The following is a 288,358-nucleotide window of genomic DNA, read 5'->3' as shown; positions in this document are numbered from 1 at the left end:
TTGGTTGCTCCAAGACACGCGTTACTTCAGCATTCCCGATTTTCTATGGAATTTTATGGGAGTGTCATAACTCTGTCTTTCAATGTCACTGGCTGTTAAAAAAATAAAAATAAAATAATAATAATAGATTTAATTTATAACACACTTTTCATTCTGAAGAATCTCAAAGTGCAACAATAGAAAATGGGAAAAATAACAAAAATGAATAAAAAGTAAAAATAAAGAAAAATACAAACAATAAAAGCCTTTCTGAACATAAAAGCTTTTTATGTTCAGCTTTAACCTGGTTCAGGCTCTGTACTGCTCTCAGCTCACTGGGCAGGTGGTTCCAATGCCGCGGTGGTGAAATATATCCATAGAAATGCAAAATTCTCAGACCGAAGACATGAACTAGCTCTAGAAGAGCTAGTAGAAGATCATGCGTAGCCATCTCAAAATGACAGTGATTACAACATGGCATGAATGCATATTATTATTTTGTATTCATATTTAATTTTTAAAACTCTTAATTTTGTGGTTATGCAAAGAGTTGAGTTGGTTCTTGGAAAAAGCATACCTAAATGTTGAAGTTTTTTCTCAATTGTTTAAGGGATTAAACAAGGGTTTTAAAAAGTAATATTGCATAGATTTTATTTTATCACCCTAATTACTCTAATTTCTAAATATATTTATTCAACTCATCTGGTGAAAATTCCAATATTTTTTCATATAATATATAAATTCATTTATTATATATATATATATATATATATATATATATATATATATATATATATATATATATATATATATATATATATATATATATATATATATTACATATTATATATAAATTAAATTAAATTAAAAAAATTCTCCCAATATTGTGCAGCTCTAATGCAAAGCAAAGGTGCAATAATGTTTCCAAAGCCACAAACCCTCTGCAGTCTGGCAGCGTTTTGTGGGCCTGTCGTCCCGCTGGCATTGACCTCATTTTCTGCTTGCATCATCCAGAAAGCAATGCGTCTGTGCAGGTCCGTTTGTTACTTGTTTGACTAATTATGTCTGGATTTGACCTGAGTTTTCGTAACATCTGGACTGCTTATTATTCCTGTCCTCCTTTGGTTATTAGTTGAAAAAAATGTTTTAAAATAAAGAAGCACAAGCAAGTGAATTTACTTTTTAAGGATGTCAAATGCACAAATGTGGAAGTAAAAATCCAACAAGCACAAAGGCAGGACTTTTTGGGTCGCTCCTCTAGCCAGACATGCAAATCTTCAAATGGCTACTTTTGTTCTGTTTTACTTCAATGTTTGCCAAATGCTGATATCATGGACTTCCCATTTCCTGTTTTTATCCCATCAACCAGATTTGACTTTTTATTGTGAATTTCTCTGGTGTGCCTTCCTCTAACAGTGACACTTAGGAATTGTATTTTAGCAAGTTTTTAAAAACAAATTTTATACAAAAGAATGAAGTACACAGGAATCTTAATTGAATTTGTTTCTTACTTGAATTGTATTTGTTCTACCGTTTCATATTTTTTTCATACTCCCTGAATTAGGCCTGCGTGATTTTAACAAAAAGCATAATTGTCGATTTATTAAATACGATTATCACAATTTACATTAAATGATGTTTTGAATAGCTTTTTAACATTGTTTGAAGTAACCGCATGCCATATTTGTATATAAAATAAAATAGACAAGCTGAAAACACTCTTCCTAAAAACCTTTTATTGCTTTTCTGTAACATTATTCCTCAAAAATTAACTATACATTGATTTGGTTTCTTCTTCTTCTTCTTAAAAAAAAAAGTTAAAATATGCATCCAATAATAGGGACTTTCACACGGGCATTTCTGGGAACTTAGTTCTAGGAACTAGGCATCAGTTTCCCGAGAACTAAATGTTCCCAGGATAATTTTCCTGGTTGCATTCACACTGGCATTAACTCTGAAGTGACTTAAGCCGCACTTATTATTGTGACTTTTATTTTAACGGTGCGGTGGACATTTATTTTGATGGTGCAGAGAACGGCAGAGCCATAGACTGTAAAAAAAAAAATGAACGTAGTGTCTGTGACGTCCCACATAGGATTCTGAAGAGCAGTTCTGAAGTGTAAAGTAGGGTCGAGCTGGCCATTGCCATTTTAGTAGCGCGTCACTCCTGGATAACTGAAAATGGGCGAAGAGGCGGGACGTGGGCGGAGCTGAGGAGACATGTTGACTAACAGACAGCAGACAAACCACCTGTCAATCAAAGTGGCCAGGCCCTTAATTATGCAGACCTTTAAGGCTTTATATAATGTAAATGAATGAGTTCTAAAAACATTCACCCCCTCACAGTTGTCATGAAGGGTACAATTTGATATATAGACCAACATTTGTACCAGGCTGTAAACATGCTTTTTTTTTCTGCTGAAAAGTTGATTGAATTTTGACATGGGGCTCAATGAGATTCTGCTCCCTTCTGGAGCTGTCCCTAGTGGTCAGTCGATGAATTGCAGTTTAAGTCAATTCCATATTGGCTTCAAGAGAAACTGGGGAGGTTGCTTGGTCTGAGCACATGGCCCTCACCTTTTGTTTTGATTAGCTTATGATCCTTTAAACTGTCCTGCTGTCTAATAATTTATAAGGTAGAACTGTTATGCAACGAAAGCAGACATTATATGAAAATATATTAGCGTTTGTCATCCAATGTCACTAGCTGATCAGAAATCATGTTTTGCTTGCTCCCCTCAAGTTGCATTGGATTGTCTCCTTAGAATAGGGGTTGTGAGACCATGTTTTCCATGTTAGTTAGCTCATATAGGCTGTACATGGCTTTTTAAAAATGGCAGGTGCCATTTCGCGTGCATTTTACCAGTGAGTGTACACTTTCATTACTGGTAATTCCTATTGTGAAGGGTTAAGCCCTACTCTGATGCAGACTCGTGATTAGCCTCTCACAACATAGCATGCTCTAAACATACCTCTAAAGCATGCAGAATAATATAAGTGGATTTTTTTTTTTGGTAATTTTTTTCTTGTTTATTTTGAGGTGAAGTGCTGTTGTGAAGGAAGTGAAGAAAAGGTAAAATCATGTCAGCTGTGATCTATGCTTAGCTGCTTGTTTCACAGAAATATTTACCATAAATGTAATCCCAAATAACCAAAAGTTTAATCCAGTAAGGGAAACGTTGAAGTCACATTAGGACGCTCTTTAAGTCTAAACACTCACAGGATGGCCTGAATGCATTTAAAGCAACATGTCCCAAATTCGTTTAATCATCAGGTCTACTCATGTTTAAAGAGAAAAGGGGCAAAGGTGTAAGGATTATACAAGGGTCGGTCCACATCCCATCCTTTCCAGTGCAACACCACCCAGATGGGTTGAAAGCTCTCTTCTCTTCCATCCATTGGTGTCTATCTATCCTCCTCTTGCTATTGTTCTGTTTCCGTGTGTAAGATGGAATATTTTCTTCATTTTGTCTACCTCTCGCTCTGGGAAATGGTTGCCAGCCCTTACAGGGCAACAGGTCGTGCTTCCTAGGTTTTAACGCCAGCTGCTCAGACACATTTGAGTTCTTGTCTGAGATGCTTAGTATTTAAAAAATATTAAAAAAATTAAAGTTAAATTACAGTTAGCAACATGACATTACATGCATGCAATGCATATGGACGGGGGAGATATTTGTAGTTGTTTTTTAAGATGGGAGCTTATGAGCTTATCACGTAGCCTTAAATACTCTAGATATGTGCACACATGTGATTGTGTAATTCTACTGTTTATAGATTCATATTTTCATGGACCATTATGTCTTAAACTACTTTAGGACTCTTTACTTTTTAGTTGATTGTAATGAAAATATTAGTAGTGAGACCAGATTTAGTTTTTAAATAAAAGATTAAAAACCCTTTATAATCTGTAGTGTTTTTTTGTATTCATTTAATTTATTAAATATATATAGACCATATAATTATTTACTTTTTTATATATTCTCACTTTTTGCCCATGAATATAGTTGTTTAAGCTGGTCTGGCATTAAATTATAAACAACCAGTCTGTTATTATGTACACTTTTAGCTTTTTAGACCAAATTAATGCTTTTATTCAGCAAGGATGCATTCAAATGGTCAAAAATGGGCCGTAAACACATTCTAATCTATTTTCTATTCTATGCTGTTTTTTTAAACTTTATATTCACCAACGAATAATGAAAAGGCAACACAGTGAGTGTACACATTTAAGAGATTTATAAAATTATGTAAGGAATTATTTATTTACTAGTACTTGTAGTTCAACTGGCTCTACTTCAACCTCCATTAGTAGTTTTTTTAACCCATAATGTTGGCAGAAAGGTCATAATAAAGGTACAGCAGGCAGCAAACATGTTATTTAGCCACTGTCTATTTAGCTTGTAGCTTTAGTTACGGTATTCGAGGAAAGTTAGGAGAAGCGTTGTGAAAAGATTAATATATGCAATCACAGACGTTCCTATTTGCATGAGATTAGGTTTCCCAAAATTAAGCAGATCATTTTCACCTTAATTTTACCAAGGTTGTGCGAGGGGAAAAACAGCCTTGTTTGATTCAGACAAATCACAGTTTGTCTGCGAAACTCTGTTACTTAAGTGCCATCGTGGCAAATGGGTCATGTCTAAATTAAGCTAAAGCCATGTCCCATTGTAAAATTGTGGCTTTCCTTTACTTGATTGACATCTTTTATCTCTTTCAAATTCATTTCATACTGTACATTGTTATAAAACTATGCTTGAGCGTAATTCTTTGAAATGTGCCTTCCATTTAGTGTTTTTGATCTTTGTTTAGTTTCAGGTTGTTGTTTCGGCTGATATTTAGTCTATCTTTTGGTTATTTCCGTCTTGTCTTGTGTATGCGTCTGACAGAATGAATGACTTGTGAACAGTTGGTTGTGATCAAAGCAGACCGAATCTCCAGCATTGCTGTGCAAACAACTCACCATCTAAACCTAGAAGCTCCATATTTTTGAACAAAGGAACATCTAAATATTTAGATTTTGATGTTTCTATTTTGAGTCCCTGAAGTTTTTGTTATTATTTTTTTTATTCTAGCATGTCTGCATATGCTGTCATAAAACTGCCTAATGTAATTATTCATCTTTCTCTGTTTAAGCCTCTAATGTGAAACACTCCCTTTGTTTTTGAAAAGTGAGAGCGAGCGAGAGAGAGAGAGATTGTGACAGCTACCATAGCTTTGTGTCTTTTCAGAAAATAAATTTAGACCTGTCAGTTTTGTGTTTATTTAGTGGTGGTGCTAAGGCACGAGTCATTAGGCGCTTTCACACAGCATTCCCAGTAAATTACTGTAAAATACCAGAATTACTTTACCGGTAACACACATTACTTAAAACTTAAAAAGCTGCTGAGCTAACTGGAAACAGACTTCTTACATAGCGTGTTCTGACTTTGTTCATGCTCATACTGGTAATCGTCATTCTAAATTCACACACAGCATCATACATCCACGTCCCTTACAGGACTATGTGAAAGGGGTTATTTTTACCAATGAAACAAAAATTACCCCTAACCCTAAATTTTAAAGGGATAGTTCATTCAAAAATGAAAATTCATTAATTTATTCATCCTCTTATGTTACAAACGAACAGGGAAGGACTGTGCTGATCGCTTGCTGTATCATTAAAGTGGTCCATAATCATGCATAGCTTTTTGTGGCAAACAGACCTGATAATCTTCTCCTCTATTTGTCTTCTTCCGTCTTTTTTTAAAGCTTGAATGCTTCAGTCCCATTCATTGCTCAGAATAGAGCAACCAGTTTATAAATTATCTTTTTGTATTCCACATGGAAAAAAGTCACATGACATGTGGATGAGTAACAGCCTGTTTCCACCTGGTATTAAAGGGATAGTTCACCCAAAAATGAAAATTCTGTCATCATTTACTCACCCTCATGTTGTTCCAAACAAATAGCCATATTTCAAATAGCCATATTCCAAACAAATAACCCCGAATAGTCAAAGATTCGATGCATTGATATGTGGAGCTGGATTCGACCACTGATCTCACAGTCGAATCTTCGTGGGTGTTATGATCGCGTCCGGTGGGCAACCCCTTTAAGGACACTGCTGCGACACAGAGTGTCATTTCAAGGTTTTATATTACATTTATATTATATTTCCCTCAAATTGTCAATGTACATGTAAATGATTGATTGATTGCTACAAGATACATTCATCATGCAGCTCTTCTGTCAGAAGTCGATTCAATATTTAGCTCGCGTGTATATAATGTGCGTGTCTGGTGTGAGATACTGAGACTCGGCGCTGAGCTTCGCGTCCGGTGTGAGATCCTGAGTCTCGGCGCTGAGCTTCGCGTCCGGTGTGAGATACTGAGTCTCGGCGCTGAGCTTCGCGTCCGGTGTGAGATACTGAGTCTCGGCGCTGAGCTTCGCGTCCGGTGTGAGATCCTGAGACTCGGCGCTGAGCTTCGCGTCCGATGTGAGATCCTGAGACTCGGCGCTGAGCTTCGCGTCCGGTGTGAGATACTGAGACTTGGCGCTGAGCTTCGCGTCCGGTGTGAGATCCTGAGACTCAGCACTGAGCTTCGCGTCCGGTGTGAGATCCTGAGACTCGGCGCTGAGCTTCGCGTCCGCTGTGAGATCCTGAGACTCGGCGCTGAGCTTCACGTCCGGTGTGAGATCCTAAGACTCGGCGCTGAGCTTCACGTCCGGTGTGAGATCCTAAGACTCGGCGCTGAGCTTCGCGTCCGGTGTGAGATCCTGAGACTCGGCGCTGAGCTTCACGTCCGGTGTGAGATCCTAAGACTCGGCGCTGAGCTTCGCGTCCGGTGTGAGATCCTGAGACTCGGCGCTGAGCTTCGCGTCTGGTGTGAGATCCTAAGACTCGGCGCTGAGCTTCGCGTCCGGTGTGAGATCCTGAGATTCGGCGCTGAGCTTCGCGTCCGGTGTGAGATCCTGAGACTCGGCGCTGAGCTTTGCGTCCGGTGTGAGATCCTGAGGCGCTGAGCTTCGCGTCCGGTGTGAGATCCTGAGGCGCTGAGCTTCGCGTCCGGTGTGAGATCCTGAGACTCAGCGCTGAGCTTCGCATCCAGTGTGAGATCCTGAGGCGCTGAGCTTCGCGTCCGGTATGAGATCCTGAGACTCGGCGCTGAGCTTCGCGTCCGGTGTGAGATCCTGAGACTCAGCGCTGAGCTTCGCATCCAGTGTGAGATCCTGAGGCGCTGAGCTTCGCGTCCGGTATGAGATCCTGAGACTCGGCGCTGAGCTTCTACTCATCGGTAGATGAGCCTCCCAGTATTTTCTTCCTACTGTGGAAGTCAATCATGCCCATCAACTGTTGGATACTGACATTCTTCAAAATATCTTATTTTGTGTTCAGCAGAAACGGCACATTACCGTTTTCACCTGGTATTATCAACACACATTTAAATACGTCTTTTGTGACCACTTGTTTGGATTTCGCTGATACATGTCCCTCATATTTTGTCACACTCTACATCACTGTTGTGGGAGTGCTGAGTGCATTAAACAAACAAACCCACATTACGTGACTTAAAGCTACACTGTGTGATATTTTCCCCCATCTAGCGGTGTAAAGGTATATGACCATCCAGTGAATATTAGTTTCTGTTCCTCTCAATTCTGATTTCGTTTAACTCCTACGGTGGCCGATTTAGTCCAAGATTAACATGGCTTCCAGTTCGACCTCATCCATCGAGTGTTAAAACGTGAAAGATGAAGCTTAAATTTAGGTGTATATCCCTCTTTGGCTAATGTACTTTCAAGATGGAGGGGCAACATGGCGACCAGCATTCAAACCCCTCACCCGTATGCATTTTCAATGGCATATTATTAACTTACGAGAATACTTTATTACTTGAAAGAAGTAAATATACATTAATGAGCACATATATTTTTGAAAGAACTAAGTGTTTTTAGCTAAGAATAAACTAAAAAAGTTACACAGTGCAGCTTTAAGAACAAGCGGGACAAGCTAATAAAAAACATTTGGATGGCAACTGCAATTTTTATTGTATTCCATGTTTTGCTACAGCACAGTGAATTTGGAATAGCTTATGGTACACTTTATGGACAAAATGTCCCATAATGATGATGTGTTAGCATTCGACCACATGAGCGTCTACACTATGAAAGCAGTTCGGTCAAATGTGTTATCAACTAACTCTGGAAGTGGTCTAAAGTCGACAGGCTCAAAACATTTTAGACATGTTTACACCTGTATTTAGCATCATCCACTTGTGATCCGATCGACCAAAACGTGGTATAAACAGGTTCTAAATGACAATACCTTAGTAGTCACATAGTTTGGGGTCGATAAGAAATTATTATTTTATTAAAGGAACTGTATGTAAGAAATGTATTTTAATTAATCATAAAATAGCCCTGATATGATTAAGATATCATGTTAATTTCAAATGCTTATATCACTGACAACAGTAGTCCGGCCAGGATATTGTCATTTAAAAGTTGTTGTCGCAGCCCTCAACTGATGTTGATGTTGACATGTTGTGTTTTGGCCTGAAGCTCCGCCCTCCGCCTATCGTCCAATCACAAAGCCAGTAGTGTTTCGGCCTCCGGGTTGCCAGATCTGCTCTAGTTACCACAGCTGCAGCTACAAACGTTCCTGTCTGGCAGCCTGTCTGGCAACCTCGAGTCAGGGGGAGGGGGAGAGGGGAGACACCGCTCTACAGTCATTTGAAAGTGATTGCAGTACCAGTTTTGGCCACAATCTTACATACATTTCCTTTAAGTAAAGATGCAGGTAACAGTAGAGACATGTATAATGTTACAAAAGATCTCTGTTTGAAATAAATGCTGTTCAGAAAAGAATCCTGAAAAAATGTATTGCAGCTTCCACGAAAATGAAACCGCACAACTGTTTTCAACATTAATAATCAAGAAATGTTTGTTGAGCAGCATATTAGAATGATTTCTGAAAGATCATGTGACACTGATAACTTGGGTAAATTTTTGCTGAAAGTTCAGCTTTGCATCACAGGAATAAATTGCATATTAAAATATATTTAAATAGAAAATGTGATCAAATCAATGCAGCCCTGGTGAGCAGAAGATACTTTTTTTCGAAAACAAATCTTACCGACCCCCTCAGATCAAGTACCACTCACATTCTCAAGAAAAATATACAATGTAATTATTGCCTCATGCTTTCTAAAAGATACTAAAACAGCACTTAATGAAGCGCTTAAATGCAATCAGGAATATGTCATCATGACAAGCAAGCAGGCATTTTAAGGACTTGTTCTAACTCTTTTCATGAGCTATTTGAGAGCATTTCATGTTCTCAGAAGTGGATCAGTACGAGGAACGGCAACTGCTGTTTGCATGCACCTTAAGCGGAGAAATGAGCCATGGAGGAAGTTAAAGGCACAATCACGTTAACATGCTGGTGAGGGAAAGTGGGCTCTTGTCCAATTAGGCCAGCCGAGAGATCCCTCTAAGTGAATCTTCTAATGTTCTGTAATTATAATGTTCAGTTTGTGTTCACCCACCCTTTAGTGTGTCCAAACTTGTATGCGCTGCCCAAACTTGTTTTTTATTACTTTTTAACTGTCCCTTCCATGCAATTCTCATTCCCATAAGCTGTTTGATTATCAGGTGATGGTAAATCTTGACTCAGTTTTTTTTTCTTTCTTTTTATGGGAAGCTCTTTATAACTTGCCCCAATAACCTGGATGATGGCAGCCTGGATTTATCAGAGGAGGAAAAGAAAAAAATGAAGTCTTTTAGGAAATAAATATCGCCCTGGCGATTCAGTGAACATTTAAAGCCGCCTCATATCCTTCATCTGTGGATTATTTTCTTTCTCTACCTAAATGTATCTGTGTGTCCCACTTTCACATTATCCTCTTCCAAATGTCCAAAAGTCATCCGAATTGGGTGGACGATGTTTTTTCCTTTCTGCTTGAGAAGGAAATAAATGAGATTTGAGCTCTGAATGTTTACTAAAGTGGGAAACATAGTTTGAGTCACATGTTTATGTGTTATGTAGCACGTGCTTATTGAGTTCGACTTCCTGTTGTGGATTGTGGTTTAGGGTAATTCTGTTTTGATGGATCATAAAGTCATAGTGTTCAAAGTATTTTGAATATTTCCTCTTATTAAAGTAAGCAAAGTTGAGTTTTATGTATTGTTTATATTAAAGCGTATCCCTGTTTTGTGTAGACACTTGCATAATGAGTTATTGTACATTATCTGTCCTTTAATAGGTTCTGACATTGTACATACTCATGAATTGTTGTCTAGTCAGTGTGAGTCCATGAAAAGTATTGTTGGAATTTTTGACAAACACATGGATGTGTTGTCGCATGAGGGGAACTTAAATAGCCGTATAGATTTGGTAATAGTGTTTATAATGTTTGTAAACATTTTCCTTTATTGCATTATTTCTGAATGTATTAATAAAATGCGACTTATACACAACTTATCCGATTTTTTTCTTTTTAAATAATTACATTTTTTATGTGTAGGCCACTTTTTGCTATGTAGCAAATGTTTGAAAAAATCATGACTTTTTACTTTTTAGAATTACTTTTTAAACCATTTAGGGGTGGTCGATATGGCCACACAATACAAGTCATTTTATTTTGCAATACCGGTATACTGTGTGTGTGTGTGTGTGTGTGTGTGTGTGTATATATATATATATATATACATACTCACCTAAAGGATTATTAGGAAGTTAGGAACACCAGACTAATACTGTGTTTTTGACCCCCTTTTGTCTTCAGAACTGCCTTAATTCTGTGGCATTGATACAACAAGGTGCTGAAAGCATTCTTTAGAAATGTTGGCCCATATTGATAGGATAGCATCTTGCAGTTGATGGAGATTTGTGGGATGCACATCCAGGACATGAAGCTCCCGTTCCACCACATCACAAAGATGCTCTATTGGATTGAGATCTGGTGACTGTGGGGGCCATTTTAGTACAGTGAACTCATTGTCATTTCAAGAAACCAATTTGAAATGATTTAAGCTTTGTGACATGGTGCATTATCCTGCTGGAAGTAGCCATCAGAGGATGGCTACATGGTGGTCATAAAGGGATGGATATGGTCAGAAACAATGCTCAGGTAGGCCGTGGCATTTAAACGATTCCCAATTGGCACTAAGGGCCCTAAAGTGTGCCAAAAAAACATCTCCACACCATTACACCACTACAACCAGCCTGCACAGTTGTAACAAGGCATGATGGATCCATTTTCTCATAAAAACTTAATTCTGTTTACGCCAGATTTTGACTCACCCATCTGAATGTCTCAACAGAAATCGAGACTCGTCAGACCAGGCAACATTTTTCCAATCTTCAAATGTCCAATTTTGGTGAGCTTGTTCAAATTGTAGCCTCTTTTTCCTATTTGAAGTGGAGATGAGTGGTACCCGGTGGGGTCTTCTGCTGTTGTAGTCCATCCGCCTCAAAGTTGTGCCTGTTGTGGCTTCACAATTGCTTTACTGCATACGTTGTTTGTAACGAGTGGTTATTTCAGTCAAAGTTGCTTTTCTATCAGCTTGAATCAGTCGGCCATTCTCATCTGACCTCTAGCATCAACAAGGCATTTTATGTATTAAATATGTCTTCTCAGTTCAGTTTTCACGCACTTTATGAGCAGCGGTTTTTTTTGCACGTTCTGGATTTAAACAGTTAAAAGTCAATTGTTTTTAAACCGCAATACTTTAAAACACATGCAAATATTAAGCTTTTGTAATGACATTGCATAGCAACGTCACGTGAGTATAACCAAGTTAGAGACGATAGTCCAGAATCTCTACTGGTTAATCTTGGTAACTGATATATCACCCACCCCTAACTGTCTGATAGTATCCCATGAGCTTCCCTACCCAGCACGGTTTGTGCCATTACATTTACATTTACATTTAATCATTTAGCAGACGCTTTTATCCAAAGCGACTTACAGAAAAGGGGAGAGTAATAGAAGCAACGAAACAAACAAGGCCAACAACCTGTAAGAGCTGTAAGAAATCTCAATTAATTAGCACAATACACAACAATTTTTTTTTTTTTTTAGACATCTACAACAAAAACTCACGTACGCAAAATGCCGAACACTGGATTTTGATAGCTCTGATAGTTGTGCCACCCATATAATGTGAATAATTGGCTTCAGAGTGCTTGAAACTATTGCAATTTCAGATATTTCCTGTTCAGTCTAATTATTTGCATTATTTATCATTGTGCATATGTAGTTCATAATTTAAACCTGAGTTGCGATAAGACCCGCTTATCTATATTATCACAGCAGCTGTGTATTTGTGGTGGTAAAAACTGCGTGTGCACCTTGAATGGCCCTTTTCTTTCTAGGTTGGTACAAATGACTACATTTCTGAGCAACTTCCTGTTTATGAGATGTGCTGAGAGAGGAGGGGAGTGTGGGGTGATTGTTGAGGGACTGCTGAAGTGTTTCCTGTTTCTTCACTGCCAGTTGCCCACCGCTATCCAGGGTGACCAGCGTGCGATTGGTGTTTGTACAGTGGTGGGCGTGGCTATTTTATTAACCTCAGGAAATTAGCTTGCATTTTTGCTTTTCCTTTACAGACCCATTATCACAGCATCCCTTATCACTTGATTGTCTGTGGTAACGAAAACCTTTGTTTCCAAAACTTATACTATTAGGTTGTTTGTTTTTGTTGTTGTTTTTTTTACAAATTTAGTACTTTTATTCAGTAAGGATGCATTAAATTGATCAAAAATAACATTACAAATTTAGAATGTTGTAAAAGATTTATATTTTAAACAAATGCTGTTCTTTTAAACTTTCTGTTCAACAAAGAAACCTGAAGAAAAAAATTATCATATTAACATTGATAATCAAATCAAAGCATCAAATCAGCATATTAAAATGATTTCTGAAGGATCCTGTGACACTGAAGACTGAAGGAACAGCTACTGAAAAATTTAGTATTGCCACCAAAGAAATAAATAACTTTTTAAAATGTATTCAAATAGTGTTGTAATATTTATGTGTTTACAATGTTTATGATTGAATAGCCGGAGAAAATCGTACCGACCCCAAACTTTTAAATGACAGTGTAAATGTATTTTTAAAGCTTTTTTAACTGCAAATTGTACTCTGGAGAAATCTTCTGGGCCAGAAATAGCTTATTTTTGCAAGCTAATATCTTATTATATTATTTTAGATGTTTACCAGCGACTGATTCTTTGTTGGAACTAAAAGCATGAATTGAGCTTGTCATTTTCCCTGTCTGCTGTCTTTGATGTCACAGCTCTATATAGTTGTTAGCGAGGAGTTTATTATTGTGCATACTCCATCAGCCAATTAAACATTGTCATCATGTCATTTTCTGATTCTCCAGAGGGATTAGTCAAATGGCATTTACTGCTCAGGTGATTAATTGAAGTATTTCGGTTGCTCTGATGGAAGGAAAATTCCTTAGGAATATTATTTTATAATTAATTGCACTAGTGTATTCAATTGTCAGGCCTACATTTAATGCTCAAAACCTGATTATGCAAATCTGTTTGGCTTTTAAGTGAATAAGAACAGTGCAGACAAAAACCTCATCCTGTCACTTGAGAAGCTCTGAGCTGTTTCCTGTGGTTTCCCAATCTACACTATAAAAATGTTGCTATATACCACTCGTAATGCTCGTAATTATAGGAAACCACTTTTGGTGTTATATAGCACCATATCTTTAAAGGTGTCAAATGGTACTATGTAGAACCCATAAGAGGTGCCATACCACATTTCATTTCTTCAACAGAAGTGGTGCTAAACATCACCAATAGGGGTTCTTTGGCTCATAAAGAACCTTTAAAGGATCTTAACAGGTTATTTGTATGGCAGTGGTGCTGTATAGCACCTTAACCACTCCAAAGAACAGCTGAAGAACCATACAGGGGTTTAACAGGTTCTAGCGGTGCCATATAGTAGCTCCGTCTCATAGAACCGATGAAGAACCACTGAAGCACCAAGATTTTGTATTATACAGCACTTAAAGTAGTTTTTCTTATGATTACAGACCAAAGAACCAGTTTTAGCACTATAAAGCACCATTTTTAATGTAGTCTGTTTGTGTTTCTAAGACTCAACATGCATGTGGTCCTTGTCATGGGTCCTTATTGTTTGTAATTTAACATGCGCTATACAAAAATGTAATGTTGTAAATAAAAAGATTATCGGAGCATATACTAGTGTTGTAACAATACTGGATACTTAGATACAATACCTTAAAAAAAATGAAATTTGATACTGTTTCCGATACCATGGGGTAAACTGCCATATATACTGCCATACAGATTATTTGTTGATAATTTGGGTAATATTTTACAATAGCTTACACATAGCACAGGGAGGTTTTGTTTGAATCAGTGAACTGCATTTACAAAAACAGAAAAAAGACAAGTAAACAGTCTGTAATAAAATGAGAAACATATTGAAAATAGAAGCACAAATGAATACGGCTTAAACATGGCTTAAAGTTTTTCAGGTGAGTCTAACAGTATAGTCAGATAAGAAATACTACAGAAATTAAAATAACAGGATAGTTTTCATTGTACAAATTAAATAGAGATGCATGCTCACAATTAAAGCTACAACAGTTATTCATCCAAGAGCAGTGAGTGAGTTTCTTTGTCTTTTGTTTTTTGATTAACATGACAGACAGCAGCAGGTTTATTAGGCTGCTGTCACTTTAAGAGTATATGCACAGATCCAATATACTGCTGTTACACAACATACAATTTCTCTCAGCTACTTTTTATTCCCAAACTGACTGTATTTATTTGAATATGCTCCAATACAGGCATTTTAACATAATTGTGTATGTATATGGCTGTTTAAGATAAATAAAAAATGAAAAGGAAGTAAATTTGGTACTCGCCAGCTGCTTGAGAGGCATCTTTATGAGAACGGCACTTATATAGATCAGTGGTGCAAGCACTTTAGTGTGAGTGTGAAACCTGCAGAAATTAGTAAAATCACGCTCATTACAAGTACTATTTAACCGGAGCGATTGAGACTAGTAAATGAGAGGCGGGTGTGTGTGTCAATGTGTCGTCGGAGAGAAGAGCAGCTGGAATCGGTGTATCGAAACTCCAGAAAAGCAGTATTGGAACCGTTTCAGATATTTCTGTATTGATATCAATATTTTGACTACAAATATACAACAAAATACTATATCAGTCTTTCTCAAAGTTGTTAATTAAAAGGTAGATTATCAGACTACATTTGACAAAAAAAAGTCGTTCTACTTCAAAATTCAATGCTAAATTCAATGTGTTACTTGCAGTTTCTTTTTATTTATTATTTATAATTTACTAGCAAAAGCAGTGAAAACCCCTTCAGAGTTAATTCAGCATCAAATTCTTTCAGTGTGTAAAATAGGATATTCATTGAGAAAAAATCAATTGGATAATGAAAAGTGGGCCTGACCTTAATGAGTTAAGTCTTCTGGTTGCATTTTGGTTACTCCTTAGATTCCTTGATGGCTTCAACCAATGATTAAAAAGTTATTTGTCCTTAACATACTGACTCATTCTGCCTCCTCATGACTGTCTGATGATTTGACAACATTCATAGAACCGTATCTTGTTTGTTTTTTCCCAGGCGTAGAACCAATTGCAAAGGCAGAGGGTCTTCAATGGCTGCAAAGAGTAGCGTCATCACTTTGTGAATCTCTTGTGAATTATTCAGCAGTGCTGTTGTTTTTTTCCCACAGAACACCATTGAGAGTATTCATTGTGAAACACAGGAAGTAACTGCCACCTCAGGGCATGAGAAAACCACATTTTAGAAAGATGTGCATATGGGCGTGCTGCAATTGTCCTTTCATGCCACAATAATGAACATGTGCAGGGTAACCCACATGCATGGGAGCGCTTATCAAAAATGCTGCGCTGATTGCTTGTAGGTGTGTTACAGACAAAATTGCATCCATTTACAAAAGTGCCTGCATGTTCAGTAGTGAAAGCTTTTCTCTGCAGTCAGTCTCAGTGCTACTGCACACCTACACACCCGGCATCAAGCACTTGATGTTGAAGAGCATGGCATCTACACCATGGGTTATTTACAGGAGAACATTCAGTTCACCTAGAAATGATAGACGGGATAGCACGGTCACCTTCATCTCATTCCAAACCTACTGGTCATTTCCCCCCATTTATTGATTTATTGCATTTTATTATATTCATAAGTTGAAAGTTGAGGGATTTCCTTTTCCTAATCTTTATCCGTTTAAGTAGATCATAATTTAAGTTCTTTTTTTATGAGACTGTATTTTGAACTTATTCGGTAGTATGATCCTAACATTTTGGGTCACTTTTTAGGATGTGAAAAAATAATGCAATGTATAATTAAAATGATCAGTTAATTTTTACTGTGTGTAATGAATCTAATTTCATATGCTCTCCTAAGCACCTAAATGCGTCAGCGATGAGTGTTTGTTTTACACTCCCAGCTATGTGCTGTGTTGACATCTAAACAGGAAGCTCTGGGTGGCCGTCCGCAGTTTGTCATTCCCATCGCCGATACTACTGATGATTAGTCACTTACGATCCGCAGATAATGTTCAACAGCTGATGTTCCTCCTCAAAGCAGCTCTGTTCTAGACACCAAGCCCATCTACGTCTAGATGGCTTCCGCTCATTAGCAGAGGAGATCGCTCTCTTTAATTAGCGTTCTGTAATTTGTGGCTGCGGGCTGAAACTACTGCTGTGCAGTCTTTTCTACAACATGTGCTCCCAGCATCTCGCTTTCTGCAAGTCATAAGGAAAATCCCCAGACCGTGATCTTGGTAATCTGTTGTGCCAGTTTAAACGCCATCAGCGTGTTATCAGGGCCGATTATCATGGAACCAGCGGGTGGTGTTTTGTAGTGGAGTAGTTTTCAGCTGTTGCTGCCTGTGCTTGTTATAATGCTGCATTTAACACACAATGTTGCATATAAATATACAATACAATTTACATAATATAAAAACAATATTATTTTGGTGTGCTGTTGTTTTTGCTAGTTTTAAAGTTTTTTTTAAATGTAATTTAAATATTTAAATATTGGCATATGATTAACCGGTCAGTATTAAAACTGTTCACAAATCTTGAATTCAAAAAATAATTCTGGTTTTATTTTGGGTCCGACACAATTGAATTCAGGGAAACGAGTTGACGGATGAGTTTGTGACTCTTTATGATTCATTTGCTAAAGGAATAGTTTACCCCAAATTTTGAGAATAGTCCATCATTTACCCACCCTCAAGCCATCCTAGGTGTATACGACTTTCTTCTTTCAGCCGAAAGAGGGAATGGCATTGAATAGAGCCTGAGTTTTTGAAGCTCCAGAAAGTAAAGTGCATCCATCATAAAAGTAATCCATATGACTCCAGTGGGTCAATAAAGGCCTTCTGAAGTGAAGCGATGGGTTTAAGGAAGAAAAATATCCATATTTAAAACTTGATAAACTATAATCACTGGCTTCTGTCAACGGCTGTTCGTGCATTCACGAGAGAGTCGAGTTCTGGCAGAACAGCATGAGGTAGGATGTTACTCCTCTTCTCTTATATAAAAATAATCTATTTTTCCTAAAACTTCTTGTTTTTGACTTATAATTTGTGATTGGCATTTGGTTTTGGTCTTTGTTCGGTCTATCGTTTCCGCGTGCATAAATTCTCACCTAATGTAGAGTTTGCACTGCATGATTTCAGCCCGGATTTTTACTCGCCAGCAGGTTTTGCAACAAATGCCCAATCAAGTGCTCAAAATGGCAAATCAGACCTCGTTCACATGAAAATCATGCAGTGTGAATCATGAAAGACAAGATCTGAGAAAACTGCAGATGAGTCGCCGACGCTCATGAGATATTTGACATGCTAAATCTGAACTTGTCTGTCCGTAATTCAAAATCCTGCTGTGTGAAATGTGTTCTGACTAAAAATTTCATCAGCGATGAACTACAGCCAATGAGAGAGCAAGATAAGGGGAGCCGGAAGTTCAGGGAGGAGTTATGGACCAAAATATCAGTATTTTAATAGATATATGTACAATTATAACAAACAGAAACAAATATAGGACATAATTTAACAACTCCAATTGCGTTCGGAAAAAATAATGTCAAATACACATAGGATGACTTGAGGGTGAGTAAATTATGGGATAATTTCCATTTTTTGGGAGAACTATTCTTTTACTTCAGTTAAGGGTTAATCATACTGATTCAAACATACATTTTGGCTGATTTGTTAATTCATTCATGGATTCAGGGAGTTTTCAGTTCATCCCTCCCTCTCTGATCATTTAGTGAAAGTCATACTGACTCAAACTGAAAAGTTCTGAAGATTTAGCATTTTGACAGATCTGTGCAGTTAATTCAGGGGAGGGATTGAAACAAAGTCTTTTTGGAAAATTAATTACTGCTCTAATGGATACGGGGAATTAAGTGAAGTATTTGTCAGTCTGATTTCTGAGTCTTTTAGCTGATTCATTTCAAGAACCGGCACATGATTTGCATCACACACATTTTTCTGTATGGCTTTTTTTAGATCAGCCAACAAATGTGTTACAAGTGTGTTATGTTGCCTTTAGTTACTTTTTATCTCATCATATTTATTGCATATTTGAGTAAAATCAGATTTCTTTTGCTGTGGCGATATAGGTTCAGCAGCAGCAATAAAGCAGAGCTAGCTGTGCGGAAAATTAACTGCACAATGGCTGCATGAACAGATTGTTTTACCACTTCTCATGCTTAAAGTCACAAGCTGTGTATACAGCCAAATTTAGTATTTTACGTTCGGACCTGTTGAAATGAGATGCCGTCATTGAGCGGCTACTACAGCGCTGGGGTTCGAGGAACACAAACGTCCACTTTGATGTCAGCTCAGGTTATTCCAGAGTGCCTGAGGGTGTCCACGTGTTCTGATGTATGAGAAAGCATGTGAAAAGTGTTTGTACTAGTGCTTTAGTATAGATTGCTGGGTTTAGAACATTGCTGGCTGACTAAGAAACTAAGAGCCTAATTAGCCCTGCCCTCGGAAGCGTGTATTGATCTTTTGTAGTTTATTTTTGTGCAGTGACTACTGACTATCGAACTCTGTGAAATGGACACAAAACAAGTACCTTTCACTCGTTCTCATGCGTTCATTCTTTTCGTATGTGACTGCGCGCATCAGAGTGAAATGCATACTGGACTCCTAAAAATAATTGATGGGTGCGTGAAAGTGTCAGGATACTGGACTGAACAGATATGTGGTGATAACATAAAGAGAGAAAGATAAAACAGGAATAGAAATAGAATTCTCAATCAATTTTGAATGATGCACAAGCCTTGCAGATCAATGGTTCTCAACCAGGGAGCCTCAACAAACACCCAAAGGGGTTTCATGATAACTTAAAGGGATAGTTCACCCAAAAATGAAAATTTTGTCATCATTTACTCACCCTCAAGTTCTTTCTTCTGTTGAGCACAAAAGAAGATATTTTTTAAGAATGCTGGTAACCAGACAGTCGACAGTGTTTATTGAATTGGATAGTATTTTTTCATACTATGGGTGTCAATAGGGTTCATAAACTGTCTGGTTACCAACATTCTTTAAAATATCTTCTTTTGTGCTCAACAGAAGAAAGAACTCATACAGGTTTGGAACAACTTGAGAGTGAGTAAGAAATTCCAAAATTTTCATTTTTAGGTGAACTGTCTCTTTAAAATGTTTTAAAATGAGACAATACAAGAAATAAAACGTTAAAATAACTAAAAATCATAACAAAATATACATCTTTGTAGTTATGCCAAAATCTTGTAGACCCCCACCCTAGATCACCCTAGAGTTGTGACTGTTAACTGTGACAATTGAGTTGTGCACACCAGCTCTGTTTTTTTTTCTCGCTAAAAATTCTAGCTCATCCTCTAATTGTTCTTTTTCTGCCTTCTTTTGCAGCTCTTCAGGGAAGTAAGAATAATGAAGATTCTAAATCATCCAAATATTGGTAAGTTGTCCAAGAGTAATCTGTTTTTAGAAGCTCTCTCTCTCTCTCTCTCTCTCTCTCTCTCTCTCTCTCTCTCTCTCTCTCTCTCTCTCTCTCTCTCTCTCTCTCTCTCTCTCTCTCTCTCTCTCTCTCTCTCTCTCTCTGTGGAGATGTTTGGGAATGTGGCACACAAAGCAGACTGTAGTGGAGGCCTCTCTAATCCCCTGTGCAGGAACTCCCTCTGCTTTTCCCAGAGCCGCCACACCGCTCCTATTCAGACGACTGACCGGCTCCTCCCGGCAGTACAAAAGCACTCCTGTATGCCTCTGTGTGTTCCATTGTTGAGCATCCATCATCTGACGGCCTGCACATGCCCCCCCATGCCCCCCTCATGATGTCATCTCTGTGTGGCCCCTCTCTCGCCCCAATACCTTTATCGGCCCTCAGCGACCCCCATCTGCCATTCCTGGACATGAGCAGGTGTTTGTGTTCATGAGAGACCCTTGTTTCCTATTGTTATATGTGTTGTTGTAGTTCTGAATGCTGACTGGTCAGCGATGACATGAAACTTAAGTTTAAGGGACTGAATCTTATAGCACTAACTGTTGGGTGCCTATAAAAAAGTAATTACCGGTAATACTTTTATTTTAGCCTGACGTGGTCATACTCAATTCTAATCAGAATATGAGTCTGAAACTGCTCCATTGGGCTGTGATTATGAGGGGTGTTTCAACCGAACTAGGAAAGACATCATTTGGATAGACCTACAACCAATCAGAGCAACGAAGTGACTCATTACGTTAGTTGTCAAATGTCAACAGAACTCAGTTGCACTGTGTTGCCAAGTCCGCGTTTTTTCCTGCAGGTTGTTTTTTTATGTCTGCGGGTTGAAGCAACTATTATGTGATAAATAGACCCATGAATGTGAATTTTAGCAAGCAACCTTGCCAAAATAACACACATTTTACCGCCCAAACGCCATCATTTTTTTCCGGAGAACCCCCCGAGAATCTATTGTTTAGGACTAGTAGTTGGCGGGTTTTGTTGTAAAAACTTGGCAACTCTGTCTGCACACGTGCTAGAATAAATGATCTTTGCCGGTGTTGTAAAAAAAAGAATTTAAGGATACACAAAGTACTTACCAACATGATCATCATTTCAGAGAGAAATAGTGAAGGTGAATGCATATACAAACAAGCTCTCTTCTAAAGCCCGCCCTGATGATTTCATTGGTCCGAACAGTTTCTGTTTGGGCGTAATCACTCCTCTATTGATCAAGTCCAGACTGAACTGCCTGACCTAAAAATATTGTGGGCGGGGCTGAGTTCGGCTGGCATCCAGGCTACTTTTATTTAACAAAGATGATTAAAATTGATTAAAAACAACTTTAACATTTGACTGTAGATTTCATTTTCAGATAAATGCAGTTTTTTTTTACTTTTTATTCAGGAAAGATTCCTGAATGCAATCACAGTTCGCACAAAATATTATGCAGCACATTATATTACAATGACTTTTGAAGGATCATATGACTGAAGACTGGATTAATGATGCTGAAAATTCAGCTTTGGTCACAGGAATTAATTACATCTTAAAAGATATTAAAATAATTCAAATAGAAAATTGTAAGATATTATTAAATATTGATGAAACAATTGCTTTTGTGAGCATAGGAAACTTCTTTTAAAAATATTTTCTGACAGAAAACATCCCAAATATTTGAGCGATAGTGAATACTTATTTATACTATGACAAAAATAGTTTTGACGAGATGTGTTATATTAAATTACATGCAAAGTGGCTTTTTTTGCCACTATATTTTATACAAATTAAAATATGATCTAAAAAAAGATTTACTTTTATTACAATAATTGCATAATTTTACTTTACTTTGGATAATTTTGTTGCAAACCTGTATGCAGATCAGAATCTTGGCTGACTGTAGAATATTCTTGCACCTGATTTGAAAACCTTTGTTCTAGAGCAGGAACTTGCTTAATTATGTAATGTCGACCACTTAATATAGATATACATTTTCTTTTTCTTTTCTTTTTTTGTGTTTTCTTTTTTTTTTTTTTTTAGATACAGTAGATATATACATTTTCAATCAAACGTCACATGCTTCAATAACACATGGCTTTGAGCCTGCAGAATGCCAAGTTAGGCAAATTTTCAGTTCAGTCTGTGACCTTTTAATTGTTTTATTGATGAGATGTCTTTCCGCTTTGTGAACTTTCAGGTCAGAGTTCACCCAAATGGTTTGTTATTGCATTGGATGACAAATATACTTTGCGTTTATGGTTTTTCCTCGTTTGCATGTGCTTGAAAGGAAATGGATTATTAAATGACAGGTTTGCAGGAACTCTTCTTTCATTGTGACATCACAAAAAGCTTGGTGTTATGGAGTGTGTTACACAGCGTTCAGCCAAACAACAATTGACTGTTCGCAAAGACGCGCCCCTTTATTTACTGTCGCTATGTCCGACAAGCACACCACACACACACCGTGTGTTCTCTCACGTTGTCACATCGCGGAGCAAAGAGGATACTGACAGCATACTGCCAGACAGGACAGAGCAGGTTATTTTTAATATGAAAATGTCTCAACCCTAAAATGTAGTCAAGTTTTTATAGAAATGTAATCAATAAATAATATTTTGTGGCTCTTTAATGTGTCATGATCACGTCAGTTAAAGCTGCTTGTGAACCGATCATCTCTTCTTTCTAGTTCATTTATAGTATCAAAAAAACATGAATGAACTTCAGAAGAAAAGTTGTTTCAACCGTAGAAAGACTTCAGTGCACACACTTCAGTTCAAGTCCACCTACATTAATCTATAACTCTCGTGACTACTTTGTTGGACAAATATAGCGGATTGTGATTGGTCAGATCAATCAAACTGCCGGCGAAGGGTGAATTACATCTACATGACACTACATTTAAAAACTGAATGCGTCTCTGCTCAGTTCAGCGTGAGCTAAATGAGAGTCGCAGCCCAGACAGTCAGATTTAATCCATCACGTAATGAAAGTGAGGCGCGCTGACTGACAAGACGAAGGCGGGATTTGGTTTCAAAGTGAAATGTTAACGTATTTATTTGGCAATATTTTGGATTTAAACAATGCTAATAGGGAACCTGCAAACAATACTCCTGGGAACAATAGAGTAAAAGTAGATTCTTTTAAACACTTCACTGAAATGAACATCCGAATGAACCGATCTGCTAAATGAATCTGATTCCCAGCACGATTGTTTTCGATGCTGTGCTGTATAAGCTTCGGGTGCGTTATGCATGTCTTTTCCAGTGCACATTATGCATATTTCACATACAGTATGAATGACCAAGCCAGTGAAAGTGTTTGATGCATCGTCGTGAAAGTAACGTGCTACCAGCGAGTAGGAGGGAAGGTAATTGTTAACTCCCAGGTACGGCCCACGCACTTCCTAACCTTTCTCCTTCATTCAGATTTTACCTCCACCAGCCTCCTCATGTAACCTGTGTGTCTCAAAGAGAGCCTTTCTCCTTGCTCACCCCTCTTTCATCTGCAGTCATTATTTAACCAAATGTAGAGCATCTTTCCGGGAATTGGGAAATGCAGTGGTCGTCATGACAACGCTTCCACATACAAAGCCCTTTGCAATTATCAGCATGGACTGTGGCGGCACATGCTCGGGCATCGACTCCTCCAGCCTGTCGAGAGTGCGGCGTCTGGCCACACGCTATCACTGCCCCAGAGATTGCCCACTTTTTTTCCTATTCTTGCAAACGAGGGGAAAAGGTGGGGTGGATTGCCTGAAGAGGATGTGGGTGGTGTTGATGTGGCTCTGGTTGTGTCAAACGCGGAGCCTGGCACAATCAGGGCAGAGCTGAATAAAAGTACGCGCCCTTGTGTTGTTCCCAACCTGCATGATGTTATTTTTGGTCAGTTGGAACATTTCTGTAGACATATTTGAAGAATCGTTATGCAATTCTTGTAATCTATCAATCATGTCTGTCAAGGTCCAAAAGAAAAACTCCCATAAAAGTTGACCATACTTTAAAAAATATATATATATTAAAGGGTTAGTTCACACAAAATTGAAACTGATGTCATTAATGACTCACCCTAATGTCGTTCCAGACCCGTAAGACCTCCGTTCATCTTCAGAACACAGTTTAAGATATTTAATATTTAGTCCTAAATATCATGATTCGGATCGCCAATGTCACATGATTTCAGCAGTTTGGCAGTTTGACACGCGAATCATGAATCAATCCGCTGTTTCTTAACCATTTGAATCTTTATTTGAGGTTTGAAAACAAACGCGGAAGAGAAGACAATACTGAATAAAGTCGTAGTTTTTGTGATTTTTGGACCAAAATGTATTTTTGATGCTTCAAGAGATTCTAATTAACCAACTGATGTCACATATGGACTACTCTGATGATGTTTTTATTTCCTTTCGGGACAATGACAGTATAGTGTGCATTTACTTTCATGAAGGAATGGAAAAGCTCTCTACTAAATATAAAATATCTTAAACTGTGTTCCGTAGATGAACGGAGAGGGTGAGTCATTAATGACATCAATTTAATTTTTGGGTGAACTAACCCTTTACATAGCTTCCGGAAGCTATTTGATAGTTTTTGTGAGAAAAAGTTGAACATAAAGTCTTTATTCACTTACTTATGCCAACAGTGCAACTTTTTCAGCAGCCTTGGTTTCAGAAGTAATTTTCCACTCATTTTCACATTGGAATTCCTGAAAAATCTTTATTAAACAGAATAATTAGCCATGATCCAAACCAACCAGCCACGAGGTGAATTACGTTAATGCAAACTTTGATATGATGCAAAAATATTTGGAAATCCATTAATTCTCCATTTCACACAGCGATATGCCGTGTCTCTCTTGCCTCCCTGAGCCCATTGACTTTTAACAGACCCACTAAAGTGAGCGGTGTGTGTGATGGGGAGTAATTGAGAATGAATGGGTGTAAAACGTGAAATCACCTAAACAATATCATCCAGATGGTATAATGAAACATGTCTTGTGGAGCGCTCTTGGAGTATGCATTTGTTTGTCATTTTGGAAACGGAGCGTAAAAGCCAAAGACAGTAAAAGAAATGGACAGAGCGTTCCCATAGACTTCAACGGCGGAAAATGAGGTCAATTAAGAGGCACTCACTTCCTGATGGCTGAGCGGTCTGCGCAGGCTCAGGCTGAGCTTGACGACGTAGATGTGACGTGAGCCTCCTGTCTGACAGTTGTAGGTCTTCTAGTAGTTGTGGAAAGTGAAATCTGAATCACGTTGTTTAAATATTTTCTCCCGTTGCTTTTGGCTCACTGTCGGCTTCTCCCCATTCTTCTCCCTTGACTTTATCAGACTTTTTCCACGTCCTCCCGACTGCCTCATAGACAGTAAAAGATTGATTCTGAGCGTCTCCTCCTGTCTATACGGTAATTTCTCAACTGTGCGACAGAGTCGCGTTGGTTATGACGCAGTCGTTAGCCTATTTTTACAAAAACAGCTTCTACGTGGTGATAGTGTAAGATACAAGGTAACGGAGCCTTTTATGCATTGTCGTGTTTCTTTATAAATAAACAATGGACAAGTGGAGTCTTTAAACGCCTCAGATGTAAAGTTATTCACTGTCAAAGTGACTCAAAAATGAATGGGAGTCAATGGGATGCTAACAGCAGGTGATGGTTTGGTTAGCAATGGCCGCCCCTATGGGTGGAACGCTTTCCGAGTGCTAGATTACCCCCTTGGTAAAAGTGACTACAAAGGTTTCTTATTTTGCTGCGCCCTCTATAGGCCATGATCAGCGCCTAGAAAAGCTGAACAGCAGTTCACAAATATTGTTTAAATTGTTTGGTTATTATTTTGGAATAAATGTAGAAATGCATAGAACTTACTAACTAAATTAATGAACTAACTAACAAACTTCAATAAATTATATTTGGTTTTAATGAATTGAATATCACATAGTTATACTTATAGTTATGATTTAATTGTATTTAGTCTCTCTTTTTTTATGTAGTGTTCATTTGACCAGGAAAATTAAGTCTAACAGGGACATATATTTACATTTGAGATATAAAACTTTGCCTCCTCATTTTAATACACCACAGCACAGTACATCACATATACAAATACTTACGCATTTCAAGAGGGATCAACCCTATTATGTCATTCGCAGTTCCATTGAGGAAAAGGTTTTGGAATGACATCAGGATGAGTAAATAACCTGAAAGATTTATGGTGACCTATTTTCAGCACAGATTAATTTTTGTTCCCAGATCACTAAAGCTTTAGTGTGTGTTTGTGTTAAGGAACTCAATCATCGCTGTCACAGAAGCAGAGTTCTGTCTTCGCTGGCATTTACGGTGTTACTAAATTTAGTGTGTGTGTGTGTGTAGGGAGAACATGTTTGTTGTATGTAGTCGGGTTCTGTTACTTAAACCTGGCCCATCACTCACATTTCAAACAGCGTTCAGTTACAGTAACGTTTTCCTGGAGAAATGGTATGTGTGTGCAGTTGTAGGTCAACAGGGAAGAGCTCTGCAGGCACAGTGTGAACTGAATTATATTTCAGCTCATTTAGATGCTACAAGAGTACAGCTGGAGAAATGGTGATTTAAAATGTTGAATTAAAGGGTTTTAGAAAATACTATGTTTTAGAGAGGAATGTCCAGGTTATATTCCAACCTAAAATCAAAAGAATAAAGTTCATTTAATTAGTTTTTTAGTGTTTTACTGCATTTATTAATGTAGGTTTATATACATTTCTATAATAACAATGTAATCTGTATAAAAGAACATTAGTTTATTTATTATGAACGAACATGACCATTGAAAAGCAAAATAAAAAGTTTTGAACTTCCTATTTATTTATGTTTCCACAAAAAAAGCCAGCAGTCCCCACAATGTAAATGGATTTATAAACATATTAAATTATGTTTTTTTTTTAATTAAAAATGCAGAATGTTTCCTGTGATGGGTAGTTTTAGGGGCAGAGGAGGTGTAGGGGGATAGAATGTACAGTGTAAAATCCATTACGCCTATGGAAAAATGCATAAAGTTTTGTGATGGGTAGGTGTAGAGGTAGGGTTAGTGTGAGGGGATAGTTTTTAGTTTGTACAGTATGTGTGAGTGAGTGAGTGAGTGAGTGAGTGAGTGAGTGAGTGAGTGAGTGAGTGAGTGAGTGAGTGAGTGAGTGAGTGAGTGAGTGAGTGAGTGAGTGAGTGAGTGAGTGAGTGAGTGAGTGAGTGAGTGAGTGAGTGTGAGAGAGTGAGTGTGTGTGAGAGAGTGAGTGAGTGAGTGTGTGTGTGAGAGAGAGAGAGCGCGAGCGAGCGAGCATCATTAAGACTTTTACATCTGTTTTGTGCTGCGCTGCATCCACAATAACAGAGAGCTGTCATATTGGTCAATAAAACCAGCAGGATAATGATCACTGATTTTAAAATGCCTCTTTATCTGTCTCTTTCTACAGTAAAACTCTTTGAGGTCATAGAAACAGACAAGACACTTTATCTGGTGATGGAGTACGCCAGTGGTGGTGAGTTTGATGAAGCCAGTGTGACGCTTCTTATGTTATGTAATCTTGTGCAAACATGCCTGTAATTCTACTTAATGAAGCATATGAAACTGAGAATGTGCATCTCTTTTCTCCATAGGGGAGGTGTTTGACTACCTCGTAGCACATGGACGCATGAAGGAGAAGGAGGCCAGAGCTAAATTTAGACAGGTACAGTACTGCAGTGTGCTCGATACAGCCCTGTCCCGCCCTCTTACTCTCACCCGGGCCGCCTTGTCCATTCACACGGCTTCTGGTTGCCATTGCAAGCTGTGCGCTGCCATTGGTTGACGCTTGTGTGACTGGCGGTTGATCCTGTGGCAGCTGCGTGAAGGGTCTCCCAGTGGGCCGAATGTGGCCCATATACACAACTTTTGGTTTGAGGTCAAAAACTAAATGTCTATAAATATCAACAACTAAGAATCACGTGTGGAAAACCACAAATCCTTATCAAAACGAATTGGCTGACATCACCGTAGTGTCAGAATCTCAGAATTTGGGAGTGTTTGAAATGGCAAATCCACTTTGAATTTAAAAAAAGAATGAGGACATTGTTTCTGTTCACATCACTGCGTATTCAAGTAATGATTAAGCCTCCGGATCTAAAATTCAGTAATGGTAATGGACGTCTTGTTACTGACGTGCTGAGGTAGACCAATCACAACAGACTGCGCCATGGAAAAGAGGGGTTTAGAGCGATTGACTCTTCAAGCAAATTGTTTCACACTCCTTGAGAAATTAGGCGATGTGTAACGTATATTATGAGAAAATGAAAGTGTTTTTTGACCTTTGATGCGTGTAAACCTGTTTTAGGAGACCTCAAAAACAAAACAAAAAGTTACTTTTTTAACATAGCATTAAATATATTTAATTCACATTTTCTGTTTCATACGCTATTTGTTAATGTTTATGCAGTATTACATATAGTGTAGTAAGCAGTATGCTAGTATTGCGCGTTACATTATTTGACCATGCTCTTGTCCATGCCAATGCTTTTAAACCCTTCAAGTGCAACAAGACACCAAAGAGAACGGTGAAATACTGGCCCGTCTGTGAATCTTCTCTCTGTGTGACTCTCGTGCACACAGAAATCTACTTTTAGACAGCGCTTGAATGAACATTTAGTTAATTGAAGTCTTCAATTCGCTGAAGTCATAAAGAAGCCGTTAAATGATGCAGTAAAGAGTTGTGAGAAAATTGGGATGCTTGTCAGATCCGTGTCACGTGCTTCAGATCTTAGTGACAGCAGCCTAGACCCGCTGTGATTTCAGTCATTAAACAAAGAACAAAACAAAAAAAATCACTCACTTGTATTGACTAATTAACTTCAGTAGCTTTAATAATAATTCATCTATATTTAATGTGTAATTTATAACGTGAAGGTGGTAATGTTTGATTATTTTATTACATTTCTGCATATTTCCTTCTTGTTAGAGCTACCTGAAAATCTTAAAGCACTGTTTATAAGATTACATAGGTCAAAAACAATGAAAACAATAACTTCATGATTTAACAGGGCAATTGAAACTGTTCTGGCAGGGCCAATAGAAACAATTGAGCAAGGATATATTGAAGGGAACAGGTAAATGTGGCATTTATTATAATGGATTTATTGTTTTAAAGGAACACTCCACCATTTTTAGAAATAGGGCTTATTCAACTTTTTGTTCCTTAAAGTTCACTTAAATTATAAGTTGTTATAATTTTGTAAAGCCAAATAAATGTTAAAATTGATAGCTTTCAATTAGACTGTAATGTTTAATGGCTGTAATTAATGGCTAAATGTAATTGGCATTGGTATCAGTGATAATGACCTTCTTTCATAAAAATGCCATTAAACAAATATTTAAAATATACTGCATTTATGTTGTTTCTGTAATGATTTGTAGATTCAATGGGAAATGATTACATTATAAAAACAGGGTTTTTAGGTGTGATTAATCTAGATTAATTACAGAAAAATGTGTGATTATTAGCCAATTTTTTTGATCGATTGACAGCACTAAATATTTTTTAAAACAAATAAAAACTATTTAACATGTAAAATGATTTGATTATTTATATTGCTCTACATAAAGGTGGTCATGTTGTAGAATTAAGATGACTTGACCAGCCAAAAGCTACTTTATCTTAATAATCCTATAAACGTTAGGTTGTGAAATAAATAATACAAAAAACAAACAAAAAATCATTGTTGATAAATACATAAAGTGAAATCGGTAACTGCAAGCTTTTACTTTAGCATTTACTCAAATGTGCCATCAACAAAAACACCTCCAGGTGTTTAGTGCAGTGAGAGAGCGCTAATGAGACAGAATCATTTACTCCTTTTAATTACCCCAAGACCCCTTTCAGCCTCCCTTCTGCCCACTGCGACCCATCGGCCTAATGGACGGGTGTGGTGGGTTAGCCCGCAGCTGATGCAGACATCTGTAGTCATAGCGATGGGGTCTCCCTCTGGCTCCCTCCCTCCCGCTCTCTCATCCTCCGTCTGAGCCCTCTGCTGCTGTGGAGACTGCTTATCTGGGTCAGGCATGAAGCACCGCTGAGATTTCTGAGCGGAGCAGAAAAATTAACAGATTCTTCCACCAGCCAGAGAAAGAAATGGAAATATGTCCCTCTATCTGATGTCTGGGACACTATCCACAGACTGAGCTGCATGAATATTAAACGGTATCGATAATGTTGTGCATTGGAGAATGAGAAGAGAAAAACACAAGGATAATGAGCTTAAAATTAGGAGCATTAGACAATATAAAAAACGACTTCTTCAAATTTCCATATATTCAGGGTTCTTTGTTCAAAAGAACAGCATTTGTTTGAAATGGAAATCTTTTGTAACATTATGGCCCTGTTTACACCTGGTTTTAAGATGCGTTTTGATCGATCAGATCACAAGTGGATGAGGAAAATAAATTCCCATTTACACCTGGGGTTTAATCTGTTAATACGGGGGGGGGGGGGTGTTAATGGGCGGGTTGAATGTATGGATCATGGATCTTTCAGAGCAATTTACACATGAACGCGCCCGGAGACGACAGAAAAACATACAGAGAGCATCAGCTTTAGATTCTGCTCTGACAGCCGCAAGATCACACTGAATGCTGTGCGCGAGTGTGTGTTAGAAGTCAGCAATTGTGACAGAACATTGTGCTTGGCATATTTTCATCTTCAAACTAAACCTGGGTCTCCAGCCAACAAAGTTAAAATCCTCACTGGCAAGTGCTCTTCCCATAATGTTTATGCATTAAGTCAGTAGGCAGAGAGCAGGCGGTTTTATGTGGCTGTTCACACACATTAGACAACACGAGCGTTTATAATATGAAAACAATCCAGTCTAATTTATTTTCAACTAACTGGAAGTGGACAAGCTCAAAACGTTTTATACCCGTTTACGCTTGTATTTAGCATCGTCCACTTGTGAGCCGACCAAAATGCATCTTAAATTCACCTTTGTAAGGTGTGTCCACATTGTTTGAGAACAACCAGGCTATAATAGTCTAAATCTATCCACTCGTTTTCTTATTATTCCCATAAATCAAAAGTAGTCTCTTCAAATAAGCCAATTCAGATTCCCCCCACAATGACATAATTTAAGAGAGAAGCCCCGCCCACAGCCGGTAACTGCCCTGTCAGCATAGACTTATAGAGTTATAACTGTAGTTAAACTTAAACTAATACATGTGCTATGTGCAGCAGATATTCTCTGTCTCTGTAGGCATCTTACTACAGTTCCCCCACGAGCGGCTCTACAGCGATTTATAGATTATCATGACGGAACATGCTAATCGATGACTTGTTAACGCGACATTAACTATACATATATTCATCAATTAATCATTCAGAAATGTCCTGATTCATTCTACGTTTTGTCACTTCTTCTTTAGTCTCTCCATCACTGTACGAATCCGGTTCAAACATATAAGGCTGAACAGTGTTTCTGACATTTTCAGTGCTTGAGATTGTCCTGTTTTTTTTGTTGCCGTAATGCCGGAGCATCAGCTCTTGAAACTCCGCCCTCTTCCTAAAGGGGCAGCAGCTCATTTGCTATTAAAGGCAAAAACGGTGTGTGTGTGTGTCCATGTGGCAATTTTAACTTGATATAAAATACAATTCTGTGCTGTATTTTGAGCTAAAACTTCACATACACATTCTGGGAACATCAGAGTTTTGTTGTAAAAAGGGGCATTATATGACCCCTTTAATACCAAGTGTAAACAGAGACTATAAATCTTTGCTGTAATTTTTGATTCATTTAATAATTTCTTGCTGAATAAAAGTATACTTTTTTTTTTTAAATCACTGACCCCAAACTTAAATGATAGTGTATGTTAAATTTTGATTTGATGCTGTATTTAAAGGGGTGGTTCTGTGGTGTTTTACTAGGCCTGGTTGTGTTTATGGGGCGCAGTATAACATTGTTCTTTTTTAACGCCTTATTTTTCTTATATTCAACCTTTATTCGACACCGCTGTCTCCACTGTCCTTTGAACGGCCTTGTTTGCTTCCTGCTTCTATGAAGCCCATCCCTCTGAAAAACACAATGGTCTTAGATTGGTTAGATGGCCAAATGTAGTTTCATGTATTTTTATTGGCTGAAGTGCCAAGCACAGGTTGTCCGGAGACGCCACGCCCCTTACCATTATGGGCAGAAGTGGCGGTGTTTGGGGCATCTGGGGCAGTGTTTCTGTTAATAGCAAGGGTTTATGATGTCACCAACCCAGGAAGAAGCTTGTTGTAGTCCAAACCGGCTGTTTTTTGTAGGCAATAAACTGGCGTAACGTTAAAAGACAATATCTCTGTTTGCATTGAACTTTCAGCTCTGTAACTTTGCAGAAACTGTTTATGCTCAAGCAGCAACATTAAACACTAACTAAAGTTTAAAAAAACTGAAATCGCATGCAACCACCCCTTTAAGAAGAAATGAGGACTCTCAATCTCACACCCAGATTGTGAAGCGCCAGGCGTGCAGCTGAGCAGTCAGTTTCAGCCTCTCTCCTCCTCATTCATCATCCTGGACCATGTGTCAGAACCCACAGCACACGCTCCCCTGTCCAATCAATGGCATTCTGGGAAAAAGCGATGATGCCAGTTAATGTGGCGCATTGGCTGTTCCACCACACCCTGTCTGTCATCCAATCAGCCTCTCTCTCCACATTCTAAAACTCCTTTGTCTCCTTTTCTTTTTCAGATTGTTTCAGCGGTTCAGTATTGCCATCAAAAACACATTGTCCACCGAGATCTCAAGGTAAGGTCACTTGTGTGTTACTGTGTCATATTTCGGCAAATGAAAAGTCTGAAATCATAGGTTTACATATTTTTCCAGCTCTACAATGCTGTCAAAAAAGTCACGCACGATGATGCTCCTTTTGAATCGAATCAATTAGCAGCCATGTCTGAGCAGGACAGAACATGAGCAAGAACCCCTGCAGATCCGGCAGTCCCCCACCCCACCCCACACACACACACATACACACACACACACACACACACACACACACACACACACACACACACACACACACACACACACACACATACCCCTCAAGTCTTCATGCTCCATTACACACTTTGTTTCCAGACTGATGCTCTGTAAATGATGCATGAGGCCAGTGTCAGTGAAGAGTGTGTATGACTCGCGTGAAGGAGGCCAGGTGGAAGTGTGGCTCTTTCTGTGTTGTGTGTGTGTGTGTGCTGTCACTTTCACTCTCTGTACCTGTCTGCGTTAATGTAGGTTAGTGGCATTAAAGAAATTACATTTATGTTATGTGTACAGTGATTCAAAATGAAATTTAAACCTGGAAATAAGCACAGATTTGAACATTTATTGGTGTTTCTCATAACAAAGAATCACAGGTCACATTTTAAGCTAAAATTCTTTCCTTCTTCCTTCCTTCCTTCCTTCCTTCCTTCCTTCCTTCCTTCCTTCCTTCCTTCCTTCCTTCCTTCCTTCCTTCCTTCCTTCCTCCCTCCCTCCCTCCCTCCCTCCCTCCCTCCCTCCCTCCCTCCCTCCCTCCCTCCTTTCCTTCCCTTCCTTCCTTCCTTCCTTCCTTCCTTCCTTCCTTCCTTCCTTCCTTCCTTCCTTCCTTCCTTCCTTCCTTCCCTCCCTCCCTCCCTCCCTCCCTCCCTCCCTCCCTCCCTCCCTCCTTCCTTCCTTCCTTCCTTCCTTCCTTCCTTCCTTCCTTCCTTCCTTCCTTCCTTCCTTCCTTCCTTCCTTCCTTCCTTCCTTCCTTCCTTCCTTCCTTCCTTCCTTCCTTCCTTCCTTCCTTCCTTCCTCCCTCCCTCCCTCCCTCCCTCCCTCCCTCCCTCCCTCCCTTCCTTCCTTCCTTCCTTCCTTCCTTCCTTCCTTCCTTCATTCCTTCCTTGTTAAAGGCAATATGTGTGTGTGTGTGTATACTGTATATATATAATATATCAAAAATTTTATTTAATAATACTACAATAATTAAATTTACTCATTTAAAATTATTTTAATGGCTCTAAAATCTCTCCTTCTCACTCTTTCTCTCGCTCTCTCATGCAGGCAGAAAACCTACTGCTGGATGCAGATATGAACATTAAGATCGCAGACTTCGGTTTCAGTAATGAATTCACTATTGGGAACAAACTAGACACGTTTTGCGGCAGCCCGCCGTATGCGGCCCCTGAGCTTTTCCAGGGCAAAAAGTATGACGGGCCGGAGGTGGATGTGTGGAGTCTGGGGGTCATTCTCTACACATTGGTCAGTGGATCTCTGCCCTTTGATGGACAGAATCTAAAGGTTAGTGTGCTCAGCCCTGAAAGGTCACTTTTGCCCTCGCAAACCTTCACAGAGAATCACACTACTGAGAAGCCTGTGGATTTGTGAAGTGACTCATGAAAAATGCTGCATGAAATCAGTGATTTGTTAAAGCATTTAAGCCATAAGAGGTTATGCATTATAGTGGTTTTAAGCACAATGCAAAGGGGAATAGTTAAATCATTGCATCATGCAACCTTTCATGATTCATTACGTTTATGCGATTGCAGAAAAGGTCAATAAAAACTAAACGTAGTTTAATAATGACTCCTAGTAAACATGCTGTCATGATGCAGTCACAAGTGTAACTATAGTCTATTTGACTTTTACACCTAAAATTATCTTTTTACCTAAAGGAACTTCGTGAGCGTGTGTTGAGAGGAAAATATCGAATTCCCTTTTACATGTCGACTGATTGTGAGAACCTCCTGAAACGCTTCCTGGTGCTGAACCCTGTGAAACGGGGCACACTCGAGGTGAGAGAATGTGGTAAACCTGTAAATATACATGGCACTTTATACACATGAAGTGAAACTAAATATAAATATAGGCCTGTTATTTAACAGTTTTACTTTATTTTACAATACATATGATGAAATTATATACAAAACAATAAAAACTATCCATTTCAATATATTATTAAAATGTAATTTATTTCTGTGTGGGCAAAGCTGAATTTTCAGCAGCATTACTCTAGTCTTCAGCGTCACGTGATCATTCTAATATGCTGATGTTCTGCTCCAGAAACGTATACATTTTCTGGAATATTAAACGCATAAATCTTTTCAGCATTCTATTCTTTGATGAATAGAAAGTGGCCCTGGGAAACAGCGCCCCCAGTGTTTGAGGGCTGTAAGTTTAGGTGATTTGCAGTTCACTTTAGGGTCAGTGATGCACATGCAGAATCACAGGTCTATTACAGGAAACTCAGAACGAAATGACGTCCACTAATGAATAATTGAGGATTTTAGAGACGTCACTGTGCACTCCCTGATAGTTGTGTGGCTTACATATAGGACACATTATTGCTTTATTATGATGAAAAGTGATGAAAACTGACCAGGAATTATACTTATACATCTATATTTATGTATCCTTGGATCTAAATTCAGATTTAAATTTGTCATCGATTCATAGTTGCTTTGGACAGCCGTGTTTCCACCTTTAGGGAGCAGATTGTTTTTTTTGTGTCAAGAATCTTCCAGTTGACCCACTTTAAAACATGTATTTGGTTTCCTGCATAATCATGCATATTAATGCAGAACCTCTCACACAGCCCTGTGTATGTCTGTTTCAGCAAATCATGAAGGATCGATGGATCAACGCTGGCTGTGAGGAGGACGAGCTCAAGCCGTTTGTGGAGCCGGAGCTCGACATCTCGGATCAGAAGAGAATTGGTATGAAATCCTAACACCCTTCAATGCTATTTTTTGTAGAAAATAAGATTAATACGTTAAGACAGGGGCCTTTTGTCCAAATATCGAAATGTGTTAGATACATTTTTATTGTATTTATATTTTTTAACTTGACATACATAAATCAAAAGCTTTATTTTAAGATGATTCTGTCGCTTCAGGGTGATTGTGCCAGTAATGAGTTCATACTGCTCTTCTATGGTTACAAGTTGCTGATGATCACATGTTCCTGAATGCAGTTTCAGCAATATTGTTTGTGAATTACAAAGCCGAACTCGTGGTGTGAAACTTCCCTTGTTTTTTTGTTTTTTTCTTGTTTTTTTCCAGAAAGGAGGGAAAGGGTCATTAGTTTAAGATATGAGACATACTCAACAGAAGTATGCAAATGTAAACTCTCCTAGCTTATTGATTTCCTGCATTGAATTCTGTTAGATTAAAAGTTATCTTTCTCTACCGTAAGTTTTCTACATCAGGTCAAATACTGTCAGCAGTTTAAAAAGACTTTTGCTCAGTAAGTTACATGTTTAGCTACACTATGGTTCAACATTTTTAAAAGAAGCCTCTTATGCTTACCAAGCCTGCATTTATTTGATCAAAAAATCTGTAATATTATTACAATTGAAAATAAATGCTTTTTATTTTAATATATTTAAAAAAAGTAATTTATTCTTGTGATGTAAAGCTGAATTTTCAGCATTATACATCATAATCCAGTCCTCAGTATCATGTGATCCTTCAGAAATCATTCTAATGTGCTGATTTGCTGTGCCAGTTCTGTGCCAGTTCTGATTATTATCAATGTTGAAAACAGTTGTGCCACTTAAAGTTGCACTATGTAGTATTTTTGCAGTAAAATATCCAAAAACCACTAGGCCAGTGTTATATATTTTGTTCGGTTGAGTTCTTACAATATCCCAAAATTTTCCAACAATTTGTTTGCTATTTTATTAGCTATTTTATTGACATTTTAACCAAGGACCCGGGACGTCTGAAGGCGTTGCCTGTCAAATGCGTCATATCTGCGTTACCCTCTGTTTCCGGTTTTATTTTGCAGAAACGCTTTACTTTTAACAGTGTGCAGCAAGTGTCATAGCAGCCGCTGAGGAAGCACAAAGAATAACGTCATAACATCATTTTAAACACACTTAAATGTATCTAATATGATAAACAGAGCTGCGTTACCTCATACTCATGACCGAAAGTGCTGTGTCCCGTCATAATAAAAGTCCTGCTGCTCGCGAGCGGTGTTATCTCATTAACAATCGCTCCAGTGGCCGTGCTCAGCTCCTCAACACTCTGCTTCATACTACACAGTAACGTTAATAATCACATCCATGAGCATGAGGCCTATCCCGATTCTTTTCCACCGGCTGTGAGGTGAAGACCACATGTCCCAAGATTCTAATCTCAAACTTGCCGTCATCAAACTACGTCTTTGTTTCAAACTACGCTTTTGTTGTTGTGCAGCTTTAATATTTGTGATCATATAAATGTGATCCTTTTTTCAGGATTCTCTGATGAATAGAAAGTTCAAAAGAATATAATTTATTTGAAATATACTGCTTTTTCAACATTTGTCTTTACTGTTACTTTTTATCTGTTTAATGCATCCTTACTGAATAAAAATATAATTTTCTTTTAATTAAAAAAAACTAACCTGAAAAGCAATGTCCAGTTTAATTGCACATTTGAAGGCAACTCTATTACCCCCTTGAGTACAGAGTTTTGTTTCCGCCACAGTAATGCAAGCGTTTGTGTACTTGCTTACTTTTTGTTTTTAGCTGATAGAAAATACACTTTATGATTCACGAGTGCAATCAAGGGAGATATTGTCTTACAAGCAGCCAGTTTTTTTGCTCAGAGGAAGCTGTAAGTCTGGCATGCTCTGATCAACGTGACGCTGATAGTGGTGGTGTTTCAGCAGAGTGCAGGGGTCGATGGTAGCTGAGGTCAGACGGGCCCTGTTCTTTCCACTGCTGCTGCAGGCCTGTCTGCCTTTCAAACACTCAATTGATCTCTGAGGCCTAGTTCTGTGTCCCTAACAGCATTTAGCGCCAGTTCAGGAACCGGTCAATTGAGCCGAGGCCGCCACATTTAGTCTGGCCCATGAAACTATGACGGCATTGGCACTGAGGGTTAAAATTTCAGGACTGACATGGTACCGACGTACCAGTACTTGTGACATCCCTACTTGCCACTGCCACCTTTGGCTTACTTGGTTGTGTTTAAAAGGCTCTTAAAGTTGCAGTGTGTAGTATTCATGAGGATCTGTTAACAGAAATTCAATATAATCAATTGAATATAATCAATATAATCCGATCTAATATTATTTCCGACCTGTAAGGTTGCCAGAATAATAATCTTACACAGTGTGTTAATAGGCCAGAGGAGAACTGGCACCCCGACTGAGTCTGGTTTCTCCCAAGGTTTATTTTTCTCCATCACGCCCTGATGGAGTTTTGGTTCCTTGCCACTGTCGCCTTTGGCTTGGCTTGCTCAGTTGGGGACACTAAAAATATGATTCAAGTTATTCAACTTATTATACAAATAAAATGTATGAATTAGGTCTTGTTTAATTCTATAAACTATAATACTGATCTGCCAACATTGTCGCTCTATGATAAATTAAAATAAGCTGATAACATCACTGTTTTCTCCAGTACGACTGTACAGCCAAATCTAATTTTGTCGCAATATTATCCTGTTTGACACTGTGAAGCTGCTTTGACACAATTGTGATTGTAAAAGCGCTATATAAATAAAGTTGATTGATTGATTGATTGATTGATTGATTGAATATAATATACATACAGTGAGGAAAATAAGTATTTGAACACCCTGCTATTTTGCAAGTTCTCCCACTTGGAAATCATGGAGGGGTCTGAAATTGTCATCGTAGGTGCATGTCCACTGTGAGAGACATAATCAAAAAACAAAATCCAGAAATCGCAATGTATGATTTTTTAAAACTATTTATTTGTTTGATACAGCTGCAAATAAGAATTTGAACACCTGAAAAAAATCAATATTAATAATTGGTACAGTAGCCTTTGTTTGCAATTACTGAGGTCAAACGTTTCCTGTAGTTTTTCACCAGGTTAGCACACACTGCAGGAGGGATTTTGGCCCACTCCTCCACACACATCTTCTCTAGATCAGTCAGGTTTCTGGCCTGGTGCTAAGAAACACAGAGTTTAAGCTCCCTCCAAAGAATCTTTATTGGGTTTAGGTCTGGAGATTGGCTAGGTCACCCCAGAACCTTGATATGCTTCTTTTTGACACAGAGACATTGTGTGCTTCGGGTCATTGTCATGTTGGAAGACCCAGCCTCAACCCATCTTCAATGCTCTAACTGAGGGAAGGAGGTTGTTCCCAAAATATAGCAATACATTGCCCCAGTCATCCTCTCCTTAATACAGTGCAGTCACCCTGTGCCATGCGCAGAAAAACACCCCCAAAGCATGATGCTACCACCCCCATGCTTTACAGTAGGGATTGGTGTTCTTGGGATGGTACTCATCATTCTTCTTCCTCCGAACACGTTTAGTGGAATTATGACCAAAAAGTTCTATTTTGGTCTCATCTGACCACATGACTTTCTCCCATGACTCCTCTGGATCATCCAAATGGTCATTGGCAAACTTAAGACGGACCTGGACATGTGCTGGGTTAAGCAGGGGAACCTTTGGTGCCCTGCATGATTTCAAACCATGATGTCTTAGTGTATTACCAACAGTAACCTTGGAAACGGTGGTCCCAGCTCTTTTCAGGTCATTGACCAGCTCCTCCTGTGTAGTTCTGAGCAGATTTTTCACCTTTATTAGGATCATTGAGACCCCACGAGGTGAGATCTTGAATGGAGCGCCAGTCCGAGGGAGATTGACAGTCATGTTTAGCTTCTTCCATTTTCTAATGATTGCTCCAACAGTGGACCTTTTTTCACCAAGCAGCTCTTTGGTCTTGGCCATGTTAGTAGTTGGACTCTTACTGATTGTATGGGGTGGACAGGTGTATTTATGTAGCTAACAACCTCAAACAGGTGCATCTAATTTAGGATAATAAATGGAGTGGAGGTGGACGTTTTAAAGGCAGACTAACAGGTGTTTGAGGGTCAGAATTCTAGCTGATAGACAGGTGTTCAAATACTCATTTGCAGGTGTATCATACAAATAAACAGTTTAAAAAATCATATATTGTGATTTCTGGATTTTTTTGTGTTTTAAGAGAGATTATGTCTCTCACAGTGGACATGCACCTACGATGACAATTTCAGACCCCTACATGATTTCCTAGTGGGAGAACTTGCAAAATAGCAGGGTGTTCAAATACTTATTTTCCTCACTGTAACTATGTTTTTATTACCTTAAAATGAGGCATTTCTCTGTACACACACTGCGGGTCTTCTTACAGTGAAATTGCCATTTTGTGCCCTTTTCTACTGTAGCCCTAAACGGAAAAACTGCTCTACTGAGCGCTAGCTACTCTTTGCTATCTCAGATAACTACCTTTTTGTCCTGTGCCGGCCACCGTAGCTTCTCTGTGCTTTGAAAGGATCCAGCTAAAATTTATACACTGCACCTTTAATATTCAGTAACAGTGCATTTATCGATTTGACTGCACTGACACTATTAGATGAGAACAAAAACATGAATTGTGCTGGATTAGGACTGTGTACTGTAGAGCTGCTTTATAGCTGAATCAAATTAGTTTCATAATTGACAAATTTTGCAACATCAACATCATGTTATTAAACCAAATATAATCAACACTGAACGGACTCAAGCTAAATAACAACTCTATTATCATCTGTAGAAGTGCTTCTAGTTGAATTTAACTGGTTTCATATAGTTGATGAACTTCACACAGTTATTGAACTGAACTGAATCAACACAGAACTGACTTGAGTTGAATAATGACACTATTCTCTCTGAATTTGAATTTCGCATGTTTGGTAAAGTTTGCATCATTGATTGTTATGTGTTGATTGCTTCTTTTTTTGTTACCGTGAAGCTGCTTTAAAACAATATGTATTGTATATATTAGATTTTTCATTTTTTTACCAGCTGGTTACAGTATCCTACATTGAATTGTCTGTAATAACCTGTCTGAATATGGTTTGTTGCAGATATTATGGTGGGAATGGGTTACTCAAGGGAGGAGATCCACGAATCTCTAACCAGGATGAAGTATGATGAAATTACGGCTACCTACCTGCTGTTGGGCAGGAAGTCCACTGAGGTGAGTAAGTTTACATGACAGTGGCTTTTTGGTTTGACTTTGGTTGCACAGTTGGGGTTAAAAATGTAGCATGCTAAATGAGAGCATACAATACCATTTTGAAAAAAAAAAATCACCAAGGCTGCATTTATTTGATCAAAAATACAATAAAAACAGAAAGATTGTAAAATATTACAATTTAAATGTAATCATTAGGCTTCAGTGTCATATAATCCTTCAGAAATCATTCTAATATGCTGATTTGGTGCTCATGACACATTTCTCATTATCTATGCTGTGCTGATATTTTTGAAGAAACAATGCTGCATTAAGGATTCTTTGATTAAGAAAAGCTCAAAATAAAAACTTTTTTAATGTATTTTGTAAAATGTTTGTCTTTTGATCAATTGATTGCATCCTTGCTGAATAAATCTTCCTAACCTTAAACTTTTGAATAGTCGAGTGGCTAAGTAAGATATGCTTTAGGGTAATTTGGCACAATCACAGACTGTTCAACAACTACAGAGTATTTCTGAGGATAACTTGATATCTGGATGGAATCTTTGAAAGTAATGCAGGAGTTTTGTTTGCAGAATTATAGTCTTTACATTTGGAGATTTTGGCCACAAAATGTACCCATTTTTTCCTCATTTATTTGACATTATCTATACAGCCTGTCATGGAAATTTCTATTCCTTTTTTTCATTGTTAGCACTTAGCTGCACTGTGCTCCATTATTAATTTGTTGTCATTGATTTTAGAATTACCCACCCAAGAAGGTCATATTGGTCAGACAACTCTTTCCTGCCTAAGTGGACAGAATGAGCTGCAGCGTTTATGCCCATAATCAAACAGCTGGCTATATTTGACATCTGATTATGGATGTTTTAGACTTGCAGCATGTCAATTGGTATTCTAAACCCATATCGCCGGTTATTCTTATCAAGCTGGATTAGCGAATTACATTCTCTCCTTTCCCACTGCGCACTAATCCTGCATTTGCCAGACGTCAGCTCTGACATCCAGACACAAGAAGAGTCTGTCTCATACAGTTTATATGTTTTTTTTTGTATGATCACAGTTGGAGGTGAGTGATTCCAGCTCCAGCAGTAACCTCTCACTAGCCAAGGCCAGACCCAACAGCGAGCACAATAACGGCCAGTCACCGTCTCACCTCAAAGTCCAAAAGAACATCTCAACCAACCAGAAACAGCGTCGCTACAGTGACCAGGGTGAACACGCTTTTTAGTTTTTACGCATTGTCTCTGGTAGAGCTGCTTTATATTTCAATCGAATTTGTTTCAAAACTGACCAATTTTGCTGCATGGATACTATTTTGGAATTGAATGGAATCAAATATAAATAAGGTTGACTTGACTTGGCCTGATTTGGTACCTGCGATGAGGTCTTTGTCTTTCTAATCTCCATTCTTCTCCATTCACAGCTGGTCCAACTATTCCTTCAGTTGGTTACCCTAAGAGAAGTCAGACCACTTCTGCAGAAAGTGACCATAAAGAGGAGGGCAGTGCACAGGCACGTAAGTCCAGCTCGTCTGGAAGCCGTGGCATGGCTCCACCGAGCCCCATGCTGGGCAACGCCAACAACCCAAACAAGGCCGACATTCCTGACCGGAAAAAGAGCGCCGGTGCCCCCGGGGTGAGTTACTACCACCCAAGAGTTTTCCTAATTCTATTGTTTGTATGATAAAATCAATTTGAACAGTGTGTTGCTCATATACATATGTGACCAATGCTGGCAAAGGGAGTTGAAATGCGCATGGGATAATTTCGAGCTACAGGCAAAACAAGTGAAATTTTTTGAAGGTTTTCACAAAAATTATGCTCCAAATAGCAATTAAGCATCTAAGTGTCTTTATTTGTCCGTTTTCGGAGAGGAGTACCTGGACCCATGTCCATGAAAACGATCTTATTTGCACTAACTGAAAACGCCTCAGACAGTGCACGGTCCCGATATACACACACAAGCCCTATTCTGTTGTTTTTTTCTCTAGTTTATACTGTGATATAAACTAGAGATGTGTTCTGCTGCTCTGAAACCATTTATATTGTATAAAATGCTATGGAAAAAATAATGGAGACTTGACTTGGCAACATGTTTTTCTGCAGAGCAATTCTGTGTCCAGTGGTATGACCAGGAGAAACACGTACGTTTGTAGTGAGAGGAATACCACAGACCGCCAAGCCGTCATCCAGAACGGAAAAGAAAACAGGTGAGTCCCTGAGACTGAAACCTCTCATTTTTAGGTCAAATGTTGTGAATTTCTCATCCGAAATGCCATTGTGTTATTCAAAACTATGACTGACAACAAGGAATATAGTGCATGTGTTCATCCTCACACAACCAGATAACTTTACAAAAGCAGTTCTTGTCATCTACAGGTTTCTTGGTGTTTGTGGAGCTTCACTTGTTTTTTTCCTTATGCAGGAAGATTGAGCTGTTTTAATACTTTACATTACTTCATCATGTAGACCTTAGACTTAATTGCTGAATTTTACTGCTGTTACTTCTAGGGCTGTATAATTAATCAGATGAAAATGTAAAATGATGGTATCCACTTAATTTACAAAAGGCTGTGATTTAATTAAATATAGTTTGGTGTGTTTCTTTAAACACCCTTGACAGCGTTTAACATGAGATCCACGGTTTTATGCCCTTTTTGTACTTGTACCCTTGATATATCAGCACAAGCAATATCTTATATCTTATCTTCAATGTCTTTATAAGGATAAAACCTTATAAAATTCAAATGATAAAATTCAAAACAGTTCAAATGGCAATACTTTTTCAAAATATTCAACATATTTTATAATTATAATATTATATAGTATTGTGTATTATTATAATACACAATACTATATAATATAGTATTGTGTATTATTATAATATAATATAATGCATTATAACAGCCCTAGTATCTTATATCCCATAATTTATTGGACATACTATAAGAAAAATTAAATGAAAATGCTTCACTTGACGCCAATCCCTTCTACAGTCTGCCCTGCACAGGGCAGAAGACTGACAATGAGATTAGGGTCCATAGTGTTGCAATAGTGCTGTCTAAGCATTTATGAATAATATAATGATGAAAGTTCAGGTGGAAGATCTGTGGAAATACAGATGAAGAATGTGTCACTTATGGGCACACCAGAACTCCAGGTTCATTTGGGATGTTTGCATCAGACTTTTTTGACAAAGGCACCTCTGTCCTGCTGATTGACAGCAATGACGTGTCACAAAAACACAATGGTCAACTTTGCTGTGCCAGGCTGTTGCGCTGAACCACTTCGATTTGCCATGCAGTCCAGAGAGACAAAGAGCAACCATGTGCTCAATCCCATGTTAGGGATACGCAAAATAAAGTCGCTGGGTTGCCTTAACACCTAATCGACTAGTCTTGAAGTGATAGTACACTCAAAAATGTCTTTCCAAACCATTATACACTACTATTCAAAACTTTGGTTAACATTGAGAATAATCATAAATGTTTCTTGAGCATCATCATCATATCCGAATGATTTCTGAAGAATCATGTGACACTGAATACTGGAGTAATGATGCTGAAAATTCAGATTTGGATCGCAGAAATAAATTTTAAAATGTATATAGAAAACGATTACTTAAATTGTAATATTGCAGTATTTTTGATCAAATGAGCAGAAGAGACTCTTTTTTTTTTGAAAAACAAAATCTTACCGACCTCAAACGTTTGAATAGTAGTTTCTTTTTTTCTTCTTCTGTGGAACACAAAAGAAAATGTTTCGAAGAGTGCCTCAGTGTTGTCTTGGACCACGTTAACTATCATTATATGGACAAAAAGAGTTGAAACGTTCTTTAAAATATTTATAATGTTCTTTATAATATTTGTGTTCCAGATCATACGGGTTTGGAACGACATGAGGGTGATTAAATGATGTAGAACTGTCATCGCTTTAAAGGTGCAATGTGTAATATTCATGAGGATCTGTTAACAGAAATCCAATATAATACATAACTGTTTTCAGTGGTGTATTAAGACCTTACATAATGAACCGTTTTTATTTATGTATTTATTAGCTTAGAATGGAACTATTTCTCTCTTCACACACCTCGGGTCCCCTTACAATGAAGTCACCATTTTGCGCCACCATGTTTCTACAGTAGCTGTAATTGAACAAACTGCTCTACAGAGCGCTAGCTACTCTTTGCAGTCTCAGACGACAAACTTTTTGTCCTGTGCCGGCATCCGTAGCTTCTCTATGTGCTTCGAATGGGAGGGGTGAGCGGTGGGCAGTGGCAATTTACAACCTCACCGCTAGATGCCGCAAAAATTTACACACTGTACCTTTAAGGAATCCCTGTATAATCCGATGCATTTTCTAACTGGGGTTTTATCTCATTTGCTCTGCTTTATTCGTACGTGTATGTCTGATCCATCCCAATGCTGTTTATTTGCCCGTCTGCCTTTGGCCAGTCTAAGTGAAATGTCGGGATGTGTCAGCACGAGTCCGACGGCTTACACTGTGGCTCTCGCCACTTCATCGGCCTCGGTCCGTCTGCGCCACCAAAAGGCCACGTCCCTCTCTGCCTCCGGACACACCTGCCGCGGCACCGTACCGCCCAACAATGCCTTTGACCTCTTCAGGCCCAAGTAAAGACGAGAATAGCGTCTGTCTCTAGTCTTAGTGTGTCTCTTCATCGCCCGTCTCCTCCTCCTCCTCTCTAACGCCCTATGACCTCTCTGATTTCCTGCCACCCTCGTCTCATACCTCTAGTATTTCAAACAACTAGGGAGGACTCATCATGGAGCTTCCGGTGTGTTTTAACGTTTGACAAGTTCCTGCATCTTCCCACTCAAAACGTTAACTAACTTCCTGGTGTCTAAACCCACTAATATAGGTTATGAACTCTATTAACCTAGTGAACGACTAGTGGAAAGACTGCTGATATGTTTATTTTGATTAGTATATGTGCAAAAAAACATCTGTTTGCAGATTATGACTTTTGTTGAGCACAGATAGCTAGATTGCAGACTGACTTCATACATCCACTAAAAATCTCTAAAACACTGGGTTATTTAACATTGATGGAAATTATTTCTGAAAAAGGTTTAGCATCATTTGTTTGCAGATTAATTGTATTGGTTTGATATTTTGCTACATTCTCTTATATTATTCATTTGACATTTTAACTTTGGCTCAAAGGGATAGTTTACTCTAAAATGAAACTTCTGTCATAATTTCAGTGTTATATTTAGGATCTTAGTATATTTTATTTTAGTAGTTTTATGTGCTTTTGTCTTTTTATACGCGTTTTATATAGGGTTCAAGTCAAAAGTTTGGAAACATTACTATTTTTAATGTTTTTGAAAGAATTCTCTTATGCTCATTATAGTAAGTGTATGTAAGATTTTAGCCAAAACTGGTACTGCAATCACTTTCAAATGACTGTAGAGAGGTGTATCCCTCTTCCCCTCCCCCTGACTCGAGGTTGCCAGATCGGAACGTTTGTAGCTGCAGCTGTGGTAACTAGAGCAGATCTGGCAACCCGGATGCCCAAACACTACTGACTTCCTGATTGGACGATAGGCGGAGGGTGGAGCTTCAGGCCAAAACATGACATTATCAACATCAGTTGAGGGCTGCAACAACAACTTTTAAATGACAATATCCTGGCCGGACTACTGTTGTCAGTGATATAAGCATTTGAAATGAACATGATTTCTTAATGTCGAGTGACATATCAGGGCTATTTTATGATTAATTGAAATACATTTCTTACATACAGTTCCTTTAAGCCTGCATTTATTTGATCAGAAATGATAAAAATGTGCAATATTAAAATAAATATTAAAAAATAGTTTTTATATTTAATATACTTTTAAAATATAATTTATTTCTGTGATGCAAAGCTGAATTTTCAGCAGAAACAGTTGTGCTGCTTAATATTTTTTTATAACCTGTGATACTTTTTTTCAGGATTCTTTTATTAATAAAAAGTTAAAAAGAACCACATTTATTTAAAAAAAATTTTTCACAGAAATGAATTATATTTTTAAAGAATTATTGAATTAACTTTTAAAGTTATGTTTCAAAACTTTTGACTGGTAATGTATTTCTTTTATAGTTTTTTGTTTGTTTTGTGATTCTAGTACTTATTTTAGATAGTAACCAAAGCAACATTTTCATTTTCTTTTATATTTTTTGTTTCATCTTAGCTTTATTTCAGTTAACAAAACATGTTTGGTTGCACTTTATTTTAAGGTTTCATTGTTACAGTGTAATTAAATATTTAAGTAATGGGTAATAATAATTCATTACGTGGACTTTATGGTAGGATTAGGGTTTGGTTGAGGTTTGCTAGTTGCGTGTAATTATGCATAATTTACTGTTATTACTATGGTAAGTACATGTAACAACGATGCTGTAAAATAAAGTGTTACCAAAATGTTTTTAATAGTTTTAGTTAATAACAGTACTGCATAAATAAACTGGCCGTTGCCCTGTCATTTCTCGCTGATTTTCCTATATTGTCATATGGTGACCCTGAGTTCTCCCTCTTCAGCACGAGCGCAGCTCAGACGAGTCAGCGGAACCCCGGCTCCTCCACCAACAGTATTAGTAGCGCGACTCCCCCGGACCGCCTGCGTTTCCCGCGAGGCACGCTGAGCCGCAGCACTTTCCACGGAGGCCAGCTGAGGGAGCGACGAACAGCCACCTATAACGGACCCCCGGCCTCTCCGACCTTATCGCACGATGCCACGCCACTCTCACAGTCCCGGAGCCGCGGATCAACAAACCTCTTCACGAAGCTCACGTCCAAGCTCACGCGCAGGTAAATGAACGCTTCATGCTCTCAATACACAACAAAACCTTCCGACACACCTTTGACAATAACTGTTACAAATGGAAATCCATTTTCACTGGGATAGGAAGGAAAGTGTTCATTTGGAGTTTGGGAATTTGAAATACCGTATGCGAGCATTAGCAGTTTGATAGTTTCAAAACTAGGTTCATTACCGGAAAAGATGCACTTTGTAAACAGCTACTATGAAACTACTTAAAGTCCCCCTGCAGTCCATAGCTTTATCTCTTGAAAGTTTTTTTGATAATCAAAATGGAATATTTAAGTCCACTTTATACGCGGAACATTGAATATGCAAATTAGCCCCGTCTCCACTTACTCACACCAGCTCAGACTGCCTGATCCACACAGTCAAGTGTAGTAAACTACTGGCAAGTGGAAATATTGGTTTAATTCAGCCATATATGTTTGAACCAGAAACTGATTCATGAGAAGAAGAGGAAGCGCAAATTATACAGTCTTGTCTACAAGTCATTTTATCAGAATGTTAATGCATGATTTACTCATCCTCAAGTCATCCTAGGTGTATATGACATTCTTCTTTCAGATCCAAGAACCAAGTCCTGGCTAATCCAAGCTTTATAATGGCAGAGATTGTTGCTCTGTTTTTGAAGTTCATAAAAGAAAATATATAAGGAGGTTAATAAATGCCTTTAGAAGTGAAATGATGTGTTTGTGTAAGAAAAATATCTATATTTAAAACTTTATAAAGTAGCATTTCTGCCAATCGCTTTCCGTATTCAGTTTATGGAGAAAGTGTTGAAAGTGCCTCAGCAGTTTAAAGGTTTCGTCGCGTACGCATCTTGAACTCCGAGAAGGCACTTTCAACACTTTCCACGGAAGGCGATCGGCTGGAACTTTAATTAAAAAACGTTTTAAATATGGATATTTTTCTTACACAAATGCAACGATTTGCTTCAGAAGGCCTTTATTAAACGCCCAGAGCCATGTGCAGCAGTTATTTGATGGACAGATGCACTTTTATGGAATTCAAAAACAGAGCAACAATCCCTGCCATGTTAAAGCTTGGATTAGCCAGGACTTTTTTAATATAACTCTGATTGTGTTCGACTGAAAGAAGAATGTCATATACACCTAGGATGACTAGAGGGTGACTCAATCATGGGCTAATTTTCATTTTTGGGTGAACTAACCCTTTAAGACTGTCTTTAATACAGTGCCGTTTTGAGGAGAAAACACTCAGCAATTGTTTTTGCACATGGTTTGTCTTCAAGCATATTGAAAACACCACATAAACATACAAATAACACTTAAACATCACAGGGGGACTCTACATTTTTACAGATGGTAAAAAACACTGGATGTTATGCAGTAGCTTTGGCGTGTCAGAACTGTTTAGGTTGTTATCAGTGGCATCCGAAATCCCCTTTATGTCCTCAAGAGACGACACATCTACTCCAGATGTTGATCGATGTCTCTGTTTTCTGTTTTTTTTTTTGTAGAAATATGTCATTCAGGTTTACCAAAAGGTAGGACCCTCGTTGAGCTGTGTGCAGTTAAAGAGAGCTGAAATTTGAAGTTTAACTCTTAACCCTAGTGTGAAGATGTTTTTCGATTAATTGCTTGTCACTCACCTTTGACACACTGCCTCTTAATCGGAGTGCAACTGAGCATGCCTGAGACTTCTGCTGTTTTCTGATGAACAGCACCTGAAGACAGTACTAATCACCCATGCATGCCTGTTCATAGGATACAGCTGAGCACAATAGATTCATTAGTCTTCCTAGCCTCATTCTCCACTCACGTCTTTAGTCCTCGAGGAAGGCTGTTAGATTACCTACAGCGTACAGTAATGGGTGCATGTATGTTCAATGACAGCATTCTTCAGTCAGCCATGAAATATCCAAACCTCTGGACTTGAATAATAATGTTTTTTAAACTTGCCTGGGTCACATTTAACCTTTAAAATGAGGATAAATTATATGTATCCAATTATATATTAGTGCTGTCAAGTCAATAATTCACGATTAATTGCATCTAACATAATGTGTGTGTGTGTGTGTGTGTGTGTGTGTGTGTGCGTGTGCGTGTGCGTGTGCGCGCGCGTTCCACACATACACACATATATAAATATAATGTATATACACACATTATGTAAATAAAATGTTTTATCTTAGATGTGAATAATCACGATTAATCGATGTGACAGCACAATTTTTTTGTATGTCATTTTCATTATTCTCAATAGTGATTCTCATTACTGTAACATTATTTTTATACATATTAAAAGTACATTATTTAAATTGTAATATTTTATATATATATATATATATATATATATATATATATATATATATATATATATATATATATATATATATATATATATATATATACAGTGATGTTTATTTAAATGTGCTTACATTTAAGGCAGTATAACAATGCTACCATCATAACACTATAAATAATATTCATTAAATCAATTTTTAATAATTAAATAACTTTTTATGCTTTACAGTAATGTGAATTTTTTTTACTGCATTGCAGTAATACGTATTTAAAACATGCCATATTTACATGAAAATAATGTGCAAAAAAATCCTCCTTTTTCTTTAATGTGTAAATATGATTTATTGTTCCATATATTTGATGTGAAATATGGTGGAGACATGTTCTTGACAGGTTTTGTGAGATGTACATGTAGGTCATCATGAATGTCTACTGTGTTATATGCCTCAGCGATTCACCTTTAAATATGAATCTTTTCTAACGATGAGGAAATGAATGCGTAAATGCATCCCCTGCGACGCGGTAACAGACTTGCTCTTGGTTGTGTAATTCAGGCCACCCTACTGGGCTCTTAATTTAGCTGCTGACAGATGTGGCGATTGAGAGGTGTTCTTTACAAGAGTTCTGGAGTTAAGGTACCACCATTTCCTGTTGTGACAAACACCCTTCCCTTATTTCAGTCCTCGTGCTCCAGAATCCACCTCTAGAAGTAGCAGGATTTTCTGATTCTGATTTTCCAGCTCTTCCTTTTTGACTTACCCAGATGAATTGTTCCTCCAGGTGGTCTCGCAATCCCAGCGCTTTTATTCCCGCCAGTGCTGTTATGACTTTAACAGATAACCGTTTGCTTTTCGATGGAGAACTTCTGATTTGCGTAATCCAGAAATTGGGCAGATGTCCCTTTAAAATGTGTTTAAAGACAGTGACTTTTGTTCTTAATAAATGAGAGAATTTAGATTATTTTATTTGATGTGAGGTAATCTAATCTTTTTTTTTAAAGTTCATTAAGGCAAGTTCAATATATATATATATATATATAAATATAATAAATATTTATTTATTTTTATTTATTTTTATTTTTTTATTTATATATATATATATATATATATATATATATATAATATATATATATATATATTCCAGGATACAAGTTAAACTCTACTGACAGCATCTGTGGCCCATTGTCAATTAACACAGGAAATAAATTGTACATTCCTCAGTTTGTAAAAAGGTGTGTTCAGTGAAAAACCACAAATGCAATTATTTAAAAATCACTGCATATTTTAAATAATATTAAAAAATGTATTTGTATTTTATTTTAAAGGGATAGTTCACCCAAAAATGTAAATTCTGTCATTTACTCACCCTTATGTCTTTCCAAAACCGTAAGACTTTCGTTCATCTTCGGAACACAAATGAAGATATTTTTGATGAAATCTGAGAGATTTCTGTCCCTCCATTGACAGCTGTGCAACTACCACTTTGACACTTTAAATAGATTATAAAGAGATCATAAAACTAATCCATATGAATAGAGTGGTTTATTCAAAATGTTCTTGATCACTATGATGAACAGATTTAATTTAGGCTTTATTCACATACAAACATTCATCAACTCGCATATCAGCTGTGGAAAATGGAAGCTCAAGCATGTTCGCCTTGTTTGAGAACCAATTAGGTTCTCAGGTTACGCAGCACGTTTGAGCTTCAGCAAAGCTAACGCATCAAGTTTATTTTTGCTAACCAATGTTTATTTGTGAATAAAAGCTTAAATTCAGTCTGTTTATCATATAAGGTTTCACTACATTCTAGGCAGTAAAATTGCATCTAAATTTGTCTCTTAATGTGAGTTCCAAATGAAATGTAGTAGCAAAGATGAAATGAGTTGCGTAGCTGTGAAGATACAATTTCTCAGAATGAAAAAAAATCTTCATTTGTGTTTTGAAGATGAATGAAAGTCTTACGGGTTCAGAAGGACACAAGGGCAAGTAATTGATGACAATTTTCAATTCTGGATGAACTATCTCTTTAAATCATATAATAAATTATTTAATGTTTATATTTATTTTTTTGAAATATTCATATTATATTTAAAATATTGAAATGATGTAAAAAATATGTGACCTCTGCACATTTGATATGATTTTTAAATATGCAGGGATTATAGTGTGTCGTTATGGCATCTACAAGCTGCTTGTTTTTTTTTTTTTTTTGTGCCACAGATGTTATCAAGAGATCTTAAGTTGTATTTAACCCGTAATATTCCTTTCAGAAGTGGCAGGATGCTGCAAGGAAGCTGTCACTGTGGATGTTGATCCATTTCAGAGGCAGTTTGCCTGTAGTTGTTGCCTCATAAGAGCACTTCTCAGCCACCGTCCTCTCCGCTGACTGCTGCACACTGCCCACACGCTGCATGACCTCTCCTAATCTCTTTCTCATGTGGATGATAAATGTCCTCTAATAACTGAATATATCTGTATTTAATGTGTTTTGTATTATGTAGCATTAATGTCATAAAAGAGAAAGGGATCAGATGAGTCTCTCAGATAGGTAATCTAGCAAACTGTACATATGACCATACATTTAGAAACAGCCCATCATACACAGCTGCCTATGAGAAAAGAAGAATTTATGCTAGAAATTATTTGTACATGTTTAAAACAAATTTGTCCATTTCTAAAACAATATATCCTTACACTACCATTCAATACTCTGAGGTCGGTGAGATTTTTAAAATATTTTTGAAAGAAGTCTCTTATGCTGACCAAGGCTGTATTTATTTGAAATTCACAAGAAAAACTGTAATACTGTAAAATATTCATTTATACAGTATTTTTAAATGTAATGTACTCCTGTGACGGCAAAACACCATCAGTCTAAAGTCAAAGCAGAACTCATTCTATGCTGATTTGGTGCATTTTTTTACATTTCTAATTCTTTTGTAACATTATAAATGTATTTACTGTTACTTTTAAACAATTTATGCATCCTTGCTAAAAGCAATTTTTTATTATTTTTAAGTTTTTTTTTTTTTTAAGTACATTTTTGAACAGTAGTGTACATGTTTGTGAATAAAAATCAAAACTTTCCTCAAAAATAAAGTGTGTCATATGGTTGGGGCAAGTTGTGCCAGTGGAAGCTTTCAGCTTTATTCTAATTTCTCTTGATGGCAGATATCCTGAAATATAAATTAATATGCTAAAAATTAATGAATATTAAATATTAATAGTTAGCTATATTAATTTCACTGCTGTCACATTTCTCTATGCCTAGAAGATAGCTTGAATAAAAAATGGCACAGCTTACCCCGCTATGCCCCACATTTTCTCTTTTAAGCAAATGTGCATGTTTTTTTTTTTAAATAATTGTACATAACCCTTTCCTTTTAAGTCTTTCCCGACAGAATGAGCTCAGTTATGTCCACCGCATGGAAACTATTTGGAACAGGAAGTTGAATCATAGGGTACAGGAAGAGTATCTGTAATCCCCTCTATCTCTCCACACAGGTCAACTTTAAGAGCATGTCCAGTACTCCACTCCACTTACACAGGAAGTTGTATCCGTTGGTGCCGTCTTCTCCATGTTTTCTTTGATTTTTTTATCTGTCTTTTGTCCTAGGATGTCTGAAACGCTATTGTTTTCTTATCTTTCTTTCTTTTATCAGCAAGTCTCAGATTTTCTTGCCTCTAAACTATTTTTCTCTTTTTTTCATCCTGGTTTTTAAAGAGTGCCGGCAGAATGCGATAGAAATGGGAGGTATGAGGACTCAAGGTGAGACAGGACATCTGGTTTTACAGTTCTGAATTTACACCATCATTTCCCATTTGTTTGCCTTCTGGACTTTTATTAGGCCTGACATTATTCCACAGACTTAACCCCATTATGTTGATTAATGCTCTACAAACATACATAACTGGCATCTGACGTAATTCCCAGAGATCAAGTACATTGAGTTTAATCAGTGAAGCTTATGTGAGTCTCAAAAGGACCAATAAACTCCAAATCTGTTCTGTGAATATCAATGCCACAAAGTCAGTAAGCGTTTGGTGGCATTGGCAGCTAGTTCTATTGCTCTGCCATCTCGTGGCAAGAATGAAGTACAACAGGATTATTAGTGCCGTTTGCTAAGGTCATAGCAATGTTACTCATACTTACGATAGGGTGACCATATTTTGATTGGCAATGAGATACTCAAATGATACTCAAAGTTTACTTAAAGATACCTTATTCATTTAAATACATTTAAAGTATGCCCCCTCTGTATGGATAGTAAATTGTTATATCACAAAATACTATCTATAACCAAAATGTCTGTCCTGGGAAAACAGGACGTTTGGTCACCCGAACTTAAGAGATAGGGGTTTGTTCATATAATATCTTTAAAATCCCTTGGCAACCACCCTCAACCATATATAGCATATATGTAGTGGATTGTGTGGATCTGAGCTTGGAAACATGCTGTATTTTTTTTCTGTTATATTCTTCGTTATATTTGCACCTTTGATTTGCTCACTGCACTGTGCCTGTATCTCTGCATGGTTACGTTTGTGTTCACTGCATGTCAAATGCACTCGGGTTGCTCCGTGCATGATGTGTTGTTACTGAAAACAGTGGAAAAGAAGGACAAGAACTTCTTTTTGTTATGTTCATGTACACACACCATTCTCTTCACAATAAAGGCCTGAAACGTTCTGAACGCAAACACCGCTTTAATGCCACCGTTTCAAAAAGTGACCAAATCTAATATGAAGATTTGCTGCATGGAAAGTAAAAATAAAAAAAAGCATTTACTTGAAATAGAAATCTTTTTAATGTACATTTAAAATACAAACACTCTAAGATTTCTAAATAATTCAAATTAAACTGAGTCTGATATTGAAGGTATAGTTCAGCCAAAAATGAAAATTCGGTCATACTTTTCCAAACCTGTATGAGTTTCTGGTAACACTTTAGTATGGGGAGCACATATTCACTCTTAACTATGACTTTTGCCTCAATAAACTCCTAATTTACTGCTTATTAATAGTTAGTAAGGGAGTTTTTGTAGCATTTAAGTTTAGGTATTGGGCAGGATAAAGGGATGTAGAATAAGGTCATGCAGAATAAGGGATTAATATGTGCTTCATAAGTACTAATAAACAGCCACAATTCTAGTAATATGTATGCTAATAAGCAACTAGTTCATAGTTAATAACTGAACCCTAAAATAAAGTGTTACCGTGTTTCTTTGTTCTGTTGAGCACAGAGTAGTGTTTGTAACAGTTGATGGGCCCTGTGACTTCTATAGTATTTTTTTTTTCCATGTTATGGAAGTCAATACGTTCCTGGCCTTAATGTCATATTCACACAAGCATGTCTACATACATTCACGATCCAACCCAATGCATAATCCCCTGATTGTTCTCTTTTCTCTCCCGCAGTCGTAATGTGTCTGGGGATCAGAAAGAGGAACATAAAGACGCCAAACCCCGCTCGCTACGCTTCACGTGGAGCATGAAGACCACCTCCTCCATGGAGCCCACAGAGATGATGCGTGAGATCCGCAAAGTCCTGGACGCCAACAACTGCGACTACGAGCAACGCGAGCGCTTCCTGCTCCTGTGCGTCCACGGCGACGGCCACGCCGAGAGCTTGGTCCAATGGGAGATGGAGGTGTGCAAACTGCCCCGCCTCTCGCTAAACGGCGTCCGCTTCAAGCGGATATCAGGAACATCCATCGCTTTCAAAAACATCGCCTCGAAAATCGCCAACGAACTAAAGCTGTAAGGGTGGGAGGATGGGGGGTGGGGGTTGAAAATGTGAAAAGGCAGCAAAAAGGACTAAGGCACAAAAATAGAGTAATCAAGCTGTACATTCTTTTTGAACAAGTAGCAGATACAAGGATCTTTTTCCTCAAACACTTACAAAGTATGTACTGAAGATACTGTATAGAATCATGCCTTAGGCAATAATTTCCTGCATCTTTGAAGCATTATTAATATTATTATTGTTGTTCTTGTTGATGTTATTATTATTATTATTGTGTATTATTATTTCAAACTGTAGGAAAATAAAATGACAGGTTTTTTTTGTTTATGCACTACTTCAGTAGGTGCCCTGTGGGGCCAAACGATTAACACCAGTGACTGAAAACAAGTATTTTAACCAGACAGACAGAAGAAGGATGGTTAATCGCTCCAGTATTTCTCTTTATCGTTCCGGCACTCCTCCCAATATCCTTCTTGAATGCCAAAGCAAGTGGCCAATTTTGATTTCGATTAGAAACTTATTTGCACACTTTCCCTCAAATGCACCAGATGTGCTCTCCATCCATTCCTCCGCTTTCCCAAACATTGTTTTCCTCCTCAACCCCCTGTCCCGCTTCAGGACATTCCCACCTGTTGTTTTCTAGTGCTACACATGGCTGAAGATGGCCAGGATCGAGTGCACTTCAGCCGACGGGCTACTGCAATGGAACGTAAAGAACGAGATTGGGAATGTCCTTCCTGGTCCGTTGAAGTATTTAGTTTGTTTTCTTACAAAGTGTTTTTTTAAAACGTCTGAGGCAATGACCGGTGGCGTTGTAATGTTTTGGCTTTGGCCCTGGCCCTGGCCCTGGCCCCCAGGGCGCACCATAGAGTCAGACGTGCCGAATCATTTTGGGACACCGTTGGGTTCAGAAGTTTCACTTGTCATTTCTAGGCTTCAGTATTCACTCCCATCCCTAAGAACCATCGGCACTGTTGTTATTATTTTGTTTTGATATTTCTGTTTGTTTTTTGGAATGTAAATAATGTACCTTAGTTTTGCAGCAACAGCATATTGATATACTTTTTCTTTTCTAAGTCTGGCTGTGAGTCGGAAACTATGGAAATTAATGTAACTCATCACAGAATAAGGTTAATCAGTGTCTCCATTAAAACAACTGAAAATCATTGATTTGCAGAGTGGCTTATGTTGGACAGGTTTTTACAAGGCATATAAATGTTCATTATCTATGAAATCAATAGTGTAACATTTCTTTTTTTTTTACATCTGAATGACTTAAATACATACAACCAAAGACAACCTCTACATAATATACCCAGCATGACCAATGACAATCATTGCATACGTTGACCTTTATTGCTCTTCAAACAATCATATTTAGAAGGTTTATTGGATGTGAAATGCCCTGCGATTTAAAAAGTTTAAGGATCTTATTACTCTGAGTTTCCAAGCATAAAGTCTTGTCTTGGATCTGGGTCTCTGTTCCAGGTCTCAAGCAAGTAATTTTCTGCACATAAGATAATTACCTCAAGCACAGGTCAGCATTGGTTAGCATTTACAGAGAATTTGCAAGAATCCCGTGTGTGTGTGTGTGTGTGTGTGTGTGTGTGTGTGTGTGTGTGTGTGTGTGTGTGTGTGTGTGTGTGTGTGTGTGTGTGTGTGTGTGTGTGTGTGTAAAGCTGGAAAAATGGGCAAGTGTAAGGATTTGAGCGAGTTTGACAAGGGGCAACTTCTGATTCTGATTCTGACTTCAGAGCATCTCCAAAACTGCAGCTCTTGTGGGGTGTTCCCGGTCTGCAGTGGTCAGTATCTATCAAAAGTGCTCCAAGGAAGGAACAGTGGAGAACCGGAGACAGGGTCATGGGCGGCTAAGGCTCATTGATGCGCATGGGGAGCGAAGGCTGGCCCGAGTTGTAATCAAACAGACTACTGTAGCTCACATTGCTCAAGAAGTTAATGCTGGTTCTGATAGAAAGATGTCAGAATACACAGAGCATCACTGTTTGTTGAGTATGGGGTCTGCATTAGCCACAGATCAGTCAGGGTGCCCATGCCGACCCCTGTCCACTGCTGAAAGTGTCAACAGTGGGCAATGGAAGAAGGTGGCCTGGTCTGATGAATCACGTTTTTTTTACATCATGAGGTTGGCTGGGTGCGTGTGTGTCACTCACCTGGGGAACACATGGCACCAGGATGCACTATGGGAAGAAGGTAAGCCAGCAGAGTCTGTGATGCTTTGGGCAATGTTCTGCTGGAAAACCTGGGTCCTGCCATTCACATGGATGTTACTTTGACACTTACCACCTACCTAAGCCTTGTTGCAGACCATGTCCAGACTTTCCTTTAATGGAAACAGTATTCTCTTTTGGCTGTGGCCTCTTTCAGCAGGATAATGCACCCTGCCACAAAGCAAAAATGGTTCAGGAATGGTTTGAGGAGCACAATGAGTTTGAGGTGTTGATTGGCCTCCAAATTCCCCAGAGCTCAATCTAAGCTAGCATCTGTGAGATGTGATGAACAAACAAAACTGATCCATGGAAGCCCCACCTCACAATGTACAGGACCTCGACAAGTCTGGGCTGTTTTGGCAGCAAAAGGGGACCAACACAATATTAGGTCATAATGTTACGCCTTATTGGTGTATACACACCTAAAGAATTATTAGGAACGCTCCCTTTCGCCTTCAGAACTCCCTTAATTCTCCGTGGCATTGATTCAACAAGGTGCTGAAAGCATTCTTTAGAACTGTTGGCCCATATTGATAGGATAGCATCTTGCAGTTGATGGAGATTTGTGGGATGCACATCCAGGGCACGAAGCTCCTGTTCCACCACATCCCAAAGATACTCTATTGGGTTGAGATCTGGTGACTGGGGGCCATTTTAGGACAGTGAACTCATTGTCATGTTCAAGAAACCAATCTGAAATGATTCGAGATTTGTGACGTGGTGCATTATCCTGCTGGAAGTAGCCATCAGAGGATGGGTACATGGTGGTCATAAAGGGATGGACATGGTCAGAAACAATGCTCAGGTAGGCCGTGGTATTTAAACGATTCCATATTGGCACTAAGTGGCCCTAAAGTGTGCCAAGAAAACATCTCCACACCATTACACCACCAGCCTGCACAATGGTAACAAGGCATGATGGCTCCATGCTCTCATTCGGTTTACACCAAATTCTGACTCTGCCATCTTAATGTCTTAACAGAAATCGAGACTCATCAGACCAGGCAACATTTTTCGAGTCTTCAACTGTCCAATTTTGTTGAGCGTGTGCAAAATGTAGCCTCTTTTTCCTATTTGAAGTGGAGATGAGTGGTACCCAGTGGGGTCTTCTGCTGTTGTAGCCCATCCGCCTCAATGTTGTGCATTTTGTGGCTTCACCAATGCTTTGCTGCATACCTCAGTTGTAACGAGTGGTTATTTCAGTCAAAGTTGCTTTCATATCAGCATGAATCAGTCCGCCCATTCTCCTCTGACCTCTAGCATCAACAAGGCATCTTCGCCCACAGGACTGCTGCATACTGGATGTTTTTCCCTTTTCACACCATTCTTTGTAAACCCTAGAAATGGTTAATAGAAAAGATGAAAAATAGAATAATAATTTTTTTTTAAATTAAGAGATCAATAAAATGTAGTGAAATATGTCCAAACTTTATATTATTATTAGCTATATTCTCCAAAAATACATTTGGAAAGGAATAGGTGCTGCCTAAGGCAAAATAAATAAATAATATATATATATATATAAATATATATATATATATATATATATATATATATATATATATATATATATATATATATATATATAGCCATTTTAGAAGATAATGTTAGCCTGTCACACATATGTACATCACCTGATCCTTTATATAATTTCCAGCATTTTATCTATTATATAACAGCTCTTCATAGACATAAAAGCTTTTCCCAGGAAATCATACTGCCCTGAACTTCCATGCATCTGTGTACAGCTGGGTGAACTCATGCACATCATTATCCCCCTGTATGCAGTAGTAATTATAAACGCAGTCATGTGTGATTAAACTCTGATCACGTCCCATTCCCATACATGATCCGTTTAGCCACTCCCCATTTTCCACGCACGATTCGGTAATGATGGCGTAGAGACTCTTTTTCGCGAATCGGTTTATTTGAAAGAGCCTGTTCAAAATTAATTAATTTACGACATGGCATATTATGTCAAACGGACTCTGAAAACACTAGGCTAGAATTTCCGGACAATTTCATGTGCTAATTAAACTTGTTTAATCAAGCGGAACGGAATTCCTCGGTTCTCAATGTTCAAAAGAGTCGATTCTCGGTTGAGTTTATTTTTTATTTTATTTTTATTCAAGTAACATGAAATATAGAAATCCAAGTGTTAATAAATAGCCATGCCAATATACATACAATACAAACAAAGAGAGAGAAGAAAAACAGCCATATCAAAATAAAAGAAAAGGGGTGAATAAAGAATAAAGGTGCATTTGGGTAGGCTATAAATATATATTTAAAACAATGTAAAACAATGATTAACAAGGTAAAATCTGTGGACGAGATTAAAAGCGATTAAAAGCTAGTTACTTTAAAAATATATTTAATCAAATGAATGTCTGTTTCAGAGACCACTTGTGAACCGGTTCAACCGATGCATTAAAAAGATTCGACTCAAATGAACGAATCTTTCCAGAGTCGTGCATCGCTATGATTTAGCTGTGACCACGCCCCCATTGTTTCTCTCACCCGTCAGGGGGAGTGTTGTCAGAAAGATCGAGCGCTGCTGTTGCAACTGCAGTTTTTGACAGAGGAGACACATTTCGTCTCTTTTTCTCTATGTTTCTTCAAAGCACAGAGAACGACATGCGTTTCAAACCATCTCGAGACCGACTGTACAGCGCGCGCTGCTGCGGCTGCTGTCACGTGCGGACTGGGACCATCATCCTGGGTACCTGGTACATGGTATGAGGCTTAAAAAAATCATTAAACGTCGTTTTGTAGATTTTAACACCACTGGAATACATCAATAGTTTGCCCCTCGTCTTTTAGAAGTGTGTCTGTGTTTTAAAAGGCGTCTTGTGTGGATGTTTTTAGCAGGCAGAGCCGTGTTAGCTCGATGTTTAAGACCGCTAGGCTAACTCAATGTTTTGAATTGGAACTATTAAAAATAAGACATATAAACGGGATTAGACGTGTTAAATTGGTACTAAACGCACTATAAGGATCTTATCTGACAATTGAAATAGAATAACATGGTGTGGATATTATTTTTATGTGCTGATTTATATTACGTTATATTTGGAGATCGCTAACAAGTTAAGCGCTAACGTTAGCTGAGGCCTGAGGTTGTGTTTAATACACTGACATTGGGTTGAAATTAATTTCGTTGATTATTTTCACGAAATGGGTTTAGATAAAAAATATTGTTTAGAATAACATAGATATTATTTATAAGATGGTAAGTTATTTTTTTAAAACTGTTCTATATTGTGGTACTTTGGATGTTTAATAGATTGTAAACAAACTCAACTAATAAACGATAAGTGTTGCTTAGCAAGTTTATGAATACTTTTGGATAAAAACGCACAGTTTATGACCTGAAAAAGCGCTCTGCCACACTCAGTGGTAAATCACATAGTAAATCATTGTGTCAGAGACTTTTTTTTTTTTTCAGAAAACCTGATCAAATGTTTCCACTGAAGACTGGGTTTTAATAAAATAACTTTTTTGTTAATTTTCTAAGTAATAACTGTTAGATGTAATCTTAGCTAAAAAGGTGCAAGGCATTTGACTTAAGACCTTGACCTCTTTTGCTTGTTGAATTAGAATAACAGTGTCACATGACAGTGAATCATCAGACTTTGTCATATTACGCAGTCATTTTAGATTTCAGTGTTGTCTTTTTCTTTGCTGATATAATCTCTGCCTAAAGGTGGTGAACCTGTTGATGGGTATTCTGTTGACTGTGGCAGTAACTCACCCTGAGAACGTCCCTATTGTTGACCTGCAGTATGAGGTTATTGAGCATTACTTTGCATCAGACAGGATGTCAGGTATGTTATATATGGGGGGGGGGGGGGGGGGGGGGGATTCAGTCATACAGTAATACAAACACACTGTTTTGTAATGCTATATTTTTGGATTTTAATATTATATTACAATTTTTTTTAAATATATTTCTTCTGTTTATATTTTATATACAACATTTATATACAACTTTTTTCCCCTGTAGAAAACGCTTGTGTGGGCTTTGCCATCTCTCTCCTGATGCTCACCATTAGTGCCATGATGGTGTATGGAGCCATTACTGTAAGTTTATATGAATAGTATGCCTGTCAATCAGTTTGATATTTGATATTTAACATAATAAAATGTATACTGTAAAATGAAAATTGAAATTGATGTCACTAATGACTTACCCTAATGTCGTTCCACACCCGTAAGACCTCCGTTCATCTTCAGAACACAGTTTAAGATATTTTATATTTAGTCCGACAGCGTATCCAAGTGTATGCACACTATACTGTCCATGTCCAGAAAGGGAATAAAAACATCATCAGAGTAGTCCATATGTGACATCAGTTAGTTCATTAGAATCTCTTGAAGCATCGAAAATACATTTTGGTCCAAAAATAACAAAAACTACGACTTTATTCAGCATTGTCTTCTCTTCCTTGTTTGTGTTCAAACCTCAAATAAAGATTCAAACTGTCATGAATCAGTGAATCGATCAATGATTCCGATCGCATGCCAAACTGCCGAAATCACGTGACATTGATTAGATTCTAATGAACCAACTGATGTCCCATATGGACTACTTTGATAGTAGTCCATGCCGGGCCACTGCCGGACCACTACCACTCAGTGGTTCATGTAGGTTGTCTACAAACCAGAAGGTTGGTGGTTCAATCCCCGGTTCCACCTGACCAAGTGTCGAAGTGTCCATGAGCAAGACACCTAACCCCAGCTGCTCCCGACGAGCTGGATGGCGCCTTACATGGCTGACATCGCCGTCGGTGTATGAATGGGTGAATGTGAGGCAAAAATGTAAAGCGCTTTGGATAAAAGCGCTATATAAATGCAGTCCATTTTTTTACCATTTTTTTGATGATGTTTTTATTCCCTTTCTGGACATGGACAGTATACGGTGCATATACTTGGATACGCTCTCGGACTAAATATAAAATATCTTAAACTGTGTTCTGAAGCTGAACGGAGGTCTTAAGGGTGTGGCTAAAGCTGGGTGCACACTGTGCGATTTTGGCCACGATTTGGCAGTCTGAGACAAATTTAGGAAATCCTAAAAGATTCCTCAGATCCTAGGCTAAAATCTGACGTCTTTGGTCGTTAGTTTGACATGTTCACCGGCCGCCGATTAATGAGCTCTGCGATCAAATTTTACCTCAGACGAAATTCTGGCAGTGTCAGAAGATTTGGCACAGAATCCTGCAGTGTGACTTCTCCTACGACAACAGTCAAATATCTCGGTTTTTCAAGACAAACTATGACCAAAACGAGAGCTAGAAATGTATTTGTAGCCAGTATTCAGTCCCGCGTGTAATGCTGCTCACTGTCACTGAACGCGTCATTCATTGATGATATAAAGCTCCGGGTGAGATTTCTTGCGCGCGTCCGTTTTTAGCGCACCTAAACTATCGTGCAGTCTGACATTAATGTCAACTGAGATCTTACAGTGTGACACGGGGATCATGTTCGTACAGTCTGACAAGGGACATTCGCAAAGGATTTTGAAAAATCGCACAGTGTGCAGGACCCATAAGTCATTAATGACATCAATTTAATTTTTGGGTGAACTAACCCTTTAAAAGGGATGTAATTTTGCACATATACTAGGGAGTTAAACATGGTAAACTTTCCCTGACTTTTAAAGGCAATGCCCTGGATTTCATCCATTATTACTATCAATTCGGAGTAAGTTTGATGGGTTAATGTGTTGTGAGAATAATGCATTTCACCATTGTTTTATTTGTACTTCACAGTCTTGCTTGACTCATCTTAAAAAAACAGGTTGGATCTGTGAACGTTTGTTGTATAGTTGTTCACTGCTGTCAATGCACATTTGCAATACCTGAGCTTGTTTCCTCGAGTGAACATTGAGCTTTAGCTGTGTTTTAGACCCTGAGTATCCTCTGACCGCAAATGTTAGGCCATATAGGCAGTGAAATGCTGTTCTAGTAGAGTCACAGCCTTGTCAGATCTGCTAATAGCTCCCTTTCCATTTTGGCCATTCTCTGAGCTTAGTTATTCAGCGCATTTCCCTTTATTTGCTCAACTGGATGATTCATTATTCCCTGGGGGTTTGCATCAGCATTAAAATGGTGAGAAACTGTCTAAAAATGAAAGGGAAAAAAGTCCATCTTGTGACATGACTGTTATTTTCCCCCTCTCGCACAGAACCGTGATGGCTGGCTCATCCCCTTCTTTTGCTACCAGCTGTTTGACTTTGCACTGAGCTGCCTGGTGGCCATCAGCTCCCTCACGTACTTGCCCAGAATCAAGGACTACCTGGACCAGCTGGTTAGCCTGCCTTCTATTGCCACTGCTGACCACCTGACACTAGAAGCTAATTTAAAAACGTTTAACCTAAATCTCTGTCTCTTTTAGCCGGACTTCCCTTACAAAGACAACCTGCTCTCTCTTGACTCCAGCTGTCTCCTGCTGTTTGTGCTCATCTTTTTTGCCATTCTCATCGTCCTCAAGGTAGATATATGAGCCTCACCTTAACACTGAATTGGTGCATATTTTATAAATAAGATCCAGATTATAGAGACTATTAATGTGTTTGTTTATTTCAGGCCTATTTGATCAACTGTGTGTGGAACTGCTATAAGTACATAAACAACAGGAACACTCCAGAGATTGCCGTCTATCCTGCTTTTGAGACCCCACCTCAGGTATGTCCAGTCTGCTTTAAATAAGGTTTTATTATACAAAAATGTCATTGTTCTTATCACATTTTCAATATTATAAAAAAAACTATAGTAATTTTGAGAGTTTTTTTTGGCTAGTAAAGACCAATAAACAGTGATAAAGAAAAAACAAAGAAAACAAACTACGATAGAACATAGTTACAAATGAACAACTTCAAGCACTAGAAATACTACATAAAATGTATAAAGTTATCAAATTTATAAAACGATGCATTGTCTTTACTGTTTAAATTAAATCAACATTTATTCTTATTAAAGTTACAAAGGTGATTCACTCCTTTGAGAGGTGAACTTAGTCTTTGTTGTTTGATTAGCATTAATAATGACAGCTGGTAAATTTGTATGCTGTCACTTTAAGACCGGCTGTACGGATGCAATATTCTCGCGGGTTGTTCTTTCACAACCATTTATGTCACTTAAGACATAAATGACTATGTTAACTTGCATATACAGGGTCATTTCGTCACATAAGTGTGTATATTTAACATTTCAAGCCCAATTACTCGGCAAAGTGCACTTGGTTCCGTTCTCAAACGCTCTATGAGCAGCGGCTTTGTCATGCGTCTCTTAGACAGCACTGTTAGTCTCTCACATAACGTGCATATACTGAAATGAGCTGTCTTTCACTGCTATTTGTGCTTCAACAGTTTAAAGTCCCCTGTTTTTAAACCGCAAGGTTTAAAAATGCATGCAAATGATACGTTTTTGTCACATGCAACGTCACATGAACGTAACCGCGGTAGACACGATAGTCCAAAATCTCTACCGGATGAAAAATTTCTACCAGTTAGTCATATGTACAGTTCATCACTTAACACTAATTAACCAACTTATTCTGAAAAAAAAACGTGGTTGCCTTTGCCGCAAGTATCTTCCTTTTGTTTTTCAACATCATGCTCCATTGTAGCATATAACGCCCACCTTTTGCAATCCATTCCTCTTCACAAACAAATACTTTTTTTGCCATTTCAGTTACTTTTTTTCTTGTCTATTAAAATATATTGTTTCTTTTGATTGCATAGCTTTTAGTGCTCAATATGTTCTTTTAGTATTATTCAGCTACTATATAAATAATTTGCATAATATATAAACTGCATTAATAATTTGAAGAAGCTTAATTTTTATTGCAAATGTTGTTGTCATAATTTTGTTTTTTTAATTACTATATAGCTTTATTTTTATTTTAGTTTTAGTAATTTTAGTATGCGAGCTAATTTCACATTTTAAAAAAATTCATTGTTTTAGTTTAATAATAATACTGATCTGTACTAGTGTGATCTAATATTTGCTGGTCTTTTATTCTGAAAAACCTCTCTCATGAGTAACAATGTAGGCCCTTAAAATACACCGTTACACTAGATGGCGCTCTTTTCCTCTGCAAGAACTTGAGACCGGCAGCTGTATGTTTTTTTTGCTGGTTTTGTTCAGCTAAATGACTTTTAGTGTGGTGTCTTCTTTTTTTTTTTTATCATAGTACATCCTTCCCACCTACGAAATGGCCATGACAATGCCAGCGAAGGAGCCACCTCCTCCTTACATGCCAGCTTGAATTCCCCCAACTGGTTTGATCTGTAAAAACCAGTGCAGACACCCATCTTTGCCTTTCGATCCTGCCTTCCATTCCAACACCTGGAGGGCGTTTAGACTCCCAGCATCCACTCATCACATCAGCAGCTTAGACTTACCCATGACTATTTCTTTCGCATGACTCTTGTAACAGCTCGTCACCGCAGATCTATTTTTGTAAAACTATAGGAAAACAGTTGAAGCGGCGCGGTGTTGGGGAAGAGATCGGTTGTGGCAGGATTTATTTTTAATTACTTAGTGTTGTATCTGAGATATGAAATGCCATTCTCTTTTGTGGACATCATGACTCGGGCTCTGCAATAAATTGTGCTTATGACAGCATTATATAGTTCATTCATAGTCAATCACTAATGAAATGATTCTGAGATGGGGCAGATAATCTGCCGCTTGATGTTTTTACCAATGAGAGCGTTCACTTTACATGCCACCTTGAGATCTTTATTTTTCCATGCTTTTCAATGCTATATTTTCTTCCTGATGTCTTAGTAGAGGATGTATTGTGAAATTCAGCATTAATTGGGTACTTGCATTTAAAATCACCTTTGGTTAATAAATCTGTTTTGCTAGATTAAAAAATATGTTTAGACAATCCAGTGTGATGGTTAAAATATATATTTTTTCCATTGTGTACTTTGTGGACGTAGGACTTTCATCCTTTCAAAAGTGAAAGAGCTCAAAGCACTTTTTATCTTGTTTATATAATTAGAGTGTGTGTGCGTGTTCCATCCATTGTGCACCATCATGTTTGCAGCTGTCACAGTAATCTGTTGTCATTGTAATACTGGTTAACACGCAAGAGGAAACTTCCGTCACACGATTGACAATGATATAGAGTTAAAAAAGGAAACTGCTGTATAAATCAATGGATGCATGTTGTTTTATTTTGTTGTTTGTTTTGTTTTCTTGTATATGTTCTGAATCTAATTACTTCAATAAACATTACAAAACATTGAATCTGCCAACAGAATTTTTTCCACAATAAATTGATTCAGAAGTTTTTCTCAATTTGCCCTCTTGCATGTTTATATATGGGATTAGAATAACTGCCTTAAAGGAACACTCCACTGTTTTTAGAAATGGGGCTTATTTAAGTTCTTTCCTACATTTAGATATGTGGGCAAATGCATTTTTGTCTCAGTGCATGCATTGTTTTTGTTTGGCAGGTTCACCGCTAGCTTATCTTAGCATAATGTATTCACAACGAGTACAAATAGCGATGCAGATTAAGACTAGGCAAGTTCTTAGGCAGATATTGATTTGGGACTATATTATGGGGAAGACGGGCGAAGCACTGCTACTTGGGCGCAGATATCACGCAACCCATTGAGATCCCTCAACAGCCAGAGGACGTGAGGATGAGGCCCGTGATATCTCTGCGCCCAAGTAGCAGTGCTTCTGCACTGAGACAATTCTTGCACTGAGACAAAAATGCATTTGCCCACATATCTAAATGTAGGAAAGAAGTTGAATAAGCCCTATTTCTAAAAACGATGGAGTGTTCCTTTAAAAGGTTAGTTCACCCAAAAATGAAATTGATGTCATTAATGGCTCACCCTAATGTCGTTCCACACCCGTAAGACCTCCGTTCATCTTCAGAACACAGTTTAAGATATTTTATATTTAGTCTGAGAGTGTATGCAAGTTTATTCACACTATACTGTCCATGTCCAGAAAGGGAATTAAAACACCATCAGAGTAGTCCATATGTGATCTGAATCATGAATCAATCCGCTGATTCATGACAGTTTGAATCTTTATTTGAGAATTGAAAACAAACAGGGAAGAGAAGACAATGCTGAATAAAGTTATAGTTTTTGTTATTTTTGGACCAAAATGTATTTTCGATGAGATTCTAATGAACTAACTGATGTCTCATATGGACTACTCTGATGAAGTTTTTATTCCCTTTCTGGACATGGACAGTATAGTGTGCATACACTTAGATACGCTCTCGGACTAAATATAAAATATCTTAAACTGTGTTCTGAAGATGAACGGCGGTCTTACGGGTGTGGAACGACATTAGGGTGAGGAGTTAATGACATCAATTTCATTTTTGGGTGAACTAACCCTTTAATGTACTACATCCTTTATGATGAGTGAGGGCTATTGTGCAATGTTAGAATTTCACCAAAAAAAAAGTAGCTCCTGACTTGCTGATTTAGGAGAAACTTTTAGAATTTAGGAGTTTTAGGGCTTTAAGAGTATTTCGAATTTCAGTATATTTTTAGCTTTTAAACCATCTCTTAAATCTGGAAAGTTAGGAGTAGTCAAGAGGACTAAATCACACATAATCCTAAAATGGATGTTGCTGGCAATCCGCCTTAAGACACTACACTGTACACCATTGAGGCGATAAAGCCTTGGGTGCTGAGCCTTTTCCCCTTACAAATGAAATAAAAAGAATTATAGACGTTAATCTGCGATGACATAAAGGTTAAGTTGTGTATAAGATGCATTGAATGATGGAGAATAAAACATTTGCGGTCAAATTAAAAGTAATGTCCTATCGTTTGTTCTGGTTAGTGGACCTTTCCCAATCCTGTCCCCCACTTTCTCTCACTGTCCTGCCATAATAAAAAGGCAAAAACTAATTTGAAAACAAAGAAAATAATATCTGATTACCGGTAGCAGTTGTTTTCACGAGTTCACACTTACACTTGATCGAGTAGAGTAAACGAGTAAAATAAGCGCATTTGCCGTGCTGTCCGAGAGGAGGCTTTGAGCTTTGAATTTAGCACAAACCCCGGGTGAGAAAAGGAACCAGCCGAGAGTGAGGAGTCAAGGTGGCGGAGGGATGCAGAAAACTGCTGAGGTAACTAGGAGAGTCAGCTGTGTATACTGTATTATGCCTCTTTTTTTCTTTTCTATTTTCAGACCACTATTGTGTATTTGACCATTTTCTTTTTTTCACTCTCTTTACAACTGTTTTACTTATCCTTGTTTTTATTTTTAATTCTTACACGTTATTCTTATTTCTCATGCATGTTTTAATTACTTTCTATGTAAAGCACTTTGAATTGCCATTGGGTATAAAATGTGCTATACAAATAAACTTGCCTTACCTAAACTTTCCTTCTGTCAAACTGATATTCGAACATGCTCCTCCAGAAGTTTGTTTAGAAATTGTGCAATATCTTAAGATGCAGAGATGTAAGATTAGCTGAATAAATACTTAATTAATTACACTTTTTTAATTTAATGTCACCATTTTTATTTTTAAATATTTGAATATGGCAACATGATACCTCGTTGTACAGTTCTGAATAGGTTTTGAGAGAAAACTCTTAAATAAGAACTTTTACTGCTATTTAGGAGAACTTGTGATAAATAAAATGTTTTGTGAATACGGCCCCTGATTCTTAGTAATTTGAGGTGGGGCTCCCCCTCCTTTATTTGGATTGGACGGCAATCTGACACGTCTTTTCAACCCTTTAAATGTGCAGACTTGGATGCTGTCAGAAGCATACTGGTGTCAGTTAGATGAGAGGACCGCAAACAAACCTGAAGCAGATTTGAGAAGAACGCAGAAACAATGAAGTCCTTCATTGGGAGTTTGGTATATTGCTTCTCTCTTCTGCTGGTGGATCTCTGTGAATCCTATGACCTTAACAATCCATCCTACATTTTGGCCCAAAGTTACGCACAAAGAAGAAATCAAGCGCTTCCACACCGGACATTGAACCCAGCAGGTAGGTTTCTGAACTTAAACCACTATGTTGTTGACTAGGTTATGTGTTATTTACATGTTCAGTGTTTGCAATGTATCTTCAACTGCATCACTGCAATGGAACAGTTGTGACCCTGGACCACAAAACCAGTCATAAGGGTCCATTTGAATAAATGGTCAAGCTGAATAAATAAGCCTTCCATTGATGTATGGTTTGTTAGACAATATTTGGATACAACTATTTGAAAATCTGGAATCTGAGGGTGCAAAAAGTTGAAATATTGAGAATATCGCCTTTAAAGTTGTCCGAATGAAGTCCTTAGCCACGCATATTACTACTAATAATACATTTTTTATATATTTACAGGACATTAACAAAATATTTTCATGAAACATGATCTGATCTTAATATCCTAGTTTTGACATGATTTTTTAAAATAATTTTGACACATACAAGGTATTGTTGCTAATGCCACAGAATATATACAGTGCGACTTATGACTGGTTTTGTGGTCCAGGGTCACATTTATGGTTTCATTATTTTACTTGATGCATTACAGAATTTATTATTTTATTATTTTATTTTTTTGACTTGTGCATGGTGTAACCATAATATGAATGTAATGTAATTTAGAGTGAAATGCACAATGTAAGAAATATGTTTAGTGCATTTATAATAGCATACGTGTAAATAAAATGCATCCCCAAATAAAAATAGTCTTCATTTACTCATGTATGACGTCCTTTCATCTGTAGAACACATCAATATTTTCTGAAAAATGTCTCCCTGTTCTTTTGTCCAATTAAAAAAATTCAATGGGCTCATATGTTGTTCAGACCCCGACATTCTTCACACAAAAAAAGAAAGAAATTGTGTTCAGAAGACTTAAATACATTCAGGTTTAGAACCATGAGGGTGAGTAAATGAAGACAGAATATTTTTGTGCGGACTATCCCTTGTGTATCAATGCTACAAAAAAAAGAGCATTTGTGGGATATCTGAGTGGCATGTATTTTAAAGTGTTTAACAATGAGGAATTAGGGCATGTATTGCAAACAATGCCAATTGTACTTGTTTGACTGACTTTCTGTTTGCCTAATTTCCTGTTCCTCTTCAACCTTCTGATGGTCCGTAGTATACAGGACTAAATACTGGTTAGATGGACCCGATCACCCTAACAAACAGAGGAGGAGGATTTTGCCCCATCTTATCCCAGTAGGTTATCCAGGACCCACAGCTCCTTCTCAGCTCACAGTTTATGACTGGCTCAAAGACATACCAACCACTAAAGTTTATAATACAAATAAAGACCAATCTCCACCTGTGGCACACAAGCAGCTGAAAGGTGAATGGGCACCAATAGTTTGTCGAAAAGTTCAAGATCCAGAACAAAGAGTTGTAGTGAAAGGAGAATCAGGAGAAAGGACAGGCGTGTCAGCTGTGGTGTCAAATCACCCACTTGTTGTTCCACAACAACAGTATTCAGGTCCAGAAAAATCAGGGGTTCAATCAACAAACAACCAGCCAACCTTTCCGACAATTGCTCTTGAGACAGGTTTTCAACCATCAAAGCCATCACTGACGCATTCCTTGACTTTGGCAGCCTCACAATCTTTGAATCTCTCTCTGTCTCAGAAATCCGAGCCACAATCCTTGTCAAAATTGGTACAAGAACCATACTCACAAGGCACATCACCCCAATCCCTTCCAACCACTACCATGTCACCTGAGGCATATCCTCTAAGTACCTTCTTAGAATCCTTGCCAACATCCACCCCCACACCAGAGACATACTCCCAGAGCACTTTATCCCAACCCTTACCAAAGTTCACCTATACTGAGGGTTCATATCCTCAAAGAAACCCACCCCAATCAGTCACATTAGAGCGTTATGCCCAAGGTGCCTTCCCTGAATCTCTGTCAACACCCACACTGACATCAGAGAGCAATCCCCAAAGCGCTTCACCCCAGCATGTGCCAATGTCCACTCATAGATCAGGGCCATATAATCAAAAGATCTCATCCCAATCTCTGTCAACATTCAAACTGACTCAAGAGGCACATTTTCAGAACATACCCCCACAGTTCTCACCAAAGTCTACTGTGCCACAAGAATCATTACCAGAGGCACCAGGCAGGATTATTGCCCATGGCAGGATAGCCATCACAGGGTCAACAGGTATAAATCCATGAAAATTTCTACTGCTTGGTTTAACCCTCCATCTATTCATGCAGGGGCATCCAGTCCTTCTCCTGGAGAAACAATGTCCTGCCATTTATATCCAACCAGCCCCAACATAATTGCCTGGAAGTTTTAGTAATCCTAAAGACCTTGATTAGCTGGTGTTAATACGAATTGGAGCTAAATTCAACAGGACAGTGGCCCTTCAGGAACAGAATTGGACACCTTTTACATAAAAGCAGTAGGGTTCCTTGGGTGTGTTCACACTCAGCATGTTTGGTTTGATTAAAATGAACTGAAAATGAACGGGTGCACTTGGTCTTAGTTCAGAACTAGTGCTAGTTCTGAACTAGTGTTGTGTTAGTTGATGCACTTGTTTATTTGGTTAATTTGAACACGTGTGAATGCCATCTGAACCCTGATGTGCACCAAACAAGTGGACAGAGACCGCTGAAAAGATGGATCTCGGTCTGGTGCGGTTCAAATTATATATGAACACAACACAGACCAAAGACATTTAAACAAACCAAAAACAGGAAGAGGAAAACCTAAAAAAGGACAGAATGCTCACACATATCTTTTTTTGTCCTCTCATGATAGTCACGAATTTGCCTATCACAGTTCAGTACAGGCATCAGAACCACTTATCCTCACAGCAGATCTTGGTTTGTGAGTTTGATGGAGGGATTCCTCCCGCTGTTTTGATTGGTTACACATTTTACAAGCTCTATGCACATACGACGAGCGCATTTAGCCTAGCACACAGCATTGTTTTGGATGTTCGGTGAGTTCCGTCTCAAAATAGGCAATACACCATAAAAGCCGACCAATCAGATTGTGAATGTATCCCTGAGCCTTTAAGTTCAGAATCGTTGGTAAATAAAATTGCCAATCGGATAGGAGTAAATGTTTTGGGGGGGTTTTTGGTCAGAACCAAGCAAACCGGACTACAAGTGTGAACACACCCTTTGATTCAAAGGTGGATGAAGCAAAATGACATTAAGGGGTCGATTATTGTTTCCTGTTGTAGGGCGCCTTACAGATCAGTATATTCTATATTCTAGAAGCTTTGCAGCATTCCAGTGTGTTGAAGTATGTCATTTTGCTGAGGTCCAATGGGATTTGTTTTAGAAGTAATGTTAAAAGCGACCAAAATCAATATTAATGAACTCTTTCCCTGCCAAACACGGAATTTTCCGTTATTTGTGAGAAAAAGCGTCCTGCCAAACACAATTTTTCGCATTTTCACTGTTTTACGCTAGGGGGCGCTATTACACATCGTCTAAATGAGTTCAGAATAGCCTGATACAAAAACCAGGCGAAGAAGACGCAGAAACAAGTGATTGCATAAGCATATACATATGTAAAATAATGCAAACATCAATGTTAAACAGCAAATAAATCAAAACTGCCTAATGTTACTGTATGAAATGTCCACCCAGGATGAGTTATAGGACTGTGAATCTTCGTGGTGTTGATGGACTCCATTTACTCCATCTGTGTTTGATCATCATACTGAATCCGATATTGATGTAGTCTTTGTAGAAACATTTTTAATTTTCTCAGCTTTTTGCTCAAAATGTAGCTTTTTTTATGAAACATACCCATATTCAAGCGTTGATTAAAAAAAAATGCACGAAGCTAGAATAAAACAGTTTTGTTTTTTTGTTTTTTAAAGCAGAGGCTCTGTTCTTTCTTATATTGTATATTCAAATATTCCTAAAAAAAATCTCTGGGACATTACATTTTTGTGAAAATTATCCAAAATGCTGGAGCTGGCTAGCAACTTTTTTCTTTTCTTTTTTTACGCTGGCGGGGAAAGAGTTAACCAACTAATCTAACCTAACTTTGCATGCAAAGCATATGCTTTACTCATATATACATTCCACTGGGTTAAACCATATGCCATCAACTCTAAATCTTTAACTAATCCTTTAATGGACTAAAACACCAGTCTTCATTATATCATATAGACATTGAGTAACGCAAATTCTAAAGTGCTTAATTTCTACTGAACTCTCAGCAACAGATTCACAGTGCAGGAGCCGTCCGTTGGACCTGGTCTTCATCATTGACAGCTCACGTAGCGTGCGTCCAGGTGAGTTCGAGAAGGTCAAGATCTTCCTGGCTGACATGGTGGACACTCTTGATGTTGGCCCCGATGCCACACGTGTCGCAGTGGTGAACTACGCCAGCACGGTCAAAATCGAGTTCCTGTTGAAAAACCATCTTACGAAGGACACTATAAAGCAGGCCATCAACCGCATCGAACCCTTGGCAGCAGGAACCATGACTGGTATGGCCATCAAGAAAGCCATGGAGGAAGCCTTTACTGAAAAGTCGGGTGCGCGGCCTAAATCGAAGAACATCTCAAAGGTTGCCATCATTGTCACCGACGGACGTCCACAAGACCAAGTCGAGGAGGTGTCGGCTGCAGCACGAGCATCAGGGATTGAAATTTACGCCGTTGGAGTGGACAGGGCTGATATGCGGTCACTGAAGCTCATGGCCAGCAATCCACTTGAGGACCATGTGTTCTACGTGGAGACCTACGGTGTTATTGAGAAGCTCACCTCGAAGTTTCGGGAGACGCTGTGCGGTAGGGTTAAATGCAAAAAAGGAAGATGAGGTTCTATGTCTTTCCTTTTTACAGGATATATATCTCGGTTCTTGGGAGTGGGTGATGATTCATTCTCTGGAAACCAGTTGGGTCTGAACACCAAATTTAAAAAAGGAATTTTCTTCAGACATGAAAACTATTTAACATACATTAGGACAATTTGGCATTAGAGCTTTCACGATAATTATTGTGTTGTCCAGATGTTTGAATCGTCGGATCGCAACACATTCTGAAGGAAATCTTTCTTCAGTATGCGAGTGCTGATAAAGTCCACCGATCATTAAAAGAAGCATTCTTCTATGTTTGGCACATTTGAATGCTTTGAATCCGCTAATATATGTGCTTTGCATCCTATTTTTGTGGAATGAAGGTCTTGGAATGGAATGCTTTTGAAATTTAATATTGTCAATGTCTTCAAGTATGTTTATCATAGAAACCTCAGATAATTGAGAGCTTTGAATATCTGACTGACTGTTTGTGGATAATTAAAATTGTTTGTCTTTTTCAGGACGAGAGTCGATCTTTTGGACATTAAAATTGCTCAATCAAGTGCTGCGCTATTGAAAAGTGCTTGCTCGTTACGCCTTTAAAGTGTACAGACAATTTGCTTAGTGCAGCTGTCAGCTAGTCACCATAACATATTGATATAAATGCTAAATGCTATGCAAACTAAAGGCATCACATTTGCTGAGTAATTTTATCCCTTAAAAGCCCATAAAAGTCCCATAAAGTTTCCAGTGTGTCTTTAAGGTATTTTACGGATACTTTGTAACGAAATCCAGGCATTTGCTTGCCCATGAACTTACTCTTGCATGAGTGGCCTCATCACTCAGTCGAGTAATGAAAGCTTGTTCCAGGTATGGACGCCTGTGCCATGGGACATGACTGTGAGCACATATGTGTCAGCAGTGGCTCCTCCTTTTACTGCAAGTGTCGGAACGGCTATATTTTGAACGAAGACCAGAAAACATGTTCCCTAAAACGTAAGAGCCAGCAGATTATGCTAACTGCTTAACCTTAGATTTTGAAGACATACTTAGTACAAACATATTTGATTGTGTCTAACAGTGACTAATTTAAGCTCAATAATGCAATAACGAGAGCGCTTCCATTGCGATAATACTTGCAATTCTATTTGACTAACCTGTTTAGCAATTGCTTGCCAGCTCTTTATACGTGTTCTGATTGTATTACTGGATATCATATGATGGCGGTCTATGATTCATTCATCTTTGTGTGTGCTAAGTTACAGGTTACATGAAGATGTTCCAGAACCTAGTGAGCTGCCTTGCTGTTACTGCCTGCATAGGCAACTGCCTTCCAAGGAAGCATTCTGTCATGCTAACTCAAAAGTGACTAATTTGGATCACATTACTCGTGTCACACAAATAGCACTCTTAACATAAAGCATTTGGCAGAAAATGCAAAAAGATGTTAACATGCTAAGCTGGCAATTCAAATCTCCAATAAGCAAATGTTTGTTAAAGTCCTCTTTTTTTTTTACATGTGTTGAATAGGCTGCTGCTTTAGATTTAGGTGAAACTTATGTATCTTAGAAGGCAGCACAATCTTGTGGCTCAACAGCCTTTGTGCCTTAAAACGCTTTGGGCAGCTCACTAAGTTTTGGAGCAGATCTGTAATTTAGTTATGTGTTTGCAATGTAACATTTTTTTTCTCACTAGCAGCTGAATTCTAGCCACTGATTCAACCTATGTAAAATCACTGTTGAATTACCGTGGACTTTCCTGTTCTGTACTGTTCGTTGCCAGAACAGTACAACAATAACATCAGTGTCGGTGTTGCTGTAAATCTGAGACAGATGACAAACCATAGCTAATTTATTAGAGGCAGATTGTATTTCATATGGGGAAAATGGAGCAGATTGCATAGAGGTGTACTGGAAATTTTGATTTACCTTTTCAGTAAAAAACAAGACACATTTATTTGAAAAACAACACAGCATAAAATAAGACTTGTTTCCATAGGTTGTATCTTGAATATAAGTGTATTTTGTCTGATACAGTCAAAATGCAAAATGCACTTTCTGTCTTTGAAAATAAGTCCTAAAAGGGTTAGTTCACCCAAAAATGAAATTTATGTCATTTAGGACTCACCCTAATGTCGTTCCACACCCGTAAGACCTCAAACAACTGCCAAAATGCTGAAATCACGTGACATTGGTGAATCATGAATCACTACGCTGATTCATGACCGCTCAAATCTTTATTTGAGGTTTGAAAAAAAACACGGAAGAGAAGACAATGCTGACTAAAGTCGTGGTTTTTGTGATTTTTGGACCAAAATGTATTTTCGATGCTTCAAGAGATTCTAAGTAACTAACTGATGTCACAGATGGACTACTTTGATGATGTTTTTTTACAAGTAAAAATACAGAATACAAAGAAAATCTACCAACACAGACAACTGAACAGAAACAGAGCTGATGGTGAACAGAAACAGAGCTGATGGTGAACAGAAACAGAGCTGATAAAGTGCCTACACTTAGATACGCTCTCGGACTAAATATAAAATATCTTAAACTGTGTTCTGAAGATGAACAGAGGTCTTACGGGTGTGGAACGACATTGGGGTGTCATTAGGGAGTCATTAATGACATAAATTTCATTTTTGGGTGAACTAACAATTTAATATTAATGCAGTCTTGCTTCTTAAGTAAATTTGGGTATTTTTTATATTAGCTAGAAAACCTGGAAAAAATACTCATTAAGAATAGGATTGTATGCAGTGTTAAAAGCTTCTATATTTCAAATAATTTCCAATAATTTCATTGAGGTATTGAATTAATTTACTGAGATGGTATGTTTGACAGTGCTATATGTAGATTTTCCACTCAAAACCTGCAATGGAAAAATTCCTGATGTTATACATGTTTGTTTTTAAAGAAATTGCCGTGCACAGTATAGTCACTGTTAATGTCCTATGGCTTGTTCTAGATATGGATGCCTGTGAAATAGGACACAGCTGTCAACACATTTGTGTGAGCAGTGGCGACTCTTATCGCTGCAAGTGCCGCTCAGGCTTTGTCTTGAACGAAGACATGCGAACATGCTCCATTAGAAGCGCTGGTGCTTACGGGAGTGGTGACAGTGTACACAGGGGTGAACGAAACAGAAAGAATGATGGTGACCAAAATGGTGACAGTAGTGCTAGTGAGTTACGATCAGAAATGACTATGACTTCATTCATGTCATTTCGGTATCTGGAAATCAAATAAAGTTTCATCAAATGACTAGAACTAGTTTGTGATCCAATTGCTACTGGATATTATTATTATTATTATTTTTAATGTTCTTAAAATGTAAATTTTGTAGAAATGTGTCCCAATAGGGTTGGGCGATATGACCAAATTCTTATTTCACGATGTGATACATTTAATTTCACAATAACAATATCATGATATATGTTGTGTTTTTGTGATGCAAATTAGACATAATAGGACAAATACAATATAACAAGAAAATAAATTAAATTAAGTTTTTATACAATAATGTAGATAGATTATGTAATGACACAGAGCAGCATGCAGGTTTATTAGTCTGCTATCACTTTAACACCAAACAGACAGATCAATATACAAAACTGTCACTTGAGACATAACCGGTTAAGTTCAAATGAATATGAGATAATTGCATTCAAGCGCAATAAGAAGTGAAAGAGAACTGAATTTGCGATCGCTTACAGAGACGCGGCTGTGCAAGCGCTGACTAACACACAGTAGCTGCCTTTTACATTACACTTCAAATTGTGCAAAATTAAATTGAGAATGGAAATTACGTCCAATGGAAACCGGTTATTTTGGGAAAACTCCCATAAACGTTTTTACGTTTGCATGAGGTGGTTTTTCAGGCAATTTGAAAAAGGAATATTTCACAAAACTGCAATGGAAACTGTTGGAAAAGTTAATCGTTCTTTAATGATGGTGCGGTATGTTTGGGCAGAAGACAAAAGGTCTTTATTAAACTCATAAAAGACAAATTACAGTAATACTGTATTCTACACAACAAAGAAATGCTACAATTTATCAAGACCTTAAGGCAGATAAGAGGGATAATAAGTGGCTGCTCCCAAGTAAAAGGGGCCATGATTTTTGGAATGACTTATCGCGAGAGCACCCAAAAATTCTTTGTAGCATAACATAATGGAAACAGCGTGCTTTTGCAAAAGTTTTTCATTGAAATTTAGAAAATATTGCAAAAGTTTTGCACAAATCTGTAGCCTAATGGAAAACCCGCTAGTGTAAGCGTGCACACAGAAAACAGCGTCTCTCAGCATGTTAGCGTAAATTTAATTCTCTTTCACGTCTTATGAACACAGATTCACAGAAGAGTTATTTTTACTGCTTTTTAACATCGATCACGTCACAAATTAGTGCTCGCCTTCTCAGGATATATTGCGCTTTATAGGATATATTTATTGTCATACCGCCAAACCCTATGGCCCAATAGACATTATGAAAGTCAAGTAGAGAAAAACAATCCTAGACCTGTTGGCCGTCGCTGTGGCTTATTTCAGGTGCGGATGTCTGTGCGTTGGGCCACGACTGCCAGCACACTTGCGTCTCCAGCGGTTCTTCCTATTTCTGCACGTGTCCCCCTGGCTTTGTCTTGATGCAGGACAAGAGATCATGCTTCAAAGCCAGTGATGCTGATGGTAGTGCCAGTGAGTTTTCTGTTTTTAGACCTTCATAAATGGTATTGTTATCATACCAGTTTATGCTAGGTTTCTTTAGCCAGCTGAGGATTGTTTTTTTTAAAATGTAATACACTTTCAAGGAGACTGTCACATACTGATGAATAATTTGAATAGTTCTTTTTTCTTGTATGTGTTGTGCTGAGGTTTGTTAGCTTCAGGGCTCTAGAGGTTTAACTTATTGCAGGTCTGGACTACTGTGCGCTGGGTCATGAATGTGAACACATTTGTGTCAACGACGATTCTTCCTATCACTGTGAGTGCCGGCAGGGTTTTGTGTTGCAAGAAGACAAGAAAACATGTTCCAAAAAACGTAAGAGCTCAACCATGTGTTTTCTGGAATAAAACGTTATTATCTGCATTATAATGGCTTTGAAATAAGTGGTGGGCAATGTCTAACATTTGGAATAATTCTGAATAATTTCTGTATTCCTCAATGCTTTTCTTGCTCAAACAAAAAATACTGTAAAACCAGTAATATTGTGAATTATTGCTACAGTTTAAATAACTTTTTCTATTTAAATATATTTTAAAATGTTAATGATTCCTGTGAGATGGCAAAGCTGAATTTTTAGGATCCGTACTCCAGTCTTCAGTGTTACATGATCCTTCAGAAAATGGGATCACTAAGCTTCATCTGTCAGTGTCTTATAATTTCTGACATGTTGAGTCAGTTGAACACTGATTCAACATCGCTGTAAACCTATAATATTTAACACTCTCCCAATGTTGTGAGAAATCCAGAAATGAACAACATTGCATAAACTGTGTTGCAAAGTGTTACATAGTTGCTAAAAGACTTTATGTAATAACTTTCACTTTGGAGATGGGGTTGATAATTTGCTCTGTAATTATTACCCTTAATTCAAATCACACCTTGCAAGGTATTTCTGTGATATTTCTTGTTTGACTGTGATGTAAAGAGGTAAAGGTGGAGATTGTTCAGGACCCTTGCATGTGTGAGGCCCGACTGGCTTTCCAGAGGCAGACACAAACCTCCCTACAGGACCTCAACGCCAAACATATCCTTTCTGTCTTAGTGGAACTACACTTCCCATGATGCATTGCAAGTTGTTCCTCATAAATTAAATATAAATGTTGCAATTTAAACCCTTTAACCTTAACAGCCTTTATACTTGCTGCTGTCACAAGAAAGGTTGAGCAAATGGAAAACATGCTGGGACGCATGTAACGGAGCAACTATTGGTGAGTAATGATTCTCTGACATGATTTTTTATTAATATTATATTTAAAACAGTCTTACTTTACTTCTGTTTATCAGGGTCCACATGTTCTGTGAGCTTTCAGAAGTCATCAACAAAGCTTCATCACAGGCCACGGTGATCTCACGAACCTCTTCATGGCTTCAAAACACCTGGAACATTTTCACATATGTTCAAAGATCACTAACCCAGAAATGAATATTAATTGTATTCAAATATAGATTAATATTAATAGAAGTTAAATAATGCAAAAAGGACTGATTGGGTATGATGTGTAATGATGTGCTTTTGCTCTCCAGAAATGGTCATTTCAATATCTATTGTAATCTTTTTTGCATTGTATCATTATCTAAGGTGTAATTTTTATTGCTCATGTTCAATATTATTATTGTTTAATCTCATGTGGACTAAAGACATCCTGTATTCTACAATATTTATAATCAAGCAATTTAATCAATAATATTTGTTACATTAAAACTTGAAATACCTTTAATAAATAGTCTCAAAGTCTCTTTTTCCGCTTCATAATATTTGCCTTGATTTCATAGCACATGGTGTATTTAAACCGTACAGACATCCCTATAGAAATCATTATCACATAGTTCAGCAAGACATACTATAGGTTTAACAGTGAGATGTCAAAAACCTGTCTGTCTGCAACCCATGTGAGATGTGCCTGAATCAATATCTCAGACATTACAGACCAACTGTAGACCTTCAGTCTAGCCATAGACTAAATATAATCGTATAATCATTGGTCTGAAACTGCACAAAAACATGCTCTTGACAAGCTTTGTGTGATTGTGACTATTTAATCCCACATACAAACAACATTTGAACATCCCACAAATTCTAAGACTAAGAACATCAAGATCCATCTCTCACTCTAAATTAATCCCATCTAAAATCGATTCACAACCCCCTGGCATTGGAGCATTTTCAATATCACATCTCCATCCCTTGTTAAAGCAAACAGAGAAAGTATTCATCTGGTTGCAAGGAGATGAAAGGGATTTTTTGGAGAAGAATGATCAGATTGAGTGGCCATCTGACTGCTCAAGGCTTTGCTCACATTAGACTTAAGTGTAATGTGTTAATTCTCACAGCAAACACCAATATTTGGGTCCAAAGTGTGAGCAAAGATCATTTCGGTTCAGTGGAAAATCCATCTACCAGAATATGAGGTCACGGAGTTCTGAGATCTGGGTGAAGGTGCACCAGGCGCCATTGGTGCAATTTAAAGTAAAGTGTTCACGATGCAACGTGAGATATTCACAACCGTTTTGAAGCAGGCTACACTACGGCCAATATTTCTGCTGTCTGAACCTTGACTGGCACACTTTGTTGGTTATAAATGATCCTATTCACTTCAAAGCATTCCCTGTGTACACATTTCATCCACTTGCCTCTCAAACCATATTCTGTCAAAGACTGGGTGAAAAACAAGTCTGGTAAAGATTTTCACATCCTAATCTCACGGGTAAGCATGGACCTGAGAAATTCCCCAGCAAATCACTAGAGTTAAAGAGGTTAGGTATAAAAAAAAGTTATGCTGAAGACAGGAGCCTAACTTACATTGACATAACCAGAGGTAAATTTCTGTTTTGTACAGTTGGCATTTGTAATTGTGAGGAAATCAGTAGAAATATAAAATTGCAGAGACCAACAGCATTAGTCGTAAATGTGGCACTTTGAAAGTTCACTCACTTTATATTATTGGTGGTCAAAGTCAAAGTTACAGTAGTCAAGCACAGCGCTAATTATTACACTCCAGCTCAGAAGAGGGCACTCGCATATCGCCAGTGCACAGAAACATCAAATCAGCAAACGATCTAACTCTCATGAATATTAATTACGTGACTGGTCCAGACTTGACGTTACAGGAACGGTAGTACGTACTAATTAATATTCATGATTTGACTGTCGCCAGTAGCGCGTCTCATGGAGGACAGCGAACTCATAATCCTACAAAAAGCACATAATGAGTTCAACAGTAGGAATTTTAAACGAGCAGAGGAATTATACACACAATTCATCGAGTCCTGCACCAAATCCAGGTATTAATGACTGTAGTTGTATGTGAATAAATTAGTCAGAAGGACAATGACAGTGTAAACATTAGTAGGCTACAGATGTTTGCTGTCAAGTAATTTACGCACGTAAAACACTTTCCCCCTGTTTCACAGGCAGGGCTTAAGATAGTCCCAGACTAAAATGCATGTTTGGGCAGAAATAAACTTGCACTGAAAGATCTTAAAATATTTCAGTGCCATTGTTTTTGTCTCAAGATGCGTTTTACTAAGTAAGGCATGCTTATAAAAGCTACGTAAAGGTCCTAATTAAACTAAGGCCTAATCCTGGTTTAGTCTAAGCCCACTCCAGTCTGTGAAACCGGGCCATTGATTAAAGGGTTAGTTCACCCAATTTTTTTATTTATGTCATTAAAGGGATAGTTCACTTTGAAATTAAATTTTGATATGTTTTAGCTTGCCTCATGGGCATCCGAGGAGTATTTGTTTCCCCAGTAGTTTTAATTTTGATAATTTTAGGTCAAACCGTTCTTGTCTGTGCCTCACATAATGCAGGTCTATGGTCACCACCTCAAAGAGCATACACAGAGAAGTCCAAATTAAACAATCCCCCATCGTAAGTACACACTGATGGCCTAAGACGCGAAACGAGCGGTTTGTTTGAGAAAACGAACAGAATTTATATCGTTTTTACCTCTTGCACACCACTACGTCCGACTGATCCGAGGGCGCGAGTGCGTGTTTCCTGTGGTGTACAAGAGGTAAAAACGATAAAAGCAGTTTGGCAGTTTGACACGCAATCCGAAACGTGAATCAATGCGCTGATTCATAACCGTTCTAACCTTTATTTGTCATTGGGTTAGTTAAAGGTGCTGTATGTAAGAAGGACCGCTAAGAAATTCGAAATATTGTTTTCCCTGCTTCATCCTCCTCACTCGGATTGCCAGTTTTGAGGACATGAAATTTGATTCCCTGTATTGCACTATAGTAGTCTGACAAGCCAGACCCACATCAAGATGTTTGGTCTAGAAACTCACCATAGACAGGGCTCAATCCGAGAGGCGGGACCACCAGACCAGAGCAACGAAGGTGAAACAGAGCTTGTTGATAGATTAAACATTCACCGTATCTGTTCAGCAAAACTTAGAACACATCTTCCCTTTTTAAGAATGACTTCAGTGCTGTTCTTTGTCCTTTTCTCAGAGAAAAACTAAACTCCAAGTCTCCCAATGTCGTGGTCAGAGCTGATTCGAAAGACCGCCGTTCGCCAGTTTCTGTGTTTACTAGAAGCACGCAAACGCAACTCAGCCATCGCCATTATGGTCCCGCCCACCGACTCTATACACGATGTGTTTGGCCCGGCAAGAGTTAGGCAATTACAGCGTCTGCTGTATTCTACTGCATCTAGATTTCTAGGCTAGCACTATAGGCTACTTGTAGCCATTAAAAAAAGTTTCATGTTTGTATTTAAATATTTATATTTTTTATATAATTTCATCTGTTGATATGAAAAGTTAACAACATGAGTATAGGACACAATGCACAATAAGTTGGGAGACGTGGCGGATCACTTCTTCACTTCTTTTGTTTTGTAAAAAGCCTTTTTAAAGTAAATTTCGTTTTGTATAAATTGTATCTTAATTTTGATCTATGTTTCAACAATCATTTGTCAGATTTAATAAACAATATGAAAATACAGCAGACAATATAATCATGGTGCTAAATCATGGACTAAAGCGCATCAAATAAATTAACTGAAACTCAAGAAAAATGTTTATATAAAGCTTGAAATATCTATATATTTTCAAATGAAACAATTCAAAACGAAAAGAAATAGTATCTGTTTGGCATATGCACTTTTCTCTTGGTGCATCCACTACTGCGGAGATGGCAAGTCAGCATCTCAACTCTATCTTTGCAGCCGGTAATGACAAAGAAAAAAATCTAGTTTATTAATAAAGAATTATGTATTGTATGTATATATTCTCCTTGATATTTTTGACACAGTCATAATCATTACTTTTGCTGTTCTTTGTGGGAAGCTTTATGTGCGCTTGACTGCGGAATAGGCTAATTTATAACAAACACTCGTTTAGAATTCTCTCCAGTATATATTTAAGTTATTAAATTAGCCTTATATAAATGTGTACTTAGTCATTAGTCCAGTAGAAAAAAAAACTTTTGTCAGGGGCAGCCCTACTAATTTTACGTATTTTGGAACCAGCATATCACAAAGGTAATTCTGGGTTGAGTGAGCGGGCGGAGCGGGATCGTCAGAAAAGCGCTCTCTGCTTTGGAGGAATCCGCTCACATACTCTGACTCACACACGCTGTAAGTTGACGTATACGCGTTTTAATTTATTTAATTTTTTTGATTAATTGATGTTGAGACTTTTTAGGTCGGGTAGAATCTTTAATCTCTGACCCAGTTTGTTTGCTGGCTTTCATGGCAGCAGTACGCTGCATTTTCCGCCAACTGGCTACCTGTGATGTCGAAATACTATTGGGCAAACTGGCAGCGCATGGTATCACACGGACCAAAACAAAAACAGACATTCTGACACAGAACATTTCAAAGTAAAATAACTGGCTGTAGCATTGCTTTTCAGAGAATGATGTGAACTTGGAATGTTTCCTAAATATCTGCAAACAGATGATGGTATTTTTATGCTTTAGTACAGTAAAAACTTACATACAGCACCTTTAATAAATTAATGTTTTCACTAGTAATCTCATGTTTCTATATTCTCTAGAGACTGTAATGCTCTTGATTTGGCCACCGCCTATAATAATCGAGGGCAGGTGAAGTACCTCAGGGTGGATTTCTCTGAAGCCATGGATGACTATACTTCGGCCATACAGATCGACAGCCAGTTTGAAGTGCCACTTTATAACAGAGGATTGATACGTTACAGATTAGGTAGGTACAAAGTTTAACGATAAGGCTGTAGATTAAGTATTTTCCTAAGACATCACACTTTGCTTGTGAAAAACTCTTTATTTGGAGATGACCAGCCAGACTAGATTAAACTAACTCAGATCAGCCAACCAGCTAAACTTTACACCCCAGAGCATTATTTCTGTCAATCTGCTATGTTCCACTAAGGGGTGCTAAATGATTTCATTGTGTTTTTCCCTCTCAAGGCTTTTTCAAGGAGGCTGAGATTGACTTTCGGAGAGCCCTGGAGCTGAATCCTGGTTTTAAAGATGCTAGAGAAAGTTTGAGTCAGACACTCCTGGACAATGAAGAAAAGTGGAAAAGAGGCTACTGATGATGAGAGCTAGTCATTGAATTTTACATCTGTTAAATCAAAAATAAGTTATGTTGTCAAAAGCATGTGATTGTGCAGTCGTGACGTGATGGGGGCAATCACAAAACCTTCAAACTTTGTCCAGTCCCCTGTAAGTCACTGCTCAAGATGTAAATGAAAACTGTTCTGAATAAAATGCATGATGGTGTACATTTTAAAATACGTTTAATAGTTATTGATTTTTCAGGTCAGGGTTTCTCCACATTTTCCATTTCAAAATGCCATACTTTTCCAGATTTAAATTTCTAGACCTCCTTCCAAAGTATTTTTCAGACCATATTTAACATAAATGGTTCATTCATACAGAATTATTTCAGCATTATATTCAATGTGTATTAGTAATCTGTAAATGTATTATCTCTTCGATGAGAAGAAACCTAAAAGGCTTTTATAACTTGCACATATTGATCTGTCACACATCAGCTTGATACTGTAAATGTGGTTTGATGTTGCACAATCACCAAACAGCAAAGTACAGTCTGCTTTAGATTATTCTGGATTGAGTGGTGTGTGTTTTGTGCAATGAAAGTGCAAATTTTATTAATTCAGTCATATTTTACAATCAAAGAATCACTAAACTTTTACCATGAAAACACTAGAATACATTTATTTTTTAGAGAATCTTTATTTTATACACTGTATACATTTTTTTTTTTTTATGTCCAAATGTCCATGAAAAATGACCAAATCTAAAAATTTTAGTTGGCCATATTAAATTTCTGTAAATTCAATTGCATCCATTCACAGAAATTGTATTTGGCCAACTGAACAATTTAGATGTGGCCAGTCAATAGACAATTTTCAATTGGGGCCTGAATTTGTTTTTATAGTGTATTTTAGAAAACTGATTTGTTTGTTTTCCCACTCAAAATCCTTTTTTTAGGAACCCTGTCACACAAGTGCAAAAATTATTATATAATAATTAATAAATGCAATAATGATGTGTATATATATATATATATATGTGTGTGTTTTTTTATTTTTTTATTTTAATAAACATTCTTTAATATACATTTTGTCTGTATTTATGCTTTTTGTAATCTTTTTAAAATACATTTTGTTGAATTTCACAAGAACTGTCAAGAATATAGGCTACCGGTGCATATATCACTCAATATAAATGGTTTCATTCGCAGATTAAGCCAGGAATAGACCTCAGGTAAAACATTTAAGTAACTTTTATAAACACCTTAAAAAAAACATTACTGATGTGCTTCTTGAGAAAACAATGGCAGTTACATATTTTAAGACCTGTCAGTGCAAGTTGCGGATAATGTTTTATTGCAACGATTAATTTGGACCAGCTTTCATTCATTAACGGTGAGAGGAATTTCTCTCTATCTGCTGCAACATAATAGTTAACTCATGACACCTGTTCTTTAGATGACCAGCATCACCTGTGCACAATAATTGGTCTCTGTATAAATATCCTTTCAGCCGACTTCATGAATGTGTTATTTACAGCTCTTGAATTGTGGTGGTTTCAGTACATCTTATCCACCTGATAACAGACTTTTGGTTTTGAGCAATGATGCCATGGCTTTCTGGGATTTGGTAAGTTATTGTTTTTGTTGCTAGTGTGTTTTGTTTAAAAAAAATAAAGTTGTTCTTTAATGTTGTGTTTTTTCCCCCAGTACTTTATGGCTGTTGGGAGTTGTGGTTTTGGCACAGAAAAACTTCAATTTTGTATCACCACAGAAGAATGTGGCCCCAGCACAGAATTTCAACCAAAGTATGTCTTCTGTGTGTACTTGACTAGGTGTGTGGTCATAATTGCCTCATGTCAATTCTGACTCTTTTTCAAATATGCATCTCTTTCAGGAACAGGACTGACAACCGATTGTCTTGGAGGTTATATGCGGCTAACTGTAGATAAATCTCTAGCTTTTGGAAGTCTAGTTGAATTTGATGCCATCAGTAAGTTGCCTGCAATTTAGTTATATTGACAAGCTGACTTGCAATCTATATTCATGTCTTAACCTTGTGCCCCCAGATGGCTCCCAAATTGAACCTATAACTCCAAGACTGGCTACTACATGTGGCTTTAGCATAGACTCTGATCCCTGGGGTAACTACCGAGTCTTTGCATCTTTCCTCAACTGTTTTGCAGAGAATGAGGTAACTGTCTCTCTTTGGCCTTAAACATTTGCTGTGTTCTGTAGACTCAGTTATTTCTCCATTCAGGACGATGCTGTGTTTGATCTTGACATGCGTGTCCGGGTGCGTGGTGTCAATGCGGAACAAGAGATCTTTCTCGTGGATGAGACCTGTACCCGTGACCAATGGGCCCCCCGTGAAGTACTTTGCGATAGGAATTATATGGAGGTAAAGCCTTGGCTGGCTTGTGCCACAAACATCAAGCACTGGTGCCTTGTTGCTGATATCTAAATTATGAATTCTCTTAGGTGTCTGTTAACCGATTGCCAGGAGAAATCACAGCCATGCGTAGGAAGCCTAAGATGGCTCAAAAGACAGCTGTGTATGATAACCGGTGGACTGATACAGTTTCTGAGGTATGGTGAGCCAGTTCTTGTTTTGTGTCCTCTGCACATGCAGCTTGGTCACATGTGCATTCCTTAATTTCTAGGCTATTACCTCTGAAAACAACATCTGGCGGATGGTGTTTTTCACACCTGCACAAAAAGCTATAGCGTTTGAAGATGCCCTAAAGGCAGGATATGGAGTAACCACAACAAAGTCTCGGTTGGTGGTACGAAGTGGATATGACATGCCTGAGACCTATGACGAGAACGTGAGTGGGAACTAGTGCCTCATTCATTTGCTAAGAGGGCTTGAGCTAATGTTGTACCTGCTCTACAGGTGAATGGCATACCAATGAAGATTATCAGGGTGACAACCTACTTCAAGAGACAGTGGTCCGTAACCATGTTGGATACTGTTGCTGCATGCCCAACTGGTATGTGACTACTCTGAATACTTGAGACAATATTTGCAGGGTCTGTTCCTTGTTTTTAGTTAACTTAAAAGTAGTTAACGTAAACTACAGCTAGGTGTTGGAACTAAACTCCTCAGGTAAGTGGATCTCCAAGACTAAGATGGAACCCTTGACCTATTCCCTCACTTGCAGGTGGACTTTCTTTTACGGATGACATGATCACCTGGTACTTCCCCCGATTTAATCCACTAATGACCTCTACTGAGAACCGCATCCTTGGGCTGTATATGGGTATCAATGGAAAGCAAATAGACTCTGCACAAATGGCTGCTAGAGGATACATCTTGACAATAGAAGGCAATAATATTGTAATGAAACTGCCAATTGGTGGACCAGATGGCTACTACAAGGTTGGTGGGGTTTTGTTTAAATCTGACCAGTTTTAAAAGTCTTCAGCAAAGTCTTCAGCTAAAGCTAATGGTTGTATCCTGTTGTAGAGTCATGCTGTTGATAACCAGTACCACATCAGATACAACATCGAGTCAATGCTGGAGTTGCTGTGGAGTGAAGGAGGCATGGATTCAACTAGATACAGAGTCCTGTTCCCCATCAAGACACCCTTTATGCCTAGACCACCCCAATTAGTTGACTGTGAGTGGGTTCCTAGCAAGTTGTGTAACTAGCAGCATCATAGCATTGCAAAATGTACCTTTCAAAGCACTGTTCACTCTTCCTGTTGAACATGTAGTCCTTGTACCATTGAGTTGCTATTTTTAGCTTGGTCTTGTTTTTGAGTGCTCTATTTGCAGTTCCATTTGTTGCAGATGTTTGCTTAATGGCTTGCATTTCTCTTACAGTCACAGCTGTAGATGGAAGACTGTTTGACGTGCTCTTGGGAACTTTCCTTTATGATGTCGAGTTGGTAAACATCACTTTTTCCACTGGAGTCCTTACTTTGGCAGAGGCCAATATGAGGGGTTTCAATGTACAGGAGCAGCGCTTTCAAAATGGCTCCAAGGCATTTCGACTTCAAGTCCCCTTCTCTGATTCCGTTGTTGTGAAAACGGTGAGTGTCCACTCAGTGAGGCTGCTTTTTTTGTTGTTGCTTTTTTTTTTTTGCAGTTTCTGATCTGTCTTTCATTGCAGCAAACGGACCTGTTGCTTACGGTTTATACTCTTCGCCTCATCTATGGTTTTATGATTGTCCCGGAATCTGTTCCCTTCTCCTACATTGCAACTGTTGATGCAAGCCTTCAAGATGTTGGTAAGTAACAATTAGCTTATCTGAAAGCTTCTCACAAATTCTGAAGAGGATTGAGTCCTTTCTAAAACTTCCCCATCCAGTTCTTCCAAATGTGAGTGGATCCTGTGATGAGGAGAAATTCTACATAATGGTTTCATTTGGAAATATGGGCAAGAACTTTAATGTCATGCTTGGTACACATGACCTGACTGCAAACCAACGAGCAGATTATGGTGTAAAGGAGAATGATACACACATGAGTTTGGAGGTGCCTTTCCTAGCACGTGATGTTGCGTTTGAGGTATGACTTCCCTTTGTTGCTTTTTTCTTTGAGTATTTGCTGTGTCTGTCTAAATGTCTTAACTTTACAGCTGATGTACCCATCATCCTTGAGGGCTCGGCTTGACGTGTTGATATGGGAGCCAGTCAACAAATGGACCCTTAGTGAATTTTCCCTGGCTTGCAATTTTCCCATGACCATGACTGGTATGTCTTGCATGGTGTTACAAGTTGTCAACTCTAACATGCGTTTTGCCCAGAGAATAACAATTGCTTTTTGCATGACCCTTTCCAGAGTGTTTCAGCAATGGATCCATGTCAGCCCTTGCAGTGAAGGTAGAATCCGTACCCCAGCTTGTCCCTCGTGAACTTACCCTGAGAGACAAATCCTGCAGACCCAAATTCAGCAACGACCGTTTTGCCTACTTCTCTTTTGACGCAAACAGTTGTGGAACAACTAGAACGGTATGGAGGTAATGCTTTGCTTGTCCTATATGAAACCTGCACCCTCTTATGCTTTCATCTCTCCCTCAGTTCTATGATGGTGTCATGATGTATCAGAATGAAATTGGCTTGGGTAACGCACTACCAGTTTACCAGAAGGGTAAAGATTCACGCACTCCTGATCCAGAGTATAGGTGAGAAGAGGGGTGCATTTATGTATCATGCCTCCAAATTGATTTTGTGTAGCTATTTTTAAAGTATTTCTTCTTTCTGCTTGTTAGAGTGACCATGTCCTGCTTCTACAAACTAAATGATACCCAGACGATTGCATTTTTCACCAAGCCACGAGAAAATGAACCTTTGCCGGAGACTGGTTTTGGAGAGCTGCACGTTGTAATGAAACTTGCTTTGGGTATGCTAGTACTTGAATAACTTGTATACCATCTCAAATACTCAGTTAAGCTTAAAGTTTTGCACCCACATACTGTTACTGAACAAGTATTTCCACAGGTGACGCCTCAGAGCATAACTGCCATGGACCAATGATGGTTCATGCCAGATGCTAACTTCTGAAATGTCACTTTGGTTTGAACTAACAGCATCAGTTTATCTGGGCCTTAAGGCTGCTATAGTACAAATCAACTGTTGGCTAAGGCTAAACTTTGAAAGGTGGTGTTAAAACTGCTTTATGCTTAAAGGATTAGTTAATTTGCAAAATGGAAAATGTGTTCCTATTCAACATCTCACCCAAAATGTTCATGACTTTCTTTAAAGAACCTTATTTCAGACACAGGATTTACTTAAATGAAAGCTTGCTAATAAGTCTACAAAAAAGTGGATATTGACAGCTAGAGTTGGCCACCATCTAATTGAGTGATTTGGTCACGTGATCAGGGAAGGCTGTGACTAGTTCCTAAAATTAAAACACTTAAACAGCTATCCCCTGTTTTACAGAAGAGGCATAATCTAGTCCCAGACTAGAAAGCATATTTGGGCCTCTTTACTGAAAGCAAATTGCATGGACACTATCTAAATGTCAGATCCCAATAGTTTTGTCATAACACTTCATCTAGGCACATTAAATCCACTGAAGTAGTTTAACTGAACTAGGGCTTAAACTAAGGCTTGTCTATGAAACCACAAGCCTTCATTACTATTTTTCTGGGATGCATCAGGACTGCTTGGTTTAAAATCATCCATGCGACTCAAGTTGTGACTGGATCACCCATTTAAGCCACTTCTGTTTGTATGGTTGACATGTGATCAAGTCTCACAAACAAGTTTAATAGCAGGTGTAAAAGGGCATCTGAATAATGGCAGGGAAATCTTCATGGATCATGTATCTTCTCCCCCTCCACCCAGATGGCTCTTATACCAAATTCTATTCAGAAGAGGACTACCCAGTCTTACAGTACTTGAGAAGCCCTCTATTCTTTGAGGTAGTGCTACTTAAGTCCACTGATCCTCAGATAGAGCTAGTTTTGGAGAACTGTTGGGCTACTCTGAAAGAAGACCGGAATTCTACTCCAAGATGGGACTTAATTGTAGATGGGTAATTATTTTTAAACAACTTAACCCTTGGACTTCCCCAATGAACACTTGTTTAAATGAGAATCTACTGTTTGCATTCAATTTGTCTTTGCTCTTGACAGCTGTGTGAATCTGGCTGACCAATATGAGACCATCTTTCACCCTCTGACTCCTGGTGTGGTTCCATACCCATCTCACGTGAAACACTTTGAAATCAAGATGTTTACTTTTGTGCAGAATGATGTCACACCCCAATCTCAGGTAACCAGAGCTCATCTTAGAAGTGCTTGTGCATCAGGCTGTATCACTGACTACTTCTCTCCCCAGATTTATGTACACTGTGACGCTGTGCTCTGTGACGTCGATCAGAATGATGGAATCTGTAAGCGACAGTGTCCATCTCCCATTCCTTTAAAAACTGGAAAGAAAGGTATGCTCCTTTACTGACTTGTTTAAACTGCATCTGTATGGTCAATTGTCTGGGTTGCAAAGTCTCTAAAGCATTTGTCTTCCTTCTCTTACAGTACGAAGAGACTATAATAATGTCCAGAAATCACAGCTATCAACAGGAAAAATATTGCTCTCAGCCTTCTGATCTGTTTTGATTTTGCAACCCTAATAAAGTGTCTAAATCTTCAAAATAGCATCTTGTCTTGCAGTCTGTCAATTGTAATTGTGCCATTTCTTTATGGTACTGACTGGTTAATTTAAGGTAGGAGAACCCCACTAACCATCTAGTTTACTCCATGGATGGTCACACTCAGGTTTCTCTCTATACCTTTTTTAGAGCAGATTGTTAAGCTGCTCAGATTTGAGTAGCTTCAAAACTACATTTAAGATGGTTCACCCAAAAGAGACAATCTGCTTACCCCAGGGCATCCAAGCTATAGGTGACTTTCGTCAGTAGAACACTAAGATTTAACACCAACCACTGCAGTCAGTCATAATGCTTGTGCATGGTAACCACAGAAATCCAGCAGTTAAATGCTTTTCGTGAGCTACAGTACAGAAGCAACTTCTATAGGAGGGTTCCAAAACTTTAGTTGCACAAATTTAAGCCGACTCTTTCCCCTTTCCAGCAAATGCTCTAGACCTATTTTAGTCAATGCACTAGCCTAGGAGAAACGGTGTGATAAGTCAACAGGCTCAGAGGCAAGCCTCCCAAAGTAGCATTACCTGCAGGTGTCTTTTGGACACTGTGTAAATGTTCAGGGGTTTTTTTGTTGCAGAAACACTCCCTCCCAACCTAACATGGCAGACTGATCTCATGACATGCTATATATGACACCCCAATTTGTATGCCATTTTTGGCATGCCATCAAGAGAATTGCTTTTTAGCATGCTCATCAGTTTCATTCTATCCCCTACACTGCCCTTACACATTGCACAACCTGTCCCTAAACCTACCCATCACAAGAAACATTCTTTAAGCAGCTTATGAATCCATTTAGATAGTGGGGACACTGGTTAGTTTCGGCGTAGACATTCATGCGGAATCACACGGAGTAGACATGCACGTGGATAGCTGAATGCGTACAGATAACACACCACTTGGCTTTAGAAAGTGGCATGTATGTTTACGCAGTCATGTTGAACACGGGGTTAGTTGTAACACATGGTTTAACTTCCCACACATGCCAGTATTAGTTGCCATATCAACATTTAGAGAAATTGCACCAAAATGTAAAATCTTTTGAAGATTTACTGAATGTTTATTTAACCATAGCAAAAGTAAAATACATGTTTTTTACTTTAATACGGTCATTTTTTTTTTTTAAATCTCTGCTGTTTATTTAAAATGTAACATTTTAATTTTATCTAAAAGTTGAGTTCTTTAATGCTGATCTAACCAGCAGAAGGCGAGTTGTGGTTTAAATCCCAGTTGTGCAGGTGGGGCATGTTACATTCTATACTTTTATGATTTTTGAGAAACCATGAGAAAAGGGTGAATAACGACAGTCAATGTTCAGAAATTGTTTTTAACTATGCTTTAAGCTGTATTTAGCAGTGGGTTGTCAAACTCAAGTGTATATTTTGAATTTAAAAATGCCATTATTTTAAAGTTACTAATTGTATTTTACATTTTAGTTTGTCTTGGATTTTTTGTTTATTATATTATGTGACATTTTAAGCTGTCCATTTGGTCATGTTACAATGTACGTGGGGCATGTCACATTTCTCTTCCAGTCTTTTGGGGTAAATCAAGAGAAAAATATATACTGTATTAATGAAACAACCACATAATTGTACAAAATGTGGGAAAAATAAATACTCTAAACCCTGAGTGGATTTACACAATTTCAAAAAGTGTTAGGTTGTGCCCCGCTCTCCCCTGTATACTGATGGGCTTCATCACAGATCAATCTCCTCTCCACCAATAAGCGCATGTTATGATGCAATATGACTGCAATCATATTTTGTTTATTGAATTATTTCAAATAACAAATTTGCATTAACATATTATTAATGATAGACATTAACAATACAACCAAGCAGAATATTGTAAACAAGATAATAGTAACATAACACCAAAAATAAATAAAATTAATTTAAAATAAAATTAATAAAAAACATAGTGAACATGAAATAAAATTATAACTTCAGGGGGGGCTAATCCATATATATTGGCAGTAATTTATAGAGTTTTAAGGCACTCCTCATTTTTACTTGTTTTAAGGATTTAAATAAAATCTTAGTCCTTTTTAAAAGCCTTAAACATGAAGAAACGTTAACAAATTCACATTTGTGTATATGTAAAATTTGGCTACAATCATATTACATCACAAAAATGCCATGTCTTTGTTCTGCCATCATATTAATTATCCAGTTGGATGCTGCACATTCATGGTGGTTGAGATGATTTGAGTGCAGAGAAAAGCGTTATATAAATGTAATGAAATATATTATTTCAAACAGTCTTTTTGTTGCATTATAATAAGTTGCATTTATTTAGAAGAAAATGTTACTCTTAATGCAGCAAACTGTTGATGGAAATGCTGGAAGTATTCCTACTGTTCAAATGGCATGTCCAAATCTTTTGGCCTTTTCCTGTGTGACAGGAGTTATGCACCGCAACTCCACAGGGCACTTTGGAGAGCGAGATGATGCACCTCAATTATTGCCGCATCCGTTTTGAAAGCTTCGTCACATACATTATTAAAGCAACCATGAAGGTGATTTCAGGACACATATCTTATTTGATCACTTGCAATTAAAGGGTTTGTTCACCCAAAAATGAATTTTTACACCTGTTAGACCTCTGTTCATCCTCGTAACACAGTTTAAGATATTTTAGATTTAGTCCGAGGCCTGTCTGTCCTTTGAATGTAAGTGTATGCACACTATATTGTTCACGTCCAGAAGGTCATCAAAGTAGTCCATATGTGACATCAGTTGGTTAGTTAGATTCTTTTAAAGCGTCAACAATACATTTTGGTCCAAAAATAACAACAAATATGACTTTATTCAGCATTGTCTTCTCTTCCGTGTTCCTCAAATAAAGAATCAAATGGTCATGATTCAAGATTCGGATCGAGTGTCAAAATGCCAAACTGCTGAAATCACGTGACATTGGCGATATGAATCACGAATCAATCCGCTAATTCACGTCCGTTTGATTCTTTATTTGAGGTTTGAAAAAAAAAAAACGCAGAAAAGAAGACAATGCTAAATAAAGTCGTATTTTTTGTTATTTTTGGACCAAAATGTATTGTCGACGCTTCAAAAGAGTCGAACTAACCAACTGATGCCACACATGGACTACTTTGATGATGTTTTTATTACCTTCTGGACTTGGACAGCAAGTGGGCATTCATTTACATTCAAAGGACAGAAAGGCCTCGGACTAAATCTAAAATATCTTAAACTGTGTTCCGGGGATGAACAGAGGTCTTACGGGTGTGGAACGGCATTGGGGTGCGTCATTAATGAAAGAAATTTTATTTTTGGGTGAACTAACCCTTTAATAGTGCGGGCAGTCTGCTTGAATCTGATTTTAGAAGAAAAAAAATCTGATATAGTCTGCCTCCCAAAATCGCATGCTCTCTTTATATATATAGTATGAGTGTAATCTGGACATACGCCATGGTGTCATTATCATGTGACTCTGGATTGCCATTCATAAATCCGCTCCTTCATGGGATAGTAGTGTCCATCGTGTGCACACTACAGAATCTTCCCGGAAGAAGTAGGTCATCAAAGGGATTTTTCCCCTACTCTTTCATGAGCACTGTGATGAATTCATACATATACTTCTTTTGCCACATACTGTTTTTCATCTACTTGATAGTAGGGAAGTATGTGATTTAGGATCCAGCCATAGTCTTGTCGAGGTGTGAAAAGGTTATTTTTGCTGCAGTGTGTTACAAAAAGTGCTTCTTTTTTTAACCTATAACAATCATGCAATTCATCTTTTTTTTCTTTATATTAAGTTACAAAATGTTGCGTTACAACAGTTACAGCTTGTTGTAATGTTGTGTATTTCCTATCATTTAAAAAGGGGACTCTGAAGAGGTTTTAAATGTTTGTTTAAGAGGTAAAGCACCTTATTTTGTATGTGTGTTGGGAGTGGAGACCTTCACACTTCTTATCTTTGCTGAAGTGTGGTCTGGGTGCCAGACTCATGACAGTGACACTTCTACTTCCTATTCCAGCTAATGTACCTTTCATTTATTTTGTTGGCTGGTGTATATTATATATTTGTTTATTGTATAAAACGGTCTTGCTGACCATTTCAAAGCAGTTTTGAAACCTGCTCTGGTATTACAAAATATCAGAAAAGACTAGGAGCAGAAATTTTGATTGATATTTGATGGTGATGCCTTATTGGCCATAACATTTCAAATGCTCAACGAGTTCCTTCACAAATGTTTGTTTGAAGGTCTCATATTTCTTTATTGTGGAGTCTTAACACATATATTACAACAGAAAAGCTTGACTGTAGGGTTAAGGGACATTATGAGGGAATACGAGCTTAGGAAGCAGAGTGAAAACAAAAGGAAGTCATTAGTCCGAGCTGAATAAAACACGTCACCCTTTCAAAACCCTTCAGACACACCTCTGATAACATCTGTCTGTAAGCACTGCTTGCTCGTGTATTGATATCTATTATGTGTTTTCTTCCCTTTTAATGTGTTTTTGGGCAGCCACTGGTTATAAAAAAAATGCGTTGAACATTGAAAAAAAGATATATTACAGGTGAAATACTTGATCCCAAACCGGTGTCCACGGGAAATGAGCATGTGTGATTCTGTCATGCTGAGAGATTCATTTTGTAAATTTGTTCCTTACACTATATTTTAGAGTGTAAACAGGTGTTAGATTTTGAAAGAGTAAGGAAATATTGTCCCAGACATCAACATTGTGTCAGCCCAGATCCGTCTGATTTATGTGGATTCCACACGTACCAGATATGGGCCAGATCTGAGCCGACACTGTTGCTGTCTGGGCGTACAAGCATCACACAACAGCAAACCTAAGGCCAGATCCTTCATGAAATTTCAGTTGTGTACTTTTCTGATGCTTTTTTAAATTGATTTTATGTTGATTGTACATTTTATTGACCTGTGCAATTTATGCTGTTGTGTATTGGTTAGGGTTATAATATAGTAATACATAAATTAAATGAAACATATTTATAAATGAAACATAATACATCAATTAAATGAAACATATTGTGGTTTAATCTACTTGCGTTTTGAATCATTCACACACTAATATCCCAAAATTTCAGGTTTTGATGAAAACCTTGAAGTTGGGTTTTATAAGTATGCCTACACTTGGATTGTTTAAAGATTAAAATGCGACACAAAAACTACATTTATCTAATGTGGGCGAAATAGACAGCAAATATTTGTGGGTTTGCATTACCCTTGCATTGTCTGAATAAAATAATATAGACCTATTTAGGTGAATCAATACAAAAATGTGTTATCTTTGAAGGATATATGCCTGGTCTTAGATTAAGCCAGGATTATGCCTTGGATCAATTAGAATATTTAAGTAATAAACGTGCCTTAGAAAAAAACATTACTGGTGTGCATCTTGAAAAAAACAATGGCCCTGGCATATTCAAAGATATGTTAAAACAGCTCAAACATGCACTTTAGTCTAGGACTATACTTAAGCCTTGTCTTCGAAACCAAATGATGATTTATTAAATAACTTTTTTAAATAAAAGACAGAAGGAAAAACTCTAGACAAATGTCTAGACAAATGATGCCAACAAATTTGTGACATTAAGGGCAAAATGTCCCTCACTAATCCCTAAGTCTATGGCGGTATTTTGGAGGTGAGAAAGCTTTGTCTATCAAAGTCGGCAGCCGATTTGTTAATGGCTGATCATTAGCTGCTGCAGTTGACTGCATCAAAAGAGCACAGCCTTATGTTTGATGTTTCCAGATGGTGATATTTGTGAATAGGTGAGTTAATCAATGTGGCCTGGATCTGATCAAAGATAAAAAATGTGCATCTAGTGGAGGCATTTAAAACGAGACAAGAGAGGATTAAAGGAGTGCATGCATTAGCATTATCGCAAAAGTACTGCAAATGTGTTTTCTTTAGTTTAGTTTGTTGTCATTTCAGCCACACACAAGTATTCAGTGGAGCGAAAGGTCAGTTCACCAGGCCTGCAGAGCAAATTTCAGATGCGGCAAAGAGCACAGACTGTTTGCACCCTTAATGTCGTCTGTGTCAAGAAAACCTGTCTGATTCATTGTCAGATTGAATGAACAGTCTTTATATGAACTCGACAGGTTCTTTTCATATGCGGGTTAAAAGTTCAGTTTACGGGCCACTTTACCAAATGTATTTATCCATATGACACATGCTTGTTTCATGCCATTCAAAACAACCAATAAATTAAAAAATAAATAAATTGCATCTAATACGATTTAAAATAAAACAGTGTTTTGTCACAGGGTTTGCTCTTTGCTAAGTATTTTTATTAACTGACAGTCACTTTACAACTTATAATAATTATTTTCTGACCATTCCATTGCCTTTGTTTTTTGCTCTTTTACACTTGTCCCACAACTAAACTTTTAATCATATAAATTAAATTATAACAAATATTACCCAACTCTACTCTGCTAATCACAAAGTAATGCTAAAAAGTATTTCAAAAATTATTTTATGAAAATAATAATGCTTTTTACACAAAATAGACCAGTAGGCCTATTTTTTCCCCTCTACCATTTGTGTTGGAATCGTTAGTGATATTTAATACATTTAAAAAATAATAGAATTATCGTATTTTCTAAAATATTTCTAAAAGAGTATTTTCAATCAACAACAAAAAAATCTAATTTCATATGCATTTCTACAAGATGTCGGGTAAAAAGGTGATCAGTCTGCAGGAAGTGCAAGGCTGCAAACTGATCTGAGGAGGAAAACATCTTAACCGAACAATACACGTACATGTTTTTTCAAGTCATGTGTATTCGGGTGAAGATCCCATTAAACTCACACACGAACCTTTTACAGATGCAAATGTCCTCACACCTGAGTCCCGTCGCCTCTCAGCTTCACTTTGATCAGCTCTGAGGGAAGGCCGGCCGACTGGATATATAATGCCATTCCAAGGGCAGTCAAATTATTGCATTTTGAACACGAGCAGGACTAGGTCACAATGGCAGTCTTGCATGGAAACCTTGGGAATGGACACTTAAAACAATTCCAGCTGTTTCCAAACGCAGATTTGGAAAGGCGAACAAACATGCACACAACAGGTGGGTGTTTACGCAGGGATATTTCTTTAAATGTATTTGAGAGTGACTTATGTAATCAGTACGTCTAAATTAAATCATTTTCACTCGTGTTTCTCTTCAGATTACGCAGCTCAAGACAGGATGAAGTTCCTCAATGGCGCCTCCCGAGCGGACAGCGCGAGCTTGTTTACGCACCGCAGAAAACGCACCAACTTTACGCAGCAGCAGATTGACGTCCTAGAGAAAGTTTACCTGGACACCAAATATCCTGATATTTATTTAAGAGAGAAACTTGAGGCACTGACCGGTTTGCCAGAGTCAAGGATTCAGGTGAGATTTGCTATTGCCCCCCACCCCCCCAAAACAATGTTTTTTTTTTGAGTAAACTAAAACTATAAGAAATACGTTTTAGTTTATTCAACAAAATTTTTCCTCAAATGGGGTCAGAGCTGACGTTTTTGTGACGAATTTGTTTTACATTTTTAAATTCCATCTAAAGTTAAAGTAATGATACAGAAATCTAATATACTCTGTATTTAAGATTTTTTTTAATGTATATATATATATATATATATATCAAAATTTAAACAGTAAAACAACATTATTTTAATACACAACAGCTTGGCCCGCAACATTTATGAAAAACGCCCTTGTCTCGAGAACATTTTAATCATTCAGTTGTTGTAAAAATGCGACAACAAGCCTAGGTTTTCTCTACACTTGAATGAATGTACGCCAGTGTGGTTTTATTCTGTTCATTTGTTTGTCTTAACTGAATATGTCCTAAACGAATGTGTTTATTTTCTATTCAGGTGTGGTTCCAGAACCGAAGGGCAAAGTCTCGGCGCCAGGTGGGAATTCCTGTTCCCAACAAGCCCAGCGGAAATATCCTTACCCCCAACAATCTTCTTATGAACCAGTTTACAGCACATCAGATCCACACCGGCCTGGAGACCCAAAGGACTCCAAAGTTTGTCGCGATGGACAACTTCAGTCAACAGATGATCAACTCTTCAGAAGAGAAGATCTGCACCATGAAAGGTGACGTAGGCCTGTACGACCCAACCACGATTCCATGCATGTTCGGGACAACTGAGGATAACCAAATCAAAACGGATCACCTGAGCGTTGTGGTGCCACGCAATTATGCCCAGCAGTATCCAAAAGGACATGGAGAGTTCACCGCCGCAAGCCATGCTAAGTCTACAATGAAACAATTTTTGGTGGAGTACGACAACTTCCCGCCGAACAAAACCATTGGACCAGAGATGAAGGTGGTTATTCCACCTCTCCCATCACAGAATAACTTTATGATGTCCTCATCATCCCCCAAACACATTGCTTGTTCTGTCCAAAACATGCCAGTCAAGGTCCAGCCAGAAAGTTTTGGAACCTTTTCTCCTATCAGAGCCAGCGAAGCTGTTGAGTTCTCAGATTCTGACTCTGATTGGGAAAGAGAAGCCATTTTTAATGGGTTTATTTAGATTTTTAAATTTGAACATTCAGACTTTATCTGAAACTTTGAAGATCATTTAAGGTTTGAAAATCAGATATTTATTGTATATTTCAGATATTATTGTATATTATGTATGTGATTATCACAATATGGGGGTGAAATGTAAACATTCTACATTCATAATAAAAATCTTTATAAACCACCAATATACAGACTCTGAGCCTTTATGAAGATAATAGAAATCAATTTATTTACAAATGTTCTGTGTCATGCATACACTTACAGAATAAAAGCCCCACAAAACTACTGCATTTAACAAAAAACAAACAAACAAAAAAACACCAGTGGGACATTCATGTGATTATTTCTTCTTCTAAGGATAAGACAAACTGTTTCATTCCACACAGCTGTCTTTTATAGGACTTGTATAAACAGATCGGTTGCTTTGCAAAAATACCTAAATCTGGCAAGTCAAAAAATGTCCACATTACCCTATATATGATCGATTTATTGATATATTTTGAGTGAACTGTACAGTTATCTACAATGTACATATTTAAAACATACATAACAGTTTAAAACAGATAGAACAGTACCTCTTTTCTCAGGACACTCAAAGTTAAGCATTTTGAGAAAGAGACAGGAAATAAAATTATGCAAAAAGATTTCAATCAAACAAACAAACTGCACCAATAAGTAGTGTCACCCGGCATACACCTTAGTTGTAAACCAGCAATAATAATAATAATAATAAAAATAAGACAAAACTTAAATATCAAATTGAGTGCGAGTAACATTTGAATTTATGTAAAACATACATCTACAAAACAAAAACTTCACACTCCGTTGTTTTTTTGCTAGCTAGTCGAACATCATCCAAGACACTGGTGCCTTCGGGCATGGAATTTGAACACTACTTTTGCAGGTACAGTTACTGAACACACATTCTGACCTTTCATCACGTCAAACAGAACGAACACAAAAGAACAAAGAGGGGAGTTGCTATCCGTAAATGAGTTTGGATTCTCAGGAGGCGTGCATGTTTATTTCAGTCACGTTCTGTTGGTGTTGTTGGCAGAGAAAGCATGGAGGTTACCCAGCTGGCTCAGACCGCTTTGTATGTGTGCTACATGGATCTCCACATTATCCTGAAAACAACTGTAGAAGATGGGTTATTGTAGATGACAATGTTTAAAAAAGGAAAGCACATGAATGTTTTGATTTCTTTTCAGATATGAATTGCACTGTGGGACTAGAAAATGAAAAGAAAAAAAACAATAATGTAGAACGTAAATGACTGCAGGTAAAACAAAGCAAAATAAGTATTACCTGAGGTTGGAGTCATCTATTGAACTCTTTATGTCATTAAGAGAGTCTGTAAGTGATTTGAATTCAAACGAATTCAAGTCTCCCCCTTCGGCCAAACACTGCATTAAATAAGGAGAGAAACATGATGAGGATCCAGTGTGAAGTACATGTTCATGTAAAAGTGCTTGATAGATCAGGACAAACAACTTAAGTTAAGCTAGTATTAATTAAACTGGATCAGGGCAATCCTGGCTTGCAAGTTCTTTATGTAAATGCTTTTTAGTGAAGGATGAGTATATATAATAATTAATAAGAATAATAATAATTATTATAATTATTATTATTTTCTTCAGAAAATGTAAAAATGTTTTATGTTGTTGTAAATGGCATGAAACAGTTAACAGTAGGGCTGGGTATTGACACAAACTTCACAATTTGATTTGATTTTGGATTATATCAGGTACAATACATCATGGCTATTTTCCCCAAGACAAACAAATCTCTTAACTAATGCTGTAAACTATGGGAGTCAGTTGTAGCCTACTAGTATACATTAGCCTACTATAATATTGAAGGTAAAAATGAACTGATTTGTATACAAACACTTATATTACGCTCAATTATGTTTTTTAGTTGCTGTAATAATTAAGTAATAATATTAACTTTACAATTACATAATCATGTTTCTACTCATTTTTGGAAATATAAACATTTAAATGGTGGCTGTCATAAAAATAAACATGCATTAAACATGCATTGAATATTGAAAAACATTAATGATGAATAGCCTATGTAATATGGTACATTTATTAAGCAAAATGTTCCTCTAGATTTTTTATAGTTTACTAATGAGTTAATGGACACTGGATATGGTTTTACTGGATATGGAGGTAAATGTGACATTACAAGCTGTTTAACTAACGTCTTTCTGCAGTTGAAACACTGATTGAGCAATTACATGTAACATGATATGGATTTCTGTAAGTTGTACTCTATCTTTTAACACTTTCAGACGCTCATTCATGTCTGTTTATTTTGTGCTGTAACTAGTATTAAAGGGGTGATGAATTGAGAAATCAACTTTCCCATGAGCTTTTGATACATAAAAGGTCATGGTAATGTAAGATTATTCTCTAAGTTTCAGAGCTGAAAACTTCCTTTTTAGTCAAAGAAAATCTTTTATAGACACCAGACCCAGAAAACAATCGTGAGTGTCATACTTACGTCATTGCGCGACAAAACCCACTTCTACAGAGCATGTAATTCAGTAACCCCGCCCACTGACTCATGGAGCTGTTCGATCACTAGCCAGCAGCAATAACATTGTGGAAGATAGCAAGATAATGTCAGCTCAAGTAGGGAAGACCGTACATGTGTTCGCAAGCGTACATGTGTTCGCTGCAAAATCGTTTCTAAACAAGCCTCAAGTGCTGGATTTGTAGACAAAATGTTGTGCCTTCTAGATTGGATCCAACTCGAATGGTGCAACAAACTAGTAAGTTTAAGTAAAATGTCTTTTTTGTATGTAGTAATAGTAGTCCGGGGGCTGTGTTTTTTGGTAGCCCGTCGGAAGAAATTCTTTCTTGATCTGGTTGCGCACATGTGTGTGTGTGTGTGTGTGTGTGTGTGCGTGTGGTTCACGCTTATATCGACCAATCCTGCAGTCCAATCCAGAGAATCTTTGCAGTTGCCGCTTTTAAAACAATCCCTCCCTCATGTGAACTGAACTGAAAGGGGAGCTGACGCTCATTAAATATGCAAATCTTCTCCAATTCTAACTGTGGGCGTTTACTTCCAAGTCTACAGTACAGCACGCCCATCATAACCCAGCGTTCAGGAGACAGCCTCAAAACCAGTGTAGAAAATGATTATTACTTATTAGTTATGTTTTTAAATGTAAAAAACACACAAACGTCATTAGTTGACCTCAGACAACAGTATAAAAAAAGGAAAAAAGCCTGTTTAAGACACCTTTAAGGCAGAAGAGAAGATCATTTAATTTGCTTTTTGCACTGCCATTTCTCTTGAGCTGAGCTGCACCAGAGTGATCTTTTTGAGCCATGTTTTTGAATTTTGTTATAAAATGGACATAATTTAAAATCTGAAACTGTAAGATTATCACAATTTATTGGATGGGAGGTGTGCTACAATACTCTGTTCATTCATCAACTGAAAACAGGATGACTAATCGATTCTTGGAATTTAAGAATCAATATCAGTTCGAAAAATAATTAATTTTTTACCCAGCCCTAGTAAACAGTATAGTCTTGTACCCTGATCTGCAGTAGGAGTGCCGTGAGACGAGAGACAAGCTGAGTGAGGCCGGGGCTCTGGACGCGCTGTTCTCCATCAGGCAATGCATTACTCATACGCACAATGTCCTGTGACTCTTCTTCACAGCGCCGTCGCAGCTCACTGGGCTGATCTGCAGGCTGCATGCCCTGATCTGGGGCCAGCTGAACAGAAAAGATTATAGAAGAGGGAATGGGATTTGAATGCACGTTTTCTGTCCAAAATATTACCAAGAAAAACAGAACTGAATGTCTGGAGAGTAAGTGTGACTAACCTCATAGCAAAACTGCTGTACTTCATGGAGGACTTTGTTGAGGTCTTTATTAAGCTGTTCCAGGTCCAACACTGTCGTGGCATATCTCTTCTGTAAGTCCAACCCTATCGGCATGGAATATGACTTCTACAGTGGAAGAATAGAAAAAGTGCACAAAATAAACTCCATGTCAGCCCTTTAATTTACTGTCAAGCACTTAAAGATCTTACCAGTTTCTCAGCTTCTGTGTTCATCTCCTTCAAATGCTTTATGTGTTCCTTTTTAATCATGAGGATTTTGGACAGGCGTGTCTAGCAGGGGAAAAAAACAAAATGATGAAATTCTGTGTAAAATGAATGCAAAGTAAATAGGTAACATTTGTGACTGCAATCCTCACCACTTGCACAAGGAACTTGACAGGAAATCCACCCAGTGTCTCTCCATCAGTTCCTGTCAGTTTACTTCTCCAGGGGGACTGACTGAACAGAGGGTCATTATCCTGTGAAGAGAGCAAAGAGATTTTGTTGGAATATTTTGTTGGTTATTGGTGTTAATGTTTCTTAACTGGTTTTGCTTAAAGGGATAGTTCACCTAAAAATGAAAATTCCTTCATGGTTTACTCCCTCAAGTTGTTCCGTACAGCTGAAAACAAAAGATAGTTTGAAGAATAAGGGGAACTAAAAAGTTGATGGACCCAACTGATTTCCATAGTAGGGGAAAAATATGGAAGTCAATGGGGTCCATGAACGGTTTGGTTACCAATATTCTTTAAAATATCTTCTTTTGTCTTCAGCAGAACTAAGAAATTCAAAAAAGTTCGGAACAATTTGAGGGTGAGTAAATGACGACAGAATTTGAATTTATTGGTGAACTATCTCTTTAAAGCTACACTGTGTAACTTTTTTAGTTTATTCTTAGCTAAAAACACTTAGTTCTTTCAAAAATATATGTGCGCATTAATGTATATTTACTTCTTTCAAGTAATGAAGTATTCTCATAAGTTTATAATATGCCACTGAAAATACATATGGGTGAGGGGTTCAAATGCTGGTCGCCATGTTGCTCCTCCATCTTGAGTCAAAGAGGGACATACCCATAAATTTAAGCTTCACCTTTTACGTTTTAACACTCAATGGCACCGTGTCGAATGTGAAGAGGGGGATTGCCATGTTAATCTTGGACTAAATCGGCCACCGTAGGAGTTAAAACGAAATCGGAATTGAGAGGAACAGAAACTAATATTCACTGGATGGTCATATACCTTTTCACCGCTAGATGGGGGAAAATATCACACAGTGTAGCTTTAAGGACCCAGATCTTACATTAAATATCTAGGGAGTAAAATGGTTTGTCATAAAAGCAAACAAAAACATCCTTAAAAACACTGAAAATCTGAAATGTATGAATGACCCAACAGTGTGCAAAATTATTAATATTAAATGGAATTGACTTTAAAGATTGATTATTTGGATTCTAAATGACAATTGAAATGTTTGCATGCATTTGGCACCAAATTATTCACCACATGAAAAACATCTTGTTGAATATAATTATTTGCATTTAGCATTGTTGTATCCTTGCTGCCATGCAACCCTAGAAGAACATAAATGTTGGGTCATGACACAAGTTAACGACCACTGATTCAAGGAACACGTCTTTGAAAGTCTCAATTTACCATTAAAATAGACTGGGTTGAGCCTGGATAGGATCCACGGGGTGGGGTCAGAAAGTTCTGGAAACGAGGTGGCCGCTGTTTCTGAGCAAAAGCAGATATTGGCATCGTCTCATGAGGTTCATTACTCTGGGGAGAAAGCATTGGAGAGTGTTAGCCATTAAAATCAAATTACATGTTTTTTTTTTGTTTTTTTTTATAGAGATTGGATGAGACAAAAATATAATAGCCATTTGTGACGAAACAAGTTATTTTCTTACAAGCACTTCGTAGTCAGGAACAGTGTGTGTGCCGAGCCCATTTCTGTCAAAGGTCACGCGATATGTTGCTGCACTGGTATCCACTGCATCAATCTGTCCAGTAAACAGGCCATCATGGACACCCCTAAGACGAGCTAGTGTTTAAAGAAAGAAGCATTAAAAAAAGTTTGATCTATATTCAGACCGTTTCATTTTGTACAAAGGCATATCTATGATTTTCTTTTGCTCTAGAAGACATTTATTTGACCATTTGACCAATAAGCAAAGAAATTATGGTTCTAGAGTACAAACCTGATCAAGACCTGATTCTTTCTAAACTCACAATCTGAAATCTATTTCGAAATGTTCTTTTCTCATCTGCTGATGGTGTCAGATAATGGCCGGTGTCAAACATGTATAATCAGATCCTCACCTGTAACTTTAGTGCCGATGACCAAGGGCAAAGGAATCTCATCTGGCAAGTCTTTGCATAAAGACATATCTGTGATTTTTCTTTGCTGCAGGAGACGCATCTTCTGCCTCTTCTGTTTTAGAGCCATTCGCTCTTCAGCGAAGAATGCTGAGGAACATCTGGAAAACATAATATATTATTAATAGGGCCGGGACTCGATTAAAAAAAGTAATCTAATTAATTAGAGGCTTTGTAATTAATTAATCGAAATTAATCGCATTTTATTTGCATATAAATGTTTGACCTGCGAACAATGAGATGTAATTTTTCACATGGATTTTTAGTATACCATTGAATAATGACTGAATACATAAGCTTAATCAACAAAATATAGTTTATTTATTTGAGTCCAGCAGTGCAATGTTTGCCATTAAGTGTAGCAAAAGCATATTTGTGATATTTGAGGCTCGATGTGCTGCGGTGATACACAAATTCCTTGTTGCATAGCTTGCACACAAGCATGCTCTTGTCGACGCTTCCATCCTTTTGTTTTTTAAAACAAAATTTCCCATCCACGGGGCCAAGCAAAGCGGTCTCATCAGCTTCTTCATTCATGTTCACTATGGTTTGTTGTTGTCGTGACTCGTAAGGTGAGCGCTAGTTGGTGTTCCAGTATAATCGGTCCGCCGAAACTCATTTATTGAAAAACGTTTCGCGGTGCAAAAATAAGTGTGGTTATAATTATGTTAGTTATTTTTTTGCCTTATTAATTAACGCGTTAAAGTCCCGTAGTTAATTAATCTTAATTAACGCGTTAAAGTCCCGGCCCTAATTATTAACACAAGCATTTGAAGCATTGTAAGCATTTGCAAGATATTTGCATTCTAATGCAGCTTTTATGTGCAAATCTAGATGTATACCTATAATTGTAACTCAAGAGTAATGTATGTTATGGGCATTTATTGTGATTAATGTTTAAGGTAAAAAATTCAGTTAGTTAACCTTCGAGGTTTGCCCATAAGTCTTCTGATTGTTCCCCATTCAACTCTGGTCAACTTTCTGGTCTTTAGGTTGGGAAAAGACTCCTTCAAACACAGGCAGAAGTCATTGTCTCCTTCAAATAAAGGCCTAAAAAACATGAAGAAAAAAAAGATATTTGGAAAGATAATATTTAAAACATTAGTGATCAATCAATATGTCAGTATAATGCTGATACAGACACAATACAATTTAAAGGGTAAGTTCACCCAAAAATGAAAATTATGCCATTAATTACTTACCCTAATGTCATTCCACACCCGTAAGACCTCCGTTCATCTTCGGAACACAAATGAAGATATCTTTGTTGAAATCCGATGGCTCAGAAAGGCTTTCATTGACACCAACGTCATTTCCTCTCTCAAGACCCATAAAAGGCACTAAAGACATTGTTAAAACGTTGTTAAAATGAAGCAACAAAAACAGATTTGTGCGCAAAAAAATTACTTCTATAGTGATAGACCAATTTCAAAACAAAGATTTAAATGGTTATGAATCAGCGTATCGATTCAGGATTCGAATTGCCAATGTCACGTGATTTCAGCAGTTTGACAGGCAATCCAAATCATGAAACTTTGTTTTGAAATCGGCCCATCACTATACAAGTCATTACTTAGTTTTTTTGCTCACAAAAACTATTCTCGTTGCTTCATAAAATTATTGTAGAACCACTGTAGTGAGATGGACTTTTTAATGATGTCTTTAGTGGCTTTTCCGGGTCTTGAGAGAGGAAATGACATTGGTGTCAATGAAAGCCTTTCTGAGCAATCGGATATCAACAAAAATATCTTCATTTGTGTTCCGAAGATGAACTGAGGTCTTACGGGTGTCGAACGACATTAGGGTAAATAATTATTGACAGAATTTTCATTTTTAGGTGAACTAACCCTTTAATGTTAGCAAATAGCATGTATGTAATGTTGTTTACTTTACAAAATATTTATCTAGAATTTGCTTAAAATGAATACAAACATTTATTTCATTATAAATTGACATGCACTGTTAATGAACCAAGCAGACTATTAAAGCAAATTGATTTGGTCTATTAATATTAATATCTATTTATGTCTTATTCATGGAAGAGACACTACTCCAACTTTCCAATACTTCCTTAAGTTATTACAAATTTGAGAATATGAATATTAACAGCACCAGAACAGCACACAGTGAATGAAAATATAAAGTTTGCAAAACATACCTATCAATATTTGAATAGAACCATTCATAGATGCACCATTTGTGCGCTTTGGGCAGTTTGAGCAAGTTTCTTAGTCTGAGTCCAATTTTCTGTGAAGCCCTTTTGTCTGGAGTTGTGACATTTGCAAGTTTCTGCAAAGGCAAACATTCAAAATGAAAATGCAATTTCACTGGTCTTCATGTCAAAAGATCCATCTTATTAAAAACACATTCTGGACATCTCTCTCACCTGAGGCACAGTGGTGACCCTTTGGCTCCTCCTGGGAGATCTGGAAGCAAGAGGCCGCTCCTCATCCTCACATGACAGTCGACTCCTCTTGGAGCTCCTTGTCGGCTGAAGGACAAAGCATACAAGAGACACAATTTCAAACACAATATTGCACTAAACAAACAGTTGTCAAAATAACCATTAAACCCAGAGTTCAGCTATAAAACACTGCATCTTCACTGTATTAATTAAATACACATTAATTCTTATTAAACCTAATAAAGTTATTCAGACAAGAGCAGTGAGTAATTTTATCTTTGTCTTCTGTTTAACATTAATGCCACAGACAGCAGCAGGTATTTTTATTAGGCTTTAAGAACAAATGCATTGATCTTATATAATGAGACAGACCCGATCTATTCACTTAAGACATAACAAATATAAATACCAAGACAGATATTTTGAATTTTTGATAAAATTAATCACTGCATCGTGATGCGGCGTGGATGATTTTTCATCAATGCAGTAATAGATCATAATTGACTATAGCCTGCTGATGTTTCTCTGACACCACTCATCACATGAACACTTCATGCGCTAGTGTAAAATTGTGGAGGGCGGCAAAACACAAAAGCGAGTAATAAAAAATGCAGAGTGTGTGCGCGAGAGTGTGTGTGTGTGCGCTAGAGATGGACGATATGGACATAAAAATATATCACAATATTTTCTGATATTTATTGTGATAATATCAATATAAATATATAAATTGATGATATAAATGATATAAATTTAGTACCAATTTAGTAAATTTAGTATTTAGTACAAATCCAAACACCAATCTTTTGAGATATTGATATATTAAAATTGCAGATATAGTTCTCTTCTGTAAAAGTGAAGGTCATGTTTAAATAGTGCAACTGTGCTGAAAAACACTGCGCAAAACTAATAATAATAATTTAAGTCAATGACAAGTTTGAAATGTAAACAGAGATTGTGTATTTATTCATATTCTCATGTTGCAAACACTGGCAAAAGTAATAATCATAACCATGTCATCAGATTACAAAAAAAAAGCCAAATAATGATTTAATGATAGAACTGCTGGGTTTATGAATATAAACCACTCTGTCCGCTTGAATTGATTTGCTGAAATCAAAACGGACAGTAAAAATGAGCACCAGCCAATAAGATTGCCATTTGCACATTAGTTTCTGCTTGTTCATAAAGGCTGAATAATTCCAAATGAATGCCATTATTTTACAGGAAATACAACAAAGAATATTGTTTACATGTAGCATATCAATTCTGCATTGTATGCAAGTCTGTCTTTGAGTGTGAGAAACATGGAGCACTCTCAGTCAGGCGAGCTCACACTAGTGTGTACTGTGTGTCAAATACACTGCGTATTCTTTGAGATTAACTGAAATAGTGTAAATCTCTCAAACACTCAGTCCAAGTGCTCAGCGAGGGAAAATATATCTGTGTACAGGTTCCAGATTGTAGAGGTAGCTCCTCGTTTAGTGATAAACTCCTCCGCAGCTTCCGCCATAGTTGTTTTTGCTCTGCACACAACTAGGCTTTATCGTTATTATTGCGGAAAGACTTCTCGTTGGGATTATTTTTACTGGTATATCGTAAACAATGTTATCACCCATCCCTAGTGTGTGTGTGTGAGCATTATTGCAACTTGTTTACACCACTTGACAGTTTTATGCACTTTTAGTATATACACTTTCTTTTTAAAATAAAACATGTCCCGCATTAGACTGCATTTTACAACAGTCACAATAAATTACAACTTACCGTTTCCACAGAAATGTAACTGCTCCGTCCCCTGGTAGTCTGAGTTTTTGGTACATTGTTCTTCTCATTTAGAGAATTAGACAAACTTCCTTCTGTAGAAGAACAAGACAACAGTTGCAAAAAAAAAAAATGACTGTGAAAGGGATGTGAAGAGGCAATATGTGACAATGCAGATTGCAATGAATTTGTGTCAAAGGAAAAAACTGACATACCTCTTAAACTTACAAGAGCTTTAGCTGAAGAGCCTGAAGATAAAAGATCACAACATTATATTTCTACACATACAATTTTAAAAAGCAACATATGATTAAGAGTATGAAATAAGTCTTACAAATAACCATGCAACACCCCAGCCAGGATAAAGTCCTAGATCATATTTTATTAAAGGGTTACCTCAGCGATTTAGCATATGGCTTTGTATCAATAGAAACCCGGGAGTATATTCAAATGATTGTGCTTCTATTCTATTATTAGATCTATTACAAATTATTCAGTGACTTAGTATTTCAGTGACTAATGGCATTGATTTAATAAATAATAAGAAAATATAGGATGCATACAATGACATGGAGGTGCTGGCGCCGCGTGAACAACAGCTTAAATGAACAACTACTAGAAAAAAAAGCTTTAGTTGGGGCAACCCTATAGCCATTTATTTCAGATAGACCTATATTTGATCCAGCATATCACAAAAGGCATTTCGGGTTAAGCGTGGGCGCTGAGCGGAATGAGCTTCAGAAATGAACGGAATATTCAGAAAATCGCTCTCCATTCTTGAGGAAATAGCGTAATACTGCTCATTCTTTCTAGGCACACAGCAAGTGTCACAATATGACTTAATGTAAGTTTTAAAAACATAATTCAACATATAAATAATACCTGTTAATAACTTTTTTTATTTGTTTAATTCGTTAAAAAATAATAGTGTACATTGGTTAAAATCTATTCCCTATTTTCGTTTTCGAAACTTGTGTTGGTTGGTCCGATCGATTGTGCAATGAATCCATTTTCAAACGTAAATTAAAAGCCATAATTCCTTTGAAAGTTAAGCTTCCAAAGGCATGAATTGAAAACGCGCCAAACTGAAGACGCATTGTGAATGTAACGTTATCCCGAAGGCCACGCTCACCTCAGCTCTTGTGATAGATGTAATCTGACTCCTGCTGCGTTTGTGCAGTGACTCTTGTTCGGCTCACTCACATTATATTGAACAGATAAGTTCAGGTTTTAGTTGTAGCGTCTGTTCTCTAACTGAACTAACTGATTTTATGAAAATAAACACAACAGTAGGGGTGTTGCCACGGTGGACAAGTGATCCAGTAATCCAGTAGCGGTGGCTTGGGGAGTGGCCTAGTAGGGCAGCGAAGCAAGGGCATTCTAGGAGTTTTGTCTTTCATCCACATGAGCCAAAAATATATTTTCTGGCTTTTCTCAGTCTAGAAGGCACCAAATTTAAAAATAATTTCACATTTCTACTACATAAATGACCCAGTTTAAATACACATTCATCTTCCCAGCGCTGAATACCCTTTTAAATTTTTATTTAGCTTACACCTCAACGCTAATAAAGTTGAAAACATTAATAAAAGTGCAATCATGCATCACTATTTGTGCAATCACATATCTTCTCTACAGCGATTGCATACTGAAACATAAAAGACACAGCTTGTGGTTTATGCTTGATAAAAAATATTTTTAGATCACCAACCATGGTTATCAAAATGTTTAACCATAAGCTGCTTATAGTACTGACACAATGTGTAATTTATCACTGCCCTAGCTCAAAATCCAATCACTTTATATTGCAAATGTTAAGCTTAATAATGTTACATTAATAGCAATAACAACACTAACAGTTGAGGAATCACATCATTATTCACCCCAATGCAATAAAAACAAAGCATTTATATGGTACTGAAACAAAAAAGGCACCAAAACTATTTTGATGAAAGAGATAAAACCCAAACACAAGTACTGCATCATACAGAGAGCGTGTTTTAACGTAGGAAGAGTGCTGTGAACATATGTAACGTGTTTGTTTATCACATGGAGAGTGTTTTACTACACAAACAGATTGACACTGACAAGAACAACAAAACCCAGCAGCTGTCATCGAGTTACGACCCTATAAATATCTGTAAAGTTAAACCCTGTCCGTATTGTAACCACCACGCTACTACTTCCAGCCATAGGGTTAGCTTTGATTAAAAATAAATGATTATAACGGGATTTAAAGGGGAAAATCTCTTCAGGTATGCTATTTATTTATAGTAGTAGCCTCTGAAAGCTAACTGTTAGCTCGTTAGCCTCAGCGCTAATAACTTTGCGTCTATTTTAACAGCACTCATAACATTGAAAAACACTTGAAATGTATGGCGAGTAATATAAGTTATAACGCGATTTTAAACTGGACACATGCTCGGCAGGAGAGTTTTGAGGGTTTAGTGAGGAGTTCGTTTTTTACTCACTCTCGTCTAACAGCTGCTCGAGCTCCGCCATCTTGAATTAGCCGCGCCGGTTTTTCAAAGGCCGAGTGCCGCGATGTATTGTGGGACAGAGAGGGCAGTTCAAACAAACACTACACAATTTACGCTAACAAAACTATCAAAACATTTTACATTTCAGGTGCATTTTTAGAAAAATTAGAATCTTAAGATACATTATGACTTTTAGAGCAATTTCTTATTTGCATATAATTCTTAGGCAACATGTTTGAAAAGGTTTATCTTCTGAATCTGATCCCCACAGGACTAGGCATAGGAACATTTCCCATAGTTCAGAGGACATAAATAATGTAAGTTAAAATTTTAAATATACAATTTAAATGAATTAATTGCAAAACGTATGACCTTTATTACTACCTTTCCTAAAGAATATACCATTCTTGAAACTCATGGACTCACAAAAATATGTATTATTTGCACTCTCCCGTCCTGTTAAATATAATTTGAAAACAAGCAGCTTAATCAAAATAACAGCAGAACATAGCAGGGAAATTGTATAGCTATACGAGGAGCCTTCAAGTTAAAAAGGTTGAGAAGCACTGACATAGTTTATCTGTGATAGTCTATTTGTTGCAGTCTTAATCACAGGTAAAACCATGAATGCATGGTTGCATTTCTAAACTTTAAATAACTAAAAATTTAAAAAAAAAAAAAAAAAAAAAAAAAAAACAGTACCATGGTGTTTTTTTGGTTGCCTGGGACTAAATTCATAAAAAACTGACCACATTGCTTGCAGTGTAATCAGGGATTTCCAACAGGACCAAAAGCTGCAATAAAATTAAGTAGATTATTATAATGGATCTATTGACAATCAGATATCCACCAAAATGCTGTAGTTTTGTAGTAAACACAAAATATATTTTCATAAAGATTTAGTCAGAACAGTAATTATTGCATACAGAAATAGTGTTTATAGTCTGGTACATTTGAGTTAAAAATCAATTAAATTAAAACACAATTTTATTAATTCTTATTTTCTTTTTATAATGGAAGCATTTGACAGAAATAAATGAGCTTCAAACATAATACGCCAAAACCCGTTTTATTTATGAAGCAAAGACGTTTGTCAGGATGCAAACAGCTTCTTATCCACAAAATTTGTCGTTTACCAAAAAAAAAAAAAAAATTGTCATACAGGTGTGAGTACAGCAGCAGCCATTGCTCTTAGCTTTACATTGCCATTTGAGTTGGCCAAAGTATGTTTTCGCATGGGACAGAAAAAACAGGACAGTACACATTTAACATACAAAATATTTGTCCATACATTGGCAATTCTAGTAAAAGGTTACTTAACTCACGGCAGGTTATATTCTAGCTTACTTAACACTTTTTCTAAAACTGTACATTTTCTCTCTTTTTTTAATATTGAAAAGATAACCAAAAACATGTACACTAGATGGGTTACAGTTAACCTGATTCCAGGTTTAGAAAACTATTAAAACAAAGAAAAAGTCTATGAAACAATGGAAGACAGTCAACCTATTATTGTTGGTAGCTTACAAGAAAGATTTTCAGAGCCAATCATGTCTGTAAATTTATACCAAAGTCTGCAACATTTGCAACAATGCAGTGATACAATTAGTGACTGCAAATGAAGATTTAGATATAGCCTCATAACTTACTCCAAACTAACTATAGCAACTGGGAATGTGCTACCAAAGCACTAGAGAACTGATTTAACTGTTTGTCAACCCATTTATGCTGCTTGTTCTTGGTGCTAAAGCTGTAGCTGTGGGCTTCAGTGGCATCCAATAGCCTGTCCATATGGAGAGATCTCACCCGCTGCCTCACCAGAGAGAGGTTTGATAGTTGAAGCGAACCTTCAGCAGGTATTTCAGGTTAACCTGAGCAATATCATACACAATGTACCTAAAAAAAAGCTTGAGTCAAGGGAAACACAGTGAATGATGATGAATGTTTAGTTATAAATGCAGGCAGTGGGTAATAGCAAAATATGCTATTTACACTAAGTGAAAATAGCAGTGTTTTCTTTACAGTAAGTGCAAATTGTTGTTAGATGCTATTTAGTAAGTGCAAATTGAGGCAGATATTGTTTGCAACTCAGTGTATTGTAGTAGTGTATTATAAAACAGTATGCAATTGTAAGTTATACAATGGTCCGTCTGAATACTCGATTCTGCACACACACCTAAACTTGTTATCAACGCAACTTTCAGTATTAAAATAGCTTTGCTACGGAATCGTTACATTATATTTCTCAGCAATGAGGGGGTAGCATCGCTATTTAAAAGTGTTAATAGAGTGAAACGCTGAACAGATGCTCATCTCTTGCTCTCGATAATAGTTTAATGCACAGCTAGCCGTGGATTATCCCTTACTTTTTCAGTGTATATGATTACATTTATTTAAAAATATAAATGGATGCTGCTTTATTGGGAGATTACCTACCCTACACCTATCCGTTAAATACTTTATTCCGGCTATTAAATAGGCACTTTAATATCCACTTCTCATATTTTCTTTATTTTAAAGAACTCTGATGCAATGTGAAAACAGAGAAGAATGAGTTTGAAAAAGGCAGATGGGTCAAGTCAAAAGCATGCACCATGACCTAAAGGCTGTTATGAGCAGGGTTTCTTTTATAATTTTGTCCAGCTAAATCAGACATTGGTGGACGGAGTTAGTGTAAATGACATCTGCAGACAAAATATGGGCTAGTTGTTCTTTGTGTAATGGGCTGTTGCACTTCGATAAATATATTTCTGATGCACATTTATGTAAAACAAGAGATAAAAGACAGCAGGTAGGCAAATAATGCAGAAAACTGAAGGATACTCGTTGTAGAGCAGACTTGTGTCATCAATGTTTGTGTTGATGCCTTTGCCCAGGGGAATGTCCACTCCATTCAGAGATACAGTAGCTCTTGGGTCCGGAGCAGTTCTTCCCAAACCTTCAGACAGCAAAGCATGTTAAAAACATTTGTCGGAAACCAAAAAACAAAACAAAAAAACGAATAACTACAAAATAAGATCTCTTTCTAAATGAAGCCACCTTACCTTTTACACTGTGTTTACCCTTTGGTAACTTTGTAATGTGTGAGGCTTTCTTCAGTTCATGTCTTTAGAGTAAAATAAAAATCAGATCTTTAGAACACAGCAATGAAATCAATGAATCATAAAAGGGTGTCATTTTGTAAATATCCTTTGCCTAATTTCCAAGTGGTGATAAACACTACTGAAAGAAACTAATACATTTGAGCAAGAATGCATTAAATTAAGAGTAAAGACATTTAATAATGTGACACAAGATTTCCATTTCAAATAAATGCTGTTCTTTTGATGATGCTATTCATCAAAGTATCTTGAACAAAATATTCAACATTGATAATAATAAGAAATGTTTCTTGAGCAGCAAATCACTATATATTAGAATAATATCTAAATGATCATGTGACACTGAAGACTGGAGTAATGATGCTGAAATCAGCTTTGCATCACAGGAAAAAATTAAAATTAATATAATAGAAAACTGTATTAGCTGTATTAACTATAATAAAAGTTAACAATATTACTGTTTTACTATATTTTTGATTAAATAAATGCAGTCCTGGTGAGAATGATACATCTTTCTATTTTATTTTTTTTAAATCCCCCAACTTTTCAACAGTAGCATATTAATTTGTTAAACTTCAGCCGCCTTATTACTATAATTACAAAATGAGACTTATAATACTAGACAATAATACTAGGACAAAAAGAGCATCTCTCACATGTTTCCAAGGGCAACCTCTCCTAACAGAATGAGGCCAACAGGATCAGCCTGGGATGTGTGGCAGTAGTTTGCACTTTTCGACACCATGTCAGCAAAGTAAACACCTTTGCCAAACATGTAACCTGTCTGTATTGAAGATCACATAATCAGTATGTAAACATGTACGTGTGTGTGTGTGTGTTTATATATATATTTAGTACAGAGTATATACAGAGTACAGTAGTAATGCAATGTTTGTTGAAAATGTGTTATGTCAAAGCACAATTGCATAATATTTTTTTAGAGATAGGCCGCTAATGGCACTGGAGGGTGCAGAAACTTACCACTGGAGCCTCAGGAGGAGCGATACGTAGACCCTGAGACAGGATACCAGCGTAGTTGGTGGTGCGGGAGCCGTGCCACAACAGCTGCCGGTTGGGTAATTCTTTGAAGGGACGGAAACGCTGGTATTCACCCTCCCTTTCGATCTTAAAGATCTAATGGTACAAAAACACAGTAATCAAGAGTTAATAGGGTGTTATTTTACAGCTATGGTGTACTTTACAGTGCATTTATGAAACGATATAAATAATTAACTAGTTAACCCTGTAAAGCCTGACATATGAAAAAAAGTATGCATGCGTTTTGTATTTTATTTTATTTGACACATCAGTTTTTATGGCTCATAGAGTATAATATAAGAGAATACAGAGCTCACACTCGACAAGGAGAAGGGAAAAAAACCCTACATTTTATTCAGATAACCAAACTGAGAAAAATCTTTGTTGCAGATGCTGATACTTTTATGTTAAAATAAAATAAGATGACATTCTGATAGCTCTGTTTTTATTGTGGGAGGCAAGACTGAGAGACGCACAAAAAAAAAGTTACCCAAAAGCCTGATGTATCATATTTGATACATTTCAGTTTGATTTTTCTATGAAAAAATTATGTACGGATAATCAAGTAAACCGAAGATGCTTCTTCAGTCTAATAAGTGTCTATACTGAAATGTTACTAGCAATTAATTTGAATTTTTACAATTATACTAAAGGTATATTATGCTAGTAAAGTATAAACTATTAATCAGATAACAAAAGGCATGTAGTAGATAGTGTAAAAGCGTTTTCAGCAAATTTTACGATCATATTGGCCTTAGAAATATGCATATCAAATGGTACAGTAGGCTTTCTAGTGTTAATCTCACCTCCTCAACATCCAGTGTGTAGGTGTTGTGAGTAGCAGCGTGTGTGTTCTTCACATATTGTTGGATAAGCTCAGCCTCATTTGATGACTTGTCGACCACCTAGAAACACAAAATCGGTATCAAACACTACAGCATGTTTATATCATGCTAGCAGCAAAGGGAAATTCACTGTTCTTCTAATAAAAGAGGTTTTACCTCAATTTTGGTTTTGAGTTTCTCATAATTAATGTCAATGGGATCTTTCTTATTGTCCTCCACTCCTCCCCGTAGCAGGCTGTAGGCCACCTCGATGTCCAACAGGTTGTCCAGCATCTGCACTTTTTGCTTTAATGAATAGGCAACAGGTCTAAGTAAGACATCACAACAAGACTGATGCAGTGACAATTTTTTCAATAGTTGCCCTAGCCATACCTGTATGTAATCCACGTTACTCAACAGTGGTGGTTTCTTCATGCCAAAGTCGTGAGGTATCAGTGTGTAGAAGCGATTGGACAGGTCTAAGATCAGTGCTTCTGAAGAGCTATCTGCCACAGCCTACAGAAATAAAGGAGCAAACAGGAAGTTAAAATAAAGGACTGCATATTTAATGCATTATAAGCTAGGATTAGGCCTTCCTTAGTTAAATTTTTATAAACATGCCCTAGAGAAAAAACTGCTGGTGTGCATCTTGGGATAAAATAATGACACTAACCTATATAAGGTATGTCAGAGCAAGTTGCTTTAAGTTAAAACAGCTCAAATATGCATTTTAGTCTCGGTCTACCTTAAAGTATATAATTACGGATATTTTTCTTACAAACACGCACCGCTTTGCTTCAGGCCACCCCCTGGAGCCGTATGGATTACTTTTATAATGAATGGATGTGTTTTGGCCTTAAAAAGGTTCACTCCATTTATAAAGCGTGGAAAGGCCAGGATACTTTTTAATATATTCTGTATGTGTGTTCAGCTGAAAGAAGAAGTCATATACACCTAGGATGGCTTGAGGGTGAGTAAATTATGGGATAACTTTAATTTTTGGCAGAACTAACCCTTTAAGCATTCTATGAAACGGGGGGGGGGGGGGGGGGGGGGGGGGCTTTTTAATTTATGAATAGACTGAAGAACTGGGCTGGACAAAATAAAAATATATGGTTTCAGAACCACTAAGACCAACCTGTTGGACCTCACTCAGAAGAGAATAGGCACTTTGGATCTGTCGCTTGCTTAGTTTTCCCAAAGGCATCTTTTGCAAGTCAATCTGTAGGAGAAATGACACCCAGTTACAAATCGCATCTATTACCACAAACATGCGTTTCTTAATATTGCTATTAAAAAAAAGGAAGTGAACACACCTCAAACTCAACCATGGCTTTCTTCATGCTCTCTACATCAAAGATCATTCGGATGAGGTCTTGGATGGGTTTGGCCAAATGGGATTTGGCACCTGCGCTTGCAGTCAACTTCTTCACAGCCTCCTCGTCCTGGATTAATATGTGAAAAAAGGCAGATATTTATAACTATTTTACCCTCATTATGTATTTGAGTCTGTTTTTTAAGTATGGGAATTAAATGTTTAGAAATGTGTAAAACTATCACAAATTATTTTTTTAAAAGTTTTTAAAACACCCATTACATTACTTTTACAACCTTTGTGTTCTGGTCTATTTTGAACCAGGTATCAATGAAGGCTTCATGATGATTTTTTTTTATCTCTAGATTGCTCATTGTAAAATATATTTGTCCTATTTCATATCTCTCTCACTCACTATAAGGACTGTAACACTATCATGATTACATTTGTATGTTCTGCACTGAAAGCAGTGAGAAGATCTAGTTCCTTAATCAAAAATCTAGCTCATAATTTTTGGGCATAATTATTACCTAATAACATAAATTGACACCAATATAAATGTAGAGATTTTGTTTGCTGGTAACCTTTTAAATATGTAAAAACCAATTTGTTTTTCTATCCCATCATGATTTTATAGTTAATTGCATTTTATTATTTGCATAGGTACTCTAAAACTAGTACTCTAGTACATTCTGACCTTCACTTCATGTTAACAGCCCTACTAAAACAATAATACTCACAAAGATGCATGCACAATTCTGGCAACGCTTTTGAAATCAAACTCGCAGTTCTCGTCCCAGTTCTTACCTGTCCGTAGTCAATCTCAAGAGGGTAAAACTTATTGGGGTATTTTGTGAAGTTGCTTGAGGCCCAGGCATTCCCAGTCTTTTCCTCATAAACGCTGCAGAAATTATCCATAGCAGAGTTCTTATCGTAAAACTTGTCCAGTTTGTTTCCCCCAATGGTGGTGCCGACTCGACCCCATGACCTGAACACCCAGTATCTGCAAAAGCAACACAAGCATGCTCAAGAAAAGTGGAAATTAGTGCAGATGCTGATATAAAATAATTTAAAAGGTATTTCCCTTATAACAACTGCACATTACATTGATGAACCTACATTTATTGGAAGTTCACACTTCTATAAGAGAAATATCTTGAAAAATGCTGCTGGCAAAGTGAAATAAGAAACTCATATATACAGTACAGTACATGACTATGGATTATTAATTTTTTTTAATTGGCTGATGAACAAAATAGTGCTGTTTGGGATAAAATTGTGTTTTTTTTAAACAGCAATCTGTGTAAAAATCACAAAAAGGTTCACCGTTTCTGGACATCATCCTCAAGCAGCTGTAATTTGTAGTACGAGTTTGTCCCTCTAACAATGTCCACGAGACCCAGTGTGGCACTGTAAATCTTCCCATTCTGATCCAGAACGTGAGCACAATTTTCCAGACCTGAGCAATCAAATCATGATGAAGGCATTGCACAATCAATACATATCCAAATATAGTATATTGATTCTTGTGTGAATAAGTTACGGGGGAAAAAACTCAGTCACCTGAGGCAGGATCTACTGCTGCCCCTCCTTTCACTGTCAGTTTCATTTTCTTTGATTTGCTTTCCCCTGGAGGAGAAATAAACTGCATTATTCAACAAAAATAATTATAAGCTAAAAATCATGCAGACGTGTTTCTGAAATCTTTCTGACAGTGCTTTTGTGCATGTATATAAATGGGATTCAAAAATAAAAAATGCTTTTTAGAACCCTAGAACAAAGTTACAAGAACTACAAATCAAAATAAACCCTTTTATTTGAATTAATGAGTGTCCTAAGTTTCATTATTAAAAGAAAGTTGATAAGATTATATACATTATATATAATAATATATTCTATTTAATATTTTTATATACATAGAATAATTTGTAACAAATAAATTTTTTAAATAATTATAAAACATTTCATATATAATGTTTAATATACGTTTTATAAATAACATTAAAGCTCATCAAAATTGTTCCAATTTGAAAATTTTTATAAAATTGAAGTTAAATTTATTGCGAATATAATTAAAGAATCAATAAAAATAGAATCTCATGCAAAATCTTGCTTCATAAGACGCTTTGCTGAAAAATAATAATACATATCTCTAACCTTCTTCCTCTTTGACTCTGCCGGAACTCTTTGAGGAATGAGCTCCAGTGGATTTGGAGGCCGCGGTTGCAGCCTTGGCCTCGACTTTAACTTCAGCACCCCAAGGGGAGATGGCGTGCAAGGAGATGAGCTCCTGGAGGGCCTTGCCGGACTCCTTGATGTCAGTGAGGAAGTCCTCTGCAACCACACGCACACCTGCGTCCCTCACCTCCTCCATCTTCTTACTCATTTTTTCAATCTCCTCTGAGACACAAGAGGAACAGAGCGGGTTATTAAGGAGTTTCGAAGTGACACATAAAAAAATAATTAAGCTGGCGAAAAATCAGAAGGGACGTGTTTCTTAATCAGCAAATAGAAGTAGACTGCAGATTCCTCTGAGAACATACTGGCCTATACAGGACACCTAGTTTACACGCACACCTCGTTTATTTTATCATACACTAAAAAATAAATGTTAAAAATAGGGTTTTTGCAGCAATGCCATTGAAAAACCATTTTTGGTTACCCAAAGAACCATTCTTAAACCTGTAAAGAACATTTTAATAATCTAAAATAACTTTTTTTCCACTGTAAAGAACTTTTGCTCAATTGAAAGGTTACATTGGATGTTAAAGGGTTAGTTCACCCAAAAAGTCTGCCATTAATTACTTACCCTAATGTCGTTCCACACCCATAAGACCTCCGTATAAAGATATAGTCCATGCAGAAAGGCCTTCATTGACACCAATGTCATTTCCTCTCTCAAGACCCATAAAAGGCACTAAAGACGTCGTTACAAAGCCCATCTCACTACAGTGGTACTACTATAATTTCATGAAGCAATGATAATAGTTTTTGTGCGCATAAAAACTAATTAACGACTTGTATAGTGATGGGCCGATTTCAAAACAAAGTGTCGAACCGTTATGAGTAAGTGTATCGATTCATGATTCGGATCGCATGTCAAACTGCCAAACTACTGAAATCATGTGACATTGATGGTTCGAATCCTGAATCGAATGTAGAGCCACTGTACTAAGATGGACTTTGTAACAACTTTAATGCCTTTTATAGGTCTTGAGAGAGGAAATGACATTGGTGTCAATGAAAGCCTTTCTGAGCCATCGGATATCAAAAAAAATATCTTCATTTGTTTTACGGGTGTGGCACGACATTAGGGTAAGTAATTATTGACAGAATTTTTATTTTTGGGAGAACTAACCCTTTAAAGGTTCTTCATGGAAACATCATTTGCAATAAAGAACCTTTATTTTTAAGAGTGTACTGGGCATAACTTACATTAGTCAGTCCAGCTAAAGACAAAATCTGTCTAGCAAGGAAGCTCACTAGAGTTTGAAAAAGAGCTACAGAACATCACTCACTCTTGCTGCTCAGGCAGAGAGCGGCTTTGTTGGCAGTGCCTGTGATTTTTCCTCCCAGTTCTTCCACAGCATTTTTCAGCTCATCTTTGTTCTTGCTAAGTTTTCCCACAGCCAGCAGCTTCAGTCCTGTCAGAGGCTTATCTAGAGAATACATTGAGACAAAAAAGTCCTAAACAACCTGCTTGCCCAGTTCCAGAGAGAATAATACAAAAGATAGACTGAAGCCGACTGTCCAATATCTGGCCATTTTGAGATAAGCCGGGCTTCCATCCACAAATTTTTATATGCATTTTGGGGCATTACATTCTAGGTGTCAACATCAAGATGTAATTAAACTTTCATTGTTGTGGGAGCAATCCCTTTAACTAAATGGCATAAAATAAATGTAGCGCTCAGTTATTTCAGCAATATTTGTTAGTATTATTAACTGTTGAAATTAAATAAAAATATAAATATATGATGCCGTTATTTTATTTCAGTTAATGCCAATGCAGCAGTTAAAGTGCTAAAATGTGCTATTTTAGTATCATTGATATATTATAGTTTTTAATTCATTTTAATTAGTATATTTTTGGTTTTTATTTTATTTAGTACATAGTACATTTTTGTAGTGCTTTTTTCTCATTTCTATTAGTTCTTGTTATGATTTTATTCATTTTTATTTTAGAACAAATGGAAAATCAGTCAATTTACCTTGGAAACTAGCTGAAATAAAGTAAGTTTTATTTTTTTAGGTTATATTTTAATTCAAGTAACAAAGGTTCTTAGGGTTATAGTTTTAGCTAACTATAATAAGTCTAGTACTAAAATGACTAAAGCTAAAGTTAAAATAAAACTAAATTGGAATTAACTACCGGTAAATCAAAATAATAAATGACAAAGGCATTTAAAATGACTAAAACTTACACTGAAATTAAAATCTAAACTGAAAATATAAAAGTAGAAGTGAATTCAAAACTCACTACAGTAGCATATAAATAATACAAAACAAAATTCAATTTTTTTTGCTTGCATCTGATATGCTATCATTATTTGTGTGGGCATCCACTGTAGAAAGACCCATATTACCGATCGACCACTAAAAAAACATTGGTATTTCATCGGTAATGTTTTTCTCAGTCTCTGACCTGCAGGCACCTCTGTGAGGTTGTTACTGGAGGAAGCTGACATGCTCGGGGCGGCAGAGGTCGCAGTAGAAGCAGCAGATGAGGGGATGGGGGCCGCAGATGGAGCATCTTTGGGAAACACGCGATCCTGCCTCTTGAACTTAAACTTCTTCAGGAACGGAATCTCACTGAACTCCTGAGGAGGAATAACATAGTGAGGAGTCAGGACATGTTAAGATAAGGATAACCAAGTGCTGGAATTTAAAAACCACAGATCTACTAACCTTAGGAGTGACCCAGTCTTTGCGATCAGGTGTCTGAGTCTTGAAAACACACTTGGTCCATGCAGAGATGTCTCCATTACAGTAGTATGCATCACTCTTAAACACAAGTTGCCCTTTGCAAGACTCACAAGGCTTCAGGGATCCAAACGCCATACAATCTGATAGATGGTCCACAACCTGTCAATCAAATATCAGTTTTAAGGGGTGATAAATTGAGAAATCAACTTTCCCTTGAGCTTTTGATATATAAAGGATTATCCTGTATGTTTCAGAGCTGAAAACGTCCTTGTTAGTTCAAAGAAAAGCTTTTATAGACACCAGGCCCAGAAAACGATCCTGTTCGCATCTTGACGTCATCGACTGATGAAACACCGCCTCTACAGATTAATAAGCACGTGTAATTCAGCAGCCCTGCCCACCGACTCAGGGAGCCGTTCAGATTGCGCTAGCCAGCAGCAGTAAACATGCCGCAGAATATAGCAAGTTAATGCGCTATTCCTGGTTGTAGAAAAACACAATACTATTTCTTCTATATTGGATCCGACAGGAGGAATGGTGCAACACACTTCTGTGAGTAAAACGTGTTTTTTATATGTAATAGTATTGCATTGTTATAGAGCGTTTTGCTTATGTGTACGTGTCTAACAGAACATAATATTTAGCACTCTGGACTTGTAAGGGCAGGGCTCGCAAAGCCCAACACTATCTGCTATTCTCGCTCTCTTGACTTGACATTTGAATGCATGCGTTCACACTTATATCAAACGATCGTGCGGGCTATGTAATACATAAATAATAGTCCAATCAATCGCGGGTGGATGAGAAATAAATGATTGTGTTTGTCTGATAAAGAGTTACTTGAATCATTCTGGTTGCCGCTTTCAAAACAATCCCTCCCTCATGTGAACTGAACTGACAGGGGCATAGATATGATAGGAGCTGAAGCTCATTAAATATGCAAATCTTATCCAACCCTAGCCGTGGGCGTTTACTTCCAAGTCTCCAGTGCTTCATGCCCGTCAAAACCCAGCGTTCAGGAGAGAGCCTCAAAACCAGTGTAGAAAAAAGCCTATTACTTATTAGTTATGATGTTTTTGAATGTAAAAACCACACAAACATCATTAGTTGACCTCAGACAACAGTATACATAAGCCAGTTCATGAGACCTTTAAAGAAATGACACACAAAGTCATATTGAAAATAGTCAAAGATTCTACTTGGTATCTTCTTTTGATGCTGCTATTGAAATTGCCAGTCAGACAGTGAGCATCGGGTCAAATGAGCATGTCAAAACATCAGCAATGTATTACACACTTACATTTGACTCCCCAGAGGGAACTTCCTGATTGTTAGCAATAAGCAGTTCCTTCATGTCATTGATGGAGCAGAACTTCTTTAGCTTGTCTTTAATTCCCCAGATCAGCTGGCTTTGCTCCTAGAATACATCAAGAGCCAGACAAAAGCATTTTTAGACTCTAATTTATACAGATGCCAATATTAATGTAATACAATTCATGCACCACAGAGCTTGCAATAAACTATAAAATCATGTTGGGATATAAAAACAAATTAGGTTCTACATATTTAAAAGGTTATCAGCAAACAAAATCTCTACATTATATTGGTGTCAATTTATTTGATTAGGTAAAAATGATGCACAATTATCCATGCCACGTTACAAATGATATCAGAACAGATCTCTTACCTTCAGTTTCAGCTCCAGTTTGTCATCTTCTTTCTTCTGTTTCTTGGAGACTCCTCCATCAACATCATCTGTTTTTCTCTTCCTGAGAAAGAAAAGACATTTGTAAAAACAAACAACAAAGACGACCAGATGCACAAGCCTAAAACACTTTATGAAAACACGTTGTATATTCTAGTAATGCCATTTTAAAATTTTGACATTACTTAAATACAATGCAAACAAACAACTTATCGATTCAAAACTTTCTTGATCCTATATGGTCAACTTCAGTATTCACATGTTAAATACTTCTGCATAATGATGCTACTCTTAATTGCCTGTTTATATATTAAAGAGTGTACATTTTTTATCTTTTTAAAACTGCATTTAAAATATGGCTTAAGAAAAATGTATCCTGTGGATTGTAATGGAGTGCTGTAATTGTATGCAGCAACATCCCACCAGGGACCATAGAGATGCAATTCAGCGATTTAGCTAACTCCGGCATAACGTTTGTGTTGCACATGGTCCCTGTTAAATGAATTAAATAAGCTGAACTAATTACGAAAACTATTACAAAATGCTTTTGTTAATTTAAATAAAGCTGAAATAAAATAAATATTCAATTGTAAACTTTAACCTAAAACTATTTTTTTTAAATGCCTTGGCAACTAAATTAAAAAAGGGTTTAAGCTTAAGTACTAAAATTCCTTTTAAAAAAAACACAACGTAATAGAAAGATTAAGAAAACGTAAGCATGTCAAAGCACAACAAAATTAATAAAATAAAAATACTACAGTGATATATAAATAATACTAAAAGAACACTTAACATTGCTCCATTATACTGATGTAAATAAGATATTCTGTAAACTTGAAAAAACCAACCCCGATCCATGATCTGATCACCTGATCTGAATGGTAAAAACTTTTCCACCTTGTGTATTTGAGTTAATGCTACAGAGAGTTTAGTCACCTCTGAGCTTGTGCAGCGGCTCATCTATCAGTGGACCTCATTAGAAGATTATCAGTCCTCTGAGTCAGTCATGTCTGGACAGGCTCATCTATCCGACAGGCATCATAATACTCATCATTAATTAATCACCTCATGACAAACAAGCTGATCTAAACATCACCAGTGCGCCTTCTTCCTCTCCATAATGTAATTAAAGCCCATTTGGGTGGTGATAATGATGACCCATAGTGGGAAAACACAAACAAGAGCATTTGTCCCATTAGAATGAAAGGCTTATAAAAGCCCACATCCCACTGACGGGTGAAAGACAACACAGGGAGAGAAAATAAATGAATATGAATATGGCATCTTTTACTAATGGATGGAACATTTCTAAGTAGATCATAATAATATACAGAGCCCGCACGACTTGGTATGTACATTAATGATATTACCTTTTTAAATGGATGTTTTTCAGATTTTCTTTCACATTTAATGTTTACATATGTTTGAAGGTTTATATATATATATATATATATATATATATATATATATATATATATATATATATTTTTTTTTTTTTTTTGAACAATTGTTAAAGCATATAGGTTGTGATTTGTTTATCATCTACACTGTTTACTGCTTTACTTACATAACACATCTAAGAGTGAAAAGTTTTACTCCCTCCGGTAACATACATATGAGAAGTTCTTTAATTTTTACTGACTGATGGTTCATTCAGAAGGTCTATTCCTCATTCAAAGGCACAGTAAAGTCAATCAGACAAATCATTTTAATTCAAAGCTTAATATCTGTCTTTCAATCATTTTTCTTCTTGGCTTGATTTGTTGTCTACAGGTCAAAATGAACGAGTCTCTCGCCAACTTCACTTTCTTGCCAACTCTGCTCTACTTCAATACGACTTTGGTGAATGTCACCAAAAATAACACCTTTATGCAGTTCACATATGGCCTGTCCACCCTGTCCACACTTACGCAAGGTAAACTTACCCAAACCACCTCCACAACTACTACTGCTGCTGCTACTACAATTACAACAACAGCGGCACCCAACATCCTAGCATCCATAAACCTGCCTTACATGATAGCCGAGCTCATCATAGCCCTGCTCTCCACCGTGGGAAACCTGCTGGTCTGTGCTGCAGTTGGACTAAACAAAAAGCTCCAAACGGTTACTAATTACTTTCTGGTGTCGCTAGCCGTGGCAGATATATGTGTGGGCTCCCTGGCGATCCCATGCGCCATTATGACGGACCTGGGAATTCCACAGCACAATCTGTCTCTATGTTTGCTAATGTTATCGGTGCTCATCATGTTAACTCAGAGTTCCATCTTCAGCTTGTTGGCGGTCGCCGTGGAGCGTTACGTGGCCATTTTCATGCCCTTCCAGTACCACCGGCTCATGACGCCTCGCAACGCAGTGCTGGTCTTGTGCGTCACTTGGACGCTGGCCTTCCTGATCGGTCTGGTGCCATTGATGGGCTGGCACAATCCTCCACCTGAGTCAGGCTACTGCTTCTTCGTGTTTGTGGTGGATATGACCTACATGGTCTACTTCAACTTCTTCGCCTGCGTCCTGGCCCCACTGGTGGTGATGTTCCTCATCTACGCACAGATCTTCGTCACGGTCAAACGTCAGATGAGGAGGATTGCGGCAGAGCGGGGCGGAGCGACCAACACAGAAGGAGCGGCGAAGATGAAGAAAGAGATGAAAATGGCCACTTCTCTCTTTTTGGTCCTCTTCCTTTTCACGGCCTGCTGGATTCCGCTACATATCATAAACTGCTTCCTGCTGCTCTGCCCTTCATGTCCTGTTCCCCTCCCACTGCTACTAACGGCCATTATTCTCTCCCATGCAAACTCGGCTGTCAACCCTTTCCTCTACGCCTACAAGATGAAAACCTTTAGAAAAGCCTTCAAGACCATCTTTCTATGTGGCAGGGGCATCAATGATGGCAGTGATCAGCATGATGATGGGGGACGCAACAACACACAAAGACCCTAAACGCAAAAACCCGGGACACCCCAAGTCAAAGAACTGGCAGTGACGAAAGCCGCCTGTGTTGTCATCTCTCGTTGGCTCTTAGTCTATTTTCGCCATTCAAAAAGGGAAACCAAAAGTAGGATTGCAGATATAGGAAGAATAAAACAAAGCTGCGCCTACTTACCATTTTGAATATCAATCATGTCGGATCACTTTCTTCATTCCAGTTGGCTCATGTTATTATGAAAATATTTGTGCATTCCAATGCTCAGGTAAGATGGTGTAAAATTATAACAGCCTTCTGTCTGTACTGTCTTGACTTCCTTGCTCACTTTCGCTTTTATTTTTGTTCATTAAGTTGTACAGCTAGTCAGATTTTTCTCTCACCGATGGCCTGACGCAGATTCAACATGCTTAATCGGCACCCCCCAACTAGAGCCAATGTTGCTGAAAACTAAGCCAACCGATGCTCAAAAGTGGCCCAACAGCCGACTGTCTGCTTTGTGTGTCCCGGCCTTAACACTTAGGTTGCTTTCACACCTGCCTCATTTAGTTTGGTTGAATCGTACTAGAGTTCATTTCCCTCTTTGCTGCGGTTCGTTTGGTCAGGTGTGAAAGCAGCAATCGCACTCGGGTGCACACCAAAAGCGGGCCAGACAAGCGTACCGAGACCTCCTTGAAGAGATGGTCTCTGTACGCTTTCAAACGAACTCTGAAGTGGTTCGTTTGTGGTGAGAACGTGATCCGACCTCGAACAGAACCAGCTGCAAAAGTACTGATAATTTTTGGACTAAACCAGCTGCAGTAGTGCATGACATTACCTGATAGATTGTTGGCAATATTTTCGGAAGATGAGCATGTTCATGCATGCCTCCGCTTGAAGTGACGAGCGATGTGCACTCAGCGTTTTCAGTGCATTAGAACGTTGTTTTCAAGCCGCACCCGCGCTTCAATTATAGAAATGTATTGTTTGCATACTATGGTAAATACACACAATTTAGAAGATTATGGCCAGGGACAAAACCAGCCTACGCAGTAGTCTCTTTATAGTGTTGTATAGTTTGCTGGCTTTCCCTCTGCTGTTGGAATTTTCCCACACGTAAATTCTGACCAATCGAAAAGCAGTTTAGGAAATACGCCATGGCCAATGAGTGATGTGGATGTTGTCATGTGCCTGCATTTTGGTTCGTTTCAATTGGTTCAGACCAAAGTAATCAGTGTGGTGTGAAAAGGAACCAAAAAAACTTGAGGGGAAAAATATATATATATTTTTTACCTATGACTTAAGATTAGGGCGGCAATCTTTTTAGGGGGTGGAGTGGAATCAAATTGAGATTTTTCTGATTTTTAAATCTCATTTTAACAAAAACGTTCCAGGTTTGCTGTGCTAGTTTAAAGGGCCGCACAGTCTGGACAAACATTGTGTGATTTAATATTAATATGCCTATATAACACAATAATAATAATAATAATTTTATTATACTGTAATTATAAATATTTACTACATCAAAACATAAAATTAAACCATTGTAATAGTTCACAGTAAAATAAAAACAGTATTTAGTATAACTTTACAGTACAATGGTAAATTAAAGATAAAACTTAGTTTGGCGGAAGAGAGAAGAAAGAACTGCAGAGAGCCCTTAAAGCGTCTCTTTTGTTGATGCAGTTTGTTGTTGAAAATCATAACTTGTTCTTAAGTGACTTGTCTGGTTAAATAAAGATTAATTAACAAATGTATGTTTCAAATTTACGAAAATAGTTGGCGCATGAGGATTCTTTATAATAAATATAATAAAATCGCAGCAATTGTGATTTGATAATAGCACTTATCCATATAGTTTTTTTGGTTTTATTCCGATTAATTGTGCAGCCCTACTAAAAACAATAGACAATACTTTGCTCCTGTTATAAAACGCATGACAGATCCATGCATTGCTATACAAACCTATCCAGTTTACATAAACAGGTATGCTGCATTTCTCGTGAAACTAAATAGATTGTGAAACTGCTTAGAAGCAAAAAGCATCCAAAGGCAGTGCTCATACAGATTGAACCAACATGACAGCAAAAAGAAATTGAACGCTCACCCTTCATTCTTCACTGCAGGAAGTCTTTTCTTTAGCTCCTCCTTGTCTTCATCGCGTAGAGCTCCAAAACCTTTGAGCTGGGCTGCACTGTACTCAGGTTTAAACACTAGTTCCTCACGGCGGCTCACAAAGCAGCCAGTGTGGTACCAGCGATCTATCAGACCAAGCTGAGGTTTCTCGGGGTCCACTGTCTTCTTTGACACACGGATGTGGTCCTGAACATCAGCAGGGAAGAACAGATCAACTTATAACAAACTTTTTGTGTTCAAAAAGCATCATTTGTTAAACAAAAGATAATGAATTATGTACCTTTTCAATTTTTTGCTCACATCCCTTGCAGGTGCTTCTGTTGGATTTGGCGTACTCCACTGCAAAGTCATTCAGTGTCTTCTCCCCTTTAGCTGCTCCCTTCTGCTCTCCTTTCCCTGAAAAGCAGTGGGGATTAATGAATTATTTTTAACTCAGTGACTTAAGCCTAACTACGTTGCAGCCCATATGGCAAATCAAACAAAGCAAAATCAGAACTTAGGTCAAAAGGAATATTTAAACAAATCACCTCCAGTAGCCCCTCCGCTCTCAATGGCTTTCTTCACTTTCTCCTGGTCATCCCAGCGCAGGTCAGTAAATCCAGCTATGTCAGAGGGTGACTGTGCTGCAGCCCGGAGCCAAAAGCAGGAAAAATGGTGCCAGTGAGGCACTTTGCCATCAAACATGGGAGACTGTGGGAGACAGACACGTGACGGATGATTAAGAAACATCCAGATGTTTCTTAATGCAAAATGAAACTGAAAGCACATACAAACACAGTGTTCAGCAGTCACCAGATTGCAGGTCATTTTTGGTTAAGAATTTGCAGTAAACCGGAACATATATTGTGTATTGTACTGTAGCTCTTTTGATTGTCAATTGTGTTACAGTTGTCTTTCATAACAATATATATGAAGTCATGAATACAGCTACGAGTTATGTGAAATTTAGTCATTTCAAACGCATTGTTTCTTTTGGACTTCAATGTACGTTAATTATCAGTTCATTAAAAGAACTTAGCTTTGTTTTTATTGTTTTCACAAAACAAAACAAAGAAGAATCAAGCAATTACATATTTTTTGTGCTAATGTTGTCTAATGCAACACTAAAAGCAATTACAAACTGATGACTACATGAAACCACTTTTGACCCTTTCATTTAATATCTCACAACCATTTAAACTCTCGTTGGGCCTGTGAAACATTCATTCATTCGAGTAACCCATTTACATCGATTACATTATGCATTAAAAACATACATGCAAAAACCAAATGCATTTACCCCCAAATACTGATGTTTATTAGAAGCATTGTTGTGTCAAAGTTGCACACAGTTCATTACCTGCACCATAATGGCCATTCTCAGCGAGTCCTTAGCAATGTTTTCTTTGCATTTCTTGCAAGAGGCGCGTCCACTTTTCGCATATTCGGCTTTGTAGAGCTTGTCGTCCTGTGAATCGGCCATTTCTGCGGATATAAATGTGAAAAGTGGACGTTTGCAGTTTAATTCTGGTACAATGCAATGAGTAATAGCACTCAACCCGCGTGCAGATTCTGCAGAAGCACCCGCGCAGAATACCAGCCCAAACTAATCGAGTCTACATTCCTCCAGAGTAGAGAATATGTGTAGGCAGAGTTAATCGAACTCGAGCTACCTTTCCGGCAGTATTTTTAGTGACATGTTTTAAACATTACGAAACGTATAAGGAGCAGTAAGGTAGTATGTTGTTAATGACAACTTTCATTCTTTCTAACTTGATAACCTGCTCATTCCTAGATGAAGGGATGGGAGAAACGGAGCTTTTCGAAACTTTGTTTAGCTAAATTATTCGCTCGAAACGCTGGTGACGCCTGCTGGTCAAAACTCAGCTAAAAAAAAAAACACGACCCACAAGCAAATCAAATGCAATTGTTTTATCAAAAGCGTCACCTATTAAAAATGCTGTTAACAAATCAGTTAACAATACTATCAAATAGAGTTGGTAGGCTATAATACCGGTATGTGAGTCGTTCCATAGCCTAGTACAGTGACTTTTATGTCTCTTTTTCTAAGGCTACGCATATTTTCTATACTTATTTATTTATTTATTTATTTATTTACAGGGACAGTGCATATTAATAAACATTTATTTCAATATGCCAGAGTTAGCCAAAAGGCTTTTTTTTTTTACCTGCAGTCCCTAGACAGATGTCATCCTAAAAGAGAGTAAAACGTTACATTTAACATAACAATATATAACAACTACAATACAATTTTAAAAAGTACTAAGTTAAAATGTACAATAAAACACACCAGACTAACAACAGACACACATCAGACAAATGTATGACCACATACACACAAGCAAGAAGCAAGCAGAGGCAGCGAAAACAGGTCTAGTATTGGGGTAATGTTGAGAGCTCTGATTCTCAATTAACAATTTCTTTAACTGAATCTTAAATGTACTATATGTGGTTACATTTCTAATGTATATGGGGGTGAGGTTCCACTCAGTAGCAGCTCGAACAAAATAAGCAGTTTTGCCAAATACACTTTTCCTAAAAGGAATAATACAATCCTGTCTCTGTACCTGTCTCTGTGGCCTGTTGCACAAAGCTGGTTTCATTGTTAGCCAGGTAAGTTTGAGATTAGTTTGAGCAAACTCTGGTTTTTCAGGCTCAAGAAGGTGGATTGGTTTTTATAAGCGTTTTATCACCATGGTAATGGCTAACCTAAAGTCTAAAGTTACTGAGGTTGAATTTGATTATTTTACAGACCATTTATACATGAAACTTGAACATGAAAGCTTTGAATCAATTAAAAACCCCAGATATTTATATTCTACATATTTATTATAAATGTCTTAAATTATATATTTAGGTCTTCTGTATCACTTAAACAGATATAATAGATATTTAAAAATACTAATTTGTTTTTTACACACCTTTTTTATTGATATGCATTCGATTTGATCATGTCCTCAGCACAAAGTAATCAACTTCCACAAGAACTATAATACAAGAAATGATAAAAACTTAAAAATGTTTTAAATTATGTTACAGACAGGCTAAACTGCCTGTAATCATACATATACATCATGTGAAGCTATAGTTATTTTATTATTATTATTATTAAAATTGTCTTAATTTACCATGTCCCTGAAGTCATGTAGGTATGTATTTTCTCACCTTCCAAAAAAGACCACAATTCCTTTGAGACCATTTTCAGGAAATTACATTACATAATTTGTTTTCCCACTGGAATTCAACTGTCCAAACTGAAGTCAGCTTCATTTGTTACTCCTACCATTTTTGTTTGTTTGTTTTTGTCTATAGATCAAACAGGGTGGAAATTCTAATAGTATATATATATATATATATAATAGGCCTATATAACTACGAACACTTCTGGTTCGAAATAAATTATTAGCAAAGTGTCCATCACTACTAAAATATAATGGTAATTATATCTGCTATCCACTTTAAAAAAAACTTGAACTGAAATGGGTAAGAACTGAAATGATGGTAAGAACAAAAAGATCTTTCTGTTTGAATTTTACATTTCACAAAATAACTGTGGTCAATAACTAGTATTTTGGAGCGAACTAGTTATCATGGTAAAGTTGTTTTATAAGGGATATGCCAACTTTGGTATCTGGGAACTGAGCCTGGGTTTTCATCATAAAGAAGAGAATAGAAAAAAGGTAAATACATTAATTTATTTTTTATTTTCATCCATACATATACGCCCATGCAAATTGTTCCATTAAGCAAATTCATGTAATTGAATGTGCAGTGCTAGAAGAAAGAATAGCATGGTGTTATCATGGTAAAAATGTTTCAGTGGAATATTACACACACACAAAACATTTTTTATTTACAAATTCAGCTACAAAATCAGTTTGTGGTGACCATGTGTGGATGTTAAAGGGTTAGTTCACCCAAAACTGAAAAGTAGCCCATGATTTACTCACCCTCCAGCCACCTATAGATGTATATGACATTCCTCTTTCAGACAAATAAATTTATTATATTAAAAAAGTTCTGGCCAATCCAAACCTCATTACAGCTGAAATTGTTGCTGTTTTTATGTCCATAAAAATGCATCTGCCTGTCAAATAACTGCTCTACACGGCTCCGGGAAAAATGGAAAATATCCATATTTAAAAATTATCCAGCCAAACCCCTTTCATGGAAAAGTGTTGAAAGTGCCTTCTCGCAGCTCAAAATACTTACGTCTGACGAGCATATTAGCATTTTGAAACACTTTTTCCGTAAATTGAATATGGCAATCGGCCGAAACTTTACTTTATAAAGTTTTAAATATGGATATTTTTCTTACACAAATGCATCGATTCTCTTCACAAGGCATTTATTAACCCCCATGGAGCCGTATGGAGCAGTTTTTTGACAGGCAGATGCATTTTTATGGACTTCAAAAACAGAGCAACAATTACTGCCATTATAAAGCTTGAATTAGCCAGGACATTTCATATAACTGATTTTATTCGCCTGGAAGAAGAATGTCATATACTTGAGGCTGAGTAATCATAGGCTATTTTTTTTTTTTTTTTTTTTTTGGGTGAACTAACTCTAAGTATTATAAATAAGATGCCCTGAGCATTTAACATTAATTAAATGAAAGTATTTCCTGGTAAATAAAGGTGTTTTATGTAAATATCTCCTTTAGCACACATTACTAACTACTGTTCAATTACAAGGCAATATAAAATGGCTGTTACACATATTTTTACATTTTAAATGGCATTTACAACATATATAACATCTCAAAATCAGAAACAAATATCTGACGTAAACGCAAAAAATACTATTAACTATATTTTAACCTTAAAAAAACCTTCTTGACTATAAAAATATTTGACATTTTTTAATCTTCATTATTCTTGTGAGGTACAAAAGAATTGTAGACATCATGAAACTTACAAAGAAATGACAGTATGTGCACAATGTCTACATATGAGGTATTTTATGCTGTCATGGCAGGAATGAGGAAAAAATCTGTAAACTGCCTTTTTACATTAACATCTGAACATTCACATTTACTGTAACAAGGTAAAATAATATATACCTCATTAGATTTTTTTATAAGAAGTCCCAAGTGAAATTTATGAAAATATATTTTGAAAAATGTCATTATTCTACTTGTGCTCTGACAAGTCCATATGAAGGAGATTTTTAATGATATTTGAGGTATTCTTTCGAAGATGAAGGCAGTGTTCTCAACTGAGTTTTTTATTCAAGTTACAGTGAATCCAGGTTTGATGTTTCACATCATAATTTTAAGTGGCTAAATTTGCTGTTTGGCAGAGTGAAACCTCCATTGGTACCTCTCTGTTTCTCTCTGTGAATGGCCTGTACAAGGCCAAAGACCACAGCGGCAAGGGTGGTCCTCCCACTGCGTCCATTCCTTCCTCTGTCTGCAATACCGTTGCTTGCCATCTGACGCCTTTTGGTGCTGATGAAATACGTTCGGACACGTCCCTTTCTTTCACTGACGCCCTTGATGTATATCTCACCACGTAACTCTAGCACAAAGCCCCAGTCTGCTAGAATATTACGTGTGGCCTCGGGTACCTGAATCCTTCCACTTACTCCAGTGCTGTCCATTCGACTTGCCAAATTCACTGTCATGCCCCAGATATCATACTGGGGTTTGGTGGCACCGATGACTCCAGCAACAACAGGGCCGTGGGCAATTCCTAGAGGGTATATTGAAGTTACTCATATATCATTGTTATCAATCATAGGTAATCATAGTCAGAGTAGATGGCATATTTAAAGGGACAGATTTTTAAATTATTATTTTTACAAGGAAATCAAACAGTGGCCAGTGTCTGTCAAGATCCAAAAAAGGCAAGCCTTCTGAAGACATTCAATGCTAATTATGACCGAATTTAGCTCTAATTATTTCCTAAATGTGACATGAACCAAAACAAGGCTGTGAGAGACTCACAACTTACTTTAATATATTATATACTACCCATGTTTTTATTTTGCGATTGACACCCAGATACATAACAACAGTACAAAATAGCTATTATATCCCTTACAGCCTCCTTTGCATCAGCTTAGATATAGCATCTACTTTAAATGAGGTCTATTCTGCTAGCCATTACCGACGCGCAGCTGGAAATTGTTTGAGGAATGTTTGTTGATCTCTCTCAGGGTCTCTTGCATAGCCAGAGCGAACAGAACCAACTCACTGAGATGATGCAAGTCATTTACAACACAAGACTGTCAGGATGAAGCACAGAACAATTATGGTGCAAAGACGGTTGGAAATTCCAAATGTATATAAATAAGTAGGCTAATCAAATGAAGTAGCCTGGTTTACCTGTTTATTTGGTGATAAACCAGATGCTGCCATGTAACAACTGCCAATGGTTTTGATTTTCTCAATGTCCAAAAAATATGACTCCTCCAACAACTTTTTCAGACCGAAACAAAAACAATGAGGGCTTGTGTATCAGATAATAGATAAAAACATCAGCAAAAAAGAACAGCCTTTCATCAAAGTCCTACCTCATCAAAGTCTGCAATGATCTCATTGAGCAGTCTGAGACACTCAACTCCCTCATGATTGATCTCCTTCTGCTCATAGTAGTCATTAAAGCCAGCAATGGAGGCAAACATCACCCCCACGTCATCATAAGACTGAGAGTACAGCTCCTGAGAGGACAAAGACAACAAGAGGATTGGACTTTTATTTGGTTTCTGTACTACCATTGCTTATCCACCTTATTTTCTGTGAATGTGCGAGACTTCTTATAAATTAACTGCTATAGGGAATTATGACTATTTGCACTACAAACCAGTGTGTTTATGATTATGAACTATTAAAATAATATGAACCCAAATACCAGTTTGCAATATTGTTGCGGATTGTTTTTGTAAAATAACTGAAAGCGGGTGACACCAGAAGCCTCGCACAGGAAGTTACAAATGGCCCTTACATAAAAAATACAGTGGATCGGATTAGGGATCGACGTTAATGATGCCTCACACTGTGCGGGTTGTTGAGGCGTGATATTTCATATTTAAAGTTACAGTATGCAATTTTTTTTAAGAGTCGTTGTTGAGCATATTGTAGACATTTCAAATCAACCCAAAGAGTATATACAAGCAAGAGTTGGTCACCAGCAGGCCTATTTGAGGATGTTTTTATTACCTTTTTGGAAAAGGACAGTATACCGTGCATACATTCAATGGAGGAACAGAAAGCTCTTGGACTAAATTTAAATATCTTAAACTGTGTTCCGAAGATGAACGGAGGTCTTACGGGTGTGGAACGACATTAGGGTGAGTCATTAATGACATCAATTTCATCCTCTTTCTTCAAATATCCGTCTTGCTCACTCTCCTCCCCATCATGACTGTATACGTCCTCTGCTGCTGATTGGCTACAAGTGTGTTGTGGTGCTCAGTCCAATCCACTTTCAACAAAAATTTTAATCGCTTACTGCACCTTTAAAGTCCCCATGAAATGACAAAAGCTGTTCGATATGTTCCCCCTGGCTTCCTGTTTGAGTGAAAATTACATCATAATGCTGCGCCTTCAGTTTGCCTTTAAGCTATTACTGCTTTCACCCAGCAGATGATAAGATCACCCTAGCATCATGGGAGCAAATTCTTCACAGGCAAGCACCACTTACATTTTCTTCAAGTTTATTATTAGCTCATAATTAATATCATCACTGATAGTTGCTTATATATGACTGATGTACCTGGTCATTTCTGTTCCTCTCTAGGAAGTGACGAGCAACATGTGCAGGCAGGATGTTATGCAGTAGACACTCGTTGTGTTCCCTTAGGTCTCTCATCTCCTGCACTTCCTGCTGAGCTTGCAAACGCCACAGGAAATCCAGCCGTGTTGTGGCCTCCCACTGAACCAGAATGAAAAGGTGCAGAATGAGGAAAGATCCCAGATACGTATGACATTTTTCGCATTTCCTACCAGATGACTACATGCTGTATAATGTAGTATAATATAATGCTTCAGGGCAATATGTTTTCAAAATGGAATACTGAAACCAGGGTTGCCAACTGTTGAGTTTAGCTTGGAGTGAGAATTATGTGATGCGCAGAACCTTACAATAACTCTTAGCCTGCTGTTTTTATCAGTGCTTGAAACATATTTCACGATTTCAATTCATAAGCTCACGATACGATACTGATCTTGGTTCAGTATCTATTTATTTGGATCAGGTACAGTACATCAGGTACAGTAGCTATATGTATTTTTATCAAGGAAAAAACTCTCTCAACTAATGCTGTAAACATACAGGGAGCCCTGTCAGCTGCTATTATTATCAAAGGTTAAAATTAATTACTCAAATCAATAATAGTTATCTTAGACGTGTAAATCTGCTTTTTGTGCACAAATACTACATTTCACAATGCACGCAGCAGCATGTTGGCTTTTTAAATTTGCCCTGAGATATACTTGGGCAGTGTGAGAGTGTGAGACAGAGCCTAAAAGCCTAAAAGTCTCACTCCAAATGCGTGACAGTGGGCAACCCTGCTAAAACTTGGGGGAGTGGGGGGGGGACCCCTGAAAATATCATACCCGTCGTCCATTGTAGAACACAGCTATGACGAACATTGCCATCAACAGAATTGAAATTCCCTTTCTTCTGAGGTAGTGGGACCTTGTAATTATAAAAATGCAAATAAATGTTAAGTATATGAAAGTAGTTCATTTTTAAAGGTCCACTGAAATCAAAATTTAAGTTTTTTAGCTTTTAGTATGACTGTGTTAGCCTTAAAGTTATGAATAAGCTAGTATGTTGCAAAACTATGACAAAATTTGCATTTAGGAGATATAAGCATTCAAATTTTACAGTCTCTCACTTCTGTTAAAACGAATCTCAGATTTTGGTGACATCATTGCAGACTTCACTTTCTCGTCAAATCTTCTGTCCAATCAAAATTCTCTCTAGAATCTAAAGCCCGCCCCCTACGCTGCAGCTGAAATCCGTCAGTTATTCACACATTTACTAATTTCTACATGGTTAAGGCACTTAGTGCACTATATATGTGATAGAAAACGATTCAGTGTAAATATGCTTTCATTTGAGGCGAATAAAGTCTGTTTTCACGTGAGTTTCACACACCGCAGCAGCGCACACACCCCAACGGCTCTGGTCTAAATTTAGACTACAGACACGAGAGCGCAGCGCGGATCATATGCGCGATTCGGCGCAGACAACAAACATATCGACCCATTTTAATTCTGCACAGAATGCTGCATTTCAAAGTGATATGGAGAAGATTATGATGGTAAACAGTGTTAGAGGAAACTGGCTTTACCAAACAGAAAGGTCCGCTTTTGCGCTCTAGTCAAACTGTATATTAACGAAACGCTATTGGCTGTTTCAAAAAAGGGGAGGAGCTGCTAACAGCTGAAGCTGTTTCAGGGGAAATTACGTCAACACATTGAATAATGCAGCGCATTTCAAATCACTTCAGTGGGCCTTTAAATAGTATGTTAGAGATTTATCATAAACACTCACCTACTTAACTGTTTCTGCTCTGGTTGATGTGCATATAGCATGTGGAAGGACACTTCAATGAAGTAAGTATAGATGGCCACCACCAACAACAGAATAGTCAACTTCAAGAGAGAGCTCAGTCTCAGGAACACAGCACAGGTCACCATAGAAACCACCCCACTCAGAATGAAGAACTGTATATATAAATATAATAGGCATGAAGTATAATAACAGGTAGGGGGAGTCTTCACAACAGGGCAGTTTATTTAGGAGTCACACCTCTGGATAGGTGCAGGCAGTAAGTGACTTCTGGCCGGTCTGATATTCATCTGTTTCACTGGTGTTTATTTCTCTTGTCTCAGTAGAATTACACCATATCTGGATTCGCACAGGATGAAACATTACAATGAATGGACCATAATTGACACTGTAAAGCCTCCAACAATTAAAACATAAGGTGGAACACTATGAGACACTAGTTTGACCTGGTAAGTCACCATTTAGCACACATTTATCCCAAGCATCTTAACAAAATACAAGTTGAACAGGGTTAAGTGTCTTGTTCAAGGATTGTGTCTAGATACCCCTCTCCAAAACATCTTGTGAGATCCACATTTGACATTCATACATATTTTATTTAAAATCCCACAGTAATCCTATCTCTAACCATAAACTTGGTAGTAGCACATGCAAATCCCCACAAGAATTTCACAGAACAATGTTTACCACCTCAAAACCTTGGACGAGGACCCAATGAATCAGCCAACCATCAGTTACCAGCCCTGATCTTTACTCACTATGCCACAACATCCAAAAAATATTATGTTAAGTTCAGAGGTGGGCAGTAACTAAGTACATTTACTTGAGTGCTGTACTTAAGTACACTTTTTGAGTATCTGTACTTTACTGGAGTATTATTTTTCCTGGAAACTTATGACTTTTACTCCACTACATTTCTATCAAGGTCGAAAGTCGTTTCTGTTGCAGCTCTGAAAGTCGGTGGATGATTTTTTCCTTCTTTAAAAGTTTTTGTTGTTGTTGTTGTTGCAGACAGTCTATCAGTAATCTCTCTTATAGTCATATAATTTCCCCAACTTTTTTTGAACACTGATCAGTTCATAGCAAAATGGAAGAAGACTGTTCTTAGGCACAAGTGTGTGCACCCATAGCCATACTTTGAAAGTATGCTTCAGTTTAGCCATACTTTGAAAGTATGCTTCAGTTTAAAAAAAAATCAAGATTAGTATAGTTGGCACACCTTTGGTGTATGTCTTATAAAATATTAAAAATTTAAACGTCTGGTAGAAAGAGAATGGTAAAGTTGGGAGAATATCAGATGTGTATCAATGTATTGGATCTGTGCATTCGGCCTTAAAGTGACAGCAGCTTTATTAAGAGCTTTGTAACTTATATACAAGTATTTAAATGAGTTTAAGTTAGTCGTATGGTAGTATGTCAGATGGAGCATCACTGAATGGCTTAAACCATGATGACAGTGTGCATTTATACAACTATAATAAAATAATGCATTGGCATAAAAAAGGAAATTTACTTTTATACTTAAGTACTTTTGAAAACAAATTCTTCTGTACTTTTACTTGAGTAAAAATATGTTTTTACAACTTTCACTTGTAACGGAGTAATATTTGACCAGTAGTACTTTTACTTTTACTCAAGTAATAGAGTTGTGTACTTTGTCCACCTCTGGTTAAGTTTGGATATTTCTCTAGGGGCAAATTTATGACATTTACCATCTAAAATGCCATCATAACCAACTGCAGAATTCAAAATTATTATTATTTTAAATTGCACCAAAAATTAATTCATGCAAGTCTTACCATGTCAAAGAGGTCCATGCCAAAATGGATGGCTATAGCTGTGAAGGTGAGAATGTTCCGCATACTGTTGTTTTCATGGATCCAGCAGCAGAGCTGCTGAAGGATACTTGGACAATGTTTGAACTCTTCAGCCAGGGCCATCACAAGCAATAATAGATATCCCAGCAAGAACAGACAAAACTGTAATGCTGTCCAGTGATACAACCTACAGATAAGGCAGATAAGATGAAGACAGTGGAAAATTGAGGTGAAGTTTAACATAACTCTATGTAAAAGTGACAGAAATATAATTTTTCAGGTTGACTAGACTCTACCTGGGTACAGGGATGATGGCTTGGACAGCCATGAGGAGAAGAAACATGATGAAGGAGCATACTAAATTAGTCTTAAACATCTCATCCCTCACCTGTGAGAACTGTACCAAGGAGCAAAATATAAAAGTCAGAAATTTTCTTCTTCAAAAGGTACCTTAGGTTTAGAAAGAAAACAAATCTTTGGACATACACATTTCAGTAACTTCATGTTTTGTGATCAATTTGATTGTTAAACGATTTTTATGATCTAGAGACTATCCAAACCAGTGTTGTAGTGTAGCCCAGCTCATTTAAGTAAGTCAAGACAGAGACAAAGTAAAGTCTGAGTCAAGTCCTTACGCTCCTAAGTCCATGACAAGACTCGAGTCCAAGACAATATATTTTTTTAATCACACATCACTTGTACCTTGTCCTCAATGTGTGTATCCTTAAAAACCAATGTGGCTGAAGTGATGTGCTCCTGACGCATGCGCTCACTGCTGCGGAGATCGACTGCATGCTCTATTCGTTTGTTGATCTCTTTGGACTTGGATCTGCAAACTGAGGATGTAGGAAGTTGCATGTAAGAGCCACCGGAGAAGGAGGCCAATATCTGCAAGGTAAAAGTTCACCAGAGAAATTATATATTATACAAGAATTGGAAATCATCTTTAGTGTTTTTCTTTCTTCTACTAATAGAGAGCCATACGCAGTTAATATCAATGATGTTGCTAAATGGAACCTCTTTGTTCCAGGGACGGTTTTTTGGATGATCTGCTTTAATTTCATCTAGGTCCTCTTCCTTATGGCAGATAAGGAAAGTGTCAATTTTGTGTTTTCGTAGGAACTCATTGCGTTCATATCCACGCCCGTCCTCTGTTTGGTAGTTCCCATCCAAGCAGTCCAGAGTAGCGCGTGAAATGTGAATGCGTCTGTTGAAAAAGTCAGAAGTGAGTGTTACACACATAAGCAGTTCCTTGTAACACCAACGTGAATCTGTTCAAACATTGGTAACTATTCTGTTTAAAGTTTTGGAGCAAAGACTTGGGGTAATGTAACATTAAAGGTGCCCTAGAATGATTTGAAACAATATTTTAAATTGTTCTCTGATATCTACATAGGGTATTTGGCTTATTTTAGGGCAAAAAATGTCCAGATTTACATAAGAAGTAGGAGGCAATGGTGTTTGAGACTCACAGTATGTGATGTCCATGTACTGAACTCTTATTATTTCACTATGGCAAGGTTAATTCAATTTTTCATTCTAGGGCACCTTTAAAATATGTCTATATGAGGTCTACCCCCTATATAAAGTTTTGGTAACTCACCCAGGGATTCCCCCTGCTTCAAGCATGTTGGCAATGCCTACATCCCAGGACCACACATCAAACTGCCATTTTTGTAGACCAAGAACTCCACAAAGAACAGAGCCAGAGTGAATCCCAATACGCATATCCATGTCAAAGTTCAGTTGTGTCCTTATAGATCTAAGAATATACACACATAAATCATTGATGCCTGTACAAATAAGCTCAGAAAGAGAGTACACCAATAAGTCACAAATATATGTGGAGCCAGCCACTGATTCAGCTTTACAGAATTAGGCAACCAAAATGATGGTCAACTTATCCAGTGCTACAGTTGTTCATGGCATGCACTTCAATCGTCTAAGCACACAATATTTCTAACTACAGAAACTGTGAACTTATTGGTTATATATGGCAGTGTGTTGTACCGTATAGTGCTGATCATAGCTAGTCCCATCTCAACACAGCAACGAGCATGTGCCCGCTGAGGCTCTGGTACTCCAGACACACAGTAGTAACAGTCCCCTAAGATTTTTATTCTCAAGCAGTCATATTCCTAAAATGACACACATTGGAAATATCAGCTGAACACATCTTAGATGAGTTTTTTGTCAGAGATTAAGAATTAAGACACTATTGGAAGCTCTAAAATGATATAAATCGGAAAACTTACCTCGGCTAGCCGGTCGAAACGTCCAAAAAGCTCATTGAGTAAGCGTACTAACTCCTGAGCAGACATGTTCATGGATAATAGCGTGAATCCCTTTATATCAGCAAAGAGGATACTGTGAAGGAAAGATAATGAGTGAGGTATGATAAAGATGAAATAGTGACAGTGAGAAATTATGTATAAAATGTATTATATTTTATTTAATATTAAGGGTTACTATAACTAATTAGCAAATCAGTCATAAATTGCATCTTTCCATGAGGCCCAAACTGCACGTTACATTTTCAGTGGCATTAGGGTGTTCATGACAACACAGACATTGTATTTAGGTTATTTATCCTTGCTGTATAAATTATTGCTGAAACATGTCCTGTTAGAGGCTACCTGACATCTTTGTATTGATGGATATATATTTTGTGAAATTCCTGTGGATCAAGGTCATCATCCATTGAAGTCATATCAGCAATCATCTCCAAGGCAACAAAACGGGGTAGGATTGACAGCACCAAACGCTCCTGAGGCAGGAACAAAAGCTGATATGTTAACATTACTGGGAAAGGGATACTGGAATCTCAGCAAAACAAACAAACTTTAATTCCTCTTGCCTGTCTCTGGTTTTCCGTTTCTAGTTTCATGCGGCCTTCGATGCAGCGCCGTGTCTCAAGAAAGGCTTGTCTCTGGGACCGGTCGGTCAGGTAATGAATGAACAGACCTGCCACGTTCATGCATGTGTACAGTAAAGCCTTGGCGAGAATCTAAAGACAAAGAGGCCCATTGAGAACCGATCTCTTAGAAAGGAAAGGAAATTATTGTATCTGGGAGAACTAGAGCTAGATTAATTTGTTTGGTTAAACAAGGAACTCATACATCCATCAACATAGCCACAGGTCATTGACCTATCCATATATCTATCATCCATCCATCCATGATCTATCTCTACCTTTCTTAGCAGTCCTGCTTCACTGAGGTGACGTATGGTTTCCGCAATGAGGTGCAGTATGGATGTGAGAGTGCCAGCTCCGATAGCCCAAAGCAGCGATAGTGGTAGCAGCGTGTATGTGGCAAACAGGGTGAACAGAACATACCAGGATTGGTCTCTTTCCAATCCGTATCCCAGCCCACCCAATATCTGAGCAGTCTGTGACAGCCAGCTAGCCATACCAGCGTAATGCAACCATCTTGGGGAATGAGAGCGTTTACAGGTGAGTACCAAAATACACAGCGCAGTTGCACAGGCCATAAAGAAGCCTGTAAACCAGCCCAGCAGTATGTCCGAACTGTGTGGTGCCAGGCCAAGGTAGAGCAAAAGCAGGTGCAGTTTGGCAGCTACATCAATAATGTTCGTGACAACTAATGATGTTCTTTTAGTGTGTGAAGAATGGCGCTGGTAGAGTTTTTCGAGATCTTTGGATTTGAAGATGTGTCTTAATGTTGGCACATACACCCCATGGATGACGTGGCCCCAGTGCACAAAAAAGTCAGCATCACTGACGTAGTCCGCAGATGCTCTAGTCTGTGTACTAGATGAACTGGCGCGATCCCCGAAAAAGGATGGATGAACTCTGGCCACCGAGGAACGGCGTTTAGTCATACCTCGTGATGCTTTGCTGCGTATTTGTTGGTTGATTTCCTCAATATAGGCATCAGTGACATGAATCTTCTGGGCTGGCTCCACGCCGAACTGCTGCCGCAGCCCCCTTTGGCAGATGATGTGTTTCACAGCGTTCTGCCACAGCAGTTGTTTGCGCCGCACACCTGGTGACATTGGAGTGGGTATAAAGGATGGTGGCTGCATCTTGTGGATGTCAGTCGTGTCACTGAATGTTACCATGACAGCCACAGGTTTATCTTGCCACCATTGACCATGAGATAGGGACTCGCCGAATCGCCCTTACATAAAAATAAAACAAAAGGAAATTCAGCACTTCATTTTTATTTTCGAGTATTGTAATACAAAGCAAAAATGTCTCTTTAAATTAGAATTCTTGTTGCTAGCTGCATTAGTCTACAGGTGTAAGTTACAACATTTTACTGCATTGTTGACACATCAGACTGAGCGTTTCACCTGGACCTGTGATATCACCCTATGCTATAAAAGAGGCTGCTAGATTTAGCACTGAGCTCCATAATACTGTTAGGAGCTATAAACAATCCCTTTCTGTGTGTGTGGCCATACACAACCCATCCCACACCTGTGATACCAACTTAAACCAGCTCTTACTTAAAAAGAATAGATCAGTTTACAGATTTCAAGTGTAAACAGAAGTGGTCAATGCAAGATATCTTAAAACTAAATAATAAATTAAAAGCAAAATGCTGGTATAAAATGCTACACTCTCATAAAAAAATGTACAAAGCTGTCACTGGGGCAGGACCCTAAGGTACAAAACTTACTACTTTTTTAGTAACTAAACTAATAGATTTGTTTTCTAAAGGGTACTAATATGTACACTTTAAATATGTACCTTTAAGGTACCATTATTTACCATTTAGGGGTAAACACGGTACAAAAATGTCCCTTTTTGTCTTTGTACCTTATTTTTACACTAATAAACTGAAAGGAAAATATTATAGCCTACACATTTTTCCTGTAAAATACATTCTTTTTTACTATACATTACTATTACAAAACAGATTATTTATACATCAAAATCATGAAGCAATGTAACGCATTGAAAATAAAGATTAATTTGCTTACCTGCGAGTCAATAAACTTCCAAATCCTTTGTACATTTTGCTGCTCTTTGAAAAATCCACCTGTTCATCTCTATCAAAGAATCTTTCCTTTGATTTTATTCATCCTACATATTGTTGTTATGCACAGCATTCTTGTCAAAATGCAGGTAAAGAAAGACATACACATCTTTATATATCAGATGAAAAAAAAACATGTTTTACCAATTCATTTAGCTGAGAAGCGATCAACAGATTGCCACGCCGTAAGCGAGACGGAAGCTCAAGTTTCCCAAATAGGATTACTTACTCAGCACTCATGCCCTGGCTAATCAAAGCATCTATCATCACTGACGTCACATGATCCACGGTAGAAAAAACCTAAACTGACAAGAGTCCTTCAGGGTCAAAGGTCAGTACCTTAACACTACTAGGTGAATTCTGTCAATAGATCTCTTATGAAATATATGTTGTTGTTATTATAAAAGGGTAAGCAATTTAAATGCAAACAATACTAAATAAGTGCAGTGTAAAAATGGCACATCCAAATCGGGCACTACATAAATATAATTAATTTACTGTTATCACTGTAAAGCTTTGAAACAATCGCTATTGTAAAAAGCGCTATATGAAGTTGAAGGTGACTTGACTAATATAAAAATAATATAGATGAAATAGAGGCAGGGCAGAGGAGTAAAATATATCAAAAGAAAGTATCTGATTGGCTGAACTGAGCTAAGCAGGTCAGTAGGATCAGTTAATGTTGGCTATAAGCTGGATAAAGTGCTTGAGACAGAATTTACTAATTGTGCACTATGCACAAGATTTCAGACAGTGACCTGATGAAAATAAAGTCTTGGTGATCCCACAAGGCAAAATCAGGAAATACTAAATAATGCAAACTAAACGAAATGATAGTGACTCAACTAGCACAACCCCTTACACACTTACTGTTGTTGTACCAGAATACAGTAATAGTATCAATTGCTGATTCTTGACACATACATAGAACACCATGTGGAGCATACATTAGGTCTTTGTCGAGTTTAAGAAAAGGACTAGTCAAGACAGAGTCAAGACAGTCCAAAGTGATTTGAGTCTAAGTCCACAGAGGTTCGAGTCCGAGTCAAAACTGAGTCCAAATTAGACGGTCAGAACAGAAAAAAAAGAATCCTGTTCACGACCACATACTTACCTATTGATCATTTATGTGATGTGAAAGACAGCATATATTCTATTCTAAGACTTGTTGGTAGTTGCACAATACCACAACTAGGGCTGTACTAGAATAATCGAATATTCGAATATTCGTTCGGTGAGGTGGCATTCGATTTTCAGTTTTGAGATTCGAATATTCGTTTTTGTTTTTTTCAACACGTGACTTCCGTAGCGGACTCATTCTCACTCATGCTTGAAATAATAATAATAAATAAAAAATAACACCGCAACATGTTTTCAATAAAAGCATTGCACATTTTAAAGATTTAAATTAACAAAAAGTCAGAATAAGACAAAATAAATCCCTTATATAGAATAAAACTAATTGTAATAGATTTTACATTTTGTGTCATTTTAAAAACAATTCATTTATTCTTATTCAACTGTTTATAAGCATGCTACCGTGTTCTTTATTTATTACAGTTTGTTGAAATCACTGTGTGTTACTAATTTAATTTCTGTTTTGGGATGCATTTGTTTTAAAGAAAGGTTCGTTATTAATACCTTATAAAGTTCTTGCTCTCAACAGACTTTGTGTTTTGTATCACTTGTGCACTGTCCGTTTTCGGAGCATAAACCTCCCCATGCATGTAATGCATACCGGAAACTGTTCTATTTAAAAGATTATTAAATGTTTATTAATATTTAAAGAATGTGTGCCACCTGATCATATTGCACAAAATGCAACACTGCACTCCACTGGGTCTGCCGCAACACATTTACGATGCCAAAGAGTGAAACGTGAAGTCGTGAGAGATGATACAAATGCAAACCGACACTATTATTATATATTTAGCCCCACCCACCGAAGCTTCGAATATTCGATATTGATTGCCACCTAAGCTTCGAAGCTCAAAAAATGGCATTCGAAACAGCCCTAACCACAACTAGGTACCATTGTACTATTGTTTTGTGAACCATACGAGTTTGTCCATAATCATAGTTATGAAATAAACAAGTGGACTTTCTCAAATACACATTTCCTAAAGAAGCGCCATTCCAAAGGAATGGTACTTGCCGGCGGTAAACTTGCTGCCAAGATATTAGCAATTTGTGGGTATTTGCTAGGGTTGCTAGGTGGTGGCTAGTGTTTTGGGTGGTTCATCCACTAGGTGAAAATGGTCTGATCTTAAAGAAAAATAGGATAGGGATTTCAACAAACACCTAAACCTAAGCAAGTATGCTTGCCATAACAAGCACCATGACATTTCACATGAGGAAAACGAGAAAACACCAGACAGAGTAAGATGGGAACACGTGTAGACACATTGGTCACCATGGATGTAGGCCTACTGTCATAGTTAATACAGTTAGCTACAGAGCCATAGTCTTTATCTACAAAAAACTGCATCACATTAATGGAAATGAAAAGTATAAAAAAAAGATGAGTGGTTTTCAGCTTAATTATTGGTAGAGGATGAGATTTTACTGTGGACTGTGGTCTATGGTGGGCTCTAGTGGGACTTAATCAGCATTAGCAATGGTAGCTTGGCTCTAATGGGATTCCCAGCTCACTAATCAGTTAATACACACATGATTCAATCCAGTCCTCCTTAAACAGCAGCAGATCTATCCTAAGCCCTACGTGCTGCCAGGCACCCAGCTAACGCTTCACAAATGCTATTTCTGATCCTGGCCAAAACCCATCTGTGCTAAACTTAGCAGTTACCTTGTGCACAAGAGGTCAAACCACGAGAGTTTTGGCGTACTAGTGTAACGGAGGCCAGCTAGTAAAGAGCTGTGCAGCCAGGTAAAAGCTCACTCCCTGCCCTGGGCCTCAAGAGGTGAGTTAGCGACTGACACTAGAAGCTCAGCTGTGGTCTTTAGCTTCCTTGTTAGCACACCTGCGTCGAATGGTGGAACCTTTGCAAGAAAATGTTGGCTAGAAGTGCACCTTACTGATGACAATGAATATTTAATCACTTGAAAACCGCTTCATTTATCAAAATGACTTTTTAAAAGCAAAGGTCATAAGCGATGAGTTATCAAACAACAGTGGGTCAATTTTTGCCTGCCACAAAGATGAGGTAGATTAGAGATATTGATTTATGGACTGGAATACAATAGATATACAGTAGAAAGAAGATAACATACTAAAGTAGCAGAGAGGTTATGTTGGGTGAGGGTGACTTAAGGTAAAGGCCCTATTAGCTCTTCTAAAAACAGCTGTAAAGAAAGTGGCTCCTGGCCAGTGTAAACACAAATTAATTTAGAACCATTATCTGTTTCAGAAGCATAATGTCATGATGTTAATGTTACGTTTGAATATTGAATTTAATTGGTTATTCACCACACTTAAATACAAAACAATACTGAGTCTATAAAACATATCAAAACTCCACGAAGCACATCATGCATATCTGGGACAACAAAGCATACAAAACGGAACCTTTGACTGCACATCACATTTTTGACATTATTGATGATGATTAATGCAATGGGCCGGTCTACGGGACATAAATGAAGCATTTAATAAAGGGTTTATTAAGCTGTTACACTGTCATCTACAATAAAAGAGCTTGAATAGCGACAGAAAAAAAAGAACACTAAAAAACCTGCCTAGGTGAACTTTAGAAGCAGAGCAGACTAATTCTTACACACACTGCAACGTTCTCAATATGGCATCACAATCGTATTTAAAAATAATAATAATTCAAAACACAAATTTTAATAGCCCACTAAAGTGTTTATTACAAATAAATTACTAAATACTAAACATTAATACCTACCGGTACTTCCCAGGCTCCTGCTCCTCCCCCATCTTGAGCAGATACGCCCCCTAGTGCTGATTGACAGATTTGTTGTGGTGTTTCTCATAAATCAGTTTCTGCACATTTAAATGGATAGTTTACCCCCAAAAATTGTATTACCCCATGATTTAATGACCCTCAAGCCATCCCGGGTGTATATGACATTATTCTTTCAGACAAATACAATCAGAGTTATAAAATGTCCAGGCTAAAATATCTAGCTTTACGAAAAAAAGATATGACAACGATGACGTTGTAAGCATTTTGAACTGCGAGAGGGGTTAATACTTTCTGTATACGTTTAATTAAGGCGATCTAGATATTTTACTGTATAACGTTTAAAATATGGATATTTTCTTACTAAAACGTATCGTTTCGTGCTAGAAGGATACCCCTGGAGCTGTTTGGATTACTTTTATAATGGATGGATGCAGTTTTTGGGCTTCACATTTTGAGCTCCCATTATAAAGCATAGATTTCCCAGGACATTTTCTAACTCTCTCTGAGTGAACAATTTCATATCTAGGATGTCTTGAAGGTGAATAAATAATAAGATAATTTTCCTTTTTGCGTGAACTATCCCTTTAAGAGAGTATCTCTTAGATTCCAGGAACATAAAGAGCCATTTCTTAGAAAGGTCAACAAACAAAACCATGCAACCAAAAAATGGTACTTCAATGCATAATTAATAATTCAGGAAGTGTTCAGTTATTAATTTTAATTCACAATGCGTGCTCTATCAGCTCCTTGGTTCAGTAGTCAGGGCACTGATCAGGACATAAGTCAATGGGCTGACTCCCCGATCAGTGCCCTGACTACTGAACTAGAGCTGATTGAGACGCACACAATAATATAGTTGGTAATTAGAAGAAGAAGAAAAAAACTGACACAATGCCTGATGAATTCATAAGGACATGTTCAGCTATTGATTTTAATTCACATTACTACTGTTATTAATAATAAAAATAAATCAGCAACTGACATTTTAATGCATGATTCAATTGGTTTGTCTAATAAATGTTTGTCTATGAATAGTATTTTGTAATACAACTCATTATATTATTATTATTATTATTATTAATAGAATGATTGCATGATTAATTTATCTGAAAGTGTTGAATTCCATGCAGTTGTCATGTAAGTTAGCTGGCTCAGACTCAGACAGAGGAAGAGAGTCTGAATCACTGTCTGTGTGTGTGTCTGTGTGTGTGTGTGTGTGTGTGTGTGTGTGTGTGTGTGTGTGTGTATAAGCGCCGTCATTCACATGCAAGGCAAGGCAGTGAATTCGACTCAGTTATCATGTTTATTTAGGCTCGTTGACGGAACATGAGAGGAGCTTAATGTTCTACCAGACTATGCAGCTGAAAACAAGCGGTGAGGAAATAAAAATATGAATCTGGGGGTTTTATAGTTATGAAAGTGTTAACGTCAACGGAAAATGTCCAAACAATTGTTTTTAGTCACAAATGTACAATTGTACATTTACACACCCTGTCTGGACAGGTAATTTCTTAACATGTTCTTCACATTATTTGAGGATCATTAAATCCGTTTATTAACGGAATGAAAAGAAAAATGTAGTTTAAACGCGATTCATTTCTAAAAGTATTTACATTCGTGTTTGGTTAGAAATCGCTCACAATAACACTGAAAACTGTGGAAAGCTGCGCGAAAAACGTTTTGCACAAAATTGGACTATCATAAAGCCCACAAAAACACAAACATGTTGTTAATTGTACCTATAAATATAAACGTAAGCAATGTTTAAGTGCAGCGGGATCTGTTTTGAATCTTATCTATGTGTTCTAGCGGTAGGCCTCACACCACCCTGCAGCTTTCCTACTGTGAGTGAGCGGAACAGAGCGTACTTGTTAGGCGTGAAGTCCGGCTTTGGACCGCTGGACGCCGGTGCGTCGCAGTGACTGGTTGAGTGCAAGAGCGACATCTGGCGTGACTTGAAAGACATCATGACCGGTATGAGCTTTATTCTATATTATCCAAGGTTCAATGGTTCAATGCATGTGTGAAGTACATACAAGTTACATTTTTAATCGCACAATGGAAAGTAACTGAATGAGCCATGTAAATTAGTAACTATATTTATAGCCTATAACAAAACTGAAAACTGGTTACAACAGTACATTTTTATGGGTGAATATTTTTACTTACTCTGCTGTTGGAGAAGTTTTGCAGGTATAAAATTACATTTCTTTGAAATGCTCTTATTTAGCTGGTCGTCATTCAGAGTATGTAATAATATTGTGTTCAATTTTCCACATCACTCTAACCTAAAAAGTTTTAGCAGATCTTTAAAGTTGGCATAAATAGAAATGCACACCTTTTGTTTTCTAAATGCATCTCAATAATCTTTTTTTGAACAATTCCTCCATGTTTATGTTTTGCATTTGTCTAAAAAAGTTCCACATCTTAGCTCATATTAGTTATACGAATTCACTGTGATCAACAGAATGTTTAGAAAGTGTCTTCAGTGCTTTCATTACGCTGTTAACAGTGAAAAAATAACCTTTTTTGAAGCATAATGTTGAGTCAATTCATAAATGTGCCTGCACTCTTTTTATGCAATAATGTAATCCGCATAAACCCGCCAGAACTACCGCCAACCAATCAACAACTGATTTTTTTTCTTGTTTGATCATCTGTTTGGATGTACGCCACAATACATATGAAAAGCTCTGATGCTAGCTACTTCGCTACTTCATCACATTATGGCTTTATGAAATCTGCAATTTTTCTTTTGTTCAGATTTTGAGAGTGTAAATAGCAACTAGAAGCATTTGTAAATTTTAGTAATTTCCATTCTTCAGAAGACTTTGGAGATTTGTTTTTGTAGGTTTCTGCTGGTCCAGATTCCCTTTGGGCCTACTTGTATATTTCTATTTGTGAGGACAGGCATTGGATTTGGCCAGTTTGCATTTCTCTCTCTCTCTCTCTCTCTCTCTCTCTCTCTCTCTCTCTCTCTCTCTCTCTCTCTCTCTCTCTCTCTCTCTCTCTCTCTCTCTCTCTCGCGCTCTCTCTCTCTCTCATTAATAAACATCTCACTGGCACAATAAGTTCCACTATTCCTCCTCCGTCATTGTCTCAAACTCCAGAGAGAAAGAGAGTGTGGGAGTTTGTCGGACCAAGGAGACGCTGTCAGTGACAAGTTAGACAAGGCACAGGAATCTGTCCAGAGCTGAAGGGATGTCGTGAGCTGAACACCCTGCAAAAACCCAGTGATTAACTTTAAAAAAAGACCTGAGAAAGTGCAAGAACAAGACGCTTTACAGAGGATTTTGTTTGTAGGCTTGTTTTTTGTATAAATCAAGATTTTGAAGGATTTCATAATATTATTTCCAAAGTGTTTGGTGGGAGTTTTTTATATATATATAGAGAGAGAGTTTCTTATTTGGTTGATTTGGCTTTCTGAGTATTAGATCAACAAGTTAGTTTGCTTTCTGCATTTTATACTTTAGGACATTGGAGGATTGTGTGAGTTGCAAGAGAGCAGGCTGCTCTTTTATAAATTTGTATTGATTATTTTCATTTGTTTGTTTATTTATATAACCAAGAGGTTATCTAAATAGCTATTTTTGTGACTTTTAAGAGTAGTTTGTAAGTGTGTGAGCTGATATTCTTATGCTCATGGCTGTCCCGGAACCTGTTGCAACCCGGAGATTGGCACTGGACTGTCGTACCCTGCTGGATCACCGCCCGAGCCGTGGTAAGAGGTCCTGTCTCTGCCAGGATACTGATGTATTCTTCTCACAGAATCGGATTTACTCAGTAGAATACCATTGTGCTTGTGAATCTACTCTGGAGTGATGTCATTTCACATTTAAGTACATATGGCTTAAGAATTTTTTAACTTAAAGGGATTTTTCACCCAAAAATTAAAATTCTGTCATCAGCCGTTTAATGTAAAATGGTTCCCCTTCATTTTTCCTTGTGTTTGCTTTACACGATTCACTATTGAGCAGCATGCACGCGCATGACCTTGCTTAATCGAAAATCGATAACAAATACAAGCAATATCTACACCGGATGAACCATTATAATCTGTAATGTTGTTTACATTGGATGAGGTTGCAACACAGGTGGCCAATCTCTGACAGTAAACTGATGCCTCGTTCTGTTTTGATGTCTTCATTTATGACGTATTTACATGAAGGACAAATGTTTTACAAAAGGCGCTTTGTTGCGTCCAGTGTAGATAGCCTTAAAGTGTTGTGACGCAAGCTATAACAGTCGGTCCGGTGTAGACACAGTGTTAGTTTTATCAATTAAATTATTATCGACGATTCGTTTAGCGTCATTTGTCGTTAACATCCCTAGTTTGGAACAACTTGAGAATGAATAAATGATGACAGAATATAATTTTTTTGGGTGAACTATCCCTTTAATTGCAGTGCAGTCATTGCGATTAGAATAATTATGATTGAAAGATTCAGTGGACTGTTCACATGAGACGTTATCTAAACCGATCTGGGGTTTACATGTGCTGACTTTTAATCGGAATTGTTCTGTGACATGCGCACACAGTTTGTCTTCCGCATTAAAAATGTCGACGCTGTCCTCTCCAGCTGCTGGAATGTGTTCACGCCTTCGCGGATGCCATCTCTCAACGGCCACAAGGACATATACGGTTTTATAAAAGCTATTTACTTGTTGTAAAGTGTAATAATCATCTCAGAAAAAATAAAATCTTCTGTCAGGCGCTGCGCAGTTGAATAAAAAGTGCCTTGGACAAATGCTAGAACGTCGAGATAAGAGGATGTAGCCAGGCTATGTCTGTGTCATAATTCCAACATTATCTTCATAACTTCTTATGAAATAGAAAGTTTACCCCTCAGAAACGTTCCTCTCTTGTCAACATTATAGCCTGCGTGGTAAACTCGGCGCGCGCTCTTCAGTGGTGGAGGGCGCACGCTATATCACATCATATAAGGATGTGAGTAATCCGGTCAGGTCGTTTACATGGTGAAATTTTTTGTTTGATTGGTTCATGAAAACGTTTATCTCACCCCTCTTAAACCGATTACAGTTTCATTCGGTTTGGGCATTTTTATTCTGACTGAGGTGCTTAAATGGAGTTATTGACTGTATACATATGCGCTATACATGGCACTTTAAAAACCAGATAGTTTATTTAAAGTTCGATAACTTTGATTATAGATGTTTCACGTCATGTTCGAATGCATATTCGAATATCGAATATAAAGTGACATCCCTAATACCTTTGTGTTGTTAACATTTTATGGCTTTACGCACCGATTGCCAACAAAAAAGACATTTGATGCAGTTTCACTTATCGCCTCATTTCGCCTCATGACTGGGAACAAACAAATACACTTGCAGAACTCTGTTGCTGCTCCGGAAAAAAACTGCATCCACTGTTTCCTTAACGCTGGGTTATTTGGGAAGCTGAGCAAGGTTATCTTTCCCTCATAACCAGATATTTCTTTAGTGACGTTGATTCGGTGGTCTGGAAACAAAATGACAGCGCTGCCGATGGCTTCCTTAACCCAAACAAAGTTCACTTTTGCATGTCAGCAATTCATACAGGGCCATACTCGAGGGAAAAAAAAGTTCAGAAACTTGTTCAAATCCTGAAGGGCACAGAAATGCTCCTTTAATTTTTATTTTGTTTAGCATGAGAATCCAACTCTTTTGCTCTTACTGCTTGTTAGTAAGGTAGTTGTTAAATTTAGGTATTGGGTAGAGTTAAGCGATGTTGAATAAAGTCATGCAGAATAAAGCATTGTTATGTGGTTTAAGTACTAATAAACAGCCAATATCCAATGCATGCACAGGACAACAATATCATTTCACTCATCTAGCCTATCACTTGAAGCAAAAATCCATCCTTCTGTCCTTTTAAAAGTCTGTGTTAAAAGAACACATTTAGCAGTTTAGTGAACATGATTGATTTAATTTGTAGCTGCTGTTTGGAGCAGGTTGGTAAATGTGTTGCCGATCAAATATTTTGCCTTCCTTTGGCCTTGCTTTAGCACAGTTTTAACGATTGTAATTACATCAGCTGATTTGTGACGGGGAAGAGCAGTAGTGGCTCCAACCTTGGGAATATTTTATTGTGTTACAGTGATGAAATTGCATTTCTGAAAAACACATTCTGAGAACTGAAATGAAATGAATAACTTACAATTTTATTAGGGCCCAAGCCCTGAAAGGGCGCAGAGCCCTATTGTTCTTCTAAGGATTATTAGGGCCCAAGCCCTGAAAGGGCGCAGAGCCCTATTGTTCTTCTAAGGATTATTATTAGGGCCCAAGCCCTGAAAGGGCGAAGAGCCCTATTGTTCTTCTAAGGATTATTTGTTATTAGGGCCCAAGCCCTGAAAGGGCGAAGAGCCCTATTGTTCTTCTAAGGATTATTAGGGCCCAAGCCCTGAAAGGGCGCAGAGCCCTATTGTTCTTCTAAGGATTATTATTATTATTATTAGGGCCCAAGCCCTGAAAGGGCGCAGAGCCCTATTGTTCTTCTAAGGATTATTATTATTATTATATATTATTATTTTTTTTACCGACTATTTGGGCATTTTTGGGGCCCTTCCCATGCTCGAAAACTCTTGAAACTTTGCACACGCATCAGAATGCGCGGCCATCAGGGCGGGGCTGAGGTTGGGACCCGGGCGTGGCAGGGGGGCTCGACAGCGCCCCCTAAAGTGGGGTCTGAAAACGTGGTCTATAAATCAAACCGACTTGCACGTACATATATGAAACTCGGTACACATATAGAGCTCATCGGGCCGAACAACTTTCGTGCTCTAAGTTATGCGTCAGCCCAACAGGAAGTGAGCTATTAGGGGTTGTTGAACGCATGCTGTGGAACGCATGCTGTGGAATTTGCGATACTCCTCCTAGACGATTCACCCGATCAGCACCAAACTCGGTCAGCGTGAAGTCAACACACTGAGGATGCCAAATTGCGAGCAACTTTTTGATATCTCAAACGGTTTGGCCGTGGCGAAGAGACGAATTTATGGCGAGAAAAGGGAAACAGGAAGTGTGTTATAACTTCTGCATACATTAATTCATTTTGATGAAACTTCAGATGTGTGTTCGTTGTAGGAGGCCGATCACATGGATATGACTTTTGTGAGTCAAAGTTATAGCGCCACCAACTGGCAGCAGGAAGTGTGTCACTTTCAAAATTGCTTTAAATCCCCATCTTATTTTCACCCGATTCACTTCAAACTTCATCAGTATTATGTCAAAACATGGTAGATATAGACATATGAATGGATTCCTGATTCTTGAAATACTGTTGTCATGGCAACGTGTCAAAGTCTAATAATCTTTTTATGTGTTTTTGAGACTCTTAGCATGCTTGGAATTGCATGAAACTCAACACACACATCTGACATGCTGTCCAGAAGATGCAAGCAAAGATTCAGAAACGGGCGTGGTAGAGGGGCTCAATAGCGCCATCTTTTGTCCAAAGTGGGGGGTTAGTTTTATCTACAGTCACCAAACTCGGTATATATATTGTACATTTTGAGCCGGACAACTTTCTAATTTACAGTCATTAGCTCTGACCAACAGGAAGTCAGATAATTTGGTTGGAAGATAACAAGAAGTCGAAAGCGAGCTCTGAGTTTTTACCTTCTCCTCAAAAGCAATTCATTCAATCTCCTCCAAACTCGGACAACATGAAGTAAATATACAGAAGATGCTAAAATGCGAACGGTTATTGGATATCTCAAACGGTGTTCCCTTAGCAAAAGCCTAAAAAACACAAAATAGGGACACACGTGCCTGGTTCATAAATAAGGCTATACTCCCACCTGCTGGTTATTCTATATATCACACTGTTGTTTTTTTTTGTTTTTTTTCAACACTTATGCTCTCCCTTAAATGACCAGTAGAGGGCAATATTATATAAGCTTTCAAGCAAAAAACCTTGCCTCTGTGTGTGTGTGTGAGAATGGTTTTCTAGGCTGGTGGGGACTTAAACCTGAATGCACACAGACTCATGGGGACTTCCCAATGGGTACAAAAGCTAATAAATCAGACAGAATGAGTTCTTTTGAAGAAAGTTTTGTGTGATGGGTAGGTTTTGGGGCAGGGGCAGTGTAGGATGACAGAATATGGTTTGAACAGCATAAAAACCATTACGTCTATGAGTCCCCAGAAAGATAGTGAACCAGACATGAGTGTGTGTGTATGTGTGTGTGTTTGTGGGTGGGTGTGTGTGTTGTGGATGGGGGATGGTGAATGGGCTTAACTGATAAGAGTTGCCTGCAGCATACTTCAGCATTACTACTGTGTGTGTGTGTGCGTGTGTGTGTGTGTGTTCTTTTTGCTAGCCTGGTGGGGACTTCAACCTGAATGCACACAGACTGATGGGGACACGTGTCACTGATTTCTACAGTGTGTGTGTATGTGTGTGTGAGCCACTCTTCTGTCTAAAAAGATTACCTCTCAATGCTGTGCTTTGGCCTGCATTAAAGGATAAAACATTTTATTCTGGGTTTGAATAAAAAAATGAATGTATAAAACCAGTTTATTTGTAGGGCATTGACAATATTGTTTTATATAATTAGTTAAATAATTGTGTTAATACAAATAATTATTAATAAAAAAATATAAATATAAAAAAACATTACTAACAAAAGAAAAAAACACATTTAATTGTCTTAAAAAAAAGTAGATTAATGCCTTTTGTTTAAATATAAATATAGAATAACTAAATATAGAATAACCAGAAGGTGGAAGTGTAGCCTTATTCAGTAACCAGGTTGGATATGTCCTAGGGAACACTGTTTTGAAGATAAAACTATTGTTGTTATTGCAATACAGTGTTTTCAGACAGTGAAATAAAAACAATGTTCGCTCACTGTTTAGATTTTGTGTCTGTCATTCCCCTTCCCCCTCCCTCTCTCAGGATCACTCTGTGTGTGTGTGCGTGTGTGTGTGGAGGGGGTCTCTCTCACTGTGTGTGTGTGTGTGTGTGTGTGTGTGTGTGTGTGTGTGTGTAGGGGGTCTCTCTCACTCTGTCTGTGTCACCTTGTCTCTTGTTTTTTCATAATTTAACCCTTTCATATCATAATTGCTATCAGCAATATCTATCACTTTATTGTGAAAAATAAGTTTAAAAAAATGTATTATATATATAATACTGGTCTTCTGAACTTACAATATTTTGAGCTGCAAAAAATACATTTGCACATAATTGAAAGTGATATCCTAATACTTTTAATTGTTTTCTGTAACATTGGCTTTAAAAAAGGTCATGTGCTGTGTTTGCAAAGATCATGTATGACACCTCTATAAACTAATTATTTATTGATAGAATTCAAATGGATTAAAAAATTAAATTTCACATGATCTTATAAAAGTGGCTGTTTATTATAAACTTCCATAAATTATATGCACGCATATTACTCTTACCTGACACTGATATTAAAATCATTGTTACGGTCTCTGTGATTTGGCTTAATTTATTTTTAAGAGAAGTGTAAGGATAATACAACTTCAGCATTTGGACAGTATTCTGCACTCATTTTGAAATTGACATTTGACATCATCTGACATAAAATTTATGAATAAAATGTAATTGATCTCAGAGATGTGACTGTTGTGGTTCCTGGTCATAGCAGCACCAGTTGCTGCAGTTAATGAGGTGAATTCAAATGACTTAGACAAAGTCCCATTATTTATTTTTCCCATATTAAATGCCTATTGGCCTGCTGTGCACAGTTAAGCTGATGCCACCGGGGTGGCGGTGCCCCCGGCTTGGGCCCGTCATCGCTGCTCGCAGCTTTAATTATTATTATTATTTTAACCCGACTATTTGGGCATTTTTGGGGCCCTTCCCATGCTCGAAAACTCTTGAAACTTTGCACACGCATCAGAATGCGCGGCCATCAGGGCCGGGCTGAGGCTGGGACCCGGGCGTGGCAGGGGGGCTCGACAGCGCCCCCTAAAGTGGGGTCTGAAAACGTGGTCTATAAATGAAACACACTTTCACGTACACATATGAAACTCGGTACACATATAGAGTTCATCGGGCCGAACAACTTTCGTGCTCTAAGTTATGTGTCAGCCCAACAGGAAGTGAGCTATTATGGGTTGTTCGGAAAACGCATGCTCTGGAATTTGCAATACTCCTCCTAGACGATTCACCCGATCAGCACCAAACTCGGTCAGCATGAAGTCAAGACACTGAGGATGCTAAATTGCAAGCAACTTTTTGATACCTCGAACGGTTTGGCCGTGGCGAAGAGACGAATTTATGGCGAGAAAAGGGAAACAGGAAGTGTGTTATAACTTTTGCATACATTAATTCATTTTGATGAAACTTCAGCTGTGTGTTCGTTGTAAGAGGCCGATCACATGGATATGACTTTTGTGAGTCAAAGTTATAGCGCCACCAACTGGCAGCAGGAAGTGTGTCACTTTTGTCCAAAGTGTGTGGGTTAGTTTTATCTACATTCACCAAACTCGGTATATATATTGTACATTTCGAGCCGGACAACTTTCTAATTTACAGTCATTAGCTCTGACCAACAGGAAGTCAGATAATTTGGTTGGAAGATAACAAGAAGTGGCAAAGCGAGCTCTGAGTTTTTACCTTCTCCTCAAAAGCGATTCATTCAATCTCCTCCAAACTCGGACAACATGAAGTAAATATACAGAAGATGCTAAAATGCGAACGGTTATTGGATATCTCAAACGGTGGTCCCGTAGCAAAAGCCTAAAAAACACAAAATAAGAACACAAGTGCCTGGTTCATAAATAAGGCTATACTCCCACCTGCTGGTTATTCTCTATATCACACTGTTTTTTTTTTCAACACTTATGCTCTCACTTAAATGACCAGTAGAGGGCAATATTGTATAAGTTTTCAAGCAAAAAAACCTTACCTCTGTGTGTGTGTGTGAATGGTTTTCTAGCCTGGTGGGGACTTAAACCTGAATGCACACAGACTCATGGGGACTTCCCAATGGGTACGAAAGCTTATAAATCAAACAGAATGAGTTACTTTGAAAAGGTGAAAATGCAGAAAGTTGTGTGATGGGTAGGTTTAGGGGTAGGAGCAGTGTATGAGGACAGAATATATGGTTTGTACAGCATAAAAACCATTACATCTATGGTGAGTCCCCAGAAAAAGATAGTGAACCAGACATGAGTGTGTGTGTGTGTGTGTGTGTGTGTGTGTGTGTGTGTGAGGGGCAGGGGCAGGGGTGGGGGGGTGAAGGGGGGTGTTGTGGATGGGGGGATGGGCTGAGCTGATTTGAGTTGCCTGCAGCATACTTCAGCATTACTTCTGTGTGTGTGTGTGTGTGTGTGTGTGTGTGTGTGTGTGTGTGTGTGTGTGTGTGTGTGTGTGTGTGTGTGTGTGTTGTTCTAGCCTGGTGGGGACTTCAACCTGAATGCACACAGACTCATGGGGACACATGTCACTGTAGGGGCCTAAATTGAGGTCCCAATGGGTACAAAAGCTTATAAATCATACAGAATGAGTTCTTTTGAAAATGTAAAAATGCAGAAAGTTTTGTGAAATGGGTAGGTTTAGGGGTAGGGGCAGGAGGACAGAATATATGGTTTGTAAAGCATAAAAACCATTACGTCTATGAGTCCCCAGAAAGATAGTGAACCAGACATGAGTGTGAGTGTGTGTGTGTGTGTGTGTGTGTGTGTGTGTGTGTGTGTGTGTGTGTGTGTGTGTGTGTGTGTGTGTGTGTGTGTGTGTGTGTGTGTGTGTGTGTGTCTGATGGGGGATGGGTGTCAGTTGCATTTTGATGAGGAAAAGATTAGCTCTTTTATTGCTGTGTGCTTTGGCCAGCATTAAAGGATAAATATATATATATTTCTGGGTTTGAATAAAAAAATGGAAAAAGTATGGAACCAGTTAATTTGTAGAGCATTGACAATATCGTTTTATATAATAAGTTTCGTAATTGTGAAAATACAAATATAAAAAGACCTTTAGATAAATACTAAAGTCAACTCGGTCAACATGAAACAAAGGACACTGAAGATTTGACAGGCATTGACAATATTTTTTATATAATTAGTTTAATAATTGTGTTAATACAAAGAAGGTGGGAGTATAGCCTTATTTATGAACACGGCTGGATAAGTCTTTGAGAAAAATGTATAAAAATAAAACACTTGGCTAGTTTTATCTATAGTCACCAAACTCAGAAAGAATAAAAATGTAAAATGAATGTACTTTTTGTATTTTTTTTTATCAATATATTGGTTTTCTTTAACATTTTTTATTTGAAGATTAATTCTTAAAACTAAAATACTAACATAAAAAAAACACATTTGAGTTTCTTTTTCAAATAATTTTCTCTGACCATTTAGATTTTATTATTATTTTTTGTTTAAAATCTTGTTCAATATTCATGTTTTTCTAGCCTGGTGGGGACTTCAACCTGAATGCACACAGACTCATGGGGACTCGTGTCACTGTAGGGACCTAAATTGAGGTCCCAATGGGTACAAAAGCTTATAAATCACACAGAATGAGTTCTTTTGAGAATGTAAATTTAATTTTTTGTTTCAAATCTTGTTCAATCGGAATCAGACTATGCCTCTCTCTTTCTGTCTGTCCTTACCCCCCCCCCCCCCCCACTCTCTCAGGCTCACTCTGTGTGTGTGTGTGCGTGTGTGTGTGCGTGAGTGTGTGTGTGTGTGGTGGGGGGGGGTCTCTCTCACTCTGTGTGTGTGTGTGTGTGTGTGTGTGTGTGTGTGTGTGTGTGTGTGTGTGTGTGTGTGTGTGTGTGTGTGTCAGGGATGGAAATTAACTTTTTTGTCCACCGGCCACTGTGGCTGGTGGATTTCAAAATCTACCAGCCACTCAACGTTTTTACCAGCCACTTTCTTATTTATAACCGACAATGTGTAACTGCACGTGAAAATTAATACTACAAGCTCTACAATACTTAAGCAGTTTATTTAATCTCAAATCTCAATGAAATACTGACATTTTTTCACTCTTATACACACACAAACCATGAACTGATATACATTTCATTAAATGAGTAGGGTTCTATGTTCTCTCTTTTTTCTTTTTTCTTTACCTGGATGTGGCATTTGGATGATTCTTTTATGGCTTCCAGTTTTAGGTTTTTAGTACCAACAATGAAACTACTAGTTTTGGCATCTTCTGAAGCATGTTGACGACATACCGAGCAGAACATTGTCAGTAGGGATGCATCGAAATAAAAATTATTGGCTGAAACCGAAGCACTAAAAGAAATTATGCCAATTGTCCATTGCATTTATGGCTAATGCTATGACTGAGTAACTTTACTAAAAATCAAGGCATTGCAATTACATAAATTAATATTAAAGTTTCAAATAATAAATCAATTACAAATTATGCAAATATTTATTTAGCACATTGCAACATCAAACAGTATAAAATAAAATTCAAACTAAAATGTTTAACTTGATCTCACTCATGTGTACATTAAATAATAATGTACAGGTCTACTAGCCTACAGAAATGTAATAAAGTAATCAAATGTAAAATAACTGCATATTTAACTGTTTAAATGAAAGATTATTCCTTATTAAACTTACAAAAGCTATTCAATCAAGAGCAGTGAGTGATATCCTTATCGTTTGTTTGACATTAAACAGAGCAGTAAAGGCTACTGCCCCTTTAAGACCTAATAGAGGGATATGCGTCATCTTTCACGACTGTATAAAGTCCTCTTAAGGCATATTCAGACTATGTCTGCTAGAATTCTCATCAAGATGAACATGTTGGCATACTTTTTGTGTGAGTTTGTCCGTTTAAGCACAAGACTTGAAAGAGAACTCAATATTTGCACGCTGTGAGACGGGTGCGCGCTTCCGGATGACAGTGACGGATCTTCTCTCAGCGCGCGCGAGTTATTATTCGCGTCTTCTGGCACTACATCCGGGTAATGACGGCGAAAACGACTGGTCATATTCGGACATACATAGTGCGGCCGCACTCGCATGCATTGAACACAGTTTATAAAGAGGGGAAACGGTATGCTATTTTTATTTACCCGCCACGGTGGCCGGTAGGTGAAGCGAGTTTACCCGCCACAACGCAAAATCACCCGCATTTGGCTGGTGGCGGGTGCTAATTTCCATCCCTGGTGTGTGTGTGTCACCTTGTCTCTTGATTGCCATAATTTAACGCTTTTATATCATAGGCTATCACAAATAGCTATCACTTTGATGTGAAAAATAAGTTAAAAAAACCACACAAAATATAACATATCTTTAAAAAATATACAGGCCTTCTGGACTTACAAAATTGTGCATGTATATTACTCTTACCTGACACTGATATTAAAATTATTTTTGTGGTTTCTGTGATTTAGATTTATTTATTTATTTATATTTTTAAAAATATTGAATGCCACACACATTAAAATAAAAACATGCATGCTTTTTACTGCATAAGACTGGTGAACAAACAGAAGCTACGGTAGGTCAAAAACACAAAGAGAAGTGTAAGGATAATACAACTTCAGCATTTGGACAGTGTTCTGCACTCCTTTTGAAATTGACATTTGACATCATCTGACATAAAATTAGTGAATAAAATGTAATTGATCTCATAGATGTGACTGTTGTGGTTCCTGGTCATAGCAGCACCAGTTTCTGCAGTTAATGAGGTGAATTCAAATGACTTTGACATAGTCCTTTTATTTTTTCCCATATTAAATGCCTATTGGCCTTCTGCGCACAGTTAAGCTGATGCCACCGGGGTGGCGGTGCCCCCGGCTTGGGCCCGTCATCGCTGCTCGCAGCTTTAATTTTTTTTTGTTATTATTTATTATTTTTTTACGCGACTATTTGGGCATTTTGGGGGCCCTTCCCATGCTCGAAAACTCTTGAAACTTTGCACACGCATCAGAATGCGCGGCCATCAGGGCCGGGCTGAGGCTGGGACCCGGGCGTGGCAGTGGGGCTCGACAGCGCCCCCTAAAGTGGGGTCTGAAAACGGGGTCTATAAATCAAACACACTTGCACGTACATATATGAAACTCGGTACACATATAGAGCTCATCGGGCCGAACAACTTTCGTGCTCTAAGTTAAGCGTCAGCACAACAGGAAGTGAGCTATTATGGGTTGTTCGGAAAACGCATGCTGTGGAATTTGCGATACTCCTCCTAGACGATTCACCCGATCAGCACCAAACTCAGTCAGCATGAAGTCAACACACTGAGGATGCTAAATTGCGAGCAACTTTTTGATATCTCAAACGGTTTGGCCGTGGCAAAGAGATGAATTTATGGCGAGAAAAGGGAAACAGGAAGTGTGTTATAACTTTTGCATACATTAATTCATTTTGATGAAACTTCAGCTGTGTGTTCGTTATAAGAGGCCGATCACATGGATATGACTTTTGTGAGTCAAAGTTATAGCGCCACCAACTGGCAGTGGGAAGTGTCACTTTTGTCCAAAGCGGGGGGTTAGTTTTATCTACATTCACCAAACTCGGTATATATATTGTACTTTTCGAGCCGGACAACTTTCTAATTTACAGTCATTAGCTCTGACCAACAGGAAGTCTGATAATTTGGTTGGAAGATAACACAAAGTGGAAAGCGAGCTCTGAGTTTTTACCTTCTCCTCAAAAGCGATTCATTCAATCTCCTCCAAACTCGGACAACATGAAGTAAATATACAGAAGATGCTAAAATGCGAACGGTTATTGGATATCTCAAACGGTGTTCCCGTAGCAAAAGCCTAAAAAACACAAAATAAGCACACAAGTGCCTGGTTCATTAATAAGGCTATACTCCCACCTGCTGGTTATTCTATATATCACACGCTGTTTTTCTGTTTTTTTTTTTCCTGTTTTTTCAACACTTATACTCTCCCTTAAATGACCAGTAGAGGGCAATATTGTATAAGTTTTCAAGCAAAAAACCTTGCCTGTGTGTGTGTGTGTGAATGGTTTTCTAGTCTGGTGGGGACTTAAACCTGAATGCACACAGACTCATGGGACTTCCCAATGGGTACAAAAGCTTATAAATCAGACAGAATGAGTTCTTTTGAGGAAAGTTTTGTGTGATGGGTTGGTTTAGGGGCAGGAACAGTGTAGGATGACAGAATATATGGTTTGTACAGCATAAAAACCATTACGTCTATGAGTCCCCACAAACAGGAAGTGTGTTATAACGTCTGCATTCATTAATTCATTTTGATGAAACTTCAGCTGTGTGTTCGTTGTAAGAGGCCGATCACATGGATATGACTTTTGTGAGTCAAAGTTATAGCGCCACCAACTGGCAGCAGGAAGTGTGTCACTTTCAAAATGCTTTGAAATCACCAACTTATTTTTACCCGATTTACTTCAAACTTCATCAGTATAATGTCAAAACATAGCAGATATAAAGCTGGTAAGCACTTCCTGATATTGTATATACTGTTGCCACGGCAACACATCAAACTATAACATTCTTTTTCGCTCCTTTTGAGATTCTTAAAATGCTTCAAATTACATGAAACTCAACACACACATCAGACATGCTGTCCAGTAGATATGGGCAAAGACTTAAAAACGGGCATGGTGGAGGAGCTCAGTAGCGCCATCTTTTAACAAAAGTAATGCAATCTTTTGTCAAAAGTGGGGGGAATAGTTTTATCTTCAGTCACCAAACTCTGAATATATATTGTTCTCTTTGAGCCGAACAACTTTCTAATTTACAGTCATTAGCTCCGACGAACAGGAACTCAGATATTTAAGGCTTAAGGTGTGAGGACCTTATTGTAATTGCTAAAACCATCATTTTTCTTTTCCCAAATGAATTACATTTTTGAGGGCCTAAACATGCATGAAAACTCATGAAACTTTGCACACGCATCAGAAGTGGTGAAAACATACATCTGATATGGGTTTCAGAATTAGGTGTGACAAAATGGTTCGATAGCGCCACCTACAAAATTTAAATTAAGCGTCATTCACGCTAAGTTTCATGTATGAGTATGAAAATTCAGTAGACGCATTCAGCAGCCCAATACCTACAAAAAAGACCCAAGGCGCCAAATCTGAAAAACCAACAGGAAGTGAGATATTTTGAATTTTCTTCGGCAACACATCAAACTATAACATTCTTTTTCGCTGCTTTTGAGACTCTTAAAATGCTTCAAATTACATGAAACTCAACACACACATCAGACATGCTGTCCAGTAGATATGGGCAAAGACTTAAAAACGGGCATGTTGGAGGAGCTCAGTAGCGCCATCTTTTGACAAAAGTAATGCAATCTTTTGTCAAAAGTGGGGGGGTTAAATTTATCTTCAGTCACCAAACTCTGTATATATATTGTTCTCTTTGAGCCGAACAACTTTCTAATTTACAGTCATTAGCTCAGACGAACAGGAACTCAGATATTTAGGGCTTAAGGTGTGAGGACCTTATTGTAATTGCTAAAACCATCATTTTTCTTTTCCCAAATGAATTACATTTTTGAGGGCCTAAACATGCATGAAAACTCATGAAACTTTGCACACGCATCAGAAGTGGTGAAAACATACATCTGATATGGGTTTCAGAATTAGGTGTGGCAAAATGGTTCGATAGCGCCACCTACAAAATTTAAATTAAGCGTCATTCACGCTACGTTTCATGTATGAGTATGAAAATTCGGTAGACGCATTCAGCAACCTACAAAAAAGACCCAAGGCGCCAAATCTGAAAAACCAACAGAAAGTGAGATATTTTGAATTTTCTTTGGTAAATTGGTGCAGTTTTTGCCATTGCCAGACGTTGTATTTTAACAAACTCCTCCTAGAGATTGAATCATATCAACATCGTATTTGCACAGTCTAATCTAAAGGCCTTTGTGGTGTTAAATTGGGAAGATCTTGAGTTTTCCGTGAAGGGTGTGTCCGTGGCGGCCTCACAAATGTTGATGTTTCGCCATGACACAGGAATTTGTTGTACCTCAAGCATACAATGTCCGATCTGCCTCAAACTTCACATGTTTGACAAGAGTCCTGGCCTGAAGACATCTACATTCCAATATTCAGTCAGTTATAGTGCCACCAACTGGCAGCAGGATGTGTCACTTTTTGAAAAAAATTTAAATCACTGTCTTACTTTCACCCGATTTACTTCAAACTTCATCAGTATAATGTGAAAACATGACAGATATAGACATACGAATGTATTCCTGATATTATATATACTGTTGCTATGGCAAAGTGTCATTTTTAATTATTTTTTTGGGTGTTTTTGAGACTTAGCATCCTTGAAATTGTGTGTGTGTGTGTGTGTGTGTGTGTGTGTGTGTGTGTGTGTGTGTGTGTGTGTGTGTGTGTGTGTGTGTGTGTGTGTGTGTGTTTTCTATACATGGGCTTTACAGAAGGTCATTTGCTGTTTTTGAAAAGACACATGTCTTAAAATTAATTATTTACTGATAAAAATCAAATTGATTTAAAAAGTAAATTTCACATGATTTTCTAGTTTATAAGTTGTCTGGGTATCACCAGACCAAGCTCAATTTAAGATTTGATCAATGAGCATTATTTGAATGACTCTGTATGCAATTGGATAGTCAACTAAACAGACTACTAAACTCGCCAATAGCGTGCCAGGTGAATAAGTTTGTCTGTGATTTGTTCCCGCAAAAGTGTAACAGAAGCAGTAGAAATGAATGTACAGGTTTTCAGACTGTGTTGCAGGGCGAAGTCAAATCGCTGGCAGATTAGGCTCGGTTTACCCAGTCAGTCTAAGTAAATTTTATAATAAAGTTTATAATAAACTTCCATAAAATTTAGACGCGCATCTTACTCTTACCTGACACTAATATTAAAATCATTGCTGCAGTTTCTGTGATTTGGCTCCAATTGGTAATTTTGTAATTAACATTTTTTTATTGGATGCTACAAATATTGAAATGAAAGCATGCTTAATTGCATAAGATTGTAAATAGCTAAGGTAGGTCAAAAACACATGTAGAGAAGTGTTAGGATAATACAATATCACCATTCGGACGGTATTCTGCGCTCATTTAAAATTGATGTGACATCATCTGACATGAAACTGATTCATTAAATTGAATTGATCTCATAGATGTGACTGTTGTGGTTCGTAGTCATAGCAGCACCAACTGCTGCAGTTAATGTGGTGAATCCATTTTCATTTGTAGGGCACTAACAATATAGTTTTATATAATTCGTTTAACAATTGTGTTAATAAAATAAAAAGACCATGAATTAAATACTGGCCTTCTGGACTTACAACATTTTGAGCTGCAAAAGATAACTTTGCACATATTTGAAAATTACCTATTATATCATATTACATTAGAATTCATCTATATTTAAATTACATCATGGGTGTGGCTTGTCATTGTCATAGCGGCACCAGCTGCTGCGGTAAATGTGGAATATTTGAGCGATTTTAAAATACTCTCCTGTTTAAATGCATATTGCCTGTCTTGCACAATTTGCCTGAAGCCACCGGGTTGGTGGTGCCACCGGCTTGGGCCCGTCATCGCTGCTCGCAGCTTTAATTATTTATTATTATTTTTTTACGCGACTATTTGGGCATTTTTGGGGCCCTTCCCATGCTCGAAAACTCTTGAAACTTTGCACACGCATCAGAATGCGCGGCCATCAGGGCCGGGCTGAGGCTGGGACCAGGGCGTGGCAGGGGGGCTCGACAGCGCCCCCTAAAGTGGGGTCTGAAAACGGGGTCTATAAATCAAACCAACTTCCACGTATATATATGAAACTCGGTACACATATGGAGCTCATCGGGCCGAACAACTTTCGTGCTCTAAGTTATGCGTCAGCCCAACAGGAAGTGAGCTATTATGGGTTGTTCGGAAAACGCATGCTCTGAAATTTGCGATACTCCTCCTAAACGATTCACCCGATCAGCACCAAACTCGGTCAGCATGAAGTAAACACACTGAGGATGCTAAATTGCGAGCAACTTTTTGATATCTCAAACGGTTTGGCAGTGGCGAAGAGACAAATTTATGGCGAGAAAAGGGAAACAGGAAGTGTGTTATAACTTTTGCATACATTAATTCATTTTGATGAAACTTCAGCTGTGTGTTCGTTGTAAGAGGCCGATCACATGGATATGACTTTTGTGAGACAAAGTTATAGCGCCACCAACTGGCAGCAGGAAGTGTGTCACTTTCAAAATTGCTTTAAATACCCATCTTATTTTCACCCGATTTACTTCAAACTTCATCAGTATAATGTCAAAACATGGCAGATATAGACATATTAATGGATTCCTGATTCTAGAAAAACTGTTGTCATGGCAACGTGTCAAAGTCTAATAATCTTTTTTGGTGTTTTTGAGACTCTTCACATGCTTGAAATTACATGAAACTCAACACACACATCAGACATGCTGTCCAGAAGATGCAAGCAAAGATTCAGAAACGGGCGTGGTAGAGGGGCTCAGTAGCGCCATCTTTTGTCCAAAGCGGGGGGTTAGTTTTATCTACAGTTACCAAACTCGGTATATATATTGTACATTTTGAGCCGGACAACTTTCTAATTTACAGTCATTAGCTCTGACCAACAGGAAGTCAGATAATTTGGTTGGAAGATAACAAGAAGTGGAAAGCGAGCTCTGAGTTTTTACCTTCTCCTCAAAAGCGATTCATTCAATCTCCTCCAAACTCGGACAACATGAAGTAAATATACAGAAGATGCTAAAATGCGAACGGTTATTGGATATCTCAAACGGTTTTCCCGTAGCAAAAGCCTAAAAAAGACTAAATAAGAACACACGTGCCTGGTTCATTAATAAGGCTATACTCCCACCTGCTGGTTATTCTATATAATCACAGTTTTTTTTTTCTTTTTTTTTCTCAACATTTATGCTCTCACTTAAATGACCAGTAGAGGGCAATATTGTATAAGTTTTCAAGCAAAAAACCTTGCCTCTCTGGGTGTGTGAATGGTTTTCTAGCTTAGTGGGGACTTAAACCTGAATGCACACAGACTCATGGGGACTTCCCAATGGGTACAAAAGCTTATAAATCAGACAGAATGAGTTCTTTTGAAGAAAGTTTTGTGTGATGGGTAGGTTTAGGGGCAGGGGCAGTGTAGGAGGACAGAATATATGGTTTGTACAGCATAAAAACCATTACGTCTATGAGTGCCCAGAAAGATAGTGAACCAGACATGAGTGTGTGTGTATGTGTGTGTGTTTGTGGGTGGGTGTGTATGTTGTGGATGGGGGATGGTTGATGGGCTTAACTGATAAGAGTTGCCTTCAGCATACTTCAGCATTACTACTGTGTGTGTGTGTGTGTGTGTGTGTGTGTGTGTGTGTGTGTGTGTGTGTGTGTGTGTGTGTGTGTGTGTGTGTGTGTGTGTGTGTGTGTGTGTGCGTGTGTGTTTGTGTTCTTTTTTCTAGCCTGGTGGGGACTTCAACCTGAATGCACACAGACTCATGGGGACACGTGTCACTGATTTCTACAGTGTGTGTGTGTGTGTGTGTGTGTGTGTGTGTGTGTGTGAGCCACTCTTCTGTCTAAAAAGATTACCTCCCAATGCTGTGCTTTGGCCTGCATTGAAGGATAAAACATTTTATTCTGGGTTTGAATAAAATAAAAAAAAGTATAAAACCAGTTTATTTGTAGGGCATTGACAATATTGTTTTATATAATTAGTTAAATAATTGTGTTAATACAAATAATTATTAATAGAAAAATATAAATATAAAAATTACTAACAAAAGAAAAAAACTCATTTAATTGTCTTTAAAAAAAGGAAAAAAAGTAGTGTGTAACTTAAAAAATGAGAAGATTAATGCCTTTTGTTTAAATATAAATATAGAATAACTAAATATAGTATAACCAGAAGGTGGGAGTGTAGCCTTATTTCGTAACCAGGTGGGATATGTCCTAGGGAACACTGTTTTGAAGATAAAACTATTGTTGTTATTGCAAAACAGTGTTTTCAGATAGTGAAATAAAAACAATATTCTCTCACTGTTTAGATTTTGTGTCTGTCATTCCCCCTCCCCCTCCCTCTCTCAGGATCACTCTATATGTGTGTGTGTGTGTGTGTGTGTGTGTGTGTGTGTGTGTGTGTGTGTGTGTGTGTGTGTGTGTGTGTGAGTGTGTGTGTGTGTGTGTGTGTGTGTGTGTAGGGGGTCTCTCTCACTCTGTGTGTGTCTGTCTGTCTGTGTGTCTGTCTGTGTGTATGTGTGTGTGGAGGGGGTCTCTCTCACTCTGTGTGTCGCCTTGTCTCTTGTTTTTTCATAATTTAACCCTTTCATATCATAATTGCTATCAGCAATATCTATCACTTTAATGTGAAAAAAAAATATTTTATATATATATATATATATATATATATATATATATATATATATATATATATATATATATATATATATATATATATATATAAAATACTGGTCTTCTGAACTTACAATATTTTGAGCTGCAAAAAATACATTTGCACATAATTGAAAGTGATATCCTAATACTTTTAATTGTTTTCTATAGCATGGGCTTTAAAGAAGGTCATGTGCTGTGTTTGCAAAGATCACGTATGACACCTCTGTAAACGAATTATTTATTGATAGAATTCAAATGGATTAAAAAAAAATAATTTCACATGATTTTATAAAAGTGGCTGTTTATAATAAACTTCCATAAATTATATGCACGCATATTACTCTTACCTGACACTGATATTAAAATCATTGTTGCGGTCTCTGTGATTTGGCTTAATTTATTTTTAAGAGAAGTGTAAGGATAATACAACTTCAGCATTTGGACAGTATTCTGCACTCATTTTGAAATTGAGATTTGACATCATCTAACATAAAATTAATGAATAAAATGTAATTGATCTCATAGATGTGACTGTTGTGGTTCCTGGTCATAGCAGCACCAGTTGCTGCAGTTAATGAGGTGAATTCAAATGACTTTGACATAGTCCCTTTATTTATTTTTTCCCATATTAAATGCCTATTGGCCTGCTGTGCACAGTTAAGCTGATGCCACCGGGGTGGCGGTGCCACCGGCTTGGGCCCGCCATCGCTGCTCGCAGCTTTAATTATTAGGGCCCAAGCCCTGAAAGGGCGCAGAGCCCTATTGTTCTTCTAAGGACAATTTAGCTTTTTCGACTATTCGGGCACTTTCGGGGCCCTTATCATGCTCGAAAACTCTTGAAACTTTGCACACACATTGGAATCTGCGGCCATCAGGGCCGGACCAAATCTGGTACCCGGGCGTGGCAGGGGGGCTCGACAGCGCCCCCTAAAGTGGGGTCTGAAAACATGGTCTATAAATCAAACACACTTGCACGTACATATATGAAACTCAGTACACATATAGAGCTCATCGGGCCAAACAACTTTCGTGCTCTAAGTTATGCGTCAGCCCAACAGGAAGTGAGCTATTATGGGTTGTTCGGAAAACGCATGCTGTGGAATTTGCAATACTCCTCCTAGACAATTCACCCGATCAGCACCAAACTCGGTCAGCATGAAGTAAAGACACTGAGGATGCTAAATTGCGAGCAACTTTTTGATATCTAAAACGGTTTGGCCGTGGCGAAGAGACAAATTTATGGCGAGAAAAGGGAAACCGGAAGTGTGTTATAACTTCTGCATTCATTAATTCATTTTGATTAAACTTCAGCTGTGTGTTCGTTGTAAGAGGCCGATCACATGGATATGACTTTTGTGAGTCTAAGTTATAGCGCCACCAACTGGCAGCAGGAAGTGTGTCACTTTCAAAATGCTTTGAAATCACCATCTTATTTTTACCCGATTTACTTCAAACTTCATCAGTATAATGTAAAAACAAAGCAGATATAAAGCTGGTAAGCACTTCCTGATATTGTATATACTGTTGCCACAGCAACACATCAAACTATAACATTCTTTTTCGCTGCTTTTGAGACTCTTAAAATGCTTCAAATTACATGAAACTCGACACACACATCAGACATGCTGTCCAGTAGATAAGGGCAAAGACTTAAAAACGGGCATGGTGGAGGAGCTCAGTAGCGCCATCTTTTGACAAAAGTAATGCAATCTTTTGTCAAAAGTGGGGGAGTTAGTTTTATCTTCAGTCACCAAACTCTATATATATATTGTTCTCTTTGAGCCGAACAACTTTCTAATTTACAGTCATTAGCTCCGACGAACAGGAACTCAGATATTTAGGGCTTAAGGTGTGAGGACCTCACTGTAATTGCTCAAACCATCATTTTTCTTTTCCCAAATGAATTACATTTTTGAGGGCCTAAACACGCATGAAAACTCATGAAACTTTGCACACGCATCAGAAGTGGTGAAAACATACATCTGATATGGGTTTCAGAATTAGGTGTGACAAAATGGTTCGATAGCGCCACCTACAAAATTTAAATTAAGTGTCATTCGTGCTACGTTTCATGTATGAGTATGAAAATTCAGTAGACGCATTCAACAGCCCAATACCTACAAAAAAGACCCTAGGCGCCAAATCTGAAAAACCAACAGGAACTGAGATATTTAGAATTTTCTTTGGTAAATTGGTGCAGTTTTTGCCATTGCCAGACGTTGTACTTTAACAAACTCCTCCTAGAGATTGAATCATATCAACATCGTATTTGCACAGTCTAATCTAAAGGCCTTTGTGGCGTTAAACTGGGAAGATCTTGAGTTTTCCCTGAAGGGTGTGTCCGTGGCGACCTCACAAATGTTGATGTTTCGCCATGACACAGGAATTTGTTGTACCTCAGGCATACAATGTCCGATCTGCCTCAAACTTCACATGTTTGACAAGAGTCCTGGCCTGAAGACATCTACATTCCAATATTCAGTCAAAGTATGTGTCACTTTTTGAAACATTTTTGAATCACTGTCTTACTTTCACCCGATTTACTTCAAACTTCATCAGTATAATGTGAAAACATGACAGATATAGACATACGAATGGATTCCTGATATTTTATATACTGTTGCTATGGCAAAGTGTCAGTTTAATTATCTTTTGGGGTGTTTTTGAGACTTAGCATGCTTGAAATTGTGTGTGTGTGTGTGTGTGTGTGTGTGTGTGTGTGTGTGTGTGTGTGTGTGTGTGTGTGTGTGTGTGTGTGTGTGTGTGTGGGCTTTACAGAAGGTCATTTGCTGTTTTTGAAAAGACACATGTCTTAAAATTAATTATTTACTGATAAACATCAAATTCATTTAAAAAGTAAATTTCACATGATTTTCTAGTTTATAAGTTGTCTGGGTATCACCAGACCAAGCTCAATTTAAGATTGATCAACGAGCATTATTTGAATGACTCTGTATGCAATTGGATAGTCAACTAAACAGACTACTAAACTCGCCAATAGCGTGCCAGGTGAATAAGTTAGTCTGTGATTTGTTCCCAGAAAAAAGTGTAACAGAAGCAGTAGAAATCAATGTACGGGTTTTTAAAAGGTGTTGCAGGGCGAAGTCAAATCGCTGGCAGATCAGGCTGGGTTTACCCAGTCAGTCTAAGTAAATTTTATAATAAAGTTTATAATAAACTTCCATAAAATTTAGACGCGCATCTTACTCTTACCTGACACTAATATTAAAATCATTGCTGCAGTTTCTGTGATTTGGCTCCAATTGGTCATTTTGTAATTAACATTTTTTATTGGATGCTACAAATATTGAAATGAAAGCAAGCTTAATTGCATAAGATTGTATATAGCTAAGGTAGGTCAAAAACACATGAAGAGAAGTGTTGGGATAATACAATATCACCATTCGGACGGTATTCTGCGCTCATTTGAAATTGATGTGACATCATCTGACATGAAATTGATTAATTCAATTTAATTGATCTCATAGATGTGACTGTTGTGGTTCGTAGTCATAGCAGCACCAACTGCTGCAGTTAATGTGGTGAATCCAACTTCATTTGTAGGGCACTAACAATATAGTTTTATATAATTAGTTTAATAATTGTTAATAAAATAAAAAGACCATGAATTAAATACTGGCCTTCTGGACTTTACACATATTTGAAAATTACCTATTATATCATATTACATTAGAATTCATCTATATTTAAATTACATCATGGGTGTGGCTTGTGGTCACACCGGCACCAGCTGCTGCGGTAAATGTGGCATATTCGAGCGATTTTAAAATACTCTCCTGTTTAAATGCATATGGCCTGTCTTGCACAATTTGCCTGATGCCACCGGGGTGGTGGTGCCACCGGCTTGGGCCCGTCATCGCTGCTCGTTATTATTATTATTTATTATTATTTTTTTTACCGACTATTTGGGCATTTTTGGGGCCTTTCCCGTGCTCGAAAACTCTTGAAACTTTGCACACGCATCAGAATGCGCGGCCATCAGGGCCGGGCTGAGGCTGGGACCCGGGCGTGGCAGGGGGGCTCGACAGCGCCCCCTTGAATGCGAGATTTAACTTGGTCCATTAATAAAAAACGCTTTCACGTATATATATGAAACTTGGTACACATATAGAGCTCATTGGGCCAAACAACGATAGTGCTCATAGTTGTACGTCAGCCAAACAGGAAGTGAGCTATTATGGCTTGTTTGAAAACGCATGCTGTGGAATTTGCGATACTCCTCCTAGACGATTGATCCGATCAGCACCAAACTCAGTCAGCATGAAGTCAAGACACTGAGGATGCCAAATTGCAAGCGACTTTCTGATATCTCAAACGGTTAGGCCGTAGCGAAGAGATGAATTTATGGCGAGAAAAGGCAAACAGGAAGTGTGTTATAACTTTTGCATACATTAATTCTTTTTGATGAAACTTCAGCTGTGTGTTCGTTGTAAGAGGCCGATCACATGGATATGACTTTTGTGAGTCAAAGTTATAGCGCCACCAACTGGCAGCAGGAAGTGTGTCACTTTCAAAATTGCTTTAAATCCCCATCTTATTTTCACCCGATTTAGTTCAAACTTCATCATTATAATGTCAAAACATGGCAGATATAGACATGTGAATGGATTCCTGATTCTTGAAATACTGTTGTCATGGCAATGTGTCAAAGTCTAATAATCTTTTTAGGTGTTTTTGACACTCTCCCTTAAATGACCAGTAGAGGGCAATATTGTATAAGCTTTCAAGCAAAAAAAAACTTGCCTCTGTGTGTGTGTGTGTTTTTCTAGCCTGTTGGGGACTTAAACCTGAATGCACACAGACTCATGAGGACTCGTGTCACTGTAGGGACCTAAACTGAGGTCCCAATGGGTACAGAAGCTTATAAATCAGACAGAATGAGTTCTTTTGAAAAGGTGATAATGCAGAAAGTTGTGTGATGGGTAGGTTTAGGGGTAGGAGCAGTGTAGGAGGACAGAATATATGGTTGTTACAGCATAAAAACCATTACGTCTATGCTGAGTCCCCAAAAAGATAGTGAACCAGACGTGTGTGTGTGTGTGTGTGTGTGTGTGTGGAGAGAGAGGGAGGGGGGCTGATTTCTACCTTCAGCTTACTACAGTGTGTGTGTGTGTGTGTGTGTGTGTGTGTGTGTGTGTGTGTGTGTGTGTGTGTGTGTGTGTGTGTGTGTGTGTGTGTGTGTGTGTGTGTGTGGAGAGAAAGGGAGGGGGGCTGATTTCTACCTGCAGCTTACTACAGTGTGTGTGTGTGTGTGTGTGTGTGTGTGTGTGTGTGTGTGTGTGTGTGTGTGTGTGTGTGTGTGTGTGTGTGTGAGTGGTTTTCTAGCCTGTTGGGGACTTCAACCTGAATGCACACAGACTCATTGGGACTCGTGTCACTGTAGGGACCTAAACTGAGGTCCCAATGGGTACAGAAGCTTATGAATCATACAGAATGAGTTCTTTTGACAATGTAAAAATGCAGAAAGTTTTGTGTGATGGATAGGTTTAGGGGCAGTGTAGCAGGACAGAATATATGGTTTGTACAGCATAAAAACCATTACGTCTATGAGTCCCCAGAAAGATAGTGAACCAGACATGAGTGTACGTATGCAAGTGTGTGTGTATGTGTGTGTGTGTGGAGGGGGGGATGGGCTGAGCTGATAAGGGCTGCCTGCAGCATTACTACTGTGTGTGTGTGTGTGTGTGTGTGTGTGTGTGTGTGTGTGTGTGTGTGTGTGTGTGTGTGGAGAGGGTCTCTCTCACTCTGTGTGTGTGTCACCTTGTCTCTTGTTTTTTTCATAATTTAACCCTTTCATATCATAGGCTATCACAAATATCTATCACTTTATTGTGAAAAATAAGTAAAAAACTAAAACATATATTATATCTGTAATTAAATACTGGTCTTCTGAACTTACAAAATTTTAAGCTGCAAAAAATACATTTGCACATAATTGAAAGTGATATCCTAATACTTTTAATTGTTTTCTATAACATGGGCTTTAAAGAAGGTCATGCGCTGTGTTTGCAAAGATCACGTATGACACCCCCATTAAACTAATTATTTATTGATAGAATTCAAATGGATAAAAAAATTATTTCACATGATTTTATAAAAGTGGCTGTTTATAATAAACTTCCATAAATGATATGCACGCATATTACTCTTACCTGACACTGATATTAAAATCATTGTTGCGGTCTCTGTGATTTGGCTTAATTTATTTTTAAGAGAAGTGTAAGGATAATACAACTTCAGCATTTGGACAGTATTCTGCACTCACTTTGAAATTAACATTTGACATCATCTGACATTAAAATTAATGAATAAAATGTAATTGATCTCAGAGATGTGAGTGTTGTGGTTCCTGGTCATAGCAGCACCAGTTTCTGCAGTTAATGAGGTGAATTCAAATGACTTTGACATAGTCCCTTTATTTATTTTTCCCATATTAAATGCCTATTGCCTGCTGTGCACAGTTAAGCTGATGCCACCGGGGTGGCGGTGCCCCCGGCTTGGGCCCGTCATCGCTGCTCGCAGCTTTAATTTTTTGTTATTATTATTATTTATTATTTTTTTACGCGACTATTTGGGCATTTTTGGGGCCCTTCCCATGCTCGAAAACTCTTGAAACTTTGCACACGCATCAGAATGCGCGGCCATCAGGGCCGGGCTGAGGCTGGGACCCGGGCGTGGCAGGGGGGCTCGACAGCGCCCCCTAAAGTGGGCTCTGAAAACGGGGTCTATAAATCAAACACACTTGCACGTACACATATGAAACTCGGTACACATATAGAGCTCATCGGGCCGAACAACTTTCGTGCTCTAAGTCATGCGTCAGCACAACAGGAAGTGAGCTATTATGGGTTGTTCGGAAAACGCATGCTGTGGAATTTGCGATACTCCTCCTAGACGATTCACCCGATCAGCACCAAACTCGGTCAGCAGGAAGTCAAGACACTGAGGATGCTAAATTGCGAGCAACTTTTTGATATCTCAAACGGTTTGGCCGTGGCGAAGAGACGAATTTATGGCGAGAAAAGGGAAACAGGAAGTGTGTAATAACTTCTGCATACATTAATTCATTTTGATGAAACTTCAGCTGTGTGTTCGTTGTAAGAGGCCGATCACATGGATATGACTTTTGTGAGTCAAAGTTATAGCGCCACCAACTGGCAGCAGGAAGTGTCACTTTTGTCCAAAGAGGAGGGTTAGTTTTATCTACATTCACCAAACTCGGTATATATATTGTACTTTTCGAGCCGGACAACTTTCTAATTTACTGTCATTAGCTCTGACCAACATGAAGTCAGATAATTTGGTTGGAAGATAACACAAAGTGGAAAGCGAGCTCTGAGTTTTTACCTTCTCCTCAAAAGCGATTCATTCAATCTCCTCCAAACTCGGACAACATGAAGTAAATATACAGAAGATGCTAAAATGCGAACGGTTATTGGATATCTCAAACGGTTTTCACGTAGCAAAAGCCTAAAAAACACAAAATAGGGACACACGTGCCTGGTTCATAAATAAGGCTATACTCCCACCTGCTGGTTATTCTATATATCACACTGGCTGTTTTTCTGTTTTTTTTTTCTGTTTTTTCAACACTTATGCTCTCCCTTAAATGACCAGTAGAGGGCAATATTGTATAAGTTTTCAAGCAAAAAACCTTGCCTCTCTGGGTGTGTGAATGGTTTTCTAACCTGGTGGGGACTTAAACCTGAATGCACACAGACTCATGGGGACTTCCCAATGGGTACAAAAGCTTATAAATCAGACAGAATGAGTTCTTTTGAAGAAAGTTTTGTGTGATGGGTAGGTTTAGGGGACGGAGCAGTGTAGGATGACAGAATATATGGTTTGTACAGCATAAAAACCATTACATCTATGAGTCCCCAGAAAGATAGTGAACCAGACATGAGTATGTGTGAATGTGTGTGTGTTTGTGGGTGGGTGTGTGTGTGTTGTGGATGGGGGATGGTGGATGGTGGATGGGCTTAACTGATAAGAGTTGCCTGCAGCATACTTCAGCATTACTACTGTGTGTGTGTGTTCGTGTGTGCGTGCGTGCGTGCGTGTGTGTGTGTTCTTTTTTCTAGCCTGGTGGGGACTTCAACCTGAATGCACACAGACTCATGGGGACACGTGTCACTGATTTCTACAGTGTGTGTGTGTGTGTGTGTGTGTGTGTGTGTGTGTGTGTGTGTGTGTGTGTGTGTGTGTGTGTGTGTGTGTGTGTGTGTGTGTGTGTGTGTGTGTGTGTGTGTGTGAGCCACTCTTCTGTCTAAAAAGATTACCTCTCAATGCTGTGCTCTGGCCTGCATTCAAGGATAAAAAAATTTATTCTGGGTTTGAATAAAAAAATGAATGTATAAAACCAGTTTATTTGTAGGGCATTGACAATATTGTTTTATATAATTAGTTAAATAATTGTGTTAATACAAATAATTATTAATAAAAAATATAAATATAAAAAAACATTACTAACAAAAGAAAAAACCCATTTAATTGTCTTTAAAAAAAAAAAAAAAAAGTAGTGTGTGTAACTTAAAAAATGAGAAGATTAATGCCTTTTGTTTAAGGACAAAAATGAGAACCAATGAGCTACCGGCATATAGAATAACCAGAAGGTGGAAGTGTAGCCTTATTTAGTAACCAGGTTGGATATGTCCAAGGGAACACTGTTTTGAAGATTAAACTATTGTTGTTATTGCAACACAGTGTTTTCAGACAGTGAAATAAAAACAATGTTCGCTCACTGTTTAGATTTTGTGTCTGTCATTCCCCTCCCCCCTCACTCTCCCTCTCTCAGGATCACTCTATGTGTGTGTGTGGAGGGGGTCTCTCTCCCTCTCTCAGGATCACTCTATGTGTGTGTGTGTGTGTGTGGAGGGGGTCTCTCTCACTCTGTGTGTGTCGCCTTGTTTTTTTTTTTTTTTTTCATAATTTAACCCTTTCATATCATAGGCTATATCAGCAATTTCTATCACTTTATTGTGAAAAATAAGTTTAAAAAATGTATTATATATATATATATATATATATATATATATATATATATATATATATATATATATATATATATATATATATATATATATATATATATATATAACACTGGTCTTCTGAACTTACAATATTTTGAGCTGCAAAAAATGCATTTGCACATAATTGAAAGTGACCTATTATATCCTAATACTTTTAATTGTTTTCTATCACATGAGCTTTAAAGAAGGTCATGTGCTGTGTTTGCAAAAATCACGTATGTCACCTCTTTACACTAATAATTTATTGATATAATTCAAATGGATTAAAAAAATAATTTCACATGATCTTATAAAAGTGGCTGTTTATAATAAACTTCTATAAATGATATGCACGCATATTACTCTTACCTGACACTGATATTAAAATCATTGTTGCGGTCTCTGTGATTTGGCTTAATTTATTTTTAAGAGAAGTGTAAGGATAATACAACTTCAGCATTTGGACGGTATTCTGCACTCATTTTGAAATTGACATTTGACATCATCTAACATAAAATTAATGAATAAAATGTAATTGATCTCAGAGATGTGAGTGTTGTGGTTCCTGGTCATAGCAGCACCAGTTGCTGCAGTTAATGAGGTGAATTCAAATGACTTTGACATAGTCCCATTATTTATTTTTTCCCATATTAAATGCCTATTGCCTGCTGTGCACAGTTAAGCTGATGCCACCGGGGTGGCGGTGCCACCGGCTTGGGCCCGCCATCGCTGCTCGCAGCTTTAATTAACATTAAATCATTGTCCTCCCATTTTCACCTGACAAGCTGCCACTGTATCTGGGTGGCTGCTTGTTGGTTGTTTACGGACCCAAGTCAAAAGCACCACTATCTCTCGTAAGTGATGACAGTGCAGAGATACCTGGATGCTGAAATCGTGACAGATTTATTTATTGCGTCGTCATGGAAACATTCATCTGTGACTGTCATTTGGCAACTAAGCTCTGGTTGTCTTTAATTACGCACATTTATTTGCTAATTAGGCAAGGCAAATTCCTGTGTTGATGTCACTCGGCTGTTAGTAGGCTTGTGTCTTTTCAAGATTCGCTGATGACAATTCTGACAGGTCAATATTTTTATTATTTGTTATTATTAATTATATTTAAATTCATGATTGCTTTATAGCTCTGCAACAACTGGGTTTGACTGATTTCAAGTATTGCAGTTGAAGTAGTCTAGTTTAGATCTTGTCTAGATACAATTACAACGTGTGCTTGTAAAAGTGTTTCAGATGAGATGTGTGTCATTGTAATTGCATATCTCTAAGCCAATCAGGTGACTGCCAGCAGAATTTTTAGCATGTGTGAAAGCCTACACATTAGTGGTGCTGTTTTGTGTGTAGCATGTTTTCCACAGCACACACATGTGAGAGGAGGAGTGAGTGTGTAGGAGGAGAATGATGGATTGCAGGAGGGAAACCATGCAGTTTGAGAGAGAGAGAGAGAGAGAGAGAGAGAGGCAATGTTTGGAGTAGCATACTAACATACTGCTCTAAACCCCAATTCCGGTAATTATTTCCCAGAGGGACATAATGTAATTTCAGCATTTACAGGTGGTAATCTGTGATTAAATTGCCATCTGATTTGGAAATGTTAGTGTTTTCCTTTGATGTCCCTGGAGCAAATTCCAGGCTAAATCAACTACTGTTTTTAGACAAACTCCAAGGTCGTGTGGGAATTTAATTCCCATCTGAATCAATATCTCTGAGTGAGTTTAGAAGGATAAACTGTTTAAATAAATACATATTTTTCGACCTCTGCTGTGTAACATATAGCAATTGACACTTAAAATGGCTGAATAATTGGTGTGTAAAACATTACATTTTCTATTTATTTAAATATTTAATTAAAGGGTTACTTTAACAATTTAGCATATGGCTTTGTATCAGTGGAAACCCTGCAGTATATTCAAATGATCGTGCTTCATCCCCTCATATACCCTGCGAGACGAGCGATTTATGTATTTTATTTCTGGGAAAAAATCCTCAGATGACGCAAATATCATCATTTTGCTTCATTGGATGATTTTTTGGCCAGAGGCTAAAGACTACAGCCAGGAGAGGGAGCTATTTCCGCATGTTTTCAACCCGCACATGGGGAGTGGGATTGCATTTACAGCACTCAGCTCAGGCAGCCGCGGGCATCCATGTAAACGGAGCGGTGCGGAGGGTTTCAACTTCCCAAATTAATTACTATGAAAGTTATTCTAAAGGCATGAACTGAAAACGCGCCAGACTGAACACGTGTGGTTAATGTAACGTTATACCGCGACACGCTTACCTCAGCTCTCGTGATGAATGTAATCTGACTTCTGCTGCGTTTGTGCTGTGACACTCACTCGGCTCACTCACATTATATTGAACAGACACATTCAGTTTTTAATTGTAGTGTCTGTTCTCTAACTGAACTGATTTTATGAAAATGAACGCAATGGGAAAGTGATCCAGTAATCCAGTAGCGGTGGCTTTGGGAGTGGCCTCGTAGGGCAGCGAAGCAAGTGCATTCTGGGAGTTGTTGTCTTTCTATCCTGTGAGACAAAAATACATTTTCTGTCTTTTCTCACTCTAGAAGGCACCAAATTCAAAAATAATTTCACATTTCTACTGCAAAAATGATATATAGATATATTGGACCCAAGTTTTATTAGGTGGCCTTAACTTCTATGTACTAACTTTTTAATTAATAATTTGATACAATGCACTTATTGTGTACATACGTTTTTACATTGTACTTATATATATATATATATATATATAAAAACTTTTATGTAATTATACCATCTGTAATTAATTTCTGTAGTTACATCTATAATTACACTCTTCCCTTACACCTTACCCTACCCTTAAATTTGCCCATAAAACCACACCTGTCCCTACCCGTATCCAATCTCAATATCAGCAAAAGTGTTTTGCAATACAATTTGAACACAATGACATTGTAATTATTTTTTGATGCAAGTATAGTAGTTAAGGCCACCTAATATAAAGTGAACCTAGATATTATTTATGTTATATTACACAGTAAATAAAAATAACTAATCAAGAAATTATTATTATTTACCGACAACCTCCTAACAATTAATTACTGTCCGTATAGGGCTTGTTGTTTCTGTTATTTACTATTGTTCAAAAGTTTGCTGCCAGTAAGAGTTTTTTTTTTTTTAAATAAGTAAAAAATAATAATAATAAGACCACCATTTTCCTATTTACATGCTGTGATGTGTATAGTTACATCATGTACTAAGACTGATGGAAAATGAAAAGTTGTGATTTTTCTAGACTGATATGGCTTGGAACTACACTCTCATTCAGTAATATCATTGCGACCCTGATCATCTCCTCATTCATATTCATCTTTTAACAAATACAACCTTTGATTTTAATAATGTAATATAAAAAAAAAGTAAATTGTTACCAATAATTCTATTTCAGAGTTCATTTTAATATTATATTTTCACAAAAATATTAAGCAGCAAGTATTTTCAACATTGATGATAATAATAATAAATACTTCTTCAGTAGCAAATCAGCAGATTAGAATGATTTCTGAAGGATTATGTGACACTGAAGACTGGAGGAATTAAAAGTTTGCTTTGACATTACACAAATAAATTAATAAAATAAATTTGAGCAATTATTCTTGCTATATTAATTTATATTTTATATTTTTATTTAAAAAAATGATTAAATAAATGCAGCATTGTTGAGCATGAGAGACATCTTTCAAAAAATATTATAACATCTTGCGGACCCCAAACTTTTGAAAGGTAGTGTATTTTTGTTGTTGTTGCCGAATACAATTCTAAATAAATGGATGCTTTGCCTTTCGGAGCAATGTAGTGTTTCTTTAAAAAGTGTCTAATGTATTTATATATTTTATTTTTTCTTTATTACATTCCCATTATTAAGAATCAGTGATATATACTGTCCTTTATGCAGTAAGCAGTACACTAGTATTTGATTCTGAACACAACCAGAGAGAGAGAGAGAGAGAGAGAGAGAGAGAGAGAGAGTTGAGAATGTGGGTGGAGCTTCTGCTGAGAATGAATGAGCACAACCCTCTCTCTCCCTCTCTCTCTCTGGCTCCTCCTTCTTTGAGTGGTGATTGGCGAGCAGAAGGTGTACACTCGTGCGTGTAAAATGAGCATTATTCTTTTGAGACCTGTATGTGCAGGCTGGTGCAAAAACCAAGGTCATCTCAGCAGCATCATAGCTTTCTCCATGATTTTCCAGTAGCATGTGTGAATGCTTCGTTTTGCATCGCATTACTTTCAGAAGCCGGAGCAGCAAGACCGCGTGTGTATGAGCGCTTAGATTGAGTGTCTCCAAATATCTGTGCAGCTGCATCTGAAACACTGCAGGGAAGGACTGAGAGGAGAGAGCACCTTCACTGTCATCAAGAGCAATGTATGGTAAGCGCTAAGCTTTTCTGTGTGTGTGTGTGTGCCCTGCAGGCGTTTGTGCATAATAAAGGGAAACCGGAATCTTCCCTGCCTGCATTCCTTGAGCACTCATGTGTGACTTCTCTTTAGTGCACTCAGTAACTCGTGATGAATCCAAGTGTGCATGCTGGATCTGTCCAACAGACGCTGTCATGAGATTGCTTTATGGTAGGTTTGTTTGATCGCTCTCATGGTGATGGGCTTCTTATGAAGGACAAAGTTTACTAAGTGTGTATCCATTTTATCAGCTGGATTGTCTTGGAGATGACTTGGAGACGCTGTGTATGTTTGGTGACACTTTAGTGCAGTTACTTAGTTGTTGTGTTAACAGATCATATTACAAATGGATGTTTATCGATTCAAATGTGTCAGGACACAATTCACCTCATGTCGACAAGTTAACAACATGGCATGTCAGCTAATTATGTCATTAAAGGCCTGATTAATGCAATCATAAATAACACTGCTATTGCTGCCAGGCACTTCCTGACAGCACTGTTTCAACTCACCCTTGCTACGCTTACATTTTTAAAAGCATAGTCAAAAATTTAGGATGATTGTCTGACAGAAATTAATTTTCCCATCACGGGGAGATATGGGGACACAATTCACCTCATGTTGACAAGTTAACATGGCATGTCAGCTAATTATGTCTCAGTAGAGCTAATTAAAGCAATCATAGATAACACTATTGCTGTTAGGCACTTCCTAAGTGTCAAAAATCTTAAATTAATTTTCCCATTATAGGGAGATATAGTCTCCCTTATATTGAATTCCATGGGTATTTACTTTTGTAATCTTAATGAAATGTCATCTTTTATGTCAAATGATCACATTTATAAAATTATTAAAACAAGTTAACATAATAGCTTTGATACTATGCTGAAAAAACTAAATGGCTTCAGTGAAGTGGTAATGTATCTGTTTTTGATGTATTTAAACTTGCAGCTTCATTATTATTATTATAAGAGAAATGCTGATATTTCACAAGTACAACCTCTCTTTATCTCTTGACAATTCATTTATTTAAATTAAATCTTTCCAAACAACTTTATCTCTGTGTCTGATTGCAACTAAAATATGCAGAATGCTACAACCGTTGCCAAAATAATGCATTGGATGGTTTCTGGCCAACACGCCTTTCATCCAAATTGTGTAATCGCTTTTCTGTGACAATGAGCAGCCTTTTTCTTTGTCTTTAAAGTTTTCATATTTCAGGTGGGATGTTGTCAGACTATATTTTAGTGTCGATTTATTTTAGAGCTTTTTACAAAATAAAAAGTCTCTTACTTCAGAAAAAAAGGACCTTTCCTGTCCTGCCAGACGTTATACTGTGATCGTAGCATGAATTCGCTTCAATTGCATGCGCAGATGCGGCGGTGCGTGCTGTATATCGATTCACTATATAAAATGCAAAAGAAACTAAGAGCATGGAACGTCGTTGTTACTTTGTCAGTCATTTAATAAAATAAAGTACCAATAAATCTTGTAACTGGTACATTGTGTTTGTTGGAAAGGATTTGCATGCAGAATGATGTTTATTCAATTCACCAGGAGCAGCTCCCATGTTTCATTAACAGTTCATGTTGGTATTGTGTATTCACCCTTGCAACTGTTGTTTCCGTAACCACAAAATGCCAATTTATTTTCACTTGTTTTTAATCTTATTTTTTGTATTTTTAAAGGTCTGTTGTGACATTTTTACCAATTGTATTATTGTATTAACAAAAACTAGTTTGGGACTGTTCTAGTGACCCATAGGAAAATGTGGGTCCCATTGTCAAGCCATTTGCGAACCACTGCTCTAGACCAGCAAACTGCCAACTTCTGCTTTTATAGAGGTTATCATTTGATTATAAGCACCTGACTACTAGTCACCCTCTTAATTCCTATGGAAGCAGTAAGGGTGTGCTTAGTTTGTCACACGTGAAATTCTCCATTTTGCCATTGTTTTTGTTAAATAAACCATGACCTGTTATATGTGTTGTTCCTCTGAGGGTGTATTTACCTCATTTTAAGACCTGCCAAGGACCAGATGATTTTTTTTTTATTATGTCCTGATGTAAGGGCTGGACGATCTGACCTAAAATCATAATCATTTCTTGATTAAATTAACACTTTACCTGGATTTTGATTAATGATTATTTAGCTTTTTTTTGCCCCCATAGTTCAGTGACAAGGTATGTACTGTAAAAATGCTTGACTATTAAAAGTGAGATATTTATTTTTTTAAATAAATTAGCACCATGACAGTAGCCTATACAGTTAATTTGAATGCATTAATGAAAGAGAGGTCATGAAATGGTCATACCGTCTCTTTATTAACTGTGAAGGTGTGTGTTGTTTGTAGTCAATTTTAAAGTAGAAAAATATATGCTATAACTGTTGAGTTTCTAAGCTACTCTAGTGATAAATCACAGAACAGCATTGATGAGTTTCTGCACTCCTGAATGTTTCTCTGCGCGTGATCTTCACGTGATGTGCGGGATCTACTGTCTGTGAGTGTTCGTCAGAGGTGTCAGAAGTATTCACATTACTAGAGTTTAAAAAGACTTCTGTAGAAGTATCAACTCAAGCTTTTTACTAAGTAAAAGTGTAAAATACTGGTTACAGAACTACTTAAAGTATAAAAATAAACGTAAAGTAAGGAAAAAAAAGCCATTGAGGACAAAAGCTAAGGCCATGCCCCAGGGGCCTATAGTGCACTACTCCACCTCCTCAAAAAAAAAAAAAAAAAGGTCATAGTGACTATAATGTTATATTACATTGTTATTGTTGAAAAAACTGGGATGCGCTAGGTTACCTGTTTCAGCCACATATTGGCTTATTGAAAATAACCGGATTTTAGTACAATGCAAATACATTAAAGAACCATGTGTGTACTACTGACAGTGTTGCCAGATTGGGGTGACGATTTTCAGCCCAAAAATGGCCAAACTTGAAAAAAAAAAATGCCCAAAACTTTAACTGCCAAAATAATGTAATATAATTTTAATGCCATAAAAATCCAGGTTAATAAGTAAAAATTATATCTCCTTAAAACATAATGTTGATGAACAACAAAATCGATTTCCCTGGAAAACGGATCAAATATGACTAAAATGTCCAAGTAGAAACTGATATTGTCACAATCTTACATACAATTCCTTTAATGTAGAGTTAAAAAGTCATCGATTAGCATGTTCTGTCATGATTATAGAACAGACAGATAATTTTCATAATGACCAACACAATCTACTAAGAGCAGCACACATTTGCATCTGGTTTAAGACATGCTTTTTTAGTGCTGTAAATAATTGCTCAAAGCTTAGTAAATCATCTTGCATGATTAATTGAAATACTCTCCTCCTATAAATCTAAAAGGGAAACTCCTTCAAATGCACATGCAATAAGGTCAGTGCAAAAATAGCCCACTGCATGTCTTTAGTAAATCCTGATTGGGATGTCGACATTTTAAAGATAAGCTGAAGATACCAGCACTTCTTTAGAGTACCCGGATATATTCGGTACCTACTGCTTTCAGTCGCTTCCATGTTTATCTAAGCACAGGCTATTTAAATAGGAATCCTGCATGTTCTGTGTGTCTGTGAGTGAATGGCGCAGACATGCAGTCCATGTGCTCTGGCACAGTACAAGACAACCGTGCTTAGTGTGCGAGTACACCCTAAACCTGGCTCTTAGTTTCGAAACTGTTATTTCTTTTGTAAACAAAGCTTTGCTTACCTTGTGTCCTAATGTAAAACTGCATACCACCACAGCTGGTATCCTGCCACCGCAGCGGTGCAGTTGTCAAGCTCACCGGCACTCTGTCTGCATAGTGACAGGGAAGTTGAAATTAATTATCAGTGTAGAATTGACATTGACATCATTATATAGTGTTGTTGGACATTTGTCGTCTATCATTGGCAGCTGATGGTTTCAGGTATGTGTATGTTGGAGATGTCTGCTGAGGTGGTCCTTCTCCCTTCTCATATAAAAATAGAAGATTGTGGTCGCTGGCTGTGTGTTATATAACACCCTCGAAGGGCAGCACAGCATCTCCTAATGCTGACCCACTGAGCTGTTCACAGCTTCACATTGCTGAATATGTTTGTGTATATCCATGTGTTGCAGTAATATTTATGTACTAATAGTGAGATCTCACTATAAAAAGTGAAATTAGTATGTAGTAACCATTATTAGTAAGTCATTCGCAGATTGATTCCCCCTGAAAAGTATAAACAGTATCTCTGGTATCCTTGTAAAACAATGACATTTGTGTTTCTTGTCTGACCAATGGCATTTGAGATTTATTGTGTTAATGCTCTACTCTTGAGAGGTGAAATAAATCTAAAATGCTTTATTTGTCTCAAACCCCTTTACATATGGTCAGAAATTACTGCTGCAAATTTGAAAAAAAATTTTTTTAAACAAACTTCATGTAGGGCTCTAGTGATATATTGATGCAGATTTGTTTCTTATGCTATTTGCGGTGTGTGAGCAGGACCGAGTCTTTACCATTTGAAATTTTATAATTTTGCATTGTAATTGTCTGAATACCCTGAGTCGTAGGGCAATGTCGAGTGATTGTAACATACCCTGAGTAATCCTAGCAAACATATACTTCCACTGTAATCAGGGAACCTTCTCTATATAATCAAGGCTCTGTTGCAGCTGGGAAGGCTGTGCTGATTGTGAATTTACACAGGTGCCTGAGAGAGGAAGCAGGAGGTTTCCGGATTCAGCCTTGCGACTCATGCGCCTTAAAAAAGCCTCATGAGCAGCACTGATTGCTGATAAATGGCAGTCTGTTTGTTTGTGTGAGAGAAAGAGAATCTGTTAGATCATAACATGAGAAATAAAATTTGCCTTGATCTTTTTGACATATAAGAGGTCTTTGTACAACATAAACAAAACATTTATTTAATCAAGCTTGGGAAAAAAAGCTTGCTTTGATATTGGGTGATCTGTGACTTCAAACTGGCAAATACATTTGCATATGCATGCCTCCAGAGCAAGACATCAACAAATAGTTATACATCATCACACCACAGGCTCTGTCCACTGGCATTCACTCGCTGACATTTGCTAACTCTAGATGTGAGCATTGCATTGTGTCACATCAAAAGCAAACAGAACCAAATATAATCCTACAGTATGATTGAATACAGATGGAGACAGTATACAACTGGGTGTTCGGTTTTTCTAACTACTTTATAAAACAATCCAGAATTCTTCCACTCTCTTCTGAACTCTTTCCCTCACACGGTAGCATGTTCTCCTCATTAGAGCTTCAGGTGAAGGGTTACCAATAGAGGTGCTCCAGTCTACTGACCATCAGTCAGAACCGGCCAGTTCAGTTTTTTTTAATTTGTTTTGTTTTTTCTGCCTGGTTTCTGGGGAACAAAAGGTTGGGAACCATCGCCTTAAAGGGGTAGCTCACCCAAAAATAAAATTCTGTCATGAATTACTTACCCTAATATCGTTCAACACCTGTAAGACCTCCGTTCATCTTCGGAACACAAATGAAGATATTTTTGTTGAAATCCGATGGCTCAGAAAGGCTTTCATTGACACCAATGTCAATTCGTCTCTCAAGACCCATAAAAGGCACTAAAGACGTTGTTAAAAAGCCCATCTCACCACAGTGGCTCTACAATCATTTTATGAAGCGACGAGAATAGTTTCTGTGCGCAAAAAAAAACAAAAACAAAAATGACTTATATAGTGATGGGCCGATTTTAAAACATATTGATTCATGATTCGGATAATTTATTTATCTTTATTTATTTATTATTTGTTTTATTTTTATCTTTTCATTTAGTTAACATGTTTTAGTAACAGGCCTTCTATTTTAAGTTCTAAACCAGATATTGGCAGCCAGATATTCCAAAAATGCAATTTTGCACCCCGGTAATGAACGTTACTGATAGCACTAATACATACATATGGTAAATGTTGATGATTATATATCTATTCTAAAGACATAAATCAAGATCGGTGAAGCATGATGTCTGAACAGATGTCACATCCACTCTCAATTTAAAATGTATACAACATTTTTTTAACCAAACTCTTTCGGAAACATAATATCCCAAAATTAATTTTTGCACTGAAGATTAAAAACCTGCTGATTATATACATTTTTATTTTGCCTTTAAAAGTAAAGGATGGTGCATGTATGCTTTTGCGCGTCCTGTGATGGAGGAAACTGCTTCCTGCTGTTTGAATGACCGTCATTAGCACTGTCTCCTTTCTTCCTTCCTTCCCTCCCTCTCTTATCTCCTTCCTTCTATTTGTTTTTAATTGCGATTTTCTTTTCTCTCTCAGTATCAGTCTGTACAGAATGTGTTCAGATGTATTGATTTCCTCCACAGTTTTGCCCCTGTGACACAGTTTGGTTGGCCTGTTGATACCACAGATTAATCGATGGTGACAGTTTTGTCAACATAACAGATTCTGACACAAGTAAAGGACACAGAGAGTTCACTCTTTCCCATCTGTGGCTAAACTCCTGGGATATCTCAGGCTTTGCTGTCTTCCTGTGTGCTACACTACAGTGGAACGACCAGCTAAAAAAATGACTGAACATGGGCGACTCTGCTGTCTGAGATCATTGGTGGCGTTGGTGTTGTGTTCTGCTGTACAATATGTGAAATTCATCATTTGTGAGTGTAAAAAAAGAACTTGCCAGACTGCAACAAGGGAAGCAGAAACTATATGTAGCCAGGAACACCCACATAGGGAACACCAGCCACTCCATGTGCTTATTAGTCATTTTTAACAACAGAGTTGAACAAAAAGGATGGCCCTCTAGCCCCGTACCAGTGTAAGAGAATTTCTCACCAATTTACTGAAATGCCTTTTGGCCACTGCTGCTAAAAAGTATTTTGTAACATTATAAATGTCTTTACTGTCACTTTTGAATAATTGTAAGAGTATTTCTTTCTCACACACACACAAAAACTTGATGTGAAACTTGAAACACTGATGAGCCAAAACATTATGTTAATATGCTGTTGGTGGAAAACCTCCACATGCTGCCAAAACATTGCTGACCCGCCACGGTATGGGCTCTATAAGACTCCTAGGTGTCCTGGGGTCTCTGGCATGAAGACATTAGCAGCAGTTCCTTCAAGTTTTGTAGGTTGCGTGGTGGATCTATAGTGGATCTAACTTGTTGGTCCAGCACATTCCACAGATGCTTAATTGGATTGAGATCTAGGGAATTTGGAGGCCAGGGCAAATTAATCACATGAATGACAAGACCCAGTGTTCCTAGCTGAACATTGCCCAGAGCATCACACTCCCTGTTCAGGGCATTCTGGTGCCATCGCCCTACCAGGTAAATGGCTCAAACGTACACGGCCATCCATGTGATGTAAAAAAAAAAAAGACTTATCGGACCAGGCAACCCTTGCCATAACATTTTGGCTCTTTTCAACGTCGCCGTAAGATCTTTAACTAAACCAGTCTGCATTGTATGTGTGTGTGTGTGTATATATATATATATACACACACACACACACACACACACACACACACACACACACATAATGCAGATTTGTTTTGTTTTATGTCAAGGAAAAGCCAGCTCTTTTTTTTTATATAGATTTATACTAGTGCGGAGAGTGTGTCATTGGTGTTTTGCTTATGAAGTTGAGTTGAGAGATGTGGTGGATCACTGTTTCAGTGAAAACAGAGCACCCTCAATCTTGACTAGCCAAGCATGAGGCCAGTGCCTATAACGTCAACGGTTAAAGTTTGTGTGCTTTGGCTTCATTGGCATGACAGATAACTGCTTTGCCAAAGCAGCTGCAGCTTATCAGCAGACAGTGAATAATAAAATATGAATAAATAAAGTTTTCTGCTTTAAAAGACTGTCTCTCCATGTCTTTATCTACTAGATGGAGATTTAATGAGTGGGAGAGAGACATAAGTGTGAAACACAGCTGTTTGTGAGAGGGTGGCAGCATTGGCTGTCAGTGTGGTGCCAGCTCTGTCTGTTCATGTGGGTTTAGAGTCACGGCGCAGTGCAGCAGCTCTCTTTCACTCACGTGGCAGCAGCTATCAGCCTCCAAATCCATTATCATAAAACCTAAAAACCCCAAAGGAGTAGTCAAGCCAAGTATGGAGATTCTGCCATTTACTCACCTTGATGTCATTCCAAACAGGTGTTTAGCAGAATCTAAGAAGTGCTCTATTACGTTAAATTAAAGTTGATGGGCTTTCAAGCTCCAAAAAGGACAAAAAGCACCATAAATGTATCATGCAAGTAGTTCATAAGTCTCCTGATGCTGTCTGTGGAACTAATTAAAATTTTAGTAAAAATGTACACTTCATGCTGTTCACTTATTATTATTTTGATAACACTTTAAAATAAGGTTCATTAGTTAAAGATTACTTAATGTATTAACTAACATGAACTAACTATGAACATAACATACATTTGTTACTGTATTTATTAACGTTAGTTAATACAATTTATGTTACGGTTCATTGTTTGTTCATGTTAGTTAACAGTGCATAAACTAATGTTAACAAGATTTTAATAATGCATTAGTGAATGTTGAAATGAACATTAACAAAAGTAAATAAATGCTTTATAAGTGCAGATCATCATTAGTTACATGTTAACTAATGAAAGTGTTACCATTATTTTTAAATATTTCATTATTCAGCTAGAATACATTAAATTGATCTGAAACTGACAACAGATATGTTTCCATCCACCTATTTGTTTGCGCATTTTGGGATATTGCATAAAAAAAAAAAAAAAAATTGTGCACTCAACTGAGTCAGATACATTTATCCGATAAGAAAACATGCGCATAAACTACAATGGAAACCAGATAAATTTCTTGATGGGCATCAAAAAAGACGTGATTTTGCGATGGGACTACATAACTGGACCAGCCAGCGGACCGATCTCATTGCAAAGCATCTGAAATGCTGTTTTGGTCATTCTGAAATGCTTGAACAAAGTTTGTCTTCAAACTAAGTGATTCAGTATAATAACCTTCCAGAACTGACTTGCATGACTGCGTTCCCAAACAGCAGGCATCCGCCTCATAAAGCAAGTTAACAAGAACACGTTTATTGCGTTTTGTCTGCATATTCTGAGGAGTACATTGTACATGTAACATTATTATAGAGGCTTCTCCTTCCATTTTTCTTATTGATATTTATAATAATAATAATGCGTTCGATTTATATAGCGCTTTTCAAGGCACTCAAAGCGCTTTACATAGAAGGGGGGAATCTCCTCAACCACCACCAATGTGCAGCATCCACCTGGATGATCCGACGGCAGCCATATTGCGCCAGAACGCCCACCACACACCAGCTGATTGGTGGAGAGGAGACCGAGTGATGAAGCCAATCAGGATAGGGGGATGATTAGGAGGCCACGAAGGACAGGGGCCAATGGGCAAATTTGGCCAGGATGCCGGGGTTACACCCCTACTCTTTTTCCGAAAGACAACCTGGGATTTTTAATGACCACAGAGAGTCATTTATCTGAAGTTTATCTGAGGAAGTGAAGATTTTGTTCTCTTCGACTGACTGTGTTTTATTCGCAAATGTTTTATGTGATATTCCAATCTTTTGCATAAGTTACATTTGCTAATTTGGATGGAAAAAGCTAAATATTTCTATTACAAATGAATGTTGTTCTTTTGAACTTTCCATTTATCAAAGAATCCTGAAAATATGGTTTCCACAAAAAAATTAAACAGTACAATAATAATTAAATAAATTCAGCCTTGATGAACTTAAGAGACTTATTTTAAAACGTTAAACATATCTTTCAGATTCCAAACTTTTAGAATCCAAACGTTCTAAAGTTTTCACTATATATTCTAAGTCTTCTGAAGTCATAGAATAGCTTTATTTCAGAAAACCGATCAAAATGTTTGTCATCACTTGCGAACTATCTTCCCCGCTGTCTCAGCTTTGAAATTGCATTCCTTTTAGATGTCTTGTTGTGATGCCCAATGACATTAGTGTGTTGTAAACGGTTGCATTACAAAAAAAATGGACAAAAGGAAGTCATGCACATTTTGAAACATGATGATTTAACCCACATAAACGGGTTCAACATAAACAGGGACGTAGAAGGCAATAGACGAGTTGAGCAGCAGGGTAAAGCTTGTCTTTGAAGTCAAAATGGAGCAGAAGCTAAAAATAGAGACGCCTTGGCTCTTTTTCCTCAAACATTCATTTTAGTGGAACAGATCAGAAAAACCATTCACAGATCGGAAGATTTGCCCCTTACTGACGTCGTTCAGAGATTAAGGTCTTTCTTTTCTCAACATGAGACAGATCTCCTTGAAATCTGTTAGGGTTTTTTTCCAAAAAGGGATTTTTATCTCAACATAGTTTTTAGTTAGCAGTGTGGAAGAAAACACTTCAGCTAACTTGCCTTCAGAAGTTCATTGTTTTGCCATCACGCTGTTCAGTGGGACACGTGTGACTCATCACTGCTGAGATGTGTGGGCCAATCGGATTGCAGATTTTCCCTCTGCATATTGGCAGCCAATGTCAGACGATATGTTATATGTTGCATGATTTTCCTCAAGGTTGTCTGTGTTTGACAGATGCATATGCTATTTCTGACCTGCATGAAGGACCACAAGCCCACATAGTGTCCTTGGTCCACTAATAGCTTGGATGTCCTGTTGGCGTCGTCCCATGTTGTCATGCTAGACTAATGATCCAATTTCATAGCCTGGAAAAGGTCTGGAAAAGTGGATATTATGAGAAAAAATATTAGTCTACTGTCTCAAATTTGATCAATAACAATATAGATTAAAAAATATATATTCTCACATTTTAAGAAACGTTTTAAGATGACAGCAAGCAGGTTGTGTACTTCCACGCGGGCCTAACAAAACCAGTGTTTGTGAGGAATATGATACTTTGTCGATGTCTTGAGATCACTTTCTGTGGTATTGATGACAACCCAGAACCCTTTTTATGATGACATATGTGGGCGGAAATTAGCTGTCTTCCTAAAATCAATGGCACTTTTCGTACAAAATGAATCCTTAACCACATTTCCCCTTTATTTCCCTCTCTCTCTGCAGGGGTGTGTGGTTGTTGTGGGGCACTGAGGCCACGCTACAAGAGACTGGTGGACAACATCTTCCCTGAAGACCCAGAGGTGAAGGACATTCCTCTCTCTCAGCTCCATCCTTTTACCATTTACACCATCGCAGAGAGTCTATTTACAGGCAAACAGCTCTTGTTCGCCTCTCAAACCACCTATTTACAATTGAATTGATGCTCTTGGCAGATGCTTGCTTTCCGAGACCACTTAAAAGAAAGCGCATTTAGTGTGTAAGAGGCAATTACCTAAGCAGGTGTTCGAGGATGTGAGCCAGGAGGACCGACTCGCAGCCTTTGCTGAGAAGGAGTACAACAGCATTTTATGTTATTTTGTGCTGAGGTATCTGAAATGTCTCCTTCCATTTATTTTTGTGAGCCTATGTGCTGCTTTAGCTCAGGAAATTAGCTGTGTTTAAAGTGTTTTAAAATCAGCAGGGGTGAGCATTATAATAATTATCTTTCAGCTACTGAAAAAACTACCACTAGTAACATTCATCCGAAGCACCAAAAACTGTCCATAGAAATGGATGAAGGACTTTCCACATCTCCATATGCTACATTATTTTTCTCCCTAAAGTTTGGATTATTAAATGATTAACTAATTATCCAATACTCAGCTTTTGGGTAAGGTAATTTACAATGTTATGGGAGGTGAGTTAAGAGAGCTGACGACTTCCAACTTTCAAAAGACTGTCAACTCACTAAAACAATTTTAGAGAATTCATCCCCTTCAAAGCACTACAGCCATCAAAGCACCAATTTTGTAGCAACTCCACTGTGTTCGTTTCTAGACAATTACTGTGGCCACCTGCGAGGTTTGTGTATTATTTATGTATTCAGTTGAATACGTGTCATTCGCCCTGTTAAAGTATGTTGTAGCATTTCGTCTGCACTATTTTGAGTGCAAATATTTTTTCCCGGTGTATGTATGCACAATATATTGGTACCATATTTATTACTTGCTGATATTAGAGATTTTTTTTCTATATTGAATATATTGAGTCTACACTGAATGTTTATTTATGCATGCTAATTGTTAAAAAGACTAAGAAATAACGCTGCTAAATGTCGTCACAGGAATATATTACGTTTTAAAATCTATTTAAAAAATCGTAAACTGTAATACAATTTTACAAAATTACTTTACTGTATCATCAAAAACATACAAAATCTTTTACAGTTTCTCAAAGATTTTTTTATGCAGTCTACTGATCATCAAGATCAAAATATTCAAACTCATGGATAAACTGGATATTTACCTTATTCCAGGTCTGCTGTGGTTATTGATGCCTTCTCTGTGTGTTTGTGTCTGTAGGATGGGTTGGTAAAGGCTAACATGGAGAAGCTGACTTTTTATGCCCTGTCAGCTCCAGAGAAGTTGGATCGGATCGGGGCGTACCTGTCTGAGAGACTGTCCCGTGATGTAGCTAGACACCGTTATGGGTACTGAAACTCATAAGCCTCATCTGAGACATCCCATCTTGTGTTTTGTAAAAAAAGACTATTTTTCTTTCTCCTGTTCCTCCTGCTGGTATTCAGTGTGTGTTTGTCTCTTCAGGTATGTGTGTATTGCAATGGAAGCCCTCGACCAGCTGTTAATGGCTTGCCACTGTCAAAGTATTAACCTGTTTGTGGAGAGTTTCCTGAAGATGGTGCGAAAACTCCTGGAGGCTGACAAGCCCAACCTGCAAATCCTGGGAACAAACTCAGTATGTACACACTATTGCTTCAGTCACTTGCTCTTCATTTCCATAAAATGTGTTTTACAAAATCCTTATGCAGTAATCTCAAATATATATATATATATATATATATATATATATATATATATATATATATATATATATATATATATATATATATATATATATATATACCCATATATACCCATCTATATATATATATATATATATACATGCACACAGTGGGTACGGGAAGTATACAGACCCCTTCACTCTTTGTTATATTGCAGTCATTTGCTTAAATCATTTAGGTTTATTTTGTTTAATCATTAATGTACACACAGCACCCCATATTGACAGAAATGTTGACATTTTTGCAGATTTATTAAAAAAGAAAAACTATTATGAATTATCACATGGTCCTAAGTATTCAGACCCTTTGCTGTGACACTCATATATTTATCTCAGGTGCTGTCCATTTCTTCTGATCATCCTTGAGATGGTTCTAAAACTTTATTTGAGTCCAGCTGTGTTTGATTATACTTGGACTTTGATTGGACTTGATTAGGCTTTTTTGAAATGTTTTGTAACTTTGGCTAGATCTGTGCCTTGCCACAATTCTGTCTCTGAGCTCTTCAGGCAGTTCCTTTGACCTCATGATTCTCATTTGCTCTGACATGCACTGTGGGCTGTAAGGTCTTATATAGACAGGTGTGTGGCTTAACTAATAAAGTCCAATCAGTATAATCAAACACAGCTGGACTCAAATGAAGGTGTAGAACCATCTCAAGGATGATCCGAAGAAATGGACAGCACAGAGTTAAATATATGAGTGTCACAGCAAAGGGTCTGAATACTTAGAAGCATGTGATATTTCAGTGTTTCTTTTTTAATAAATCTGCAAAAATGTCAACAAGTCTGTGTTTTTCTGTCAATATGGGGTGCTATGTGTACATTAATGAGAAAAAAACGAACTTAAATTATTTTAGCAAATGGCTGCAATATAACAGAGTGAAAAATTTAAGGGGGTCTGAATACTTTCCGTACCCACTGTATATACTTTTACTTTATTACTGATAAACATTACAAATGGGCCACAAACACACACAGTGCAGTGCATCCAACTAAATGCAATAAAGAAATAGAAATAAAATCAGACATGAATATAGATCAAAATGAGTAATCTATGAAATTGAACATACACCCACATATACAACATATTAAATGCAGTGTTTAAACTCAGTGTGACTAACCCATTTTATTTTATTCTGTATCATCCAGAACCACCTTAGCTACTGCACACTGCAGATATCATCATATAAAAGCCACATATAAAAGCCTTTTTTAAACTGATTTAATTCTCAGTGGCATTTCACAATGACCTTATTTACCTGGAAATGCTTTAGGACAGAGATGTTAGTCAGAACCGCTCCCACATCTGTTCTCTGAAGGGTCATTGGGTTCTGCAAAGGCTGCAGCACATAATATTAAGAAGGAAATGAAGTCTAGAGTTTATGCAATTATTCATTAACTACAGATTTAATATGCAAGCGCTAGTTTAAAATGAGTCATTAAATCATCTATGTGACTAGGTCTCATCCATCAATTTTCTACCATTTCTATAATAAGGCATTTTTTTGTGTTTAATTCATGACCTCAGTGATCTTCAGTCAAAATAGCTAAATCCATAAATAACCTAAAACCTGTCAAATGAAAGGAGATTGGGTTCCCTTTTTAATCTGAGACATACAAAGGTTCCAGGCTAACATTTGAGAGCAGTGGCACCACCATCACTAAGTTCTACATATGGTGGTGCCAGCACCTGACCTACAGCTTCAGTGATGATAAAAGGAGCTCCCTTTACTAGTTTTCTTTGAAATTCAGCCACAATTCAAAGAAAAGTTTTTGTTTTTCGTGAGAATTTGTGACTTCATACTGCTTTCCATGCATTAGGGGAATGGAAATGGCTAATAAGTCAATAAGTGCTCCTAGCCTCTGCCGCCAACTTCTAGTTATAGCGGTAGTTTCGTGTCTCTCTTTTTTATAGAAGTTAAAGTGCTTGTTTGACACAAAGTGTTCATTTTCCCACACTGTTAAACTTTTAGTTTTACAAATCATCACATTAAAAATAAATCACATTAAAATTGGACTAATTTAGAGCTTTGAAGTGAAAAAGTGTGAAGCCCTTGATAAGTGCTTGAATTCCACTCTCAAAAGGTTGTAGGAACCCTGAGTAAAAAAAAAAAAACACAAAAAAAAAACTATTTCTGTCACAATACCATGTGGTGCTACTACATTAAATCCATGGTGATTGTTTATGATTTGTGAACTGAAACCCCTTAACTTCGTTCATGGCACAGTGTTTCTCCTGGTTTCCACTTTGGCGCTGTTTGTTCTGATATCTATGGTTTATAACAAATAATTCTGCACCGAACGCTTCCCACTAGATCTCGCAGTAGCATTGTTATTAAATCAGTAGGAAATTCAAACGCTTTCTCACTGGATCTCTCAGCGCTGTGTAGTAACGGTGTCCTGTGATCGAGATCGGCCTGTATAGGCTATGAGCTCATGCTGCGCTGTCTATTATTGCTCCGAGCTGATAAACGGTCCATGCAGTGCAGCACAAACTAGTTGGTTCCGTGCCACATTTTGTTTCGTTTGCCGTCCGATGTTTCTCATATGTAACAGAAATGGCAGCTGTTATTAGTTGACCACCGTGGTGGTGGCACCAGTGCATCGCACCGGTTGGAAAAAAGGTTGTGAAATGTGTTCTTTTGTTCGCAGTCTGTTCACAGTAAGACTTTGTACGTTCAAATATGAATATAAATGCAAATATGTGAATCTGTAAAATTGTATGTGAATATAATATATCATAAATGGTTAAATAACATTAACATTTAACAACAGCTAAGTATTTAAATGTCCATAAAATTATGACCCTGTCCTTACCTTAAAATAATGTAACAGTGTTTTCAAAAAAACTTGTATTGTCATGTAATGATGAGGAGGTTGACTGGGGTTAATATAGAACAAAATATCACATTAACATTTAATCTTTGATAATACTGTCTCATAATCACGCACTAGCTTGTCCTGGGTATAGCCGCATTTACAGTCTTTTGAAGGAAATGGGGTTTTAACCTGATTTGACTTTGGTTTGCCTGGTTATGTAATTAATTTATTTCTTTTGATTGATTTGCTCTCGTTTTTCAGTTTGTGAAGTTTGCTAACATCGAGGAGGACACTCCCTCGTATCACCGCAGTTATGATTTCTTCGTGTCACGATTTAGCGAGATGTGCCATTCCAGCTATGAGGACCCTGACATCCGCACCAAGTGAGAAAACACACATGCACATGTTTAAATCTGTGCATTCAATCTAGATCGAAGAGCATTACCATCTATAAGTTGAATGTTCAGGGTCATGTGCTTCTAGTTACCGTAATTCCTCAAATAAAGACCGGGGCCTTTATTTACCTGAACTGCCGATGGGAACCGGCTTTTATTTAAAGCAGGCTTTTATTAGGGGCAGGCCTGTATTTCTAATTCCATCTGTTTGAAATATAATTGCTTTATGTAAACCGTTTTCAATTTAAAGTGATCGTTCCAGTGGACAAATATAATTGATTTTTTAAAGAAACATTTGCAAAAATATACAACAAAAAAATACACATTTTTTGTAATTCTGCGCGCAGCTCTGCATCCGAAGATGAACGAGTTCTCAGCGAATCTAGCCAAGCATGACGTCTCATCACACCGGCCCCCAGTTTGCACATACAAATTAGGTGCTTATATTTACTGAATGAGCCTACAAAAGCAGAAATAAGCCATTTTAAATAAAGATCCAGGTTTAAGCAAATAAATAAATAAATGACGACATTAAAGTTTAGTGAAATTAGGAAATATTTAAGAGATTGTTCATTTAGTGCATATTTTGTTCTCATGTCACAAGTAGGCTAATAATATCAAGCCAAGGTTTACTGAGTTTTACACGATTCTTTTGTAGTGTGGTTTTTGGTGAAATGTACTAAAATAAATATCATCACCTGTGTACGTTAGCCCACTACTTCTCGATGCGTTGGTTTATAGAACAATTACTCCGAATCGCCCTCTGTCGATTCAAAGAATAGCACAACGGCGAGCGCGTCAAGTATAAACACCTCGTACGTTTGGGGAGGAGCGCGCGCAGTCAGCGGAGGCTCGCGCAGCGGAGACAGGTGAAAGTATAAACAAGGCGTGAGACCCGGAGCTGAGATTAGAGGCTTGGGTGCGACACCCTTAAGACATAAAAGAGACAAGAGGCTAATATTAGGTGCGTCTTAATCAGCTCCCTAGTTCAGTAGTCAGGGCACTGATCAGGACATACCGGTAAGTCAATGAGCTGACTCCCTGATCAGTGCCCTGACTACTGACGGAGCAGATTGAGGCGCACACATTGTGAAGATCGATATCTGTAGCCTGCCTTACACAGCATTTTCACAGCCGTCGCATCTGTCCTAGACTACAGTAGCCTATTTAAAATGGCACATGCATCCGTTATATTCTCTATTTAATTTACAAAGCAATCCCTGTAAAGTTTTTAGGTTAACTATAGAAGAGACAAGGATTAGCATGTCGCACTGGCATGACTCGCATCGGGGCGCGTGGCATCAGGATGGTTTCGCATTAAATTAACGTTTCCACTCAGTTTCCCCCGGCCTTTATTTGAGACCGGCCTTTATTTGTTCGTGCTGATGCCCCCGGCCACTATCAGAGGCCCGGTGTTTAATTGACTAGAGGCTTTTATTTGAGGAAATACGGTATTTTACCTAAACATAACAGTCTGTTATGCTGCTTTACAGGTGCTGGTCATATAATTAGAATATCATCAAAAATGTGATTTATTTAACTAATTCCATTCAAAAAGTGCAACTTGTATATTATGCATTCATTACACACAGACTGACAGACTCACTCTTTGTGAATCTCAACCACATTTTTGAATGGGTTTTGTTTCACAATCCTCTCCAGGGTGCGGTTATCTCTAGTCCATGTACACTTTTTTCTACCACATCTTTTCCTTTCCTTCGCCTCTCTATTAATGTGCTTGGACTCAGAGCTCCGTGAACAGCCAGCCTCTTTTGCTATGACCTTTTGTGTCTTGCCTACCTTGTGCTAGGTGTCAATGATTGTCTTTTGGACAACTGTCAAGTCAGAAGTCTTCCCCATGATGGTGTAACCTGCAGAACTAGACTGAGACCATTTAAAGGCCTTTGCAGGTGTTTTGAGTTAGCTGATTAGAGTGTGGCTCCAGGTGTCTTCAATATTGAACCTTTTCACAATATTCTAATTTTCTGAGATACTGAATTTGGGATTTTTCTTAGTTGTCAGTTATAATCATCAAAATTAAAAGTAATAAACATTTGAAATATATCAGTCTGTGTGTAATGAATGAATATAATATTTTAAAAAATCACTTTTTGAATGGAATTAGTTAAATAAATCAACTTTTTGATGATATTCTAGTTATATTACCTGCACCTGTATATTGCAAATTGGTATTTGTTATCATATTACTTGAATGTATTATCATAAACATACTTTTTTGTAGCACAAATATTTTTACCATTTACTGCACTTTTTTATTCTTCTAGTTATTTGCCTATAGCAGAGCTAATGAATCGGAAGTCTTGCACATCCACAGAAAATGACTTATTTCCACATTGAAAATTAAGGTGGATACACATGTTTTTCCCAACTAACTGAGTACTTCCTAATCTCAGAATCCGAATGGCTGGCATTAAAGGTCTACAGGGAGTAGTAAGGAAAACCGTAAACGATGAGTTGCAGGCGAATATCTGGGACCCTCAGCACATGGACAAGATTGTTCCCTCGCTGCTCTTCAATCTGCAGTCTGGTGAAGGCACAGAGAGGTGAGTGTTGGACTTCAACTGGCTTATAATTGACTCCTATGGGACATACATTTGTCTTCAAGAGACACTTGGCTGCTCTCAAAAATTAATACTCCATTGTGCCGCATTATTTACATTTACTAATTAAATATCATACAATTAGAAATCCGCTAATATAATCTTTTACGGCTGGCTCGCAAGAATCGAGACAATGAATAAAATAGAAAAAGGATAAGGAAAAGAAAAAGAAAGCAAAACAAACAACTGAAAAAGGAAAAAAATGACATTAGGAGGGGCTCCACCAGGGCATGATGGAGAAAAATAAACCTTGGGAGAAACCAGACTCAGTCGGGGTGCCAGTTCTCCTCTGGCCTATTAACACACCGTGTATGATTATTATTCTGGCAACCTTACAGGTCAGAATTCATATTAGATCGGAAAGATTAAACATTTCTGGGTATCGCGCAAGAGTTATTGAGGATGGCGCGTCGATTACACAAGAATATGAATATTTGAAAAATAGGAGTCGTCACGCTGGAGATGGGTTTATTGAGGATGATGTGCCGGTGAGGCAAATTTAGGAGACACTCCAGGATGCATTGGTCATGTCCATGCGCAGGTCTACCATCTGATCTCCGGACATGGCCTGGATCCGGCCGACTGCAGTAAACCTTGGGATAAACAGAGAGACTAACATTAGTGTAGATGCCACTCTTTTTATGATGTAACGAGTAGAGCATTACAATAATCTAGCCTTGAACTCATGAACGCTTGTACAAACTGTTCTGCATTTAACATTGAAAGTATGTGCTGTCATTTAGATATATTTTTAAGGTGGTAGAATGCAGTTTTACAGATGCTAGAAACGTGGCTTTTAAATGAAAGATTGGTATCAAAGAGCACACCCAGGTTCCTCACTGATGACGAGGGCTTTACAAAGCAGTCATCAAGTGTTAGATAGTATTCTAGGTTACTACTTGTAGGGCTTTTCTGTCCAATAATTTAAAATTCAGTTTTATCGGAATAACAGTTTTATCTGATTAAAACGCAGGAAATTACTATTCATCCAATATTCAACCAATTTTTTATATCAGCTATGCATTCCGTTAATCTTGTGAATTGGCAAGTTTCGTATGAATAAATATAGAGCTGGGTATCGTCAGCATAACAATGAAAACTAACGGCATGCTTCCTAATGATATCCCCCAGTGGTAGCATATACAGGGTGAAAAGCAACGGTCCTAACACTGAGCCTTGCGGTACTCCGTACTGAACTTGTGATCGATGTGACATCTCTTCATTTACTGCTACAAACTGATAACGGTCAGATATATACAATTTAAACCATGCCAATGCAATTCCACTAATGCCAACATCACTTTCAGTCTTTTCAAAAGAAGGTTGTGATCGATAGTATCGAATGCAGCGCTAAGATCGAGTAATACTAATAGAGAGATACAACCACGATCAGATGATCGTGAGAACTAGCCCTTTAATAATACTAAGCAGAGGATCTATGACCTCTGGAAGCATCTTTTTTAATAGCCTAGTCGGTATAGTGTCAAGCATACATGTTGTTGATTTTGATGATTTAACAAGTTTAGTCAATTCTTCTCCTCCTATAGCAGGGAATGAGTGTAATTTTTCCTCAGTGACACTACAGTGCTCTGTCAGAAGTGATACTGTAGTAGACGGCTGCATGGTTATATTCCTAATATTATCAATCTTACTAGTAAAGCAGTTCATAAAGTCATTGCTGTGCTGTTTACAAACATCAGAAGTTGAAGCTTTTTATTTATTTTTATTTAGCCACTGTATCGAATAAATAGGGTTGTGTTTGTTTTCTTCTAAAAGAGTTGAGAAATAAGCAGATCTAGCACTTTTTATGCCCTTTCTGTATGCAATCATGTTCTCTTTCCACAAAAGGGCCAGAGTGTGCTCATTGTACTACGGCGTTGCAAATGACACTGGGTTTTATAACAAATCTGTATAAAAATGATATTTTAAATGTCTCATCCAGTAATCACCTATTATCCGGATAGGTTCAGCCACTAAGCCCGATCCATTTCTAGGACCATTTCATGCAAACTGCCATTCTGTGGGGGTGAGAAGCAGCATTTTGCTATATTTGCAGCTACAATCAGATTCCTACAAGGCATCTAAAAAGACCACCTGTTAAATTTGACATATAATCCTATGGGACTGCTGACTCAACTCTGAGCCAAGTGGTTGGTTGGAAAGAAACAAACAAAAATGGAAAAGAAGCTAAGGACAAGCTAGGCCTGAGGCCGCAATTATGTTAGGATAACTCTAGTGATCATGTGATCATCTATTGTTTTCTTTGACTACTAATCATATTTTAATGGCTTTTCTTTTAATGTTACTAGTCAACAGTTTTAAAAAGACATTTCAATAGTCAGTCAAATATTAAACTCCTACACCCTATTAAATTCCATGGTTTTCTGTATCGGGACAATAATACAAAATAAAATAAAAACATCTGTTCCTTGTCAGGTTTTAATTTGGAAAATAAACCCTCAGATGAACAACAACACATGACATATCACACCATATCATTATTTATTTAGCAAAAAAAAAAAGCTCAAATGGAAAATCCATGGGTGAAAAAGTTAGGACACCCTTACTATTAACATAAAATTAAGAGTGTAAGAGCGCATCACATGATCCTTCAGAAATCATTCTAATATTCTGATTTAGTGCTCAAGACTTATTTATTATTATCAATGTTGAAAAAAGTTGTGCTGCCTAATATGAAGCAGAATTTAAAGTTTATTTGATGAATAGGATATTTAAAAGAGCAGCATTTATTATAACTTGAATTAGGGTTAGGAATACCGTTGATTTTCACACATCAGTTTTCTGTTGATACGTAAGGTTGTAGTATTTGAAACCATAACTGACCTACAGCTACACCACACAAAATGTGAGTGACACGTTGCGAGACGTCAAACTAAATCAATGCTATTATAATCCACAAAGACCAGTCACTGTTGATTTGCCCCCTACGCAGCCATAATTACACCGCAGGAGGAGACTTTAATTGCCCCTTTCTGCTGTTTGGTATGTGCTAACTGCCGTTTGATGTAAAGGGCAGCTGATAATTAACTCGTCCTGTCAGATGTGCACATTTCAGATGGGCAGACCAGCAAGTCTTGGTTACTGCAGGCACAGCAGTGGACTAAAAAACTGTTTGTTTCTTGTAAACTAAACAGTCCAGCATCCTTCTGGATGTGTGGCAAGAGGCTTTTAGCTGAAGTGAGAAGAGTTTCTGCAGATTTAGACAGTCTTCATGCGGTTATATAACCGAGGTACCGTGAGCCGAGCAGCAGGCTGAATGACAGCAGGGTGTGTGAGGGCAGAGGAACAGTGTGATTAATTAATGATGAGACGAACCCTGTGAGACCCTCTGCTCCTTTTCTGACACACATAGGAAGTATTTCTTTATATGACGTATTGTCAGACTTTCGGAGTCCTTAATTACACAAAAAGTATTTTCTTAATTTCTAATTTCTCTAAAATAAAAATCAGAATGTACTTAAAATACATTTTCTTGGGAAGAAAAATATGTACAACGACTTGATATAATTAATGTAGAGTATATAACTATCTTCTTGTTATGACTCATGTTATATATAACTCAGCTGAACATAGTTAATATTTAACTTCAGGAATTTACTTCAGAAGCAAATCATGTATGATTAAAAAAACATGTATCTTAAATAGGTTTGGAGATAAGCCAGTAATAATAAGGTCATTTTACGCAAGTCTTAAAATTACAGTATCAAATACAGACAAATTAATTTTACCAGTTAAAATGTCTAAATTATGAGATTTTTAAGGCAAGAATATTTGACTAACAAGAACCCAAGCTCTTTTTTAATTCTCATTTGAGAAGAGCTGAAAACTAAAAGCCTCCCTCTCTTTCTGTCTCCTGTGCAGTCGCTCTCCCTCCCCGCTGCAGGCCAGTGAGAAGGAGAAAGAAAGCCCAGCCGAGCTGACGGAGCGCTGCTTTCGGGAGCTGCTGGGCCGTGCTGCCTATGGCAACATCAAGAACGCAGTCACCCCTGTGCTTATGTAAGAGATCCGCCACATATCACGCCTGTCAGATTAGGTTACAAAATGATGTGAATATCAATTTTTTAAATGTATGCTGGTATGAGACCATTTGTTAGCAGACGTCAGTTATGTAATTTACAGCATTGTGGTGGCAGAAAAAACAGTGGTAAGAAGTGGAGAAAAGTGGGCAAAATACACAGAATAAGAGAAAAAATGCCTTGTTGTGTCTTTGGATGTCAGACATGGAATGCAAAAAAGATGGCCTTCACATTTATAGAATACTGTCGTTGAAGACGCTCTGTGAAGCTAAACACAGGGATTTATGGTCACAAGCCTCAGACTAGAGTCTAGACTGTGACCCGTGATGATTAATTTCAATTGATCTACATAATATTCACATATGCAGTTCAAAGTGCCATAATAACTTTACACTTAAAGCATGAAATAATTAAACCTCTTTAATTATAATAATTATGTATCAGAAATAACTCAGAAATAACTAATAATTATGACTCTTTTCTTGTAATTGTCAATATTGCAATTCTGAGGGGAACAAGTCAGAATTAGGGAATATAAACCTGTAATTCTGAGGGGGAAAAGACAGTATCGAGTTTATATTGTGCAATTCTGGTATTTAAAAAAAAAATAGAATTATGAGATGTACACTTGGAAATGCAAGAAAAATGTCAAAAGCTCGATAGATAAACTTGAAATTAACTTTTTATTATTTTATTACGTGGCTTTTTAATAGAGTGGTGCAGGTTTGACGTCACTTTGTTGGCCATCGCACTGGTTTCCCTCGATAAAAACCAAATAGGATTTTCCCATGGCCTTTTTTTGGTCTTCACAAAAAACAAGCACTGTGATCAACAACAGTTTATGATACTTGCACGTTTTGTCCATCAAGATAATTATCAAAGATGAATGCAACTTTTATGAATTTTGAAGCCCAAATACAGTCAACGGAAGTAAAAAGCTAAAGGTAGTTTATAAATGAACTACTCCACGGTCCCACGAATTCAACATCACCATCACTAAGCTTCTGACAGCTCTTTCAAATTTTTATCTCAAAACATTTTCCCAGAGTATTTGAGGTAAAATCGTTTATAAGAGGACAATTATAAGCATAAAGAGGCTGTAAAAGCAGACTGAATTTTCCTTCAAATCTCCCAGACAGCCTCTGTAGTCACATTTAGCCACTTGTTAGCAAACACCCTTTTTACACATTACTTCAACTTCAAAAAATGTGGGGTAATACTGATGTATTTTATGTATTAGAATAAAACATGAAAGTGTCTTGAGCTTGCGTTCACCCCAGAACTTATTTCAGCCATTTAACCAAAAACCCATTCAAAAAAACATTGGCTTAAGGACGATGGAACCGGAAGTGCTAAAATGCAAACTTGTTTCAGCGTTTTGGCCTACAACGTGAAACCTGCACCACTATAGAGTGCTTCTGCAGAACTGTCATTTTCTGCCATTATAATTTGTTTCTGCCAAGATTTAGTCAATTTTTCTTTATACTCCTAGTCTCTTAATGTTGGCATATTGATTAAAAGTAACTCAAGAATATTTAAAACTCATCTCAGCTCTGGAGTATTTATGAGTTCATAATTAATCTCACTGCGGGTGGAGCGAATCTCATTTTTCAGTCGCTTTTGGCTTCATTTCTCTAGCTCAAGCTCTCTCGGTTCTCTCACCGCAGGCATCTTGATAATCACTGTCTGTGGGAAGGCAAAACATTTGCAGTGCGCTGCTTTAAGATCATCATGTACTCCATTCAGGTGAGTTCAGTCCTGTTTTTAAACGAGACAAGAATCTAAACTTTAATAATAAAAAAGAATAAATGTAAGAAAAATGTGAACATTTATGTGTATTTTATAATATTATTATTTGTAGTGGCACAGAAATTACACTTTTAAGGTTAAGTAAAAAATTATATATTTTAATCTTGGGGGCTGAACAATTCACTTAAGATATTAAAAACTTTTCAGCACCAGTAAGTACCAAAAATTGTCATCACACACTCAGTAGTTTTACTTTATATTTCTGTTATTATTTTTGCAATTTTGTTATGATTATTATGATTATGGTAGTAATGATTATTAGTGATGCAAAGATTATTATTTTATTTACTTTTATACATTACATTTATACATTTTTAATATAGATTTTAACCTGGTCATTTAAATCTCTCTTCTTTGTTTCCATCCCTTTAGTCTCAGCATTCTCATCTTGTCATCCAGCAGCTCTTGGGCCATTTAGATGCCAACAGTAAGAGCTCAGCCACAGTGCGTGCTGGGATAGTGGAGGTCCTTCTGGAGGCGGCTGCTATTGCCGCCAGTGGCTCTGTTGGTGGGTTTGGATTTACAATACCAGTTAATTTGAATCACGATCATAATTATACTAAACATTAAGTAGTGTAGCCAGTATAAAGCTCATTGCACAGTAACAGAGTGGTGTCTTATAAATCTTTATGCACAAGCTATAACATGTATCACATATTTCATGCCTATGCTCAGTTTCTGGGTCACTCTTCCCCAGACGTTAAGCTGCTCTCCTGGGAGAACAGAAGTGTGACATTGCCTCTGACCCAATCTAGATTTCAGCCAATAAAATACATTTTATAGCCCGACTCTCTTCTCTGTCGTCAAGTCAGTGCTCACACCTAATGTCCCATGCGAAGGCCTTCTCACACTTCTTCTGGCAGCAGCGCTGCTGACCTACGGGGGCGGCACCACCTGCAGCTCTAGTACTGATTCATTGCATCCGATTTATTTTTGTGAATCATGTCCTTTGGACATTTTGGAGATTTAAATGAACATTTGATTAATTTGCTTACACACACACACACACAAACACACACGCGCACGCACGCACGCATGCACACACACACGCACACACACACTTATATACATACATATAAAACGGTTAGCATTTATGTATAATTTATGTACAGTAGATATTATTTTAATTATATTATATTGTATTAATTGTAGTGGCACAGAAATTACACTTTTAAGGTTAAGTAAAAAAATGTAAATGTAATATTTTATTTTTGGGGTGCTTCTCAGCACCAACCAATATAATTGTTTATATATATAATATTGGTTTATATTGCCCCCCATTAATATTGTAGCACATGTCAGTAGTGGCATGTAACTTATAGTTATATTCTTGAATGTGCCAATGAACATCGTGATCGTGTGCAATACATTTTTCTTGCTTGTGCTAACTGACACCATGAGACAGGAGAGACTCCCGGACATTGCAGTAAGCTACTGAACATTGAACTGGACATTCATGTGGATTTGGATAAAGCAGTTAATTGCTCTGATGTCATACATGTGGATGCGTTTAGCCCTTCACAGTGGTGTAGGCACACAAGGCATATTACATTATTATTATTACTATTATTATTATTAGGCTACTTTTATTATTACATTTAATATTACAATTAATTTGCTTTGCAATAAATTCATAGCGCATCACTGAATAACCCGAGGATTGTAAAAGATTTGTTGGGTTAGCTTACTCCGCGTTTCAAAAACACCTTGTTTAACACAAAGGATTTCTCCATCTCTCATCGTCTCTTAGAGAATATGCGCATCAGGTTAATGCAGTGTCAGATGGCAAAAGCTCGGTCAGTTTTTATTTTCAGTTTCTGTAGTGAATAATTAAATGGCGTTGAGACTTCTTTACCATCATAACTCTCATGCTAAATTTGCACAATCGGATATGATATCCACTGGTTTGCCTCCGGTTTAAAATTGAAATATTTTCAATATTGCGACGTGGCGTTTTTCTGTTCAGTTGCTCGTAAAATGATGGACAAGGATTCATATTTTGTGCATATAATTTCCTGTGATAATACAGTTAAGTAAATTAGTAAATAAACAAGTAACAAGCAAACTTACTCATTTGCTTAACATTTCTGCAAATAATTTACTGATGCAGGTACAAATATACTTTTTCTATAATATATGTATGGCCTATATAATATAATTTTGTTTTATTAGTATGTAATAAATAGTATACTTTTGCATCACTACCATCACCAAACAGAATTGCAAAATGAAAAAAAAATTGATAGCACAGTTAAATATTTTGCTGTTTGAAAACTATGTTTTTACTGAAACTTATAATCACTTTGCATATTGTTTTGATTATTAAAAGAATGGGTTAAAAACAATTAGTTTTGACACCAATAGTTCAGCTGTACTGATTTAGTCTGCTCAGCTGAAGTAGAAAAAAAGTGGCTGCATATAATATTAATGTGTGTCATATTATAATTAACTAATCATTATAATATTAGCACCATATGCACATTTTTCGTTGCTTATTTTAGGCCCCACAGTGCTGGAGGTGTTCAACACGCTGCTCCGGCATCTGAGGCTCAGTGTGGACTATGAACTCACAGGATCCTACGACTGCACAAACATCGGCACCAAGATCATCAAGGAGCACGAAGAGAGGCAGCTACAGGAAGCCGTCATCAGGACTATCGGTATGTTTGTGGGCATAATACGACTGTAATACGATTTTACTGTCGTCTTTATTTTGTTTATTCCTCATTACTATGATCTGTGTCTTTTTTGAAATCAGGCTCATTTGCAAACACGTTACCCACGTATCAGCGCTCAGAAGTGATGCTCTTCATCATGGGAAAGATCCCCATTCCAGGCATGCATCTCACACTACCCTCTACAGGCTCAGGGTGAGCACTGCAGCCACTACATACTTTTTACTAAAAAAAAAGTACTTTTTTCTACATTATTGTGTTAGATAAAATCATTTATATGAATACAATTTATATGTATACATGTATATAGCATATAAATCTTTTATTTTTTTCATGCTATTGCGGTAAATTTGTGGTAATAGTTTTTATTTTATTTTGGTAAAAGTCTTTCAGATCCATAAAGAACCAACTCGAACAGAATCTTTTAAAACGTAAATGTCTTTACTTTCCACATTTTTTGAGGTGACCATAATTTATTGTGTCTGTACTGCAGGCCTGAAGGCAACCGAATGATCCAAGTCATGCTGTTGAAGTCCTTGAGACAGGTAAAGTCTACCTTTTTGATGCCTCATGAAAGAGTATAACACCAAAGCAAAGATTGCACGCTGTAAAGATAAAGTTTATTTATTTTCTTTTTTTTCACTCTCCAGGTCACATGTGGTTTTAAGACAACTAACATGTTAACAGCTCTGCCCAACTCCTTTCTGGACCCATTGCTGTCATTTGCTCTGCTAGAGGATGCAGAAATTCGGCTGCTGGTGCTGGAAATTCTGGTCAGCCTCATCGATCGCCATGACAACCTCCCCAAGTTCTCCACCATCAGGTTAGTGTCTTTGTTGGATTTAGGTCTATGCTTTTAAACAAAGTCTCTTATGCTCACCAAGGCTACATTTATTTGATCAAAAATACAGTAAAACCAGTAATGATGTGAATTATTATTATCATTACAGTTTTCTATTTTAATACATTAAAATTTTTTATTTATTCCTGGTCATTATTACAGTATATACAATACTGTATATATATATTACAATATTTATTTTAATCAGTATTCTTTAAAAAATCAATCATTGTTACATTATAAATGTCTTTAAATCCTTGCTGAATAAAAAAAAAAATCTTACTGACCCCAATCTTTTGAATGGTAGTATATTGTGAAGATTCAGGGGACTGTAGTGGATATAATTGTAATTCATAAAATAAAATGTATGAAACAAAGGGTAAATGAAACAATAATAACTTGCACTTTTCTCTGTCCATTGACAACCTTTTGGATAAAATCAAACTCCTTTCCACTGAATATTTAGTTTCAATAAAAATTTAAAAGTCACATTACAGTTAAATGCATTAACTGGTTTTTCATTAAGGTGATTTGACATTCAGAATCTCAATTTGTACTTTTTACTATGTCTTTACTAGTTTTTGTATGGTTTCATGTGTCACTTTGTCTCGATGCAGTATCATCTCTGATATCTCTGTGCTTAAACTCAAAGTGGACAAGTGCTCACGTCAAGACAACCTCTTCATGAAGAAGGTACAGCATCATTATCATTATTCTGATCTTAAAGGGTTAATTCCTCACCCCAGAGGGTTAAATACTCACCCTCAAGCCATCCTAGGTGTATATGACATTCTTCTTTCAGATGAACACGATCAGAGTTATATTAAAAATTTCTTGGCTCTTCCAAGTTTTATAATTGCAGTGAATGTTGCTAGTTTTTGAAGTCCATAAAAGTGCATCTATCCATCACGGATTGCCTTCCGTATTCAAATTACGGAAAAAGTGTAGTGCCTCCAACACTTCAAAATGCTACGTCTGACGAGCATAACTGGTGTGCAGTGGTGTCAGACGTAGCATAAGCATTTTGAATTGTGAGAGGCACTACACTTTTACCTTTAGTTGAATGCGGAAGGCGATACGCTGGAAGCTAGATGATTTACTTTATAAAGTTTTAAATAGGGATATTTTTCTTACACAAACGCATCGATCCTCTTCAAAAGACCTTTATTAACCCCCCGGAGTCGCGTGGAGCAGTATCCGTGATGGATAGTTTTATGGACTTCAAAAAACGATGCAACAGTCACTGCCATTTTAAAGCTTGGGAGAGCCAAGACATTTTTTATATAACTCTGATCGTGTTCATCTGAAAGAAGAATGTCATATACACCTAGGATGGCTTGCGGGTGAGTAAACCATGGGCTAATTTTCAGTTTTGGGTAAACTAACCCTTTAAGTCAGTGCTTCAGTTGGGTCTGCATTAGAGAATGCATGTATGTTACGAAGGGCTGATGTTGTATGACTGTGTTTTGATATCTCTGTGTTTAGCATGCACAGCATCTGTACAGACACATCTACCTGTGCAGTAAGGAAGAGAGCAGTGTGCAGCCTCACTTTGAGAAGCTTTACTCACTCCTGGCCCTCATCAGCATGGAGCTGGCCAATGAAGAGGTGGTGGTGGACCTTATCCGTGTAGCGCTCGCTCTACAGGTCTGTTTCTACTCCTAAACACTGACAATTTAGATGTATGTTTTGTGTTCAGTTTACATTCTCAAATCTCAGTCTAAAGTATTTCAGTCTAAAGTATTTCAGTCTAAAGTATTTTAGTCTGATTTCAACAATCCAACAAGGCAGCATTATATGTTACCCTAATCCATTAGACATTGGTTTCAGTGTTTCTTGTCATCCTGTGTTACTTTACGTCCAGGACTTGGCTCTGAGCAGTGAGGAGGAGTTACCGGTGTATAACCGCTGTGCTGTTCATGCCCTGTCCTCTGCTTACCTCAATCTCATCAGTCAGCTCACCACCGTTCCAGCATTCTGCCAGCACGTTCATGAGGTCAGTGCCATATAGAAGCTGAGCACAACCACTAGCTCTGTAGTCACAAACAAGTTTTTTCCTCAGCTGTATTGCATAACAATTTTATATTAATAAAATCTATCAACCTTTTTGCAGGTGATTGAAATGAGACAAAAAGAAATTCCTTACCTGTTACCTGAGGATGTCTTCATTGAAACCCCAAAGTAAGTCAAACTGTTTAATGTTTTATGTTAAGTTCTATATTATTTGGAAAGGATGCGTTTAATTAATCAAAGGTGACAGCAGTGTTTTAACACATAGACTAATTTGTGGTGGGCCGCCACAGAATCAACACCGGCCGCCACATACTGCTTCGTCATTCATTTTTTTACGCTATTAAAATGACGCACGCATATTTGTTCAGCTGCATTTCCTTAGCTCTCACCCCGCCTCGTGTCTCACTGACACTCTCTCTCTTTCACTCACTGTCTCTCACACACTCTCACTCACACACTCTCTCACACACACACACACACATTCAAACAACAAATAGCGTTTTGCCGCACTTAGTGTGGCAAACATATATTTGTATTTATTTGACCAAAATACAGTAATATTTGAAAATAATTTTACAATTTAAAATAACTTCCTATATATGTGGGGGGTGGGGGGGTATATTAACGTTTTAAGATTTCACATTTAAAGAAATATAGTATTTGGCCATTAAGGTTAAAATAGAGAATTCCAATGCATAGAGACAAATTAGAGTCATTTTGTGGCCGGTAAAAATAATAATTTACATTTGAATACATGTTAGACATGGCCAAATACTATATTTCTTTAAATGTGAAATTTAAAAAAAATTAATAACACGTTTAAAACCCTCCCATATATATATATGAAATAATTTTAAAATGTAAAAATATTTTACAATATTATTGTAACTTGGTCAAATAAATAGAAATACATGTATTTAATTATTTATACTTATAAATGTATATTATATATTATAAGTCATGATTTCTTTGTCCTCCGTTGATTTCCCAGGATTCCGAAGACACTGGAGAAGCTGGAAGGAGAGGCGTTGTTCCAACAGGCCAAGATTACTGAGGTTCTTGGAGGGAGTGGCTACAACACTGAACGGCTAGCTACATCTTACGTCCCACAGTTTACAGGTGTATAAATGAGCGTTTTGTACCACATAATACTAGCCTGACAAGCCAGACCCACATCAAGATGTTTGGTCTGGAAACTAACCATTGACAGGGCTCAATCCGAGGGGCGGGTTAAACGGTTGTCTTTCAAACTCCCTCTGCACGCGATAGGATAGCGCTACACCAACCAGAGCAACGAAGGTGAAGCAGAGCTCGCTGACAGAGTAAACATTCGGCGTATCCGGTCGGCTAAACTCCGAACACATCTTCCCTTTTTAAGAATGACTTCAGTGCCGTTCTTTGTTCTTTTCTCAGAGAAAAGCTTAACTCCAAGTCTTCCAGAATCGCAGTCAAAGATGATTCGAAAGACCGCCGCCGTTCGCCAGTTTCTGTGTTTACTAGAAGCACGCAAACGCAACTCGGCCATCGTCATTATGGCCCCGCCCGCCGACTCTATACACGATGTGATTGGCCCGTCCAGATTGTGAGGAATACAGCTCAGAAGGGTATTGAGAGTTCCTAGACGACACTTGCGGGCAGATTAAATTTGCTGCCGCTAGGGTGCGTCTAGATTTCTAGGCTAACATAATACATCATGAAATATCAAAAATGTCCCTATTTTTTTTAGTTTAGTAGGTGTCTCTTTTATAAATGTTCCTTTTAGTCTTATTTTGCACCAATTATCATTGTGCAATCCCAATGAATAACCTGCTCTTCATTGTTTCCCACTGAATTTTCCCCCCTACTCAGAAACACATCACATGGCACACTCTAAATGCATTCAAATTCAAGTCTACTTTTTTTTTTTTTATTGTCAGTACTACATTAAACTACGTATAATGTTAAATATACGTAATGTATGGCAATGCAATAGTGTCACAATTGTTCTGTACATTGGCTTACTAGCAACAAATCCAAGCCTATTTATTTCCATCCCTAATGTAATTCCAAATTTAGCATTTTAATCAACAGAACATTTTTTGTTTACCTTTTACCATGTCTTGAAGTATCACAATAAAATCTTATTTTAAGTTCAGTATCCTGATATGCATTGAATCGTGACAAGGCTATCGTTACACCTAGTAGATAAGCAGCTACTCAGGCTATAACCAATGCAATCAAGGCATTTGCATAACAGATTAACTGATTAGCATCTAAAGTTCTTTCTGCTTATTAGCCAAATGACAGATATTGATTAAACAGTTGATTAATTCCTCCCTCTTTCCTTAGATGAGGACCGGCTTGCAAAGAGAAAAAGTGTTGGAGAAACAATATCTCTCCAGGTGGAGGTAGAGTCCAGAAACAGTCCAGAAAAAGAAGAGGTAAATTAAAGCATTCAACCCTTACAGATACATTTGGTTCGTTTAAAAAAAATTTTTTTACTGGTGACTTTTTTTTTATTGTGAAGACATTTTCAGAAATGTTCCATGTACAGATGTAGAAAATTAAGCCAACACATGTTTACCTAGTTCAATTTAAGAAGACAAAAAAGATGTCTATTGTTTTTAACAATAATTATTGCAGACTAATCCTCACCTAAAAAAAATTTAATTAAGAATTTGTAATACATATAATTTAATATCTAGTCTGCACCTAGGCATGCAGACGCTTCTTGTGAAAGAATGGGAGCTCAAGTCAATTCAAGCATAGTACCATGATAGGTTGCCATGATAAGTCCATTCGTAAAATGTCCTCACTAATAATTATGGCACGCTCAACTGTAAGTGGTATTATAACAAAGTTGAAGTAATTGGTAACAACAGCAACTCACCCACAAGGTGGTAGGCCATGTAAAATCAGAGTGGGGTCAGCACATGCTGAGGTGCACAGTGTGCTGCAACTTTCAATATGTCAATATGTGTGTGTGGCCTTCAGATTAGATCAAGAACAGTGTGTAGAGAGCTTCATGGAAAGGGTTTCCATAGCCGAGCAGCTCATCCAAGCCTTACATTACCAAGTGCAATGCAAAACGTCAGATGCAGTGGTGTAAAGGACGCCACCACTGGACTCTAGAGCAGTTGAGATGTGTTCTCTGGAGTGAAGAATCACGCTTCTTTGTTTGGTAATCCGATTTGTCTGGGTTTGGCGGTTGCCAGGAGAACGGTACTTGCCTAACTGCATTGTGCCAGGTGTAAATTTTGGTGGAGGGGGGGTTATGGTGTGTTTTTAAGTTAAGTGTTTTGTGCCTGGCCCCTTATTTTCAGTGAAATTAACTCTTAATGCTTTATCATACCAATACATTTTGGACAATTTCATGCTCTCAACGTTGTGGGAACAGTTTGGGGATGGCCACTTCCTGTTCCAATATGACTGCACAACAGTGCACAAAGCAAGGTACATAAAGGATGAGGATAAGGGAGTTTGATGTGGGGGAACTTGACTGAGTCCTGACCTCAACTTGAAAGAACATCTTTGGGATGAAGGTCAAGTCAGGCCTACTCATCCAGCATCAGTGCCTGACCTCATAAATGTGCTTCTAGAAGAATGGTCAAAAAATTCCCATGAACACACTTTTCTTAGAAAAGAAAAATGCTGTTGTACTGTAAGTGCAAAGGGTGGGCCAACTCCAAATTAGACCCAATGGAATGGAAGAATGGGATGCCATTAAAGTTCATGTGCATGTAAAGGCAGGCGATAGGAGGAAATATCCATTCTAACTCTTTAAAGGGGTGATTAATTGAGAAATCAACTTTCCCTTGAGCTTTTGATATATAAAAGGTCATGGTAATGTAAAAATATCCTCTAAGTTTTAGAGCTGAAATCTTCCTTGTTAGTCAAAGAAAAGCTTTTATAGACACCAGGCTCAGCAAACGATCTTGTGCTTCATTGTTACGTCATAGCTCTACGAAATACACCTATACAGCACATCTCATCCAGTATTCCCACCCACCGACTCATTGAGGTGATCGGCGCGCGCACGTGTGTGTGTGTGTGTGTGTGTGTGTGTGTGTGTGTGTGTGTGTGTGTGTGTGTGTGCGCTGTTCGCGCTTATATCGAACGATCGTCTAGGCTATGTGTAATATAAAAATAATAGTCCAATCAATTGCAGGTGGATGACAAATAAATAAAAAAATATCAACAAAAAAATATATTTGTTTGATAAAGACCTTTATGATCGAGAAAATCATTCCGGTTGCCACTTCTCCCTCAATCTCTCCCATCCCTCATGTGAACTGACAGGGAAGTTGAAGCTCATTAAATATTAAAATCTTATCCAATCCTAGCTGTGGGTGTTTATTTCTAAGTCTTAAGTGCAGCACGCCCATCAAAACCCAGCGTTTTGGAGAGAGCCTCAAAACCAGTGTATAAAATAGCCTTTTACTTTGGTTGTGATGTTTTTGAATGTAAAAACCACACAAACATCATTAGTTGACCTCAGACAACAGTATAATTTTTTTTTTAAAATCCAGTTCATGAGACCTTTAACCCAATTCTGCTTCTCTGTTTGTGATCAAACCATTTTAAGCCATTAAACTATTGGAAAGTTTTCAGTGATTTAATAGCGAGATAAATGGCGTGCTTAATTTCACGATAAGTGTGCAATTAATCGTGATTAATTATTTCAAATCAATGTATTATTTTAAATGCTTAAGAGTTGATAATTGGATCATGTCATTATTGCAGGGATTATATGCATATCTGTTAGATATGTTTCTAACAGATCTTGACTAAACACTGATACACCTCTTGATGGAAGTATTACAACATACATTTTTGGTCAAGACACTTTGTGAAGTCTCCTCCAGCACATCCCAAAGATTTTCAATGAATTTAAGATCTGGCAATTCATGTGTGAAAATGATTGTTCGTGTTCTCTCACAAAACTTGAGCCTGATGCATCTTGACATTGTCATCCTGGAATATGGCCATGATGTGTCTTCCTACATGGTTGTTTAAGAAATGAAAAGCTACACACTCCATCAACTAGGGTTAGAAGAACTGCTGCCAAACATATAACATGCTAAATACATAATGATCACTGCAAAAATTATCCAATCATACACACCTAAGCATTTGCCTATTTAAATCCAAACAGCAACTCTTTTTGGGCCAGACAATGTATATATTAATATATTTTTATTAAATAATTATTACTTTAATGCATTTTCATTTTAAAAATAAATAACCCAAATAGAAGATATAGCTGGCATCTGGGAACAGTATAATTCTGATGTATGTTTTCTTTCCCCTCAGAGAACACCAGCTGAAGAAATCACTTTTGAAACACTAAAAAACGCCATCGGTGGGTTGTTTTAATGAGAATTGAACTTTCTCTAAATTGTCTTTGCAGACATTTCCAGAACCTGCAATGATGTAATGTAATCATTATTTCTTTGTTAACTTTGTGTGTGTGTGTGTATTCTCCAGTGGACAGTGTAGGCGTGGAGGAACAGGAGAAGGAACGCAGGAGACAGGTGGTTGAGAAGTTCCAGAAGGCCCCCTTTGAGGAAATAGCTGCCCACTGTGGTGCCAGAGTGAGTTAACGCGTAGCGTTTCTACCTTTATTTCATGAAAATGTATTCCATTGTTGTCTTCTCTCACACTGATTAGCTCAATATTGTAATTTAGGGCTAATTCTTTTTCTTCTGTATCCTCCCAGGCTACAATGCTGCAGAGTAAACTTAATCAAATCTTTGAAATCACAATCAGGTAGGCTGCAGCACGGCTCATTTCAAACATCAGCCGTCTCTGGTAAAGATGTTTGTGGTGATAAATCGTCTTATCTTTTCACTCTTTCTTGCTTGCAGGCCTCCTCCCAGTCCATCTGGAACCATCACATCAAGTTACGGCCAAACCCAGAGTCGCTCTGTCCCCGTTTATGAGATGAAGTTCCCGGACTTGTGTGTTTACTAGTGCAGCTCAACTCAGGATTCAGGAACCTCCGGTAGCAGCCAGAGGTGCAGAGAGCCGGAGGATTTAAACTATTCAATTATATTTTGATGTTTTTAATGCAGGAAAACTATGAGGTCACCACTCCTCCATCATAAACGTATTGCTGTATTCCCCCATTCCTCCACCTATACGTTCTTTCTGTAGACAGTAACTGTTGGAAGAATTTTGAACATTTGGGTTCAGTTGGGTTATCCCTATGTACAAATATGCCCCACTCATTCTTGGTTATTCTGCTCCTCCATAATAAAATCAACACGCATAGATATGCATCGCAGCAAAATTCTAACTCAACTGCGGCACAAAACCTATTAAGAACATCTCTGGGTTATATTTCATCCCTAAAATCTGAAGAAAGAAATAATAAATTATATTTCAAATAAAAAAAATGTATTTTAGGAACTTAAGATTTATTTTGCATTGTGACATTTTTGTAAATTATTGTAGGAATTCTCATACTGTCTTTGACTATGCATATTGCAGTGCGGATTTTAATTACAAATCATTGTTAAATAAAAAAAAACCTAATTAGAATATTGTGAATTTGAGGGGTTTTTTTTAAATTAATTGTCATAAAAATGTCATGATGCAAAAAAATCTTTTTTTATTGTAGAATAAATTGTGACCACATGTTGTTCACATGCTTTTTAAAGTAGAGTTTCATAAGAAAAAAGGGCAAATGTCATCTCATGATAAATGGTGACAGTTAAAAATAAACATTCAAATATTTCTACCAAGAGTTTAAATGCTATTAGTATCGGTGAAGCTCCTTCATTGCACAAACATCTCTCAAAAGGATTTTTACTTGTTGGTGCTAATTTTGTTTCCTAGTGGATTGAACATTTAGTGAATTAACTTTTTATTTATGTTTTCTTTAAACATTGGTAGCTTATGTTTATCACACAGTGTTCTGCAGTCTGTGTAGATATCTGAAGTTCGGATCACTGGAGGTTGTTAAGTGATGTTAAGGAGCTCCGGTGCTCAAGGAACTATTTGATTAACGCTTTTTTCTATTTATCTAACCGGACTCATTTGCTTAGCATCTGCAACCTGATGTGTTGTGCTTTTTTTTTGAGTGCTTCTTCACAGTCTTGTGGCATCAGAGAATTTTTTAACAATTATTTTTATTTTGTAAACATAAGCATAATTTTTACTGTGTATATAAAGTTGCATAGAAGATCTATGAATATATCTAAATGGCTGTTTATTAGCTTTGAATGCTCTGGTTTAGTCCTGGTTAGCTCATTGTCTGAATGAGAGTGTGTTTCTCAGTATGAAGTCAGTATGTGACCTTCATCTTTTAAAAGTTTGCAAAACTCATAGATCTGTTTTTGTGATTGACTGCTAGCTCCAGGGTTCAGAGGCAAATGAAGGAAAAACAGGAACGGCAGCATTGCCATACATCAAACTCCTGGTCAAGCTTTGTGTCATTTGAATCGCATAAAGCTTTGCAAATATGCCAGATCATGGTGAGACATGACCGTTATTTCAGTGTTTCAGTGCTGATCTGTCTTTAGAACATTTAAAGGATAATATACAGCCGGCTTTATTTAGCTATTGTGACTGTCTGACTGTACATCATCCTTCTTATAACTTGCTGCTAATTACCAAATAAATACATATATGGATATGAAATATTCATTTTGAGTATTTAATTAGCTTACTTGTTGATGCACTAAGAAAAAAAGTCCATTGTAACGTAGTAAACAGACTAGCAACAAGACAATGAAACAATATTATGATATTAATATATTATTTTTAATCTGCAATCCAAGATATGTTTTTATGTACTACCGTAGTTAGCTAACATATTTATCTCTACAATGTAACAAGTCTTCCTCTGTTTTAAGTTCTCTTTCATCCAGCTCTTTGTGTGTCTTAACAGTTTGTTGTTCTTCCAGGCATTTTTTTTCTTCTTTCTTCTAGCCACCTATCAAAAATGAGCTTGCTAACTGTTTGGAGTTGGCATTGAGCTAAACTTGTGTTTAGCGAGCATGTGGAGTGATATGAAAAACATGCCGTGCTCAGATTCACAGTTTAGAACAAAGGGTGTCCAAAGTCGGTCCTGGAGGGCCTGGAGTTTAGCTCCAACTTGCCTCAACACACCTGTCTGGAAGTTAGTATGCTTCATAAGACTTTAATCAGCTGGTAGTGGTGTGTTTAATTGGGGTCGGAGCTAAACTCTGCAGGACAGTGGCCCTCCAGGAGCAGGATTGGACACCCCTTGTTTAGAACAACAGGTTTTTAATCAATAATATAAAGTATTTTAGAGGCTGTAAAATAAATTCTATATTTTTATCATTTAATGGAAAACTTTAAACTTGTAGGTGTGGAACCTTCCAATTGCCTTTTTTTGTCTTTTAAATTGTTCATGGTCAGCTAGCAGACATTTATGTGGACTATTTTTTTGTATGGCTTTGGATTTTTATAGTGCCATAAACTGAAGTGCTGTGCTTTTTCTAGAGGATTCTCTCAGCATGCTGTTATTTATGTCATTGACGGAAGTGTTACTTTTTACGTTTTTAACATAAGTCAAAGTACCAAACCAGATGAAATGATTTTTACCATTTATTCATTATTCACTTATATTACACAGGCAGAGCAGTAGATAAAAAGTAAATGCTGTGATTCCTGTAGTCAGTAGTGTCTTTACCCCAGAAGTAGACCATTGCCGTCCTTTAGTATTAATATGTATTTGCTATATATGAGTATTCCCTTGAAACAAATCTGAAGTGTAGCTCTTGCCCCGATTTTATCACTGTAAACCCTCAGTAGTTCTTTAAATACATCTCACATTTCTGTATGTGAGTGTTCATTTCTGGGCTGTAACGTGTCAAATGTAGTCATTTGTTATAATGTCTCTGCAATTTAAGTGTCATTTCTGTTGTAACTGGAGTCTTGGATTTGAGGGTGTATCATTGATGAAATATCAGTCAAGTTGTCTGTTTCTTTTTCTAATGAATGAAAGTTTTCCCTATGATTTGTTTGTGGTTAAACTGCAAATAGACAATAAAACATTTTTGATAAAATGCAGTGTGCACATTTGAAATGTTTTTCCATTAAACTCAAAAATATATATTTTGGTCTAACTGTTATTTAAGGCTGTTTTTAAAATCTGAAGTTAGGGTTGCTGAAACTTTGGAGTTTGCCATTGACCTTGCAATGCACCTTGTTTCATTGTTTTCTTGATCAAAGGATTTCTTTTCATCGTTCAGAAAACACAATTATATCATTTGGTCTTGGGAGGGTTTGAAGAAAAATATCCAAGCGATTACAGGATTTGTTTTTCTTAGGAACCGAGATGCAGAAAATATAAGCAAAAGTCTCCATTTGCTGTCCAGGAGAAACAAGATATGATTTCTGATCATATATGATGTGATTTGTGATCTGTTTTATGGAAAACTGTCTTCGTTTAAAAAAGTAAGTCACCGCTGAAAAAATTAGCTTTCAATAAAACCTGACTTCATACACAGTAGAAAGGCAGGTTTTTAATATTTTTTAATGTATAAATCAGTATTACCTGACTAGAGAAAATGAAGAAAAAAGGTTGTTGTCTTCCCTTTTGCCAAATAGGTATATTTGAGGTCAGAATTATTACCCCCCCCTTGGTAAATATGATCAAAGACGGCTGTAAAAATAAATCTGCATTGTTTATCCTTTTGATCTTTCATTAAAAAAATTCGTAAAAATAAAACCGTTGACTGAAGTAAAAGAATTGAAAGTGGGTGGGGGGGAATCACATTATGAAATAAATTATTTTCTCCAGTACGTGTTGGACACAATTATTGGCACCAATTTGTTTGTAAAATATCTCTGAAGTATATTCCTAATCATTTTTTAGCACACCAGGGCGACTAGGAACATGAAATTGTCCAGTTAGGACTTCTTGTTCCACAGGAAGATAAATATGAGGAAACAAACACCAAGGCCAAATTTCCATAATCATCCATCACAATTAGTAACACCAAAGAATATATAGTCCTGATGTGCAGTAGTTCTGTAGTCTATAGCAATAGAAAGTGTCTGCAAGATTATAGGCATTACAGAAGAAGATTTAGAGCTGTCATATTGGCAAAAGGAGGTTGGAAAAAGCATTGACTTAAAGGGTGCTCATATTTATGTCTTTGTTTTGGTAAAAAACATTTATTTCATAAGATTTTCCCCACATTTTCTATTATTTTACTTCAATGAGAGGTTCGTTGTTGTGAATTGTTTTAGTAAAAGATCAAGTGGATTAACAATGCAGATGAATTTTTACAGGCTTCTTTCTTCATATTTACCAAGAGGGGCAATAATTCTGCCCACAACTGTACGAAAACTTCAACACCCATAATGCACTGGGCATGCTGCAGTCCAAGGCCACTCCAACCAGTCTGCTATGCTTTCCAGTCAAATACCACTTTGCTTTAGCAGGAAATAAAAACTTTAAAGGGTTTATTCACTAAAAATGAAAGTCAATAATTACTCACCGTCATATCGTTCCAACCCTATAAGGCATTCGCTCATCTTCGGAATTCCAGAAATGAGCACTAATGAACACTAAATGTGAATATGACTGAATATAAATGTGTGTTATTCTTTTAAAAATATAAAAAATTACAGATTCATAATTTGATTTCCTGACATAAATTAAAGGTGTCATGAACTGGCTTTTGCATTTTTTATACTGTTGTCTGAGGTCAACTAATAACGTTCATGTTTTTACATTCAAAAACATCAGAACTAATAAATAATAGGGTATTGTCTACACTGGTTTTGAGGCTCCCTCCTGAACGCTGGGTTTTGATGGGCGTGTAGCACTGGAGACTTAGAAGTAAACGCCCATGGCTAGGATTGGATAAGATCTGCATATTTAATGAGCTTCTGCTCCCCTGTCAGTTCACATGAGGGAGGGATTGTTTAAAAAACGGACGGAATAATTCTCTGACGGGGCTCTCAAAACATTTTTATCAAACAAACAATGATTTATCTCTCATCCACCTGCGATTGATTTATTTTTGTATTACTTGGCCTGCCCGTTCGGTAAATATAAGCGCAAACCACACACACACACACGCCGCTGCTCTTCAAACACAACTGAGATCAAGAAAGGAATGTTATTTCACTATTTAAGATTTACCCGGCCTGCCGACGTGCTTACGTTTTGATAGCCCGTCTGGACAGCGAGCCGTGGAAGTCTAACCCGAATCGCAATAAACCAACAAATACAGGATTCTCCAACCTGTGACAGCGTGCTGGTATGCCCTGTTAGACACGTCACCTACACATGATCAATAAAATCTGTAACAATGCAATAGCTACTATCACATATAAAAATATACACACTTTACTCACATAAGTGTGCTGCACCATTCCTGTCGTATCCAATATAGAAGGCACAGCATTGTGTTTTAATCTCAATATATCTGCAAATCCAGTATCGACCTGTGTCTTGTTTAAAAACGATTATCTTATCTATCTTCGGCATGTTAGATTAGCTATCTTCGGCATGTTTTTTGCTCGGTAACATGATCAGTTTAGCTCCACGAGTCGGTGGGCGGAGCTACAGAAGCAGGTGTACACATTTATCTGTAGAGGCGGTGTTTCAGCTTTTTATTACGTCATTGATTTGAGAGCCTTTTTACCTGGGCCTGGTGTCTATGAAAGCTTTTCTTTGACTAACAAGAACATTTTCAGCTCTGAGACTTTGAGACAGGATATTCTTATATTACCATGACCTTTTATATATCAAAGACTCAAGGGAAAGTTGATTTCTCAATTCATCACCCCTTATCGCAAATCATATCAGCGCAACCGTTTTATCATAAACTGTGGTCAAATATCAAAGCTGGAGTCTTAAATCTTTCTAATGGTACTCAGTTTGTCCAGATCAAGTAAGAGTGTGATGTTCTAACGTGCAGTGAATGTTGAACAATAGTAATCTGAGGGTAAAAATCGTTTTAATTCAGGCCAATTGACAAAATAAAACTCCAGGATATTAACCATAAAAGCAAAAAATCACAGCTGGCAACATTGCAAATTCATTTTAATGTTGTTCATGTACAGTATATTACAATAAAAGTCAGACAGATAACCAGCATTTCTTAATATTTTATATCCCACACTGTAAAAAATATTGTTGGTTTAACTTAAAAAAGTAAGTAACCTGGTTGCCTTCATTTTTAGTTTATTGACATTAAAAATGTGAGTTGATACAATGAAAGAAATTGGTTAAATAAATAGAAACTCAAATATAATTCATCTGAACCACATACATTTTTTTTAATAAATCATGAAAATAGCATAATTTGGTATGTTTCACTACGTCTTCACAAATAAAACACATATTTACCCAATATGCTTACAAAATCTTTTAATAATATTTGATTAAAGGTTGTTGATTCTCAAAATTTTTTTTATTTCAATTAACTCAAAATTTTAAGGAAACCAGGTAACTTATTTTTTTAAATGATTTTTTACAGTGCAGAGATGACCAGTACTCTGTCTAAATGAACTGTAAATGTCAAGTAATGAGCTTTCATATTCATGTGAAATACCCTGACTTATACTAAGAATAACTAAGTGATTTGGCTAGTCCGTTTCTCTTTTTTTCCACAGGACACTAACCTTTCATGCCCTGTAATTTTGGCTCGGATGAAGCTTTTTTATTTTATTTAATCAAGGTAGGTTTAGGGCAGTAAACTAATTTAAATGTTTTGATGCCAAATATTCTCTCCGTTCTTCTCTCCTCCCTTAATCTCTGAACGGCTGTCCATCTTTAACAATGATGTTTCGTATGAGTGTGAGCAGTGGCTTGTTGGATTGATCTGGAAAGGCCCTTATGAATCCTCCATAGCGCTTGACAGGTGGTGCGTTCCAGCGGAAATGGGTCATGCGATACTTCCCGTTGTTCTTTACATTGTTCCTGTTCTGAACATGGAGCGTGCCACCCTGCCCTCGCTCCACCCGGACGCTTTCCGCCAACTCCTCTGGTTCCACCGGCTCCTCCTCCCCCAGAGCGCCGCTAGTAAAGACTTTGATGGGTCGGCGCTTGCGGCCCATTGGTTTGCCCCAGCGGAAATGCTCCATGGAGTAGGACCTCCTCTCGTCGTTGTGAGGGGTTTCTCCAGTGGGACCTTGAAGCTCGACAGAGTCAGGAGACAGAGCAGATAAGAGCAGGCCCAATCTGATATTCTCTTCCTCGACCTCTTCTTCACGGTCCAGTTGTTCAGATGAAGACAGTTTTCCGTAATTAGAGGATTCTTGTGCAGATCTGCACTGCCTGATACACTGCTGCACAGCCAGGACAGAGTACAAGTGGACATGGATAACCATTGATGCAGCTTTTGTTAGCATTTATATACATTGTACAAAGCTTTTATTTTCTTGTATTAATTCATTAAACTGGTCAAGAATATATTGGAAAGAAAATATTATAATATAAAAAATAAAGTAAGTCTCATTGCTCTAGTTTAAAAAAAACTATTTTTTTCAATAGTGTTAAGCATTTATTATTTAATGAAGATTTTATGCTGATTTATTTTAAAATATTGTATTAATTTTAATTTGTACTGTAAAAGGGTAAAACATTTTTAGAATCACCATTGAAAATAATTGCAAAAAATATTTACTCACAATATACAGTGGCAAGAAAAAGTGTGAACCGCTATTCTGTGAAAACACGAATAATTTTACCAAAATGAGAGAGATCATAAAAATTGCATTATTTTTTATTTAGTGCTGTCCTGAATAAGATATTTTACATAACAACTGTTTAAATAGTCCACAAGAAAAAAAATAGCTTAATTTATAAAAAATTACGCGTTCAAAAGTTTATGAACCATTGATTCTCAGCACTGTGTGTCGTTCTCTGGATGATCCACAGCTGTTTTTGTTTTCTGATGGTTGTTCTTGAGTCTCTTGTTTGTCCTGTTGTTCTTCAGAAAAATCCTCCAGGTCCTACACATTCTTCAGTTCTCCAGCATCTTTTGTATATTTGAAGTGAGCAGTGACTGTATGATTTTGAGATCCATCTTTTCTGAGGACGAATGAGGGACTCAAACACAACTATTAAAAAAAAGCTTCACACATTCACGGATGCTCCAGAAGGAAACACAGTGTATTAAGAGCTGGGGGCTGAAAACTTATTGAATTTGAAGATCAAGGTAAATTGTTCTTAATTTATCATCCGGAAAACATGTATCTTCTTGCATGTTGCTCCTAAAGGGCAGTACTAAATGAGGTTTTTGTTTTTAAACAAATTAAGAAATATTTGGACATCTTCATCCTATTCAAAGGTTTTCACCCCCCAGCTCTTAAAGGGTTAGTTCACCCAAAAATGAAATTGATGTCATTAATGACTCACTCTAATGTCGTTCCACACCCGTAAGACCTCCGTTCATCTTCAGAACACAGTTTAAGATATTTTATATTTAGTCTGACAGTGTATCAAAGTGTTTGCACACTATACTGTCCATGTCCAGAAAGGGAATAAAAACACCATCAGAGTAGTCCATATGGGACATCAGTTGGTTAATTAGAATCTCTTGAAGCATCGAAAATGCATTTTGTTCCAAAAATAACAAAAACTATAAATTTATTCAGCATTGTCTTCTCTTCCCTGTTTGTTTTCAATCCTCAAATTAAGATTCAAATGGTCATGAATCAGCGGATTGATTCATGATTCAGATTGCGTGCCAAACTGCTGAAATCACGTGACACTGGTGATCTGAATCATTGATCAATTCACTGATTCATAACCATTTGAATCTTTATTTGAGGATTGAAAACAAACAGGGAAGAGAAGACAATTCTGAATAAAGTCGTAGTTTTTGTTATTTTTGGAACAAAATGTATTTTCGATGCTTCAAGAGATTCTAATGAACCAACTGATGTCACAAATGGACTACTCTGATTAAGTTTTTATTCCCTTTCTGGACATGGATAGTATAGTGTGAATACACTTGGATACGCTCTCGGACTAAATATCTTAAACTGTGTTCTGAAGATGAACGGAGGTCTTACGGGTGTAGAACGACTTTAGGGTGAGTCATTAATGACATCAATTTCATTTTTGGGTGAACTAACCCTTTAATGCATCGTGTTTCCTTCTGGAGCATCCGTGAATGTTTGAAGATTTTTTTAATAGTTGTGTTTGAGTCCCTCATTCATCCTCAGTGTGAAAAGGTGGATCTCAAAATCAAACAGTCAATGCTGGAGGGGGTTCAAATATGCAAATAAGCTGGAAAACTGAAGAATGTGCCTGGAGGATTTTTCTGAAGAACATTGGGCAGTTTAACTGCTCATGACAAACATGAACATGACTCATGAACAATCATCACAAAACAAAAAAACAGCCGTGGATCATCCAGAGAACGACACACAGTACTGAGAATCAAAGGTTCATAAACTTTTGAACAGGTCATTTTTAATAAATTCAGCTATTTTTTTTGTCTTGTGGATTATATTTAAACATTCTTTATGTAAAATATCGTATTCAGGATTTGTATGATCTCTTTCATTTAGTCAAAATTTTAAAATTTTACAAATTCTATAAGCGGTCCACATACTTTTTCTTGCCACTGTATATTGAAAACAATGTCTTAAAGGTTCTAAAAAAATTCTTAATTTTCTCTTTGCAAATATGCATATAATTTGTTTTATAATTGTGTGTGTGTGTGTGTGTGTGTGTGTGTGTGTGTGTGTGTGTGTGTGTGTGTGTGTGTGTGTGTGTGTGTGTGTGTGTGTGTGTGTGTAATTGACTTTTGAGTGAAATTTTTGTTAATTGATAATGAGAGGCTAATTTTATGAAATTATTGTTAGGTTTGTGATTGCTCATTATGTAATGTCGTTATATGACTTACAAACACTAAAAAATAATACAAAACATACTAATCGAAAAAGAAATGAAGGGGAGGTGTTCTAATTAAGATGTATGTAGGCTGTAAACTGAAGGATGTTTTATTTTTTATTTCAGACCATTATTGTGGATCTGACCATTTTATTTAATTTGATTGTTAAATTATCTTTACAACTGTTCTAACTACCCTTGTTTTTAATTTTTAATCCGTAATCCAGTACCTGTCCTGTAGACCCGTTCGCAATTTGGTGTTGGGGGAATTTCTCATTTGAACTGAGTTAGTGGGTCCCTAGACATGAAAAATCACAGAGGTGCTCGTCCGCCATAGTGCCACGAATGACGTAGTGGTCAAATCAAATATGGCCGCCGATGGATGATGATGAAAATCCAACTTCTATGTTTCTGAATGTATATACACATGTAATACCTCCATTTAGACTTCCTATTGTATGTGGAATTCATTTCTGCTATTGTTATGACCATAATGGTTGAATTTTGACCTTTAACAGGCATGGTCAAGGTAATTTTCCTATTCAGAAGACCTTGGCCATTATTAGGAATAAAAGCCAGATGCAATAAGTTTAATTCTACTAAATCTGACATTTAACATTCATTGCTAATATTTTTTTAACATTAAGGATCATCTTGTCATTGAAATATCAAGGTCAATATATTTTTTTATAAAAAAATATTTTTTCTTTATAGTCACTTATTATTGTTTCCTTCAATTATTTGTTTTAATTATAACAAGACATGAAGAGAAGAAATGTAACAATTATAAACATCCTCTTTGAAGTTTTAGTTTAATTGGGTGTTAGTACAATGATATAAAATAAAACAATTGGGTGCAAATAAAACTATGTAGTAATAGCCTGACAAGATGTTGGGCCTGGGAACTTCCCATTGACAGGGCTCAATCTGAGAGGCGGGATAAACGGTTGTCTTTCAAATTCACTCTGCACGCGATAGGATAGAGCTACAACCAACCAGAGCAACGAAGAAGGCGAAGTGGAACTAGTTGATAGATTAAACTTTCACTGTATCCGGTCGGCAAAACTCCGAACACATCTTCCTTTCTTAAGAATGATTTCAGTACCGTTCTTTTCTCAAAGAAAAGCTTAACTCTGAGTCTTCCAGAGTCGCGGCCAAAGCCAATTTGAAAGAACGCTGTTTGCCATCTTCTTTGTTTACAAGTAGCACGCGGAACCTCCGCAACTCTGCCGTCATTATATTAAGCCCGCCCACCGACTCTATACATAATTTGATTGGCCTGACCAGAGTTTTTTTTTTTACAGCTCACAATTCAACGAAGAGTTGCTAGACTACCCTGGCTGCAAATTAGCTTTGCTGCCGCTAGGGTGTGTCTAGATTTCTAAGCTAAAGAAGCAATAAAACTGATACAAATTACATCATTTCAAATGAACTAAAAGTGCACCATATAGTCTGATTTCTCTCAAAGTGTACTGTATGTGTTCATGCATGTTAGTGGGATGGGTTTTTACAGGATGATTTTTCCATGGCAGAATATGGTGCATGAACTTCAGCAGCACAAAAGCCACATCGGCGATTGTCACACTTGCCTGCACACTTACTTAAGCCCCTTTCACACTGCACGTCGGACCCGCAATATTCCCAGAACATTGCCGGGTCGCCTTCTGTGTGAAAGCAACCACGTCCCGGAATTGATTATCGAATTCGACCTGGGTCGGGGACCTAGTAATATTGCGGGATTCGACCCGGGACGAGCGCTGTGTGAACAAAAGCCAAAACTAATGCCGCAACGCGTACGTAGTTATCGTGCGACTCCTAGAGCTTGTTTTTTCAATTACACAACCCTGCAGTGCCAGAAGAGCTCGTCTGTGTTTTAAACGCAGAGAGTGTTCGTATACAAAAGAAACTAAAATTAAACAAGCAGAAATGTGCGCAAACTGGACACAAGTCGAGACCACGGAGCTCCTTACTATCCGCGCTGAAGCTGAGATCCCTCGCCATTATACATCACATCAGGATGTCACGTGTCAACTCGACCCGGGACCGTTAAGCATTGTGTGTGAAAGCGCACATATTACGGTATTTCGCTGACAGTGTGAATGGACCAAATCTAGCGGCCCGGGAACAAATGCCGGGTCGCATTATCCGTGTATTTGCCAGAATCGCAGTGTGAAAGAGGCTTTACTGTGAGCAGACTTGGTGGTATGGGCTTCAGACATTTTGATGGCAGGGGTGTGCCAAAGTTGCAAGCAAGTGGCATGTCGTATGAACCAGAAAAGCCCCTCGTTGGATGTGGCCTCTGATCCCACTACTTGTGGAAGGGAGAGCATCAATTCCAGAACTTCCTCTGGTGTAGATTTCTATCCTGAAATCATCAAATGTCTTAGCTGCATCTTGCTCTGTCAAGGTGTCTGCCTCTTCAAAGTTGGCTACGTATTGCACTGGGTCAGAAGCCATAGCAGCATGATTAGTCCCCATGTTGCTCATACAGTCATCTCCAGTCAGAATATGTCCTTTAACCACTGTCTTTGTCAGTGACGCATCAAGATGATAGCATGCTCACTGTTGATCAATTGGTGCGATGTTCAATAGTGAGATGAAGTGAGAAGTATCTTTTGATACTCCTGGTAAAATACAAGAAAAGTTAAATCTTGTCCTCTTATTTTTTGTGAACTCTGTCTAGGATTGTATACACAATACACAGTATAAGGGCAGACTATAAATTTAGTTAGTTCGCATGTACATGTCTTTTGAGATTCTTCAAAATAGGAAAATGACTATGACCATGCCATTTGGGGGGGGGGGGGGGGGGGTGAAATGCTGTTTTATGCATACTGAGCTTTTTACACTGTTAAAGACTTGGATTCCCATCCTAAACATAGACAAAGTTTAAAAAACTAATGTTGGACGTTTGATGGAGTATTTCTGTGTCAAAAAAACTTCTTTCGGTTTCTCACAAGTTTCGGAGAGTTTTTTTCGAGTATGGCTCGGCTTGACGTGGACAGAGCGGAAGGTCCTTGTATGGGCCGTACGGGCTCTTCTCCCGGTAGGGTGAGCGCGCGACTAGAGCGAGAAAGGAAATGCACGCCCATAAACACTCCACGCCGCGCTCCACTTTATTCCTATGAGTGACATCAAGCGACTTCAACGCTTCAGCACAGCATTCTGGGAAGGCTGGGCTGCATTTGAACCGATTTGAACGCAGAAATGACGGGAAGCTTCACAACATCGCTTCAGTCGCGTCGCAAAGTGGATCTCCACCGTTCACTGCTGTCAGGACTTCACCAAATCATACCAAAGAAGTGTGTTTTTGACGGAGCGGTCCCAACGATAAAGGTTCGGTCCTGCTTTGGAAGCAGCCGGTGAGTAAAACTGCTTCAAATGTCTGTGCTGTTGGCTATCGTCGCGTGAGTAAACATCAGTAAACGACATGATCGCGTGCTTCGTCATTCAAATGCGCTAACGTTACTCCATTGTTGTTCTCTGTATAAAGTTACACTAGTATGACGTGCAAAACCGTTTTGCTTGCTACTGCTAAGGTCTAGTCGCCGCATACAATAGTCCATAAACCGAATCAAACTGCGAGTAAACACACAAATCCTGCTGTTAATTTTTCTCCTGTTTAATTTATTTCAGCCTCCGAATCTGATTCTGGATCATATATCTATTAGCTGAGATAGCGATGGGTTTCTCCACGCTTGAGGACGTCACCGCTTTGCGCCCTCATCATTCTTTAGCTCCGCCCACATGATTCGCCTCCAGGCGCTCGTTTTTTTCCGGAAAGACTCGGTACAGCGCATATTTCTTTTATAAATATAATAAAACTAAAGACTTTCCGGAGATATGAAGGATGCAATACTACTCTATAGGTACTCAAGACTGACATGAGATTGACTGAAACTGAGTGTTTCACCCCCCCTTTAAGGTCAAAATCACCCAATATGGTCATATCAATAGCAGAAATGAATTCCACATACCATAATTAGTCAAAATAGAGGTATTACATGTGTATAAACATTCAGAAACAAATATGTTGGATTTTCATCGTCATCCGATGGCGGCCATATTTGATTTGACCACTACGTCATTCGTGGCACTATGGCGGACGAGCACCTCTGTGATTTTTCATGTCTAGGGACCCACTAACTCAGTTCAAATGAGAAATTCCCCCAACACCAAATTGCCAACGGGTCTACAGGACAGGTCCAGGATTACATGGTATTCTTTTTCCTCATGCATATTTTCCCACTATTTTATTTAAAGGTGGGATAAGTGTTATTTCAAAACCGTTTTAGAAAAAGGACACGGACAAACGTGTAGCCAATCAGCAGGTAAGGGGCGTGTCTACTATTGATGGTGAGAAGAGCGCTCGCTCTCGCTCTGTGCTCGTCATTATTCAAAACACACGAGTCACACATGACGGACATTAGCCGAGAACTAGCCTAATACATGCTGCTTGACTATTCTCGTGTGTCATGTTCGCTTGTTAGTCCATTTGCGATCGTATTGTGTCTCACTTCAGCGATGATAAAGACCCGTTCATTTCCACACCATATGGAGCGTCTCAATCTCCTCACTGTGTGCTTCAAGCATCAGCTCACACAATGCCTCCGACAAGTAAGATACTATACTCCTAATATATGTTTGCTTACTCTTTTCATGGTCTATATAACGCTTATCCAGTCATAATTGTAATATGTCGGACTGTCGTGCTTGTGTTCTATAGAGTTGTTCATGAGAACAGTTTGTGATTTTGTGATCGCTATGACTCTAATCTTGTCATAATTGTAATATGTCGTTAGTTGGACTGTCGGCTCGTGTACTATCGAGTTACACAAGAACGGTTTGTGTTTTTGTGATAGAAGGGATGACTTTTCATTGAATATTCGACCTGGATTAGATACACAAATTCTGCCATAGCCGTTGATGCCTCTGGGTTACGTATGTGTGGGGCGGCGCTATCAAAATAGGTGCGAGACCCTTTTGGGGGTAGGGGCGTGTTTGTTTGTTTTGGTGATTTGAAATAGATAGCACTTACCCCACCTCTAATTTCTATGTAAACCACTTTGAATTGCCATTGGGTATGAAATGTGCTATACAAATAAACTTGCCTTGCCTAATTGTGTATTTTATAAAACAAATTAAAATGTCTTCACTGTCACTGTGATAAATTTAGTGCATCCTTGCTGAAAAAAAATCTCTATTCATCACACAGGCCAGCCTTCGCTTGCACATGCATCATGAGCCTTGGCCGCCCCTTAACCCTGAAGCCAGGTCACCACTGTTCACTATCATCATGAACAAAAAATATTTCTATTCATTAAAAAATCTTTGTATTCATCAAAAAGCCCTTTAAACTGTTTTTCAATATTGATAATAATCAGAAATGTTTCTTAAGCAGCAGATCCGAATGATCTCTGAAGACTGGAGTAATGATGCTAAAAAAAATATTTTACAAATTTAAAATGTATTTTATTTTAAACTGTTATTTCACAATATTATGGTTTTACTGTATTTCGAATCAAAGCAGCCTCTGTGAGCATAATAGTCTTCTTTCAAAAACATTTAAAAAATCTAACCAACCCCAAAGTGTGAGTGTCTATCTTTAAAGTCATGTTATTAATGCCTTTAAATGACGCATCTTACCAATTTTTGCTCATTAGATCTAAGGCCCATGCAGTCTGTCAGATCCAAGCAGCGGCCGTCTACATATGGGCTGTGAAAACACAAGACTGCTGCAGCCAAAAGCCAAGAAGGAAAGGGCATCTGAAAACAAGGAGCAAGACAAGATCTCATCAGTTCTTCCATCCCTCAGGTATCATTTGCAGGTCTCAGAATGGAAAGCTGAAAAGAAAATGTCTGTTAATGGGAGATATATATATAAAGTCAAGGACGACTTTCATTGCTCAGGTATTTTACTTGAATAGCCTTTGATTTGATTGTGCTTAATGGATCACATGGCCTCCCCATCATCTGTGCTCTGAGTCGTCACTGTATCACAATGATGCCGTGTAGGCAGGTCGCATACGGTTACGAGAAACGGAAGTCTGTTAAAAAAGAAGCTTTCAGTCTTATTTATAACCAAAATGTTCTGTGATTGGTGACATTGACCTGTTCAGGGTGCTCAAAAGAATGAAGAAAAAATGAACTTACAGACTTCTATCTTCTGATTATTTATTTGTACCTGGTCTTTTATGGCTAACCGAGAGCTTTTTACGATGACATCATGACACAGAGATCTGTAAGGAAGTGGTCCATTAATATCACACCACGACGTCAATGGCAGTGCTGTGTCAGGGATGAAAGGAACACGATGAAATAAATCAGCTTCAGTTAGCAGACTCTCTAGTCTTGCGGTTTTGAGACTCATTACTAAGATTGTCCATGAAAGTCCACACATTTTTTGGAAAGGACGATGACTCGGTTCTTGTCTGAAAAAAACACCAGATTTATAGCCTCCTATGATCCTATTATATATTACATTTCACAGGGGAAAACAGAAAATTGGATCATTCATCGAATATAATTTTTTTGTTCATTAAATGATCAGAAATTGCTTGATGATTCACCCTGATCATCCACTTTAAGATCCACATCAAATGAATTAGAATAATTTTAATTTCCCTTATTTATAAAAATAATATAACTTTTTATAGCACCATACATACGCACATACAAAGTGTGTGTGTTATATACATATACCGGTACACATTTTGTTTTCATGTATATTCTATAAAAAGGCATATCATTATAAATAGAATAATACAAATTGAATACATTTCTCATGTTTACTTACTACCGTTTTAAGTCAGATTTTTTCCCCAATGATATTAATTTGAGGAAGTTTGAAAAGCTATAGCAAAAAATCACAGAAAAGTAATCCTAATACAGAATAATCTAAACACATAATAATAATGATACTTAATAATAATAATGAAGTTATTTCCAATAAAATAAATCATTCTCGCGATAATTTTTGCCTTCAGTTTGAATCTGTATGTTTTATTTACTTTGTATCACATGCCTCTAAAAATTAAAAAGATTAAAAACAAATCATAAAGTTTAGATTGTTATTTAACATTTAAAACAGATCAATGAGACGCACTGTTCATAAATAAAACTTTATAAGCAGATGCAGTATTAACCAGTCATTTAATCGTTCAAATTCCATATTCTTACCTTTCTACGTTTGTCGATGAGTTGAAGTTAAATGAAGTGTATCTTCTCTTTTGACTCTTCCTTAGGTCTCCAGCCCTTATCGAGCTCACCTCCACTGCTGTTATCACTTTTTTTTCTGGCGTCTGTGAATGGAACTCTCTCTCTCTCTCTCTCTCTCTCTCTCTCTCTCTCTCTCTCTCTCTCTCTCGTTCTCTTATTTTCTGAATGAGCTCTGGTCTCTTATATACTCACAGGTGCTGACAGCCCCTCAAGGCTGGAAGATGATCAGGTGGGTCTCTGCTGAGGTGAGTGAGGGGGTGTATGCACTGGGGAAATTACTAATAAAAAAAAACAATCCTTTCCTACTTTTTTTTTCATCTTCATACCTCTGTTTTTGACGCATTAGAACATCCACATGAAGTGGCGGGTGGGTTATGGATGCTGTTGTGACACCTGGAAAAAAATAGGAAACTAACTGTTTTAGTAAATATGAACTCTCCGATTGGACAGGAAATTGAGGTGAAATGAAGTCATTTCACATCCAAGATTCCTTGTCATACGGAACAGAATATAAGCAGCGTGCAAATCGATCAGACTGACCAGATGTGCGTTATCTAAGCCGAACAATTATTCTAACTTAATTTCTCATCTCTTTGTTGTTTCTTTTCTTAATGAAGCCTATTTATCCCCCAAGGTTCATCAGCAACAAATGTAATTACTATTGGAGAAAAGGTAATGTTGTGTTGTTGTGGTAACGCATTATAAATCAATTACTCTCTTTTCACTCACATTAATACACTGAAAGAAAAGTCATTCAGAAAGAAAAGAAAAAATTACAATGTTTTTAACGTCAATTAAAAAGAGCACCAGCAAATACTCTACATTTGGTCAATTAAAGGGTTAGTTCACCCAAAAATTAAAATTATTCCATTAATTACTCACCCTCATGTCGTTGGACACCCGTAAGACCTTCGTTCATCTTCAGAACACAAATGAAGATATTTTTGTTGAAAGCTGAGAAAGGCTTCAATTGGCATTCAGTACATTCCAACTCACAAGACCCATAAAGGCACTAAACACGTCGATACGAAGTCCATCTCGCTACAGGGGCTGTACAATCATTTTACAATGCAATGAAAATAGTTATTGTGCGCACAAAAATCAAAATAACGGCTTTATCCACCAAGTTATTGACTTGAACTTGACGCATGCGTGAGAATATGACGCAGATCCTCCGTTCAGATTCATGACCGCTGTCGCGTGAGTTCACGTCTGGGACCAATAGAAGAACTTTGCGGGTAAAGTCATTATTTAGATTTTTTTTGTGCACAAAAACTATTTTCGTCGCATTGTAAAATTATTGTACAGCCCCTGTAGCGAGATGGACTTTGTATCGACGTGTTTAGTGCCTTTATGGGTCTTGTGAGTTGGAATGTACTGAATGCCAATAGAGGCCTATCTGAAGCCTTTCTTTCAAAAATATCTTCATTTGTGTTCTGAAGATGAACGAAGGTCTTACAGGTGTCCAACGACATGAGGGTGAGTAATTACTGAAATAATTTTCATTTTTGGGTGAACTAACCCTTTAAGCGTTTTTATGATGTACAATGTAAGCACAACATTTTTTTTTGTTACTTAAAAGAACGAACAAAACCCTTAAACTTATTTTATTTCAGCAAGGCAACGTTTTTCATTTTAATTTAGTTTAATTCAGTGTGTGTGTGTGTGTGTGTGTGTGTGTGTGTGTGTGTGTAAATCGCTCAGGCATTATGACCACTGGCAGGTGAAGTCTCTTCATCACGGTGCCTATAAATGAGTGGGATATATTAGGCAGCAAGTGAACATTACGTCCTCAAAGTTGATGTGTTATGGGCAAGCGTAAGTATTTGAGTGAAGGCCTAAATGTGATGGCTAGACGACTGGGTCAGAGCGTCTCCAAAACTGCAGCTCTTGTGGGGTGTTCTCGGTCTGCAGTGGTCAGTCTCTATCAAAAGGGCTCCAAGGAAGGAACAGTGGAGAACCGGAGACGGCTAAGGCTCACTGATGTACGTGGGGAGTGAAGGCTGGCCCGTGTGGTCCGATCAAACAGCCGAGTAGCTCAAATTGCTCAAGAAGTTAATGCTGGTTTCAGGATACACAGAGCATCACAGTTTGTTGTGTATGAGGCTGCTTAGCAGCAGACCAGTCAGGGTGCCCATGCTGACCCCTGTCCACGGCCGAAAGTGCCAACAGTGGGCACGTGAGCATCAGAACTGGACAACAGAGCAATTGAGGAGGGTGGCCTGTTCTGATGAATCTTGTTTTTGTTTGTTTTTCATCACATGGATGTCTGAGTGCGTGTGCCTTGCTTACCTGGGGAACACATGGCACCAGGATGCACTATGGGAGGAAGGCAAGCTGGTGGAGGCAGTGTGATGCTTTGGGAAATATTCTGCTGGGAAACCTACCTAAGCATTGTTTCAGACCATGTACACTCTTTCATGGAAACGGTATTCCCTGGTGGCTGTGGCCTCTTTCAGCAGGATAATGCGCCCTGCCACAAAGCAAAAAAATTCTACAGGAATGGTTTGAGAAGCACAATAGTGAGTTTAAGGTATGAGTATGTATGTATGTATGTATATATAGATACACACAGAGACACATTAATATGAATAATTTATTCATTTATTTTGCATAGGTGTTTCTTGTTGAGCTTGAGAAAATGTAACAACCTTAAGGTCCTTTTTTAGAATATATTTAATGGCCTTCTACATAAAAAAAAAATAGTTAAGACGAGTTAAAAAATATAAACTTTCAAACTGAGGACAAAAGATAATGTAAATGCCTTAATGTTAATGTAATAATGTTATTAAATATGATACAGTCAGCTTTATAAGGTTATACTGATGGTGTGCATTGAGAGTATTAATTGTTAGTAAACACATTTTGAATACACACTGCCATCAGCGCTTTTTCCTAGTAATAATTATTTGGTGTATTAATTGTTTGCCAATATGATGTGATTGTTCAGACCTCAGCATATAGTGTAAGGATAGTCTGATTTGCTGTTGTTCAGTGCCTGGATTTTCTCTCCTCCCTTTCTTCTAATCAGGAATCCAATTACACCGGATTACAAGGATAAGATGCCCACTCTGCAACACATAGGGCTCAGAGAGAGAGAGAGAGAGAGAGAGAGAGAGAGAGAGAGAGAGAGAGATGGCAGCATACATCTTTATTTCCTCAGAAGACAAACAAAACATCTCCGACTAACTGAAACAGGTAAAGATGAAGCCTTGTAACTGTTTCCCGGTAGAGCTCGTGTGCATAATCTCTGCTGATGGCATCTTTTGGAAAATGTAGCCGTTGCATGTCGTTGATCATAACTGTGTGTCAGCAGTGCGTTAAGTGCTTTGTAAATACTTTGAGAAATCTCTCATGTGAGATGGTGTGATGCATGAGTTGAGTAACTCAAATACCCTCCAAACATACCCTCTGCATTTACACTTGTAATCAAAATGTCACTTCAGAGATGTAGGATGCTTCATCAATATGATTCATTCTCAGTGTTGTTCTTTTATATATACTGCAGGACATGAGTTTGGTGCCATTACTCTGTAATATGGTTTGGCATATTCAGCATTTCTCTGTTGGATCTAGTGCACTAGGCTTGGGTCAGAGCCACAAGGTGATTTGGCAGACGTGATACTTTAGAATTAAAAGGTCTTCTTAAGGTGTTGGTAAGGTATGGGTCCGCTCAAGGCGGAATTTCCTGCACATTTTTCCTCCTAAATTCACCTCCTGAAGTAGTAGGACAGGAAAGATTGAATACATGTTGTACATGGATTGATTTTGTTTCTCTATGTAGATTATTATTATTATTATTATTATTATTATTATTATTATTATTATTATTATTATTATTATTATTATTATTATTATTATTTTATTTTTAAAACAGGAAAAGATTAAGGACAATCGGGCCTGGCTCAGTATACAACTGATTTTCAGTCATATATGACTGTGCAACAAGTTCCTTAGTGAAACAAAAGGTTGTTCCACACACACACAAAAAGTTTAATATATAAAAAAACATTAAATATAAAACATTTAAAAACATTAAATATACTGTATGTATTCATATATATATATATATATATATATATATATATATATATATATATATATATATATATATATATATATATATATATATATATATATATATATATATATTAATACATGAATATATATATACATGAATATATATACCGATCAGGCATAACATTATGACAGCTGAAGTGAATAACACTGATTATCTCTTCATCACATCACCTGTTAGTGGGTGGGATATATTAGGCAGGAAGTGAACATTTTGTCCTCAAAGTTTGTGTGTTTGAAGAAATGGCTTCAGATTTGAATACGTTTGACAAGGTCCAAATTGGGATGGCAAGACGACTTGTTAAATTGTTCAAGAAGTTAATGCTGGTTCTAATAGAAAGGTGTCAGAATACACAGTGCATTGCAGTTTGTTGCGTATGGGGCTGCATAGCCACAGACCAGTCAGGGTGCCCATGCTGACCCCTGTCCACTGCAAAAAGCGCCAACAGTGGGCATGTGAGCATCAGAACTGGACCACAGAGCAATGGAGGAAGGTCGCCTGGTCTGATGAATCACGTTTTCTTTTACATCACGTGAATAGCCGGGTGTGTGTGTGTTTGTCTCTTACCTGGGGAACACATGGCACCAGGATGCACTATGGGAGGAAGGCAAGCTGGTGGAGACAGTGTGATGCTTTGGGCAATGTTCTGCTGGGAAACCTAAGCATTGTTGGAGACCATATACACTCTTTCATGGTAACGGGATCTTTCAACATGATAATGCGCCCTGCCACAAAGCAAAAATGGTTCAGGAATGGTTTGATGAGCACAATAACGAGTTTGAGTTGTTGACTTGGCCTCTAAATTACCCAAATCTCAATCCAAATAACACAGAACACCTTCAGGAGTGTAGTGTAGTCCAGTGTTTGACAGAAGACATTTTAAAGTGTGGCATAGGTGTCCAAATAGCCAACTTTTTGCAGGGCCATTGTTCACCAAAAAAAAAAAAAAAGCTGAATATCTCTTCAGCAAACAGCAAAAAAGTTGCAGACGGTCAATACACAGTCATCATCATTAAAAGTAAAGAAATGAGATGATCTTACAAGTGCTTATGACACTGTTCTCGCCTATTGCAGTCTTTGATCTTGAAATTAGCTGTTGATCTATAAAATGCAGCTCATATTTGTTGATTTCAGTAACGTGAACTCCATTAAAACTAGCGTGGGAATTGAAGATTGGATTTAGGCTATATCTGATTTGCGTAGACACATTTATGTGACCAAGTGTAAATGTAATCGTTCTGATAAATCAGATAGATATCTGATCTGTAAAAATGCACAAAGTACCTAGACCTTGCTTGAATATAGGAAGAAAAATATAATTATTGGAATGGGGAGGGGGTTACATGAATGTATGTCTGAATGAAACTGACTGTCTTTATAATAGTTTTGATGGCGTTTTTACCCAAAGTAACGCTTCTTTTCCATTAGCACCATCTACTGTCAGAGAGTGAATTTGCATTTTTAGTCAGTCCATCTGTTTTTGTTTTGTGCAGGCAGGGGCGTAGCACCAAATTTTGGGCCCTGGGTACAAACCATCTTGCTGGGCCCCCGTACCATGTATGTGTATGTATAGAAAACTGACTTCTAAGGCTCCCCCCTTGCCTCGGGCCCTGGTTACTCAGTACCCTTTATCCCCTCAGTCCCACGCCCCTGTGTGCAGGTGTGTCTTATTACAATTTCACAAAGCTGAAGTCAGCCCAGTCTAATTTAAATAAAAAACAACAGCTCATGCTACATGTGTGTACCGGTATCTTTGTTTGGATTGAGATTAAAATACGGTGGTTGCTTCAATTCAAATTTTTAAGGCCAGATTGGCCTGTTATAAAGCAAATAACCAACAAATACATTTGCTCTTAAACAAAGGGAAAAAACTCTGCAGCTGGTATCAGAAATAGCCCATTTGATTGTAAAACAACCTCTGAATCGGCCATGAAAAATCTATAGGTAGATCTTGCCTTTCATCAAGGCTGATGTTAGGGATCTTTGACCTGAAAAGGTTGGTGATCACTGCAGTACCGGATAAGGGTGTTATAGTTTGAAACCAGACGCCTACTTTACCTATTTTTAGCATGCCCATCCACTTCAAGGTTAAATACTTTCACTGCTGCCGTCAGTTCCGTGTTCTTGAACCCACATAAACACACAAAAAAGTGAGAAAGAAATCATGAAAACACCTTAAAGGGTACATAACACACAGTTTCCGCCAATCTCATGTTAATCTTGAGTAGTATTGCATCCTTCATATCTCCAAAGAGTCTTTAGTTTTATCATATTTATAAAAGTCTGATACGCTGTACTTCCGAAAACTGTGTTGTTAACATTATATGCATTTACATGGCTATTGCCAACAAAACTCACCACCTGCGGTTTCGACTCGTGACTGGACAAACAAATACACTTGCAGAACTCTGTTGCTGCTCTGGAAAACAAACTGCATCCACTGTTTCCTTAACGCTGGGTTATTTGGGAAGCTGAACAAGGTTATATTTCCCTCACAACTAGATACACCCTTCTTAGTGACATTGTTGATTTTGTGGTCTAGAAACAAAATGACAGCGCTGCTGACGGCTTCCTTAACCCAAACGAAGCTCATTGATGGATGCGCTCTTGCTCTCGCTCTGGTTGATGTGTGTAAATTAACAGTGTAAATTAAGTCATAATGAATGAAATAGCTAGCTTGACAAGCCAGACCCACATCAAGATGTTTGGTCTGGAAATTCACCATTGGCAGGGTTCAATCCGAGGCGTGGGATAAACGGTTGTCTTTCAAACTCCCTCTGCATGGCGTGCACGCAATTGGACAGCGCTACAACCAACCAGAGCAACGAAGGTGAAGCAGAGCTAGTTGAAAGATTAAACTTTCACCGTATCAGATCGGCAAAACTCCGAACACATCTTCCCTTCTTAAGAATGACTTCAGTGCCGTTCTTTGTTCTTTTCTCAGAGAAAAGCTTAACTCCAAGTCTTCCAGAGTCACGGTCAAAGCTGATTCGAAAGACCACCGTTCACCAGTTTCTTTGTTTACTAGACTCATGCTAGCGCAACTCGGCCGTCATTATGTTAAGCCCCGCCCAGCGACTCTATACACGATGTGATTGGTCCGACCAGAGTTTGGTTTTTACAGTTCAGAAGTGTACTGAGAGTTGCTAGACGACACTCGCGGCAGATTAGATTAGTACGGTGCTTCTAGAGTTCTAGGCTATGAAATAGCATGAGAACCCTTTAATCATGACAACCAGGCTGACCTCTAATAAGAGCAGGGACATTGCTAAAGATGTGTTTGTCAGACTTATTTCAAATATCACATTGAGATTATGAGATTTGATCATGTATTTTTTTTCCCCTTTAAGCCCAAACCCAAAACGGCATCTTCAATAAGGTGTGATTTTTGACAGCTGACCTATAGTTGTCTGACAGGGGTGCATTGAAATGTCACACCGTCAAGTGCTTGAAATAAACGGCCTACTGATGTTATCATAGACCATATTCATTCTGGCCAGACTTTGTTTTTCATCTTCTTCAACTTTTCCAACGGTGTGTGGGTTGTTACAAATCTTATAAGTTATATTTTTTGAGCCCCAGAAGAGATGAATTTAATTAGATTTTTAAATTCAAAAGAAAATGTTAAGTATTGCTTGCACATGGACTTGCTGCAAGTTGACCAAATCATTTTTGCATGATTCCTCATGTTCCTTATGTCTGTGATTTTCTTGTCTTGATACAATAAGCAGCCTTATCATTTGTAAACAAAATGTTAAAATGATGAGTTACATCATGTAACTGTCAACAGTAATAAATGTTTTTAAATATATATAAATAATTGTGAAATAATTGTCAATAATAAAAAAAATCTTTTTTGTATTATTATTTTTTTGCCACTTCCATCTAAATGTCGCAGCAGAAATCGAGACTCATGACTAGGCAGTGTTTTTCCAATCTTCTATTGTCCAATTGTGGTGAGTTGTGTAAATTGTAGCCTAAGTTAGCTGACAGGAGTGTCACCGGTGTGTCTTCTGCTGCTGTAGGTTAGATGTGTTGTGTGTTCAGAGATGCTCTTCTGCAGACCTCAGTTGTTATGAGTGGTTATTTGAGTTACTGTTGCCTTTTTATCAGCTGAACCAATCTGGCCATTCCCCATGACCTCTGGCATCAACCAGGCATTTTCTCTTTTTCGGACAATCCTTGGTAAACCCTTAAGATGGTTGCTTGTGAAAATCCAAGTAGATCAGCAGTTTATGAAATACTCTCACCAACAAACATGCCATGTTCAAAGTCCCTTAAATCACCGTTCCTCCTCATAATGATGCTTGAACTTCTGCAAATAGTCATGTCTAATCATCATGTCGGCCATGTCTACATGCCTTAATACATTTGCTGGGTTTGAAATCTTGTACTCTCATTCACTATTCGCCTACATTACTCCACTAATATAGTCCAGTTGAAGGAATGAATGAAAACAAGTGAGTGAATTTGGACACTGAGTGCGCCAGTTTGTGCTTGCTGTTTAATAATGAGACCTACTTGCCATGGAAACTAGGATGTATAAACCATAATTAAACCATTTATTAATCAACTAAAAAGGAATTTATACCTGTATGATATTATGCTAGACCAGTGCGGTTTGGAAAATGAATGGATGGATTGATTCACCTGCAGGTGAATTTTCTGTCAAGACGTAGAATTCATTTAGCATGAGACTCTCAGTGCATTATCAAAGTTCAAAGTTTATTGCCATTTTCACAGGTACGTTTCAGTAAAAGTATATTGGAATTCGTATGTGTTTCTCGTAAGTCGTAAGTCAAGTTCTAAATATAAAATATATATACATGCATACACCCACCCACAACCCACATACCGGTATATATATTTACGTACACACACACACACACACATATATATATTAAAATATATATATATATATATATATATATATATATATATATATATATATATATATATATATATATATATATATATATATATACACAAAAGATTAACCAAGACTCTTTAACTACAGACCTTCAGCAATTCTCCTCTGTTGATCTCTCCTCAGTCTCTGAGTCGGTTGACTTCTACAACAAGTCTCTGAGCAGCCTTCTAGATCTTCACGCACCTGTCATAACTAGAATGGTCACCTTCTCGCGCTCAGCACCCTGGTACACCAGCGAACTGAGGAAGATGAAGACGGTTGGGCGCGTACTTGAGAGGCGTCTCAAGCTCTCAGGACTCACTGTTCATAGGCAAGCCTATAGAGTTCATCAGAAGGCCTACGCAAGGTCTTTAAGAGATGCTCAGTCACAGTTCTACTCTAGCATCATCAACAATAACCCTGGAAACTCCAAGAAGCTTTTCTCCACTATAAATCACATCCTCAAACCGCAAACTCACTCTTTTTCAGAAGCCACAGAAGAGAGGTGCAATAAGTTCATGACCTTTTTTAGGAACAAAGTAGACAACATCCACTTGCTCCTATCTAGCACCTCCGCTCTGCCTGTCCCGTCTGTTGATCCACAGCCAGGGACCTTCCAACATCTCTGCTGCTTCTCTATCATTACACAGCTCGAGGTTGAGGACATCATCAGAAAAATGAAACCATCCACCTGTGCACTGGATCCTTTTCCTACAGCCTTGGTAAAATCTAACCTCAGTGTCTTAAGTCCATTCATTACCAAGATTATTAATAATTCCCTCCAGGCTGGCCATGTTCCTTCATCTCTTAAAACTGCTATCATCAGACCACTTCTGAAAAAACCTACTTTAGACCCAGATGTTAATGACAACTACAGGCCCATCTCCAACCTCCCATACCTCTCTAAGGTGCTGGAAAAAGTTGTTGCTGCACAGCTTCAGGTCCATTTGGAGCATAACCATCTTTATGAGAAATTTCAGTCTGGTTTCCGCTCAGGACACAGCACAGAAACAGCTTTGGTCAGGGTCACAAACGATCTTTTGATGGCGGCAGATGCTGGTTCCCCATCCCTTCTCATCCTCCTGGACTTAACTGCAGCTTTCGATACAGTTGACCATAACATCCTCCTTCACCGTTTACATTCCACCATTGGTCTCTCTGACTCGGTCCACAACTGGTTTTCTTCTTATCTCACTGGGAGAACTGAATATGTTGCGTTAGGAGAAGCTACATCCCTGTCACACAATGTCACCTGCGGTGTCCCTCAAGGCTCTGTGCTCGGACCCACCCTGTTCATACTCTACATGCTCCCCCTTGGCCGTCTCATCAACCGGCATGGGATTTCTTTTCACTGCTATGCTGATGACACTCAACTTTACTTTAGGACAAGTTCATCTCCCTCTGCTGACCTCACACCATCCACTTTGATCACTTGCCTGGATGAGATAAAGGCGTGGATGAAGCAAAACTTTCTGCAGCTAAACAGCTCCAAAACTGAAGCTATCCTAGTCGGCACTCCACTTCAGGTCCAGAAGTCCGTTATCACCAGCATTGCTTTCTCTGATCAGGTCATTCCTCTTTCCACTTCAGTCACGAATCTGGGGGTCAGAATGGAATCACAGCTTACTTTTGAAGCGTACATCAAACACCTGTGTAAGACCTCCTTCTTCCACCTCAGAAACATTGCCAAACTTCGTCCCATTCTATCACTGGCTGATGCGGAGAAGCTTGTCCATGCCTTTATCTCCTCCAGGCTGGACTACTGCAATGCGCTCCTTATTGGCATCCCTAGCAAAAATCTCCAGAGGCTGCAGTGTATTCAGAACAGCGCTGCTAGGATCCTCATGAGGGTGCGCAAATAAGACCATATCACCCCCATTCTAAAATCACTCCACTGGCTTCCTGTGTCGTTCAGGATCGAGTACAAGATCTCTCTCCTTACCCACCAGTGCATCCATGGTGATGCTCCCTCCTATCTTAAGGAACTCCTCACCACACAAACAGCCACTCGTAACCTCCGCTCTGTTTCGCTGTATCGCCTCAAAACTCCCACAGCCAATCTCCGTACTATGGGGGATCGGGCCTTCTGCTCTGCAGCCCCCAGTCTGTGGAATGCTCTCCCTGACCACCTGCGGACTCCACAGACTATAGATACTTTTAAGCGTGGTCTTAAAACCCACCTTTTTAGCAGAGCTTTTAATTGACTTGCTACTTGTTTAATTTAATTTATTTTATTTTTCGGTTTTATTTATTTATTGTTGTTCATTGTTTTGTTTTTTAAATTCTGTAGCACTTTGAGATTTTGTTTAATATAAAGTGCATTATAAATAAAATTTATTATTATTATTATTATATATATATATATATATATATATATATATATATATATATATATATATATATATATATATATATATATATATATACACATACCTACACACATACACACACACACACAATACACACACACACAATACACACACACGCATACACATTATGGGTATTCTCTAGCTGTTGAGCTTACATCAGTTCTACACTCATTATTGTGCTGCATTGTGGGATTGAATGAGTGCACTCCACTATGGTTTCGGACACCAGTACAAATGGCTGTTCCCTCAAATAGTGCTCTATTTAAGGGTATAGGGAACCATTTCGGACACAACCATTGAGTTGCTGCTATGTGATTGGCTGATTAGATTTGTGTTAACAAGCAGTTGAAAAAGTGGACTTATTAAAGTGGCCATTAAGTGTAGTTTAAATCTTTATTTTATTTTTATTTTTTTCAGGTGAATTGCAATTGGAAACGGTGAGAACTGAGTCCTTGACCGTGTTCCTGCGTGACAAGCTCTTCCCAAGACTTGAGACTGGAGGTCAGAGAGCTTGTACCCTGGCCTTCTCCCCCAGGGTCCTTCCAACAAGGTGGGAAGGGGGGTCAGCCGAACCGATCATATGGAGGACAGGCTTCTCTCGCCCCTCTTGCTGGCCATATTGTTTTTGGTAACATTTGCAAGCGATGATGACCACTCGCTGCACACACATGAGGTCAGTACTGCTCAGTGTGGTGAATACAGCAATCAGGTCCTGGAGGACGGCATGTGCCGACTTATGGCCACGTTGCCCCAACTGGATGACCAGCGCTGCCCAGACATGTTCCGCTGCACGGATGAGGTTTCATACTGGCTTCATGAGAATGAGGAACGCAAACAGCAAATTCTGGTCCTGCGGGAGACAGTGTCCGAACTTCAGGAGGAGCTTCGCAACCACCGTCATCGAGTCAAAGTGTTAGAACTACAAGTGGGTCCAAGAATCTGTCTCTCTATATACAGTCAAACCAAAATGTATTCAGACACCTTCAACATTTTCTCACATTATCACAGTTTATTCGCTATTGTTTCGGAAATTGAAATAAAATATGACAATAACACAAATTTATCTTGATAATGTCAGATAACTTTGATAGAAAGGTATGTAATGGATTACAATCAACCAATCAGCTGTTCAATTTAAGTACACAATTAGATAATACCAATGTAGTTCAACCAATTACCAAAAAATGCTTCATTTTGTTCAGTCTGTGGTGTAAAAGGTGCCATTAGCAATTCAAGAAAAAACATATTGGTAGTCTACTGTATGAATTTTTTGGGGTATATGTCACAGTTAACTTTATTTTGCTATCCTCACTTACATTATTTAACTATAGTGTCCTGCACTATACTAGTAAATCACCACTAGTAAAAAATGATATCTGGTGTCTTAATAATTTTTGGTTTGACTGTATATGTAATGTTTAAAACCATTAGGACTGACTGCTCTTAATGATTTCACAGGTATAGCAAAGAAACAAAAATCAGACATTTCACGTCGCCCTGACCTGTATCTGACTCGATGCCCTTAATAACTTGCAGGCCTGTTTAGACGTGGCCTGCCCTGTTCTCCCTTATTCTAAGGACTGCCTATCTAGATAGTAAGGCAGAGGTATAAAGAGTACCTGAAAACCATACTGGAGTAAAAGTAGATACCTTACAGTGAAAATGACTTCAATTCCAATACCACTTGAGTTAAAATCAGTATAATATTAAAACATGACTTGTTTTACTTGTACTGAACGTAGGCTCAAATATACCAAATATATTCATAAGTTCTTCACACCTAAATGACATGCCAGAGAAAAACAAGAAATAGTTGATTTGTGAGTTGATATTGCTTTTTTATAGCAGAAATAAAATGCTGCAGAAAAAGTTAGTAGTAATAGGAGGTCCGGTTCTTTTGCGCAAAAATATAATTCCTGCGGTTCTTTTGGACAGTTAGTTTCAATGAATCAGCTGTCAGCAAAAAAAAAAAAGTTTTAAAGAAGAAAAAAAAAATCATCCACTGCCATCAAAATCATCAAAGCTGCTACAGAAACAAATGTTGACTTTGAGGAAATGTAGTGGAGTAAAAAGTACAATATTTGTAATTCAAATTTAATGAAGTTAAAGTCATAAGTTCCCCCAAAAATTATAATCAAGTATACTCTTGATGAATCAATGTGAAACATTTACTTTGAACCCTTAAAACCATGGTAAAAGTAAATAAATAATAAATAGCCTGTAAAGCAATTAAAGATTTAGTTTTACAGTTTTACAATCCATTCATTGTATTTCCAAACTTTAAAATAATACAGTGATAAGACTGATAAGACAGTCTTAAGATAGTTCTAAGTTCAGATTTGAGAATTGTTAACTCGAGAACCGCTGCACGTTCAGTTGTACATGCATGCTCATGAACAGCTGTTCATGAATTCTCATCAGTTCTCTCAGAACAAAAGGCAAACTCTAGAATAACATATACTTTTGAAGATTGGTTTATTTCTAGTCGGAGGGACTGTCAGACATGTCAGAAAGTGAGTAACTTTAGTAACTTGTTGATCAGCGTATGAAAATAGATTCAGACACAGCACTACATTAACCATAATGAAATGCCACTTCACAATAGATTATTCTTTAAAATGAACTCTTAGAGAGCGACAAATGGCAATTTATCTGTACAAGATGAGTAATAATAACACCACGTGGCTTTCACAACATTTCAAATCCCTCAGTTCGCTCCATCTCCGAAAAGCCAAACCCATGTTGATTCTTTTTTTGCCAGCAGACTCTCCTTTTTTCAGTGTTTTTATTTTATTTTACGTGATTCCCTGAAGGTTGGAGATTTAGCGTGTTCCATGTCAACTTTTCTTGCTTTTTGTGACAGCTAAACTATGCCTCTCTCACACAAGACAAACTGCTTTTCTCTATTCACGGATATGATAAAACAAGCATAGGGGAGTGACATACCACCGTTATGTATCCAGTTTCCAGCGAAAACCATCCTGACAGGTCTAAAATATAAACACTTATAATAATAGGCTCACCATAGTGAATCAGGGTAAGACAAAACATGTTTTGGAAGAAGAACCGCTGACTTAAATGTAAATTTTGACAAAAAAGTTACTATTAATTAGCAAGGTAGCATTTATTGAATCAGCTAGTTAAAGCTAGCCAAGTTTAAACTACTAAAAATATTTGTTGATTATTTTCAATTAAATGAATTAGCTGTATGAATTAAAATATTTGCAGTTAAGAGCAATTATAATGTGAGTACAAAATAAAAATCTGCAAGTGTACATACCATATATTTATGCATATCCATATATGGTATATCAATCATTCAATACCATGGTATACATTAAAGTACCATGGTATTACCATCTGATATATTACTAATGCTTATATAATACTATTTTACAGTGTCGTTGTTATGTTACATGTAGTTACTATAGTCGTAACAATAGTAATAAATTGGGCATAATTACATGCAACTAACCGCGAACCAAACCCTAATCCTAAATACATATAGTTACTTAATATTACTCAGTACTTAAATGTATAATTACAGTGTAACAAAGACACCTTTAAATAAAGTGTAACCATGCTTTATTGTACAGGAAGTGTCCCCTTCGAGTGCTTCTGTAAATTCCATGTCTCTTCGGCCAACTCGGCTTGGCGGTTTTCTGCCTAAAGTCTCCTTGACCTGAAGGCTAACGAGATTAACACAGGAGACCTTACCTCTCTCCACGTGCTTTCATTAGTGTGCACCCTTAAGCTCTTCATGCTGTTAAATGAGGGGATGATTCACAGCTCACACCCACACGGCCAGATCTTGTCTGCCTCTCCCTCTCTGCTTTACACTCCTGGCCTTTCATGCAAACGCACACAATACGCTGCAGACACTTGAGAAGGTCTCATTTAGAAAAGCTAACGGGAACTGTTCTTCTCTTCACTTTTTTTGATTGGGAGTCGTGATGTTTGTCTGTTTGTCCTTTCACAGAGCGAAGAGAAGAACCGCAATAATTCATCTATTGAGCAGCGCTTGCATGATCTGGAGGATCATTACGCCGAGGCCACGACTCTGTTGCACATCCAGGGCTCCTTGATCTATGACCTCCAGGCCCAGATCCATAACCTTTCACTGCTGGTGGAAAAAGTCAGACGGAACCCTGGCTGCATGATCAACATAGTCCGCACCAGCCCGCTGCTCAGCGCACAGGAAGCCCTGCATCCTGGTACGCCACGTCTGGGAATTTGGAGAAGCTTATTTTTTAAGACGTTTGGTTATATCCTATCAATTAATATGCAAAACCAGGACAACCCTGTTTCTTGTTAAATGGATAGTTTATCCAAAAATGAAAATTCTGTCATTGTTTATTCACCAATTCATTTATTCATCAATTTCAAACCCATAATACCTTAATTAATTTTCAAAACTTGGAAATTACAAAAAACAAATCGGCTTGCTTGTCTACACTGAAATGTCTAACCATACATCAACCATCTTACTGTACATGCATAAAATGTAAGTTCACTGTGATGATGCCAAAAACGAGACATAAAGTTCTCACATCATTCTTCTGGCATGATTATTTTATTAGCGAAATATCCCACCACTCGCTGGTACTTCATCAGTCTAAGAAAAGTCCCACTGTACAGTGTTAATATGAAGGAATCTGTATTTTTGACAAGTAGTTTACTCCTTTTTTATAATACAGTGTATCATTCTTTTATGAGTGGGGCACATGAGGAACCTCTGAGGCTTAAAATAGCATGTACAATCTTTTTGATGTAATTGAGAAAACATCTTTCTTTTATATTGCAGGAATGGAATATAAAATAACAACTCCATTAACACTATGAAAGTGTATATCAGGCACAACAATGCAGGAACAACAACAGATAGCCATATCAGCCAACAGTATGTCACAACACCTCCGGTTTCAAAGTCCACATGTAAATGCACAAACAGTATTTTCAAATATATCCACTTGGAAAACATGAATGTAAAGCTTAAATGTAGAAAAAGATGCCTTTACAAATGTATCCAGATTAATGTGGACAGGGCCTAATATTCACACCACTCACTCCTGTTCATTTTTTTTTTTTTTGAATAACAGGACTGAGTTTTTAGGTTTGAATTAGCAAATGTAATATAGCTACATTGTGTACATGCTAATATAATGAGGAAACTGCAAATTCTAGTGATTTAACAAAAATTTATCAAAAATAATAATTTAGGTGAAAGGACAGTATGTTAAGATTGACCTCCCCAGTCTTAGTCGCAGTATCATCAAATACAGAAAAGAAAATGAGACCACGTACTTTAGGTCTTCAAGTGGCCTTCAGAAGATCCAGATGATCCAATATCCTGAAAACATGCGGACAAATTTGTGTTTTATCTAAAATATTACGTTTTGGTGACTAATTTCTCTATTTGTATCCCTTAAGGTTTTAGAACAGGGCCACAACCACCATAGGCACTGATTCGGGACAAGTCCTCTCCAATAATTGGGAATGGACAAAATTGCCCATTTCTCCATTACGCACTGCTCTGTTTTTTTCGTTAGGATAGCAGACCTTTTTAAAAATGATACTACCCGCTGAGGTAGAACAGAAAGATCATTTTTTTATCTTTCTGTTCTACCTCAGTGATCTAACAGCGCTCGTCAATGTCGAAACGATGGCCAATCAGATCAAAGAAGGCAACTACAAACTACTCAACTTTTTTGCGTTGAAAATATGCAATCATATAAATCTTTGTGTATAACAGAATGTGACAAACAGTTTTGACATTTTAAACATACAAACAAGAGTAATTTTGTGTACATATTTTTAAAAATATTGTTCGCAAAGAGTTTAAATTGATTACCATATAGGCTATAACTAGACCTAGAAAAACTTTTACCATTTTTATTTCTTCTTTATTCCCTTAAATCCCTTTTCATCAATTTATTTCATCCCCCTCCATTTCACCCACCCACCCCCAATGTTAAAGACATGTTTACGGGCTTGGTATCGCGGTGAGTAACTGACATGAACCAACAGAGGGTGACAAATCATAGTACAGTTTATCAGACAGAATCCAAATAATCTTTGTCTCATATAGTTTAATGAGAACTTACATATATCAGTATTTCTGTTCATGTTAATATGTTGTTTGTATTTCTCACTCCAGAGGTGCAGCATGTCAGGAACTGCCCCATCGACTGTGCTTCCATCTACTATAATGGAGTGCGCCGTTCTGGGATCTACACCGTTGTGCCCTCACTGGGGGCCATGCCTGTGGAAGTCTACTGTGATATGGACACAGATGGTAAGAAATCACACAACACAGGCAATAATGACTGTCCAGGACTCAAAAATAAGGATGAGCCCAGTGTTTTGTGGCAGTTTTGATTTGCTGTGGCACATTGAAAATTCTGCTGAAAAAAGTATAAAGTTAAAGCATTTTAATGAAAATTGAGTAAAATTATACACACATATATATATACAGTCGGTACAGAAAGTATTTTGTATGATATTTTTCTTCACAAATACCGCTTAGAATTAAGGCCAAACAGTCCTTCAGGTGTTTTTTAGCAAACTGTCATGTGTCTTGCACTGAGGAGAGGCTTCCGTCGGGCCACTCTGCCATAAAGCCCCGACTGGTGGAGGGCTGCAGTGATGGTTGACTTTCTACAACTTTCTCCCATCTCCCGACTGCATCTCTGGAGCTCAGCCACAGTGATCTTTGGGTTCTTCTTTACCTCTGTCACCAAGGCTCTTCTCCCCTGATAGCTCAGTTTGACTGGTCAGCCAGCTCTAGGAAGGGTTCTGGTCATCCCAAACTTCTTCCATTTAAGGATTATGGAGGCCACTGTGCTCTTAGGACCCTTAAGTGCAGCAGAAGTGCAGTTTTCTTTTTGAATAAATCTGCAAAAATATCACAATTCTGTATTTTTCTGTCAATATGGGGTGCTGTGTGTACATTAATGAGAGAAAATTAACTTAATTGATTTTAGCAACTGGCTGCAATATAACAAAGAGTGAAAAAATGTAAGGGGGTCTGAATACTTCAATATATATATATATATATATATGAAAGTATTCAGACCCCCTTAAATTTGTTCACTCTTTGTTATATATATAATCGTTTTCATGTTAATGTTAGTTTAAGTTTTAATCATTTTTGTTATGTGCTTTTGTCATTTTATTTATTTTATTTTATTTAGTTTTTATTTGTTTCCAGGAAACAATTGTATTGCTTCAACTTAAATTAAACAAAAATTAGACATGCTAACTTGGCAATAATTAATAGAAATAAGTTTTTTTTTAAAACATTTATATTTTATTTTATTTCAATCAACAGGTTTTAATAGTTTTAGTTATAGTTAATAATATACAGTACATTTGTATTTTTGTGCTAGTGTTGGGAATGTCTATATCTGAACGTTTGCAGTTCACACACACTAGACCAGCAGAGAAAATGCTTATTTTAATAAGCAAATCTACTGTGGATGAATCATTGTTATATTTTTATATTGTTTTAGTGGAAAATTTAGTGACTTACTGTAGCAAAAGAAATTCCAGTAATGAACATGTAAATTATTTCTCTTTTTATGACTAATAAGACTTGAGTTTTGTGCTGAAATTGCACTAGTGGGGCACATGAGGAACCTCTCTGAGGCTTAAAATAGCATGTGCAATCTTTTTGATGACTTGCAAAACACTGTAGTATAATTGCTGTGGTCTTAAGATGAAACCTAAATGACCTGGCATGTCCATTAAACTCATAAAAAAAGATTTGATTGTTGAATGCTTGAACGTTTTGCATTTCCTCCCTAATAAAATCATTCAGTTCATCATTCAAGCGCCTGCATAATGAATGTCTTAGGTGGCGGTTGGACTGTGATACAGCGTAGGCAAGACGGCTCTGTGAACTTTGACCGCAGCTGGAAGGAGTATAAGGAAGGATTTGGAGACCTGCACACTGAATACTGGCTGGGAAATGAGCACATACATGACCTGACCAGCCAGGGGGACTATATGCTCCGTATCGACCTGGAGGACTGGAGCGGGAAACACAAGCACGCTGTTTATCAGAGTTTTAGGTGAGGCACATACGTCACTGACTGACTGCAAGGATTTCAGTTGGATACACAATGTTCAATAGTGATTAAACATTTGGCCTGGTAACTAAAACACTTCAAAGCCTTGATGAACTATCAGCATTGTGCTTGTGAGGAATCCATACTTTGTCTGTGCATTTGCAGTGTGGAGGACGAGACCACTCAGTACCGCCTGCACGTGACGGGCTTCAGCGGGACAGTGGAGGACTCCTTCAGCTGGTATCATGACAAGCAGGGCTTCAGCACACCCGACACGGGCAACATCTGTGCCGAGATCTCCCACTCTGGCTGGTGGTATAACCAGTGTTTCTACGCAAACCTTAATGGCATCTACTACAAGGTACAGTCATGTGGTCTGCTGTAGACTGTTAACCCAAAGGTTGTAGGTTTAAACCCCAGAAGTGTTAAATCATGAGCTGCCGTTGCTGTCTGTGAGCAAGACAACTATCCCCAGGTTCATTGCCTGCGGTACGTAGTTAAAGAAAATAAAACAACTTTTCTGCTAAATGAAGAATAATCTTTCATAATTTGTCATTTAACTGGCATGTGCGTAATAGTTTTATCCTGTTCTTAAAAATCTATAATAATCGCATACAATTGCATTTAAGTTTTTGGATATGTATTCTTGTTTGTTTCAAAACCTTATTCATTTTAAAATTTGTATAGCTCTATTATGAAAATGTAAAACACTTTTTATGTGTTTTGGCCGTTCATTTACACAACAGCATTTTGGGAGACATAAAATTTGTGAAACGTTGATGTCATGCGGATATGTGTCACGTGCTTTACAAAGTGACATGGCCTGACATGCATAATACAGTGTTTTAAATCGTTTTCACAATCAGTGGGTGGGATATATTAGGAAGCAAGTAAACATTTTTTCCTCAAAGTTGATGTGTTAGAAGGAAAAATGGGTAAGGATTTGAGCGAGTTTGACAAGGGCCAAATTGTAATGGCTAGATGACTGGGTCAGAGCATCTCCAAAACTGCAGCTCTTGTGGGGTGTTCCCGGTTTGCAGTGGTCAGTATCTATCAACAGTGGTCCAGGAAACAACAGGATCATGGGCAACCATGGCTCATTGATGCACATGGGGAGCTTAGGCTGGCCTGTGTGGTCCGATCAAACATACAAGCTTGTTTGCTCAAGAAGTTAATACCGGTTCTTTAAGAAAGGTGTCAGAATACACAGAGCATCACAGTTTGTTGCATATGGGGCTGCATAGCCGCAGACCAGTCAGGGTGCCCATGCTGACTCCTGTCCACTGCTGAAAGTGCCAACAGTGGGCCCATGAGCATCAGAACTGGACCACAAAATGGAAGATGGTGGCCTGGTCTGATGAATCGTCTTTATTTACATCACGTAGATGGCCGGGTGTATGTTTAGCTTACCTGGGGAACACATGGCACCAGGATGCACTATGGGAAGAAGGCAAACTGGTAGAGGCAGTTTGGGCAATATATTATAAATATATTGTTTTGCTACATATTTTTATTTTCTACATTTCCAGATTAATATTTAAAATGTTGAAAATGTAGAAAAACATATTCATAATAAAAGATGTGATTATATTCGTAGTAAGTATACAGACATACTCATATTGTGAAGCTTAATGATCTTTGATGATGTCAAAGTGGTGTTCTGTCATCCTGATCGATAGGGTGGCCGCTACTCTCTGAAGGGAAAGAACCCACTTGGTCCGGACGGAATCGTTTGGTACACCTGGAAAGATTCAGATTTTTACTCTCTGAGGAAGGTCAGCATGATGATCCGACCCAAAACCTTCCGACAGCATCTGTCACCCTGAATCAGGCCCGACCAATGAACAATGGCCCATGCGTCAACCAGCCAATCTCAGTTCTCAGAGCCACACTGATGTAGGATGGATGGATTCTTTCATGGTGAAACAGACAAGTGTGTATGGACTGGATCATTTCTCTAAATGTATTCAAGGAGGACTTTTTTTGGTTTTTTTACAGCAGGTTTATACCAAAGACCAGAGAAGGACTGCGTTTGCCATTCAGTAAGCCTAATATGTGTTACATGCCTATATTTTATATACACATGGTTTTAAGATTTAAATAAACATTTTGTTGACTTATTTTATAAATGTGTATTAAAAGTAGATTTCATTTCTGTAGAGTACAATGGGACAAACTGTACTCTATAAAAACACTCATTAGCAATAACAATTAAGTATCTAATGTTTACCAAGGCTGCATTTGTTTGATCAAAAATACAGTAAAAACGTTTACTGTCACTTTATCAGTTATGTTCATGCTGAAAAAAAAAAAAATATATAAATTAATATTGCATAAGTATATAGACTCTCTTACATTATCATATATACTTTGATTGGGGATAAGACTTCATAAAATAATAGTATTTGGGGTTAAAAAAAAAAAAGTCCCCTGATTGAAGGGGTTGTCAAAAAAAAAAGCCAAAGACCAAAGCCAAAAACATTGTAGCACAACAAATTGCTTTAATTTGTGATAATGCCTGTAATAATAATATATGTTCCTGATGTTCACTCTAATGTACTAAAAGCAACAAAAAAAAAAGAGTTTATTAAATGCCAAAAGCGATTGAAATAAATGGGGAATTATAACCGTTGTTGACTTTCTCTCTGGTATTATACATTTACATTGCAAACATTTTGTGAGGGAATGCAAAACACAAAACTGAGTTCTGTGGGAGTGCATTATGGGATTGAATGAGTTCACTTGATAATGTCCACTGTGGTTTCGAACACCACTACAAATGGCTCCTCAAATAGTGCTCTAGTGAAGGGTACGGGGCGATTTTGGATCTCAGCATTTCCTGTTACTGTTACACTACATTCCTTTTCAGATAGATACTCACTCATGAAAAGAGAAGGAAAAAAACACCTGCATTGCAAGGCATACAAATCAGTATTTATTAAATCATAATCTCAATTGTTTTGTCATTCTGTGTGCAAAAGACTTGCAAACAGTGCTATACATATAAAATATATGAACAACTGGAAAACATGCACCTGATAAAGGGTATAACTTCATTTTGTTTTTACAGGATAAGAAATGTGATAAGTGCACTGAGGTGGAAGCAATAAACTGAGCACAAGCTCTGTTTGTCATTTGGCTTTGGGGAGAGAGAAAGATTACTGTAATGTCAATTTCTCTAATGGGGAAAAAAGGACCAGCCCTCCTGAAATCACCTCTAGTGAAAACCATTGGGTGGTTTTTGGCTGTTACTAAATACAAACAGCATTATGCATCTGAAAGGCCATAGTAAAGTGCAGTGGATCAAACGCGTGGTTTTCTGAAGGGTCTATACAAAAGAAGGCACAATGACACTAGGCTTCGCCTCATACAGTTCAAACAATGGCACGGGTATTTGCTCAGATCACTTGTATAAAAGTAGTACATTACGTTATGTCTCTCTCAATGCATGTTCATATTTATCTCATATCAAAACTATGTGGTTTATAACAATGTGGAATATCTAAATCAACAACTAGACAATTATAATAATTAAAGCCCCATCTAATATGATTTTTAGATGATCTGTAGCTGCTTTTTAAAAACACTTGAGCTTGGCCAGTTATCACGCAGGAGCTTTCTGAGACGCTATCTTTGGCCTGAGATCGACAGGATATTTTTATGACACAAATAACAGGAACAGAAAAAAAACAGAGAATAATCATGTAAGAGGAAGAGAGAACGAGGCAGCTTCCGGACGGTCACTTCACCGTTACATGGTTGTGAAGCGACTGTGAGCGTGTCGAAGTTTCTCTGCAATCTGCCAAAACAAAAACCATTAATGGCTTCAACATTTCCAAACGTGCTTTTAAACATTATGGACGTTCTTTAACTTTTACTGTTGTTTAGACACTTTACCATCTCATAGAATTTGACTTGCTCCTCCAGGTACTGCTGCATCACCCTGTTGTAGTCATAGATACGGTTGCTATGGAAGTGGTTCATCTCCGCTGCGTATTAAAGTAAAGATGTGTCAAATTCATCACTTAAAAGTTTCCAGCTGTGTGTATGAAAGCTTGATCACAGACACAACAGCGTTACAGAGCTCACACACTTTCTGTCAAATGAATTTCATTTATAACATTTAATAGAAAAATACTATTAAATATCTCGAGACTGAGATTTACACACACACCTCATTACAAACATTAGAGAAGAAGTAAAGAGAAATAATAATCTAACTACTGTTCAAATGTTTGGGGTTAGCATCATTTTTTTTTAAATAAATTAATACATAAATTCAGCAAGGATGCATTATATTTATCAAGTGTGACAGAAATAGTTTGTAATATTATAAAAGTTTTACTATTGTAAATAAATGCTGTTCTTTTGAAATTGCTTCTTAAGCAGAAAATCTGCATATTGAATGGTTTCTGATCATGTGACACTGAAGACTAGAGTAATGATGCTGAAAATTCAGCTTTGACATCACAGAAATAAATATTTATATAAAATAGAACATTTTAATATTTCTGATTTTACTGTATTTTTGATCAGATAAATGCAACCTTAGTAAAAGCATAAGAGAGTTACAGAATTTATTTACATAAAACGGCATTTAGCTGCAAAGGGTGGGCCAACTCCATATTAAGCCCAACGGATTACGAATGGGATGTCATTAAGTTCATGTGAATGTAAAGGCGGCATCCCAAAACTTTTGGCAATATAGTGCATGTAATACATAAATACAGTAAAAGACTGTAAAATAACACTGCATTATAAACATCCATTTTCCACAATCACAGGTAGTATAATAAAATATAAAATACAATAAAAATCTAAATGTAATTTGTCCATGTATTTTTTACACTTTACAGATTTTGAGAAATACATTTGAACTATACATAAACAGTAAAATGTATATAAAATAAAGAAACAAATCCTGGTCTAACCCTGTAATTACTCCGTTTATACCTATTGAGCCTGATGATAATTGGAGTAATTTTCCAGCGTTCTAATGTTGTGTTAACATCATATCACAATTAGAGTAATAACTTGTGTAAACCATTTACATCAAACTTGTTATTAGTTATGTGATAAACTACACTTCAGTTACTGTACAGTGTATACTTTTAAAGGTGGTTACGGTGTCAATGCTTTTTGGGGTCAGTGCAAGTAGGTCAAAATACCTTGCAGAGCGTATGACATAATGCTGGCACGTTTAGACATGGTGGTCTTATCGGAGGAGCTGATTTTACCGGCGGCCACTAGTTTATCGCCTTCCTTGACCTTCTCTATGGCAGCCTGTGCAAGAGAAAGAGACCCCAAAATGGAATGAATCCTCCAATCTTCTGTGCTCACATCCACTTTTGATAGATTCAATGGCTATTCAAAGACCTAGTGAGCTCCCTAAAATATCACTTATGTGGTTCTGGGATGTTACAGACCTGCAATTTTCTTGTGATTTTAAATTGCAAATGACAATTTGCTGTTGGTGTATTAGCCTAAAACAACATGCTCGCTAGATGGTTTATCTAAATAGCCCTATGTTGTTAGAAATGCTTTCCATGCAACAAGAGATTAACACGGTTGCCAAATTGCTTTATGTTACACTTACTCTCGCATCAGCTATTGTGTAAACAGTAGGGTTGGGTACCGTTCACATTTTAATCTGTACTGGTATATAACGGTACCTTTTTCCAGTACTTAAGAGATACATCAATAACTAAAGAAACTAAGTTATTTATAGAAGTGTTATTGACATTATGCCAGAGCTACCTTGGTCTGCCATTGTCTGTGATGTTTGTTCACTGTAATATTTACCAGTAAATATAGGCTATAGCTACTATATATAGCTAGTTAGTATCAACTCTACTGTATAATAGTGATATATTTCTCAAGTTAAACCAAACTTTTATTTTGATGGGTTGCTGTGTATAGTTTCTGTGTGTGTATAGTATAGTGTATGACATGACGGAAGTTTTTCTCAAATGAATGTGCGTTTATGTACTCGTATGAAACATGCAATTGTCACGCGCAATTCTATGTGTGTGTGTGGTAAATAAAGTGCAGGTCAGCACCATTCCTCACACCAACACAGGACACTCAGGATTCGTAAATAGTATTTTTGCTGTTTAATATTCACAGACACTAGTATCCCTAGATGCGTTCTCAATCTCAGGTACCGAAATGTGGTACCAATTGATTTAATGTGAAACGATGATTGTCGCCGAAAAGTGACAAGTTTGCAGGTGTGTGGATAGGATGCTCACTAGGTTTTTAAAACAGAGTTTGTGTCAATAAGAACTGCTAATCTCCAGGTGGACATGGTGAGAGTAGTAGTTTTCTTTAATTTACCTTGTGAACTCCAATAGTGTCAGGAAAGCATCCCAGCAGACCTTTATACTCATTGTTGGTTTCCATGAGGAAGTGAAGGTCTTTCCTAGGCTAGAGAAACAGACAAAACAATGATTAAACCAGAAAGTGCACAAACACACCTAGGGTCACTTCATTAACCGCTTACGAAAGGTTCACTTCACTCAAACACAAATGAAGATCTTTTTGATTAAATCGAAGAGATTTCTGTTCCTCCATTGACAGTGGTGCAACTACTACTTTGACACCTCAAAAAGTTCATAAAGAGATCATAAAACTAATCCATTTGAATTTTTTTTAGTTTAGTCTGATTTTTTCTGAAGAGACTGGATAGCTGAGAATCAGTGAGGTTCATACTCGTGTTACCCAGCACATTTGAGCTTCAGCAAGAACCAATGAGGTTCATTGTGGTTCATACTCGTGTTACCCAGCAGGTTTGAGCTTCAGCAAGAACCAATGAGGTTCATTCTCGTGTTACCCAGCACGTTTCAGTTTCTACAAGAGGTTTGTTCTGGCATGTCAAGCAGGTTGTCAATCTGTTCATAATATAAAAGCAATCCACTCTCTTCAGAAAAATTCTTATTACACCGCTCATTTGATATAGATTAGTTTTATGATTTCTCAGTGTTGTAGTTGAGACCAGCTCATTCGAGTCTATATACGATCATAGATATGTACATAGATGCCTCATTCGACCGATCCACACAGGCACTAATGAGGTATATATATACACACACACATGATCGCACTAGATTTACACCTTCTTCGACGGAAGAAATGGCTGGGGAATACAAGATGAGATTTGTCTGATATGAGGTAAAAAACAACAAATACTATTGGGTTTCTGGATCGTTTCATGTCTTAAGACATCAATGTGTCGCCACGAGCCACAGGGTTTAATATGGATTCGTATCTATCAAACCTGGTGGGTAACACGAGAATGAACCTCATTGGTTCTTGCTGAAGCTCAAACGTGCTGGGTAACACGAGTATGAACCTCATTGGTTCTTGCTGAAGCTCTAACGTGCTGGGTAACACGAGTATGAACCACAATGAACCTCATTGGTTCTTGCTGAAGCTCTAACGTGCTGGGTAACACGAGTATGAACCACAATGAACCTCATTGGTTCTTGCTGAAGCTCAAACGTGCTGGGTAACACGAGTATGAACCACAATGAACCTCATTGGTTCTTGCTGAAGCTCAAACGTACTGGGTAACACGAGTATGAACCTCACTGATTCTCAGCTATCCAGTGTGGCAGAGGAAGAGAAGGCGGACGGTCTTCTGTTAGACATTTTTGGGGAAGATGCTCATTTTATTGTTAATTAAACAAGGTTTGGATTTCTCCGAGACACTTTTGTCCTACTTTGTAAATGTAGCAGCAATGTGACTTTCTGGAAAACACGATCACTAGGTGGATGTCAGGTGGACACAGCTTAAAATAGAAGAAAGAGCATGAGCACGGGCCCACCAGACTGTCAAAATGCACCGCCCACCAGAGGGCCCACCTTTTCCGAACATACCCGGAACCAAGGCACCCTCCCCGGTTGCCAGCCGGGGAGGTCCGTCAGCTTGGTGCTTTTCACAGAGTTCGGCTTTCGGACCCGCTCGTTTCTCGGCAGGTCGTTCTTTAAAGTCTCTAGCCCAACACACAAGCGCATCTCTTCTTATGGCTTTCTAGCATGCTATAGTCTTTTAATAAAGGTTTTCAATACCTGCTCCGCCACCATCTGAGCGATCTCCTCATAGGTCTTTCCTGCTGCTGTCAGAGCATCTGTGAGCGTAGCTTCTCCTGTGGGTCAAACAGAACCACACATTAAAGATAAATAAAAACAGACTAAAAGTTGAACATCTAGACAGTTAACACAAAGACTGCTGGTTCAATCTCATGTGAGGAGACAGAGGAAGGTCACAATCCAGCTTTATCACCATAGTACCCTTGTCTAAACCTCAGGGAGGCAGTACCTGCAAATAATGTACTACTTGTACATAGCTGCTCCATAGAGAAAAAGAAAGGCTAAACAGCATTAACTAGGAACAAGGTGTTTGATTACGTTTCTGGGTACTAGACCAGATGGGAAACAGAGAACCTTTACATCTTTTACTTTCTTTAAAAAAAGGAACCAAAATCGTTTCTGATACCTTCATATCCACTGCTGATGAACACTGAGGACAGGTTTTGGAAAGATTTGCCAATGCGTTGATATTCCTTTGGAAGGGCTGAGAAAAACAAGCATAACAGGAAATAAGACTAATCAGCCTTAGACTCTTGAAAGAAGTATGAGATTTTGTAGAGATTTGTAGAATTTGTAGAGATTTGTATAAAAATCACAATACGCTCCATACGCTTTTCAAAGATGGACAGTGAAATATGAGGCAAAAAGGTAAAAGAAACCTGCAAATTTAAAGGGAAAGGGAAATGAGGAACACAGTTACACATTGTTTTTGGAAAAAAAAATCTCTTATGTTTATCAAGGATGTATTCATTTGATCAAAGATACAGTAAAAAGTTGATACTATTCTTTAAAAATGTAATTTATTCCTGTGATGGCAAAGCTGGATTTTCAGCATCATTACTCCGGCATTCAGTCACATGATTCCTCAGAAATCATTCTGATATGTAGATTTGGTGCTCAAGAATTTTTTTGTTTATTATCCATGTTGACTTTTTTTTTGTATTCTTTGATGAATAGAACATTCAAAAGAAATTGAAACATTTATTTGAAATAGTCCATTATAAATGTCTTCACTGATTAATTTAATGCAACCTTGCTGAATAAAAGTTTTATAATTTTTTTAAAAATTTGAAAGGGATTAGGCCCCCAAGTACCTATTATATTAATATGCCTAGTTCAGACTGCACGATTTTCAATGACTATGATGACATGACTATCTGGGGTAGTCTGGGGTATGACAAATGACATGACTATCTGGGGTAGCGTTCAGTCACTGCTGTGTTCACACTGACCAATGGATCGGCGACAGGAGGTTTCACACTGCATGACTATACAAGAGGAAGAATTGCCGACAGCTCTCGCTCTCTGGTTCACAAACTACGTTTCTTTTATAGAGGAGTAAAATTGTTGGGGAGACAGAGGGAGCAATGATTGTGTTCTGCAAAGAGAATTTGAGGTAAATAAATCATTTTGCAATGTGCTGCTGCGGCTAGACGTCCAAATGTTTGTGATTGTTTCTGTTTGATAGAATTGTATATCTATTAAAATACTGATATTCTGGTCTATAACTCCTCCACGAACCTACCGCTGCCCTGTATCTTGCTCTCTCATTGGCTGTCGGTCATCGCAGATGTATTTTTCAGTTAGAACTCATTTCACACAGTAGGATTTTGAATCACCGACAGGTCCCGATATTTAGCATGCAAATATCTTACGGGCGTCTGCGACTCATCGTGATTCTCTCTAAACGTGTCTTTGATAATTCACACTGCGTGATAGTCACTCACGTGCAAAAGCACCGATTTGCCTATGATTTCGGGCATTTGTCATGATTTTGGAAAACCTGCAAATCAAAATCAGGGCTAAAACCGGGCAGTGTGAACTAGGCATTCGAAAAAAAACATTACTGGTATGCATCTTGAGACAAAACAATGGCAGTAACATATTTTAAGATATGTCAATGCAAGTTGCTTTCAGTAAAAATGTGCATTTTAGCCTGGGACTAGCTTAAGCCTTGTCTGTGTAGCCAGGGGTAAGTGTCCTAACAAGTGATACTGACGTCCTGTGCAGCGTTTCCAGTGTTCATTTCCTATCGTCAGCAAGTCTTTCACGCCGTCGTCCATCGCCCTGGTGAACTTGTTGAACTGCTCACACTTCTGCTCTCTGAAGGCAACAAAACAATCACCATAAAGAGGTTGCTCACTATTAGCTGGCAAACAATCTTGGACAAGCAACAAATCAGCTACTGACTGATCATATTAGCTTGAGTTGATCAAACTTATAATAGATCAAGCTAATTAGCATCTTGGACCAGCTAGAAGCCTAAGGTGGACTGTGGCTAGAAGTGACCCTAAAGTGAAATGTATTACTTACACTTCAATCAGGTCAAGGTCTGGCAGTCCCTCAGGCTCTATCGTTGAGAAAACCATGACCCCAACAGTCTCGTCTTTTTCTGCTTTTCTCTTTCCCGTTTTCCAGTCCTGTAATATAATAGAGATGTGTAATAATATACTGAAAATAAAGAGTAGGTCTCAAAACCTACTAAGCAACAAATTTAGATGAAAGTTTAAAATTGATTAGACAAGAGCTATACATTTATTTAAGATTAAAAACACTCTTACCTTCTCATCTTTGTAGGAGAGAAACAGCTGGAAGACTTCACTGCAGGAGATAACCGGATGCCGGCACATTCGCGTCATCCAAGCCTGAAGCCTCTCCATACGCATTTTTATAAACTCCTCCTCAAATCGACCTAAAATGGGGGCATCATTCAACCTCATTTTAATTTCAAACTTCTTTACAGGGAACAATATGTAATAAAAAGTGCTTACCTGTCACCTGTTTATCAGGCAGGCAGGGGATTGGAATCGCTGACCCAAATTTATCCAGAAGCCTTTCATATAACCAATCAAAGTGCTTATATCTGTGATTGACAGGCTTGTTTGTGGTCTGAAAAATGATGGCATGAAATAGCATTAGCTGCAATGAAGCTATTCATTTAAAAATGATTGTTTCTGTACTTACGGTAGGTGTGACTTGGTACTCAATGTAACTTTTGAGGCCATACATTTTGGTGCCCTTTTTAGGGTCAGCGACAACACAGTCCAGCTGATAGTCTGGATACGCCCACACTGGCCCAACTTCTCCCATCTGAGATACAGTATAAACACACATATTCATGTCAGATAAATACTTTACATAATAAAATACAGTAAATACAATCCTTGAAGCCAGGAATACCATTTTAGTACAATACAAACAGTAAAAAGTGACATTACAATTAAAAAAAGCATCATTAATCAAAGAAACAATACAATAAATGGCACAGTAAATGAGTGACTTACATAAATGGGCAACTTGGTTCCTTTGGCAGCCTGTTTGGACAGCAGGTACAACTCAGGGCCTGATTTGGAGAAGCCAGGGAATCTGCAAAGAGAAGATGCTGCTTACAATGGACAGAGCATGAAATGATCGAAAAATGTAATCCAGAAAGCATATAAAAAACACATCAACTGGAAAACATTTTATACAGTACGATTTTTTTAATTTAATAGTAGTGAAAGTGTTGGAAGTAACATGCATTACGTAATCAGATCACTTTTTTATAAATTGAGTAAAGTAATATTACTTTATACATTTACACATAAATAGTTGAGTTAAAGGGTTAGTTCACCCAAAAAAGTGTAAGACACTGACACAGACATAATAAAGAATTTCAGATTTTTTTGCGGAAAAAAATGTATTCTCGACACTTCATAAAATTTAAGGTTGAACCACTGGAGTCACATGGACGAATATTAACAATGTCTTTCCTAACTTTCTGGACCTTGAAAGTGTTGAAAGTCTATGGAGGGATCAGAGAGCTCTCAGATTTCATTAAAAAAAAAAATCTTCATTTGTGTTCCAAAGATGAACGAAGGTCTTAAGGGTTTGACCTGACATGAGGCTGAGTAATTAAGAGACCTTTTAAAAAAAAAAATTATTGGGGCAAACTAACTCTTTAACTTTTAAAAAAAGGAATGCACATAACTTTACAGTTGAATTAATTTGCTTAAACATCTTTTAAACTAACTAAGTAAACATCTCTTTATAACAGCCACTTATAACATAACAGTTAGACATGCATCAAGCATGTGCGGGAACAGACAAAAATAATAAGTCACAAAACACATTACTTTTAACTAAGTAAAGCAATTAGTTAATTTTGTTTATGTGGTACTGCTGTATTGTAACATTACTTTAAAAATAAAAAATAAAATAAAAAACACTTCCCCAACAATTCAGGTTGTTTTATCAAATTAAACGTGGCTTTGGGTGATAACACCTGGGAGATTAACAAAAGTGTTAGTTCCTCTTTGTGGAAATTCCAATTAAACCGACAGGCCACTGCTTAACTTAACAATATACATTTTTTGTTATCTATATTTTAAATAAACATAGTGTAAGACAAGTTTTAATTTGAGCAGTTCTGTGTGCATCTTGTTTGCTTTATTATGCATATCATTGTGTGACTCTTGGATGTGTGTCCAATCAGTGTGGTGCAATCTGACTTACTTATTAAGGGCAATTTTCATGGATGAACCATGAGCTCCGCCTCTGTTCAGAGCGCCACCGTCTCCAGCCTCAGATTCAGTATAGCCACCCGATGACTTCACGTCATCCCACTCCTCATCCCATTCATCGTCTTCTGCACCTATAAACAGTCATTATACACACTTCAAACATACTTCAAGCTAAAAAGCACTGTGAGAACCAGGTGTTAGTTCAGTGTTAGTCAGGACAAATAAAACATGCTAACTAACCTTTGACAAAGCTTTATTGGTCTAGGGTCTAGTGGAAATAATGCCACAGCTGTAATTTGTGCAAAAACTAATTTAATCAATTTCACACACTAAAGAAATAATACATTTTTTATATGATGGATATTCATCATTATAGGATTAAAAGTCTGGGTTTCTGACAACAGTAAAACATTAAAATCTATACACCAAATTCATTTCAAAAGTAGTAAAAAATACATAAAGGAATGCTTGATGTGACCACATGTTAGTTAGCCACACTGGGGACTAACAAGTTGCAAAATACACAACAAATTTCACAGCAAGAAAAACACTCATATACACATACACAACTGTTGTGCTCATGCAGCTTGTAATTAAAACCACACCAACGTCCTTACATGTATTTCATGATTTACCTGAGAGATCAATAAGGCATGGGTAGGGGTAAATGTCTTCAGAAAAAGAGGAAAAGATGATGTCATGATAAAAACTTTTAAGCTTCTTTTTCTCAACAAATATCAGTTCTACATATTTTAAAATGCACTAATGTACGTTCCATTTAAATCCATTAGACTGATTGAGCAAGCACTGAGGGTAAAAATGAAAACATATTTAATTGAATATTTAATAAGAAACACAGAATCTTGCTAGTAATTCGGTGAGAGTCATCTTTCTTGTGGTAATAAACCTGTTTTCATTGGAAAACCCAAAACAAATCTACACACTGTTTGTCTTGAAGAAGATTCATCGATTCATGATTTGGATGAACGGCAGTGTCACGTGATTTCAGCAGTTTGACACGCGATCCGAATCATGATTCTGATTCACAACCGTTTGAATCGTTATTTAAGGATTGAATACAAACAGGAAAGAGAAGACAATGCTGAATAAAGTCGTAGTTTTTGTTATTTTTGGACCAAAATGCTTTTTCGATGCTTCAAGAGATTCTAATTAACCAACTGATGTCCCATATGGACTACTCTGATGATGTTTTTATTCCCTTTCTGGACATGGACAGTATAGTGTGCATACACTTGCATACACTCTCGGACTAAATATTAAATATCTTAAACTGTGTTCTGAAGATGAACGGAGGTCTTACGGGTGTGGAACGACATTAGGGTGAGCCATTAAAGACATCAATTTCATTTTTGGGTGAACTAACCCTTTAAGACTCCAAAAATGAAACGCATGATCTTCCAGAGATGACATAAGTGGCAAACTTGAGCCTAACACATGACTCGGTGACAGATTATATCACTTAACCACTCCCACATTTTCCACAGCTAGTTATAAAACAACTTTAATATTTTTCATACTCTCATATAAAACTAAGCATACTGAATACCACATATTCCACAAACCAACTTGGCTTTCCATTTCTAGTGTCGCATGAACCTTAAGTAATATCATCTGTGATTTTTAACATCTTTTGTGCCTCTTTATGTGATCGGACTGACAAGAGTTCAGAAGTTTTTACACTACATACTGCATACTACCCAACTTGACCAAACTACACAGTAAATTCTGTGCAGTATGTAAGTGTTCCATTAATGCATTCTTACTCGTAAGTTGTTTTGGTCATAAAGAATCAGCCAAGAACATCCATGTAAAACAATACGCAGCACTTCTTGTTTTCTAAATATGCTGGACTGAAACCCTTAAAGAGGAATGTAACAGCTCCTAGGGAGTAATAAACATTATGATAAGTATTTGTGCCTTGTGGCTATTTTGTTAAGTTTTCCTTGTTGGACATAATCAACAGGACAAACGGCATAAAAAGATTCAGATGTCAATACTGCTTCTGCTTGTAAGTTTTACTCTTTGCAGGAGCAACATTTTGGATAGATCATAGCTAGAAAAATGTGAACCCTGAACATCATAGACTAGCTGGAGAAATACAAAATATATAATATTCCTTATTTTCCCTGTCTTTGTCATATTCAGGTTGGAGCTTTGGCCTGACAGTGCACACTGTTAAAAGTAACAAAATGTTGAGTATGCTCTTGCAGGACACACAGGTTCAATTCTCTGCTTAATAATTTGATGTCCTCCTGTCTGCACAAAAATCCTTGAAACACAATGACAATAGAATCATATTCGGTTTACGTTTTAGATTCATTTGTTTAGTCCAGTGGTTCACATGGCCCATAAGGAGTCTCAGCAAGGATATATAATTCCAAATTATGAATAAATATATATATATATATATATATATATATATATATATATATATATATATATATATATATATATATATATATGAACAAAAACATATCCTTATTTCTTTACTCTTATCCACTATCTTATCCACTAAATCAAAAACAACTAGACAAGTCATGGAAATTCATTGGTAAAAAAAAGAGAAAAAAAAAGAGAAAGGTATCCCTGAAGAACATTAAGCTCTTAAACCTTCAGGAATCCTGAAATGTAATTAATTTCAATCATTTTAGTTATTCATAGACAAAACTAAGGCTGGGGGCTTTTGAATATTGTTGTGGACAACAAAACATTTGAGAACCAATGGATTATGCTGCCTTCACGTACCCTCTCAACAAGTCATATTTACTACTGGGAAGCTCTGGGATCATTTTAATACCCGAGCTGGGTGGGCCATAAACTTTAAAAATTGCGGAGGAGAGAATGATTGCTGCTGTGACTGAAATACTATATTTTTTTCCAATGAAGAGACAGCTACATCGCCTTGACTTGTCTTTAAAGAAGTGCACATTTACATATATGAATAATCATTTGAAGCACATTGTATGTTTTATACTCGTCAATTGTTAAATTCTTTTCAGCAACTTCGCTCCTGGAGGGCCACTATCCTGCAGTTTAGTTCTATCCATAATCAAAAACCCCTGCCTGTAATTAATTAGAAATCCTGAAAGGTGGTCAGATTTTTTTAGATTTTGATGTAAGATTAGGGATCGTGCTAAACTCTGCATGACAGTGGCCCTCCCGAACAGAAAATCCTTGGTTACTGAGCAATCAAACATGGGTCTATGAGTCGTTACCTGGACCCTGGTAAGCCTGTGGGTGCCCTTGTCCTCCAGAATGCCATGCATTGTTGCTGGTTTTTCCCGTCTCTGTGCCCTCTGGTTGAGCTGGCCAGTTATTAGAAAACCCACCAGAGGCATTATTGTCAAATGCTGCCCATGGATCATTTCCATTACTTGTCTGAAAGACAGAACAACGATTTTACAATTCCTCAATTATCACAATTAGTAAAAAGCAAAAAGCATTATATAGGAGCATTTTCACTAATGGTCTCAGACCAAAACTCATAAGTTTGTCTTGAACATAAGGAAAAACTCCTTTGAGATTCTGCTCATTTTATTCATGTTCATCAGCCACACATTCTTTTGTCTTTTATTCTAGATTGCATATATTACAAATGGACAATCTTTCATAACACAAGCCACATGTATAATTTGCCTTTATGTTAACCATGTATTTTTGACCATTCCCTGCCTACCAGTGAAAAGGTCTTTTTTTTATCTTTGAACTTCATCTTTAAAAAAAAAGCCCACTCACATTAGATGACAAGTGCTCTAATAACCTTTGGTTGCTATTATTATCATCATCATTATAATAGCCTGAAAAATACTCTTTGCGCAGCTATTTTCAGATGTCTGTCGATTCAAGGACTTGGGAATATGCGTACACAGATGAACATGATGAATAGAAAAGTGATGTTTACCTTCCTGATGGATGCTACGGCTTGTCAACATTGAACAATTGACTCTCAATGGACTTCTGGCTGGCCTTGATGACACAAAAGCCCAGAGCCAGAAACCATATGTTCTGTGTTTCCGAATCATCATCTGGCCACCCCCACACGCACACACACACGCATCATCCAGACCTCATTCATGTTATCATCCCGTCATAATCAATAACACATATGAGGAACTCCAAGCATGAAAAGTTGCTCCGTGCATGACAAGTGATTTCTGACAAACTTGTGTCAAATGACAGCCTCAAATATCATTGTTATTTTACCAGAGTCGACCACAGACATGCATCAGACAAAGTCCAACACTATCTGTTTGGTTTTCTACTTATTTGCTCATGCAAAAACCATGTCATGCATTGAGAATGTAGCACCATGCTTCGAAAGGGTTTTAAGTGTGTTTATGTGGATGCATATGTGCCTGCAATTAGAAATTTGGAAATGTTTATTTTTCTCCTCATCTGTAAGTTGCTTTAGATAAAAGTGTTTGCTATTGTAAATTAAAAATATAATACAGATGATTTGCTTTTTTAAGAAACTTTAGATTCAATAGAGGGGGAGTTTTTCTTGTGGCGTTCTGGTTTTTCCACAAGCTCTTGAATATGGTTTATCAGTTTGCATCCTGTGAAGGTGGCTAAAAAAATCTTGATAACAGAACAGCTTTGAGTTCAGTTTAACACATGAAAAATGAAACTGTGACATAAACAGAAAAGAATTACAAACATTTCTGTAAGCAAATTCTGTAACATTAAATCAGAAGCAGCTATTCAATATAGGAAAATCATTGCATTTATGTTTTTAAAGCTGGCAAACTGTGATGTGACCATTTAGCTGAAACAGTGCCGATCAGTTTGATTGATGTGCGATTTGTAGTGTGATCAGTGGGATCTGATTCAATCTGATTGCATTCAGACCCCAAGAACAGGGTGTTTATGTTTTGGTATTGTTAGTAAGGGCTCCAGGATTGAGCATGCGTGACCACTGAGTCCATCATGCCAAATTAATTTGGGGTACCTCATCTGGTGAGGTGGAAGAGAAGCCTTGGGTAACTGGGGTGATTGGGGTTTCCGGCTGAGCTACATCCACCTTAGAGGAAAGACGTAACATCATCATAAAGCGCCTGAAAGGGAAGGGTTACCCTGACATGACACTAAAAACAAGATCTTCCTCAAATCACTGATTTTCTCAAAAGCAGAGGCACAGCTGAGGCCTGCACAGCTTCACACACTGAAGGGTTTACAATGGAGACAGTTTGAGTTATAGCTTATTCATCAAATAGTTTTGAAAGCCGAGTGCTGACTGATACACAATCATACAACTTTACCATCAACGGCCACTTGATTTATGACACATTTCAGATAAATGCTTGTATCATCAAAACTCAACCATAACTCAATACTTAGCAGTCTACGTCCTTTGCCACATGTCACAGCACTCAGAAAATACCTGTTTTTATTTTGTATTCTGTACAACTTTTCACAGAGACTGCAACACCATTATTTCAATAAATGTGTTTTACAATAGCCAATTGTTGTAGTGTAATCCATTTCAGATAACCCTGCACTCCAATAGAATACACTCAACAAAATAGTTAGGCCTAAATTTAATTTGTATGTATTTTAATTTCCATCTATTTGGAAAATTGTGCCCTTTATCAAAAATGGATGCACCTCTTGATGGAAATAACATACAAATTTGGGTCAAGAACTTCCTCCAGCACATCCCAAAGACTTTCAATTAATTTTGGTCGTCATGTGTGAAAAAGATTCTTCATGCTCCCTCCCAACCATTTTTTCATAATTTGAGCCTGATGAATCTTGACATTGTCATCCTGGAATATGGCCAAGATGTGTCTTCCTACATGGTTGTTTAAGAAATTAAAAGCTACACACGCCATCAATTAGTGTTTCAAAGAACTGCTGGCAAACATATAACATGCTAAATACATAATAATCACTGGAATAATTATCCAATCATAGACTTTTAAACATTTGCCACTTTAAATCCAAACACTTTTTTATGGCCAGGCAGTGTATGTATGCCTTATTTTTCTTACAAAATCTTATGTCTTTTTAAAAATTTAAAAAATCTCTTGAGAGAGCTGACTAATATTTATGCCCACAGATCACAAGAATGCCTGTGGTTAAAAGTGTCACACATTTTACAATGACTCATAAATATCTGCATAGCTGCTGGTTTCACATCTGTTATCAGTGATCCATCAAGCACATGCAGACTACAGATAACAGGTCAAAGTATGTCCCTTGATGAGTCAATCAGCTTCAGGCTTCAGTTCAGGCTAATGTTTATCATCAGGGGGTGGTTTTACATGATTAGTTCTGATTAATCATGATTACGCTATACATTAAATGTACTATACACTATAGGTTTACACTATGGAAGCTACTGGAAAGCTTTTGAACACACCTTGAACTCAACATTGAACCTAAGGAAAAAAAGGGTGTTTTTCATCGTTTTTAATAAAAAATATATTAACTTTTTATGCCTCCGAGGCCAATGGTTAATATTAGACAACAAGAAAACATGAAAAGTTCTTGCCTGACCCTTGTGAAAAAGAAATGCACTTTATTGTAAAATATATATATATATATATATTTTTTTTAATAAAATATATATATATATATATTTTTTTTTAATTAAAAACTATACTTAAAGATAATAAAATATTACCGAAAGCCACTTAAAAAAGTAAAATTGTAATGATCCCATAATTTACTCAATCATCAAGCCATCATATGGGCTACCATTCGCTGCCATTATAAAGCTTGGAAGAGCCATGACAATTTTTGTAAAACTCTGATGTATTTGTCTGAAAGAAGAAAGTTATATACACCTAGGATGAGTTGAGGGTGAGTAAATCAAGGGGTAATTGTCATTTTTGGGTGAGCTATCCTTTTAAGTGTACTTAGAGCTGAAACAAAGAAACTGGACAGGAAGATTAGGGTCCAACCAGTTGAAGGTGGGCTGCAGGGGCTTTGTAGCCAGTTCCACCAAAAGGCTGCTGAAAGAAGAGGGTATCAGAGGCCAGAACCAGTGGAAAGTTATTAAGGAACTTGCCACTGTCACCAAAGGAAGTAGTCACTGGCTATGGCTGAAATGAAAGGAGACAGTGTGGGCTGCCAAATTAATAATATAAATCACCATGTGACACACACACTAAGGGGTCAGTTGCATAAACATAACTGCCACGTTTAGACGTAGGTTAATCAACCTTCCTTTTCGGACTCAAATTAGACCAATCTACCTTTTCATGTAACAGGCTCAAATTTACAGTCTTAAATTAGATGACTAACTTGTAAGACTATTCTAAGCATTTTATGCAACCGGATCGAGGTCCAGCCTCTGCTGGCTTGTGATAAAAGGCTGAAACATCTAGTGAGGCTGCGATACACAACTGTTGATGTGTCATATTGGTGTGAAGCTCCACCCAAGATGACTTCTTCAACATGGACTGTGGTATGGCTGAATCCTTTGAGGCCAGTGCTGTGCTCTGTGAATGTATGCCGCGGTCACGATTACCTCAGCTCTCATCATGAGAACTCATTCAGCTCATTCATCACGGTAAATGTAATCTGACTCCTGCAGCGTTTGTGTTCGTGACACTCCCTCAGTGTCTAAATCACATTATATTGATCAGTCACGTTTTTTATTGTAGTATCTGTTCTCTAACTGAACTGATTTTATGAAAATGAACGCGGTGGGAAAGTGATCTAGTGATTCAGTAGCGGTGGCTTTGGGAGTGGCCATATGGGCAGCAAAGCATTATGGGAATTGTTGTCTTTCATCCCTATGAGAGAAAAATACATTTTCTGTATTTTCTCAGTCTAGAAGCCACAAAATTCAAAAATAATTTTGCATTTCTACTACATTAATGACCAGTTTAAATACAGATTCATCTTTCCAGCACTGAATACCCCTTTAAGTGGAATTTTAAAAAGTGCAATAATATCAAATTAAACATTTAATTAATTTTTTACACAAGCTTTTTTAGATTCTATTTTATGCCAGTTTATGTCAACTTTTTATGGTTTTAGTTTTTGTTAACTGTAATAACTCTGATATTAGTAAAATCTATTATAATATGTGTCAAATAATGTTCTTATTCTTTCCTTTCTGTGATTGGCATCCCAGACAGAAGCTGCAATAGTCTACTTTAAATTAAATGGAAATTAAATTTAATTAAAATACATTCAATTTGTGTAACCAAATAATAACCGAGGTGGAAATTGGACATATATAACATATTACAATATAAGCACAGTTAAGTAAACCTTGTCATAACTGATTAGCATTCATTAATGTTATTGCTTGACATAAATGTGCGCTATTCATTGATTGTGAACTGTTGCATGAGCCTGTCGAACACAACTCCATTTAAATTATTGACATTTAAAGACTTTTTACAATTTTACATTTAAGAAAACTGTTTTTTTTCCATCTGATTTTTTATTTGCAAATGTATTTTAAAATTTGCAAACATCTATTTTTAGGCGCAAATGTGAGCGAAATGGTCGCACTGTGGAGCCCTGTGTTAAATTAAAGCTTTTTTTTATTAAAAACTTTACAAACTAAGCCAGTGGCAGGGCCACTGGAAACAAATGCTGTCCAACTGAAAGCGATAGTTGTCAAACTGCTTCCCACTCAACAAAATACTGCTGATCATATCATAGTTCTGCCGAAAAACAAAGCAACATATGAAAAGACTTCAGCCCACTCAATGAACTCCTCGGTCTCAGCACCGAAAGCCAAACACACAGTACCTCACTAGTCCACACACTTCATCCCGTACTTTAATTAAAAATTATTATCCTTCACATTTGGCCCCTCGCTGATCCTTTGAAAAAGCGACACAGGATGTTTTATCATCAGTCTTAGAGTTTGCTTGCACATACATTTTTAAATTCTGAGTAAGACATTTTATGCTTCGGAAATTGGAATCTCCCTTCCTGCTCACTTCCTCTCAGGATGTTAAACAGCGGGAGAAATGCACAGAGAAGCAACGTTACCCAGAGAATACACAGAACAGCATGTCAATAAAACTGAATGCTTTATGTGCAGCATTAGTCAACAGACTCAACCATTCACATGGGAAATTTTCCATTATTCTCACGGAGGCTTACCTGTGCGGTGCTGGCTGGGGTTGGCACGTGAGTGTCGAAGAACGAGAAATCAAGGGGGGCTGCATTTCCTCCAGAGGTAAAAGGTTGAGCTGGGTTAATCTAGAAGAACATGAAAAGACAAAGAGTCACATAAAACAGATTTAAATAAGTGTGTTTGTGCACCAATTCAGATTTTATTAAGTCTTTGTGTTTTTTGAGACTATCACATATTTTATATTTTTATAGTATAATATTATATATAATAATCATTATAATATAATCATAAATTATAATTTAACATTTTATTCTTAATTTATAATAAGAATAATAATTATTAAATATTTTATTCATTTTCTGACCCCTGAAATAACCTCGCCAAAGAACATTTTATCTGGGAAGCAATGTTTAGGTTATAAAATCTAATGCATTTTGATAGCTGTCATATAAATTGATAGACGCATAGACAAACTTCCTTTCAAGTCCAAATTGTTCAGTCTTCTCATGGTACAAACATTCATAAACGACTGCTAAAGTTGGAGGGAAAAAAATTAACGTACACATCTGGTACAGAGGCCTTAAATATATCAATAAAAAGGTCATGGATACACCACATGTATCTTGATCTTCATACATAATCCTTGATTGACTTTCTGTGGCTTGCCCATGGATGACTTTATATGAAAGTTTGGTATATGGTAAGGCCTATTTTTTTTAAAGTACATGTAACTTCCATTTTAATAAAATATCAAAATCCAATAATGAAAAACAGCTTTGGGTGCTCAAAGAATGTGAATTTGGAGAAGTGTGAACGAGCTACGAGCATGTGGTCATTTGTTTGGCTCTGAGAAAAGAAGGAAGCACGTGTGTTTGTACGATAGTGCAGCTGCGAGTTCAGGTCAGAAGGGAGATCTGAATGTATGTCTGTGGCCAGCAGCAGGCAGAATCACTCCACAGCCTATTTATACAGAGAGTAAACTGTTTACCAGTCTCCATGTGCATTACTGCCTCAGGATGGCTTTATAATGTGATTTTGTTCAGTTACACAGAATGATGCACCTAAACACAAAGACACTGCTGCACTGAATGTTTCTGCAGCTTACTTTCCAATAAATTATATTGGTGGAACTCAAACGCATTCATATGACTCTATTAGAGCTGCAGTTCACTCCTTCTCATCCAGAAAAAGCTTACAAGTTGGGAGAAATTATAATTAACAAAAACACAACACGAAATACAACGCCTAGAAAGTAAAAAGTATTTTTTTACTTCCTTCACTGAGCAATATCTCCGGTCTGGAACTCTGTTTGCCTGAAGACAGTCAGAATGACAGTTGACAGATGTGAACGTAATAACTTCTTGTTACGACAAACCCAACTGATATATTCACCTCAGGTAAGAAAGTACATGGATCGAATTTCGTGTGGCGTTTTTGTTCAACTTTTTCACAACTTTCACAACAATTTCTGGGCGAGACAGAGTGAAATGTGGCACGAACACACACGTTGCATAGCCCAGGTCAGGATTTTCATTCAATAATGCATTACATTTCACGTTATAAACCCCCAGAACACTTGGGTTAGTTCTGTGAGACTTCTGCATCTTTTTTTATAAAGCTTGATGCTGGTCGCTATTCCCAGCCATTATTTGGACATGCACAAGTGGGACTTTTTTTTTTTATTCTCCTTTTGTGGTCCATAAAAGAAAGAAGGGTATACTGCATTAAAAGAGCACCAGATTGATTCATTTATGACTTAATTTTCATTTTAGGGTAAACTATCCCTTTAAGCCTGGAATTGAACACTAGTAACAAACTCTGGCTGGTCACAGGACAAGAAAACACTTCCTTTGGCTCAAACAGGTCACATTCCAGCAGTGTTAGTTTCTCTGTCCCTTTTTTAAAACATTGTAATGTGTGTATTTGTCCATGAGATTCAAAATAAAATTATATTATATACTTTATCATACATAGCAACACCTAATACATTGCCCAGGCAATTAATCAGCTAATATTTGGCTTTTTTATTACTTTTTAAAAATATATTAGTTAATAAAGAGAAAACTGAACTTTGAAACATAAATGTTCTTTTTTCAAATACTGTTTTGTATTTATTGTGTAAAATAAATGTTCTTTTATCTTGTTATAGTCCCTACCATCAGGACAATTTTAAAGTGTTTAAAAGAAGTCTCCTGGGCACAACAAGGCTGCATTTATTTGATAAAAAATATACACTAAAAACAGTAATATTGTGAAATGTTATTGCATTTTAAATATATATTAAATTATAATATTTTCCAGTGATGGCAAAGCTGAATCTTCAGCATTACTCCAGTCTTCAGTGTCACATAATATTTCAGAATTTATTCTAATATGCTGATTTGCTACTCAAGACATATTTCTTATTTTTATTAATGCTGAAACGGTTGTTCTGCTTAATATTTTTTGTGAAAACCATGATAATTTTCCCCCGGGGTTCTTTGATTAATAGAAAGAACAGGAAGAATAGCATTTTTATTTTGTAGCATTATAATTGTATTACAATTATAATTATAAATGGATCCTTGCTGAATAAAACTATTAATTTCTTTCCAAAAAATGTCTTACTGAATTTTTTTGAGAGTAGCATATATATATATACATATGAAAAACCTTTTGGGTTAAGACTGCTTACCTCTAAATAGTCCTCCGGTACCAGTCCGACATCTCCTCTGGAGTTCCTTGCTTCGATCCATCCTCCACCAATGTTCTGAGAGAAGAAGGAAATGGATCAGCTTTACAGAGAAGCTTCTGGTTAATCCATAAAAATGCAACATCTCAACATAGAGAGCCGGGTGTTATGAAACATTATGCAAGTGAAATAAACTCACCTGATTGGTTATTGTGATTGTCTCACCCTCTCGGACCGACAGCTCATTATTCCCAGGCTCTGCCGCAAAATCATATAAAACCTGTGCCTGTGTGGAGGTAGAACAGTAGGTAAAGCATATACAGAAACCAAATGTGTAAAGACATGTTAAGACAATATTTAACCAGCAAAACTTGTTCCGATGGATTTGTTAATAATAAAAGCACATGACTCCAGCAGGATTAACATTTAACTCACATTGTTTCTGGAATTGATGAATGATCATTGCAAATTATGAGTGAATCAAATGAAAACGGTCAAGAAATCTATTGTCCATTTAATACAAATTCATATTTTAAAAATAATTATTATAGAAACTGAAGCTTATTTTAGGACAGTTTCATAACGATTTTTTAAAGACAATCGATTGATCAAAGTTTCCCCACAAATTTCTGCAATACCAAAAAAATGAATGCAAAAAAAAAGTAATTAAGCAATCAATTTGATTATACAACAGCAGCATTTGTTAAACTGAGTTTAATTTATGTTTAAATCATTTTGTTGGGGGTAAACAAAGTCAATTTATACTGTAATTAATTTTCTTCATGCAAAATAGTATTGTTCATTATAATTCATATACAAGTATGATTCAATCATGATAAAAGACGATGAAAGTCAAAACAGGATTATAGATAAACCAAGCATACAAATGGTCACAAAACAGAATCATTCCTCAGTAAATAAAGGAGGAACACTTTCCACAAAGCTCCCGTTATTCTAACACACATAGAGCCAACACAGAAACACACACACACACACACACACACACACACACACATCCTGAAAGCTGTCGAAACAGCAAACAGTGAGGCCTGTATGAACAGTAAGACAGGGTCTCTCTCTGTAGGGATTCACAAGCCACGACTCCTCGCTGCTCAGACATAGTGTGTGTGAGAAAATACACCACATCAAAAAAAGCTATAAATCCAGTGATGGATGGACCACTGACTGTCTGATGTCATACATGTCCACATCCATTTTCACAACATGTCTTCAAGAAGAAAACTAAGCAATGATCAACTGAAACGACAAAATGTACAAAACATGCGAGACAAAAGGAGGAAATAACACAAGGAATAGAGATCAAATTACAAAGAAATTCATAAAGGCGGGATTGGTAATTCAGTCTTGCAGCAGAAGAGAGCTGACAGGATGTTTCTGAATCCCTCCATCATTAGAAACATCCTCATATAGACAGTCAAGGGTGCAGGGCTAAATTAAGGACTAACAGAGTTATTATATTACAAATTAAAAACTAAAAGATAAAAGACAAAGTTCTCAAAACGTATGTGTAAATGCAGCTCACCAAGAACGCAGGCATTTGATTTAGGTGACATTTAGGTGAATAGTCACATTTTAAATTGATTTTGATATTGGAAAAAATTGGTTAAATTGTTTGTTTGTTTTTCCAGGTAATGGTCTGTACTTCTAAACAGAATTTCTCTTTGCCCCACTCAAATTTAAATGCCTGTAGTTAAATCATATTTTCTTCATATGTAAATGTCCACTGTAGTGATAAATACAATTCCATTAAATGATCATGTAAAAATGCAAAAACAATGGGGGGTTTTAAAAGAAAAATAAGCAAGTAGATAATACCGGTAACTGCGACTTAAAACTGACTTATTGAGTCAGAGCAATTCACTAAAATACAAAGTCTATTTCTGGGTCCCAGAAGGAGAATAAATACATAGCCTATATTCTAATGAGAATTTATATTCAGAAAGCTGTAAGCTCTCACTTATATGGGTAATTAGTTAGTGTGTTGGTTCTATGATTAACTAATCTTGGTGAATGATTTACATTTTAACTACATATCCCAACATGCATCGCAAATGACGTAATGACCCCACTAAAAATGTCACAAGACTCTTAATGATACATATTTTCCAACGTTTACCAGAAAGCCCATAAACGCCGTTAAAATAACAAAAAGAGAACATTTCAGAACCATTTCCAAGTGTTGAAAAACTTAGTTATGCTGTTTGCGACCGTTCTAAACACTTAAGAGTAGCCTACATTTATCGACGTGTTTGGAAATACTTTGCCAGTCCAAGCCCAGTGTGATCTCAGTGCAAAGATATTACGAACAGATCAGTCACAAAATTTAACCAAAAACACGTCAAACAAGTCCTTACCTTCGTCTCCATTATATAAACATTAACCAGTCATTACAGAAACCTGTAGTTTAATGGCGATAAACTCTCTTCTTCATCCAGACATTTCTCTTCTGCCAGAAACGATTATTCTCAAACTAGTTTATTTACGTTTCATCGCCACTTTATCACTTTATCCTCTTGTTCGAAACAGACTCAAATCAAGCGGGTACGTAATGAGTGTAAATCCAAACTGGTCGTTTATCTAGCAGTCATGAGCTGTTCAACTTTACTGCAGCTGAGTGTATTAACGTTACACATAAGAGACACAACCGGAAACTGATCGAACACCCTGAAAAAAAGCCACACAGCTGCTGCTGTAGGCTATGCGAGTTTAGGAGCCAAAAAATGTTGTATTAAAAATAATTGTACAAATAATATTTACGTATAATGCATAAAACATAGCAAATATGTAGGCTATGTTGTGGTTCTCATACAGTATATAAAATAATTCACATCGTATGCTCCGTGGCAGTAGTATAAGACTTTTAAGAAACTTAACATAAAGACAAAAACAAAGTCTGTTTTGTTCAAGTAGGTATTTTAAGTTCATATAAGTTTTAATAAATGT

The 288,358-nt window shown here is 37.5% G+C and overlaps 13 protein-coding genes, 1 long non-coding RNA gene and 1 pseudogene across 33 annotated transcripts in view; 10 read left to right on the top strand and 5 right to left on the bottom strand.

Annotated features, from left to right (window-relative positions):
- The window catches only part of mark3b (MAP/microtubule affinity-regulating kinase 3b), a 107,640-nt gene extending 50,695 nt beyond the window's left edge, over positions 1 to 56,945 (top strand). For 3 of the 9 annotated variants that reach the window (XM_067418031.1, XM_067418034.1, XM_067418032.1), the window contains 16 exons: positions 19,918 to 19,966; positions 27,424 to 27,489; positions 27,608 to 27,678; positions 32,699 to 32,755; positions 34,031 to 34,267; positions 34,642 to 34,761; positions 35,583 to 35,682; positions 40,826 to 40,938; positions 41,999 to 42,149; positions 42,362 to 42,573; positions 43,044 to 43,147; positions 45,392 to 45,568; positions 47,482 to 47,751; positions 49,245 to 49,271; positions 53,758 to 53,802; positions 55,452 to 56,945. In XM_067418031.1, coding sequence (XP_067274132.1) covers positions 19,918 to 19,966; positions 27,424 to 27,489; positions 27,608 to 27,678; positions 32,699 to 32,755; positions 34,031 to 34,267; positions 34,642 to 34,761; positions 35,583 to 35,682; positions 40,826 to 40,938; positions 41,999 to 42,149; positions 42,362 to 42,573; positions 43,044 to 43,147; positions 45,392 to 45,568; positions 47,482 to 47,751; positions 49,245 to 49,271; positions 53,758 to 53,802; positions 55,452 to 55,797 — 2,145 coding nt within the window. In that variant the 3' untranslated portion in view covers positions 55,798 to 56,945. The remainder of the gene's footprint in view (positions 1 to 19,917; positions 19,967 to 27,423; positions 27,490 to 27,607; positions 27,679 to 32,698; positions 32,756 to 34,030; positions 34,268 to 34,641; positions 34,762 to 35,582; positions 35,683 to 40,825; positions 40,939 to 41,998; positions 42,150 to 42,361; positions 42,574 to 43,043; positions 43,148 to 45,391; positions 45,569 to 47,481; positions 47,752 to 49,244; positions 49,272 to 53,757; positions 53,803 to 55,451) is intronic. The other 6 variants (XM_067418033.1, XM_067418038.1, XM_067418036.1 and 3 more) reach the window with 4 other exon arrangements.
- A 3,566-nt stretch (positions 56,946 to 60,511) lies between these two features.
- On the top strand, positions 60,512 to 67,273 carry laptm4a (lysosomal protein transmembrane 4 alpha). The gene is made up of 7 exons (XM_067418030.1): positions 60,512 to 60,743; positions 61,714 to 61,834; positions 62,014 to 62,090; positions 64,197 to 64,319; positions 64,407 to 64,502; positions 64,598 to 64,696; positions 66,207 to 67,273. Exons 1-7 carry the CDS (start codon positions 60,618 to 60,620, stop codon positions 66,279 to 66,281), a joined length of 717 nt encoding a protein of 238 aa, XP_067274131.1. The 5' UTR covers positions 60,512 to 60,617; the 3' UTR covers positions 66,282 to 67,273.
- A 2,538-nt stretch (positions 67,274 to 69,811) lies between these two features.
- matn3a (matrilin 3a) lies at positions 69,812 to 80,917 on the top strand. Its single transcript, XM_067418028.1, has 6 exons — positions 69,812 to 70,011; positions 74,196 to 74,771; positions 75,650 to 75,775; positions 80,426 to 80,524; positions 80,639 to 80,708; positions 80,785 to 80,917. Exons 1-5 carry the CDS (start codon positions 69,855 to 69,857, stop codon positions 80,692 to 80,694), a joined length of 1,014 nt encoding a protein of 337 aa, XP_067274129.1. The 5' UTR covers positions 69,812 to 69,854; the 3' UTR covers positions 80,695 to 80,708; positions 80,785 to 80,917.
- A 1,709-nt stretch (positions 80,918 to 82,626) lies between these two features.
- On the top strand, positions 82,627 to 86,424 carry ttc32 (tetratricopeptide repeat domain 32). Its single transcript, XM_067418029.1, has 3 exons — positions 82,627 to 82,782; positions 85,509 to 85,675; positions 85,900 to 86,424. Exons 1-3 carry the CDS (start codon positions 82,667 to 82,669, stop codon positions 86,025 to 86,027), a joined length of 411 nt encoding a protein of 136 aa, XP_067274130.1. The 5' UTR covers positions 82,627 to 82,666; the 3' UTR covers positions 86,028 to 86,424.
- A 1,077-nt stretch (positions 86,425 to 87,501) lies between these two features.
- zpax1 (zona pellucida protein AX 1) lies at positions 87,502 to 93,101 on the top strand. The gene is made up of 21 exons (XM_067418703.1): positions 87,502 to 87,620; positions 87,701 to 87,798; positions 87,888 to 87,983; positions 88,060 to 88,184; positions 88,251 to 88,391; positions 88,472 to 88,579; positions 88,654 to 88,818; positions 88,887 to 88,983; positions 89,155 to 89,372; positions 89,460 to 89,613; positions 89,820 to 90,028; positions 90,109 to 90,226; positions 90,307 to 90,506; positions 90,577 to 90,691; positions 90,780 to 90,949; positions 91,019 to 91,122; positions 91,210 to 91,340; positions 92,291 to 92,480; positions 92,581 to 92,719; positions 92,786 to 92,888; positions 92,983 to 93,101. The coding sequence occupies exons 1-21, from the start codon at positions 87,595 to 87,597 to the stop codon at positions 93,051 to 93,053; spliced, it is 2,778 nt and encodes a 925-aa protein (XP_067274804.1). The 5' UTR covers positions 87,502 to 87,594; the 3' UTR covers positions 93,054 to 93,101.
- Positions 93,102 to 99,719: 6,618 nt separating this feature from the next.
- Positions 99,720 to 101,648, top strand: mixl1 (Mix paired-like homeobox). Its single transcript, XM_067418702.1, has 3 exons — positions 99,720 to 100,185; positions 100,286 to 100,494; positions 100,977 to 101,648. The coding sequence occupies exons 1-3, from the start codon at positions 100,086 to 100,088 to the stop codon at positions 101,646 to 101,648; spliced, it is 981 nt and encodes a 326-aa protein (XP_067274803.1). The 5' UTR covers positions 99,720 to 100,085.
- A 195-nt stretch (positions 101,649 to 101,843) lies between these two features.
- On the bottom strand, positions 101,844 to 114,619 carry lin9 (lin-9 DREAM MuvB core complex component). Its single transcript, XM_067418701.1, has 15 exons — positions 114,511 to 114,619; positions 112,255 to 112,287; positions 112,043 to 112,134; positions 110,261 to 110,365; positions 110,033 to 110,163; positions 108,799 to 108,924; positions 107,818 to 107,975; positions 107,406 to 107,539; positions 107,149 to 107,274; positions 105,871 to 105,972; positions 105,704 to 105,784; positions 105,495 to 105,620; positions 105,202 to 105,384; positions 102,950 to 103,047; positions 101,844 to 102,778 (listed from the first exon to the last, which is right to left on the bottom strand). The coding sequence occupies exons 1-15, from the start codon at positions 114,539 to 114,541 to the stop codon at positions 102,673 to 102,675; spliced, it is 1,632 nt and encodes a 543-aa protein (XP_067274802.1). The 5' UTR covers positions 114,542 to 114,619; the 3' UTR covers positions 101,844 to 102,672.
- A 953-nt stretch (positions 114,620 to 115,572) lies between these two features.
- parp1 (poly (ADP-ribose) polymerase 1) lies at positions 115,573 to 134,068 on the bottom strand. The gene is made up of 23 exons (XM_067418027.1): positions 133,806 to 134,068; positions 132,994 to 133,156; positions 132,747 to 132,862; positions 132,438 to 132,652; positions 127,411 to 127,492; positions 127,024 to 127,140; positions 125,706 to 125,882; positions 125,443 to 125,617; positions 124,316 to 124,456; positions 122,955 to 123,197; positions 122,361 to 122,426; positions 122,124 to 122,256; positions 121,605 to 121,800; positions 120,799 to 120,927; positions 120,621 to 120,704; positions 119,876 to 119,998; positions 119,660 to 119,788; positions 119,465 to 119,563; positions 118,602 to 118,754; positions 118,277 to 118,404; positions 117,564 to 117,625; positions 117,343 to 117,457; positions 115,573 to 116,415 (listed from the first exon to the last, which is right to left on the bottom strand). The coding sequence occupies exons 1-23, from the start codon at positions 133,926 to 133,928 to the stop codon at positions 116,334 to 116,336; spliced, it is 3,051 nt and encodes a 1,016-aa protein (XP_067274128.1). The 5' UTR covers positions 133,929 to 134,068; the 3' UTR covers positions 115,573 to 116,333.
- Positions 129,208 to 130,377, top strand: LOC137042016 (adenosine receptor A1 pseudogene; annotated as a pseudogene).
- Positions 134,069 to 137,006: 2,938 nt separating the features above from the next.
- On the bottom strand, positions 137,007 to 153,385 carry si:dkey-206f10.1 (adenylate cyclase type 8). Of its 5 annotated transcripts, none has more exons than XM_067418021.1 (19): positions 152,683 to 153,385; positions 147,003 to 147,952; positions 146,668 to 146,817; positions 146,447 to 146,577; positions 146,066 to 146,177; positions 145,821 to 145,948; positions 145,414 to 145,572; positions 144,795 to 145,017; positions 144,513 to 144,698; positions 144,107 to 144,207; positions 143,793 to 143,997; positions 142,234 to 142,332; positions 141,976 to 142,148; positions 141,030 to 141,111; positions 140,188 to 140,346; positions 138,986 to 139,132; positions 138,798 to 138,890; positions 138,580 to 138,697; positions 137,007 to 138,162 (listed from the first exon to the last, which is right to left on the bottom strand). In XM_067418021.1, exons 1-19 carry the CDS (start codon positions 152,768 to 152,770, stop codon positions 137,735 to 137,737), a joined length of 3,732 nt encoding a protein of 1,243 aa, XP_067274122.1. In that variant the 5' UTR covers positions 152,771 to 153,385; the 3' UTR covers positions 137,007 to 137,734. The 5 variants fall into 5 exon arrangements, with proteins under 5 accessions (XP_067274122.1, XP_067274123.1, XP_067274124.1 ...); XM_067418022.1 differs by having other exon boundaries at positions 144,828 to 145,017; XM_067418023.1 differs by lacking the exon at positions 152,683 to 153,385 and adding an exon at positions 148,761 to 150,006.
- A 533-nt stretch (positions 153,386 to 153,918) lies between these two features.
- Positions 153,919 to 227,610, top strand: efr3bb (EFR3 homolog Bb (S. cerevisiae)). 4 transcript variants are annotated; one of them, XM_067418019.1, is made up of 24 exons: positions 153,919 to 154,077; positions 154,513 to 154,677; positions 199,554 to 199,630; positions 200,891 to 201,018; positions 201,134 to 201,284; positions 204,471 to 204,592; positions 207,019 to 207,168; positions 211,108 to 211,242; positions 212,930 to 213,008; positions 213,444 to 213,579; positions 215,573 to 215,731; positions 215,830 to 215,941; positions 216,240 to 216,291; positions 216,397 to 216,569; positions 217,205 to 217,280; positions 218,073 to 218,234; positions 218,452 to 218,583; positions 218,701 to 218,768; positions 219,592 to 219,719; positions 220,929 to 221,020; positions 223,893 to 223,941; positions 224,067 to 224,173; positions 224,299 to 224,348; positions 224,447 to 227,610. In XM_067418019.1, the coding sequence occupies exons 2-24, from the start codon at positions 154,671 to 154,673 to the stop codon at positions 224,550 to 224,552; spliced, it is 2,451 nt and encodes an 816-aa protein (XP_067274120.1). In that variant the 5' UTR covers positions 153,919 to 154,077; positions 154,513 to 154,670; the 3' UTR covers positions 224,553 to 227,610. The 4 variants fall into 4 exon arrangements, with proteins under 4 accessions (XP_067274120.1, XP_067274119.1, XP_067274118.1 ...); XM_067418018.1 differs by lacking the exons at positions 153,919 to 154,077; positions 154,513 to 154,677 and adding exons at positions 155,831 to 156,192; positions 156,313 to 156,424; XM_067418017.1 differs by lacking the exons at positions 153,919 to 154,077; positions 154,513 to 154,677 and adding an exon at positions 155,831 to 156,424.
- A 3,123-nt stretch (positions 227,611 to 230,733) lies between these two features.
- On the bottom strand, positions 230,734 to 241,735 carry pomcb (proopiomelanocortin b). Of its 2 annotated transcripts, XM_067418700.1 has the most exons (3): positions 241,597 to 241,735; positions 240,064 to 240,183; positions 230,734 to 231,860 (listed from the first exon to the last, which is right to left on the bottom strand). In XM_067418700.1, the coding sequence occupies exons 2-3, from the start codon at positions 240,181 to 240,183 to the stop codon at positions 231,321 to 231,323; spliced, it is 660 nt and encodes a 219-aa protein (XP_067274801.1). In that variant the 5' UTR covers positions 241,597 to 241,735; the 3' UTR covers positions 230,734 to 231,320. The 2 variants fall into 2 exon arrangements, with proteins under 2 accessions (XP_067274801.1, XP_067274800.1); XM_067418699.1 differs by lacking the exon at positions 241,597 to 241,735 and having other exon boundaries at positions 240,064 to 240,580.
- On the top strand, positions 238,864 to 241,747 carry LOC137042015 (uncharacterized). Its single transcript, XR_010898204.1, has 3 exons — positions 238,864 to 239,034; positions 240,081 to 240,232; positions 241,662 to 241,747. It is a non-coding gene; the product is annotated as an uncharacterized lncRNA (long non-coding RNA).
- A 1,957-nt stretch (positions 241,748 to 243,704) lies between these two features.
- Positions 243,705 to 263,084, top strand: si:ch211-203k16.3 (fibrinogen-like protein 1). The gene is made up of 8 exons (XM_067418015.1): positions 243,705 to 244,168; positions 244,667 to 244,833; positions 253,409 to 253,916; positions 256,971 to 257,205; positions 259,149 to 259,286; positions 260,847 to 261,063; positions 261,226 to 261,421; positions 262,740 to 263,084. The coding sequence occupies exons 3-8, from the start codon at positions 253,572 to 253,574 to the stop codon at positions 262,884 to 262,886; spliced, it is 1,278 nt and encodes a 425-aa protein (XP_067274116.1). The 5' UTR covers positions 243,705 to 244,168; positions 244,667 to 244,833; positions 253,409 to 253,571; the 3' UTR covers positions 262,887 to 263,084.
- An 888-nt stretch (positions 263,085 to 263,972) lies between these two features.
- snx9b (sorting nexin 9b) lies at positions 263,973 to 288,072 on the bottom strand. 4 transcript variants are annotated; one of them, XM_067418011.1, is made up of 20 exons: positions 287,770 to 288,072; positions 285,594 to 285,680; positions 285,398 to 285,472; positions 282,750 to 282,848; positions 278,623 to 278,694; positions 276,890 to 277,052; positions 274,289 to 274,324; positions 273,646 to 273,784; positions 272,436 to 272,517; positions 272,116 to 272,241; positions 271,923 to 272,040; positions 271,713 to 271,843; positions 271,465 to 271,571; positions 271,151 to 271,254; positions 269,558 to 269,635; positions 269,131 to 269,207; positions 267,397 to 267,486; positions 266,229 to 266,343; positions 264,958 to 265,049; positions 263,973 to 264,859 (listed from the first exon to the last, which is right to left on the bottom strand). In XM_067418011.1, exons 1-20 carry the CDS (start codon positions 287,779 to 287,781, stop codon positions 264,812 to 264,814), a joined length of 1,851 nt encoding a protein of 616 aa, XP_067274112.1. In that variant the 5' UTR covers positions 287,782 to 288,072; the 3' UTR covers positions 263,973 to 264,811. The 4 variants fall into 4 exon arrangements, with proteins under 4 accessions (XP_067274112.1, XP_067274114.1, XP_067274113.1 ...); XM_067418013.1 differs by lacking the exon at positions 278,623 to 278,694 and having other exon boundaries at positions 287,770 to 288,071; XM_067418012.1 differs by lacking the exon at positions 274,289 to 274,324 and having other exon boundaries at positions 287,770 to 288,070.
- Between the last annotated feature and the right edge of the window lie 286 nt (positions 288,073 to 288,358).

This window comes from Pseudorasbora parva, chromosome 15 (genome assembly GCF_024679245.1).
Source record: "Pseudorasbora parva isolate DD20220531a chromosome 15, ASM2467924v1, whole genome shotgun sequence".
NCBI lineage: Eukaryota > Metazoa > Chordata > Actinopteri > Cypriniformes > Gobionidae > Pseudorasbora > Pseudorasbora parva.
Note: the sequence above shows the minus strand (reverse complement) of the source record. Positions and strands in the feature narration are given on the sequence as shown.

Coding starts and splice junctions, on each gene's coding strand:
- mixl1 (XM_067418702.1), top strand. CDS start 100,086: ATGGCAGTCTTGCATGGAAACCTTGGGAATGGACACTTAAAACAATTC. Junction 100,186..100,285: donor AACAAACATGCACACAACAG/GTGGGTGTTTAC, acceptor GTTTCTCTTCAG/ATTACGCAGCTCAAGACAGG. Junction 100,495..100,976: donor TGCCAGAGTCAAGGATTCAG/GTGAGATTTGCT, acceptor TTTTCTATTCAG/GTGTGGTTCCAGAACCGAAG.
- si:dkey-206f10.1 (XM_067418021.1), bottom strand. CDS start 152,770: ATGAGAAACACCACAACAAATCTGTCAATCAGCACTAGGGGGCGTATC. Junction 142,149..142,233: donor CTGCCTGCACCTATCCAGAG/GTGTGACTCCTA, acceptor TTATATATACAG/TTCTTCATTCTGAGTGGGGT. Junction 140,347..141,029: donor TGTTCTACAATGGACGACGG/GTATGATATTTT, acceptor ATTCTGGTTCAG/TGGGAGGCCACAACACGGCT.
- lin9 (XM_067418701.1), bottom strand. CDS start 114,541: ATGGCGGAGCTCGAGCAGCTGTTAGACGAGA. Junction 105,973..107,148: donor CAACCCAGTCTATTTTAATG/GTAAATTGAGAC, acceptor CTCTCTTCACAG/GATAATGACCCTCTGTTCAG. Junction 103,048..105,201: donor CACTCCTACTGCAGATCAGG/GTACAAGACTAT, acceptor TATTTAATGCAG/TGTTTGGCCGAAGGGGGAGA.
- parp1 (XM_067418027.1), bottom strand. CDS start 133,928: ATGGCCGATTCACAGGACGACAAGCTCTACAAAGCCGAATATGCGAAA. Junction 124,457..125,442: donor CCTCACAGAGGTGCCTGCAG/GTCAGAGACTGA, acceptor TGTATTCTCTAG/ATAAGCCTCTGACAGGACTG. Junction 120,928..121,604: donor TTGAGATTGACTACGGACAG/GTAAGAACTGGG, acceptor ATATTAATCCAG/GACGAGGAGGCTGTGAAGAA.
- ttc32 (XM_067418029.1), top strand. CDS start 82,667: ATGGAGGACAGCGAACTCATAATCCTACAAAAAGCACATAATGAGTTC. Junction 82,783..85,508: donor GAGTCCTGCACCAAATCCAG/GTATTAATGACT, acceptor TATATTCTCTAG/AGACTGTAATGCTCTTGATT. Junction 85,676..85,899: donor ATTGATACGTTACAGATTAG/GTAGGTACAAAG, acceptor TTCCCTCTCAAG/GCTTTTTCAAGGAGGCTGAG.
- si:ch211-203k16.3 (XM_067418015.1), top strand. CDS start 253,572: ATGGAGGACAGGCTTCTCTCGCCCCTCTTGCTGGCCATATTGTTTTTG. Junction 259,287..260,846: donor CTGTGATATGGACACAGATG/GTAAGAAATCAC, acceptor TGAATGTCTTAG/GTGGCGGTTGGACTGTGATA. Junction 261,064..261,225: donor GCTGTTTATCAGAGTTTTAG/GTGAGGCACATA, acceptor GTGCATTTGCAG/TGTGGAGGACGAGACCACTC.
- laptm4a (XM_067418030.1), top strand. CDS start 60,618: ATGTTTCTTCAAAGCACAGAGAACGACATGCGTTTCAAACCATCTCGA. Junction 61,835..62,013: donor TGCATCAGACAGGATGTCAG/GTATGTTATATA, acceptor TTTCCCCTGTAG/AAAACGCTTGTGTGGGCTTT. Junction 64,503..64,597: donor CCATTCTCATCGTCCTCAAG/GTAGATATATGA, acceptor TGTTTATTTCAG/GCCTATTTGATCAACTGTGT.
- matn3a (XM_067418028.1), top strand. CDS start 69,855: ATGAAGTCCTTCATTGGGAGTTTGGTATATTGCTTCTCTCTTCTGCTG. Junction 75,776..80,425: donor GAAAACATGTTCCCTAAAAC/GTAAGAGCCAGC, acceptor TGTGATGTAAAG/AGGTAAAGGTGGAGATTGTT. Junction 80,525..80,638: donor ACAGGACCTCAACGCCAAAC/ATATCCTTTCTG, acceptor CAGCCTTTATAC/TTGCTGCTGTCACAAGAAAG.
- snx9b (XM_067418011.1), bottom strand. Junction 271,572..271,712: donor TCTCCTACAAAGATGAGAAG/GTAAGAGTGTTT, acceptor ATTATATTACAG/GACTGGAAAACGGGAAAGAG. Junction 271,255..271,464: donor GACCTTGACCTGATTGAAGT/GTAAGTAATACA, acceptor TGTTGCCTTCAG/AGAGCAGAAGTGTGAGCAGT.
- pomcb (XM_067418699.1), bottom strand. CDS start 240,225: ATGGAAGAACTGATGAGATCTTGTCTTGCTCCTTGTTTTCAGATGCCC. Junction 231,861..240,063: donor GATCTAATGAGCAAAAATTG/GTAAGATGCGTC, acceptor CTGGCTGTGCAG/CAGTGTATCAGGCAGTGCAG.
- zpax1 (XM_067418703.1), top strand. CDS start 87,595: ATGATGCCATGGCTTTCTGGGATTTG. Junction 90,507..90,576: donor CACGTGATGTTGCGTTTGAG/GTATGACTTCCC, acceptor TTAACTTTACAG/CTGATGTACCCATCATCCTT. Junction 92,889..92,982: donor TTTAAAAACTGGAAAGAAAG/GTATGCTCCTTT, acceptor CTTCTCTTACAG/TACGAAGAGACTATAATAAT.
- efr3bb (XM_067418018.1), top strand. CDS start 156,340: ATGCTCATGGCTGTCCCGGAACCTGTTGCAACCCGGAGATTGGCACTG. Junction 201,019..201,133: donor GTAGCTAGACACCGTTATGG/GTACTGAAACTC, acceptor TTGTCTCTTCAG/GTATGTGTGTATTGCAATGG. Junction 216,570..217,204: donor CCCAAGTTCTCCACCATCAG/GTTAGTGTCTTT, acceptor GTCTCGATGCAG/TATCATCTCTGATATCTCTG.